Genomic DNA, 243,000 nt, shown 5'->3' with positions numbered 1-243,000 from the left:
TGGATGTGCTTCTGGCTAGTAACTTAGATCTGAGTTGCATGCATGTGTGTTCATTACTTCATGATCTTCCTGTTTGAATGAACCTTTGCAGGTATAAGCTCAGCTCAGATAGCATCAAATGCAGGGGACTTGATTTGCTACGTCCAGCACATTCATAAAACGTCCACTATTAAACTGTAAACGTGGCACTAGTAGTATATTTGTGATGAAAGATCCAAGAAAGTGTTTGAATCCTTTCCCTGCTAGCATGCCTGAAGGTGTCAGATCCGGAATGAGTTGTGTGACCAGTTTTGATGCAAGGAAGGAGGAGTTGGGTAGAGTGAGCTAAGCAAATGCAATGTCACTGTTTGGTGGCAGGAGTGGGATCCATCACTAAACATTGCAGGGTGAGGGGTCCTCTCTCCCTAAATAGGCGCACTCATAGCTGTCAACCGTCCCTTATTTGGCAGGAAACTTCCTTATCCCAGCGCCATGTCCCGCTGTTGTCCTTTATTGATGATGTCCCTTAAATTTCCCGGGTTTCAAAGGAAGCAGCTCCTCTCCCTCCCTCCCTCCCTGCCAGCCAGGGAGGAGGGAGGCTCTAGCTGTGTTGCTTGGCTGTGTTGCTTGCCCAATAAGGAGTCTAAGAACGACTGGGGGATGGAGCTTGCATGCCTTGTGCCGATCAAATCGGCAGCATTGCCTGGGGACTCGCCTTTGCTCAGCGCTTCCCAGCGAAGAGGTGACGGTGGTTTCCTTTCTGCATCCCCTTTGCCGGGTTGCTGCGCTGTGGGAACCACCACTTGAGGCTTCGTTTGGCTGCTGGCTGGGCTTTCTGCCTTTGGCTCAGAAGCTGAACATACCAGTGCCCGGAAAATCCCTTATTTTGGCTGCTGATCCCTTATTTTCGAGGCTGCTGGTCCCTTATTTTCAAATCTGTAAGTTGACAGCTATGGGTGCACGCATGTTCAACCAGCCATTTCCTCCAAGCAGAGTAAGGCCATTCCAACCCCCCCCCCCAACTGATGCTCAGCTTTCCAGGGCTACTTAGCTTGGACAATCTGGTGGAGGGGTTGTCTCATTAGGCTTCCTTTCTTTTTCATTGTGCATACTTCTGAAAACTTCTGATGCTTTCCTCTTGTGGGCTCATTTTGGCTCCCCTTCAGTCAGCAACCCAGTGAAAGGGAGGGTTGTTTTTTATCCCAAACCTTGCTCTGGATAATCATCTGAAGAATCGCAGTTATTATTGATCTAAAACATTTTAAACTTCACTCTTGAGCCAAAAAAGCTCCTGGAGTGTTTACACAAAAGAAAGAGATATGGAATCAAGTCTTACTGAGTTAATTAGGGCTTTCTTGCAGGTAAGTAGGTAGAAGATTGCAACCTTGGTCTCATAGCAGCCCTGTGAAATAGGTCAGTCTGACATGCTCAAAACCACAACATGATCTCATTGGAAGGCTATTTCACTCATACAAAAACTAAGCAGGGTTTTGTCAGCAAGCAGACTCTGGTAGGTGTACCCATGTGATCTACACCTTTGCTGCATTCACACTACAGGGGCCCCAAGTGGAAATTCGAACCCGGCTTCCTTGTATCCAGAGCCAACATCAGTGGCGTAGCGTGGGGGGTGCAGGGGGGGCCGGCCGCACCGCACTAAAATCCACGAGTTAGGGGGTGCAAATTACTTGCCTTGCCCTGGGTGCTGACAACCCACACTACGTCACTGGCCAACATGGAAGTTAATATAGCCCTATTCTGTTGTTATCCATCCAGCCTGGTCTCACCCCTAGCATCCCTGCTTGCTCAGTCCCAGGCCTTCCCAGGGGGCTTCTACCTATATTTGCTTGAGCACAAGTAGAAGCTTCCATGCAATTGGGAGACCCGCTTCAGAAGGCTCCCTGTCTAACACTGCAACAGAGAGGGCAGGGCCAGCATGCAGCTGCTGAGGCATGGGGCTTGAAACATGTGAGGTGAAATCTTGCTTAGGCGTACCTAACACTGAGGGCTGTATGGAAATTAAAACCATATGAACAAGTTAAAGAATATGTTTATGATTGGTTGCACTATTTCCAGGTAAATGAAATGTTTAAAAAAGACATTAAGGAATGTGGTTATGAAGAAAACGATTCGAAATTTCAAGTAGATATTATAAACAATGATTGTAAAATTCTCTCAAAGATGTATAGGATGTTGTTAGAATGGCACACAAAAGATGAAGAAGTAAAATTGATAATGATACATTGGGCTAGAGATTTGGGCCATAATATACAATTTGAGGATTGGGAGAGATTATGGAAAGAGAATTTAAAATTCACTGCATGTACGGTACTGAAAGAGAATGTTATGAAAATGTTTTACAGATGGTATATTACGCCGGTAAAATTAGCAAAAATGTATAAGACAAGCAATAAGTGCTGGAAATGTAAGGATAAAGAAGGAACATTTTACCATCTGTGGTGGGAATGTAAGAAAGTGAGGGCCTTCTGGGAGATGATATATAATGAATTGAAAAAGATGTTGAAGTATACCTTTGTAAAGAAACAAGAAGCCTTTCTTTTAGGGATTACAGGAAAGGAAATAAGAAGAAAGGACAGTAAACTTTTCCAATATGCAGTTACTGCAGCAAGAATTTTATTGGCCCAGAAATGGAAGCAGGAGGAAATACCGACGATAGAAGAATGGAGAATGAAATTGACAGACTATGCAGAGTTGGACAAACTAACTGGAAAAATTAGATATCTCTGTGACCAAAAATTTATCGACGATTGGGGGAAATTTGTGGATTATCTGAAAAGTATATGTGATGTGCAAACAACACTAGTGGGGTTTCAAGAAGCACTGTGAGTCATAAGATGTATTGCTTAAAAGAAATAGAAGTGGGAGGGAAGAAAATGGCAATACAAAAATAAGGAATGCGAAATAGAGAGATTAATACGGATGATTGTCAGAGCAGCCGAAGGAAGTCAAAAAAGGATTAATTTGTTAAAATTGGATATAATTGTATATTTGAATTGAAAATTAATAAAAAAGTTATATGGGGGAAAAAACACTGAGGGCTGTGACCTTCATTCCCTACTATCAGGTTCCCAGATGCAGCTGGCTGGTTACTATTGGTAACAGGAAAGTGGATTAAGTAGACCTCGAACTGAAAAGCTAGTATCTCTTGATCAAGTTCTCAGTTTCGTTGAATTAATGAACCTAAGTAGTTTGGGTTGGATCTTGAATGAATGCGCAATTAATTGTTAATGTTTTTAAATTTATTGTGCATTATCTTCTTTAGTGGGCTATGCAAACCGCTATTCCGGGGCTGGGAAAACCCAGCCAGATGGGCAGGGTATAAATAATAAATTACAGTCATACCTTGGAAGTCGAACACCTTGCGAGTTGAATGTTTTGGCTCCCAAACGCTGCAAACCTGGAAGCCGCACCTTGGTTTGCAAACATTTTGGAAGTCGACCAGACATCCAGAACGGATTCTGTTTGACTTCCGAGGTATGACTCTATTATTATTATTATTCTGAACAATGCTTTTTATAGAGTAAGGGGCATGGAACCAAGGGGGTGGTGACATGAAAAACACTGGGAACTACTGGAGTAGACACTCATTGTAGGATTTCAATGAAGCTTCAGTTAAACTTCTCTCAGTTGTGTTGCTGTTGCTGTTGTTAATCAAATATGTATACAGTGGTACCTCGGGTTACATACGCTTCAGGTTACATACGCTTCAGGTTACAGACTCTGCTAACCCAGAAATAGTACCTCGGGTTAAGAACTTTGCTTCAGGATGAGAACAGAAATCGTGCTCCGGCGGTGCAGCAGCAGCGGGAGGCCCCATTAGCTAAAGTGGTGCTTCAGGTTAAGAACAGTTTCAGGTTAAGTACGGACCTCCGGAATGAATTAAGTACTTAACCCAAGGTACCACTGTACCACCCTTTATCTGAAGATCCCAGGGTGGTGCATGACAGGAAAAATACAAAATGAGAACATAAAATATGTAATAAAACAGAAACAAACCAATATCCCCCCCTCCCACAAGCACATTTGGACCCTTCGTCAGCCGAATGCCTGGTTGAAGAGAAATATCACCTGGCGCCAGGCAAGCTTCCCTGAGGAGAGTATTCCACAAGCAGGAAGCCACCTCAGAAAAGACCTATTCTTGTGTTGCCACTCTCTGCACCTCTCGTGGAAGAAGCACACAAAGAAGGGCCTCAGGTGATGATTGAAGGATCTGGGTTGGTCCATATGGAAAGTAGCGTTCCTTGAGGTATTGCAGTCCTGAGCTGTTTAAGGCTTTATAGGTCAATAGCAGCACTTTTTTGGGGGGTGGGGACAGCACTTTGAATTGGCCCGGGAAACTAATCGGCAGCCAGTGCAGTCAGGCCACATTCGGTGTTATATGCTCAAATGGTCTTACGCCAGTGAGCAATCGGGCTGCCGAATTTTACACCAGCCGAAGTTTCCGAAAGAGGTAGCTTTATGTTTTATGTGTTGCAGTAATCCAACCTAGAGATTGCTGCCCTATAATGATAGGCGTTCCAATGAATCGTGTAGAATACAACTGAGGAGCAAAGTTTGCTTAATCCTGACTAAAATCAATTCATTTGGGGGCATCGCCATCTAAAGAATAAGGCTGGGGAACAACATCATCTTCCTTAGTATTAGAAGTATTCCTAACCTGCTCTTTATTGAATATTTTCAACCCCAGAGCAGGGAAGAGTAAAGCAAAGTAATAAAGATAATGTCGAGGGCCACATTCCCTTCTAGGCAACCGCCTGAGGGCCACCTGGCAAGGGTGGGGAGAGCATTAAATGTGAATTTTTACCTTTTTGTGAAGTAGGCTTGTTTCTTCACTCCTTTCCATCCATCCATCCATCCAGGCTGGTTGGTTGTTGGCTTCCATCTGTCTCGGGAGACAACAGAGGAGTGCGCTCAGACAAGCAGGAAGTATTATCAGAGTTCAAGGACGCATTACTACTTGGAGAGATACCAAGTGGGGGCTGGAAAGGGGTGTAGTGGAGGAGGAAGCAGATAGAGAGGCCTCGAGGGCCCCCATCCGACCGCTTAAGAAAGATGTTCACAGGTTAAGTTAAATTAAGATAAATTGAATGCTGAAAATAAATGTTGAGGGTTTGCTGGGGACACGTTCAGCCCCAGGCATATTATGAAAGAATATAATGCAGCAACATAGTTTAAAGAGTATGCAGGTGACCTTGTTGACAGTTTCCCTATATTTAGGGGGCTGTTGATAGCTGTTGCACACTCTGTCCTTGGAGGATTGAAAAGGCAGAATTGGTGCGGATTAAGTGTGGGATGTGGACGAACAGCCCACTTCCTTTGAACACTGTCTCCAATGGACACACACCCTTTCTAGAGCTCGTCATCATTTTAACACTGGGACTTCTCCCTGCAGCTTACTATCTTGCATTATGGTTGTTTTTATTGTAAAATGTAATTTCTTTCAGCATGTTAAATGCAGGGCCTCTGGGATGCTAGCTGGCTGAAAAGCACTAGGGCATGTAATACACCTTCCTGTTTAACAATGCATTGCCTAAAAACATTTGCCTTGTTTTTTAAATCTTGAGGCCAAATTTGTAGCCTACTACTACTACTTCTATTTATTTATACCCCACCCATCTGGCTGGGTTTCCCCAGGCACTCTGGGCGGCTCCCAACAGAATATTAAAAACATGATAAAACATCAAACATTAAAAGCTTCCCTAAACAGGGCTGCCTTCAGATGTCTTCTAAAAGTCAGATAGTTGTTTATTTCTTTGACATCTGATGGGAAGGCGTTCCACAGGGCGGGCGCCACTACCAAGAAGGCCCTCTGCCTAGTTCCCTGTAGCTTCACTTGTCGCAGTTAGGGAACCGCTAGAAGGCCCTCAGAGCTGGACCTCAGTGTCTGGGCTGAACGATGGGGGTGGAGACACTCCTTCAGGTATACAGTGGACGCTCGGGTTGCGAATGTGATCTGTGCAGGAGGCACATTCGCAACCCGCGTCTGCACACGCACAGGTTGTGATTCGCCACTTCTGCACATGTTCAACCGCTGAAACTCTAAAGTAACCCGTTCCAGTACTTCCGGGTTTCGGCGTTCCGTAACCTGAATAAACACAACCAGAATCCTCTGTAACCCAAGGTATGACTGTACTGGGCCAAGGCCATTTAGAGCTTTAAAGGTCAGCACCAACACTTTGAATTGTGCTCGAAAAGGTACCAGGGCCCAATGTAGGTCTTTCAGGACCGGTATTATATGGTCTCAGTTGCCACTCTCAGTCACCAGTCTAGCTTTTCTTCCATCATGGAAGCTAGGGATTCCAGGAGTCTCCTATTCTGGCTCTGAACAAACATGTAGGAAGCTGCCTTTTCCTGAGTCAGATCCTTCCTCCATCTAGCTCAGTATACTCTACACTGACAGGCAGCAACTCTCTAGGGTTAAAAACATGAGTCTCCCAGCCCTACCTTGGGACCTTCTGCATGCAAAGCAAATGATCTACCCACTGAGCTGCTGCCTTTCCCAAGCAGTCCAGACTTGCTCAGCTTCAACAAGGTGGCAGTGTCACATATCCTCATGTCGAAACATGGAACTGCACCAATCAGGAGAAAAAAATCCATGTATAAAGTAATGGGCAAGTGCAGATGCTTCCATTCATTGTAGCCCTTAACCTGTTTTTCTCTCCAGGTGTTCCCCTATCCCCGCCCCAGCAGAGGTTCTGATACCAGAAGCATCTCTGACCACAGACTGATAAAAATCTCTAGTTAGCTGCCTCCACATATTCAAGGCACTGTACAAAGAGCTAAAACAAAACCATTGCAATAAGGCTTTCACGAAAGAACAGAACGGCAGAAAACAAGTAAACCAACCGGCTGAACTGAAGGCCAAAGAGATGTTTTGCACTCTCTCTGGAAAGTCAAGAGAGGAGTCCATTCCACAGCCTCTAGGCAGGTGTGCAATGTCCCTGCTTCTCACTGCAGTTATCCTTACAACAACCCTGCGGAGGCTAGTCTAACATTTTGCAGCCACACCAAATAATTCTTAGTTCTCATCGAATTGAACCAGAGATTCAGAAAAGGACTGAAGCTGGTTAGTTGAGACAGGAAGTTGCTTGGAAAGCTGGGCTGATGGGATATAAGCCAAGCGTTGGGGGAAATTTGGCTTTTGTTCCTGGCTGGGGTTTTTTAACGGGATCCTCTGCATTCCCCTTCTATGTGACAGGGTAGTTGTGTGTTTAAAAACATATGTGAAGCTGACTCTGTCATGCCTACTTTGTCCCTCATCTCAGCTCCTGCTTGTGACTGAAATAAATATATTTGTAAAGTGTGAAAATAATTTTAAAAAAATCATTTGGGGTGTCACGGAAGATGCATAATTTTGCTTTAGTGTTTACAGGCAGAATGGATCTAGCACTGAAGAGCCTTCATTTTGAAAAATGCACAGTCACGTTAACCATACTTCTGTGCGAAAGTTCACAGGCTAAGAGATTATAAGGGGGGGGGATATATCCCTCCCATTGTGCTTGAAGCTTCGTGTGCGGTGAGATAGCATAGGATCAAGGTCACCAGAGGCTTTTGTTTGCAAGGAGCTGGGACGACAGGCAGGGAGAGAATTAGTGCCTATAATGGGCACACGTACCAATTCTGATGTAACTATTTGCAGTTAAAACCCACAAGGGAAGTGGTTGCATAAACAGGGTAAAGTATTTCTGTATGGCTGTGCGGTTCACTGTTTTTTTTCTTGGAGGTTTGGTTTTCTAAAGTGAGTCTTTGTACTGTTAGTAGATTGACTCACAAAACCACCTCTTCTACGTCTATCCAAGATAATATCGGCAAGCTTTGATGACAATTTTTAATCATCAGGGTCCTAGTGGCCTCACAGGACTAAGAACTCACAAAGGCAAGCTGGAAGAAAAATGGTCCAATGAGTCATCATTGAGAATGGTCAAATGGTCACAACGGTGTCTGGTGCCTCTTGGAGACTGGCGGAAAGCAGGAAGACCAAAAGGAGGCGGAGCCAGTGACAGCCAATGACAAGCAGAGCCAAAGAATTCTAATTTTGTCCTCTCTGGTGACTTCCACAAGGGGCAACATTGAGAACATGGATGAGGATGCTAACAGGTAATGCCACCCCCTGGACTGGTGGTAAGTCAGAAGGAAGGCAGGTAGTGGCTGGCTAAGGGCAGACTGAGGTTGGGTCTCGTTTGGGAGGAAGGTTGGGATATAAATTTAATGGATAATAAAATAATAATATTGGAGCAGTGTCTCATTTGCCCAAGTGAACCAGCCTCCACAAAGGGTATCTATGATGAGATTGTAATACTTATTTCTGCATGGGTTTAGTAGACAACACTGGCTGTGCTCTGCCGTTCTCTTTCCTACCAATTATTTATTTACTTGTTTCTTTTACCTTTCCTCCACCTGTGGTTGGACATACCCTCAGTCTGGTTTTTTGCCACAGAGTGGAATGGTAATACTCTGTGGGACTCGTTGTGAGTCATTTGTCAAGGAGGGACCAATTCCTAGTGAGCTTTGGGTCAAATGTGGCTACTGCACTCTGCAGGGGTGGACGACTGATTAGGATGGTCTGCCCTTGGAGCATAGAAGCCAACTCCGAGGGGCCAATGTCCCTTTGACCCCTCCATAAATGATTTGCAGCCCTCCCCCAAGTAGATGGGCTTTGTCATTCAGTGGTGTGTGTGTGCAGTGTCATGTGATCAGTTATGTGGGGCGGAGGCTTACCTGCCCCCCCAATATATTTTATTCAAGTTGGAACCCCTGTCTTGGAGATTTATGGACCCAAAAATCATCACTGATTTTTGCGGTATGCTGAAGTCACACCTCTTTACCTTGGTCTTTGACACTTGAGATATATATCTTAGGGCCACTCTAACTATGACTGTAATTTGTTTTAAACTGTTTTAAATACTGTATTTTGTATTGCTGTAAACCTCCCTGGGACCTTCTAGTGAAGGGTGAGTAATAATAATAATAATAATAATAATACTTACTTACAATAATCTAATTCAGGTCTGTGCTTTTCAATGACCAAAGCAACAGTAAATGTATAAGGAATTTGTTGCCATTTATTTAGCTCAAGGTCAGTGGGACTATTGCCGACCTAAATCCACTGAGAGAAAATAAGTCCCTGACATTGGAACAAAACAACATAATAATCTTCCATCCCATTATTGGAATTCTTATCGGCTTTGCTGCTTATTGTCTTGTATTATGGCTGATTTTACTGCAGTTGTGATTTCTTTCAGTACTTGGTGGGCCTCGTAGTCTTAGGTAAACCATTATTGCTCAGCCATAAATGCCCATCTGCAATACAAAGGTGATAATATTAGTCTCTGCCATACAAGGCTATTATGAGGAACTTTTATAGAAAAGAGCTACAAAATAGAGATAATAAATATGACCACCCTACTCTCGACAGGAGAATTAGAAATTACTAAATGCTATCACTGTCAAGGATAATGTGCAGCAGCGAAGTAGTTAGCAAACAATGTTAGCATCTTAAATAACTGTGTTTTCTTGATTATGGAAGGCCGTTCCAGCTAAGCTTTGGAATACTTTGGTTATTGTAGGGTTGCCGTATTTCAAACAGTGAGAATCCGGACAGAAAAGTTGTTGAGCTTTTTTTTTGGCAAATCCACAATTAAAAAGAAAAGAATATTTTAAAGAAAAATCACAATTTTCACCCGGACACTGCTTCCGACAGCAGTATTCTAGATGTGTCCAGGAAATTATGGACATATGACAAGCCTACCAATGGTCTTATTAGTAGTAGTAGTAGTAGTAAGGGGTGATATGATAGCCATGTTCAAATATATAAAAGGATGTCACATAGAGGAGGGAGAAAGGTTGTTTTCTGCTGCTCCAGAGAAGCGGACACGGAGCAATGGATACAAACTACAAGAAAGAAGATTCCACCTAAACATTAGGAAGAACTTCCTGACAGTAAGAGCTGTTCGACAGTGGAATTTGCTGCCAAGGAGTGTGGTGGAGTCTCCTTCTTTGGAGGTCTTTAAGCAGAGGCTTGACAACCATATGTCAGGAGTGCTCTGATGGTGTTTCCTGCTTGGCAGGGGGTTGGACTCGATGACCCTTGTGGTCTCTTCCAACTCTATGATTCTATGATTCTATGATTCTATGATTCTAGTAGTAGTAGTATTGCCATTGCATGTTAAGATAGACAGACTACTTTCTATAGATTGCTTTGCTTTCTAACTTGCACAGTCCACAAAAGAAACAGGCCTAGCATCCTTCAGCAGTTACCAGGGCCTTCTCTTGACACCTCCCCTTTTCTCTCTTTTTAAAAACTCTATCATAGATCTCAGGGAAGCACCAAGCACCTGGATGTAGCCCCTATTTTAATTTCTGGCGATGCCCCTACATAATATTGATTGGGGCATTGCGGAAAATTAACATGGAAGTTACACCTAGCCTCCTGGTGCTGTTCTGGAGAATTTCTGATTCTAGGCATCTCCAGCAGGGCCAACCAGTGGAAGAGAAAATTAAGCAGAACGCACTTTGTCCAGAGCCCAGTCTTGTATGGAAACAGAAGTACAGTGGTACCTTGGGTTACATACGCTTCAGGTTACATACGTTTCAGGTTACAGACTCCGCTAACCCAGAAATAGTGCTTCAGGTTAAGAACTTTGCTTCAGGATGAGAACAGAAATTGTGCTCCGGTGGCGTGGCAGCAGCGGAAGGCCCCATTAGCTAAAGTGGTGCTTCAGGTTAAGAACAGTTTCAGGTTAAGTACGGACCTCCGGAACGAATTAAGTACTTAACCCAAGGTACCACTGTACCAGTAGTTGCGGTGAAAACTGATTTTTAAAATGCTAGACGTAAGCATAAGTGCCATTGTGGTGGAGTGGCTAGGCTTGCATACGGGAAATCTAAGTTTCGGGCGCAATCTTCAGCCCACTTACCTAGGAGTAAGCCCTATTGAATTCAATAGGACTTGCTTTGGAGTACAGAGGTACCTTGGGTTAAGAACTTAATTCGTTCTGGAGGTCCATTCTTAACCTGAAACTGTTCTTAACCTGAAGCACCACTTTAGCTAATGGGGCCTCCCGCTGCTGTGCCGCCAGAGCACGATTTCTGTTCTCATCCTGAAGCAAAGTTCTTAACCCAAGGTACTATTTCTGGGTTAGCGGAGTCTGTAACCTGAAGTGTCTGTAACCTGAAGCGTCTGTAACCTGAGGTACCACTGTAGACATATTTAGGATTGCACATTTTCCTATGAAGCTCACTGGGGTGGCTATGGGTGACCTTCCTCAAATGCTTGTTGGGTTCCTAAAGTTTTACAATGAAACAATGGTTGTCTCTGATCTAGGCAAGCACAATAGCAGGCATAGGAACTTTCTGGGTATTGTTGGACTCCTCATCCCAGTTTCCAACAGCCCCAGCCGATGGTTATTGGCGAGAGATGATGGGAGTTACAGTTTAGCGACATCTGGATGGTCAACGCTCTGCGCTACAGGATGAAAATCCTTATTAAAATATTTTCACACTTGGGTAACTTTTGTTATTTATTGCTTATTTGTTTTAATCGGTGGAAAGAAGTAATGGAACAGATAGGCAAGATAGCCAGTTGTTCAGGTGTTGGACTTGAGAATAGAAAGACCCAGAATCAAATCTCCGCTTGGCCATGAAGCTCAGTGGATGAGCTTGACTTGTCAAGGTCAAGTGTGTACAAATTCAAATGGTTATGAGGCTATAGCAGGGCAGGGGGAGACCGTATACATGGTTGTGTATATACAAGGAGGGATGGCATAAACATGTGAACTAATCAGAATTAGGAAATACGCAAGTCTCATAAGACCAATGCATGGCATGCCCAACTGTTCAGGAAGCAAACAGTTACATAGATAGCTCATGAAAGTTTATGCCATAACAAATCTGATACAGGTAATTAGCCGTGTTGGTCTGCCGTAGTCGGAACAAAATTTTAAAAAATCCTTCCAGTTGCACCTTAGAGACGGTGCATGCACACGAAAGCTCATACCGATTACAAACTTAGATGGTCTCTAAGGTGCTACTGGAAGGAATTTTAAAAAATCTGATACAGTGTGATCCTACACAGGTCTACGCAGAACAGGGCTGGGCTGCGATGTTTTGCTGTTTGAGGCAGAACACCCTGGCACCGTCTGAGGTGATTGCCTCACCTCATCTCACATATGGGCTGGTCCTGACTTAGAAGTAAGTCCCTGGTAAATGCAGTGCATATAGCAGGCACCTCCCAAACTCGGCCCTCCAGATGTTTTGGGACTACAACTCCCATCATCCCTAGCTAACAGGACCAGTGGTCAGGGATGATGGGAACTGTAGTCCCAAAACATCTGGAGGGCTGAGTTTGGGGATGACTGGCATATAGGATTTAAGCCCTAAGGACTCAGCTGCGTTGGCAAAGAACAAATGCTTTACATGAGTTGTTTATGCATTCTAACACTGTGACACCAGACGACGCTGTGGAGTTCAGTTTTGCTTACCCGATTTTTCATGCAAAGTTTGTAACATGTTTAACTGAAACACATTTTTGATGTGTCTAGATCCAGCCCTAGTCTTAATGGTGCCACAAAGCACTGGCTTGTTTTTTGTTTGTTTGTTTTTTGCTGTAGTAGTTGCTGATTAACACAGCAACCACCTTGGAATTTGTGACCATGAAATACAACCATCTTTTATCTCCTTTAGATTTTTTTTTTGTTTTTTGTTTACCACAGTTTATACCACTGCCGGAACGAAAAAGCAGATAGGAAAGGGTAAAGCAGTTCTTTGATGGTATCAGTAAGCAGGAAAGAGACTAGATTTGTTTGTTGTTGCTGTTTACAGCAACTATTTTGACTGACATCTGGTATAATAAATCAGCTTCTATTTGCGCTTTATTTGGAAACCTAAAATAGATTATTGTGAGTGCTTTCCTCTTACATTCATCACAATAATACATTTTGAACATGTTATAAACATGCAACACCAGATGACACCGGAGAGCAAAAAGGAGGTTATAAGGATTTTTACAAAGGCTTTTTTTTTCTTGTAACGATTTCATTTCTGACTTATTTATAGCGTTTTTAACCTGTGTCTAGATCCACCCACAGACCGTTTGTATTCAGACTATTGAAGGTCTAGATTTTGGAATCAATTCCAGTCTGAAGGCGTTAAGAAAAGGAATCTTTAAAACAAAAAACCAACAACGTGAGCATCTCTAAGAATTATTAAATAATTTGAACTAAGTGCAATATGCAACAGATTAACATTGTTACAGTAATCATAGGGGATTGGCTCCAGAGTGCTCCAGCTAGCAAAAGAAAAGGAGGCAATTTTTACCAGTTTCTCCCACAGTCCTTCGAGACCCCCTGAAAATCTGCTTCGGAGGGTTGGCGAACCTTCTGGAACAATGTGGGGTGGGATGCGACATGGCAGAATATAACTGGAGGCAAAGGGCATTCTCTGAAATCCTATCTTTTTGTGTTATGAAATTATGTTGAGCATTGGTTTAAGGTAAAAGGTAAAGGACCTCTGGGCGGTTAAGTCCAGTCAAAGGCAACTCTGGGGTTGCAGCGCTCATCTTGCTTTCAGGCCAAGGGAGCCGGCGTTTGTCCACAGACAGCTTTCTGGATCATGTGGCCAGCATGACTAAACCGCTTCTGGTGCAACGGGACACCGTGATGGAAACCAGAGTGCATGGAAACGCCGTTTATCTTTCCGCCCCAGTGGTATCTATTTATCTACTTGCACTGGTGTGCTTTCGAACTGCTAGCTTGGCAGGAGGTGGGACAGAGCAACAGGAGCTCACCCCGTCGCATGGATTTGAACCGCCAACCTTCTGATCGGCAGTGGTTTAGACCACAGTGCCACCAGCTCACCCAATTGGTTTAAATATTGGGTCACATTGTAGGTCGATAGAATCACATCATTTGAAAAGCGAAGTATGCAGTATGCCTCTGAATGCTGGGAATCCTAAGAGGAGAGAATGATGTTCTGTTCAGATCCTGTTTGAAGGCTTCCTATAGTCATCTGGTTGGCCATTATGAGAGCAGGATACTGGACTAGAAGGGCCATTCATCCAAACCTCCAGGCTCTTCTTATATTCAGTTCAGTGTCCTCCAGATATCTTGACATTTGTATCCAATCCACCTGTAATATGATTTGTAAACAGGTGTTTTTTAAAAAATTCTCCCCAACAGGATTTGACTTCTCAGAAATGTAGCATCGTCATACATGTATTTTCAAATTGGTATACCGATTACCTTAAAAAAAATAAGGGGGGGGATTCATCTTATATAATAACCTATCTAGAAAACAAATAATCAGCAACCTGAAGGTAACTGCAGCTGAGGTCCTTCGCTTGACTTTGCAGTTTACAAACTGAAATGTTTGGAGCGAAGGAAGTCTTCCAGCTATCATAATTGTTTTGGACAAAGATTCTGACCCTTTTTAGTAATAACTGTGTGAGTTTCACTGTGGTCTCCGAAGGCACAGGGATGATGGAATGCATGTTTGCCGCTGGGCTTAGACGTGAAGGAAACGTGAGTCGTGTTTAGGGAAGCTTTTGATGTTTGATGCATTACTGGTGTTATGTACTGAAGTTCTCACCCTGGGCCAGCAGGGGGATACTGTAGATAGTTATGCAAATGAAGGATCGAAAGTGACGTTCAGTGATTGGATAGTTTTAGAAAGTTGTTACAGTAACAAGGTACTGGAGCTCTATATAAGCAGGCAGACTGAGATATTCAGTTCAGTACTGTTCTGGCCTCTGAATAAAGAAGAGCTGTTTGAAGAATCGCTGTGTCGTCTGATATGTTCACCCACAACTTAACAACTGTATTTTAATATTTCGTTGGAAGCTGCCCAGAGTGGCTGAGGAAGCCCAGCCAGATGGGCGGGGTATAAATAATAAATTATTATTATTATTATTATTGTTATTCATACAACTAACAGATGTGAATCCATGGTGCAGGATCCTGCCAGCTGGTGTGACTCTGCTCTGTCTGTGATCAGCCAAAGATCCAAATTTGTCCCTACATGCAATCAGCACAATCATCATAACTCTTGGTTAACTTGGGAACCCTGCAAAATGTATCATCCCAAATGCTTGGGCATTTATAGGCCTTTTTCAGATCTTTGGCAAAATGTGAACAGGCCATAAGACAGGGCAAATGGGTGTGATCCCACTCTTTCTCATACCAGCAATTATGTTCTGGGAACAGCCCAGTTCCTTCTCCTTCTTCTTCTCCTCACTTAATAATAAATAATGGTATTTATCATAATGTAGCAGTATGGTCAAAGGTGACTAATCATTACTTATATATAAAAAAGAAGCATATGGGTTTGAATAGAGACCATTTTTTTATTTTTCAATTTGCTTTTGCCTTTCCAAATAGTGATGAGTGCACCTTAAGTAGCTCTTTAATTACCTCTAATCACTTTAGATTAGAGAGTGGGATAATTACAGAATGTTTAAAGTCAATTTTACTTTACAAAAATAATAACCCATTGATAAAGATAACAAGGCAGGGTACAGAAGATAAAATAAAATGAACCAAGGATATAATAAAATAAGCACTTATGTGCTATAAATAAATAATTAATATTAACCAAATGAGGCAGCTAAAAACAGCCGCCAATTAAATATAATACAGGAACTCAATGCCATGAAACCATAAGATTGTGCCACAAAATAAAATCTCACCCAAGTTGTCCATTTGAAACGCTTTAAGTTGACACAGAATGAAATAAGACAATTGCAGTGAGGAACTAGAACTCACAACAGGTTTTGCCAAAGGCTTTTATTTTCAGGTCAGAGTGGTGCATAAGGCAGTCACAGATTGCAAGGGTCAGCAACTACATGAGAGATCAAAGGTATGGATAAATCATTCAATCAAAAAGCGACTTGCCCCCTGCACTCCTTCCTTTTGAAAGACTAGGTGGGCACTGCATTAGCAAAGCAAGCTACTGCATTGCTGAGAGTGGGACACCCTCTTCGTGAGTTGGCTGGGTGAGGTAGTTAACAATACAAAGTTTTCCGTCAGTTGCCCAGACAGGCATTCTGTTAATCAAGAATGGGGAACCTTTGGCCTTCCAGATGTTGCTATTAACACAACCAGTATGGCCAATGGTCAGGGATGCTGGGAGTTGTAGTCCAACAACACCTGCAGGGCCACAGGTTTCCTGTCCATGCTGTACACAATAGGTAAAACACAAGCAATTTTCTTTGCTGTCCATTTTCCCACCACTGGTTCTCTACAGTGAAGAATCCATGGCATAAAGAGAAGTTTTCAGGGTCCGTCCGTTCCCCCCCCCCCCCCCGCACTGGAAGGGTCATTTATTCTTACACACTTTGTCCAAAAGATTAAAAAAATAAAAATTGTGCCCAGCCACTCTGTGCACTTACAGCACACAAAAATTGCAAAACATCACACACGAAAAATTTCTGGATACAGGACAGCCTTCAGACGTCTTCTAAAAGTCAGGTGGTTGTTTATTTCCTTGACATCTGATGGGAGGGCGTTCCAGACAGCAGGCGCTAAGGTTTATGACGTAGGAAAATAAAGGTACACATTCTAAATAGTCCAAAAAAAGAAGAGTATGTCAGGAGGGGGCACTTTCTTGAGCACCCAGGAATAGCAGGCCTATTCAGGGGCGCTGACTTGGGCCCCACATTATGGGTGCCCAGCAGAACGCATAACATAACATGACATCATGACGTTATGTTATGTTGCACGTGCCACAGCAGCACCTGGGAGCCCCGGAAGTTGAGTCAGAGGCCTCACAAGGCCTTGGAAGTTACCTGTGAGGCCTTGGTTGCAACTTCCGGGGTTTTGTGAGGCCCCAGAAATCATGCTGGAGACCTCACAGTGCGAGTGCTAGGCACCCGCAACAATTTTTTGTGGGTTCCCGGCCCCTCAGGGCCCCCTATAGTTGGCACCAGTGGGCCTATTTATAGTTCATTCTCTTCTAGAGAATAATTTCAAAGCTTGCCCTGCCCACATTAGCTTCTGTAGTATACATACCTCCATACCATATAGATATTTGAAATCCCACAAGCACCTCTGCCCCGTCAGTTAAAATAAAACAATAATGCAACTCAGTTGATTTTGAGTGCCATAAGAGGAAGGTAAATTGCAGCAATTTACTGCCCTTTTGTGGCATGCAAAATCAGCTATCTGAGTTGGCTTTCGCACTCCGCCTAATGGTAGAGCTGGCCTGGGGTACAGATAGTAATGTGTCGTTCTTACTGATTTGTTTGGCTGTCTCCATTTGTTATTCTGATAGCTGTGTGTGTGTTCCTTTATTGTTTATTGGTTTTTTCTTAAGGTATATTGTTAGCCAACTTGAGGCCATTCAACAGAAAGGCAGGATAGAAATGTTTTAGTAAATCAATCAATAGATGCCCCAGTGATTCCGGTGGGGTTGTTCCAACATTGTGCTTAGAAACAGACCTTTAAACTTTTCTGATAGAAATAAAAAATGTATCAGACTGTCCAAGACATTTGTCTTTTCTTTCTTTACAAAAAACTCTATCGGTCATTGCAAGTTTAAATTGCCTCCAGTATTAATATATGCACGCAGTTTCAGAGCCTAAAACTTTCAGTGTGCTGTGTATATGTAATACACACACACACACATAAAAAACATACATATTGGTACACTGCCGCTCCCTACCGGACAAAGTGTTAAACAAGCCTCTCCCGTTCTCATCCAGTACGTTTAAAATATTTTTGTTTTATTTTATAATTACTAGAAATACTAAACTGGGTAAGCTTAAGGGTGTGATACAGTACAAGCTAAGTCTTGCAAAATGACTGGAGCTTCATTTATAGTTGTCTGTATTCAATCTAGCAGATAAATATTGGAAACAAGAAAAGTACTAACGCTGGATGAACGGATAGTTTTAATAATCCTATTTTTATCTAGACGAGCAAATTCCGCTGCGGTACCTTCCATGCACCGTGTTGAAATCCCAGCGATGTACACGCTAAAGAGCGCTCAAACCCACTCTGTACATGCTCAATGGCATGCTCAAATATTTACTACTAGTCACGCTCGGGCTCAGCCAACAAAGCCCTTGGGGAGCGTAAATTTGCACAAATTAAGCCAAACTGAGCCGCCTTCCTTGTTTACTAGCCAATAGCAAGCTGGGCAGCTGCGCCCACAACAAACAGGCTCGGCAGATCACAGCAGGTGGGGACGCTTCGCCCCTCCGAAGGGCTCCCCTCCACCGCCCCTCTGCTTCAGAACTACAACTCCCAGGATGCCTCGCGGGACCCTGAAATGGCGTCCCTTCCGCCCGGGAAGGGAAGGCAGAGCAGGGCCCGGACCGCCTGGGGAGAGGCGGGGTTGGCCTCGGAACGGAAGCGGGTTTCCCTGGCAGGCAGTCAGGCTGGCAGGCAGGTACTACAGGTCAGGCCGGCCGGCCGGGCCCGGTTCCGGGTGCCACTGACTTGGCGACGGATGAGGAGGAGGGGGAGGAGGAGGAGCAGCAGCAGCAGCAGCAGCAGCGCGGGAGGAGAGAAGATGGCGGCGGACCGGGAGACGGAGGTCCCGGCTATTGACAGGAGCTTGCTGGAGTGCTCTGCTGAGGAGACTGCCCTGGTGAGAGGCCTCGGGGGGGGGGGGGAGGGACGCCGAGGGAGGGGAGGGCGAGGCGTTTGGCCGGCCGGCCCGGGGGTGGGCGTCCAACCCGGGCGTTATGAGGCCCGGCAAGGCTGACAGGTGTGTGGGTTGGGACGAGGATAGGAGGAGGTAGGCTGTGAGGGGATGCTCGGGGCTGCGGGCGGAGAAAGAGGCGAGGGGCCGGAGAGGGTGGGTTGGGTTTTTTTTGGGGGGGGGAGGTTAGAGTTTGTGGGGGTGGGCAGACACTCGCTCCCCAGCGATGGGGGGAGCCACGTCCAGTGAAGGGGACACGCAGGTTGACACGCAAAAGAAGAAGGAGGGAGTTGAGAAGACAAAGCTCGGCGAGCAAAAAAAGAAAGGGGGTGTTGCGCGTGACAAAAGGTTTTATTGCCTAGCGGGGAAGGCGGGAGGGTCTTCGCTGCTTGGCGTCGGAAAAACGGGGAGGGGCGGGAGGGGGAAAGCAAGTTTCCCAAACAAAAATGGTCTGCGAAGTTAAGCAAGGAGTTGTGCCGCAGTGCTACTACCGAGAATGGATCGAGAGAGCCCTGGGGTTGATTTTTTCCCTTGATGCCTCTGTGCTGCTCCAAAGAGCAAAGCGGCTTCTCACTTTCCCTCCTCGTCTCTAAGTTTAAAGTCATAATGGGAAATTGCAGGTGTTCTCCCATCTAAACCACTTTGTCACAAGCCTTTGTGTCTGTAGCGTTGCTGAGGGTATAATTGAAGAGTCTTAAGGGCAGGTCACTTCTATCTCTTTGGGGAATATTCTTTCTAGTTGCCCCTTAAACAGAACTCTTTTTTTTTTTAAATAGCTCTGAAATTGTTCATCTGACCCATCTTTTAGTTCACATGAGCAGCTCTGAGAAGCAGAGAACAATTCCTTCCAGTGAAATAAGTTGCCAGACTTTAAAACTTTTAACACTCCAGTAATACATGAGCAGCCTAGTAAACAATTGTAGTTCCCTGCAAGGTTGGAGAATGTATAGTTTGATGGAGTGTCATGGTGTAACTTTGTATAGATGGATATGGAGTTATGTTTTGACATTCTGTTCCTTTTGTGTGTTTCGTAAAACATAAGATGAATTAGATGTCACAAGTCAAAAATGTTCTAACAGCCTGTTCATTTTAGCACCTCATATGACCAGAATTCTCTTATAACATGTTAATATTTATAATTTTATAACTGAGCTCCTGACTTCTGTTACCAAGTAAAAAACTTTCCTCCCAGGACTGAATTTTAGCTTTTTTTGTTGACGTCTTGATACCTTCTCATAGTACTCTCTTGTTAAGCTCAATAAATTCACAATTGAGCTCAGTAGCATCCTGTGTAATTAATAATCTTTATATTTAGACATTTTGAATCTAGTGCTTGCAGATTTGGTTCTTCCCATACCCACAACCGTTTGCAGGATTGACACATAGAATTGTGTAATTGGAATCTGTTGCCCATTGTGGGGCTTTTAGTAATATGGAGTCTTTTATAGTCCTCATAGTAGCTATCAGTAACATGGTAAATAAAAGTTTTTAATTATTTAATAGATTGGTATAGAAACTTGAATCTTGTTTGTATGTGAAGCTCTCTTTTTTTCCTGTGGAGATTTGAATTTTTGTAGGGAACTTGTGGTAACTTACAGTTGCCTATTCTTTTTCTGTGAACAAACAATGTTCTTATCTTTTGTATCTTGCACCCTATTTTTAAAACAAAGGAAAGTATATCTTGTGCAGTAGAAGGCAAACTTGTAGCCGAGACACTCCTGTGTAGTCACCAAAGACGTCTAATATTAAGTTGTGTTTAACTTTTCTAATGTTATCACAAACTATCCTTATGGAATTGTTAAAATTAAATGCTTTATATCTTTTAAAAATATATATTTTATGTGACTAGTTTATTATAATTAAATGTTCTCTGAGTATACTGTACATAGAATTAAAACCTAGAAAGAATATAATTACAATGTGGCTTTAATTTTTATTTGAAATTATAAATTATTTGCACTTAAAAATACAAGTGTTTTCTCTATGTGTAAAAAGTATCATATTTGAATCTGTAAGCATGGTTATAGGATTTTTGCAGGTACAGTATGTTTAAATATCATAGATAAACATTATTATGGCAGTAATCCTTTTGAAATAAATAGTAACAACTAATTGGTACATTTGTTTATAGATAATTTGCTGCTGTTGTAAAAGCAATATGTGGTTCACATGTTTTCAGCCCACTGATTAGTGATGACAAAAATAGCACTTTTAACCATTAATGACATTGACAACCTTATTTACATATTCTGTGTATTTACTGTAAATGATACTATAAATCTACTTCATTTAAGGTTGTTTCTTAATCAAAGTGATTGTTTTTTAAAAATCTAAAATCATTGGAAGTTGAAGTTCTTGAAGGTTATTAACACTGTTGGGTATCGAGGCTAACAATAATTGCACTGTTGCCTTTTTAGTAGTACTTTTATGTTAGTTTTTCCACTAAGAGGAATTAGAAAGTGGACAAGGTTCTACCAAGAAGACATTGGCTTGGATTCAGTTTAGCACTAAGTAACCAAGATTAGCACATGCGCTGTTACTTGGCACTATATTAGGTGAAAGCCATGATTCAAATTGTTTAATTCAGACTCTTTAATTCTGGCTAAAATAATTTATATGCAAAAGTTGATAATTTTGTATCATTCCAGCCTGACCTATCCACAAGCACATTTATACAAATTATATGGCAATTCCTTGGCTTCTGCTTTGAGTTTACTTAAAAGTGCTATACAACTTCATCAGTAAATACATCAGATGATCTGATTGACGTATCAAGCTTTCCAAGCTAGAGTTTTCCCCCTTATAATTAATTTGTGTACTTTATGCACAACAACAACAACAACAACAATAATTTATTTATACCTTGCCCTCCCTGGCCAGAACTGGGTTCTGCATTCTGAATAGTCAAGTCAAAATATTTCCAGAAAATAACTGAAGTATTGGATGGAGCTGTGAAAACCCATGTTCTTTATTATTAATTATAATTGTTAGTCGCTTTATGCAAAGAAATTCCCACAGCTAGATAAAATAAAAACAGATAAAATCAAATAGAAACCAGAATGTTTAAAATGACATACAGTATAAAATTCCTAAAATGCTCACCCAGCATTACAATAAAAAGGACGAGTCCTGCCCCATTCCTTTGCCAAAAATGAGCCCCAAAGAAGAAGCTAGTTTTGCTACCAGCATGTCTAAATATTAGGTTAAATTTTGGAAATGGCAAGGTTCACTCTGTATAATGTTTGGTAATTCCAGGATGAAAGTAATGGGAATTGCCCATCACCTTTGTGCCCTGGGCTTGTGAAGTTTGAGAAGAATTTGGATGGTTTCTGTTAAGAAAGAGATGCTAGACTAGCTGGATCTTGTCTTGATCCAGCAAAACAATTCTTACACTCTCTTTGTTAAGGCTCAGTGGTGGGTGTACCAAATTATTTCATTCCTTTACCGCTGAAAAATACCAGAGCTAATCAGGAAGAGCTTTCAGAATAACTTTCATACATTTCTGTCAGAAGACAGTTGGATCCTTCCTGCATTGGTATGGTTGCTTGTTGGGGAATACTCCCTTGAAGCTCCTCCCCTATTTCAGGTTGAGCACAGTTGTGCGGTGCCACTTAACATTTTTTTTTCTCATGCAGGCACAGCATAAATGTCAAGCGTGGCAAGTGAGGTTACTTCAGGCCAGGCATACTGAAGTTGAATCACTTTGTGTTCCTGGCATGCCTTGAAAACCCACTTGCTTATTCTTTGTTTTTTAATGACTGTAGTTTTAAAAGAAAAGCAGTGATATAATGGGCTTTGAAGCCATGTCTTCTGATTAACACTTAAAAAAAATATCTTTCAAAGGCTTCCATTCCTTCACCTTGGCTCACTTCCACTCCACCCCATACTAAATGTAACACCGTCAGCAGAATTCCATTGAAGAAAACTTTAAAAGCAGTAAAACTTTTAGAGTAAACAGGATTAATACTACAGATTGTGAAACGGTGCGACAAAAAGAACTTCATTGACTTCTCGTGGCTGTTGCCAAATGCAGGTTTTTTCCTGGGCAGCACTCTTATCCAAAATGAGGTTGTTTACAAAGGTTTATGGGTTTATTTGTATGTAGTTGCACCTTTCTTTGAAAGCTTTTTGAAACTACCAATTTTGAGGCAACAGCCGCTTTTCAAAGGGTCCTCCAGCTAGTTGTGCAGTTTGACTTTAGACTTGTATTTATTGTACATCTCTGTGTACGCATTGCCACATAGTAAACTACTTTGAAACTTGCAGCTTTTAAAAGGAAAAAAGTTGACAACTGATTGGTCATGTATATGCTCTTGGATATGCTCAAAGCATCTCTCTGGACTGTAGACGTTAAAATTGACTGAATTTTATATTGATAGTTGTAGAGATGTTATACTTCATAGGAAAGTTCTACCACCACTGTAGTATTTTCATAAAGGAATATGCTGGAAAGCTATGAAATATTTTTTAATTTGAGATGTTTGCTGATGGCCTGAATGGGTTGGGTATTGTCTCTCATCGTGTGACAGAGGCAGGAGAGCAAAGAACTCTGGGAGGCAGTGCTAATGTGTATTAACTTTTTCCCCCTTATAGAAATGGCTGCAAACACCTGATCTTCCGAAAGAAATATACAAGCACCTTGCCTACTATGTACCCAAAATTTACTGTAGGGGTCCTAATCCAGCCCCACAAAGCGAAGATTTGCTTGCGCAACAGGTTTTGCTGGGACCAATGGAATGGTACCTATGCGGTGAAGACCCTGCATTTGGCTTTCAGAAACTTGAGCAATCCAACAAACCTTCACATCTTTGTGGCCGGGTGTTTAAAGTTGGCGAGCCTACATACTCTTGCAGGTAACTCATCACTTCTTTTAAACTGTCAAACCCCTTAACAGTTGAATGATTTGAGCGCTATTTATTTATTTATTTAAAACATTTTTAATACCACCACTCATTAAAAAATTGAGGGCAGTTTACAATAAAAGCAATCCAGTAAATCCAGTGAAAGCAGGTTCCCTGCCCAGGAGCTGTCGTAGTTGGCATACCAGTTAGAGTTGAAGAAAGGCAGCTACATGCTGCAGACGGTTGGGGCTGCGTGGAAGGTGGTGTGGGAGGTTGTAACTGGATGTAGGATTTTGGCAAAAAACGCCTCCTCCCCTTTTTCCGTTAGGTCCCCACTAGATCAGGCTACATACTCACGAGGGCACAATTTGATACCCTTCTTATATCTGGTCTCTGGTTCCAAAGAACAGCAAAAACCCAACCTGTTTGGGTTATTTGTGGCTGCCATTTAGTACTTTTTAATTCTTTGCTTTCAGGGCAGGTAGTGGTTTTGAACTGCAGTTTTGTTTCTCCATAGTTTTAGTTTTAGTTTAGTTTCAAGTGTCACAAATCTTTGGAATTTCAGCAGCTCTTTCTCATAATTGGGTGTCAGGATTGCAGAAGTTGTGGTGGGTTGTCCATACTTAAACACTATTTCCCCTCTCTCCCTCTCACATAAATGCGTAGGCTTGGATCCCAACATACATACAGAACTTCCAGATTTAGCAACTTGTCAGCCTCCCCAGAGAAATATAGGGTTGTGTTCAACTAAATTTTACTGAAGAGTAGATTCATATAAATTAATGAACACAACTAAGTTGGGGCCATTAATTTGAATGGGTCTAACTGTGGGGGGACTTCAACATAGCACTATGGGAGTTGTTCCATCAGTGCAAACATTTCAGCTTGTCAGAAGGAACAATCTCCCCTCTCCTCCCAATCACACACTGTTAAAGCAGTTCTCCTCTAAGCCACCCATAATGAGCACCATTATAAAATTTAATCATAATTTCTGTAGTTTTAAAAAAGCAATCAGAAAGACACACCCACATGCAAAAACATGACTTTTCACCACGGGTATAGGGCGATATATGAATTCAATAAATAATGACAACAACAACATAATATAATATTTCCATCTGCATAGAAGGTCCTAGGTTGTGTCCAATATACATTACAGGCTTTTTCTCAAGCAGTTGACAGTTCAGTCCTATACAGATCTTCTCAGAAGTGTCCTATTGAATTCAGTGGAGCTTGTTTCTAGTTAAATATGTATAGAAGTTCATCCTAAACATTGTGTAGTTGGCCCTTTTATTAACATGTTTTTCTACTCTCTTTTTTTGTCAGAGATTGTGCAGTTGATCCAACTTGCGTGCTTTGCATGGAATGTTTCCTGGGAAGTGTTCACAGAGAGCATCGATACAGGGTTAGTAAGCCTATATGTGATTTTAGTGATGTCTCATTCAATATCAAATTTGTGACTTGGTCAAATCAAATGAGTGTATATTTTATCACACTCCCCCCCCCATTGCCTTTTCCTCTCTTCCCTCTCTCTTCCTCTGCTCCCCAGTGCAAATGTAGCATTACAAAAGCGATGAAATTCAGTATGTAGGAAGTACTCCCACTTGCCTAGGCAGCCCTGATGTTTTCACACAGATCAGTACTTTGAATAACATTAAATGTTGCAGCTTTCCGAAACTTAAGTTTGACTTTGAAGTTCATATCCTTAGATTATAGGTGTAAGTGTAGGTAGAAAGGCTTAATGAGAGTAATCACAGACAATAAATGAATGTGTCAACCAGTTATGACACAGCAGCTGCCTTATTGCTCACAAATAACTCAGCACTGTTATTTAAAAGAAGAAAACAGCATCTCTAGTATATCCCTTTATCACTGAACATATTGCCTAAAGGCTGAAATTAACAAATAAATAGGTATTTTGGCTGCAGTCCTATGGTCCCAGACAGGGCATCCTAGGGACCATAGGATGTTTCAGTTCCCCCTGTGAGGGTGGAGGCAGTGGTCCAAACTCATGGGAGATCTGACCTAGTTTGCCCCCCTCCAAGCTGTCACAGTTTATGCTACAGAGATGGGTCAGTGTTCCCACTCCCTTGACACCCCTTCCACACACACACACACACACACACACAAACACCCCAAAAGCAGAGGGAATTAATACGACAACCCAGGAGCCGGCTCATGTTCCTTCCTATTGGAAACAATAGGAGGTAAATCATTTTTGGAAAAACAGAAATGGGACAGGTAATATGGTGCTTCTCTCTCTCTCAGCCTGAGGTCAAGTGCCCAGTAGGGCTCTGGATTTGGTGGTTTGTGGTTTCTTCAGTCCCCCCAGTCCAACTTTTGGATTTCTTTCCCTTTTACAGAAATTATCAGGGGTCTGCAAATGTTATTTCCTACTAACCAGCTTTGATAATCCAGTTTTGATGACACAACAATGCAGATACGTTATTTATGTTATCATGTTTGTTTTTCTAAGGATGGTTTATGCCCTTTGCCCATGCCCCAGGGCAGCTTACAATAAAATCAAATGAGGTAAAAAAATAATAATCTATGGAACAACACAAGTCCTTAAAACACCACACCACTGATAGTCTGAAGTTATGTAGCTCAGTCTTTGTATACTGTAGGTTGCATTATTATTATTATTATTATTATTATTATTTACTTTGAACCTGAGATTAATTCCATAGCTTTCGTCAGGCATTTTACCTCTTTCAGATTTTGTTTCACTACACTGCCACCCCATAATATTCTTCATACAAGTTCACATGTTAAACATAATAAATTGCACACTTAAAGTAAGGGAAAGGCTTCACTCTCCATTCCCCTGGCCTTATCTTTAAGTTGGACCTGTTTTTGCTCTGATTGCTTAACATAGATTATAGACTCATAGAATTGGCATTGGAAGGGATCCCAAGGGTCATCTAGTCCAACCTGCTGCAATGCAGGAATCCTGCCCACAGCCACCCTGGGTGGGCTTGAACTACCAACCTTCTGGTTAACAGCCAGATGCACTGTCTCATTAGAATAGCTGCTAACTGAAGAAGAATAGGATAAGATAGTCCTTATCTTGTTATCGTCTAATTCACTTGCTGGAGCAGGGGGAAACTTTTTGTAATTTATTTGGGAAGTGCATTTCTTGAAGTATGTAAGTTAGTAGAACTAATAATCATAAGGCCAACCAGTCAGTATTTTCCATAATCTAACCTAAAATTGGAACTGGTTTAAGTGAGTCATGCAATAGACTCAAGTGACTCTTGTTCTTTCATTCTATACAATAATTCCTATAATGTATGATTCCAAGATCATGTCTGCTGATTTGTCTGTATGACCTCATATTTTAGTACAATAGTAGGATCTTCTCCTGTAGGCATTTTATCACGAGTAGAGGCTTGAGCTGGAACAGAATCTATTGAATCCTTGTTCATAAAAAAGCAGGCAGGACAGACCTGGAGAATAGGCCCTGCTTAGCTCTAAAAGCAAGGGGAATTCTGCTTGCTATAGCTCATATCATTGATTTACCCTTAGTTTGAAAGGTAATAATGACTTTCCTTCCCCTCTGCCCTTTCATAAGACTTGCTGATCCTTTGGCACTGGGAGCAGCCAGCTGTCAGGGCTATTACTGGAAGATGGAGCCTTATTCTGGTGGTGAGCCCAAAGGACATTCCTGTAGTCTCTGCTCCATTGAGTATAGGATTTGTTATACAAAACTTTAAAGCAGCCGTTTAACTTAACATCACAAGGATTGAAAAACCACCACGAATCTCTAAATTGTCTCTCAGGTCTTCTTCACTGTGTCCCAGATTGCCAGTCAGTTTTGGATAGAAAGCTTACTAGCCTGGGTTTTCATTTATGAAGCATACTTTCTTGTTCATATTTATTTTAAAATAATGCTGCAGATGACAACATCTGGTGGAGGAGGTTTCTGTGACTGTGGCGATACTGAAGCTTGGAAAGAAGGTCCCTACTGCCAGAAGCATGAACATAACACTTCAGAAACAGAAGAAGAGGAGGTAAGGATACACAGGTTTTCAAAATTATTTTGTGCTGTTGCTCAGGTAACTCTGGTTTGGACAGAGAGCAAGATTTGAGAGCCCACTCTCTGGCCTAACTCTAGGCCACCCACGCCACCCACATGACATCTTTGCTTCCTCCTGTACAAAGCAGGAGGGAATACATCAATATTGTTATTTCAGTCAGGTGTGCTTTATTATGTTTTCTGTATTTAAGTATCTTGTTCTTCACTTCAGGAGCTTTTAACATTAAATGACTTTTTCTAGTCTTTCTAGCAGCCAGATCCCATAGACTAGGGCAGGCATAGGCAAACTCGGCCCTCCAGATGTTTTGAAACTACAATTCCCATCATCCCTGACCACTGGTCCTGTTAGCTAGAGATGATGGGAGTTGTAGTCCCAAAACATCTGGAGGACCAAGTTTGCCTATGCCTGAACTAGGGTATAAGAATTTTCAAATAATTAACTTAGATGTGTTAAGCTTCTTTTAGCTGTAGGGGAAATATTAGAAATTATTACCTCGATGTTAACACTTTCCTCCTTTTTTCATTTTAGGATCCTCTTGTGCATTTGACAGAAGATATGATAGCAAAAGTTTACAATATTTTTGCTATCATGTTTCAGTATGCTGTAGATATTTTAACATGGGAAAAAGAAAACGATTTACCACCTGGTTTAGAGACAGTGTAAGTAAAATTGCTGTTTGAACTTCCAAGACTGGCACAGTTTTTAATGGAAAAATGTTAGCTGCATCTTAATTCATAAATGACATTGTGTGCCGCCTAAAAAGAGTTACCACTGGTTTAGTCCCGTTGAAATAAGTGTGACACACATTTACATCACATCAGTTTCAGCGGGTCTTCAATGTGATCAGTTTTCTATGGATCGCACTCAGTGGATATATCTTACTTGAGAGTAAATGCTATTGTGCTCAGTGGGACATAGCTTTAACTAAACATGCTTAAAATAGCTGTTCCTTGAGGCTAAAAGGGAAATGTTTTTAATACACTTCTCTAAAGAATTATATTGATTTTTTCTTATTGAAAAGTCTGTTCTCTCTCCCTCTCCTCCTTTATTTACCAAAGAAATTAGTGGTTGGGGTTTTTTTGTAGAATAATGCTTCTTGCCAATCTAATGCAATTTGGCACTGCTATAGTAAGCTAATATCATTGAAAATAGTGATAGGATCCAGCATATCCCATAGGATAATATAATAACTTGGATCCAGAGAACATAAAACAGAACACCACCTGTGCAGTAGGATGTTCCTCACTACAACTCCGTCTGCCCCTCCCCAAGTTGCTCCTGAAGCTTGGTAGTCCCTGCGGGATGGTCCACAGAGGGTCAGTTGGATTGGGAAATTAGAGGAATTTGGCAAGGCTGTCATGTACAAGCAGAAGCAGTTTCCCACTCACGCAAGGCACGGTAGTAAAATTAATCACAAGAGCCCTCCATCTTCCTATTGCTGATTCAGTATGTTTCCTTAATGTTCCTTAATCTTCCTTAATGTTTCCTTTCCAGTAAATAGAAGTATTGAAATGCTAGAGAAAATACCTTGATTGATTTAAATTAATTATGTTCCTTATTTGTAATACTGTCTTTACAGTGAGAAGACGGATACTTACTTCTGCATGCTTTTTAATGATGAAGTTCACACATACGAACAGGTTATTTACACTCTTCAAAAAGCTGTCAATTGCACACAAAAGGAAGCCATTGGTTTCGCAACAACAGTAGACAGAGATGTAAGTAAGCTCTTTAGACTTCCATTGAAATATTGGATAAAAATGATTAAGCTTGGTCAGTTTAAGAGGATTTAGTCCTGTAGTTCCTTCCATATTTCCTTCCTGCTAGCTGATCAACCATTTACCTTATTTGGAGGAATAGAAGGAGCTAGGCAATTTCCAAAGCAACACTGGAGCATAGTTCATTAGTTCATTCCTTGATTATACTTGCTGCAATTGGCCCTCTTGGCAGCTGCATACTTGATAACATACAGCTTTGCTCCCCCAACTCCATTTTGTAAATCATGCTGTGAAAGTTGGGACACTTCCTTCCTGGATGCCTTCCCAGCCCGAGATTCTTTGGCAAAGCTTTAGCAAGTTAACTTCACAGTGAGTCTCTGGGAAAGCACTTTTTAAAATTTGAGAAAACCTCCTCTCTTCTTACACCATCCACCAAGAAAATATATTTTAGCCAGTCTTTTCTAATGTAACATAGAGGCAAAAGCTATAAAAAATGAAGTGAGGCTCTCTCCAATCTTTGTAGCACTGAATATTTTACAAGCAACATGCTCACTTTGAGGCTGAAAGTTCATTGTGGAGGGTGTGTGGTTGCTGCAGAAATCTGAAAAAAATAAAAATAAAAAAGACCAGCCAGAGGGAAAGGACTAGCACAGGACACAAAAAAAGAGCAAATCTCAAAATTATGCACAAGAATCAGTGAGTTTATTGCTCACCAATGTGTTTTGGATCAATAAACTCTTTCTTAAGGGTTATTCAACCATTTCCCTCTCATGCAATAATCAGACTACATGTAAGATGGCTTAATCGGTTTTTTTGAAGGGTGGGGGAAAACACACCCTATGGTTGTATCCTATGTCCCTGCATTCACAGAGGCTCTTGGCTCCAACGAAAATCTCCTCTCTCCCCCTTCCAGTTATGGAAGCCTCTGCTGGAGTGTAACTTAGGATAAGTATTTAACCCATGAAACTCAACTAGAACAAAAATGGGCCTCAGTCTAATTCAGGGGCAGGAAACTGGATTTGCCTGTCTATAGCCCTGGTTAGCCATAACCACCCAGAGTGATGTGATATCATAGCGCGTATGCTTCTCTCTCTCTTAGAAAAACCCCTTTTATTTATTTGTTTCTTTAAATAAATCCCAGCTCAAAACATAATTTAAGGTACCGTATTTTTCGCTCTATAAGACACACCTAGTTTTAGAGGGGGAGAACAAGAAAAAAAATACTCTTCCCCTCTCTGCGCAGCGCCCCTTCAGCCCCTTCCGTTTCTCCTCCTGCTTCACTGAAGGGGCGCTGCGCAGAGAGGGAAAGCTGCGCAGCGCCTCTCCAGCGAAGCCAGGAGAGCAAGAGGGATTGGTGCGCACTGATCCCTCTTGCTCTCCTGGCTTCAGGGATAGCCACCTGAAGCCTTTGGAGCGCAGTGGGAGCTCCCGCTACGCTCTGGAGGCTTCGCCTGAAGCCATGGAGCCTGCATTCGCTCCATAAGACGCACACACATTTCCCCTTACTTTTTAGGAGGGGAAAAGTGCGTCTTACAGAGCAAAAAAATACGGTATATATTTATCATATGATTGTGGATCTTTCAGAATTGCTGAGGAATTTAATAGTTTTGTTTGCTTTTTCATAGGTGATATTTGCTATATCAGCAATAAATGCAATTTACATGATAAACATATGTGAAGTATATATACATACTGCTTACTTAAACTGAATATATGACATTTTAATTTATGTTAAATATATTTAACACAAGCTTAATTGTGTTAATATGTGCTATTTAGCAGAAGTCATTGTTGGTATAGGGTTGATTTAATTCAAGCAGTCTAATTCAAGGATTAGAAACGTAGGTGACTTCAATGTGCAATCAAAACATATTATTTAGTTTTAGTTATATCTTTAATTAGCTATTAATAGCCATGTAACTGTTTTAACAGGGACGCAGGTCAGTTCGCTATGGAGACTTTCAGTACTGTGAGCAAGCCAAATCAGTGATAGTGGTAAGTGACATTGCTTCATTTCCCTTAAGTGAATGGTATATATCCTTACTTCATTAGAATCAATTCACTGTTATAGCATATCTGCCCATTAACATTTTAAAATTGTATGTGACATTTTAAGAACGTTAAGGAAATGTTAAATGTGTCTGATGGAAGTGGCAGCATGCCTTGTAAGTCACTTGCTTGATGTTTCTATCATTCTTCAAAAACTAAAAATTGGCACATTCTACTTTAAAATTGTGGTAACCTCCAGATTAGATTGCTGCAATGTATTGTACATGGAGTTGCCTTTGAAGACTGGAAACTAAATATAATTCAGAGTATAATTGCTGGACTGTTAAGTGGGTATTGGGTATTGGGATGACAAGTGCTCACAAGTGCTTAAAGTGTTGAATTGGCTCCCAGTCATATTTCCAGGCAAAGTTCAAAGTGCTGGTGCTTTCCTTCAAATTGCTATACTGTTTGTGAGTAAAGATGCATAGGATTGAAAGGGAAAATGTATATTTTCAACTCAAGTCTTCCCTAAGATTCTGGGGGTCTAATGAAGAAACCCCCAGTCCAACATGTGTGACTCATGCTAAGAAGCAAAGTTCAGCAGATACATCTACTGGATCAAAAATTGTGTATTCAAAAGAGCGTAGCCATAATGTTTCTCTGCAATCATCACTGAATTACTTGCACAATGTGCAAAACTAGACTGGGACCTGCATTGTGGTGAATAGATACTTGGCACTTTGGGCCTTGGCTGTGTCATTTAATTGCATGATGGGATTGAAGACTGAAATCTTTTCTTGGGAAAGAAGCCTTGAACTCATGGCCCCCCATGCCTATCAGACAAGTGATGTGCTCTCCATCCGCAGTTACAGATAGTTGGAAGCCCTTTGCTGTAGTCATATCTGTCAGAGCCAGAAAGGGTAAGGGAAGTTGAACCTACATGTGGTGATGCACTAATTTCAATTGTTCCTAAGGCTGTTTGCCTTCAGTATTAGAAACAGAATTCAAGTTTTACCATTCTTGCATTACAAAGTGTAGATATATAGTACTAGATATTGGGAAAGCTTGTAAAAACCATGAAAATCCAATTGCCTGGAATTGTTCTATGTCTTAACTGTACAAACTTGAAAAGAAAAGTGCTGTGTTAATGGCTTCTCTTTTCCCTGCCCTTTTTCCTTTCCTTAAGAGAAGTACCAGTCGCCAGACTAAGCCGCTGAAGGTTCAAGTTATGCATTCATCTATTGTTGCCCATCAGAGTTTTGGTTTGAAGCTTCTAACTTGGCTTGGCAATATTATTGGATATTCAGGTACTGAAATTTGAAACACTTATGATATAGTTGAAAGAGAAAAGTTATGATTGAAAAGCAGAAAATTCCACTTTCTAGGGACAGAATGATAGACTGACATGGTCTTGTGGACATAGTGCAAACATAACAAAAATATATTTGTTCAGGCTTTTATTGGTCCAGTTTACTTAAAGCATGAGGACGAAGCTACTTGTGATGCGGAAAGTCCCTGAAAGAATCTCCCAACATTCTTTTCCTTTCCTAAAATCAGCCACAAGGGCACCTGAAGTAGGGAGAGTTTTATATTTCTCCCATGCCATTTCCTGACTGCAAATCATCCCTATCCCTGAGCAATTTCAGGTCCCACTTGTCTGCTTTCTAAATATGATTCTCCTCTAATGACCTTACATCACTTAAGCTTTCTATGTTGGAGACAGCCTATTCTGCAAGATCATGCATATCTGTAGTAAATACAAAATAAAGATGAATGCCTTCTATTTTAAGAATGTGCATGTTGGAGATGTAAATGTCTTACGTACAACTGAGTTTTATGCACAAAACGGATGATTAAAGCAAACCAGTTAATCCTTTTGGTTCACGTATTACTGTTTCTCCTTAATTAGATGGCCTTCGAAGAATATTGTGTCAAGTTGGCTTACAGGAGGGGCCAGAAGGAGAAAACTCTTCTCTTGTGGATAAACTAATGCTGTCCGATTCTAAACTCTGGAAAGGTGGGCTATTCCTTCTTGTTTTAAGAATCTACCTGCACCACAGTCCGGTTGCTGGGAATGCATCTTCTTTCACACAGCTAGAGCAGCCTAGATAAATCAGAGCAAAAAGCAGCTGTAATGAGAGGGATGGGCACAGACTTTAGGTACTCACATACGAAATTCATATATCTTAGTTTACTCCTGGTTTACTGCAGTCTTGGTGGAAGGCACTGTCAAGAGGAAAGAGCTGCTCAGGATATCATAAGAAGCAAGGCTAGAAGTAGTGAGGCATTGATCCCTGCCAAGCTCAGATCTAAGCCAAACAAGCACCTACACCTCCACATTTCTGGAGCAGCAGAGATGTAGACTGTGGGTGCTTCTTAATGCTATGCCACGTCTTGCTATGCTTCCTGTGCTCTACAGTGCAAGGCTTCCCCCTTTTGGACACCTTCCTACATGGCTGATGTAAGATGCTGCTGCTGCATAACAACAACAACAAATTGATTGATTGATTATTATTTATAACCCGCCCATCTGGCTGGGTTTCTCCAACCACTCTGGGCGGCTCCCAACAGAATATTAAAAACAAGATAACTTGTTATCTTGATATCTGAAGAAGTGTGTATGCACACGAAAGCTTATACCAAGAACAAACTTAGTTGGTCTCTAATGTGCTACTGGACAATTTTATATATGTACATAGACTGCGTCAGACCAGATAGCTGTTTATTTCCTTGACATCTGGTGGGAGGGTGTTCCACAGGGCGGGTGCCACTACCAAGAAGGCCCTCTGCTTGGTTCCCTGTAACCTCACTTCTCGCAGTGAGGGAACCATCAGAAGGCCCTCGGAGTTGCTTTTTTGGTAAAACAATTCTCTTAAGGCTGAAATCCTAAACATACTTAATAGGGAGTGAGCCCCACTCAAGTTGTTAGGATACCTTATCTTCATGACAACTTAACAAAATGATTTAACTATTTCAGTCTCTACATCAGCACATTGTCACAACTTGATGATTGCTCTAAAGTTATTTGGATGATGCTGTCATATAATAGTCCTCCACATTGATATATATCTTTCTTTTTTTAAACAACAACAACAGGAGCTAGAAGTGTGTATCATCAGTTATTCATGAGCAGCCTACTTATGGATTTAAAGTACAAGAAGCTCTTTGCTATCCGATTTGCAAGGGTGAGTAACTTTCTTAATGAAAAATACTTTAAGATGCAAAGTCTGACTTTTCAAGTATTATTATTATTATTATTATTATTATTATTATTATTATTATTAATTTATACCCTGCCCACCTGGCTGGGTTTCCCAACAGAAAATTAAAAGCACAATACATCAAACATTAAAAGCTTCCCTAAACAGGGCTGCCTTCAGATGTCTTCTAAAAGTCAGATAGTTGTTTATTTCCTTGACATCTGATGGGAGGGCGTTCCACAGGGTGGGCGCCACTACCGAGAAGGCCCTCTGCCTGGTTCCCTGTAACCTCACTTCTCACAGTGAGGGAACCACCAGAAGACCACATAGTGGAACACATAGAATGTTACATCAAATCAGGCATGGCCAAACTTGGCCCTCCAGCTGATTTGGGACTACAACTCCCATTATCCCAACTAACAAGACCAGTGGTCAGGGATGATGGGAACTGTAGTCCCAAAACAGCTGGAGGGCCAATTTGGCCATGCCTGCACTAAATAGTAATTGCTGGTGCCGAAGGCTCCTTATGCCTTTTGGAGTTCTGGGTTGTACATGGTATTCCTGCATGAAAAAGGACTGCCTGAAGACTTGATGTTTGGGCAGATCTGCATGTACTGTTTAGATGCGTGCACAAAGCTGGCCTCAATATTAAAGTCAATGTGGAAGCTTTGGATCACAGCCTAAATGTGGAAATGTATACAGTGGTGCCTCGCAAGACGAAAAGAATCCGTTCCGCGAGTCTTTTCGTCTTGCGGTTTTTTCGTCTTGCGAAGCAAGCCCATTAGCGGATTAGCGCTATTAGCGCTATTAGCAGTTTAAGGGCTATTAACGGCTATTAAAGGTTTAAGGGATTAGCGGATTAGCTGCTAAAAGGCTATTAGCAGCTTAGCGCTTTAGAAAAAGGGGTTGGGGAGCGGAAAAAAATCACAAGAATCGCAAGACATTTTCGTCTTGCGAAGCAAGCCCATAGGGAAATTCGTCTTGCGAAGCACCTCTGAAAACGGAAAACCCTTCCGTCTTGCGGGTTTTCCGTCTTGCGAGGCATTCGTCTTGCGGGGCACCACTGTATTTCTATGCGATTTGGATGGCACATGTTACCACTTTCGCTGGATGTGCCTAACAATCCAAATAAAAAAGCAGTTAACCAAGGTTAAGCCAGGCGTAATGGTGAACTCTGGCTTAATACAAGCCAGAATCATTGTGCTGAAACTGGCAAATGGCTTGGGGAGGGGGAGGGAGGAGCTCTCATTCCTAGCTAACTGTGGTTTATGATGCCTGAAAGATCATCTGAAGAGGGCTGTTGTGTTGTGGAATGAAGTCAGGCGTCCTTTTCGAATAACTTGGGAGTAGTCAACCATGTAATCTGAAAAATAAAAATTATTCTTACATATTGCCCTGCTTCCCAAATATGACCTCTAAATATTGGCTAAACCCAATAGCATTTCCTTGTGACACTTCTAATTAACTTCCTTTTGCTTGACACAAGTAACCGTTGCTATAACTGTGCTTATTAATGGTCTGGTAAATTGTGATGATACTGCAAGTTTGTTTGCACTGTTTCTGCACAAATGCAGTTTTCAGTACAAAATCTTCCCATCGCCAGCTTTAAATTTAGTTAGAACATCTGGTCAGTGCAGATTAGAGGTGAATTTCCCCCTTGTTGTTTAGAATTATCGGCAGTTGCAGAGAGATTTTATGGAGGATGATCACGAGCGGCCAGTGTCGGTGACTGCTCTCTCTGTTCAGCTCTTCACTGTGCCTACTCTGGTGAGTAGTGGTTCCTTTTTTAAACTGATAGTTGGCACCCTTTGCCTTTTTTGCCTCCTTCTTTATTAGAATTATGAGCGATTGCAGAATGATTATGTGAAAGATGACCACGACAGAGAGTACTCAATTGCTGACCTTTCGGTACAGATATTCACAGTGCCTTCACTTGTAAGTACTTAAATGCTGACTGCAGCTCTCTTTGCCCCAACTCCCACTCAGATCTAACATTAATAATTTGTTATTGTTTTATACACAGGTAATCGGTCTTGCATAGTTTCATGGATAAAATACAGATCTCTACCCACAAGGAGATTACAGCCCAAAATAGGCAATGGAGGAAAGAAAAGAGGGGAGGGGAAAGAGATTCCCTACTAGTACTTCTGTGATAGTATTAGATCACAAGACTCATTTACAGTGGTGCCTCGCAAGATGAAATTAATTCATTCTGCGAGTTTTTTCGTTCTACAAGTTTTTTCGTCTTGCGAAGCACCACTGCGTATTGACGGTTTTCCGTAGGAATTCATTGGCAGTTTAAAAAAAAAGGGCGCAAGACGTTTTGTCTTGCGAAGCAAGCCCATAGGGAAATCTGTCTTGCGAAGCAACTCAGAAAACGAAAAACTCTTTCGTCTTGCGAGTTTTTCGTCTTCCGAGGCATTCGTCTTGCGAGGTACCACTGTATGTTAAATTAGTAGCTAGAGTATAATAGTTTCATAGATGAATTCCTGTCCCCAGAGGATGCGTGCTTTAAGGAATGGGCAAGACAATAGGTTGGTGCTTTAGTGTACTTTTAATTCATACAAATATTTTCGGTTGAGAACTTCAGTGACAGGTATGGCTGCAACAGTTTCTCCTTTTAGTAATGTACCGAGCAATTAGAAATATTAACATAATGAATTAATATACATGAAACATGCTTGCGTTGGAGGCATTTGGCAAAAATAGGGAATATGATCTGACACTCTTTGAGACACATGTTAATGTCCTTTTTATATTTTAACTCTGTATCTGAATCCAGTGAGGAAGTGGAATTGAATGAGGCAAAATTAGTTGTGCAAAGATCTCTGTATACCTGTAGGGCTCCAGTGCTATGCTTTTGAAATTGGATTAGGGTTACAGTGCCATAGAAATGACATAATTATGGGTGTAGCTATTTAAGGTGACTGCTTGAAAATTTCCAGTGAAGATTATAAAGTGCTGAACATAGTATGAAGAAAATGTACTCCTTTTAATGAGAAAAGTACCAAATTATCACTGTTAACTGATTTAGATATGTTAGACTGAATAAATATGGGTAATGTTTCGATGTAAGGTTAAAGTCAACAGTTTATTTTGGCTCAGTTACTGAAACATTTTTTTTCTTGGAAAAGATCCTGTGTACATCTTGGCTGAGATGTAAATAGATTGTTATATTGCTCAAATTGGGTATCTTTTTACAGATCTGATTAAAACCAAGTGATGAAAAGCAGGTTATACAGATTTAGAACAAAAAGTCATGCCAATTAGTACTTTTATGACTCATGAGCGATAGACAAAGCCCTGTCAGTCATTAAAAGTACAGTTCCTAGTTATAGACATGGAGTTGTAACTCTTTATTTTATCCTTCAAAGATCAGAGGATTCTTAGGTGATCTCCCACCTAGTAACTGGCTTTCCTGCCCAGACTGCTTTTGCTACAGAAATAGGACTACCTTATATACACAGAAAAACCATACACCTGAGCCTTCTTCTGTTAGTTGAGTCTCTTATCTCTGTCATTAGCAGACACTATTGAAACAAACCTTTAAATATCTATTTTGACATAGGCTCGAATGTTAATAATAGAGGAGAACCTCATGACTACTATCATCTCAACATTTATGGACCACTTAAGACATCGAGATATACAGGGCAGATTTCAGTTCGAACGGTACACTGCGCTACAGGCTTTCAAATTCAGACGAGTCCAAAGCCTGATTCTGGATTTAAAGTGAGTGTTTTATACCTAATCAGACAAAAATATTTTTACATGTATAGCCCAAAATCAGATTGAAAACTTATTTCTGCTGTACTTCAGGTACGTGTTGATAAGCAAACCAGTTGAGTGGTCTGATGATCTGAGGCAGAAATTTCTAGATGGTTTTGACGTCTTCTTGGAGTTACTGAAGTGTATGCAGGTAGGTGACTTCTTCTTTTTAAGGTACTTATATTTATCAAGGAATAACAAATGAGATGGTATAGGTGACTCTTCATATTACTGTTAAAATATTGCTAGGCTTTTGAAATCTATTTTTTACAGTTGCCCCAATTTCAGTAGAGCTAAATATTTCTACAGTTCCCTCTGTAGGCAGTCACTAGGCAAGATTTGCTGAGTCGCAGCACTGACCCTACCCTGTTGTTTTGATGCTTCGCTTCTAAATGATTTGGCTTTTTCCTATTTCTGAAGGGCATGGATCCAATAACCCGCCAAGTTGGGCAGCATATCGAAATGGAACCAGAGTGGGAAGCAGCATTCACGTTGCAGATGAAATTAACCCATGTCATCTCAATGATGCAGGACTGGTGTGCTTTAGATGTAAGTTGCATCTCCTTCAGATGTGTTCAGATTAATTTGAATGAATAAAATAGCTACATTTTCTTAAGGTTCTTGTATATAAACAAACAACATGGTGTGCATCAGTGAAACCAAACTGCTTTAACAATTGGGATCGCCAACATTGTGCATGTTTTTCAGGTAATTATTATTGGAATAGACTAGATTGTAGACTTCATTTTGCAAAAGGAACTGAGGATTGGACTAGTACTTTATATCTCAAGGGGTAGAAGGAAGGGGGATATATATAAACATGAGAAGAATTATCTTTTGCCATCTTGGTTTGAACCATTTTTTCCCTGTCCTTAATCTAAAAAGGAGGACTGATCATAACAGTGCCCATAATTTTGCAGCTTCTCCTGTGAATAAGAAATGATAAAATACTTTGAATCTAGTTGCCTTTCTCTTTGGTCAGGACTTCCCACGCTCCACCTGACAAGATGAGGGCATAGGTGGCAAATACCCATATCTTGCAGATAGTTCCCCTTTTTGAGCTCAGACCCCAGCACTTTAAGGATAACATCAAAGCGAGCCAATTAGCTTATATCAAAGCAAGTGAAAATAAACGCATATGATCTCATTGCTACAACCACCACCAATTAATTGTGGGGTTATCTTGACTACCAAGATGGCGTCTGCAGAGCTTCTTGGACAGTTCGCCTTTGGTTCAACACAATTACTTTTTTTTTAAGTGCACTGAGTATTGGTGTAAAGATGCATGCTAATGAAAGCTTTACTTTTAAGATCTATTTAGGACCTTTCTTTTCTCACTCTTTAGACTGAAGATTCTCTGAGTGGCTAATAATAGTTTAAACATTGAATAACTGAACTGTAACAACAGAAATAAACAGAGCAGCTGAAGTATCTCAGAACCAAGCCTTACAATTTTCAAAGCATAAAAATTGAAATGGCCTGGGGGAATAAAAAAGGGAGCATTCCAAAGTTAGGTTACCACAACTGAAAGGATTCTGTCTCGGGTTGCCACCTTCCTTCCTTAGCTCCTGTGGGTGGGGAACATGAAGAAGGGCTTCTGAGGAAGATCTTAATATCAATTGCCCTAGTCCAAAACCATTTAGGGTTTTAAATTGGTGGTATGGAAAAGAAAATTGATAAAATACAAGATTCCCTTCTGCAAGCAAAACGCCTCTTTCACATGTGGAAAGGCTTCTTTTAAACATAGTGGAAGAGCATTTTATGCATGAAATGAACTGAAAAACACAGATGTTTTTCTGCTTGCAACGGTTTACACAATACCCCATGTTTGAAATGTAGTTCCATAATCCCTTTGCTTACTATTGCACAGCTCCAGATAACTTTTCATGTAACGTCTTCACAGAATTATTCGGAGTAAACTCATTCCACACATCATACTTTTTTGTATTCAACCAAATAAGCTGAGGCTAGGTTTTATCTTGGTACATCCTTAACGTGTATATATTAATAATAAATAATGCTGTAACTTTATGTAGATGAGCCGTGTTTTCTTTGAATAGATTCAATCTTTTTTATAGGAGAAAGTGCTTATTGAAGCATATAAGAAAAGTTTGACCACATTGATGCAATGCCACAGCGGTTTTACTGATGGAGAGCAACCGATTGACCTCAACATGTGTGGACACTCAGTTGAGACTATCAGATACTGTGTTTCTCAGGAAAAAGTTAGCATTCATCTCCCTGTTTCTCGTTTACTTGCAGGTAAGGACTACATATTTGGTTGGTTTTGTGCTGGATTGTTTTAAAGCAGTTTATACAAGCACACTTGAAGATTAGATATTTTCCTAAACTCTCCCCTTTCATAAGAACTTGCATGAAAGTGGCCTCCCAATTTTTCTCACAGGCCCATATAAGTTCAGCACAAACAGTTGGGCCTGGTGAGCATTTAAGGTCCCCAACCCTAATCTGTGGGTTGCTATCTGATTGGATTTTATTCTGATCCTGATCTGATTTGAGGATGTATTTTAATTGATTGTCTGATTTTATGTTAATGTGTTATACATTTGATGTTAGCCGCTCTGAGACCGGCTTTGGCTGGGGAGGGCAGGATATAAATAAAATTTATTATTATTATTATTATTATTATTATTATTATTATTATTATTATTATTTGTTTGCTGACTCCTGTCATCATGATTTCTACATAGTCATATGAACTCTAGACCCCTTCTTTATTTATTTTTTTATATGCACTACAAGATTATGATATAAACCTGCAATCTGCATGAAACAACTTCATGATTGTGGATACTGTATTGCCAAACTCTACTATCACTAATATCTGCACAAGGTTACTTTTCATTTGGTGCATATTATCTTTGGAAACAAACCAGATTGTGACAAATAAGTTAACTTTTATTATACCATTGGATTTGTTTGTTTGTTTCATTAAGTAACAGGACTTGTATACTGCTCAACCATCAAATCCTCTAACCAGTTTATATAAAATATAGATTAAAGATACTTATAAAACCAGATGTTAGATATAAACTGACCTAAAAAATTCAATAATATAAATAAAGTATGACACACATATACAGTTACATATTAAAAGATATGTCAAATGTACAAATGTCAAAAGTTTTTAGCACAGGGTTGCCATTCATCCGGAATTTCCCAGACATAGCTGGAATATGGCAATTAGAAGCAGTGTCCGGACTGAAATTGCTGAAATACCCTGGGAAATCCGGACGTATGACATCCCATGTCGGAAGTCTAGATTTTGGCAAATTTCCTTAAAAATAGCTCAAAAACATCCTTTTTGTCTGGATATCCACTTTTTAAAATATGGCAACCCTACTTTAGCAGGCAGCAAAACAGAACAGTGAAGTTGCCTGCCCTGTATCAATGGGCAGGGGGCTCCAGAATGTAGGTGCTGCCACACTGAGATTGATTTCTTTCATGTGTGGAATAAACATTATATGACACATGTATGGGCCTGTTAAGTTTATGCCCCAACAAGTTCCATTGGTCTCCAAAGGTGGGCAATCCAAATGGGCTCACTAACAATAGCCTGACAATGACAAGGGGTTACCCCCGCATTAAATATTATTATCTGAAGTATAGCAGAAAGACTTCCATTTGAGCAACAGTGCTTTCCCTCTCCCCCTTTTGGCTCTGTGGGGCTTTCAAGACCCTCCAGAACAACTTGTGGTAGGAAGAGGGTGGGGTGACCACTCCAGAGCGTGACTTTGAAGTCCTAGATGTCAGAGTTAGAAACTGCATTTCCTAGTAAAGCTCTAGTTCTTTTCATCTTTGTTTGACAACCTCAGTAGGTCAGAGTGGCAAAAATTGCAAAAAATATTCTTCCCTTTTTTTGTCTTTCGTCAATATAGGTTTGCATGTGCTTCTGAGCAAAAGTGAAGTGGCATACAAATTTCCAGAACAGCTTCCAATGGTGAGTGATACTTTGATAAATGTATCTCTGAGGTTCAGATTTTAAAAATAAATAAAATTGCTCTGAGTACAAAAAAGAAGTGTTAAGGCCTGGTGAAATGAGATAGTGTTAAAGCATGTTTCGTTGCCTTTAATCTGGTTAAGATCCCAAGAATACAGTGAATATATGGTGCTGAATTCCACCTCTGGAGCAGTTTATAGGGTCGTATCAGTGAGTGATACCCTCCAGAGAGCTGGAGGGGATGACTATGACTGTGTCTGCACATAACACAAAACCAGCGGTAGTCAACATGGTTCCTTCCTGGTGTTGCTGAACTCCTCTTCCTGTCAACTCTCATCATTGACCCATATTAGCTGTTGTTGATGGAAGTTGTAGTCGAACAGCATGTGGAGGTCCACAGGTTTAGGGCTATATGCCTGAGTTGGTATAAGCTCAAGCCAGGCTTGTACTCTCACACTCCCGCTTCCATTTGCATGACTGGGAGGATAAATTCTGCAGCGTTCAGTTTCTTCTAAGCTCTGCTCGTGATTGTGTGTGACCCAGGGAGTGGAGTTCATAACAATCATAACAAACTTTGAATTTGGCTTGTTGGGGAAATAATTTGTCACAATCTCTGTTTCACTTGAAATGACAAGCCAACCCTGCATTGTGGGGTGGGGGAAAAGGAAGTTGCACGAGATGAGCCTTGGGGTCCCTTCCAACTCTTCAATTCTATGATTCTAAGATTAGGGAGAAATGAAGCTAAATGCTGCAAATGGTGCCCTCCTGGCCACTAGTTTTGTACAAACTGGTTCAGAACCCCTGCAGGTTGTTTTCAAGAGGTAGAATGGGCTTTCGTTCTATTTATAGATATATTTCAGGGCCCTCACCATGTCTAATGTCTAAAGCTTTTTCTCTTGTGTTATGTTCACTTTATGCAGAGTGAACTTAGTCCACCTATGCTAATAGAACATCCCCTGCGATGTCTCGTTCTGTGTGCTCAAGTACATGCTGGGATGTGGAGGCGCAATGGGTTCTCACTTGTTAACCAAGTAAGTATCGAACATTTATTTGCCCCTCTTTCTGTATATATCTGAGAGTCACGGGGCAATCTGAGATACTATTGCATAAGGAGTTAATTGTCCTAGATCAGTAGCTCACAGCATAGAGATAAAGACATTGGGGGGGGGGGGACTGTGTGCTCCCATTTTTTTCCTGGGTCTTCAAATATTTCTGTCCTCGTATGGCTGCTAAATATGTTTACCAAGAAGCAAGTCAATTTGAACTCTGATTTCTTGTTCCACCCTGTATGTACAGTGAACAGGAAAGTTAAAGTTCTATGTTCCTGTAAACTGTCATGCAAGATCTGTTTATGTATATAAACATTGTAAAGAGATATAATCATTTTTCACCCTAAGGGTTGTTTTTTTAAAAAAAGGTAGTAGTAAAATACTAAATAAGCTGCAGGCAACTTATGCTAGACCCACAAGTTCCTGATCAGCAAGTTGGGAATGCAGCAAGCATTAGCATGTCCAGACGCAATTTCTGGTATCTGCGCAGACGCAATTTCCAGCGCCACTCAGCAAGTTGCCAGACTGCACTGGTTTAGCGCAGCACGCGGGGGACTTGCCAAGCAGGCGGCTCAGTTCAGGGGGAGCTTGTGGGCTGGTAAAACTGTCTTTGTGGGCCGCATCCAGCCCATGGGCCACACATTGCCGACCCCTGCTTTCAACCATGGCTTGTATGTAATTACAAGATGAGATTTACGAAAATCAGAGGTAAACCCAGCAGAAGTTCTTCTCCCAGCTGTGTGGCAGAAGGAGAGGGGAGTTTGGGGTGAGCAGGAAAGGCTTTATTCAGGTTCATTCTGGTTATGCAAATCTCTTTCTGATCTGTATCTTGTATTTCATATGAATTACCTATTCGATTATAAAAAACTTATCTTTGCTCCTCCACAGATATACTACTATCATAATGTGAAATGCAGAAGAGAGATGTTTGACAAAGATATAGTAATGCTTCAGGTAACATTAATGTCATTTTGATGTATGTGTGCTCTTTCCTGTTGCCTGAATATGGTTGTTTAAAGGACCCTGAGATGTCACTACTCTGATTGCTTTCTTTAGAAAGGTGGTTTCTTAGGCTGCTTTCTCACATTTTTGTTTTTGTTTTGAGATGTTTAGAAAATAATTCATTATTTAGGTTCTGTTTAGGTGGCTGAAGGACCCCCAGTATCGTAGTGTTTTATGCCTAGATGCATATTTTGCTTCTCTACTTGGTTTCGAACTCAGCGTGTCCTGAACCTGAGGCATGATGCTTCTGTAAAAATCCTCACATACCTGTATGTAAGAGGTGTATGGTTTTCTGTGACTTGTCCTCTTGCATGCACCTACATCTAAAATCCGTGTGCACACTTTGGAGAAGTCTCTCATTGTATTTTCAGCTAAGGGAGCTGCCATGTTTGGGTTATGAACATGTTGTATATGAAAAAATTATAAACAGAACCAGTAATAAGCAAAACTACAAAATTTTGAAAAGGCATCTGTCAATGTTGCTACTTATTCTTAAAATGGACAAAAATAAAAAGGGCTGTTTTGTGAAGTCCTGTGTTGCTTCCTAGGCAAAGTCTAATGACTTTGCGTTCATAAATTAAGGAATATTTCCAGCATTGCATAGTTTGTCGCACTATTATATCCATGTTTCCAAAACAAGCATGGAACGCTTATTTTTAAAAGGCAGAAACATTTCTTATTTTCACCTAGTCAGTGTAATAAATACATTTAAAATTTCATTAGACAGGTGCATCCATGATGGATCCAAATCACTTCCTGATGATTATGCTGAGTCGCTTTGAACTTTATCAGATATTTAGTACTCCGGATTATGGCAAAAGATTCAGTTCTGAAAACTCCAATAAGGTAAGCTATGAGCTGTTGAAAGTTATGCATCATTAAAAAAAAATGCTGCAAATGGATTACTGTACATTAGACTTATTTTATAATAAGAAATCTATAGCATATTTGTAAAAGTTTTCCTCATACAATGACTGCATTCACACGTAATGCTATACTGTGGTTTGTTAAACAAACCGCAAGTTCTGCTATAGACAAGCAAACCAGCTGTGACTGGTTTCTCCAAAGCTTGGTTTGTTTTCCATCTCTTCTTGCCTCGTGCTTCTATAGCTTGACACACGTCTGAAGTGGTATAACCAAGTGAAGTTTGGTTAAGCAAGACTGTTCCATTCAGACATAGAGTCAAACCATGGTTTGTATGGTTTTGTGTCATGCTTACCAGAAAATGAACCATGGTTAGTCTGCTGGCCTGGGTTTGGATGTTCAGACGAACTATACTTTGCCTATACAGTCACGGCTGAATGTTCTGTGTAAACTAGGCCACTGAATATATTTTTCCTTTTCTTTCAGGATGTGGTTCAACAAAATAATACACTTATTGAAGAAATGTTGTACCTAATTATAATTATTGTTGGTAAGTTTGTTGTCTATTTCAGTTTATGTGTTATGGATTAAATGGGTTTGGAAACCAGGAGTGTGCACTGACCACAAAATAATGGTTTGGATCCCAATTCAGCACTTCAGAAATCAGTTTGCCTTAACCTGAATCAATTTGTAGCTGGCCAGTTCAGCTAAGTTCCACCTGAGACCTGCTCCATTCCTCTGCTGTTCACTAGTGGGAAATGAAAAAATGCCTTTAACTTCTTTCTTTTTGACAGAACTAGGTGAAATTTACAGGCACCCTCCAGAGAATATGATACCCACTGTATTACAGAAAATAGGTTTAGGAGCTTTCATGTTGGGTACTATTAAAAAAAATAATTTGAAAATGTCTTAACTGTTTTTGGGTGGAATTGAAAGAAATTTGTAGACACGTCACCCATTTAGCAGGCAAACTTCAGAAGCTCAGCTGAAGGGGTAGCCATTACAGTTTTAGGGTATGCAAAAAACCCCAAACCCCTAACTTAACCTTCCCTAGTGGTTTGTGGGCAATTGCTCTAAAAATTGGAGACTCAGGGGAAGTGTTCTTTGGTAAGATGAATGTCAAATTGGAGACAACTAGGTCCAAGGATTTCTGTGCTAGGCATCTTTTTAAAAGTTGATTTGGCAATGGGAAGAACTAAAAGGGATTTGCTTTCTGGGTAAATAATTCCTTCTGATTACAAGCCTGACCTGTCAAGTCACTATGGAGCACTCCCTTGGTGTTCTTCACCGCTCTGGTGTTTGCTCTCTCATCAGCCCACCCTGTCAGTATAGTAAGCTTAGATACATTGCTTTTAACTTCAGCAAGCCCTTGCCTGCAGCATTTTTCAATGTCTGGATCGCCATGGCACCCCAGACATGCTTTCTTTTCTTCTGTGCATAATCTGCATAGTGGCTTAATGTGTCTTTACCCAACCAGGCAGAAAACATAATATATGAATGGTTAATAAAAGTAATTGATCCCTGTTTGCTGTAATTATGGATTTATTTTGCAGGAGAGAGATTTATCCCTGGCGTTGGACAAGTCACTGCTACAGATGAAATCAAGAGGGAGATCATCCATCAACTGAGCATCAGACCCATGGCACACAGTGAATTAGTAAAAGCATTGCCTGAGGATGTGAGAATCACTAAAAATACATTCAATGCAGTGGATGAAAGAACTTTTGGAATTGTGATTGGCTTCTGTGGAGATGGGAGGAGAGGTTCAGTTTTCATGGCAGGCGTAGAGAAAATTGTTCTTATGGGACACAATGTATTTCCAGCCAATAGGCTATTGTGTTCTTCTTTGACTCTTTCCTACAATTTAATGCTGCCTAGAAATCTGTCAATACCGTATGTTAAACTTTCTTAGCAACTTGAAGTCATTTTACTGCCGTTGGGAGTTCAGACGTGGTGAGAGAGTTTGCAGCACTGTGAGGGGGAAATGGATGTTTGGTGAGGGGTGTGTGCAGAAGCATGGATAGAGCTAGTCGTCACATTGTTTTGTATCTGCATTGCTGCATCCTAACAGGGTAATATGCTATGTCCGCTGTAGAAGGTCAAACAACAGGAAAGTGGGCAACCAGAGCAGAAATTGTGGTATCCCACCACATTTGCAAGTTAGGATAGAGAGCATGATCCTGAGATAGGACCAAAGTATCCTTTCAGATTGATAAATTTTGATGATTATATATATACCAGTGTTCTAGTGGAAATATTTGGGAAGTAGTTGCTAGTCATAGGCATATCCAGTGATTTTCTGTTCCTTTTTTAAATTATTCAGGAGAACAAGGAGACTGGAATGGAAAGTGTGATCGAAGCAGTTGCCTGTTTCAAGTAATGTCCTTTCTGCAATCATCTTTCTAAATGTGTAAAATAACGACAAAGCATAGCCTTCTTGTTTGTTTGTTTTTTCAGTTTCTTCATAATGAGTTACCAGGATGGGTTACACAATTTACAAATACATCATCATGCAACAGATTGCTTAAGGCTATTCTTAACTGCATTCATAAGACAGTAAATGCTTTGAATGACCTGTTCGCAACATACATAATCACTGGCAAATCTGACAATGTGTATAGGAACACTGTTTGCCAAAAGTAGTTGTTGACAAACAAACCCTTCTTTTTTAAAAAATGTATATACAAATTTGTGGAAGATGGGTGATATTCAACATAGCCACAGATACTATCTGCTCCCACCTCAGGGTTTCTCCTTCTGGCAGGTTGGGGTTTCCCTTGAACATATTTTGGGGGTGAATGAGGGCTGGGGAAGGGAGAGGAGAAACCAACAGCAGAAGCAGACTTTAATTATACAAGCAAGTGGGCATCACTGGATTTTGCTAAAAAAAAAATTACATACAAAAAAACTTCAAAAGGGTGTGCCATGTTAGCCTTTTGCAGGAAAAAATAAAATAAAAAGCTAACCAATTAATTATGGTCTAAACTTTTGTAGATTAAAATCCATGTCATCAGATGCACTATTCTTCTGATGAAGTGGACCTCTAATCCTCAAAGGTTTTTGCCATAAGAAGTTTGTTCATTTTTAAGATGCTACAGGATTCTTTGTTAAATAGAAGGAAATCAAAAGAAATAAGAAAGGAAGGAAGGAGTACTGTAAATGGAAGCAATAGCTATCTCTCTTACTGCCTACACACCTACCAAAAAGAAACTGTATATGAATCCCTTAAGAGAGTACTACTGGTGCTTCTAGTGCAGTAGTTAAAAGGAGAAAACAAGGCCTGAACATCCCTCGTTCTTGAGTTTTCAAAGGGCTTGCTGTTTCATATATATGGAACCTTTTTAGAAGCAATGTTCAGTTATTAAGGTATGAATTCTAAGTGTTCTGTTTGTGTTTTAGGAAACCAGGACTAACAGGCAGAGGATTGTATGAGCTGAAACCAGAATGTGCTAAATACTTCAATTTATATTTCTATCATTTTTCAAGGGCAGAGCAATCCAAGGTAATAATGAAATATAAATAAATTGTAACATTCTCTGCCTGAGCTTTTCAACCAGCTGTATTGCCCTCTTTCTCATTCAGTTCCTCCTAGCATGCCAAGAATGTCTGCCTCTACCTAGCTCCTTAATGAAATCACCTGTGCAACTCTTACATTCCCTAAACCTTTGCTCAAAGCCAGAGTGATCTTTCTTTGTCCTTCACAAAAGCTATAATAATTGGGTTGCATTCTAGTGTTGCAGTGGTCAACCTGAACTCAAGATGCTAACGCTCTATATCCTAACTGCGCTGTTCGTACAGTAAAGGCAGTGCTATCTGCAGCCACTGCAGGAAGAAACGCACTAAAATTCTGCAGAGGCTTTTCTGCTGTTAAGTACAGCCTCAGGTTCTTTCATTTTGCATTAAATTCCAAAAGATAAGTTTACAGCAATAAATCAAACAATGAAATTCCACCGACTGGAAGATCTCGTTTTCAGAACTAGAGATCTTCTGTTAAAGGTTTGAATGGGTTGCTCAAATCAATATGCAGAATTCAGCTTTGTTGCCTGCTTAAGTCCCTGGCCTCAAGCCTTTGAAGTGTCCTCATTTGTCTACACATTACTTGCCATCAGCACACAAGTTCCTTTGCCTGTGTGATGCTTTTGCCCAGTCCTTTGTTTTTCTTATTGCCCCTTCCATCCCATTTCCTTCAGACTTCTGCATTTAACTGGAAAAGGGAATTGAAAATATAAAGGTGTGGGTTGGAAAACCTAGGCCCATGCAAGCACTTTTGGATTCCTGTTGATCCATCTGATATGACCAAATAATCTGATATTGTTTGATCTGCCAGTGGCCTGGCATTGAGTTTTGGCTGAACCACATTTCTGTTACCAGGAAAACCTTGAAAGTAATACTGGGAAATATCAAAAGATAAAGCTTCTTGCATTACCTATCACTACTTCTTGGAATTCATGCCGGGCAACAAAATGTAAAAACCCAGATGTAAACAGGCATTGAGTTTTGGCTGAACCACATTTCTGTTACCAGGAAAACCTTGAAAGTAATACTGGGAAATATCAAAACATAAAGCTTCTTGCATTACCTAACACTACTTCTTGGAATTCATGCCGGGCAACAAAATGTAAAAACCCAGATGTACACAGGCCTGCTAAAAAAATAAACCAAACTGCTAACAAATCAGTCTTTTATAACAATGAAGCCTGAGTCAGAACTGCAGGATTATTGTAGCACTCAATGTAATGCAGAAAAATAGAAGAGGAAAGTAAATGGCAGTGTCTGTTAATTTTGCAGAAATAATATCGTTGCCTTCAGCATTTGGAAAATTAAAAACATACATATTTCTTTTTTTTATAAGGCGGAGGAAGCCCAAAGGAAAATAAGGCGACAAAACCGGGAAGATACAGGTACCTGACTTGCTAGTGTATGAGGGTATCCTCAGTTGTCTCCGCTTTTAAAAATGTCATCAGGAATCAAGTTGGAACTGAGCTTGATTCAAGATTTAAGAAATTTGCAACAATGTGTACATTCTTGCAAAAAAAAAAAGGTTTGAAATTTTCTTCCTGCTTATAATGGATTATAGAAAATGAAGGCTATGGAACGACTTCCCTTGAGATTTGCAAAAACAAATACTGCACATCAGAATGGTGTGGCTGCTCCTTCATACTTGGATCCTTTGCTGTCCAGTATTGTTTGGATAGTTGAAATTCCATGAAGTTCCTGTGTTAGTTCCACCAGCCCTTATAAGAAATGGAGTGGTGACATGGAAACATTGGATGTGATCTGTGCCACATGATTTCATTCATCGGCAGTTCCTAGGAACAGCATAGGATCCGGATATGGGAGAATGACAACAGAACTGCTTTGATTCTCTAAGATCAGGAAATAGGCTGCGGTCTTATACCCACTTACCTGAGAGTAAACCCCACTAAACTCAGTGAGTAGATGGGCTTGAAAGAACAAAAACTCCCGGTGTCTTTTTGTCATCTTGAAAGGCTCCATGACATATTCTTAAATATTTCATACACATTTCAAAGTTTGCTGCAGCAGGGCTATACAATATTTCATTCATTTATTTCTATTTCAGCTCTCCCACCTCCTGTTCTACCTCCATTCTGCCCTCTGTTTGAAAGCCTGATCAATATTCTGCAGTGTGATGTCATGTTGTGCATTATGAGGACGATACTTCAATGGGCAGTAGAGCATAATGGCTATGCCTGGTCGGAGTCCATGCTTCAAAGGGTGTGTTTCATCTTTAAACTCCAGCTGTTATTAATTCACTTATAAATATTAGCAAATTGTATAGAAAGCTTTTTCTAGAAATACAAACTCTAAGCATGTTAATTTTTTGCTTAGGTTCTGCACTTGACTGGAATGGCCCTTCAAGAAGAAAAACAACACATTGAGAATGCTGATGAAGATAATGTAATAACATTTACTTTCAGTCAGAAGATCTCAAGTAGGTTGATAGTTGTATAGGCATTGCAAACTTTGATTTTTCTCATAGTACCTCTGTTTATGCTCTTCTAAAATAACTGCATTTGAAAAGCTATTTATTAAACAGGATACTGGAACTAACTTCAATGCTGCATTTCTTTAAGAAAATCCATACTTACTATTTCACTAGTACAAAAGTGAACAAGAATAATATGTCTGTTTTTTTCATGTGTTGTGACAGAAGCACTGGCTGTGTTTGTATGCAACAATGAGCTAGATTTCCTGGCTTATCATGGTTTTCTGTACATGAATAGTGGGCTCCTGTGGGCTGCCCGATTGCTTCACTTGTCCCCTGATTTGAACAAGGTAAACAAACCAGGGTCTTCCATTTCATCCAAACCGGGATGTAATGCTGTTCCCTAACAAGCCACCAGAAAACCTTGAATCATGGTTTGTTGGCCTGCTGATTGTAAATTGCTAAGGAGCAACAAACCATTATTTCCTCTGGCATAATGGGAAGTCAAGGCTTCCGGGTTTGTTTATCTTGCTCTTATAGGAAGAAATGAAGCAGGAATGATCAGGCCACAGGCACCAACAAGCCACTCATTGACAGCAAACCACAATATTATGCAAATAGGGCCCTTATGTTTATTACCATCCTTAATTTGCCATTCTGCCAGTTTGACATCAAAGGCAACTTGCAGGTACCAGACCTGTAAAACTAAAACACAAGAATAAAATTATACAAAGCACAGCATCTAATTGTATACAGTGGTACCTTGGTTTACGAACCTAATCCATTCTGGAAGTTCATACTTAACACCAAAACCATTCTTAAACCGAGGTGTGTTTTCTGTAATGCAGCCTCCTGCCGCCGGTGCCCTTCCACTGTTCGGATACCGTTCTTAGACCAAGGTAAAGTTCTCAAACCAAGACACACTCTGGTTTTGTGGAATTTGTAAACCAAATCGTTCTTAATCTGGACTGTTCTTAAACCGAGGTACCACTGTATATGAATTCTTATTTCCTTTTGGGTAAAATTTAGTGTGATGTGAGCAGAAAATCTGTTTTGGAGGGATCCCTATCCTTCCAGAGCAAATTTTGAGGGCACATGGGAGGCGAGGGAAGGTGAAGTCCCATTGTGTAAGAGGAAATCCATTCTGCTCACAGATGGACAAATTTGGATACACCCCTTTGTCTTTATGCCCAAGGGGTGCTTTACACACTGTTGGTTTTTAATAAGGAAACCAATTTTTTGTATGCTTCTGATAAATATGGCACTATATCTGACTCAGGCACATAAATCAGGGAACAGATTGTCTGTGGCTCCCTGTGTAAAATGTACATTTGCCTCTGTGTAATGTTCGAAATGGTCTTCAGTTCCTCTGCTCTAATAATAATTTAAACTATTGATAAATTTTGCAATTAGGTGGGGGGGAAGTTTGAATGAAGGGGAAATGCATCACTTTCCTGGGATAGGATTTAAAAACAACATGTATCCTGTAAGTAAATACAGTTCCGCTATACTGAATTTAAGCTAACACGATGGAGTCAAACAAATAGAGCAAATGTGTATAGTAAGTTGTTGTTGTTTCCTCTTACCCTTGTTTGAAACAGGGCCTGGTGAGACACCCCGCAATTCCCCAAGTATATTAGCAATGCTAGAAACTTTGCAAAATGCACCGCATCTGGAAGTCCACAAGGATATGATCAGATGGATACTGAAGGTAAACTGTGCTCCATCTTTTCTACATCTATATGGGTAACAGGGGAATGTTACAATATTTAAATAGCAAACAATATAAACTTCCTTGTTCCAGACTTTTAATGCTGTTAAGAAGCTCAGAGAGAGATCTTCTGCAAGTCCTGTATCGGAGACAGAGGGAAATATTATGGAAGAGGTAAAAATAAAACCATTGAGTACTTAACCTAGTAGTGACAATTCATTATATACACTTATATCTTAATGGGTAGATTTAGGGGAATTTGTAGTGGGTGGAGGAGTTTATGTTACCCATGTTGATGGGAAACCTGTGCCCTAAGGGCCTAAATCGGCAGTAGTAGTCAGTGGGGCAGCTGTTGCCTAGCAGGAGGGAAAGAGGGAGGGAAAGGTCAGCTTGGTGTATATGCACCAGTGGAGCCATTCCGATGCTCCTGGTGCATTAGCACCGCACCAACCTTGCCACTGCCTTGCCCCTACGCCTCCTGATAAGCAGAAGCAACACAGGCAACGGGGTCATATGAACACCACCACCCTGGCAATTGTAACTGCTAGTTAGGCCTGGCACAGATACATATTTGGCTCATGAGGCCATTTCTCATAAACCACATCCATGTATCCCACAGCTGGCATAATATTTGACTTCAGGTGTGGGGCAAGTACAGAAAATTTGGCTTATTTCGCGTGGGGTTTTTTTTTTTTAATGTCAAGACACTCGTAAATTGTGGAATCCATGCATAAACGAAGATCAGTTAAAATCTGCTGTGTTTGTTAACGTAACAACTTTGTAGAGCACACGAGATAAAGAAAAGGCTGAGAGAAAGAGAAAAGCCGAGATTGCCAGGCTGCGCAGAGAGAAGATCATGGCACAGATGTCTGAGATGCAGCGACACTTCATTGATGAGAACAAAGAGCTCTTCCAGCAGACTATGGATGAACTTGAAACTTCTACCTCCAGAGTGCATGATAATAGGTAAGATGAAAGGGACAAGCAGTGTCTCTCCCTTTGTAGTAGACACTTCACTTTGTCATTGTGCAACGGCATTTTCACTCCAGCCGGTGTTTATAATTTCTCAAGCTTGGATCCTAAGAGTGTCATGTGCAAACAGAAGAGTTTCCAAACCAGTGGGGGATGCCGCTGAAAGAAGGACAGGAGAGGAGGGAGCCCTTAAACGTCCACAATGACATCTACTAAAATAATATGGGATGTGCTTCTGTATGCTTTGTGCTTTGAATTCTGGCACATCTAAATACTTTCAAGAGTGCTGCTTTTAACTGTAAAGCTATAGAGAGCTCCTTAAATTTATTTATTTATTTTAAAAAGGAGGACTCTTCTTAAAGTTTTCTTAAGGCGTATGCTGCATCATATCCAAATTAAAATGTTTGCATTGGCAGCTGCATACGATGAACTGAACTATTGCCTTAGTTTGGAAAACATTCCAGTGAAATACTTACTAATATCATTTGATTCTAGTCCTTCAGTTTCAGATACCAAGCTTACAGCTTTGGGTCCTGAGCAAACTAAAGTGACTGCACAGAGGCAAGTTGTTACCTGTATCTTATGCCAAGAGGAACAGGAGGTTAAGGTGGATAACAGAGCCATGGTGCTGGCAGCATTTGTTCAAAGATCGACAGTCTTGTCTAAAAACAGAAGTAAAGTGATTCCAGATCCTGGTAAGTAGAGGCAATATTGTGATACTGGATATCCATCTTTGTCGTTGTGTGTGATTTCGGTATGTCTCCTAGAATTGAATAACAACTAGGAAGATTCTGTTCAACGTATGTATTTATATACTGTAGTTTTAATTCTATTAATGTTTAATTGTTTTTAATGGATGTTTTTTCTATGCTTTTGGTGATTCTTGCTTTTATCTGTAAGCCACCATGAGCCACATCAGGGGAAAAGGCAGGGTGTAAATAAATATATCATCATCATCATTCAATATTTAAAATTACCCTGGTTCTAGCTTAATACATAGGCCTTGGGCCACCAGGATTTTCCCAGTGGCTGAGTCTAGTGCATGTGTATTAGCCATGAGCTACATGGGAAATAAATTTTAAATAATTCTTTGATTTAAGATGTTAATTCCTTAATAATTTTAAAATATTTTCAAAATTGATGTGAGTAAAATTTGCAGTTTTTCCTTCTAACATTTTTGTTAAAATGTCTTTACATGCAGAGAAATATGATCCATTGTTCATGCACCCGGACCTGTCATGTGGAACATACACTGGTAGCTGTGGACACATTATGCATGCCCATTGCTGGCAAAGGTAACTTTCATTTTAAACCTTTAAGAGATGTCAATTTAGCGCAGTTTTCCTCTGTGGTCTGATGCACTTGACTAAGTATTCATGTACAGCCACTCAAGTAATTCATGATGTCCCTGCCTGAGAAGTTCATCCCCCTTTTGATCATCTTCCAGAGTCCATGGCCGCATGTTACAGGCCTCATAATGTTTTGGTTCTACTTATAGTGCATATCTGCAGACTGATCAGAAGGTCAGGTGAAGATTAGGGTCACTTTGGGCAGCAGACTGCCTACCTGTTGATGGGGCAGAGAAGAATTTTGAGACAGTGGTTTTATTTTGTAAAGACAAATGTAAAGTATGGCTGAGAGAACACTACATCTTTTAAAAAAATGCTGCAACTTGACTGTTCATTTGCCCGAAATAAATTGAGTTGCTGCAGTCTTGCATAAGAAAAATCAAATTAGGTAAAGAACATTTGCACTCCGTGTCTCACTATTTCCTTTATTCCTCTAACCTTGGTGAAAGGAAACTCACGTGTTTTATCATCATTCTTCCCAAGTATGCATGCATTCCCCAAGCATATACTAATGTTATGTATGCCCAGCTGTTTTTGACCTTGCTCATTGAGCTTATTTCTAAAGATGTGCCCAAATGGAAAGGTTTCATCGCAGTGAATTCCCATTTTGAGACATGCTTCCTGCTAGTGACACTACTCTTGTATTGAAGTGTCCCATAATGGAGAGGTTCTGAATGCTGCATTTGACTGGCCAGTACTGCAAACCTTCTAACAAGGACTTGACACGCTGGAGAAGACGTCTTTTGTGTTGATGAAGGCAGCAAAGTAGCGTTCAGTGGTATCTTGTGGAATTCATTTTGCAAAGCTTCAACTTATGCTTCTCTCCAAAGGTATTTTGACGCCGTACAAGCAAAAGAGCAAAGGCGACAACAAAGATTACGTGTGCACACAAGTTACGATGTAGAAAATGGTGAATTCCTTTGTCCCCTTTGTGAATGTTTAAGCAACACGGTCATCCCTCTACTTCCTCCCCCAAGGAGTTTGTTTAACAGGTCAGTTACCCTTTCTTAGCTACTCTGTTGGTTTGATTAAAAAAAAAGTACTTCTTTCCTGAAGGATGTGGGGACCACCCAGAACTGATTTTGAGGATCGGTCCCAAGAGCTGCAGGAAAGGGGGGCGGGGAGCATAATAGAGGCAAAAATCACCTCTGTTAGTGGATGCCGCTTGTTTGTTCAAAAGATCTGGTGCAAGGGCACAAATTGGATGCAACTCCGGAGAGTGTCTGATAGATGCTGGGTGTGTGCTGTGTTTAATGTTGGGAAAACATCAGGTATTCTTAACTTGACATCACAGCTTATTAAAGATTTTTGTGTGGTTATGAAATGCTTAGTAGTCTTGAAATCATTCAGGGTGTCTTAAAAAGCCTAGGCCAATCATCGTGGCAATCCTACTCTCCTTTGAGGAGTATAGTTACAAGGGAATTTGCAGATAGGTATAGAAATGTATGTGTATAAATGTGTATGCATATGTATACATTTATATAAAGATAATACATAAACAGCAAAGCCAAAGAGGGTATATTTGGTGTTGATGCCTGCTTTTTATTGTTTTTGTCTGTGTTATAGTAGCCTTGTATTTTTAACATTACCTTCTGGGCTGTGTTACATTTTAACATGTGTAGTGGGAGAAAACAGACTGTATTGATTGCAGATTAGATGGGTAGACTGAAGCCTCCTGACAAATTCCAGTTCAAGAGTTTTATGATGAAGTGCTGCTGCAGTTGTCAGAACTATTAAGCCATGAAGTTGTATCGGTGGTGCCAGCAGAATACTTCTGCTCCCACAACTGGATTTCCCCTTCCTTTTCTCTACCCAGGATTCCCCACCCCATGCACTCTCAAAACCTGGCCCAGAGGGTTGGGGAAGACGGTGAAGCAGATCCTGGCAACACATAGGGACTGCAGCAGGGAGGAGAGGGAGGAGAAGTCCCATTTCATTAGCACAACTCCCTTTACACAGCTTTAGGATACAACCATATATATTTAGAAGCCTATTTTATTTTAAAAGCATTTTATCTTAACCTTTACAAAATGTTGTACATTAATGCTTCATGTGGTCACAGTTTACCTCTTAACATACGTAGTCCTAACGTATCACTGGTGCTCTGTTGTAAAAGTTGTGCATGCTTTCAGCTTGTTTTGGTTTGCCCTAGCAAAAGCTGCAAAAGATTGGCAAAGCAAAGTCACACGTGGCAAAACCTTAGCGCTGATAGGTAAACATCAGTAATCATATGCTTAATAGGTCAGAGAGCTGCATTAAAAGATTTGCTGTGCCAGAGTAGAATCCATCACACTCGCCCTCTAATCCTCATGACATAGTTGTTGTTTTTCTTCTTGTGTTGTATGCTAGCTTCTGCATGATGGCCACAGGAAATACTTTTGGAGAAACTGAGACTACGTCTCCTGAGGAAACAGCTCTTAACATAATCCATTTGATTTCTGATAGTAATTGTGGCGATCACATAGGGTCCTCGGATCTTTAACGGTCTATTGATCCCTGTGCCACCACTGTGCTCGCTTCTCCGCTGCCACCAACCAGTTACTCTCTGGTAAAACACTGAGTCCAGGCAGTTGTTAAAAGTAAACAAAAAACAAGTTTATTTTACAAACATTAACAAGTTTATGGTTTCTCAGATAATATTCCTGTCAGTATCTTAACTTTAGTCTCTTTACTGGCCTATACCTTCTGGCTGATTATCTCAACTGTTTGACGGACTCCTCTTAACAAATTCTCTCACTCTCTCACACCAGACTAGCCTGACCCACAGACTTATCTTCCCTCTCTCGTCTAACTCCAGACTGTCTTCCCAACCACCCTAACTCTAACTCTCTCTCCAAAAAACCCCTCTGTGCTTAAACCTTATACACAGTTAACTCTGCCCCCTGGGTTCTCATTGGTTAGTCATTTTACAATTAGTTAACCCTTTCTTTATGAACCCAGTATGATGTCACACACCTAGGAAGGCAAACACCACAGTAATCCACTGTGTTTGCTGCCTCCAAGTCTGAGATACAACATGTTTAACAACTAGTAGTGGTGGTTCAGAGAAAAAACAAAATGGATTTGATTCAGACCTGCTTGACTAGCAGATACACCCACTGGAGAAAGGAGAGGAGCATTTTATTTTGTTTTTGCTATTCCCTTTCCTGCACCACCTTCCATCTTGTTCCATAGTATGGGACCCATCTGCAGGAAGCATGGGGGTCTTCAGGGCAAAGGGGGAATTGGCAAAAATCAACCTCTCTCTCTCTCTCTCTCTCTTCTGCCCATGGAAGCATCCCTTTAGCAGAGTTCTTCTTCGTGCAACTACAGATCCAACCCAATATATTTATAAATGCTAGTATTAATTTATACAAGTATATGAAAGCCTGGAGTATCTTTGGTCATTTCACAGAATCATAGTTGGAAGGGACCCGAAGGGTCTTCTAGTCCAACCCTCTCCAATGCAGGAATGTCAGCTAAGCACCCGTGGCTGATGGCCAGCCAACCTGTGCTTAAAAACCTCCAAGGAAGGAAAGTCCACAACCTCTTGAGAGAGTCTGTTGCATCGGCAAGTTCTTCCTGATGTTTAGTCAGAATCTCCTTTCTTGTAACTTTAATTCTCCATTGATTCGGGTCCTACCCTCCGGTGCAGGAGAAAACAAGCTTGCTCAGTCTCCTCTTCTCGAGGCTAAAAACCTACCCAATTCCATTAACTGTTCTTCATAATGCTTGGTTTCCTACCACTGGTTGCATTGCTGGGTCTTAGCATTGTGTCTCTTGTTCACCCTCTAGCAGAGTTATGCAAGAGCATGATAGAAAAACAATTCAGGAAACTGGCTTTGGTAGGGAATGGAATGGAAGTGCATTGCCTCTCTCTTCCTGTCCCAGAGTTCTTGAATTGGTGAGGAAATCACCCGTGGGAATGCCCTGCTCATATAGGAATGCTGCACAAGGCCTGCATTCCTGATGTCGGACTTGGGGGACTGTTGTATCATTTATGTAAAAATATGACTTGAAAACACATATGTATATGTTTGTTCTTGACAGGTTAGATTTTTCAAGTCAACAAAATCTTGCTCAGTGGATAAGAACAATATCTCAGCAAATCAAAGCATTGTGTATGCTTCGAGATCAGGAAAGTGCTAGTAAGTGAATTCTGCTTACATTATCACACTGCTCAGGATAAGGTGGTGAAAAATAGTGTGTTTGCTGTTCAGGTTCAAGGGATTTTTCCTTTTGGGTATCTAATTGGCAGTGAGACTGTTCTGATGGTCTCTCTGTTGGCAAGAGTGCTTTTTTCTACAGTTTGTAGAGTGCAGACATCATGAACAACAGTATTGACATGCCAGTAAAGTAATGTATCATTTCCTTACCTTTCAGGTAAACCCTCTTGTAGTAGCTCAGAAAAAATGGATGAACTGCAACTACCTGAGGGGTTTAGACCAGAGTTCCAACCAAAGTATGTATCTGTTTATTAATAATGAACTTCAAATTGTCCTGCTACCAATTTAAATACAGTTTGTTCAGCACTAGCAGGCTAGGGGCATGTAAGAACTCTTTTATAATCTACAAGACAAAATATACACATTTTGGCATTTTTAATTATAAAATGCATGTGGTGTTCATAACATTTACAGAAGCCAAATGGATATGATGTGAGTTTCTTGACTTGTCTTTTATTTTAGGATGAGCAACTGTGGTTGAAAAAAAAGCAAAACATCCAGACACTGGGTGATATCCAGTGTTAGTCATACTCAGAGTAGATTATTTTATTTTCAGTGGGTATATTCTGTGTATGACTGACATGGGATATCACCCAATGTTGTGTGTATGCAGAAGGAGACTCAGTTCAAAATCCTGATACTTAGATTTGCAATAAATTTAAATATTGATTTAGGTTCAGGCCAAAAATAGTGTGCACTGGAGAGTGATAAAAGCACTCTGGAATACTTTGCAAAGGTTTTCAGTTGGTTGGAAACCTAGGTCCAACAACTGAGGGTAAGTTATCATTAAAGATGTTTAGTTTTACTTTACATAAAGCTAACAACAACAACAACAACAACAAAAATTAGCAAAAAGAGCATAGCCAAGATTACTCCAGATTATAAATTAATTGTCCTCATCCCTTTCGGCACAACAGTATCACCAAATCAATGGACTTTTGCAGTATTTATTCACAGAAGTGAATACAGTGAGCAAAAGGTGTTCTGAAAAATGCCGTTTAAAACCTTCCTAAACTATGAGATCCAAATAAACAAGGATGACAGATAATGTAAAGGGCACATTAGCTGGGACAGACTCTGTGTCTAGGGCATGCTTGGTCTTTTAGACTAGGAATGTATTCCAGCCAATGTGTAGCTTCTCAAAATCATGCTTTAAACCTGTAGTTAATAGTATGTGTTCTTCACATATTTAAGGAATCCGTATTCTGAAAGCATTAAGGAAATGCTGAAAACGTTTGGCACTGCAACATACAAAGTGGGCCTGAAGGTTCACCCCAATGAAGACGATCTACGTGTACCTATAATGTGCTGGGGCAGCTGTGCATATACAATACAAACAATAGGTAACAAATTTACCATTCGTTAAAATGTCGGAGCTCAGGGGAGCAAGATCCATTTAGGTGTTCGGCTACTCTCACTTAACTTATTATTTTTGCCCTCCACAGAACGGATTTTAGCAGATGAAGAGAAACCATTATTTGGACACTTATCTTGCAGACAGGTACGATGTGCCGACCAGCTAAGGCTAAAGCACTGAGGGATAAGTAGAGATAGTGAAGTGATAACTTTAACTTATTTTGGGTCCCCTGTAGTTTTAGAAAAATAGCCATCTATTACAAAATAACCACCTATTATAGATTATTAATATGTGTCACCTCCACAATTTCAGCAAAGCAAGGAATTTTCCAAAGGGCTTAATTTTCATTAAACAGCGTGAAGGAATGAGGTTTGCTTTTGTCTGCTCCTTTGTTTGCCGTACTTGCTTGCAACTGTGGTTATGTCCTCTTCCAGGATGACTGCCTTACTTCGTTGACTAGATTTGCAGCTGCACACTGGGCAGTTTCTTCGCTCTCGGCAGTACAGGGTCACTTTGGCAGGCTTTTATCATGTAAGTTCAAGTTCACGATAATTCTTCTCAATTTCAGAATTATGACAGAGCAACCAAACTTGAAGAAAAGCTTGTGCGTTCTTAAATAACATTTTGGATCCATAGTTATGAAATTCTACTCAATATTGAGCCAGAGTAGATTCCAGTGTATAGTTAGCAGAGTAAAAACTTAAACTCGTTGCAAGAGTCCCAAAAAGTAGACCAGAGGCAATTATATTTCATCCAGCAGAGCTTTACTGCTACTGAAGGCAAATGAGCTTAATGGTCACAAATCCAATACATTCAGGATTGGCACTGTCCATAAGAAATCCAGTTGCAGCAGACTTAACTTAAACTTACAATAACTTATAATAAGTGTAAAGCTTAACACTATATACAGAACACCACACCAGAAGGAAGAGAGGAAGAGAAAGGGAAGACCAGGCTCCTTCTGGCCTTACTTTATAAAAGTGAATTCTGCTTACATTATCACACTTCTCAGCATGACCCTTGACAGAAGAGATAACAAAACCAGTTTAAGCCATCTGTACTCAGTTTCTCTGAAGGAATAACCCAAACGTCATGAACCTTCTGTTTGTTTCTTTCACACAGAGAAGCTTCCAGAACCCTCTTGAATTAATTAGAATAGGAAAGATCTCTACACATCAGATCAATACTTTCTGCACTAAGAAATGCAAACTGACAAGTTAGGCTTCCCCTCAATCAGCATGTTGCTGATTTAAATTGCATCAGACCATTAGTCCACCTAGCCAAGGACAGTGTCTAACCCACCTGGCTGATAGTCTTCCAAGTGGATGTGCTGTGTCTTCCTGAGACAAAGCATTATTGTCCATAGCTGAGTGTTTCTTCATGGTAACTGTGGTCCATATTTTGAAAGTTTCATCCACCGAAGGTAATACTGGGGACTCAAGTAATAGCCATTGATTTCTGAGTGTCTTAGGTTATTATCACCCACTAAATCTACTTTAGACTCAGCAATACTACTCTGAAGCTCAGGTGCCATTAAATAGGTTAGAAAACAGTCTACAGTTTCAGAAATTAAATGTAGAATAATAAAATTCTGACATCAGTAACCATTTTGTATTTTAAATATCCAGCGCTGGTGCCTAATGAAAAAAGTGGGAATCTTGCTTGCATTCTTGATATCGACATGTTTCATTTATTGGTAAGTACCTTTATAAATTCTGACAGTGCTGCAATCCCATATGCCATATATCATTAGCTTAACTTTTGGAAAGAAAGTCCGGCGCACTGGAAATAATGCCTAGCAAAATATTTTTATGAAATATAGCAGAAAAGAAAGGTTGCAGGTCAGAGTCTCGCAACAGGAAATAAATACTTGATGTATGAGTGACTTTTCCTTTGGTTTACTGAAGTAATGGCTCAGTAGTTAACATTCAAGGTCAGCCCTGTTTGTTTCCTGTTTGTTTAAGGATGCTGAAAAGATGGCTTTGCGGGATTGGGTTAAGCAGACGTAAATGGGGATTGGATGAGAAAATTCAATCGTTCTGTCTCTTATGGATTTTCCCCTTGTCTACAGGTGTGCTTGGTGCTCTCTTTCCCTGCTGTACACAGTCAGGATTTTTCAGGAGTTAGTCTTGGTACTGGAGATATTCATATCTTCCACCTTGTTACTATGGCACATATTGTACAAATAATGCTTACCTCATCCACAGGTAATGTGTTCTGTTTAAAGTTATGCTGATTTGTGCATGAAGGGAAACTAGAGAAGGGAAGAGAAATAATTATGGCTTCCTGGGCAAAATAATGGTTAACCGTGATGCAGGTGTATATTGTGATAGTTGCAGTTATGCTTTATGAAACGAAAAGCATTGCTCCAGTGCAACTTTTTGTTAATGCTGCTATGTTCTTGGTATATAGATTTAGCAAGTTTTCAAATTGCACAAGGTTCTCTGGTGAAGCATCCACAACTGTGGTCACTACAATTAGGTTTAGACTTGCTTTGTTCACTTTTCAGAAGAAAATGGCATGGACCAAGAAAATCCTACTGGTGAAGAAGAAGCAGTTCTTGCTTTGCATAAATGTCTTGGCCGGTATGCAGGAAGGTAAAATCAAAATTTTTGGTGCAGCCTTTCCAGACGTTGTTCTACTTCACTTGCCTTCTCCAAGCTTAATATATGTGGAAGCTCATTTCTTACTCTCCAGAGGTGGAGCTACATGGAGAAAACTTTCTGCTGATTATTTCAGATAAGCTCTGATGAGCAGGCAGTCTTTCAGGTGTTCTGGTCTTTCAGGTGTTCTGGTTTAGGTCTTGAAAGAACCCAGTGTGGGGCTCAAACCCACGACCCAGAGATTAAGAGTCTCATGTTCTACCAAATGAGCTCAGGGCTAGTTCAATGACATGATACTGCTTTACATGTATAATGTAGATGGGGCCTTAGTTACTGTGGTGTTATTAAAGATGTGGGGTTAGCCCTGGGATTGAATAGTGTTTTGACTTCGAATCTACTTTAAAAAACAATGAAGTCAGAAGATTTGGGGTGGAATCCAATTGGTGCCCTTGCACTCTTTTCACCCAGCGAAAGCTTTCACTAATTGAAAATAAAGGAATATTATTATTATATTGCTGATTTTCCTGTATCACCTCGACTCCACAGCACCCCTAAAACAGCCCTACGGAATTTGGAGACATTCCAGAACAGGGCCCTGCTATCCCATTAGCAAAGGCATCCGCTGGATAAATAAATAGTCATTCTGTGAGCACAAGGGCACCAGTTGGATCACACCCTTTATTTCCCTGCCTGGGCACTTAATTGATGAAATGCAAAATCAATTAAATGTTTGTGGCATTTTGTGTAACTTTTAAGATTGATTTCACAAAAATTCTGTATCTGTTTTTATTCTTAGTGCCTTCAAAGAAATGTCCTCTGGATGGCATCTATGGAGAAGTATAAAAGCTGGGATCATGCCTTTTCTGAGGTGCTCTGCTATGTTCTTCCACTATTTAAATGGTGTTCCAGTACCACCAGAATTGCAAGGTATAAAATCAGTTAGCCACTTTGAAGCAATAATGTGAATGGCTGGTGAAGTGTAATTTTAAACACTAAAGAGTGAATTGCAGCTTTATCTATTCAATATTCTAACTAATTTGTCTTGAAAATGGAAGTGAGGTGTAATGTGATTTTATAGAAAGTGCAGTAGTGGATAATTAAATTTTGGATAGCTTACACTTGTGAACAAAATATGCATTAAATAAGGAACAAAAATGGAAAACAATAACCTTGCAGAATTACCATACCTGGTGTAAAGAGTTAAATATAAACTAAAGTGGCCCAAATCCAGAGAACATTAATTGTGCTTAAGTGCCATTAAAATAAGTAGCTTGTCATGACTAATTTTATGTCCCATTAATTTCAAGGGGACTTCAGTTGGGCTTTGTATGTGGGCCTATTAGTTTTCCCTTGGTTGTTGCTATATTTCGCTAATTCAGTTAATCTCATTGGAAATATGGGTTCTTTTAACTGCACATCTTACAATGTGATACATATCCTCTACCAACAATCCCCTTGCACATTCTACATAGGACAGACAGGTCAGCTTCTGCACAGAGACTCTACGCAAACCATTGGAGGGAATTTTCAACATCACAGAATAGTCTGTAACCAACCTTAAGGTGATCATGCTGGAAAAGGGGAACTTCAAAAGGAAACTGCAATATGAAACCGCTGAATCACAACAATGTATATACCTGTAACTCAGGATGTCATTTAATGCATCTCTTTGAGCCCCCCCCCCCAGCAGTATATAAATTTTATGAAATAAATAAATAAAAGCATCTAGCGAAGCAAACTGTAGTCCATGAAAGCTTATTCCCTCTTAAATGTTAGTCTATTGCAGCACAAAACATAACTATTTTTGTGGAACCTTAAAGACTGCAAAATGGCTACTTCTCTGGAAATTATACACATGCATACATGTTTGTTTGGGGAGTTCCTTACAGATGATTGATTCATCTAACCATCATCATAATATATCTTTCTTTTTTCTCTCTCCCGTTACAGTCAGTGGGGCAAACCAGTTTGAACATTTATGTAGCTATCTCTCTTTGCCAAACAACCTCGTTTGCCTTTTTCAAGAAAACAGCAAAATTACAGATACGCTAGTTGAAAGGTAGGAACGATATTCATTATTTCAATTTAAATAACTATACAGTGGAAAAACACTTTTTTTTTTTGTAGAGTGTTTATATCAGATGACAGAGAGAACTAGCAGTGTGTGCATTTAGAGACAACCTGATAGTTAAACATTATAAATCACTGTGCCAGCAGACACATGCTTATTTAAAATAGTGCAGGGCAGCAATTGCATCCATGCAGTACACATTTGCATTGTTCTGTGCTGTTACAGGCAAATGTGAGTATTTTGCATCACACAGCTATAAGGATTGGTACTACCTCGTTGCATTGGAGTATAGTTCCCAAATGCAAGATCCTGGAGTGGGAGATAGCTGTCATTCTAATGGTGGCATACAGCTGTTGCAAGATTTTGTGATGGGATTGCAATAGACAGCCTGTACCACAGTAGATCTCCTCCCCACCCCCCAAAAATATGTGAAATCTGATTCTGCTTTTGGAATGCTGAAAGCTGTTTTTGAGAAATTTCACAGCATTAAGAGTATTTAAATTACAACGGGTTTGATCCAGAGATGCTCTTTCGCAAATGGAAATTCTGGATGCAAGATCTGGAATGATGTACTTCTCAGTTGGCTCCTACAAGAATGAACCCTAACCTTCCCCCCCCCCTTTCCATTAACAGCTGGTGTAATAATGATGAAGTAAAAAGATACCTGCAAGGTCAGAGACAAGCCATAAGGTAAGTAAGAGAAAACCAGCAGGAGGGAAAGACTCAGGGATGTGTAAGACACGCTGCTCCCCCCTGTTTTATCTGTGAATGGGGCAGACTTGCAAGCTCCGCCACATCCCTTTTAGCCTTTAGTTGGAGTTTGTTCATAGGCTGTGTGGGTACCCCATCCTCCTGCTACCCTCCTTCTTACATTGTAGGTCCAGTTGGCCTAATTAGCTGTTTTCTTAAAAGGGAGTGTAAAAATCCATGATGGAGTTTCTATTGATAGAGTAAGGGGAGTGCATACAGCGATGCTGTCCTCGAAAGAAGCCTACCAATGTGGGAACATGGTCGGAAAAGTTCATCAGCTGAATGAGCAGACAAGTATCAATCCCATTGCTGCTTCCCTCTTCCTAAGAGTTACCATACCTTCCTATTGCTCTTTTCTACTGCTTACCTCTCCTCAGCGTGCATGCCTCTGTTTGCTATCTCATTTACATCTTTCCAGTGTTTTTGTTGCCTGTCCTGATGCAGGTTATGACAGGGTGAAATTGAAGCCCGATTGAAATAAGGCCAGGTCATTCATTTCTGCCAAGCATGTTTGAATGTGGGTAGCCACCAGCTTCTCAAGCCCCTTGCCCAGGAAGGACATATTTGTGACTGGGCAGTAGTAGTCGCATACCCTTGGGTCTAGGGAAGGTAGTCTTCAGGCGTGGCTGTATCACTGCCTCCTTCAGAGCAGCAGGAACTGTCCCCTCCCACAAAAAGGCAAGGGTCACCCAAGCTGATCTCACTAAGCTTGTAGTTAAAGGTCTTTCAATAATAAAAAATGTCAATACTACATTATAGCTTTACAGTGAATCTAAATGTACAGTAATAGATCAAACTGTTTACATACCAAAGCCAAGTTTGAAATGTATTAATGTGTATTATTGGTTTGTTTCATTTTAGCTACCCGCGAGAATCTAACAAATTAATAGACCTTCCCGATGATTACAGTAGCCTCATCAATCAAGCTTCTAACTTTTCGTAAGTCTTATGCAATTCCTTATGACCACCTTGATTTTTATTGAAATAATTCTGAAACCAGGCTGCAGCTCAGCGATAGAGTATATAACCTTTGCAGTCCTCGGCATCTTCAGTTGAAGGGGGTCTTACAGTTTTGAAAAAGTTTATTAAAACTTTCATGAATGCTTTGTTCAGCTCCTCACTTTCTGTATCCTTAAAAATACTAAACACATTCTACAAGTTTTTTAAACTTTCAAAATATAGGCTTGGGCCCAAATGTGCTCTCCATGGGCCAAAGGGGATTTCTCGATTTAGTGAGAAAGAGGTATCAAATAGTGTTTTATCTTCTGCTCTTGCTTATGTGACGTGCATTGTTGCTTAGCTCCTCCCCTCTCCATGAGCAAAAAGGCATTTCGGCTCACAAAAGGCATCTCCCTGTGCCCCAACTCCAGTCTCTTCCCATTCTCCCTCCCTGCTGCATCCTGTCCTATTTCAGAGGCTCTTCCATACTCAAGGATCAGCTTTTGGGAGGGAGGGGAAAGTGATGACAGCAGGAAGCAGCTAGGAGAAGGGAGTTAGAAAATCTCATTGCCTGAGTGAAGTTCCACTCACCCTTCTTTGGATCCAAGACATGAACTGAATGGAGGATATTATAATAGTCACAGTGAAACTTACCCTAGTAGATAAGATAGCGTGATATTAAATATAAATGTCACATCTTTTTGTTTCTTACAAAGGTGTCCGAAGTCAGGTGGTGATAAAAGTAGAGCACCAACGTTGTGCCTTGTATGTGGGACCATGTTGTGTTCTCAGAGCTACTGTTGTCAAACAGAGTTGGAAGGAGAAGACGTAGGAGCCTGTACTGCACATACGTTTATCTGCGGCTCTGGAGTAGGAATTTTTCTCAGGTAAGAGGGTGATTGCACTTGAATAGTTCCAATGGACAGTCACACTTAAGGAGACTTAAGTTGTAGGATTTGTTTTTAATAATAATAAAACAATATATTAATTATATTTCGCCCATTTGCCTGGGTTTCCCCAGCCACTCTGGGAGGCTCCCAACAGAGTATTATAATTAATAATAATAATAAAAGCAATGAAATATCAAACATAAAAAACTTTCCTAAACAGGGCTGCCTTCAGATGTCTTCTAAAAGTCAGATAGTTGTTTATTTCCTTGACATCTGATGGGAGGGCGTTCCACAGGGCGGGCGCCACTACCGAGAAGGCCCTCTGTTTGATTCCCTGTCACTTGGCTTCTCGCAGTGAGGGAACTGCCAGAAGGCCCTCGGCACTGGACCTCAGTGTCCGGGCAGAATGATGGGGGTGGAGATGCTCCTTCAGGTATACTTGGCCGAGGCCATTTAGGGCTTTAAAGGTCAGCACCAACATTTTGAATTGTGCTCGGAAAAGTACTGGGAGCCAATGTAGGTCTTTCAGGACCGGTGTAGTAGTAATAATAATTTATTTGTATCCCACCCTCTCTGGTCGAGGCTGGGCTCAGAGTGGATAACATCATAAAAACAACACAATACACATAAAAACAGACATCAGCTAATTAAAATACATCTTAAAATTAATTCAGACAAGTTAAAATCTGGGCAAGTGGCAATTATCAGGTTGTAATTGAGAGAGGTTAATACTTGCCAAGGCCAGCTGCTTCCACTGATCATAGAAGGACCTGTGAGCAGGTTGGGGGCCTCCTTCAGGCTTGTTTTATACAGAGGAAAGTAAATCAAACTGCATCCTGCCCAAAGGCCTGGCCGTCTTGCAGGCCCTGCGGAAAGATGTCAAATCCCGCAGGGCCCTGGTCTCTTGTGGGAAAGCGTTCCACCAGCTGGGGCCACAGCTGAAAAGGCCCTGGCTCTAGTCAAAGCCAGTCTAATTTCCCTGGGGCCCAGGATCTTCAAGGTGTTGTTAGCAGTTGTTATGTGGTCTTGGCGGCCGCTCCCAGTCACCAGTCTAGCTACCGCATTCTGGATTAGTTGCAATTTCCATGTCACCTTCAAAGGTAGCCCCATATAGAGCACATTGCAGTAGTCCAAGCGAGAGATAACCAGAGCATGCACTGCTCTGGCAAGACAGTCCGCAGGCAGATAGGGTCTCAGCTGGTGTACCAAATGGAGCTGGTAGGGAGCTGCCCTGGACACAGAATTGACCTGCGTATTCACTCTGCACTCATCTCACGCAACTGCTCATAGAGGAGGCACAGGCCGTGGTTCTGTGAAAATGCCTCATTTCTTCTGCTTGTGATGAACTTTAACCTCTAATTGCTGGTGGGATTATTGATTTAAGAGACATACGGAGTTAACATTAACCAGGACGTCCTCTTTTGTGTGATCTTTTCAGAGTACGGGAGTGTCAAGTGCTATTCTTAGCTGGAAAAACAAAGGGCTGCTTCTATGCTCCTCCTTACCTTGATGACTATGGAGAAACGGATCAGGGACTCAGGTAGCTTTCCATATTCTGTGTTGTATTTGTTTTGTTTGTTTCCAAAAAACAAAACAAAAAACCTATGTTGCCAGAACTAAGGAAAAACACCGTGATGGTGAACTGCATGAAACCATCAATAGAGTTACATTAACTTTCAAAGTTAAACGCAGTTCTGTGAAATAGACCCATTTCACAAAAATGGACTTCCATGAGGTCATTTAAATTGTTACTAGTTAATAAGGATGGCCACCGTTGCCATGGCTTCTAGATGTCAGGTGCATATGGAAATAGGATTTCTAGAGTTGAATCCGGTAGTGTGAAGTCACTGCAAGTTTTGAACAAAAGGTTAATCAGTGAATCCTGTTGCAGGATGCCCTTCAAACTGAAGCTTGAGGGCACTGCTTAATGTGCAGATGTTGTTAATATCACATGGGAGTATCATGGAAACCCTACGCTGGCTAAACTCTACAGCAGGGGTAGCCAATATGGTGCCCTCCAGATGTTGTTGGACTACAGGTCCCATGCTCCATGGCCATTGACCATACTCGCTGGGGCTGGTGCAAGCTTCAATCTACCCTTGCTCTACATTATTATTATTATTATTATTATTATTATTATTATTATTATTATTACAGTGGTGCCTCGCAAGACGAAAAGAATCCGTTCCGCGAGTCTCTTCGTCTAGCGGTTTTTTCGTCTTGCGAAGCAACCCCATTAGCGGATTAGCGCTATTAGCGGCTATTAGCGGCTATTAAAGGCTTAAGGGATTAGCGGATTAGCTGCTAAAAGGCTATTAGCAGCTTAGTGCCTTAGAAAAAGGGGGTGGGGAGCGAAAAAAAATCGCAGGAACTCGCAAGACATTTTCGTCTTGCGAAGCAAGCCCATAGGAAATTCGTTTTGCGAAGCACCTCCAAAACGGAAAACCCTTTTGTCTAGCGGGTTTTCCGTCTTGCGAGGCATTCGTCTTGTGGGGCACCACTCTATTATTATTATTATTATTATTATTATTATTATTAAATGTACCAGAACCTTTTGTCTTATGGTGCTAGCCTCATGGAAACTGGGCAAGTCTTATTTGGTGTTTGGCCCGCAAAATGTGTAGTTTGGGGAATAACAAAAGTCTGGGGAAGCATAGATTTCACCAAGGATTAAGTACCAGTTGCATATGGGAAGCTAATTGGAATTAGGAAAAAAGCATCATTCTCTGCCTGCCTCATCTAGTTAGGATAAAGAAGACTGAACATTCTATATACCACGTCTCGAGTATTCAAACTGCTTCATGTACATTGTCTAATTCAGGTGCGGACAGACTTCTGGCTTGTGGGATCTACTTTGGGGTTGTTTTGTTTTTTGAAACCCCAAGATCCACCAGCCAGAGCCAAGTGCAAAAGACATACTCTTGAATATTTCTGGGCCCTTCTGATCACTCAGAGATCTACCTTTTGCTGACCCCTGAACTAACCTTACAATCAGCCTTGTAAGGTCGAGCAATACTTCAGATGGTCATGGGCATATGAGGGAATAGACGATACCCCAAGGTGTCAGCAAGGTGATGCTTAATGGATGTGGATATGATGAGGAATGCCTGGCTGGTGACTTGCATTTCTGGCCTCTTAGTGACATCAACTTTCAGCATGTGTCCAGGCCATTGGGAGGAGGTGAGCTTTACTGAGCTTTGCTGTTATGAGCCTTTTTCTCCGATAGCTTTTAGTCACCTGCTTCCATAAAGTGCTGCTGCTGCTGGTGGTTTTCATTATTTTTTTTTTTAAATATGTTTATTTTTCTTGGATTTATTGTTTGCCTAATTGTTTCAGCCCTGAGACCAGGGCCTGCTTATAAGCGCTGCAAACAAATGGTTTTATTTATTTATTTTTACATGCAAGATAGCATTTGGAACTTGGGATATTTCATGTTCTTATAGTTGCTTTTTCGTGGCCTTTTCTACCCTAGACGAGGGAATCCTTTACATCTGTGCAGAGAGCGATTTAAAAAGATCCAAAAACTCTGGCAGCAACACAGCATTACGGAGGAAATAGGACACGCACAAGAAGCAAATCAAACCTTAGTAGGAATCGACTGGCAACATTTATAACTAATTCCTTTCTGAAGACTGGAACTTGATGGTCATCCTTTTATAATCCAGCAAAATTTGTCAGCCGGAAGGAGGATTAGGAAACAAAGGATTGAAGTAATAAAGAGAAGAGTCTAGTTCTTTTATTGACTTTTCCATGTTTGTATATTTCCTGGTTTCCATAACCATGTAAACTTTTCTGTTTAGCAGATTTGATCAATAGTATTATTTGCACTGCTTCTTTCATACACAACCTTTTGATTTCTATAACTTGGGCTACTGAATTTAACATTTCTATTACAAAAGTAGCCATCTCCTTGGAGTAGGAAACTTTTTGGATAAGGAGGAAAAACTGCTGAAATGGCAACTTAGCACAATGTTGAAGTGGTGTGTTCACCCTTTTGTAGTAAATCTGAGCCATTTTGCATTTTAGTACTTAAAACTTGTAATGGAATGAAATAGGAGTGCAAAAAAATGTAGCAATGGGTTTATCTATAGGAGTTCAGAAGAACACTCATTGTATCTAAAATGACTTTGTAATCTGAAGCCTTAAAGGGCTATTTTGCCTTTGTCTTTCTTCTTCTTAAAAGAGAACACTTTAATAAGGAAAACTAACTTAAAGATCTTCTTTTTTTGAACTATTGCACACTTTAGAATTATTGTGTGGATTGTGATATTGACATAGTGGGCAAAAACAGAACGCTGTTGTCCATGCTGTGATTGATAACCTCCTATGATTTGAAGGTTGACGTTCTGCTTAGTTGATTTGAGATATTGAGTAACATCACCCATCAGAGAAGTCAAGCGAAAATTAATTTGGTGTCAGATTGAATAGGAAGAGAATAATAATTTCATTTCATTTCATTTCATGTACATTTGTTGATTACCAGCCTTCAAGGTTCAGTATCCTTTCCCTTTTTTCCCAAGATAAAAACATAGAAGGCAAAGTGAGAACCAAGGACAGCCCCGCTCCCACCACATGAATTTCCTTTAATTTGCACCGCCATCTACATCTATTTGTACTTGGCTGGCGTTCTGTAAAGAAGTTTGTCTATAGTATATTTTGTAAGTATATGGAATAACTGCACAGATTTTGCACATGGGTGCCTGAAGGCAGTGAATTTTCTAAATATACATTGGGGCCTCAAATAAAACCATATAAAATAACATTATACTTTCTCTAGAGGTTTCATTCTCTCTGTCCCTTCCAAATAGCATCCTTTTAAATGAAATAACTATAATCTGTAATCTTAGTTAGTTCTGATAACTCTTGGGATTTTCCCTGGCTTTCATCTTCAGTTCAGAGATGGCATCCCACGAACAGCCAGTATGCTAGCAATTAGTCTAAGTTTGGGTTTTTTCAGTGATCTAACACATCAAATAGTGTTTACAGCAGTTTTCTATAGGCTCAGAATAGTTGCAGTAAATACATAGGACACAAATTCAAAGCTATACCAGTTCAGCTTCCTTTTCTTAGGGAGAATAACTTATGACAGGACAGGCATCCATCTGATCAGTCTTCCTACACGTGTTTGCTAGTAGTTCCCGAGCCTCTCCTTCTTTGCTGAGTGTTGTGTAACTAGCAAGAAAATATTCAGTCTTCATTTTCCCTTTGATTAGGTTGTGAATAAAGCTATTTGCTGTGCATGTTACACTTAATGTACTAGTTCTGCTCTGATACTGTTTCTTTGGGATTTTAAAAAAAACAAACTTGCTTTAAGAGGCATTTAGTAACAATGCATTTAGATTCTCAGTCTCCCCAGCTCCCCTTTTATGGGTGCATAAAACAGAAAAATAGGATCTGCTGCCATTTAACTGACAAGTTTCTATGTAAAGTAAATATTGAGAGAATAAGGTCTTTTCCCCTCAGGTACTCTAGTCCAAGATGGCAGTCAAATGGGTTGATGGAATTATGACTATATGACATAGGAAAAGTGTATAAATTTATCCTGGTTTTTTGTAGGATTGCTCATTCTTCAACAACCCATTTTCTTTTCTGACTTTTTTCCTTTTGCATGTATTTATGTTCATTGTAGAAATGTTTATATAACAAGCTTTCAGTATCAGGGAATTAATACCTGTAATAACTTTCATATCTGTGGACAACTTGTAAAAATTCAAATGTATCATATGTATAAAAAGTATAAAAATAAATGCTTTAGGTGTTGACATTCGATCGATGTGTAAACCTGTTGATTTTTTATTTTTTTTAAGGTGTGCCGAATGTTTTGAGTTACTAGCTTTTGTGTTTTAAGATTAATAGCCTGGATCAACAACATCTCTTTCTGCATTCAAACATCTGAGTTCAAGCATCTTGTCAGCATTTTAGCAAATTAGTATTACACAGCAAAGCACAGAAGAAAGACTCCACACAATGCAGGACGACTTCTCAGGAGAAGTGAAGACTCTTTTCCCAAGATCATTAAAGGGTCTGGAAACCAAGCCTTATGAGGAATGCTTGAAGGAGCTGGGTTGTTTGGCCTGTTTGCAAGCAGTGTTAAAAATGAGTTGTGACTTACCGTATTTTTTGCTCTATAAGACTCACTTTTTCCCTCCTAAAAAGTAAGGGGAAATGTGTGTGCGTCTTATGGAGCGAATGCAGGCTGCGCAGCTATCCCAGAAGCCAGAACAACAAGAGGGATCGCTGCTTTCACTGCGCAGCGATCCCTCTTGCTGTTCTGGCTTCTGAGATTCAGAATATTTTTTTTTTCTTGTTTTCCTCCTCCAAAAACTAGGTGCGTCTTGCGGTCTGGTGCGTCTTATAGAGCGAAAAATACGGTAGTTCCCAGTTCAACGGGGCAAGTGCACCTGAGTGGTGACTCAGCCCATTGTTTTAAGTACATCTTGCTTATCACGCTGGGAAGGGGGTGGGGTTAGGAAAACAAGCAAAAACAAAACCCCACAAGGTACGAAAAAGAGAATTTTATCCAAAGTCCTTCATGCTGGCAATTCAGATGTATAGAAGTTCATTATTATTATTTTGGATCATGTCCTTAAAACAGGACTTGTTTCAACAAAACATTGAACTTCTATATATCTGCTTCTGTATATCTGAATTTCCCTGATGGAAGACTGCAGTTTTCCACAAAAATAAATCATTCTCTTTTCCCTACTCCATGCTCTTCACTCCGTTCTCCCGTCTTACCACAAACAATTATTTTTATTCCTGAAAATGCAAACTCTAAAACCAACATATAACAGTACGGTCAAAACTGGAAGGGTAACCTTGAGTTTGGACTTGAAAATAGATCTCTGCATCGCCTAACCTGTCGCCTTGCTGGAAACAAACTTATCCAGGCATTTATCTCTCAGTGGGGAGCTGTTAGCATGTGACATTGTTCTATTTCTCTGGCCTTATCTCTTAATCAATTAACCTCTAATGCTCTTCTTTTTAAAGAGCATTTTAAAAATACCACATCACCTTCTAAATTTATTTAGCTGAGGTCGGCGTTAGCTTTAATATAAGCAAAGTTAGCAATAATATTTTCCCCCCTTTCTCTGAAATGCTTTAAAAAAAAATTCCACTCGCATCAATGTAAACTCTGCCAGTTACCAGTTCAGCAGAGGTTATCCTTAGCCTGAGGAGCCTGATATAGCTGTCTCCTGCTCCTGCTAAGCGGCACATGCTCACAGAAGCCATCACTGTCCAGCATTACGTGTGCGGGATAGAGGAGTGCATGGTGGTTAATCTTATAAAATGTATTAAGGTTACTTAGAAACGATTAGCTCTGGAGCAGCTGTGTGTATACTTTTCTCCCTCTTAGGATGTTTCGCCAAGTGTTCTGTGTCTTGGAGGAATGGGGGAATTTTAAAGTAATACTCACATTTCTAAACTTGAGCAGAAAAGATGGGTGTATTAGTCCACAGAACTTGTAAATTCAGTTGGGTGTATTAGGCATTTATAGAACACGGAAAGTAACTGCACACCAGCCCAACAGCCCTGTGTTGTTCCCAAGGTGGCTACATGAGAGCCACATGTCTGAATGAACATTTTTGTCTCTGGATTTTGGATATTTTTCACTTGATCTCAAATGAGCCAGCAACCTTGAGACCCTTCTGCTGTAAATCAGTTACACAATGCACTTTATTAGTCTGAGGATGAATGATTACATGCCTTCAAGGAAGCCCAGATCTTGAATCAGTGTCTGAGGCAGTAATGGACTGGGTGGGGAACCAACAAATTGAAGCTGAATCCAAATAAAGCAGATGTGCCGAGGGAGGATGGTTCCTGGGTTCAGCACTTAGTGAAATGGCCTGTTCTGAACAGAATCGCACTTTCCTTAAAGGAGGAGAGGTGCACTTTGGTGATGAATATGGTTCCAGTAGTATCCCCCGCAAAGTCCCAACTCAGCAGCCAGCAGCAGCTATGCTTCGCTTTGGCTGATGCACTAACTTTCCTGGCTAGGGGTAGCCTGGCCATAGTTTTCCATACTGTAATGCACTCGACATGGAAGTCGTTTTTAAAGCAGTACAAAACACAGTGGTCCAAGTCTTATTTATGGGAGCAGCAGGGAACTCACATATTATTTCCATTTTAAAACAGCTGCACTGGTTACCAATTGTCTTCCCATTCCTGCTTAAGGTCCTTATTCTGACATTTAAATTTTTGAACTCTCTGGGACCAAAATACCTTGTCGCATACCAACTGGTCCAATATTTTAAGATCAGCCAATGAAGCCCACGTGGTGGTCCTGATCAGCAATATGGAGACCATTTGGGCATCTCCAAGGCACTGAAAAAATCTCACTGAGTTGCTCCTTACCTTGCCATTATCCTTTATTTTAGAAGGAAGGTGAACAGGTACCTCTTTTGCCAACGAAGAGGTGAAGTCAGTCCACAGTTTTGTAATGTGCACCTGTAGTTTTGTTTCTGTTGCTATTTTAGTTCATGTTGTGCTTGTTATAGAATATATAGTGATTTGTTGTTCATTGCCCTGTGAATTTTTCCTGAAGGGTGGTATAGCAATACAGGACGGAATCCAATGCAGCGCTCAGGGGAAGGTTCCATCAGCACAAAGATCTCCGTTTCTGTGCACGAGAACATTCTCTCCACTCTTCCTTCTGCAAGTCCCCTAAATCAGTTCTAGGGGTTCCCCCACTCTTCTGGGGCATATTTGGGGAATGGGGGACATGTGTGAGGGGAATAGAGATGGGACAGTCCTACTGACCAAGTGGAAATCCTTGCACTGATGGAACTCATTAGTAGAATACCTCTGAAATGTTCTGTCCCCTCTTCCTTCCATCAAGGAACACCAAGCAGTATTGCAGGACTCACCAAACTCAGAGGTGCTTAGCTACTAGTTAGCTAGCTCCAGAAAGGTTATTTCATCATGAGCTTCCAGCCTAGCATTCCGCAATCTGGTGCCCTCTAGCTGACAGTGGATTACAATTTCCATCATTTCTGACTGGTTCTGGCAATGCTTGTTCTGGCTAATGCAAATTGTCATCCAAACCATCTGGAGGGTACCAAACTGGTGAAGGCCGATCATAAATTTGCCAATCCTCTCCCAGCCCCAGTTGCCGTTCTGTCAAGTGTGCATTTGTGGGGGAGCATGTTTTGTCACTACTTAATATGTCAAATGGCCCTTTGACTCTTAAGCTGAAAAAAAGCAGAGCAAATGTTACCTTTCTAGAGCGTTGGACAGTGAATTACAAATCCTTACAGCAAAAAACTATTTACAAAGAAACAAAATCCACATAATACTTTAAAGTATATATAAGGTACACACTCTTAAAATATAGATAATTTTAATATCTACATTCACATTTGCAAAAATAGCACCTACAAACATATGTTAAATGGCATTTACAATATCACAGAACCTCTTTCTTGATAGGATAAATATATATTACAAATTAATACAAAACAGCCATGTCAAAAGACCCACATGAACTGGAATATCTTATCTTGCAGGATAGTGCATTTTGCGTTTCATTTCTCAGTCACCAATTCCTTCCTTCCTTCTTAATGAGTAATCTTCACCACTAGGTTGTATTGCTGCCAAAGGGGTGTGACAGCCAAGTCAGTTGGGTGTCAGTTCCAGTTTTTTGCTTTTTTCTATAGGAATCTGCTCAGCCTAGTGGTGGAGATTATCCACCTTCAGCAAAAGAAGAAAAAGCATTCAGAAGAACGGATCCCTCCCATTTCTGTAAAAACAACAAAAATGTCTATGTCTCCTGTGTCCTTACTAGGAATGGGTGAATCTTTCAGTGTTGGTTTCTGCCAGTATCTTAATATCACAGTCTCTTATTATTCCAATCTTAAGTTTCGTTTTCCACATTTCCACATCTGTTTGAAAAATCCTTTCTTAAAAAAAATCCTCATGAATATTCACACACAATTTAAGTGCAAAATTTGTGTGCAATTTTGATGAATATATACATTCTTGCAGTGCATTTTTTGTAACATGCATTTTTGTAAGTTATTTTCACAAATACTGTATGTCTGTTTTCATGCACAATTCCCCCTAAAACATGCATTTTTGAACACATTTCTTGGCTGAAGAACTTCACTGCAAAATTCATATAAGTACAAATTTTATAAAATGGTTGTGTTTATGTATTGTTTCAGAAAGTATGAATTAGGTAGGTTCACTTTTCAATGTGACTTCAAATGAAATCGTTCCCCATCGCTAGTCCTTAAACAAAAACTGATTCTATAACCTGATATAATACAATATAATGAGGTAACTCTGGAGATTAGCTGTGAAATGTGGTGATTTTGTAAGTGAACCTATATATTCTGATATCACAGTAAATAATGTGTTAAATAACACCCCCCCCCATAAATTAGAGGAATATAATCCAACTCTGTATGAAGTGATGGTTGCAGTCAAATACTTCTAGGGTTGCAATAAGCTTAGGTGCAGTACAATAAACTCTTTGGAACTTTTCATGACTACTACTCATGTCAGATACAGAGCATAGCACACTAAAATCTCCCTGGAGAGCATTTTGAAATTTTCATAATTAAACTCCTTTCCAGCTGCCTGTTCTTTGAAAAATGTCTCATGTTGACCTAACTAGCACCATTATATATCTATATACAACAGATTTTGTATATTTAGCTTTAGTTACTGTATTCCCTAATCTTCAATTGTTTTGTTGTTTACTGGTTCTGCCATCCATATTTCACTGTTTCAAAAACTGTGTTTCAAAAGCTGAAGTGCAGAATTCATTTAAGAGGTTCATACTAAGGTTCATGATAATGTTCTAAACATTTGTCTGCAAATATCAAGAATGGATTTGGAAACTGGGAATATGCTGAATTTAACTAACTTCTTCATTTGGAAAAAGAGTAAAAACTGTACATGCGACCTCGCTGATGATGAACCTGTGTGCGACAATGGCATACTACTAAAACCACACACACACACACACACACCAATTTGCCTAGAATTTCATGGAGGTTACCATTGAACCCTTCCTTTTGTCCTCTTCTGGAACCTAAGCAGTCAGCAAACCCTTAATCGTCGCCAAGTTCTTCTTCTTAATATTAATAATAATACCCTTATTGTCATTTTACAACCTGTACAACCTCCCCCCAATCTTATCAAACAACACACCACCTCACAAGTCAATTTCGCTATGTTATTTTTCATTCTTCTTTTTGATACCTGCTGCTAAAAACCATGGCTGTACTCCCGTCATGACTTAAGGATACTACTGTAACCTTCTCCTTGTTGACATTCCCCACTTGCTGTATCTCTCCCCTAAGATTCCTTTACATTGGTGCTCCTTTCTCTGTGATCACATCACTCCTGTGCTTGAGTTTCTACCCTGGCCTCCTTTTTCACTTCAGTCTCATGGTCCTTATTTCAGAGGTCTCCCCCTTCTGCTGTTTGTGGCCATACCTAGCAGAGGTCATCTTCTCTTATGGCCCCTTGCACTCTCTCTTGTCAAGTGTCCATGCACACAGAAGATCCCCATTGGTCCTCAACATGTCCAGTTAAAAGGAGCACAGATAACAAAAGCTGGGAAAGGCCTTAGAGAGCTGTCGCCAGCACCAGCCTAGATGGACCGTTTGGTCTGACTTGGGCTAAGGCAGCTTCATATGCTATCTATGCATTCTTCTGCAAGTCCCTCCTGGCCTTCTCTTTTTCCAGAACGACCTTCCTTGAACTACCGTACTCCACTTTTTTATTACCACAAGTTCACACACATGTACACTACTCAAAATCTCTTCTCAATCACCCATCCCTTTCTTCTGTCACGTACTGAAGATGGTCAAGTCTTTTGGACAAAGTCCCAGGTCCAACCACGGTTGTTCACAGCACCTAGGAATCTGCTGAAGCTAGCTAACTGCTTTTTGCTTTCACTCAGGAAAGGCTTGCCTGGCAAATACATGCATGTATGTACAAAGAATGAAAGAAAACTTCATATAGAACAAAGATAAAAATCTCTTTACGCAGCAAGCTCTTTCCCATGCTTCATTCCAGCTTCTAAAATTTAAAAAGTATTTGCTATCTGATCACCACTTTTAGAATAACAGTAAAAGTAATATACAGTCATGCAGAATAATGTCTTTGGATTTAAAGTGCACTGAGCCAACAAGGTCATTGAGCCAATGATGTCTTCTGTAAGCTGCAGAAAATCCAACTTTTTCTGCATCGCATCCAATTTGTTGAATAAAAATGTTGAACTTGCTTTGATTATTAGCTTGTGCCTATTAATAGGAGGAGGAAAGGCTCACACCCAATTGCTGATTTGCAGCAATATTTTTCCTTTAACAACCAAACCGCTACAAGTTGGTTGCCACGATTACTTCCCAGGAAACAGCAGAATTCTCATGTCCAATTTATTGTAGTTGGTGTGTATGTTAAAACAAAGTGAGCCTAAAACTCTGAAGTAGTTGAAATACAGAAATACCTACCAAATGAATGAATGACGTATTGGCATCACAGCACCTGAGCAATCGCTGGCAGCTTGGGCTATAGCTTATCTGCTGTTCAAACCAGTGTGATCTTATTTTTATCAAATGACAAATTGGTGTTCAGTGCACAGAAATCCAGTACAATTTTACTCTCTGTTTTTGTGCATCATGTGAACATGGCAGAAGGTAGTCCTTTCAGTAACAACTTAAAACAATACCTGCGTTTATCCAAAAAATTAGAGGCTATTATGAACTCATACCATTCTCTACGTCTTTCCATTGCTTGGACAACTGAATATTCTTTTGCTTTAGCAAGAACATCCAGAGCAGTGCTTTGACTACCCCCCAGAAAAGTATATTGTTGTTGTTGTTTTTACAAATATATTTGTAAACTTAAGTACAAAAATAATTAGCTTTAAACTTCCCCATTCGGTTTCCGGTGATGGGACGCGAAACACAAGATAGTGTCGACCACTTATTCACACCGAATTTCTTATGAAACATCGCTTGCCTCAAAAATAGAATTACCCTAGAAAGTATCTGCTTTAAACTTCACGTTATAGCATTTCCCATAGAAGTGGTTTTGGCTGTCTACTGTAAGGATGCTTTTATTATCCACAAAGTGCTTTATACTGTTCTCTCCGTATGTAAAAAGTGTATGTTTTGTGCATGCATATATATATAGCTGCGACAGCTTGTACCTTTTTAAAAACCGAATATTCACAAATCTCAGTCTGTGGTAACAGTCTTTTCAGCCAATAAACTCAACTGACGGTTGAGACGGCTTGGGTTTTTGCGCCGTCGCCTTCTGCCCCTTCTGCGCCTGCATCCACTTGGTTCATCTTACCAATATTTTTCAAATTTTCCAGCGTGGATTTGAAAGTGTCTTTCAGGCTCTTCTCCAGCACCCATCCTTCGCTCTCACATTCTGGATCTTCTGGATTGGCAATGCTCTCCAGGGAAGTATGCAACAGCCGCAACCCTACCATCACCGACATCTGGTTGGGAAACAGAATTTAAATGCCTTTATTTAAAGAATGCGTAAATCCCTTCATATCCAAGTATGTCAAAGTGATACGCAAAAGGCCATTCAGACAACGAAACAGTATAAAGCGTGCCTTTCAAAACCTGGAAATCAGAAGAACAGCTGAAATCTGGAAAGTCTTGTTTAAATAAAAAGGTTTTCAAATTGGGGTTTAAGCTGGTGTAAGTAAAATGGGGGGGGGGTCATTCCAGGACCACAGTGGGGGCAGGGTGGGCAATGGGAGAAGCATCTTCTGGCGGTTCCCTCACTGCGAGAAGTGAGGTTACAGGGAACCAGGCAGAGGGCCTTCTTGGTAGTGGCGCCCACCCTGTGGAACACCTTCCCGTGAGATGTCAAGGAAATAAACAGCTATCTGGCTTTTAGAAGACACCTGAAGGCAGCCCTGTTTAGGGAAGCTTTTAATGTTTGATGTTTTGTTGCTTTTTAAAAAATATTATTAATATTCTGTTGGGAGCCACCCAGAGTGGCTGGGGAAACCCAGTATAAATAATAAATTATTATTATTATTACATATTCCAAATCTCTTTCAACTCAGTCACATAACCTGGCAGCCCAGAAGCAGGGTAAGTCAAACACTATTTAAAAGGATTGTTTCCCCTCTGCAGTAGGCCTTCTCCTGAATGGATTTTGAAATAGGGGTAAGCTTATGCAAGTTTAACTTAAACTGGTATAAATTCTGCAAGTTTCCTATATTTAGGGTTGCTCTGGACCCGTGACCATCCCAGATGTTGTTGGACTCCAATTCCCATCAGCCCCAGTGAGACCCAACAACATCTGGAGATCCACAGGTTCTGAACCTAATCTGAACCCTGGATCCAAAGAACCACAGGATGGACAGACCAATCCTAAGTAGTGGAAGCTGGCAGAACTTACGCTGGCAAGTTCAATTGGCACGTTCCCCATCCCTGTTCAGATCCTGGAGAAAGTGTGGCATATCTGGTGCTTGAATTGTTCAACCACATGCAGGGAAGAAACATGTTTTTGCCTTCAATAACTTCCAAGTCCTGCAGCAATAATTTTACTCTAGTAGATGTTTGTGGTTATAAACTTCCTCTAAAATGGCAGAGGAAATCTCAACAGCAATTTTCAGGTACGTTGAAAGCTTTTTGTGGGCAGGGTGGTGGTTAGTCTAGATAGCAGGGCCAGCCCAAGACATTTTGGCACCTGAGGTGGACCCGGAAATGGCACTCCATGCCCCACCAGAAAAGAAGGCTTGAGAGGAGATCTACAGCAAGCAAAAGAGGGGGACAAAGATTGACGTTGGGATCAGCTATCTCTGCGGACCATGCTGCCTGAGGCGGTTGCCCCACCTTGCCTCATAGGTGGGCCAGTCCTGCTAGATGTCACCTGAGGAGTCTCCTACAGCCCTTGCATTGTAAAATCTCAGAAGGCAAGTGGTAGAAGTTCACTGAAAATGTTATACTTCTGCCACTTGCATCAACCAGAACTCTTGACATTTTACAATCAAGTGTCTGGTTATCTGGTCAAGGACAGGAGTGGGGGACCTGTAGGCTTTCAGATGTTGTAGCATTATAACTCCCCTCAAGGGATGGTGGGAGTTGGAAGTGGCACCTGCCCTGTGGAATGCCCTCCCATCAGATGTCAAGGAAATAAACAACTACCTGACATTCAGAATACATTTAAAGTTTTGAATGTGTGACATTTTAATGTATTTTTAATCTTTGTTGGAAGCCGCCCAGAGTGGCTGGGGAAACCCAGCCAGATGGGTGGGGTACAAATAATAAATTATTATTATTATTATTGGAGTTCCACGTCTAGAATAACCCCACTCCGCTCCCAGACCAACTAGATTGTAAAATATAAGCATTCACATTAAGCTATGCGGCAGATTACTATTATTTATTGACGATTAAAATGTAATGGATGTGTGTTAGAATTACCAGGTGGGGTGGGGCAGTTCTGTGGCTGAATCTGACCAATACAAAGCAAAATACAAACATGAAACATTTAAAATGGCCACTCGCAGACCAGAGTGGCCATTTTAAGAACACAGCCGGATTTGCTTGCAAGCCTGAGACAAACCAGGTCCCTCTTGCACGTTCTGGCTGGCCTGCTTGTGTCTCCTGCAATTATGTCACCTGGCTGCAAAGCCCTCAACTTTGAATTTCAAAAATAAGAAGTGGAACCCGAGAGAATGATGCCACTGGGTAAGAGGAGTGCTTCTTGTAGTTCTATTTTGACTTCTCGTGTAGTTTTTATGTGTGTCTAGAGTGGGAAAAGAATGAAGAGCACTTTCTTCTTCTTCTTCACCCAATTCCAATGCCTTCTCCTGCTGTGTTATACAGCTGTCAGCCATGAATACGAGCATTTTACAGTGGTGAGGTGAATGGATGAATGAGAAATAAAGTTCTAAAGAGTGTTCATTTCCCTTTTTATGCTAATAGCACGGGCGGCGCTGTCAGGGGTGGGGGAGGTTAACCTCATAGCACTCATCCAAACCTAATCCCTTGCTGCAAGATACTTACTATATCCTGCCAAGGACTTAAGTAGGCCAATGTCCTTTCTCCTAGGGCCAACCCTGGCGTCAGGCAGAGCTGGAGGGGGGGGGGCGGGGAGTGAGAGGCAGACCACTGACGGTTCTTTCTGAGTCCTGAACTGTTCCCCTCTGTCACTGTCAGCATCAATCCTCTGTAAATCCTGGAAGCTCACAGTTCCGGTCAGGGCACTTTGAGGTTTTTTGTTTTTTTAAAAAATGTCACTTAATGTGCACACCTAGAGACCTAGGTATATAGAAACCTCTGTCTTATTTTTGGATGCCCCCATTTCTGTTCAGTCACCCAAGTTGACCATCAGAGAGGAAGATGGCTGCTTCAGAACAATAGCGTCTGGGCAGTTAAGAGAGTTCTGAGAAGGCTTATTCTGTTAGACCAGGATTTCCCAAACTTGGTTATCCAGACATCTTTTTGGACTACAGTTCCCATCATCCATGACTACTGGTCCAGCGAGCTAGGGATGATGGGACTTGTAGTCCAAAAACAGCTGGAGACCCAAGTTTGGGAAACCCTGCGTTAATGCGAAACTGATGCTAAAGAAGTAAACTAACCTGAAAAAAATTAACAGAATGAGGAAATAATGCTGAGTTTGGTTCTGCTTTATGTTAGGCAGGATACGATCCTTGACCCCAATGTGAGAATATGGTCTCAAGCTTTCAACTTACCACTGCCCCTCATCCTGAGACTAGATCTGCAATGTTCCTAGCATCTGAATCTAGCCTGTATGTTAACTCCTCCTACCACAGTCTTATCATGAATGTACCTACTGGGATGCCCTCCTGCCATGGTGGGCTGTGATTTGAGACAGCCAGTCCACAGTGGAGTGCCTCTGTCATCTTCCACCCTGCCCACTCACACGTAAAAGACTTCATCATGCCTGACCATCCCTATGGCAGGGATGGGGAACCTTTTTTTGCGACTGAGGACCACATTCCCTTCTGGGCATGCCAGAGTGGGTGGAGCCAGAGGCAAAAATGGGCAAAGAAATGAATGTGGTTTTTCCCCTTTGTACAGCAATCTAGCTATCCTGAATTAAAGCAAGTGTCATTATTTGAGGTCAAAGACACACTCCGGTCAGGAAAAACACTACTCAGGGTTTTAAAAGAAGCAACAACCCTTCAGTGACCACCATCAGACCACCCTTTAGCACCATCTAGCCTGATGAACATCTCTGGATTAACTTGAAAGCTTTTGCACTATTTTCTGACCTTTGCATACTGCCCTAATATGGATTTTGGATATTTTCTTATGGGTTGTTGCTGCTCATTTACTTTCCCTGTTTTTCCATTGACTGCCCTTGCAATGGGTTTAAAGCAGCCTTTGCCAGCCTGGTGCACTCAACATATTTTGGACTACAACCTCCATAAGCCCAGGACAACACATCCAGGGTAGGGCTGATGGGAGTTGTAGTCCAAAATATCTAGAGGTCACCAGGTTAGCAAAGGCTGGCTTAAAGGGTTTCCTTTTCTTTTCCTGATCTAGCCTGGACAGGAAACTCTCCTTCCCTTAAACGAGTCCACAAGATCTGTGGTCTTGCCTTCTCTACCAACAAGGGGCAGCTTCCTGGAAGACCACTGCCTGGTTGACACAGCTAAATATAGAAATTTAAGCTAAGAACATTGTCCCTTTTTATTTACATCATAAACTATTAAGTCAGAAATTGAAGAAAGTTTAAAATGAAGGCAAAGAGTGTGGGCATAGCCAGAATTTATGTTGTTGGGGCATGGATGGGGGGGGGGGGCAGAACTGAGCTATCTGGGACGTGATTGGTCAGTTAAGTATTTTTATTTACTTACTTGATTATGGGGGGGGGGGGCAGAAAGGAAAAGAAAAAATAGGATGGGACCATAGCATTAAAGGCCTCTCTCTCTTCCACTCCCAGGAAGAGTTCCTCCCTACTTGCAGAATATAACAGTAAAGCACTCAGGATGGGGCTAGCAGCAAGCCCAAAACCTGAGCTCTTTAGTACTATTGGGAGTTTTGTGTAGGGTCAGGGGAAGATTTCCTTGTCTCCCCTCCCCTGCTGGCCCTGAACAGCATAGAGCTCAGAACAGAAGGCCCTCCTTTTACAGTGTAATGCAGACCCTCCAAGTGTACCTATATTCCAGAGGCGTCCCTGATTTAGAGAAGCCGTCCCAGTTTCTGATTTGATCCTGGAATGTCCAGCTTTTCCTAAAGGTAAAGGTAAAGGGACCCCTGACCATTAGGTCCAGTCGTGACCGACTCTGGAGTTGCGGCGCTCATCTCTCTTTATTGGCCAAGGGAGCCGGTGTACAGCTTCCGGGTCATGTGGCCAGCATGACTAAGCTGCTTCTGGCGAACCAGAGCAGCGCACGGAAACGCCATTTACCTTCCCGGCAGAGCGATACCTATTTATCTACTTGCACTTTGACGTTCTTTCGAACTGCTAGGTTGGCAGGAGCAGGGACTGAGCAACAGGAGCTCACCCCGTCATAGGGATTTGAACCGCCAACCTTCTGATAGGCAAGCCTTAGGCTCTGTGGTTTAACCCACAGCGTCACCTGCGTCCCTAGCTTTTTCTTAGGATGTCCCTATTTTCATTGGAGAAATGTTGGGGGGTATGGGATTATCCAACCCCCCAAGCTGTCTGAAGGCAATCCTGGGAATATTTTTTTTAGGGAAGGTTTTTTTTTTTTAAATGTTTTCAATATATGTTGGAAGCCACCTTGAGGGGCTGGGGCAACCCTGTAAGATGTGGGGGTATAAATAGTAAAATTATCATTATGGAATGGGACGTCCCTATTTTCATCAGGGAAATGTTGGAGGGTTTGTGTACCGCGCCATTTCGTTGTGGGTCCCCCTCACTTGGTACCATCACTCGTTCTTGCTCTTCTGTGTGGAGGGCTGGCCTTTCACTGTGGTTCTATGCAAGACACCTAAACTACTATGCCGATGTATTACCTCAAAGAGCCAGACAAAGAGGACAATGACTCCCATGGAGCTCATCATGCTGCTGTAGTATTTAAGCAGAGCCTCCCTGCAGCCGCGGTTCCATAGATTGAGCTCTTCGGTTTGAAAGTCATAGCTGTAGTGAGCTGAGTTGTTAGAGACCTGGTACTGGATGCAAGGTCGTGGGGAACTTGGGTTGCAGCAGCTGAAGGGGACGCCATCCACCAAGTATCTGCCGTCCACGTTGCTTTTAATGCGACTGTAAACAGGCAAAGCACAGCAAGTTACAAATATAAAAGCATCTGGATCCAAATGCATTCCTGCTGCTATTAAGTGCACCGTTTCTGGGCCACAGAGTGCTGCATCCAAACTCAGGGTGTGCCTCCTGCATGCAACTTTCCCCCTAGAGTCCAGATCATGCTGTTGGTATTGAAATGCCAGCCCATATGTTCCCTCCCTCGTTGAAATCTAGATTTACTCTTTCTGGGCAAAATCTGCTAAGTTAAACTCTTGTTTCCAAAGACCCTTATGTGCTCTTTGAGCAACCTGTGCACCTGCTGGAAGCATCCTTAGACAGGCGTAGACCATTGCAATCATTGGGTCAAGTTGGGGATTCTTAACTAATAATGCTCGTTGATTTCCATGTGTTCGAACCTGGACCCAACCCTGCATGATCATCCTGCTTTCCCTTCCAAAATAATATCCACATCCGATAGTTCTTTGTTACCTGAAATCAGTAGTGATACCTGGAGTAGGATGAAACTGCAATGTTGGCCTCCCAACACTGGTGTCACTGCTGCTTAATTTTGATGGGACTGGGGTGGAGTGGGCTGTGTAGCTGCACCACTAGAGGGACATGGCTGGCGCAACCACACACCCCTGATCTCTTCGCCGTCCTGCCCCAACCTCGCTCAGGTAAGCAGCAATGATGCTGGGTGAGGGGGTAAGTGGTCCCACCATATGTCCTGCTCAGAACCTTACTCAGTTCCTTCAGATGATCAGTCGAAAACAGCCCATTGTTTCCCACCCACTCACCAATTAGGGGAAAATGCCACTCAAATTCCACAATGCTTAATCAGCTAGTTTGATAATTTAATAATTGGCCAGAAGAATACTCCAATTTACTATCGTCTGCATAAGCACTTGTATTACGTGTCCGTGTAATATCTCCGAAGAGGACGTCTCCCTTTTCTCATATATGGGAGGGAAAGCCGCTTCCTACGTCACATGCACGCATCATGGGAAGCATCCTGGTCCTCCAGATGTTGTTGGACTACAACACCCATCATGCATGAACCCTGAGCATGCTGTCTGGGCCACACTTCCCTCAAACCTGATCTAAAACCAAAGGACATCCAGAACTATCATTTTTACTCCTGTACAAATTTAACTGATGGCTTGAATAAAACCTGATGGTTGGATCCTGAGAAGTGCTGGCAGAAGGGGGTCTACAGAAGATGACGTCCCCACCATTTTTTTGCCACAGCAGCCTCCTAAGCTCCCTGGAAATTCCCCAATGATCGAGGAACTTCCCAGAATTATAGTGCGACAGTGGAGAGAGGGAATTTCTGGAGATCCGGCAGAGGCACCATCCATGAGAGGGGAGAGAAATTGAGCCTGCGATACCAACCTCAATTACCTGGGAGCACACCTGACTAAATTCAATGGGAGTTGAATATTCTGAATAGATATGATTAGATTTCTGCTGTAAGTGATTCAAAGAGAGAGAGAGAGATTGTGTGTGTGCATGCCTTTGTCTGCTAAAGGTGATAAGTCCTTGATAAGCTCAGTGACTCTATGAGGAGTTCAGGGTATGCATCATATTTCAGAGGGGTGGAGCTGAATGAAAGTAAATGACAAAAATATTGTCAGTGAATGTGTCCAGTGAATGTGGATAAAACATGCAACAAACCCTCATGCAACAAACCCGGGACATGATTAATCAAATATCTTTATATTCTGAACAGTGCCCAAACTTTAGTAGATCCTTGTCAGATCCTTACCAGTAAATCCTGATGAACTCTGATGAAACTTAATTGTTTTATTCGCAAGAAGAAAAGGTTACCTTCACCTTATTTTTGGTGCTCTTGTGCTCCTCAGCATGCACCGGGGACTGGACAACCTGGCGGGACCTCCTTGCTTCCTTATTTATTTTAAAGTAATTATCTAGCCCTCCTGGAAATAAAACTATGACGCAAAATGTGCAGGCGCCTTTCTAAGCAATTGATGTGAAATGAGATGGCCTGGCTGCTCCTGTCTGTCAGTGTTTTTAGCCTATGAGTGAAGTCAGAACAGTAATTGATAAGTTAGTTGTTTGGACACCAAGCTATAGGACTCCATGCGGTCTTAAAGAGCTGCTGTTCCCCCTTCCTCTTTTCCTGATTTTGTTTTGGTTTTCCAGACCCACGTGCTGCTCTTGTTTGTTTTGCTGCCTGCCAGTCACATGAAGCAGCTGGCAGCCAGGTATAACAGAGGCTTTTTAGAAACGTGTGTGTTGGCGTAAGAGTAGGAGCATGAAAAACGCCTGCCACTTGCTTTCTTTGGCCTGCCAGCCACATAGACCAGAAAGCAGGCAGCTGCTTGAGAAATGTTATTAAAATGTGGGTGTGATGGAAGAAATGCAGGAATCCTCCAATTGCTGCTTTGTTTGTTTTACTGCTTGCTGGCACATGGAACAGGTTGCTAATTGAGAGGAGGCTCAGGGGAACATTGTGATGGTTAGGGTATGACAACCCTTTTCTTGTTTGTGCTGCATACTCCACAGCAGGGATTGTTTCATTTTCATTTTATTTGGGGGGGGGGGAGAGAGCCCAGTACAGATACATCACAATGAAGATCACCTTTCCCCTGGTTGTTCCCAAGTTGTTGTTTTGAGAGGAGAGCACGGTGCAAAGGCGAAAATACTGAGTGGCATTCAGATGCACTGAAATCAATTAACAGAACCAAGCTAGGTCCTTTAACTTCAATGGGTTTATTCTGAGTAAGACTTAGTTGACTACCACCCACTATTATCACCTTCTCTTCATACACCCTTAATTTTGAGCTTGCAGATGACATTAAGCCTCAGCCATTACAGTAGTCTACACACCACTAGTTCAACTGTTCTGGTGAGTTTTACTTTACTATCTGTGTATTCTCCTTGTATTTCTATTCGTTCCTATTTCATGAAGATAAGAGGGGGGGATACTTGTTGGTCAGCATTAAGTGTCTCTTTATTTGTGATTATGGCTCAAGTTTTAATGGCTCAAGAAGAAGTATAACCATAAGCTATTCACGGCTGGCCCTACCATTAGGCAGAGTGAGGCCTCTGGCAGCAGTTTTGGGGGTATTGTGAAAGGGCAGCAAATAGGTAGTTATTAAATTTATTATTGTTGTATTTTTACTCCCAGGAAAAAGGTCCCATTAGGATTTTCTCCATCAGATGCCGCCAAAATACCTGGGCCAGGCTTGGTACTTTGCAACTTGACCAGGTAGTGATGGATGGGGACCATTGACATTTCCACCAAGGCAGCCTTGGGCCAGCCCTTAATCTATTGCCAAGGGTCCCAAACATTCAAGCGTAAGAATGTGCATTGGGGAATAGGGAGGAAATGGAGGAGTTCTTGGACTTTATATATTGTACTCATGCTCTCATCTTTCCTGAATAGTAATGTGAGATGTTGAACCGATGGATTCCCATTGTGATTGGTACAGAGGGATATAACACAAAGGTATAGTGAAAGCCAGGTGCAGATTCAAATTTGGGAAGCACACTTTGTACAATCTTAAAGCCCCTAACTAAAGAGGAAACCCTACTGAACATAGTGGGATCTGTTTCAAGCCAAAATGGACTTAGAATTACCGTATTTTTCGCTCCATAAGACGCACCAGACCACAAGATGCACCTAGTTTTTGGAGGAGGAAAACGAGAGAAAAAATATTCTGAATCTCAGAAGCCAGAACAGCAAGAGGGATCGCTAGGCAGTGAAAGCAGCGATCCCTCTTGCTGTTCTGGCTTCTGGGATAGCTGCACAGGCTGCATTCGCTCCGTAAGACGCACACACATTTCCCCTTACTTTTTAGGAGGGAAAAAGTGAGTCTTATAGAGCAAAAAATACGGTACATTATCCTACTTATGTCCCTATTTACCAGGGCAATGTCTCTGGTTAATCACTGTCCTGTTTTGTCCCATTTCTGCACTTTTATGCGACCTGTTTAAAACTGTTAGTGCAACTTGCTGTGAGTATGGACAACATGAAGACCCCTACTCCCTTGGTTCTTTATAAATCCAATTTGCACACTTCAAATAGACAACTAAAGGACTGCTCCCCCTTAAGTAGAACACACGACCATCTGTGAATTTTGGGAGATATTGAGACATGGCCTCATTTCATCTGAAATAGCCCTGAATCCATTTACAGTCCTTGACATATTGCACACTTAACAGCCTAGTTGTGACCTCCGCTCTCATCATCACAAACAAAACACCCATGGTTTTCTAGGCAGCTGATACGGTTTTAAAGGGCTTGCTTCCAAACCTAAATGTGGAAGTTCATTTTATTCATTTATTCTACAGTTGCCAGACTCCTTCTTAGGGGTCTGAATGTAGCCTTCTGTGAACTCCCATGAGGGTGGTGAGGAGCTTCTATGTCACCTAACTTCACCATTGGGATTGAGGGCCAAACCTGTGTCTAAGGAGACCCAGCATTCAATATTTCTCAGCACACCCACGTTTTTAAGCACAGCATAATCTTGTTTTCCCCCTCCTGCCCTGCCTTTCTGCTATGGATGGATTAAGAGCAAGCTCACAAATCTTCAGCTAATGCTGGCAAGGGTGAACATCTCATTAGGTTCTCTCAAGTAGTTATTTATATCAAAGGGTATTTCAACTTAAACTGTCCCCACACTTTTTCAACAAGTATAACTTCTGACATAGCATGCATCAAAGTTCAGAAAATGCTAATAACAGTATTATATAGCTAGTGGCTTAAAGATAATAAAATTCTGGCCATAACCATCGCAGCCAAAGAAACAAATTTAAGAAACTCCAGGGCAACTTGCCAAAAACCAAGCAAAACAACCTCAGTATGCTAGCTGAGTATAATATTTTACATTTATATATATTTGTCATCATTTAAGATAAACAGTTACAATTATTTAAATATACAATTACTTAAATGGAATTGCTTAGCCATTAGCATATAACTAATACGAACATATCCAATACAATGGTACCTCGGGTTAAGAACTTAATTCGTTCCAAAGGTCCATTCTTAACGTGAAACTGTTCTTAAGCTGAAGCACCACTTTAGCTAATGGGGCCTCCTGCTGCCGCCACGCCGCCGGAACACGATTTGTGTTCTCATCCTGAAGCAAAGTTCTTAACCCGAGGTAATATTTCTGGGTTAGCGGAGTCTGTAACCTGAAGCGTATGTAACCTGAGGTACCACTGTACTGTATATGTAACTTCACCATCCACCTACCACTTTCACTTGTATTTAGGGACCAATTCAAAGAAAATTAGCCATGCTTAAATTCCACCGAAAGTAATGGGATTAATTTAATTGCAGTGGGCTTGTCCCATTGATTTCAGCATGATTTAGGCCACACTTACCAAGGATCAGGCCCCTCTGAAACCAATGGGACTTACTTCCAAGTAGTCATAGACTGAACTGTATTGTAACACATTAACTTTGCCTGGATTGGTACCTTAGTGCCTATCATATTCCAGGGCTCTTTTCATCGAAGGAATTCATGTGTGTGCACTGATTGCTTTGGGAAATACCAAACTGAGTTGGAAATGAATTCCTTCCTTACTGTCATCTTATAGTAATTAATGGTGTTCCTGAGCAACACGATACAGCTTCCCAGAAAGATGCTTGTTTAATGAAAAGCTAACAAGAATTGCGGTAGCCATAAAATTTGTATAAATGCTAATTTAATTAGTGGTTGATTCGTTAAAATTTGGAAATAAAAAATCAATAAAAGTGATTTGGAAAAAAGAGAAAGTATTGTGGCAGCCATGGTTTACTAAGTCTTGTCAGGCGCAATGCACAAGGCGTTTCTTCTCTAGGACTTCCATTGAAATGAATGGAGCTTGTGTGCCTAGTGAGCTATGCCCAACAATGTTAGAAAAGAAACATTAATATTTGGTTATTAAATGGAAACTAGAGTTTGATATAGGCACATAAAAGTTCACAGAAGAAAAGGGCTGTTAACTCTGGTCACTGCAGGTGAAAAAGAACCCAGCCCATTCTTTTTAATGGGGCATTTCTGGGAAGCACCACAGCGAATGATGCCTTTTCACGGTTTGCAACAAAAGAGGCTTCTCATGTGATGAGCTGCACTTCTGTGCCACAGGCTGGGAAGCTTAGGAGCTGGAAGAGCTTTATGAAATCCTGAAATTTTCAGCAATTCACTGATTAGCCTTTGACAACTCTTTTAATCTCTGCAGTTGTCAGAGACCATGCTAATTGATAACCTGGTGTGTGTGTGTGTGTCTTTTTTTCTGCTGATTGTGGTGTATAACAGTGGGGGGATGTGCTGCTATATCCATATATTCCGGCAGGTTGAGAGGAGTTCCCTACCAGGACAGACTTTGCTCGTGTGCTCAAGACATCGATTCCATAAAACATATTTTGCTGCACTGTGTGGAATATGAGCAAGCCAGGGCTGAACTGATATTACCCTTGCTGGTCCCTTTCCCGGGAAAATCAGAGGCTCACTATGTCAGGTTCCTATTGGAAGACCGGACAAACGCTAGAACATTAGCAGTGGCAAAGTTTTTATCAGTGGTTGCAAGAACCAATGATCCCTATCTTTAAGTCTGAACAAAATGCTTGTTTAACCTGGAGGTAGGCTGTCTAAATTGTGCATTGCTTTGTAACGATTTGTTGGGACTCTGGACCGTAGTAAAGATTGATTGATATATTCACATTCTGTCCCTGCATGAAAGTGGTGTGGGACGGTGACTACAACTCTCATGTTTTCCTTTAGTGCCAAATTATAACTTGAGTAAGCTTTTGTTAAAAAGGAGCGGGGGGGGGGGGGAGCAAACATGTGGTGCCCTGATCCACATTAAGAAGTGCAGTGAGTGGGAGGAGGAATTTAATGCTAGGAAATCCCACCAGTCTATTTACCTCCAAATGGGCTGCGTGCCGTAAATGTGCGACACTTATTTTGTGACATTCAGAAGCGTTGAAAGTACTTGCCGCTATGTTGTTGGGTTTCTTTTGCAAAATTACCTTGGCTATAATTTTACTCGGTGTGTGTTTTCCCACCAGTAAATTACCCAGACCTCTTCATAGCACGTACAGTGATTATGCGGTACTTGAAAAACATTGCTAGCAAAACGTACTATCCGAAGCAAGACCCATGAAGCATCTCAATGTCCAGGCAACAACAAGGGAGCAACAACAAGGACTGCGAGATCTGCAAAACGGTCAAAGACAATCTGCCCAGCTGGTTTTAGAAAATCAACTGGGACAGGGGCTGCGTCTCTCTGAATGCATGCCCGTTTTGCACAGCCCTACGATTCCATCTGTTCAATAAGCCAAGAAAGCCAATAATAGCCGCAGAGAGACTTAACAGAGGTCAAGACAAACGTTAGGGCTCAGTGCAAGCAGGAAGCTCTCCTGCACAGCCCCCCTGAAATGAACAAGAGCCACGTTAATCGCTTCATTTCAGTGGGGCTTGTGCTGGAGAATCTCCTTACTCCCTCTCCCGTTTAAGGGCAAAACTGGCACAATTACTTTATTACAGCACCAGGTCTGAACGATATGAATGAACCTAGGAGATTTAATCAGCCAGCAAAGCAATATATTTGGCATCTTGAAATGCCAGTCTCCTTCCTTTTAGGGATAAAACACCCTAATTCCATGTGGTTTTTTTAGTTGAGCCTCTAGCCATTCACAATAAAGCTTTAAAAACAAACTAAAAACTAAATGACCTAGAAAACATTGGGAAAACACACATTACACTGGAATGTTGAAGAAGGTTTTTTGTATTGGAATATAGGAAACTGCCTTATATTGAGCCAGATCCTTCATCCATCTAGCTCCATATAGTCTACACTGACTGGCAGCTCTCTAGGGTTTTAGGTTAGCTGTACCTGGGGGTGCCAGGTACGGAACCTGGGACCTTCTGCATGCAGAGTGGCTGCCCTGCCACTGAGCTATAGCCCTTGCAAAGGAAGAAACACAAAAGACAAGAGGCGCCAAACGGATTCAGATGAGAATGACTTGAGATTCCGATAGTAGAACTTGGAATGCAAACACGGGTTAAAGCATAAGTTATACTTAACTACTTACTCTTTCACTTCCTTAGAGCCAAAATCCAAGTATCGGTTGCTGATCCACTGAATCTCAAACCAGTCTCTAAAACCATTGTTTCCACAACATTTGAACTCAATCTGGAGCATGTCGATGGTCTTCTTCATGAAGCACCTTCCTGGAGTATCTGTATCTCGATAGAACTTCATGCCATTTTTTAGACCATGTTCTAATGTACTATCCAGAGAACCCCTCAGCAGAAAGCAAATGAGAACCACGAAGAGAATGAAGAGGTTAAAGAGCACACACAACACTAGGTACACTTTCAAGATAGGCTTCCACTTTGCAAATTTAGCAGGATCCAGAGAATCGTAACAGATCTTGCCTGCAAGACCATTGAACACAGAGGCTAGGAGACCCACCAAGATCAAGGAATTCGGCACAAAGTGGCTTTCAGAGTTGTCCATCACTTCACTTCGTTTCCTGAGCTCAATTTTCAGGAACAATCCCATAGAGAAAACAACGATCCCAGCAAACAAGGAGAACCAGTTCATGAGCCATAGTCCTTGCGCTAGTTTTACTCTTTTCTTCTGGTTGAACTTGACTTTCATCACAGCCATCACTGCAGTGTTAGGCTCACCAAGACTTCACAAAAATTAATCCTGTTTTGGGAAAGAGAACAACCTCAGGAAGATCTGCCACCATTCAGGCCTTGAAGATTCCAAATGGCGTAGCTCTAACTGAGCCATGGCTTGGCCCCTCCATCTTGCCGAGCCTGAAGGAGGAGAGATGTGGGTGGGTTTTCCAAGAGGCAAGAATCAACAAATTTCACAATAAATAAAAAAAGGATTATTGGCAAATAGCACATGCAACTATTTCTAGTGGTCCCTTCCATGCAAAGGAGAAACAGCTTCAAGGTTTCAAATGATTAAAGCTGGATCTACAATGCGTCATTCTAATACTAATCAGCGTGATCCAATTTAGAGAAATCTCTGCCAGCAGATGAGCAATGGAAATAATCCCTCATTTTACTAGTTAGTGGATTTGTGCTTTCACATGATATGTTACAGCACACTGCAGTTGAAAACCAGGTTATTTCAAGGATGTCCCATTCCTAGGCTCTTTTTGGGAGAAAAGCCGACACTCTCTGAATTCAAAACTGGATCAGAGACATTGCTATTTTTTTAGATTACGCCAAGCCAGTAAGACCATGTTGCTGCTTATCCTGTCCTGCCACTCACCTTTAATGACATCCCTCTGGTTTACGTTGGGTTTTATTTGGTGGAATTAAGGTCACCTTTTAAGAGAACTAAAATTTATGTTTTAGGAAGCGTGGATGACAAGTTATACCCATCCTCTAACCTTTCACAGCTGGAAGTGTTCAAAAGCATGGGAGAAACTGTTTCGATCCTCACCAAAAACAATTCCCAAAGATATTGTGAGCAGCTTATAGGCTAATCGGGCTGGGCCAACAGTGGAGTAGAACTTGAGGCTTTAAGAGAGTAAACCTTTTGTGCAGTGTGACACCAGGGATGTAGTTGCCCCACAGATTAAGCAGGGAATCTCTGCTCCAACGTCACTGCTTAAGGAAGAAGACTGTCTTTTATGGACCTTGAGAACCTCAACAGGGTGTTCCGGTGGTGGAAATAGAACTCAGAATACAGTATGGCAGTAGCTGCAAAGACTCTCATTTGTGGATGAGTATGATTATGAACTGTGCGCCAGCTATAGGTAATTTCTTACTAGCGTACATGCCAATACAAGGGAAGTCCTTATTTTCTTTATTTTCAGTGCAAGAATTTGTAAGTCATGTTGACTCTTTCATTTTTGTTCTTGCATTCACCCTAGTAGATAAGAATTACTTAACAGAAAGACCTATGTGGGCTCCCAGTAGACCCTAACCCATGTTTTTGGAAATCTTTGCAATCCACCTAACATACGCAAAATGAAAATGAAAATGTAACTTTTTAAACAGCAGGAGAAAACATCAAATTCTGTACAGCAAAATATTGCAAGATCCTTCTGACTGATCGCAGATCTTCATGGAAAGCGGGAGAAAACAGAAGCGGTGTAACATGCCTCTGTATAATCTAGTAGCAAATAATAACATTACAAGAAACATGACATCAGTAAGATTTATGTGATCAACTAATGCTAAAAATGTTGGCTACAAACTTTTAAGTTCTCTTTATATTCAATAAAAAAATATGTTTCTAAATTACAGTATTTTCCCAGTTACTGTCACGTCTTCAGATTTTCAATTCCAAAATGGAATTAGTGAGTTGGAACACCCATTTGTACCTTGTGTTCTAAGCACACACAGAGAAAGGGAATAGCTGGAGGAAGGTGGTCCCAGCAGGACAGACAGGGTAGAAAGGTTCTCCCAGGGTGGGAGACTGGAAGAAGTAGGCTCCCAGGTGGGAGCTGGGAGGGCCTACCTTTCTTTGTGTGGATAAATGATATGATATATACGATATAAATGTGATAAAGGGCCCTTATAGTTATTTTTCCCCTCCTCTCTCTCTCTCTCTCTCTCTCTCTCTCTCTCTCCCTCTCCCCCCCCCCCTTCCTTTCTCTTCTCATTTCTTGGTTTCTTACCATTTCGTAATTTAGTTTTATGTTGAAAACTTTCAGTAAAAACACTGTGTCCTAAGCTACATCGGTAGATTTCCAGTTATGTGTACTTTTAAAATTGTTGCCTTCATTAAGACAGTGAGCAAGAGACACAGAAGTGCACCAAGCAATCAGTGTGGTGTAGTGGTTAAGAGCGGTAGTCACGTAATCTGGGGAACCGGGTTCGCGTCTCCGCTCCTCCACCTGCAGGTGCTGGGTGACCTTGGGCCAGTCACACTTCTTTGAAGTCTCTCACCCCCACTCACCTCACAAAGTGTTTGTTGTGGGGGAGGAAGGGAAAGGAGATTGTTAGCCGCTTTGAGACTCCTGAAGGGGAGTGAAAGGCGGGATATCAAATCCAAACTCTTCTTCTTCTTCTATAAAAACATACAGGAAGGAACCCGGATAAAGGATGACAAAACCCATCACTGTAGATTCCAGTCTCTGAGTATGGCTAACATTTATGGTTACTTTTAACTGATTTAACTATGTACAATGTATCCCTCTCATGCACAGCTTAGAGGTATAGAAATTATTAAAATAAGTAACATTTTGTATGTGATATGGCTCTAGGTGGGAGCTTCCTCTTAAATGAGGGAGGTTTAATTACAGACAACCACTTTAGCCCCGGAGAGAACCATTACTATTTTCAGTGAAAAATCAACTTGCTTTTAAAAAATGAAACAAAACATGCTTTTTACATTGCCCTGACAATGGCATTGTAGCCCACCATTAGGCAAGTGGTCATTCCACCCCCACTTATAAATCTCTTAATGGAAAGTCCTTTCCCCTTCCAAAGCCATCTGCTCAGTTACTGATCAGCTTGTTTCATCAGGAAGTACTTCCTGAAGTTTAGTCTTCCTAAGTTCAAGGCATTGTCATACCTCTTTGAGCTGCCATGGTTTCCCCCAGAATCCTAAGTGCTGCGGCTTGCTGGGGGCTGCTAGAAGCCCCTGCTCTTCTTGCAGAGCTACATTTTCCAAAATTCCCTGGGGAGAGGGATTGACTGTGAAACTATTCTGGTAATGTTAGTTCTGTGAGGGGGAATTGGGGGCTCCTGACTGCCCTATGCAGCCTTACCGAGCTGCAGTTCCCAGGGTGTTTGGAGGTGGGGGAAAGTCATGACTGTTCATGTTGTATAATAGTGCTTTAAATGTAGAGTGCAGATGGGACATAACTTTTTAAAAAATCTCTACTTAAAAGGCTCGATGGAAAAGAAAGATCTTCAACAGGTCTTTTAAATGTGTTCGTGGGGAGGGGGTTATTGTGGGTTTTTTTGTTATCATGTTATGCATGTTGTGTTTTCATTTTGTATTCTTGTGTTGTAAACTGCCCTGTGATCTTCAAATGAAGGGTGGTATATAAATTTAATAATTAACAACAATAGTTCTGATGTAGGAGGCAAGGACTGGACTGCTGCTCAGCTTGCCTGTGTCAGTTGTCTAGCTACAGTGCCTTTCTAACCTATGAAAGGCCTTCTACTTGCACAACAGAGCTTTCCCTGGTTTCTCCCCCATTCACACACCACAGCCCTCTTTGCCCCTTCTGAAAGCTGCTTCAAGAGTCAAGGGATCTTCTGGAATGGTAGTCATTTCACAGCAGGATAAAGAAATTAGAATCATTTGACAGGGCTGTCTTGTACAAGCACATTTCTGCTCACACAATATATTCCTGGATCCAAGCTGCACAACAGGGATCAACAACACTATCCCTTCTCACCTATAGCAGCTTGCTAGGGTGTGTGTGGTACTAGGAGCCATACATCCAATTAATTATTGGAATTCACAGTGCTACCAGCAGTAGAGCCCTCAAGATATGCCACCTCTGGTTTCTCCCCCTGCTTGTGGGAGAGTGAGAAGTGGCCTGTGAATTATGTAGCCTTCTCCCAGTGTCACAGAGATATTAAGAGGTAGAGTACCACTTGTAAAACGAAATTCACAAGAAACCAGTCACTTATGACTTTTTAATCCGAGCATCCTGTAAACACGGAAAAGCCATCAATATTTTATAAAACCAGTAAGTTCTTAACTACTTTCATATAAATACTAAAATAACACAAGGAACGGAAATGATTTTTGTTACAGTCAAACAGTAATGAAGACCAATTTTACAGAGTTTATAGACAGGCCAACAATACTGAGCTCAAAGGCATTACCTCTAACAGTGACTAGTTTGTTTTAATCCAAGATGGCATTTGTGGAAATAACATGGACAGTACATCAAGACTTTGAAATGTCCAAACCATTTCATATTTGTACAGAAACATGCAAAATGCTGTATGAAGTTTCGTATGGTTACTGTCAAAGTAGTTTTCTTGCATACAGCACAATAAACGTGTGGGCACACTATAGCCAGAGTTCAGCACTTTTAATTTCACAATGATTTTTGTGGGAGAATTAAGCATGTGCTTTAGTTGTTTAATGCACGTATACATTTTTGGCTGGTCACAGACCTTTCAAAAACTTGCAGGTACAGTGTTAATTGAAACCAAAACCAATTATATGCACTTGTTCGGGATTAGAGTATTTGTCAGCTCTAGGTGCAAAGGTGAACTAAAGCTTACAAACACCTTAATTCGGCAACACGTTTTGGTGACATTTTGCAGGTGGTGCAGGTAATCCCTCAATGTCTTCTAGCAGACAAACGTATATTCTATTACGGACATTTGAAACTGAAGTGGAAGTCCATCCAAAGTTTGCTTCTGGAAATAGAGCATAATTTGAATTGTTTAAAAGGTTAGGCAGCCACTTGAAGGGATGGTTTGACATCCCTATTCTGACTTGTAGCATCTGTTATACATGTGCCACATTCCTGAATAAGCTTATTTTGCAGACATGTGGTATACTAATTGTTGTTAACGTTTTTTTCAGCTTTAACTACAAGTATCAATTTAGCCATTAGATAAGGTTATACTTTCCTCAACACTTGCACTGGTTCTAATGTGTTACAGAGCTGAAGCACTTCACCATCCAAAGCACTATCTTTTTTTAAACCTGCACAATGGGCAGATAACCAGGAGTACTTCAGTGGTATAGCACATCTTATCATCTTAAAAGCGGCGGCAGAGATGAGAAAGCACCACCGTAACAGAATTTGGAGAAATATTAAGGCAGCCGCAGCATAACACACAGTGCACACAACAGAAGGCGTCAGCACCATTCATTAGGTAGCAAGAGCCACCAGGCTGTGTTTGGCCCCTGATTATTACACTGCCTAAACCAATACCGGGAACAAGAAAAGGACATCAATCTGGTATCTCTAACTGCATCCTTTGGTAAGCCGTTTCCAGAATGCAGCAGGCACTATCTAGTCCCCTCTGCGGAGGCGAAGGGGCTACAATTACGGGTTCAATCCCAGTCCGTGATCCTCTCATTTTCGGGGATCACGCTCCAGTTCGGCGAGGGCTCATTCCTAGCCAGCCAGTTGAAGTCGTCCACCTGGTTCCAGTTGTCCCTGCTCCTGTCAAGCCCGGAAGTCTCGAAGTCGGCGTCGATGCCCTCGTAAGTCCACGTGTAGGGCGCGAAGCGGACCTCGCTGCAGTCCTCCAGCATGGCCCGGCAGGTCACCTGCACGTAGAAGCTGCTCCGGGTGGCCAGGTGCGTGCGGAGCTGCTGGCAGGCCAGGGCCACCACGCAGCCGTCGCAGCCGTCCACCATCACCGACGTGGACACGGGCCCGCAGAGCACCGTGCAGTCCCGGCAGCCGCGCACCGACAGCGTGTTGGGGTTGCCCCGCAGCCGCACCCGGCAGCGGCTCAGCTGCGAAAGCGCCACGTCCCGCTGCAGCAGCTCGGCCGGCCCCATTTCCAACTCCAGTCCTTCGGCCCGGCTGAAGCCGCACCCGGGTTCCTCCTCCTCCTTCTCCTCCCGGCTTGGCTGACCCTCCTGCGTCGAAGGCACTGGCGGCGGCGCCGGCGCTTCCTGGGCCTCCTTCCTGAGGCCCTTCTTGAAGGCGAAGCGCTTCTTGGGCTGCAGCTGGAGGCGCCGCTCGGCCAGCGCGTCCTGGAGCCTCCCCAGCGCCGCCTGCGCCTGGCGCACCTCGTAGGGGGCCAGGAAGCGCACCGAGTCCGTCAGCAGCCGCTGCAGCTCCTGCAGCCGCCGCGCCGCCTCCGACACGGCCTCTGCGTCCCGCTCCGGCTCCAGCAAGGCCTCGGCGGCCGCTCGCTCCCGAGCGAAGGCGGCGGCGAAGTAGTCGCTCTGCTCCTCCCGCACCGCCAGAGACTCTTTCTCGCGGCGCCGCCGGCCGGCCTCCTCCTTCCTCTCCGCTTCCCGCTGCTGGAGTCTCTCGGGGACCTCGGGGGCGAAGCCGCCGCCGCCGCCACCGCCGGCGAGAGACACCCCGTTCCTCTCAGGAGCAGCCTCCATTTTGCTTCCTCCGCCTCAGGGACCGGCTTCGAGCGCCTCGCACTAAAGGCGGCGCCGATTGGGCCCCTAAGCCCGGCCTTGCTCGCGATTGGTTGGGGAGGCCTCAAGGGGTGGGCGTGGCCAGCGTCGTTTCTTAAAGGCGCCGCGCCGGCGGTGCTAGGAAAAGTAGGCCGAGGAGGATGTAGCAATAATGAATGCTCAGCGCCCGGCGCATCCGGCTGCTCCTCAGGGAGGGTGGAAGGAGCGAAACAAAACACCGCTGGGTGTGGCCGGGGCTGGAGGAAGTCGAGCGCTCTTTGGACGGAAGAGGAGAGAGGGATTTGCGGGGAAGGGGGTCTTGTAAACTTCGGCTCCTGCTTGTTAAGCGTGCAGTGTTTGCTAGTCTTTAAGGGACTCTTCGGTGTTGCATTTGCAACCAAAGAAAATCGCATGCTTGCCCCACTGCAAATTATTGAGCCTGTCTTTAAGCTCCAGCGATTTATCAAGCGCTGCTGTGTTCAGAAATGGATTCTAGAGTAATAGATGTTGCCGCAAAAGCACTCGAAAGGTCCATACATTTTGTAGTTCGCTGTTTGTCCGGAAACAAAAGGTTGTGTTCCCTCACGCATTTATCACGTCTGAATAAAGATGCAGAGGGTTGTGGAGGAATGCAGTACATTTTAAAAAAAGAAGGAAGATGAAACAGCTGTTTTCCTTCAGTATAATAAACACACTAGGTGAGATTTTGGTGCAAATAATTCACTAGATGTTCAAAGTCCATAGCCGGTCAAATTGATCTGGCCCCGTGGCAGCATATGTCCCAGGGTAAAATTCTAAAAAAAGCTCAGCAACTTCAGTCCTAAAAACAACTCATCAAGCATCATCAGATCTGGCCCTCTTTGAAAAAAGTTTAGGCCCCTGTAAACGATTGAAAGATGACATTGCCCTCATCCACTGGTTTTGTGTTAGAGCATATGCTTTGATGCGGAAGGTCCCATGTTCCATTTTTGGTATTTCCAGGTCCAGTAGGGGAAATCCTTTTTCTGAATCCCCAGAGAACAGCTGCCAAACACTAGGCCAGCCTTGTCCAACTGCTGCCTGGCACCAATAGAACCTATAGTGCAACACATCTGAAGTGTACCAGTTTGGCAAAGACTCATCTAGATGGACCCAAGACAACATCCTAGGTTCTTAACCCATAGCAATGGGAGGTGATGGAAAGTCCTAGAAAAGTTATATCCTAGTTTTCTTAAGGTTACCAGATTTTTTTCAAAGAATCCGGGGACACTTTTTTTTTGAAAAGACAAAAAAAGTTATTAAAAATTTATTTATTGATTGATTAAAAAAGAAGAAGTAACATCTTCTCTTCTGTGGTCTCCTCTGTTGCACGGCCTTCCTCTGGGCCCTGGTCTGCTCTCTTGGAGCACTAGCCACCTTGGAGTAGGCTTGGGTCAGGCCTGGGCTCAACCATGTGTCCTTGCCCTCCCGGTGCTCTCCTACCTCTCCTCAGTGGCGGCAGTGGCGCAGCAAGGTTGGGGCTCCCCTCTTTTTTCTCCTTCCTCTTTCTCCCTCTTCCATCTCCTTCGCCTCTCCTCCTTCTCCCTGTGCCAGCTCCAGGGTTTTCCTTGCACCGGTGGCCAGATGCTATTGCACCTGCCTCGATTTGGGTTGCAGGGGAGGGGTCAGTGGTTCCCCCAGTTGACGTGCTGGGCATCCCCGGTTTTCCCTCAGCAGCAGCGGCGGCAGTCTCAACAGCCCAGAGCCAGCATGGTAGCGCAGTTGGCTCTGGCTGGCTTCAGGAGCTGCTCGCTGCTGTGGCACCCTCCATTTTGCCTCATATGTCCCCATATGATGTGTCTTGTGCTGTTGAACCAATCACGCAACATTCATTGCCTACTAATAAATCTACAACACTTGAAATATAAATCCAGGAACATTAAATGAAATGGGGGACATTCCGGGGATGGATATTGTCCAGGGAGAGATTTGTAAATCTGGGGACTGTCCCTGGGAAATGGGGACCTTTGGTAACCATATCTAAAACACATTCATGTGGAAATTACTACTCATTCCTCACCATCTGTGCCTGCCATGGAAGGTGTTAGAAATAGGTTTTCACTCACGTTTATGCTGAAAAAAGGGCTCTCAAAGAAGTTTACAAATGCAAACACCATTATAAGATAGTCCCTGTTTTGGGGCTTTGAAAAGGAAAAGGGGATTTAGAGGAAAAAATAATTACGGGCAGCCCATGACTAGTTAGCATGCTAATACTGTAATAATAATAATAATAATAATAATAATTTACTATTGATATGCCACCCATCTGACTGGATTGCCTCAGCCACTCTGGGCGTCTTCCAACAATTATAAAACCACAGTCTCATTCCTCTACTAGCTAAGAAGAATGACCACCTGCTGGGTTTGATTTCCTATAACTTGATTACAGTACTTCCTTAAGAATTCAGTGCTGAATGTGTTAACTACACTGAAAAACAATTGTGTGTGAGGTGATTTGAAAGCATCCTCTGCACTGTTTAATCTATGATGCCTGGTTCAAACATGCAGGATCCTTTGTGTGATAAGTGTGCATGTGTGAACCATGCTTTGCTGTTTGGAGACACATTCTAAGTCTGCTGCTTGAATAAAGCTCCAGCGTTACTTCTTATGTATGGGAGTTACGGATGCAGAATGATGCTTAAGCAATCCTTTGGAAGAAGAAATGCCTGAACAAAGCATTATTGGTTACAATTGCCACTTTGTGGCAACAATTTGTATGAATCTGTGGTCATACTTACAAAGATCATTATTGGGGAGCATTATTTAGAATCAGATGTGTCATCAACTGGTACTCTATAAATACAACTGCCTGTCTTGAAGCTGCTCAGTTTGGAGGAATTTGCAAACCTTGGGGGCAGATTATAGACTAGAGATGAGAAACCTATCTTCCTCCAGTTGTTGTAGGACTCCCATCTCTCATCCCAGACCATTTGCTATACCAGCTGTAACTAATGAGAGTTTGAGTCCAGCAATATCTTGAAGGCCACATCCCTGCTACTGATAAGCCAGGGAACCAGTCAAAAGGGATACCTGATCAAAAATCCAATTTAAAAACTTAATCAACACAGTCCTATGCATGTTTGTTTAGCAGTCCCAATATGTTCAATGGCTTTAACTCTCAGGTAAGTGCGCACAGGATTGCAGTGTGAGTAGCTTAATTTTTAGAATCAATAAATATACCAATATGCACTAGCTTAATGTTAAGTATAAACTAATCAATTAAAGCTTTTGATTTTATTTCAAAATTTTAGATGCCATCCATGAATTTCAGGGTGTGATATACCCTGGGTGTGTGTGTGGTGGGCTTTATGTATTTTCCCCCATCATATTTTTAGTCAGAGGTAAGTCCCATTGAGTTCAATATACTCCCAGACAAATGTGAATAGGATTGAAGCCTTAGCAGAAAAATACCAGTTTTCCTCCACTCTGCTATAATGGATCACATGCGTAGAAATGTGGCTCAGCCTTATACTCACAGTGAGGAGTGACTCTCTGAATTTGACTGAACTGTTGTAAGCTATAATCTTCTGTCTAGAGATAGTCTCTGTTTGGCTTTTATGTCAGATGTAAAATTACAGTATTAGACGTTAGGGAGTTTTCCAGCCCCACATGCAGTAATACCAACCTTTGGAAATCCTAAGAGGAAAGGATTGTAAAGGAGGGAAAACTAGCAAGGGAATTGCATTGTACCTGGATGGCTTGTTTTGCAATATTTCACCAGGGTTTAAGTATTCTGGGGCCTGCAAGCAAGAGGAGCTGTTGGACCAGTTACTGCTAAGGATGTTAAGCTGTACAAAACTGACAAAGGCTTGTAAGTGCATTTTATTTTGCAAGAGATTTGCAATCATCATGGAGCAAAAGTGATACGCACACAATAACTAAAATGATTTCAATTTCCATCTTGTAATTGATTTCCAGCATATAAGAAGTAATAGCTTTTTTTTTAGGGATGGGTTGTAGAAGGGCAATGTAGTGTTTAGTGTATTATATAGCACTTAGCCGGCTCAATGCTCACAACTTAATGGATTTGTGTGTCTGCCTTCAAAAGAACATGAACAGGAGAGTTTCTTATGCCTGGGAAGCATGCTGAATCCTGAAAATGTGAAATAAACACAGAGATTTGACTTTTTGTCAATGCATTTGAAAGAAAACTATTGCAAGACATTGCACGAATGGTATTTGATGCCTTGCAAATTGAAACCTATATATAACCTGTCTAATAATAATTGCTGGAGGTGTAACTTCCCTTGCAGATTGTCTACACATGTATCGAGGAGATTATAAAATCCATGGTTTCTGGTGGCAAGCCTTAGAAAATAATAAGCAAATTTTTGGATACTCAATTCCAAGAAATCCAGTAAATTGACCTTTAAAATGTTTGGGAGGATACATGGATATATGTGAATGTGGAAATAGTTACCAATATTTTGATAGGAGTGAAAATGTTGATTGCAATGTATTGGACTACTGCCTCTGGTCAGAATATTTTTAAAATATTGCACATGACAATAAATTAACATATTCCATCCAGGCAAGAGATAATGTATTGATTGGGCAATTTTAATTTCCTTTTGGAATGAAACTTTTGACGGTTATGTTGTCAGATGGTATTGTTTTCTTTTGCTTGAATACTGATGGTAATATTTGAAATAACTCATCTCTTTTGTTTGTTATTTTAAGAACTAATAAAAATAAGCATGTAAAGTGTGAATATTATTATTTATTTATTCACTCCATTTATATCTCTCCTCTTCTTCGCAGAGCTCAAGGTGGCATCATAGTTCTTTCACTTCCCAATTTGTCCTCAACACATCGCTGTGAGATAGCTGAGAGACAGAGACTGGCCCAAGGTCACCCAGTGAGCTTCATGGCTGATTTGGGATTTAATGCATATTTTATACGCACTTGCAAGTTTTATTTGGACTTAAGAGGTATACAAATTTTGTTGAAATAAAAATTGAACCTTGATCTCCCAGGTTGGTCTCCAACACTGTAACCATCAAACCACACTGGCTCCTCCAGGGATAAACACATATTTGCAATGACAAGTATCATTCAGGTACCACTTTGTAAAGTCACAGAAGGATGTCCAGCATAATGTTGCCTGTGGTACCAAAAGTCAACATTTTGGTTTATACTGTCTTACCTTTAACTATGAGTGAATAGTCTTCAACATCTGGAGACCTGGGATTTAGCACAACCTATTTTATGGGATCCACTTTAATTAATTAATTTTTTAAATAATAAAAAAAGGTTTCTTTTTCTGCTTCTCTCTTTCCCTACCTAGTTTCCACTTATTACTCTCCATTAATCTTCCCACACATTGTTGCTTCGTCCTCTTTTTCTCCCCATGACCCTTCCTATCTGCACATTCCTTTCAAAGTAATTTTACCCTTCTCCTGAATTCCTTCCCCCCATTCTCCTTGCACATACAACTTGTCCCTTATCTCCACCCCCCCCAACCTTCTCATTCATTCTTCTTCCCCGGCTCCTTTACATTCACCTCTTCCTCCTACAACAGCTTCCCTCTATTCTCACTTAGTTAATTAATTGGTTAGTATGGTGCTGGAGGAGACTCTTGAGAGTCCCGTGGACTGCAAGAAGATCAAACCTATCCATTCTTAAGGAAATCAGCCCTGAGTGCTCACTGGAAGGACAGATCGTGAAGCTGAGGCTCCAATATTTTGGCCACCTCATGAGAAGAGAAGACTCCCTGGAAAAGACCCTGATGTTGGGAAAGATTGAGGGCACAAGGAGAAGGGGACGACAGAGGACGAGATGGTTGGACAGTGTTCTCGAAGCTTTTTTTGCTGCTGCATCACACTGTTTGTTAACTCATGTTAAGCTTGTGGTCCACCAAGACCCCTAGATCTTTTTCACAAGTACTGCTAGTAAGCCAGGTGTCCCCTATCCTATGTTTGTGCATCTGGTTCTTCCTGCCTAAGTGCAGAACCTTACATTTGTCATTATTGAAATTCATTTTGTTAGCTTGCACCCAGTTCTCCAATCTGTTAAGGTCATTTTGAATTGTGATTCTGTCTTCTGTGGCGTTAGCTACCCCTCCCAGTTTGGTGTCATCTGCAAATTTGATGAACATCCCCCCAATTCCCTTATCCAAGTCATTTTTAATGCTGTCGAACAAAAACGAACCCAGGACACAGAACCCTGTGTCACTCCACTTGTCACATTTTTCCAGGATGATGAAGAACTGAAATATACTCAGAGTCGCAAAGTGATTTCATGCTCTTTATTCAGCTCATAGTGGTGAGGAGGAATGAATGAAAGTCCCCTCAAAGTATCTGCTTTATATACATTATTTACACAATGGGTTGCACATGATTGGCTAATTCTGGAATTCTACTGTAAGCCAATCAGGTTGTGGATTCACTTATATCTGGAGCATGATTGGGTGGTTCCTGCCAACCAATCAGACTGCTGCATTGTTCTAGGACCAATCAGACTGATGCATTCTGAATCCTATTGTTCTAGGACCAATCAGACTGCTGCAATTTGGATCCTATTGTTCTAGGACCAATCAGACTGCGGCAATTTGGATCCTATTGTTCTAGGACCAATCAGACTGCTGCAGTTTGGATCCTATTCAACTCAGTACATAACAAGAACCATGAATGAGTACTCTTTGGGTTCGGTCAGTCAACCAGCTACAAATAAACCTAACAGTTACCGTACTTCATTCAACCCACATTTTACCAGAATATCATGGGGGACTTTGTCAAAAGCCTTACTCAGTATGTTAATAAGTTGCTGGTACTGGCATGGATCTAACCCAATGGTTAAAGCACAGCTAGGGCATAGGGCCAGCAAGCCGGGAGACAGTGGGCAGACTGTAACACTGTTTGAGGCACACTGGTTGGTCTGGGCCCACTGTTTGAGAAACTTTGGTATAGACAACGATGAAGTGGAAATTATGGTATCTCGAAAACTATCATTGTGTCCAGTATAGGTGGAAAGCATATTGAAAATGATGCTGCCACCGTAGTGTTCTGACCAATGGGTGGCTTTCAAGAAGCTGCTGTCTCTGAACTATTTTTTAAAAATAATAATAACAAAATGTGTGGGGTGTTTTTTTTTTTAGTAAGCTCTAGGAGCAGGGCTTGTTAAAATTTGAGTGTGATTGTAGTAACTAATTAATGATGTAGCAATCAATCAGCTTCCTTTGTTAGTTACAGGTTGTGGACCTATTCTTCACTGCAGAAACTTTCCTGACCTCTTCCCAGAGAAGGTTCCAAAGTTTTGTAATAGCTTCAGGAAGACTTAGCTGTAGCTAATGCCATCTAAACCTGTTATATAGGTCATATAGTCAGCAGGACTGACTGTCTAACTAGAGCACAGTTGGTGGGTGGGCTTACATGGGGAGAAGCGGCTATATGACAGGAAAACAATTTGTAGCTAGCAGCAAGAGTTCTGATGCAGATTCCTCCACTGAATGTGTGTGTTCTGGACTAATGCCAGATTCCACAGTGAAAAAAGGCAAGTTTGGAGGCCCATGTGAGTAACTTACTCCAGCAAATGTTGAGAGCAGACTACAGTGGTACCTCGGGTTACATACGCTTCAGGTTACATACGCTTCAGGTTACAGACTCCGCTAACCCAGAAATAGTGCTTCAGGTTAAGAACTTTGCTTCGGGATGAGAACAGAAATCGTGCTCCGGCGGCGCGGCAGCAGCAGGAGGCCCCATTAGCTAAAGTGGTGCTTCAGGTTAAGAACAGTTTCAGGTTAAGTACGGACCTCCAGAACGAATTAAGTACTTAACCCGAGGTACCACTGTATTGCTTTTTAGCCCCTGTCTGCAGATTGCCTCCTTCAGACTCTATCTCCCATAGATAATTTCAGAGCCTTAAAAGGCAAACCATCTGGTCTGAAAACAGGTGCCATTCTTCTTCCATAGCTTCTACTTGGTGCACTCCTGGACTGGTGATGTGTGAAGAGACACATCTGGTTCTCCGGCTCAGGGGAAAATGCCCATGAGGGTCTGGGCTGTGGCTTTGTTGGCCCTAGAGGGCCAGAGGGAGGTTTCTCTGGGGGCTCCTGTCCAACGGCCTCAGGCACAATGGCCTTCAGTAGTCAGGTCTGAGCTCTGAACCTGTGTCCTGATCACTGTTAAATTCAGGAAACATTGTCTTAATGACAATATAATTTCTTCCAACTGGTGACACCACACAAGATGCAGATCCCAGGGGGCCTAAGATCTGAGATCACATTTATTGGTCGAGGAGCCTAGCTGACACATGGGGAATGGCAAGACACCTCAGTGCTGGCATCCTTTCCTAATCATTTATTTTCATCATGTGACCATTCACAGGTAACTTTGGTTGCAGCTGCTACCCTTAGTGCATTATTATCTGTATGTTGTCCTTATCTTTCCCCCAGGCAACCAGTCAGCCATTGAGAATTTGAAGAGGCAAGAAAACTCTCTACCCTTTGTCATTCCAACCACAAGGGAATCCTGCAGCAGCAATAGTGACAGATGAGTACCTCTGTTGGGTTGCCACTTTTGTCCTAGAGTTCCTAGGCTATTCTAGAGTGCATGGAAGACAATCATGTAAAGAAGAGGGGCATCTGTGCAACATACAAGGTCATATCCAACTAAGTACTACTCATACTAGACTCATTGAGATTAATAGTCCTAAATTAGTCGGGTCCATTAATTTCAGTGGGTCTACTCTGAGTAGGATGGCCCAGAGTCACCGTAACACCATGCTCTCAATTCCCATTCCAAAAATACAAGTCAGAATAAAACTATAATCACTGGTATGAAAAGCAGTGGAGACTTCCAGGAAAACCAACAGGATGGCTGATGAAGAAAGTGTCAGGAAGGATTTTTATAAGCCCTTCCACAAGGAGAGGAAACAATATAGACTAAACATGTTTGTTTGTAGCATTTAGTCTACTCTTTTAAAAAATAATTAACCTTTATTAATTTTGTAAAAGACGAGACTTCAAATAGTAAAAAACCCACATGGTAGAAATCCCCAGAATTTATAACAAAGGTAAGTAAAATTAAATGGGATACAAAATACAATTTCATTTTATTATTCTGTCTCTCTTCAGAGGCTCCTTGGTGGACAGCAACAGAGGGTTTTTATTCACTATTACTCCTATTCAGAGTAGACCCATTGAAAAGAATGAATATGACAAACTCTGGATGGGATTTAACTAAATGAGGCTCATCAGTGGAAACCCTGCACAAAGGCTTTGCTTGCATATTGGGGTTTTTCCTCTCTCCCTCCTGTGTGGCTCCATGAAGTGGGCTGTGGGAGGAGTCAGGAGAACAGTGTGCTGAGGGAGAAGAGTGAGGGATCAGGATACCGGTAATTGTTCTGTCTGGCAAGCCAAAATTCTCATTCTGACCGGTGATGTTGAATCAACAGCCTTGGCATGTTGTTGAATTATTCCTTCCAATTTAGGGTTGCCATACAGTATTTCAAAAAGTGAAATACGCTCAAAATTGTCCAGCTTTTTAAACTGATTTCTGAATATTCTGCCGAGATGCTATTTTCGGAGGACGAATCCTGGATATGTCCGGGAAATTCCAGATGTATGGAAGCCCTATTCCAGTTCATTAAATTCAGTGGGTCTCCTCTGAGTATAACTTGGTTGGATATAACCCCAAGTTCCAAAAAAAGTAGTCATGTATCTCCAATGTAAAGTATTTCTTGGTGTTAGGAGTACCACAAGCTCATATACCTTGCATCCCTACCTTCAGAGGCTCTGCTCTCTCTATCGAAGAGATGCTCTTCACAGATGATGCAGCCTTAACACCACACTCTAAGAAAACTCTAGAAGCTCACCAACCATTTTGCCCAAACCTGAAGAGAGTTTGGCCATCAGCCTGATGAAGATGAACCACCTGGTCAGGATGTTGCTACCACTCCAAGCATCATTGGTGAGGTGGTAGATGATTTTGTCTACCTGAGTTTCATCAGCACTAAGCTGGACAAGCGTATTGGCAAGGCAGCCATGTCAATGGCTCACTTCTCCAAATGGGTATGGGAGAGTGTGATGCTAATGGCCAAGATTAAGATGAAGGTCTCCCAGGCATGTGTGTTGAGCACACTGCTTTATGACTCATGGGCAACACCTCACTTCAGAAGATTGCCACTTGAAGGCAATTCCACCACAGCTGGACGTATGTGCCCTATTCTTGCCCACATCCAGCATTTCTGAGAATTTTACTGGGAGATGCAGCATAATTTAACCAATGTGAGATGCCTGCAAAATATGATTTTAAGTACTGTTTCCTTTACTTGTGCTGACATCAAGCAAATTGATTTACTATTCCATGTTTTTTTCCAAAGCTGTATCACTCAACTCTGCCTAGGTCTCAATCTCAACATATCTTGTAAGTTTTCCATGTCCAGAGTCATTAACAGATGGTAAATTTTGGAAATTTGTCTTTTAGAGTTCACATTTGCTACTAACATAATTCCTTCAAAGTTCTCATGGCCTGTGTTTTTATGCTTTGTCTTTGTGGTAAAGGAACTTACTGTATTTGCTTAATATCGAGCCAGTTGTTACCTAACATATCCAGTGCCTCCTGCAAAGTTACTTCACTCTTGGGACCCACACTTGTACAGAACTGACATGGTCTGTACTGTTCCTTGCCTTTCCATCCCTTAAACTGTGGCACTCCATGAAGGAATGAACTATTAGGTTGGTAAAGCAAAGGCTGGGCTGGTGCCAGACCTTTCATCCAAACCTTAAGTGTTACTCTGAAATATGGATTGGAGACCCATGACAGAATTTTTGGACATTTGCCTAAACAGGGGAACTGCATTTACTCTTCAGCACAAGAGGTTTCTGGAGTGTCTTACAAAAATCCGTAACGGGACACTCCCTGCCCTCAGTTTTGTAGACACAACTTGAGAGGAAAAGAGATTGGGAGGAGGGGAAAAAAATCAAGACACTAGTTCTTAGTTACAAAGTTCTTACAGACCAATGGAAATAGGTCAAGGAAAAGAAAAGCCAAAAGTTGCAGATCTCTTAGCTGCTTCTCACCATAACCAAAACAAGGAAGAGATAGCACTGGATGCAAGAAAAGAGAAGAGAAGGGAAGAGATGGTTTTCCAAAGTGCCCAAAAATGTGTATTATAGTTGTTCATTCCCAAAGCATTTTGGAAAAAGTTTTGATTCTGCTGGGAAATCCAAAACATATAAAAAGGAATACATTATGTATCATATTTTTTAACTGGAACATCTTGAAAACTTTTAAACACAAAGAAATGCACTTCAGAATAACCAATTGAATATCACACCTCTCAAACTCACATATGTAAACAGAAAACCAGTGCTAGTATAAACCAAACCTATTAACTTAAAATACAAAGTCATACTGAACCCACTTGTACCAAGAACAGCAAATACACTTTATACAAATCTAGTTGGGCATGAACAAGTATTCACTGACAGCAGGCTATCTTAGGGGCACAGGGTAGACACCTTGAGACACCTCCAATGTTTTGCTGTCATCCCTCAGCATCTGCTGCCTCACTCTGTCCAGTGGCTGGACCAGCACTGTTCACATCTCTCCCTGTCCTGCAGCCTGATGGAATTGTAGCTGCCAGGTGACAGTTCATGGAGGGAGGAACCTGACAGAGTGGGCTTCTCAGCAGAGTAAAGATACAGGAAGGATAAGATGGGATGACAAATCTACCTTCCTACATATCCATCAATTGATTTAAGTGCATTCAGACACTGAATGTCTTTCATGCATGCACACCAACAGTAGGAGAAAAGTTCCACTCTTAGGCAGAGTAACCCATGGGTGCAGAAGCCATGGTATCCATTGTCCTGCCATTTCACTATGGCCAGGATGGGAAGGTAGGGGGTCCCTTCCTCTTCCTCCTCCCCCACTGATGACAGCAGGATTAAATTAACACTGATTCCACTGATTCCACTTGTGTGGGCATGCCAGAATTAGGTGGTTTTAGATTTGATGGATCCATGCTTGCACCCAACACACTCAATTTTCCTCTGCATCCGCTACAGGAAAAGCTATGCTGCCAGAACTTTTGACTGGTGGGCCAGGGAAGCTTTGGCAAAATGTCATTCCATCAGACAACCTCGCTCTCTACTGGCTGATTGGGACCTTCTAAGGCTTGTTTACAAAGCTATTGTACTATCAACCTTACTATATGCTTGTGAAACATGGACCACTTATAAACGCCATCTCCAACTCCTGGAAAGATTCCATCAACGGTGTCTCTGAAAAATTTTACACATCACTTGGGAAGGCAGGTGAACTAATATCAGTGTACTAGAAGAAGCAAAGATCATCAGTGTTGAAGCAATGATTCTTCAACATCAACTTCGTTGGACTGGTCATGTTGTGTGGATGTCTGATGATCGTCTTCCAAAGCAACTACTCTATTCTGAACTTAAAAATGGAAAGCATAGTGCTGGTGGTCAACAAAAGAGGTTTAAAGACTGTCTCAAGGCAAATCTAAAAAAAAAAGCAGTATAACCACTGACAACTGGGAAACACTGGCCTGCGAGCACTCCAGTTGGAGAATAGCCTTTACCAAAGGTGTCATGGGCTTTGAAGACACTCGAACTCAGGACGCAAGGGAGAAATGTGCCAAGAGGAAGGGACGCTTGGCAAATCCACTCTGTGATCAGCTCCCGCCTGGAAGCCAATGTCCCCACTGTGGAAGGACATGTGGATCTAGAATTGGCCTCCACAGTCACTTACGGACTCATTGTTAAAACTGTGTTTATGGACGACAATCTTACTCGGCTACGATCGCCAAAGAAGAAGAAAGAAGAAGATAGTCTACATTGCCTCTTCAACTATTGAAACATACATGAAGAACAAGATACTGTATATGAGTTTGCCCACTGTAATGTACTCTATCTATCTCCCAATAAGAAATAATCTGTAAGCCATTTTTTTCCTCACTAGGAAAGATTTTGTGCATGTTTTCAAAGGCAGTTAACAAAAGGTTTTGTAATATTAAAACAAGGTGGAATGGTTATGTTTCTCAACAGGAAATCAAGTATTTCTTAATTCTTTGAAAAGTTTTTAGCATGGTTTTTTTTTTTTTTTTAGAAGATGAAAGGTGGGTATTTCTGAACAATAGCATTTTTTTGCACAAAAGAACAGTGTTAAGAATTCTGGTCTACTTTAAACGAACTTTAAAATAATTTTCCCCCTCCCAGAACAGAAAACATGAAATATCATGGCCACTAATTTAATCTTTTATGAACTTATAATAGGCTCTTGTCAATAGCATATCAAAGTGTGGTAACAACCATCACAAAGTGACAATAGTCAGGTTAATCCCTAAGAAAGTTAGGTACTGTGTACGGACAGATTTTTTTTTTTTAAATAAAAATCTTATCATTCAGTTCCTTTGAAATATTTCAAACCTCAGTTTCCTTTGTGTGCGTCATTTTGGGTGTGCATGTAAAAAAGAATGAAAAATTAAAAGCGGCGTTTTGCTCTTTCCAAAACGCGCAACTGTGTCACACACTGAACTGGTTGGGGCGGACTGCAAAACGTTCTATTAGACCGGGCGACTTAGTCACTCACTGCACCATTAACTAAGAGCAAACTTAAGTTTTGCAAAGGGTCAGCAGATGACAGCTCGGAAGCGATCAAGGGGGCTTGATTTTCTTTGCGACCAAGAAACAAACAAACAAGCAAGCAAGCGAGCGGAGCTCTTTTAAAGGGGACCCTCCTTTCACGCCGCGCTTTGCAAAAGGCAAAAGGCAGCTCGCTCAAGTTCGCCGAAGCGCCGTTCCTTAATAATGCTCTGTGAATGCGGCTCGAGCTGCGGTGTTTCATTTTCTTCCCCCAGCCTGGTGCGCCGATCGCCTCTCCTTGTGGCTGGCTGGGTACTCCCGCACTGTGTGCTTGTTGTACTCTCTCTCTCTCTCTCTCTTCCTTTCTCTCTCTCTCTCTCCCCCCTCCCTTTCTCTCTCTCTCTCTCTTACACTGCCAGCCCCTGATGTGATGGCGAAGAAACCCCGTTGACAAGGCACTGCTTTTTCATGACGGTGAGTTTCCCTTTGAGTGTATTATAATTTTGTGATAAAAATTTCAAGGAAGAAAAAAAAACACACAACCTCCTTCCTCCCTTCCTTCGGGGAGGGAAAAGAGAGAGAGCGAGCGAGCGGGGGTGGTGGTGGTGTTGGGGGGAAGAAGAAGAGAAAGAGAGAGAGAGAGAAATCTATCTCCAGACCAGACAGAAAAGAAAAAAAAGAGGAGCAAATTAACAACCAGGAGTTGCCAAAACCAGGATATTAGGTTTCAGCCCAGAGAGCTATTGGCTCCGGGGCTATGTATATAAATATATATCTAGAGAGAGAGAGAGGAGAGAGAAGGGGGGACGCGGGGAGGAAGATGAAGGAGGAGAAGGCGATTTGGCGCGGGTGGGCAGGCTGCTAATTCGCAGGGAAATGAAATATTTATTTCTTTTTTGCAGCGAGAGGCCGCGGCGGCGGCGGCTACTGAGGGCACTTCCAAAAAATGTTGTTTCTTAAAGGGGGAGAGACAGGCAAGGAGGGAGAGAGAGAGAGAGAGGAAGAGGGAGAGGACAGATAAGGTTTCAGGTCTAGGCTGATAGCTGAGAGAGAGAGAGAGAGAGACGGGGGGGCTGGGAGAGAGAGAGAGAGAGGACTGGGGTGGGTTTTTCTCTCTTCCCCCCCTTCTCTCTCTCGCTGATGCCATGCAAATTTAGGAGAGGAGGGAGAGAGGGGAAGGCGAAAGAAGGAGGAAAAAAAACAACCTCGTTTTAATGACTCATTGATTGAGCCGGTTTAAAATTAGTTGTTGTTGTGTTTGGGGTGGGTTTTGTGTGCTTTTTCCTGGCCGCCCCCTTGGTGGCCATCAAGAGGGAGGAAGAGGGGGGTGTGTGTGTGTCTGTGTCTCTCTCCCTCTCTGTGGTGTGTGTGTGTGTGTGTGTGTGTGAGGAAGAGGGGGATCGAGAGTGTGTGTGTGCGAGGGAGAAAGAAAAATAATCTTTTCAAATCTCCTCCCTCTTTTCTTCCCCCCTCGTTTCTTTGCTTTTCTCTAAAGCTCTCTGGTCTGTGAAGCACTTTTTCCCTTTCCTCCTCCTCGGGAAAATGGAGACGCTCCGTCTTCTCTCTCTCCTGGGCGTGAGGCTGCCAAGGATTTTTCTTTTTCTTTTGCGTTCCTCGTTGGATTTGCTCTCATCGACCACCTCTTATCATCTTGTCATAATTTTCCGCTATATCTTTTTAGCATGGGCTGTGCTTTTTTGGTTTTTTTACGGGGATTCCCAATTTGTTTCGTTTATACGGTTTTCCCCCCTTCTTTTGTTATTCGGTGTTTTTCTTTTTCTTGTCTCCTCCGGTATCGCGTTTAAAGGAATGGAAATGGTGACTGTTTCTGTGTATGTGATTCTACGTCGGTAGGATTAAAGAGGGTGGGGAGGGGGAAGAAAAAAGAAACCTTAATAGTAGGCTGTAATGTACGTTTTTTAAAACGGCAAGAATAATAAATATTCTACATCTGTAATAACGCCTTCGTTTTTGTCTTTCGATGAATGTGAGCTTGTTAACTGCCGCCGGATTAGTCTTCCAACAAAGTACTTTTTTGTGGTTAATTGATTTTCAGTTATGGTTACATTATAATGGGGGGGATGGGGGAAGAGAAAGCCTTAGTTAAAAGACTGGCTTGAAAAATCTCTGAAATGTTGGATCATTTTTGAGGTGGGTCGCCGATTTTCTTCCCTCCCTTTAAAACCGAAATGGGTTTCTCGAGGGTTGGGGTGTAAACGTCGGTAACGTTAAAACAGCTTGTTATATGTATCTTGTTCAGAGAGCGGAAACAGGTTTAGCATTCGTAAAAATAAATAGATCGCCTATTGCTGGGCGAAGGAAGGACAATGAGGCCTTTACTTTTCCCGGGGTTAGGATGTCGTTGTTTTTTAAAACCCTTAAACATGCATGGCTTTTGAATATCTTAAGCACTGATCGTGCTTTTCCAAAGCTCAGTCGAGGAGGCTGTTTTTTCCTCTCCGTATCTGCGTTTACATGGCGGGGTTCGGTCTGGTTTGTGCCCCGCTTCGGAGGGACCAGGAGGAGAGAAGATGGCGCTGCCTGGCTACCGGCCAGGATTTGTGGCGCAGTTTCTCTCCCGTTCTCTCTCGTCCCCTTCAAGCCGCCATTTTGAGAGACTCCTGACATTTCTTCCCGGGCCGGGGCGTTGCCCTCCGTTGCTTCCCGCAGTCTGGTCTCGTTACCTCAGAACAGACTCCAAAATGTCCCTCACGAGCAAAATAATAACTCCTTCCCCCACGCACTGAGGAAATTTATTTTTTATTATTATTTCCTAGAGTAATCGCTTTCCTAACACCCCACCTCAATATTTATGTGGAATGCGAATCGAAAGGTGTGTGTGTGAGAGAGTATACCTTTTTTAAAAAATGGCTACGCTATTTTAAATTATCCAGTCCTAAGCACACAGTTTACCCATTCAGTGTAATGGGTAGCTGTTAAAACGCTGCTGCTTCCTTTTGCCAGGTTCTCCTACACTATAGTATAGTGGATATGGAAATCACTTAATCCCATGTTATGTCTGCCAAACAACAAAGGGGCTGTTGGAAAATAAGCGATTTGTAAAATTTAAAAATGGAGGAGCAGCACTCTCTGAATTGGCCGCCTAGATTTCATTCGTCGCTGTAGGTGGGCATTTTTACACGGTGTACCAAGGAGGTCCTGTTTGCTAAAAATCGAATAAGTGAGCAAAATACGCCTTCTTGGGCACAGGCATCCCTGTTGCTAAAGTAATAAGGGAGTAAAGTATGTGGAAAGCAATAGTCTGTGTTGATTGGATTGAATTAACTAAAAATGCTTCCAAAGTTTAGAAATGGTTTGGCTTAGAAAGCTCAGTAATGTGGCTTTAAGGCAACACATCATAGCATTGTGCTTTCCTGTGAAATTTAAATCCTGGGCATTTAAATATCATTTTTTGCCAGTCATATCTTGCCAGCAACAGACTGTTATAAGACATACCTTTCTTTAAGCATTTTAGAATTAAGACCTTTTATGGTGGGGGGGATTAGGTTTGAGATTCCCCACTCTCCCCGCCCCCAGATATACTCCCCTCGATGAGATACAAATTTATGTTTCACTGCTTACTGCAGTAATGTTTATCTCATGATTTTACAAAATGGCCTGGATGTTGTTTATTTTAGTTTCTAATGAGTAGATAAGATATACAGGGAAAAAAGATGGAAGAATGTTGCTTTATAGTGGAATATCAAGTTCTCACATGAACTGTTATATGGACTTTCTGTAGTTTAAGCTGAACTGAACTCTTGCAGCCACTGGGGTTGCCTTATTTCAAAAAGTAAAAACCAGGACACCCCAAAAATTGTTAACCAAACCGGAAAGTTTTTTAGACAAACCCCAAAGTTGTTGAGCCAAAAAAAGCATGATTTTTCAATTGACTTGTCTAAGATCCAGAATAAAGCACCGCCTTTCGGACAGCCCCCCTCCCCGATGTCAATTCCGCATTTGAAATCCCGGTAATGTCTGGGAAAATCCGGACATATGGCAGCCCTACCATTAACACCAAGGCAACTGAGAAGTTCCTGATCACATAAGCAAAGTCATTTTCTTAATGTTTCTGGTGTACAGTACTCCAGGACCAAGGATGTAGCTTATAGAACAGTTTTTGACAAATAATACTCTTTGGTGAATGACAGTTAGAACTGACATACTACTGTATTAATTACTTAATAGGATTATAGTGTTCCTTTCAATAGATATGTAGGCAAAAATTAATTTAAAAGTTACTTTATAGCATAGTGAATTAAATAAAATTGCTTTCTTCACCTTGTTATCATGAGAGAGAGAAAGCAGAAAGTTCACTGGGAACAGGATTGAGTGGATCCAAAACAAGTCAAGTTTCAAACTGAAGCCAAAAATAGTGTTCTCGTATGGGGAAGGGACTTTTCTGAAACAGAGGCATTTCTAGTTTCACATAACATTCCTATTCCTCTCCACCCACCCAAATTAAAATGCCAGGCTGCTGAATGTGTTCATTCCCGCCCCCCCAGACAGGAATGGGTTCTGTGTAAATTTCTTCAGGCGCAGAGAGATAACTTAAAATACTAACTAGATTGTACCTCAGATACATGGAACAGGGCAGATGTTCCAGAAAACAGATTGCCCTGTGGTATATAATACATGTGAAATGAGGATAGAAATCTAGCTGGTAGACTAATGGGAGCAACACTCAAAAGATTTCTTGGCCAAAATAAATAAATAAAATTAGTAATTCTTTTCCAAGTTAAGAAGAAAACATGATAGGGTTTGCCTTTGTACTTAAGCTCTTCCTTCTGAGGGTACACGTACAGGCCAAATTTTGCCAATCTGGGAGGTTCATCCTTGATTACAAGTATTGCTTGCACTTTCAACCATATACTCTTATCATGCTGTGATTCATATAAGCACTGGTAGACTATAAAGTCAATTCCATATTTTTCTGCCATTTTTATAGAATTGAAACAAGGCAGAAGAAAGAGCCATTCATAGTGATTGAGACAGAGATTCTAATTTCAGGTTTATTCAGATCTTTGCTTTAACAGGGAGTATATATTACCTATTTTTGTTGAACTGAACATTTGCAATCAGGACCAGTTTATACATAGCTAACTTGTAGCAATGTGCTAACTGCCCCCAAATTAAACAAATTTGCAAATCAGATTTGCTAGGATTTTAAATAGGCCAAATTGCAAGCCTGTGTATACACTGCTATGATGTCATGATTTCCTGCACACCCATTTTGAGTATTTAACTGGAATTGAAAGCATAATTCCTTTATTAACTTGAACTGTGCGGCTCCGGACAGGCTTTCATTAGTTCCGTTACTGTGGCCTTTCAGATGAGTGCTAGAGTAAAGTGCTGTGTAGTGGGCGGTTGCCAGTCTACACTGGTATGCAGATAATTAGGAAACATGAACTGACCTTAAAATCATAATTTGAGGCCCTTTGTGTGCCTCTTCTACAGGAAGTTTGGAGGGTGACAACACAAGATGGGACTACTTCTGTGGTGTCCCCTGGCTTGTGGAATGCTCTCCCCAGGAAGGGCTGCCTGGTGCCATCTTTTTAGGATTCAGGCAAAGACTTGCCTTTTATGTAGGATTTTTGGCCCTGAATCGAAGGGTGGCATCTAGCCAGGATAGGAACTTTTAAGTCCCATCTTTTATCAATATGGCTGTATAACCTTTATCTGTATTTTTAGATTTTTTTTGAATATTCTTAAATGGTTTTAATATAAGCTGCTTTGGGACACTGAGAAAAGTGACTAAGGAATATAATTAATAGCAATAATAACAAAAATAAATCAAAAGGATTTAAACAGCATTTTAAATATATAAAGGGTGTGATCCTTTCCTACATGGGCAGAGTGTCAATGTATGGAGGCACCCTGCATTTGGTCAAGGAATGTGAATTCAGAGCTCTGTAGGGAGGACCACATGGGGACATTGGAAGTGTTCACAGACTTTCATTCCCCATAATGCGCTGCTTGACTATCCACCTATTTGCACAGACACTGTATACTCAGATTGTCATGGATGGGACCCAAAGTGTTTTGTAATGCTTCTTCCTTCCCACAATACCACTGTGTAGTAGGTACTGACTTGCCCATATCTACCTGGAGGTTCCAAGTATAATATGTTTTTGAATGGCTTTTAGTGTCATTCTGTAAAAATATTATATTTGAAACTGATAATTTTACTTTACATAAAATAATAACCTTGTGAAATGGTATCCATTATATGAAAGTATGACAGATACATTACATGGTACTGTACTGTGGCCTGTGCGGAAGAATCACACAGAAAGAGAAGTTCACTTCTTGATATGTGCAGAAAATCTTCACATAGGCCTATGGACAATGCAATTTTATATTGAAAGGATTGCACACAGGGTGAAAAACAAGTGCTGGAGTCCAGCAAAGGATTTTGCCCGGAAGCCATATGGAATGAGGAAATCGGAGTGAAACAAGAATGTGAGGCATGGAGTTCAAGAAAGGGTTGCTGCAGGGTGGGAGAATATACCTTCCTCCTTGGGGCAAACTTGGGGCAAGTTTCCATGTTTTTCTTTTCTTGACAGGGTATTTTACTTTTAAAGGTTGCTTGATGAGAAAACAATATCAGCAACAAAAAACAGCAGATGCAGATTTCCCTAAAACTACATTTGGGGGAAAACTGCAACAGTTAAGTTCCTACCAGTCACGCAGCTTTTAAAGGCATAGAAGCGGTTCCGAACAAGATGTCAGTCCCCTTAGTATCTTCTTTATCTGACTATCCTCAATATGGCATACAAAAACAAGCAGGCACAGTGTGGGAAAAGCTTCATCTGCTTGTATTCTTCATGTTAAAAGCAGATTAATGCTGCTAGAAAAATGTGCCAGATTTACAGATGAGATCTGTGGAAGTTGTAGGATGTCAGGGGTGTGTAAGTCATACTCAAATCTCAGGGCTGTAGAACATTTGTAGAGCATCTATTCAGCATGTAGGCAGTCACAGGTTCAGTCACTGGCATTTCCAGGTTGGACCAAAAAAGACCCCTACCTGAAATCCTAGAGAGCTGCTGCTGTTAGTGTAGACGATGCTAAGCTAAAAGGACCAGTTGTGTGACTCAGTAAAAGACAGCTTCCTTTGTTCCTAAGGCTTTTGTACTGTTAAGAGATGGATCTTGGGGTGAGCTCCCATCAGGTGTAGCTGTCACCATTACTGCAACTCTATGATGAGAAAAGTATTGCCTGGTGAAATTCTTTATTCTGTGCTAATCCAAGTACAGGACACTATTGTTTAGAAATCTTAATGACGTGGGGCCCAAGAAGCCATAAAAATAGGAATTTCATAAACTGATATGAATTAACTAGCCATTTGTACTTGGGCGAGGGCTGGCCTGGGTCAGTTTCTCAATCAGGGATAGATTTAGGGGCAGGTGAAAGCAACTACCCAGGGTGTCAGGTTTGGGGATGCCTGCCTTGGACTGTCTTCTCAGCTATTAATGGTTGAAACAAATAGTACACTTCGTTCATCTTCACATGAAAAGCTGACAATGCTGCCCTACATGGCTAAATCATGCAATAGGAAGTTGTGAACTGGACTGGAAATGCAATAAAAAACAAAGTATTCCAAAGCCGAACAAATGAAAGGGAGTGCCAAAAACTCCATGCCCGAGTGTTAATTGGTCTGGGGGTACATCTGCAGGGTGCTGGGCTGCAGCATGTTAGAGACCCACACTGTACTTTGGCTGCCTCCCTTTGTCCATTGCAGGAACTCAAGAGACAGAAGTGTCACCCATTGCTGAGGGACATGGCAATGTGGGGCCCAGCCTGATCCCAGTCTTCCTTTACCCTCTTCCCCCTACTAAGCTACAGTCTAGAGTGGGCCACTAGTTTTCTGTGGTAATGTATGCATATAGTTGTAGATCATTTATATATTTTAACAGATTTCTATACCGCTTTCTGCAAAATGTATCAAAGCAGTGTGTAGCAATTTAAAACTATAAAACTACATAAGAAATATACAGCTGGCCAAGAATAAATAGCAAAACATACCTAAGGGGGTCTATAAATGCTTTGGCAAGAAATAATGTTTCCAGTTGCTTGTGGAAGCACATCACGGAAGGTGCCTATCAGATCTCTTAGGGGAGACTTCCCTAATGAGGGAAACAGACTTCAACTTGACAGCTGTGGCACTATCAAGAGGGCTCCTCTAAAGACATCAAACAAGCAGGTTCAGATGGGAAAATATATTTTCTCAGATATCCATTTCTCAAGTTGTTCAGGGTCTTGTAAGTAAATAGTAAAACCTTAAAACTGGGGTCCTTTAGGATAGGTGTTCTATGCATGCAGTAGAGAGCAGCAGTGAGCAGGTTAGCTGCAGCATTCTGTACCTGTTACAGCTTTTGAACCCCACAAAGAGGGTGTTACTGTTATCTAATTTCAAGGTTACCCATGTGTGAGCCACTGTTGTCTATATGTGTATGGCTATAACTTGGTGGTATGCAGAATGTTACAGACTGAATCCTAAGTGAGGGAAGATCCAACTGCAGAAAGACAATACTCAGCTGTCACTGGTTAGAACACTCAGCTGATCAAAAGTTACTGTAAATAAAGGGAAAACAGTGCTGAGTATGAAATGCTGATTTAGAAGACTTTTACAAACAATATTTGCATGGAAGCAATATTGGTAGGCATAAATTTTTACCCACTTATTTCAGTTATGCCACTGGATTTTCCAAATCACAGATCATCAAAGTCAAATCATACCATGTTCCCACTGTTTTCCAGGAACCTCATATATACTTTGCAGAATAAATGCAAAAATGAGCACAGATGTGTAACACAAGTATATACTATGCCTCAAAGTACCATTTTACTCCTATATTCAAAGCAGCATGCAATAACGTGTGCCCTGTTGTAAAAATATGCTGTTGCTAGTTTACATAATTTGGAGGTTAGTGAACAATGGGAACATTTTATAAACAAACAATATATGTTAGGAAGAAACATGTTGAAAAGTATCCTCTATTTTTAATTGTCTTGTTCTGGAAAGAAATAGGAAATCTTTATGATACAATATTATTTTTCCTTAGTTGTCATGGATGATGACGATGATGAATCCTGTCTCTTTGATCTTATTGGGTAAGATTTTTTTAAAAAGAAATTATGCAGAGAAATAATATAAAGTTCACTTTGCAAAAAGAAAATTTACACTGGTGTTGCTGCTGCTTACAGTAGCAAGTGTTAGGCCACAAAATGGGATGGGATGGATACAAAGCATCTTCATTCTCAAAGGCTCCAGGTTTGGGCCTCCTATTTGTGCTAACTTGAAGCTGGCATAAATAATTCACTTCCTTGAAACCAGTGGGGAGATTTTGGTTTAAAAGTGCAGAATTTAAACACTGGGTAAGAACCATTTCTCTCTGCCTGGTTGGCAGAACCCAGTCCCTATTAGGATAGCACTCAAGGGCTGAAATCAGGAGCACACTTACTTCGGAGTAAATCCCATTAATCTCAGTGGAACAATTCTCAGTGAAGTTTTATTGAATTCTTTTTTTTGGACAAAAAGTGGGGGTATAAGTTTTTTAAACAAATATGCTTTGGATGCATGTTATGATATGCTTGAGTTATACTGTAAATGAAAGAAATGCTTATCATTTATTTACAGTTATTTATTCACGAGTATATAAGGCACCTTTGTAAACCACTTCGAGGTTGTTGTTTTTAGCAAGCAATGTATAATTTTTAATGATATTAATAAATAATTCAATAAAAATTATCCCAAAGGCATACAAGATATTTAACATTTACAGTAAAAGAAGTAATGACAAATATTACCTTAATATATATTAAGGGCCACTTGGACAAACTTGAATTTCCTCATAGGAGGAGGGTCCCTGAAAGCAGTGATTGAATCTAGTTCTCTGATGCTCCATTTGGCACCTCCAGCACCAACCTTTTTACTTAAAAGGTCAATTTTGGTGCGGCTAACAGAAGTACCAGAGAGTGGCACTCTGCCTCCTTCCTTCCCACCAGCTTGATCACTGCCTTCTTAGCCTTGGTCGTTTCCCCCAGGTGGGATAGGGACTTAACAGTGGTGAGCAGCAGCAGAGGAGTGGGAAAAATGGCAGCTGGAAATGGCATGAACAATGGTGGCAGTGGTTTGGGAGCTAGTGACAAAGTATGCAGATAGCAGAAAGTGCGTCCACCGTAGATAGGTCTCTTGCCAAAGGCCCCAGCATTTGGAGCTGGTCCTTCACAAAACAACATGCAATGATGTAGGGAATAAACAGAGTTATAGCCAGCTAAGTCAGTGGACAAGTTAGTCATTAATTTCAGTGGTTCACCTCTGAGTATGTCTTATTTGGTTCAGTCCCTAGCTGAGAGCTAATTTAAAAACAATGTAACAGTTAAATATATTGCTTTATAAATATATATTTACACTATTGATAGGGTTTGTTGCAAGCATGCCAAGGTTGTTGCTTTGAGATGCATGTTCTAAAATAGTTGGGGATCACAGCCTCAATATTCAGATGGTGTGATTCAGAAAGATTCTTCCTGCTTGTGCCATTTTAGTATATTTTAAATAAATGCAAGATTCTCAGACTGATTCATCTTACTTTCCTTGTTTGTATTTTTTAAAGAGATGCACAGGCACTGAATTATTTCCTCCATGGAGCAGGCAGTAAACCTGTAAGTATCATATATTCTGGTATGTTACATATACATCTAATTTTACAAATTGTTCTGCTCTTATTGTAATGCTTTTTCTGTATTACAGAACAGTGAAGACTTGACTAATGCAGGATATTCTGCAGCCAACTCAAATTCCATATTCGCCAATATCAGTGTAAGTTTATAGGAAAAAGTGTTATTTTTGTGCATGTTAGTGTGTGCCTAAGTTCTCCATTCTTATAATACTCCTATCTGGGTGAAGTAAAAGCCAAAAACAACATGCAGGCAATTGCTATTTAAACCAAAGGATTGAATATGGGTGAAGAAGGAGGAGAATTCTGAGCCTGTGCACTTGTGCACTAAGCTTTACACCTGGTTCAAACTTCTTGCTCAGTCTTAATTTGGGTTGATGCTGCATGCCACTCGTGGTCATTAATCTAATGATACCTGACTTAGTAGTATTCTTGAGAGATGTTCTGAAAGGGGGGCGGGGAGAGAAATCTATAATGAGCAACACTGTACTACTACTAATAATTTGTTTTAAAATAGTGTTTTATTGTTATTGTTATTACATTTACATCCCACCTTTCCTCCAACGAACTATATGGTTCTCCCCCTCTCCATTTTATCCTCACAATGCTTTTGTGAGGTAGGTTAGGCTGAGAGACAATGACAGGCTCATCCATTGAACTTCATGGTTGAGTGAGGATTTGAACCCTGATGGTGTGTATTACAATTTTTCTTTCAGAGTTCTGATCCTAAGTCATCAATCAAAGGTGTCGGTAGTCAGCTTGGAGAAGGGCCTAGTGATGGACTACAGTTGCCAAGTAGCCTTCAGTTTCTTGATGACGAACTTGAATCTTCTTCCTTGCCTGATCTTAGTGAAGATCAGCCTTTTGATATCCTCCAGAAATCTTTGCAGGAAGCTAATATTACCGAACAGACTTTGGCAGAAGAGGCTTATCTGGATGCCAACATAGGCCCTAACCAACAGTTTGCACAAGCTCAGCTTCATCCTTCCTCATCAGCATCTTTTACTCAGGCTTCTAATGTTTCTAATTACTCAGGTCAGACGCTGCAACCTATAGGAGTTACTCAAGTGGTACAGCAACCAGTTGGAGCATCTTTTGCAAGCAATACAGTTGGCGTGCAACATGGCTTTATGCAACATGTGGGGATCAGTGTTCCTAGCCAGCATTTGTCAAACAGTAGTCAAATTGGTGGTTCAGGACAGATACAATTAATTGGTTCATTTAGTAATCAACCTTCCATGATGACCATCAATAATCTTGAAGGGTCTCATATTATTTTGAAGGGTGGTGGGCAGCAAGCACCTGGAAACATGAGTGGTGGTCTTTTGGTTCATAGACAAACACCTAATGGTAACTCATTGTTTGGCAACTCAAATTCCAGTCCAGTAGCACAACCTGTAACTGTTCCATTTAATAGTACAAATTTTCAGACATCTTTGCCTGTGCATAACATCATTATACAGAGAGGTCTTGCTCCAAATTCTAACAAGGTTCCCATCAATATCCAGCCAAAGCCTATTCAGATGGGCCAGCAAACTACCTACAATGTGAATAGCTTGGGAATACAGCAGCATCATGTACAACAAGGGATTCCTTTTGCTTCGTCAAACTCCCCTCAGAATTCAGTAGTTGGTCCACATATGTCTGTTAATATTGTTAGTCATCAAAATGCAAGAAAAGCAGTTACCTCTCAAGCCGTAAGTAATGCCGGTGGTAGTATTGTGATCCATTCTCCTATGGGACAGCCTCATGCACCTCAGAATCAGTTTCTTATACCCACAAGTCTGTCGGTAAATCCTAATTCGGTTCACCATGTCCAGACCATAAATGGACAACTTCTTCAAAATCAGCCTTCCCAGCTTGTTTCTGGCCAAGTATCCACTGAGCATGTTATGCTAAACAGGAATTCTACGAACATGCTTAGAACTAACCAGTCATATTCAGGACAGATGCTGAATAATCAGAATGCTTCTGTACAGCTAGTTTCTGGTCAGACATTTGCAGCTCCTGGAAGCCAAGTTATAGTGAACCATGGGACTTCTCAAATTGTTAGTGGCCAAGTTCCACTACAACAGGGATCGTCTGCTGTGTTGCATTTATCCCCCAGCCAAGGAAACATTTCCCAAGGTAGAACAGGCTTTACCACAATGTCTCCTGGACAGTCAACAGGTTCGAGTATCTCATCAAGCAACCGGTTTACGGTTGTAAGTTCTGCTGCTACAGTGCATCCCAACATTGGTCCATCAGCCCAGACTGTTGCTTCCGGAGGAAATTTTGCTGGAGATCAACTTACACAGCAAAACAGAACACAATTGTCAGTTACTGTCTCGCATCGTCTTCCAGTTTCTTCTTCCAAATCAGTCAACACCTTTAGTCATACATCGGCAACCCAGCCCCAGTTTTCCTTTGGCCAGGTATGGATTGATGCAAGTTCAAAATCTTTAGCAATTTAATTTTTAGAAAAATTGAAATCTCTTTATAATGCTGGGTTGGGAATAATGCAGCCAGCCTTTGCAGCTTCTAAATGTATGTGTGTGTGTGTGTGTGTGTATTGCTATGATTTTATTGTTTTACAGCAAACTATGCAAACAAATAACACCCCAAGAACCTTTAGAATCTGTTTTGATGGATCAGTACTTCTTGGTTGGAACTATTGGGTTGTATCCATTGTTGTGCATGGAGAAGATGGCTCTTTTGCTTCCCCTGTAGCCTCCTGTACCCTCTGAAAAGCTTATTTAGAAGGTTGAAGGGGAGGCCATGGGCTGTGTCAAGACACCTGGAGAAACTTTTGGTGTAGGGGGAAAACAGGAAGGGAAAGATCCATTGTTTGATCTTGCTTTCTACTTGTGCAACGTTTAGTACAACCCATTATTTCTGTTCCTTCAATAAGTCTTGTTTAGTTGCTAAAAGTGAGGTTTTCAGAATTCTCAGTAGTGATTTAGATATTCATTTAAAAGTATTGAAGTCACATTGTAGCTGATTCCTGAATACTATTTATTGTAATTTGCACGTTGAGACTGCATGAGAGATAGGAAGGAGATCTCTTGAGGTCAGACCATTCTCAAGTGAGTGAGAAATGATTCCATTTAATATATATTTGTACTACTTGTTCTCTGTATCTTTAAAGATCTGGAACAATTTAGAATTTGATGATGAAAGGTATTGATTGAAAGTCCAGCAATGGAAAACCATGGCTTAACAAATTTCAGTTACAATCCAACATGGCTCAAGAAATTTGGGAAGTCTTTAATTCTTATGTGCAAGCAAAAGGTGGAGGGAAGGTAGAGCCTACTGGCAAAGTGCTTCTTGGTCTAATAAACCAGAGATGTTATATCTGAACTGTACAAGATGCCACAGATGTTTGTACTGACTGCTAAGATCATACGAGCCCTAAAAACCCCATATCTAGCCTTGCATCCTGTTTTGCACAATGGCCAACCGTTGAAAAAAAGGCAATGATTTTGTGTGCCAACCTTTCAGATAAACAAATTCAAATTCTCTACCTATCAGAGCTCATTTTATTTGTAGTGCAAGGTAATAAAACTGGAACTGCAGATAGATTTTATATATTTTCTTTTGTATATAGGATATTGGCTTTTCCTTATCTTTTACCTCTAATAATCTGCATGGTATTTATGTGTGGTGTCTTTTTTCAGACTCAAAAAAAAGTTACGAATTTGGTGTCTTCAGTTTCAACGTCAAAGTCGCAGGATAATCTAAGACCACCTCAACTAACAAGTCTTTTAGGTAATAAATTGCTAAGGCAGATAAAGTTTTTGTTTTTTAAATACCTTTATTCAACTTCTTAGCTATGAAGTGGATTCTTAACTACAGCAAAGGGTTGTCTTGAATATTACTTGAAAATTTGAACTTTCAGGTTGATGTTAAGCTGTGCTACTGAGAGTTAACACATATGTGTCAGATTCTTTTTTTTAATTTATATGCAACTTTTAAAACAGTTTTCTCAAGGTGGCTTCCAATTAATGCAATAAGAGCTTTTAAAACCAATCTCTAGAAAACATTTAGCTTAAAAGGGCAGCATACAACAATTTCCAGTCAGACCGGTAAAAAGCTATATTACACTTTAAAACAGAGAGAAAATCCAGTTAAAATATGTATAGATAGAAATTTAGTTTAAGTTCAGTAGGGTGGAAATTTAGGAAATGCACTTCACAAATTGCTAAAAGTCTTCTGCAAATTTAATTGATTCCCCCCATGGCTTTTACAAGTCATAAATGCTTTACAGAGAACCAACAATTTACCGAAATACATGAAAATGTAATGTTAGAAGGATGTTTTTATTGGCTGCAAAGAGAAGATGCATGAGCAACGGAGCTGTTTCCTGAAGTTAGCTCTGCACTAATTTCTCAATGCATGTATGGCCTTCCAGTATTGTCATTGTGCATCTCAGAACCATAGCTGTCAACTTTTCCCTTTTTTAAAGGGAAATTCCCTTATTCCGAATAGGATTCCTCTCAAGAAAAGGGAAAAGTTGACAGCTATGCTCAGAACATGGGTGAACTTCTGGGACTGTGCCTGTGGCCTGAGGCATTTAGTCGTATGTTAGTAGTAAACATAAACTTGGGAGCTGTGATTGGAGCACACATTTATTGTGGAACACACACGTGCCCTTCAGATGCTACAACAAAAGTGTAGCTGGAAGTGAAGGAAGCTATCTTTTGTTTTAACCTTGAAGTGATCCTAAGATTTGAGACAAGCTGCATTAAGCTTGCCTGAGTAATTGAGCACATTAGTTCTTCGGGAACCAAAAAGAGGAAACTCACGTACTCATTGGAACTTGCTCTTGAAAATGTGTACTTGGGAGCAGAGCTTAAAGCAGTCTCTACAAATAACAGCAGAAGATATTTCAAAAAGAATATATATGTCAATATAGTAAAAAAAGAACATGATGCTTTGATTAATTTGCCTGACCGACCGAAGTGTGGGGGTGGGGGGAGACTGGACAGCACTTTAGTATGTGTGGTATTTACATTATGAAGACAGGGATTAGCTGGGCTCCCCATGCCTTTTTCATTGATACCTGTATACAGCTTTGGCATTCTGAAGTTCCATGAAATGGCAAGTGGCTAGATGCTGTCTTAAACCTAACAGGCTCATGAGATAGTATTTATAAATATTTGTGTTTTGTATGGGCTTGCAGTAGTTTTGTGAAAGCATTGCTATTTAAATACATATGCCTACATGCAAATTAATTTTAAATCATTCAGTGACATAACTAGACAGAAGATTCCAAATATTGTATAGGGGGTTGTTAAAGAATCTTCATAATATATCTTCTTATAGGACAAGAGACCGGGGGCAAAATCATACAGCAGCCTATAGGCACAGCACTGACACACCAGGAAAAAGCAGTAGGATCATCTTCTGCCCAAACAAATGTACAGGTAGGAGGCAATTTCCCCTTTCCCACCCTCCGCCCTTGAATGTTCCTGAAAAGGCTAATAGTGCACCAACCCTTTCTTGTTTGTACTATTTTCTACATAGAATATAATAACCTTTCCATTGGTCATTTGTGAGAGGAAATCCATGATAGTATATACTAAACATCCCATCACTTTTAAATATTAAATGAATATGTGCTGGCTAAGCTTGACGGTAGCTGGAGTCCAAATAAGCTGGAGGGCACAAGGTTGGAGAAGGCTGTTTTAGCATATCTGTTGGCACTGTAAGCTCTAGTCATGTGCTGTCTTTGGATCAGGCTGCAAAATATGCAGTCCAATCCTGTTCTTATTTCCTTGGAGATAAATGCTTCTGAGTTTAATGGGGCTTATTCATGAAAGTGTGCATTGGATTTTTGCCTTTGTATCTGTCAGATGCATATATTCAGGCATATAGAGCCATGCTGTTGATTTATTTTCTTATTATCTCAAAAGTTTAAAAAATCCCTTTTTGAAAATCCATATTGGTAATGCAGTCTATACAAAATGCATTTAAGAGATTTTTTTTAAAAAACACCAATCTCATAATTTTATTATCTTAAAGAGATTTTGAGGCCATTTTTATATCTGTTGGATGATATGCACAACGGTATAATTGATTTTTATAAAAGGAATTTAGCCCAGTGTATTTGATGCATGTTTTGAATCTAGGTCGATGGCCATACAATTGGACAAAAGAGGCCTGCTGCTAAACAACTAACAAAAGGAGCCTTGTAAGTTGTTTCCTTTTATGCATCCTTTTACTTTAGACATTTCTTCCTCTCTTTCCCTCCCTCAAATTTTGTCAAGTTGTTACACACATGTGGTGCTATTGTAAACAACTGACAATAGCAATCTTCCCATTAGTATTCTACAGCAGCTACAGAAGGACCAGGCACATGCTGTGACTCCTGATAAAACTCAGTTCAGATCTTTAAATGATGCAGTCCAGAGACTCCTCTCATATCATGTGTGCCAGGGATCACTGCCAACAGAAGAGGATTTAAGAAAAGGTACTCCAAATGGTTATGAAAATGCTATGCTTCTGGGGTTTTATACCAGATAAATGTTATATATTGTACTAGGCAAAAAGTAAGAATCAAATGCTTTAAATGGCTATTTTAGTTGTTAAGAACTACTATTCTAAATGTATTTTCTTCACCTTTCTAGTGGATAATGAATTTGAATCTGTAGCCACACAGCTCCTGAAAAGAACACAGGCAATGTTAAATAAATACAGATGTCTGCTCTTGGAAGATGCTATGGTAAGACTAATAAAAAAATAATAATGTGTGCATGTGTGTATATTATGGATTTGTGCATCTTATCCCACATGGCTTAATTTATTGGAGCACAGCAATGTGCAGCTTTCATCTAATTCCATGGCCCGTATCTCTCAACATGTGGTACTTAGGAATGTTTAGCACTAACAATAGATTTCACTAAACAGATAATGTTATCATCTTGTTTTGACAAGTTCACTGGGTGAGAGCTTTTTGACTTCTACCATGTTCCCCCCTCCCCAGAAGTCTTAATGAATTTCAAAAAATGTGAGCGGGGGTTGGGGTTGGTCTCCCTTCACAAGGTAAGCTTGCTCAGAAGCACTCTCCTAGCCCATCAGGGATAAATGTACAGGAACAGAAAGGTCTGAGCAGGCATATTTGCACGATAATTTAGTCCTTTCAACTATTTGTTGATAGCCTGGCCACAATGATTCATGCATTGGTAAACTCAATATTCTATTATTGCAAGACGTTCAATGCGAGGTGGCCAGTCAAAATGCTGCAGCTGACAATTGGTAGGGACAAACTATTGCCATAACCTAAATGATGCTTAAAAGCTTCTATTGGGAGCTCATACACTACTGAGCCAAGTTCAAGATTCCGGTATTAATTTACAAGGCCTGTAACAACTTGGATCTTGGGTACCTAAAGGACCACTTGATGCCTTTTATCGCTGCTTGATCACTGATGTCTTTGGGGGAGTCACTGTTACTGACGCATACAGTGACCCGGAACGCAGCGCCCATGCAAACAGAGAGTTGCTTGTAGCAATTACATACATGAACGCTGATGTTGCTATCTCATCACAACAGGGAACATTAATCAGTACCAGGAAAAATACACAATTTGGCCACATCACACTCACTTGCATTTCACAGAAATTGCTTAGAAAGTACCTGCACATTTGCCCCATAACTTCAATTCTAGGTGGGATAGAGAAGTGCTTCTTTTTTTAAAATGAAAGTTATGAGTCTGGGGGACTTTCCAGAGGCAGCAGTGAAAGCCTTCATGGGGCACCATGGCGCCCATGGGTGCTGGGTTGGTAATCTGTGATTTAGTGTTACTTGTGTAGCAGCCCACAGTTCATTTTTTATAGAGGCCTCTTAAAAAAAAAACACCACCTCAAGGCTTTTGCATCCGCCTGTTTTACAAAACATGCACACACTTTCAGATCTGGCATATTTAAGCAAAGATATTACCTGCAAAGTTAGGACTGCAATCCTGTGTGCACTTTGAAGTAAAGCCCCACTGAATTCAGAATGAAATCACTTCCAATTCAAAATACATAGAGCTGTGCTGCACAAACACTTTGATATGGAACAATAATATTATAAAAATAGTTTTTTCCCCTATGTTAACTGACTTTTCCTAACAAACCAGTTTTACAAAACAAACGTGTGTATTCATAATATACAAAAACGCCAGTTTTTCTTTAAAAATAACCCCCATAATGAACTTGCAAACCTCAGTTTGCCTGTTGAACTTGGCATTCTGTTTTATAGTATTGTTAGGAAACTTTGTGCTGCTTCTTGCAAGTAAAAGCTAAAGTTGTTAATTATAGAAATTATTTTGTTTGTTTCTTTTCCAGAGGATAAATCCTTCTGCAGAAATGGTCATGATTGACAGGATGTTTAACCAGGAAGAAAGGCAAACTCTTTCCCGGGATAAACGCCTTGCAATAGTAGATCCTGGTAGGTAACATAACCATTTTAAATGAAAGCATCTTCAGCTGCAGTCCTATACAAATAAACCTGGGTGTAAGTTCTATTGAACTCATTAGGTCTTACTTCTGAGTAGACATGTATAGACTAGCACCGTACCATACAGAGAAATGATTTTAATATTTATAACAGTTTGTTTTTTTTGCCATAAGTAAAATTAGAACGCAGGAAGGATTTATATTTGTGAGTCAGACCTAGAGATGCAACATCTGTGGAAACTTGGGTGCTGCAGGAAAAATATAGCTTTTTTTTGGATGGGGGGAGGGGAAACCTAATCATTTTGACATCCTTGCCAAACCTAAATTTTATTGATTGATTGATTGCTTTAAGAACTTTAAATACATTCTGCATGATTAAAGCTGCAATGTTATACCAACCCATCTGAGAGGAAGCCCAGTTAAACTAAATAGGACTTGCTTCTAAGTAGATATGGGTAGGACTGCACTGTTAGCAGTTAATATACAAAACAGTGTTACATTTATAAAGTGAAAATGTATATATTAATTCATTTGCATTCAAATGAGCAATTCTGTCCAGAGAGATGGAACTCCAGTCTGTTACACTTTAAGTTGACTACACATACTTTTTTGCCAGTTTGCGAACAGAAATAAAGTTGAAAACAGACCTAATCAACAGTGGGTTGGTGCACATATAATCCTGGTTACCTGTAACCCCATGTGTCAGCGCATGCTTCCTCTCTCTGGAGCAAACTCCCTTTTTCTGGTCTTAATTGTAGTTAAGGAAAACAGTGGCCCAGACCTTAACCATGGTTAACACTAACCTGAATTCCCCTTAGCTCAGGACCTGAAACCCACTAAAACCATATTTTAGTAGACATGCTTTAGTTCTTCTATTCAATGGTCTTCAGCTTGTGGGCTGGGACCACTGCTGGGTCACAGCCAGACCTTGATAAGTGGGTCCCAACAGCAATACCATACCATATGGTAACAAAATTCAGAAGGGTCTGAAAGTGTGTGGGTCCTAATTCTGAAAAGATTGAAAGCTACTCCATTCCTTGTTTTTCTGTCCATGATGTGTCACAATTCTTTACTAAAATGCTTGCTTTCAAATTTCAGATGGTTTTCTAGCAGACTTTTGTTGTCCATCCACACAAATTGACAAGATCGCTGATGAAACACATCCGGCTGAAAGTGATCATCAATCTAACAAATCTTCAACGTCTCAAAACCAGACTGCTAATACCCAAATCAAAGACAGATCAAGTTCAAGCACAGCAGAGTCTTTAAATCACAGCAAACTTCAAGTAGTGCCTAACAATATTATGAGTTCACAACAAGGAAACAGTTCTGTTAAAAAATCAGAAAGCCTTGCAAAAGCTTTAAAATTTGAGAAAACAAGCTCCTCTCCTGAAAGCCAACATATGGCTGATTCAGAACAAAAAATCGCTGGCAAAAATCCAGGAAAGTCAAATGAAAACTCTTTAGGTTCTGAAGATCATTTGTCAAAAACCTTATCAAGTGTAGATCATGGTACGCATAATAAAACATGTCGGAACACAGTTGATTCTCACTCAGAGACAACATATAATCATTCCCTCCAAGACAAAACTCCTCGGAGTTCTCCAAAGAATGAGGATTTGCATCCAGACAATTTGAAAGGTTCTGGGGAACCCCAAAAGGATTTGCTGCTCAATAAGAGTTTAGAGACTACATTCAAAAACATATTGGAACTGAAAAAGACTGGGAGGCAGCCACAGAGCGAAGCAACCGGCAGTGGCTCCCTAGAATTAGAATATCCAAACTTTTCGCTTATTTCTTCACAAGAAAACTGCCTGGAGAAATTTATTCCAGACCACAGTGAAGGTGTTGTAGAAACAGACTCTCTTTTAGAAGCTGCTGTAAATAGTATCTTAGAGTGTTAATAGTTACAGTACCATGGACATATTTCTCTTAGAAGTAAATGTGAATGACACCACAAGAACAGCCTGACAAATGTCAAAGGTTACCCTTTCTAAAGTAGATTCTGTTTTGTGTTTGAAAGCAATACTCATTGTGGTTACAGTGAGGTGTCCAGTAATGTAAACCCTTGAGAGAAAGCTGTCTGGTAGGGCCTACACATTATGATACAGCTTTGCTGATCGTTTTAACATTGCAGTTTAATGAAACTGCAGTTCACTAGGCCCTAAGTTAACAAGGTAATATACTGACAATCACAGTCTAGTAACAGGTTTCTTAAATAAAATGTTAGGAATGTTGCATTTAATAGGAAAATATCCATTGCCTCCGCCCACTATCACTTGATTTTGAGATTTAATATTTGGGGCTAAAAAAAATTCCCCAGTACCTCTGTTTAGAAATGCCTATCTCTTGAGGTTTGGAACAGAGAGAGAGGAATTGGAAGGAGAGAAAATGGCGCCAGTGTTTACAGGGCTTTATACTTTTAAAGTGCTTTTCTATGCTCAGTGAGCAGAAACAAGTATCTTACATAGGAATTTGCTGTATTGAATTACACTCTATAGTTTTTGTCACTTTCAGCACTGCGTAAAACGATACATGCTAGTCTAAGAAGCTAGTAGATGGAAAATTGTATACAAAGAGGCTATAATATAGCCATAAAATTCTGTATAGACACACATAAATGTAGATATATAAACACACACACACACTAGCTTCATCAAGAAGAGCTTTTTCATTTTCTAATTGGATATAGTCAAACTTAATCTTTCTGATGTGGTATAATTTTTTCTAGACCAAGTGGCAAAAGCACTTTTATTTGGAAATCATTGTAGTAGTTTATACTTTAAGGAGATAATAGCCTTAATCTGAACACTTTAAAGGCCAGTGTATGCTATTTGCTTATTTCTGCTCCTTGCTGTTCAAGAATGTCTGTCATCTGTAGCAGCAGTTATAGTTACCAAAATATGTACAAACCAAAGTTAATTTTCTATCCCATTAAAATTTTTTAGGTTGAATTTAGAATTTGCCGTCCGCAAATTTGGACTTTGCTTTCTGTTCATGGAAGGCTTTTAATCCAGTGGAGGAGCCTGATGGCGGAGGAGGCTGCAACTTTTGCAGATTCTTCCTTCCTCCTACAATGCTCAGTACTATTTCCCAAATTGTTCCAAAGGGTTTCCCAACCTGCATCTGGAGTGGATTTTCATAGGGCTGCAGGGGAAGGGATAATCAGGAAATGTCACTTCTTCTGCATCAACCAACGGGAGAGTCCCTGAATCCAAGCCTATCTCTAAAGGCATTTAATACAAGATCTAGAGCCAAAGGAACCCCTAGCATGTTTGCATTTGGCTAGTTGTCATCATGACTATATTGTTTATTATTTTAACCCATGGCATTTCCCCATTCTTCCTGTGTGTTTTAGAAATTATTCTACCACCATCACCAGTGCTTCTAGGTACATTGCTTTTGTGCCATTAGTAAGAGGGATGTGGCATGTATGCCTACTAAAAAAAACAAACTCCAAGAGGTGTGTTTTTTTGTAAAGCAATCTCTGCAGCTTCCCTTTATAAACATATTCAAAAGCTTCCTTATGGATATTGTCATAGCCTTAGAGCCTTGAGGTTCAGCAGCCTTGACCCAGTGATAACTATGTGCATACAGAGGTTTGGAATTCAAGCATTCCCGGTACTGCTTTTGGGAGCTTCCTCTTCCATGCTTGTGTGGAGCTCCATGGAGCTGTGCGACACAGCAGGAGTAGCTAACTGTGGTTGTCAGTTGGATTGCCAGAGCGCCCAGATAAAGGGCGGAATTTTGCTTTCTCTGCTCTGATTTTATTGTAGCGTTAGAGCCATATTCTGCTCTTTAAGTAAACACAAAACACTACCACCGACCTTGTGTTGAAACAGAATAACTATAGAATAATAAAAGATAAACAAATTCAGCAAAATAGTAATGCAACTTAATGTTCTGTTGACTCTTAATAGGATTAGAAAGACGGGGGGCTTTAAAATTTTGTTTTTATTACCACTTTTTTAAAAAGTGCCATTTTTAAAATTAAATATTTGTGAAACCCCACATTCCCCGAAGACAGCATTGCCACTTTGGTTCATTTTTGTAGGCATGGGTCCTGTACTTGCTTTCTTATCAATGATAGTGCAGCAGCTACCTTTCCATCAAGATGCTGCAAAGAATAAATTCATTGAACTGTAACCATAATGAGATGTCTAAGAAAGCAGGGTGTATGTTGCACCAGTCACAGAAATCAGTTGATCTAGAATCTGATTGGAAGAATGATAAATTTGACACATACTTGTAAATTTGTCTTCTTTTGGTTTTATCTCACAGAATAAAGTTTCTTATCAGCTGTACAGAATATTCTGAACCTAAATACCAAAACAAAGCTTACACATTTTGAATATTATGTGAGAGTTTACTTTTAGATAAAGGTTTAGCTGAGACATCTGAAATGCACTTCCATCATATGTGGATTAAATTCCACCTATATTGATTCCAACATTTATGCTGGGTACCCACTGAACAAAGTTCAGCTAAATTAACCTACGGTAGCTAATGTATTTTATTTATTGAACTTGGTTTTAGAGCTCTGAATATTTTAATTGGTAATGCAGTAAAAATATTTTTGTTGTAAAAAAAAAAGTGTGAATTTGTTACGCAGCACATGGTCCTGAATCCAGTGAAGACCATTTATTTGTGCATAACCGCTTTGTAGGATTGGTCTCTTTACTTCCTGGATGTCTTTCCATGTTGTCTAAGGTTAAAAGAAAATTTTAGTTGGCAACTATGAAAAAAAAAACCTGATTCAACAATGTCAGCATAATTGAGCTGTTAGATTTGGGAGGCCTTACAGACTGACTTTACTGAAAGAGGATGTCACTTGTTGTCAGTGTGGTATGGATTTTATTTGCTTAAATACTTTCATTTGTATAGTACGTCTCACTTGAAATTGCTTTGTATACATTTTGTAAAAATATTTATAAAATGTTTTGTAAAAAAAAGTATAACAAATTGCAGTTTATTTTGTTATGTTGGATAAATACTGTTAAAAGACAACACGTTGGTAAAATATATTGTTAACCCATGGATAGGAAATGTTTAGCTGGAGACTACGAATTGAAACAACCATTGCAATACAGCCAAAGATTTGGGAAAAATGTGTTATCTGTGATTGTCTTGATTTACCCAAGATTAATAACTAGGTTTTGAAAAGGATTTCTTTTTTAGTTTCAAGTATCACAGTGGCAGTATATTTTTATTACGTTTATATCCTGGTTTTCTCCCAAAATGGTATTAAAAACAAATATATACGGATTTCTAAGTGGATTCTCAGCTAGAAACTGATCAGACCAAGACCTGCGTAACTTAATTCATAGGCTTTAGCTATTCTCCAACAGAGCTGGAACAAGTTCAGAAAGGGACAGCAAAATTGATCCAAGGGCTGGAGCATCTCTCCTGTGAAGAAAGGTTACAATATTTTGTACTTCAGGAAAAAGAAGAGATTAGGTGGAGACAAGACAGGTCTATAAGATTATATACACGGTACAGAGAAAGAAAGGTTTTCTTTCTGTCTGTTAATTCAAGCCATCTGATGAAGATGTACCTTTTCACACTGCATAATTTGTTGAATTTGTGGAAGATGCAGTGATGACCACCACGTTGGATGGCATTGAAAGAGGATTAGACAAATTCATAAAATAAGGATATGTTTTGCTTCTAACGTTGGAGACAGCATATTGCAGTATAGCAGTGGGACTTGTAAGTAAGAACCTAAGAATGCAACCAAAGTTCTGTGTCAGGCTAAAGACCCATCTAGTCCAATGTCCTGCTTTCATGACGCCAACCCAAGGAGGGGAGAGTGCTGTTTCACTTGGTTCTTGCTTGTGGGCTTCTCATTGGCAAGTGGTTAGCCAATGTGATGACTAAAGAGCTCATTGGCAAGTGGTTAGCCAATGTGATGACAGGATGGTGGACTAGAAAGGCCTTTGGCCGCCAGATCCAGTAGGGCTCTTTAGTCTTAGCACTTCTCATAAGCGCTGGGGAAATACATAAGAGTGGCTGGGGAAACCCAGTCGGATGGATGGGATATAAATATGATGATGATGATGATGATGATGACCCATTCGTATTCTCATACAAAGGATTTCTGTCCACCTTGCAGCATTACATGCTGCTGATTAGACCTTCCTGATCTTCTATATGCTGTATTCATTTATTCTACAGCAGTCATCCCTTCACTGGTCTTAAAAGGTGAGATAATATAGTTCTTCAGGCCAAAGAACTACTTGTCTGACAACATTTCACCAACTGTTTAAAAATTAACCTCACCAGCTGGGGTATGTGGAACGGCAGCTTGTACAGTGCTCAAGGCCTTGTCGTTAACCCACCATCGCCCAGGTCTTCTTAATTTTAATATTATTAACTTATTTCTTAGCCGTCTTTCACCAAGAAGCTGCAGGGCTGCAAAACATTGTGTACAAAAACACAACATTTAAAAACTGAAGCAAGCGGCAGTCACTGCGAAGGACTAGGGGGGCAGAATGCTGTTGCGATCAGATCCTCCTTGCAGGTGTGTGCATGGCCGTCTTAAGCATATCCGGCACTGTGGTGCAAAGCTCCCTCCTGTGCCCCTCCTGTTCCCCAGAGTTATTTAGGGAGGACGGCACTGCCGGCGGGGCTGGAGGAGGCAGGCAGCAGCTGGAGGGCGGCTCCTCTGGCGGGGAAGAGGCGGAGGCTGGACGTGTCGCCTCCTGGCTGAGCTGGCCACTTTGTGCCGCGGTGCCCACGGCAGACGGAGGCTCCGGGCGTGGTGCTGCTTCGGCGCGGCATGGCGGAGGCGGTGAGCTGATGCTGGGAGGCGCTGCGTCCAGCCTTCCCCTCTTCCCTGGCGCCCTCCAGAACTTGGCACCCTGGCACCTCACACCGCTAGCCTCTATGGGTAAGATGACCCTGGGTGTGTGATGGGTCACTGAGAACAGGACGCTGGACTGGACGGGTCATTGACTTGATCCGGCCAGCTCCTCTAATATTATGTCAACAGGAGTTGTTGACAGACAAGACGGGCAGCTTCTCCCTGTGGAGCAGCTGGAGAAGGCAGATAATAAACAGCTGGGAAGAAGCTATTAGACTTGAAATTGGCTCAAACGACATTGCCGACATGGGTTGCCATATGTCCAGATTTTCCCGGACATCTTAGTGATTTTTGCCCGGACACTGCTTCCAACTGCAATATTCTGGATATGTACGGGAAATTCCAGACATATGGCAACTCTAGCTTTCCTGCTTCGTGGATTGAGAAGGGCTAACTTCTGGACTATGCAGAATTAGATAAATTAACTGGAAGGATTCGAAACTTGCGGGATCAGAGATTCTTACAGGACTGGAGTAAATATTTGAACTGTTTGAAAAGCAATTATGATAACCACGCTAGTAGGACTGCAAGAAGTATAATTCGGGAGGGAAGGAGGAGAGGGGTTGGCTGGCATACTGTTGGAGCAACAAGAAAGCAGGGGGGAAATGCCTGGGGAAGGTTGGAGCACCCGGCTGGATGTGGGGAGAGGTGTCCTGCAGGCTATGCTTCACTACTGGGAAGCTGATTGGAAGAAGGACAGAGGAACATGGGGGCCTAGTGAGCTACAGGCCAGGCCTCAAGAAGTTAGCCCTTCTCTCTCTTTCTTTTTAATATATATTTTTATTAATTTTTGAACATGTAAATTCCAACCATCATTTGATATAACTTCTTATCTTATACAATATTTTGGACTTCCGTCAACAACCTCTGAAGATTTTCCGTTCTTTATCACTTGTTCTGCATTTCTTAATTTCTCTATTACTTTTAACTGTCCTTAACTAATAATTCTTTTCAAAGTCTTCCTTGCAATATTTCACAAAGTCCTCCTTACGGAACTTCTTGCAGTCCTACTAGCGTAATCTGGTTATCATAATTGCTTTTCAAACAGTTCAAATATTTACTCCAGTCTTCTAAGAATCTCTGATCCCGCAGGTTTCGAATCCTTCCAGTTAATTGATCTAATTCTGCATAGTCCAGAAGTTAGCTCTTCTCAATCCACGAAGCAGGAAAGCTAGAGTTGCCATATGTCTGGAATTTCCCGTACATATCCAGAATATTGCAGTTGGAAGCAGTGTCCGGGCAAAAATCACTAAGATGTCCGGGAAAATCTGGACATATGGCAACCCATGTCGGCAATGTCGTTTGAGGCAATTTCCCTTAAAAATAGCTGGAAAACGTCTTTTTGAAGATGCCTGCCTAATATCAATAGGCAGGGAGTTCCAGAGAATACGTCCTGCCACACGAAAAGATTTATTGCAAGGCAGAATGGACCTCTTGTGGGACATGCAACTGTTAAAGCTTCAGGGGCTGTCTCTTCTGTTGCAATCCCTGAATGGGGTAACTGTGCCCCTGAAGGACCAGGTGCGCAGCCTGGGAGTCATTTTGAACTCACAGCTGTCCATGGAGGCGCAGGTCAATTCTGTTTTGTTTTTTTTAATAAGATTTTTATTGGGTATTTTATACTTATAACAAGAAAGACAATAAAAAATAAAAACAAAAGAAAAAGAAAAAAGCCATACATAAATTCAACAAATAATACATCCACAATAGAAACTGAAATAAAAACAATACAACATAAAAAGAGAAGAAAAACAAAAGTAAAAACACACATCCAAATTTTATATCCACATCTTTCATTAGCTTATTTCCTCGACTTCCTCGCACCTCCCTTTTTTGTATTCTAGTTCAAATTATCTAATTCAACAAATCCTTTCCCTCTTCTTCAATTTAATATTTAATTTATCATAATACAATTTAATTTTCAATTTCCCAATTTAAAGCATTAACACTTGATGTTCATATCATTCTTAATAACCCTTCTGCAGGTCAATTCTGTGTCCAGGGCAGCTGTTTACCAGCTCCATCTGGTATGCAGGCTGAGACCCTATCTGCCTGCAGACTGTCTCGCCAGAGTGGTGCATGCTCTAGTTATCTATCGCTTGGACTACTGCAATGCGCTCTATGTGGGGCTACCTTTGAAGGTGACCTAGAAACTACAACTAATCCAGTTACATGGGTGTAAAGGAATCTTATTATGGGACTCTCTGCCAAGGTTTGAACTGGTATCTAGCTTGCGTGCTACCGCATCTTTGGGAAGATCCACTGAATTGCATCTACTGACTGATCAGTATCCTACGTGCAGCAAATTAAGTACAATAATCAAGGAAACAGCCATTCATATGAGGAAGCCTCAGATAAATAAACTGCTTTATAGGGAGAGGTGGGGGAAGGAAATTCTGTACAGGACCTGCAGCTGATGAAGCGTTTTCAATGAATTCAGCATCACTCTATTGCCATCTGCTGGCAAGTGGCAGGTTGAACATCGTTCATTCTCTTTAAGAATGTTAAGTCACTTTTCCAGACTGTCAATATTTTGCTGAAGGATTTCAGCACACTTTAATGTTTGCGTAAAAGCGGATCAAAGTGCCGTGTTGCCTGCAGCAACCAAGCCACATTAAAAAACAAAAAACCCTGACTTTTGTGGGTTTGAAATGTGATGGGGAAATGAGGAAGTGTGGGATGAACGAAGGACTAATGGTAAGGTGTGTAAACAGCACACAGTCAAAGCAGGATGAATGCTCCTTGTATAATAAGCAGAAAATCCTTGGAAATTTCACTTTCCCAATTTTTGCAATGCAGTTCTCCAGCCAAGTAATGTGTGCAAGAATGTATATGCTAAGGTAAAATGTGCCTATAAGTACATATATTAGTGAAAATACCACAGTTCAAGAAGGACACTGACAAACTGGAACGTGTCCAGAGGAGGGCAACCAAAATGGTCAAAGGCCTGGAAACGATGCCTTATGAGGAACGGCTAAGGGAGCTGGGCATGTTTAGCCTGGAGAAGAGGAGGTTAAGGGGTGATATGATAGCCATGTTCAAATATATAAAAGGATGTCACATAGAGGAGGGAGAAAGGTTGTTTTCTGCTGCTCCAGAGAAGCGGACACGGAGCAATGGATCCAAACTACAAGAAAGAAGATTCCACCTAAACATTAGGAAGAACTTCCTGACAGTAAGAGTGGAATTTGCTGCCAAGGAGTGTGGTAGAGTCTCCTTCTTTGGAGGTCTTTAAGCAGAGGCTTGACAACCATATGTCAGGAGTGCTCTGATGGTGTTTCCTGCTTGGCAGGGGGTTGGACTCGATGGCCCTTGTGGTCTCTTCCAACTCTATGATTCTACCATAAAAAATGGATTGAATTAGGGGAAATTGCTTTGCAAAAAAAGCACATATCAGCAAAATTGCATACAAACTAATGTATAGTAAGAGAAATCTGACTAAAATTCTGATTAATTTTTATCAGGAAGATTTTTTTAAAAAAACATTGCAAACCGATGTGGAAATGTGGAGAACTGAACTTAAATTTGGAAAAATGAGAAACGGAGAGAAAGCGAAAAGATAAATGCTACTGGTGGCCAGTTGGATTACTGGTAAATAGGTAAAGGTAAAGGGACCCCTGACCATTAGGTTCAGTCGTGACCGACTCTGGGGTTCCGACGCTCATCTCACTTTACTGGCTGTGGCAGCTGGCATACAGCTTCTGGGTCATGTGGCCAGCACGACTAAGCCGCTTCTGGCGAACCAGAGCAGCGTAGGGAAACGCTGTTTACCTTCCCGCCAGAGCAGTACCTATTTATCTACTTGCACTTTGCCGTGGTTTCGAACTGTTAGGTTGGCAGGAGCAGGGACCGAGCAACAGGAGCTCACCCCGTCACGGGGATTCGAACTGCCGACCTTCTGATCAGCAAGCCGTAGGCTCTGTGGTTTAACCCACAGCGCCTGGTTGTTTATTTGTACTCTCTGCTGCCTTTCTGAACTAAAAATCAGGAAACAATTTGCTGTGAACTCTATAAAACCTAGGTTGGCCTCGCTATTAGAAATAATGATACATAAGTTTTTTTTTCTGTTGAACAAAGAGAAGATTATCTATCCATCCACAATTGATGCAGGTTTATTTGAGTTTTCAATCCTGCCGCTAGAGGGAGATACTATATTACCTTTTGACAAGCTGTATACTGTAGATATAAAAATGTTTATACCAATCTTTGCCTGTTTTGAATTTTTAGAATCAGAGCCAGTTAATATGCATTATATGTATTTGTTGTTCACTACAAAAAATGTTGCATTCAATACCTAATTGAAATACATCAAAAGATTAAAGAATATATATTAACTGAACGTGCTCAGTCTGCGATAGCATAAAAAGGGCACACCCGACTTCACTCAACTAAAAGATGAACACCAGTTAAGAGCAAAAAAAAAATAATGTTTTTACTGGGCACTAAAGTGATGGTACAGGTGCATCTCTCTGAGAAGAGCATTTCACAGTTGGGGAGCCACCACTAAAAAGGCCCAATCTTGTGTTGCTCGCTTTCGCACCTCTCTCCAAGGGAGCACACAAAGAGGGGCCTCTGATGATGAATGCAGGATCCAGGTATTGGAGTCCTGATATAAGGCTGTAAGGTTATATAGGTCAAAACCAGCACTTTGAATTGAGTCACGTTACTAATCTAGACACTCTTGAGCCCTATTCAGGCGTTGGTTTCATGTGGCGCATAAATGTATAGACTTTGGAGCGAGGCTGAGCTTTTAGCCCTCCTTCCCCTGATCTCATATCTTCTTCCTGTGTCAAGTGCCTCTTGGGGATGGTAGCCAATAACAAAAGCTAAATGGGTGATTGTGTAGGTTCATTTTTTTAAAAAAAATATATTTATTTTATTAAAATAATTCAACATTAATACATACATATTACGAATATACAAACAAACATACATTTCATACAGTCCTTAAAAATATTCATACATACCCACACTCAATCCCACACATGCTTTCTTTCCCACCACCATCCCTCACTCCTCACCCCACCCTTGTGTTAGACTTCCAATCTACACAATTGCAATTTCTTTCCACTTCTATTACTTTCTTTCACACACTTTTAAACGAACTTTTTGCTTCTTTTTCTGTTACACATTGTTATCTATCTTATTTAGTATTTCAGTATTTATAACAGAACTTATTTATTCTAATAGGAGTTCTGATTTTTCAATATGATTTTGCAAATATCCTTTAAACACCTTCCAGTCCTTGTCTATCTTCTCTTTTGGTATCCTTCCGATCTCTCCCATTGTTCTGGATATATTGCAATACTTCAATAATTTGGCAAGCCACTCTATTTTTGTTGGTATTATACCACTTTTCCATTTTTTTGCAATCACTAGCCTTGCGGCTACTGTTGCGTATAAATATAATGTCTTGTCTTCTTCCTTTAGATTTCCTGGCACTATTCCCAATAGAAAACCTTCTGATGTTTTCCTAAATGAATATCGTGTAGGTTCAAACTGTGCTTGTAAATGGAGAACTTCAAAACCATCACCCATCACTGTGAGCCCCACTTGCTGAGGAACAACTGGGATCATATAGTAAACTCCCATACAATGTGAGAATAAGTTTTAGCGGTTAGCTAAAGACACCCTGGGATGTGGGTGGCACTGTGGGTTAAACCACAGAGCCTAGGACTTGCTGATCAGAAGGTCGGCGGTTCGAATCCCCGCGACGGGGTGAGCTCCCATTGCTTGGTGCCTGCTCCTGCCAACCTAGCAGTTTGAAAGCACGTCAAAGTGCAAGTAGATAAATAGGTACCATTCTGGCAGGAAGGTAAACGCCGTTTCCGTGCGTTGCTCTGGTTTGCCAGAAGCGGCTTAGTCATGCTGGCCACATGACCCGGAAGCTGTACACCGGCTCCCTTGGCCAATAAAGCGAGATGAGCGCCGCAACCCCAGAGTCGGTCACGACTGGACCTAATGGTCAGGGATCCCTTTACCTTTAAATACACCCTGCCACACCTGGACATGCATTACTGGAGGCTGCATGTCTGAATCGTTTCCTGTAAATATGTTATAAAGGCATGCCACATTTCTATAAAGTCATTTTTCATTTGCTATCCATTCAGTGTTTCTATTGTCCTGACATTTTGTCTCCAAACAGATAACTGCAAATTATCCAAACCCTTCCAATTTTCAGCAATCATTTAACAAGCTGCAACCAGCAGCAATGCAATCTATTCTTTTTGTAGACGGTTCTTCGGCTCAGCCTTGACAATTGTTAACAAAGCGAACTGAGGGATACACTGAACAGTCTGTTTCCTTATCAAGGTTAAGGAAGAAGCACATGGTTCAGTTCAAACAGCCTTGTGAGCACTTTCCCCTGTGACTATCATTTCACTCCTATGTGTAAAAAACATGTTGTGTTTGGAACCCAATTCTTGGCACAGAACTTCTATCATGAGTACTAATTTTGAATGAAATCAACAATTTTCACATGATTTCCTAGAATGGAATGTGGGACTTCGGTCATATATTTGGAAGCTAGTGCAGAAAGCAATGAATCTAAGTTGCATTTGGAGCGGCTTTGTGAACAAGCTAGGTCTGCCCATTCTTCCTTTCTGTCATAGGTACAGCAAAGTTTTCTTGCTCTTCAAAAACTGTTTGTCCATCCATGTTTTGAAAAATAATGATCAAGTGGCTGTTTTTTTTTTTTTAAAAAAAACTGGCACACATTGTTTCTAAATACCTCAACACCTATGATGGTTCCAAACGTAAATTTGCTAGCATCTCGCCACATTTCACACACTGAAGTATTTTTTCGGTGCAAGTGAAATTTCCCACGTATTTTTTTTACATAATTTACGTTTTTATTAAGAATAACATGAAAGAATACAAACAACAATAAAAGGTGCAGTCATGGTGTCTATAAGGCATAAAATAATAGAAGCATGTTACATTAAATAACCAAGCCGAAAAGACGTATGAGTTACTCGGGGTTGAGGTTCCTCTGGGGGACAGTTAATAAAAGAAATAAACATAAACCAATCAGCAGTGAAAGTATCTTATTTTAATTTTCCATGCAACACTCTACAGTGTTGTGCAAGTTTATCAGCCAAAGCCAAGTAGCATAGCCTATCTTACAGTTGAATCTTACCTGAGCAGTTGTGGTGCCCACCACTGCAACCAGGGCCATAGGCACTAGGGGTGTGGGGCACCCAGGCGCCAGGCTCTCAGGCCAAGAGTCCGGGGCCCGAGAGTTGAGTCCGGGGAAGAGCCCACCCATCGGTTGGAGCACTGCAACGAGCTTGTCTGCTGTGGGCTGCTCTGCACCGCAAGTTCAGGGGCAACTGAGCCAGCAAGATGCTGAGGTGGCCAGCTAGCTCTGTCCTCCTGCACGCCTGGTACTGGGCAACCGGGGGGGGGGGGGCGCCAGGCGAATCTTTGCACCCTGGCACCGCATATGCTTAAGTGTTTCAAAGGCTTAATTCAGCAAATTAACAAAAGACAATTACTGATACAAGCTACTAGAGTTATTCTGGATTTATTTATTTAGAGTTATTTTGGAATTTAGAGTTATTCTGGATTTATTATTTAGAGTTATTTTGGAATGAAAATACATAGGGTCATATTGCATTTTTATGGTCACAAATGTAATTTTCTGCTTTAATGCATACCTTGCTCAAAAGATTGCTTAGGAGAATCATAAACTAAATGGATAATCATGTAAATCCTGTAAAGTTACTATTTTCTTGTTCTTGTCTATCTAATTTTTTCACGAATACTATGTTGATCAACCAGGCCTTTGGCCAAGGCACAGTCTGACCCCCTCCTTTGGTAATCCTCATAGAACTCTAGCCCAATGGTTGCCATTAATTTGATTCTGAATTGATTTTAGAATGAATTGGTTTTAGAATGTATTTCAATTAATTGATTGTGATTTTATGTAAACTGTGTTACTTTTACTGTTGCTGGCCGCTCTGAGCCTGGCTTCGGCTGGGGAGGGCGGGATAAAATAAAATATTATTATTATGATGATTAAGACAGCTCTGACTGCAACCGAGGGCAGCAGACCAGTTTTGGCGGGCGGGCACAGGCCAAGTCACGTGGCGCACAGAATCATGTCCCCCAGCACTCCCAATACCTCTCCGCTGCTCGCCAGCAGATGGCTCACTGTCTAATGGCTGGTCCAGCCCACCCTGCTGGGAGATCTGTGATTTTCCTCTCAACTTTGTTTGAAAGTTAAATGCAGCTCATGCTACAGAGAGAGGCCGCTAATGTGACTGGGGGAGTTGAGGGTGGGGGGAATGGAAGCATTTAACCCTTTCCCCCTGCATGCTTCCCCAGTCTAAATTGCCCTGCTGAAGCAATTTGCTCCAGAGGGGAAAAAAAATATACAAGCATCTATACTATGCCTGTATTTTCACCCTACAGAGAATATGGTTTGTGTGTGAGAGAGAGAGAGGGCAGGGAAGTTAAATCAGGAAAATGGTGTCCCTGTGACTGTATTTAGTAAACAAAAAACCCCCTGGAAAATCATCACTAGCTTTTCCATCATAAGATGTAGTCTGCTCTGAGTATGGAAGTAGGAGCCATGACTCAGTTTCATCTGCTTTCAGCGTGCTCATTTTCGCCCTACGTCTGTATCCAAGCGGCTCGTCAGTAACAGCAAATGTGCAAATAAACAGTAGACTTCAATTATCTGTTGCTAATTATCACTCAAATCTGATTTGCACACACTTCAAAAGAGCCCATATCGTTCCATTTAGTTATTTGCTTCAGTCTGATGGGTCTGTAATTCAAACCAAACCTGGGTCAACTGCCAGCCGGCAATGAAAGGAATGTGTTTATCCATAATCGTATCTTTTGAACATGTATCTGTGGTTCATGAAGTCACTGGGGAGGCAAATTTACGTCGTTTCTCAAATTGACATTGCTTGCTTGGGTCAGTTGTTAAAATGGTTTAAGCAACTTTGCAGAGTGGAAGCTTTTTTTTCTTTTTTTTTGGACAGGCACCAGGAGAAGCAGTGGAAAGAAAAGCAGATCAGCCTTGGGCTTCCCCACAATAGGACTCAGAAGAGGACAAGGGCTAGAGATGGGTGCGTGTGGCAGGTTCCAGTTGGGATGTCCACAGTTATTTCTGGAATGATCAGAGATTTGGAGAATGATCTTCTGCACAGATTTGGATCCCTTCCAGAAACAGCACATGAACTACACTTTGTTATGAAGTTTAGGGGGAGGCAGACTCCTCATAATCCTAAATTTAGTAAAGGGTAGAACTTAGCTAACACAGTGGTACCTTGGTTTTTGAACATCTCCGTTGATGAACATTTCGGTTTTCGAACACTGTAAACCCAGAAGTAAATGCTTCGGTTTTCAAACACGCCTCGGAAGTTGAATGTGTTTTGCGGCTTCTGCTGAGTGTAAGATCCTGAGGCCTAGCTGTTGGCTATTGAGTTTTCGGTTTTCGAACGTTTCAGAACTTGAACGGTCTTCTGGAACGGATCATGTTCAAAAACCGAGGTACCACTGTATTTGGAGTATGGAGGGAAGATATTTTTGACGCTCTTAAAAAAGCAACAGTCTCTGAGCTGTATCTCCTCTGACCTTGGAGTAGAGAACTGCAGGCCACAAACTGCTTGTAGAAAATGCATTCTTCCCCAGTTCTCTGGGAAGGAGGAGATGGCAAACCGCTAAAATGTTGACGAACCTCAAGCAAATCATTTGCAAAATGCAGAATGTTCATTGCAACCTCGGTCTTTTAACATCAGAAAATTATCCAATAGCTGACATACGCTATAATTTGTGGCCACGAATACCATTCCTTAGGAATATTCCTCTCATTTTTGGGTCACTGCCTGATAGCCAACTGGACTGTTTCTAAAGTCATAACTATTATTGTACACACACACTAACCAGCAATGTAGCTCATGCCTCCCCTTGAATTCTAGTCTGTTGTCAGTGGAATGAGTCGCAAGGGGACAGAAATAAGGATAGCAGGCAAATATGTCAGTTTTCTCAGTTTCTCATTTTTCCTGTGTTAAGTACAGTTCCCCACATTCCCACATCAGTCTGCATTTTTTTTCATTAAGTAAAAAATGCCTCATGAGGATTCATCAACATTTTAGTGTGAATTTCTCTTAATATATATAAATCTGTATGCGATTTTGCCTAATACTCATGTTTATACAAAGCAATTTCCCTTAATATTGTTGCATGCCAACCCAATCTCTGAGCAGTGTGAGATTCCAGGGATTCCAGGCACTTACCCAGAGTTTGGTTTCTTCAGAATGAGGAACAACGGAGGCTGTGGTGTCTTTATGATATATGGTTTATTTACACATATATCCAACTGGAGCCTACAATGGAGGGGCCTCCAGTATTAACACTCCAAGAAAGTCTTACTTAGTCACAACCTTGGATTCCAGAAGAAATCAGGCATGACTCTGCCTCTCCCAGCTGCCCAGCCTGCAGCTTCCAGCTTCCAGTTCACATAACTCAACTCTCAACCCTGGCCTTTGTCTTTCTGTCTACCAGTGTTGAGGGAGGGAGGCCCACCCATTTTCTGTCTGGCACAGAGCCACTTTCTTTGTTACCTTAATGGCACATACTTAGAGAGCCATTATCTCACCAGGAAGCTATCCTGGCTATTCCAGGAATCGAATCCATGTTGGATTCAGGAATTAGAAGGGGACTCAGGCATACAGCCTACCCCCTAACTCATAACAGTTAAATGCATTTTTTTGGTATACAGTCATACCTCATGTTACATTTGCTTCATGTTATGTTTTTTCAGGTTGCATCCCGCGGCGACCCGGAAGTACCAGAAAGGGTTGCTTCTGGGTTTCGCCGCTCGTGCTTGTGCAGAAGCACTAAATTGCGCTTCACAGTTGCGCAGAAGCGCCAAATTGCTCTGTGCACCTGCACAGATATGGTGCTTCACGTTGCAGGCTTTTCATGTTGCGAACAGGCCTCTGGAAAACTAGAGGTACCACTGTATTAGTCACATTAATATATGCATTTATATTCTTTCTTTATCCTAGTGTCTACATTTGTCTGCACATTACTTGGGTGAAGAAGTGTATCACAAATTTCAGAGAAAGGTGAATTTCCAAGGATGGCCATGCTTTAGTTTGCATAATGTAATGTGTGTAATTTATACCCCACCTATCTGACTGGGTTGCCCCAGCCACTCTGGGTGGCTTCCAACATTATCTATCATCTATCTATCTATGATCTATCATCTATCATCTATCATCTATCTATCTATATCTAATCATCTAAACATAATAAATCATTAAACACTAAAAAAACCCTTCCCTATACCTTCAGATGTCTTCAAGGTTGTAATTTACTTATCTCCTTGGCTCAGGGCGGGTTTGATAACTCCATACCGTCCAACATTTCTCCGATGAAAATAGGGACGTCCTAAGGAAAAGTGGGACATTCCACGTTCCCATCAGAAACTGGGACAGCTTCTGTAAATCCAGGACTGTTGCTGGGAAATAGGGACACTTGGAGGGTCTGGTACTATAGGTCATATGGCTACCCTAAGAGACACAAGGAGAAAGGGGAAAAGAGCCATGAGATTTACCTTCCTCTCTCCCATTCAAGTGAAATAGGTTCTTAATTATAAACAGTGAGGCCCCAAGCAAGGGACTGAAATGAAGGGCAACTGCAGTGACCTGCAGGCAGAACCAATCAATGTGGACAGATTTAACAGCATAAGCACCAAGGGCGACATGCCAGTCTTTTAGACAAAGAGCAGGGATGGTGGCGGGAGAAGCTGTTACGTACATCTTGGAACACACGATGCATTTAGAATGAAAACATTTGCTTATCAGTGGAGGCACTGTAATGTCAAACATACGGTGGCCACTTGATATTTTAACCTTACCTCTGAGCGATGAGAAAATTAGATAGCTGGTTTTATTTAGGGCCTTCAGAGTCTGTGAACATGAAAGGTCGGGCTTAGTTAAAGCAGGATATAAGCTGCCTGACAAAGCTGAGGGAGCTGGAGAAACATGTCCGTGTTCTCTGGCTCTCCCGCTATTTATTTAGAGGAGCACCATTGGTGTAAGACGGTGTTTCCCAAATTTGGGTCTTGGACTACAGTTCCCATCATCCCTGAACATGGTGCATTGTGGATGATGGGAGTTGGAGACCCAAGTTTAGGAAACACTGGAACATTTTGTAGTGGTTTTTAAAATATCCAAGGTTAAACACAGAAGAAGGGTAAAGGAAGAACAATGATAATGCTTCTTGCTTGCCTGGACAGAGGGTAGAGAGGGATGTGTGAAGGTGAAGAAATTGCCCAAATGTACAAAGGTAAAATTCACTTTGGCCTCACCCACCAGTGGAGCCTGGCCTTGGAAAGTTACCTAGAAGGGAATGTGGGCCTCAGGCTTGAAAAGGTTCCCTACCCCTGAGATAGAAGATTGATTCAGATGTAACACCAAAGCATGATTTGGCACCACACCAACAAGTCCTGTTCCTGTGCAGTCCCAATCCAATCTTGGATTCCAATCCTGGATTACAGAGTTTGGACAAACCATAGTTTACCACTTCTGGCCTATGGTGTATTGCAAACCAGGAAGCCTGAAAGCTGATTGCTGGAGAAAAGCTGACAGACATTGATGAGTGTCCAAGCTGGAATAAATTATTGCTCAGGGATGAAGGTGAAGATGTCCATGGTTATGTAAATGGGACAGGAGAAGGACTAAGGAACGCAGAATTAAAGGGAGACATGATAAAATGCACAGAAGCCAAAGACAGTGGTGGAGGGATCCTGTGGCCTCCGTACAGAGCTTGAGCAGCACTGCGCATGTGCCATCCATACGAGCATCGTATGAGTGGCGGCAGAGGGTGCAGCCGCGAGCCAAGGATCCTCTGCATGAGGCTGGGGCGGCGTGATGGTGGCGGGGCGAGCCCCCCATGGGGTGCCTTCTTGTCACCCCCTCAAAGATGGCACCTGGGGTGCTCCGCCCCCTTCCTCCGCCACTGGCCAAAGAGTTGTAGGTAAAATGCGCATGCCAGAGACATTGAGACAGAGAAACCACGTAAAGGTGTTTGTGGCCAATGCTAGAAGCCTCCAGGCCAAGGTTGGAGTCCTAAAGGACAGCAAAGCTATCCTAGAGACACTGACTGGAAAATAGGGATTGTTCCCTGCAAAGGGGGGGAATAGGAGAATATGGCAGTCATAATATGATCCTAAACAAAGATGAAACTTAAAAGAGGTGCCCCACGACAAAGACCAAGTATATCAGCATAATTGTGTTAGGAGAAAGGCTTGAATGATGCTTAGGAATTTGTGCCTTTGCCATCCTCTTCTATAGAAAATGATCCAGGCTTTGCATTTCTCTAGCCATGGCACTAGTATCCATTGCTTAATACTCATAATAGAAAATTAATGCTGGAAAACTCCATGTAACAAGCTCTAGCGTTACTAAGCCCTTTCTTAAGCTGAAATTCCTCCTGCCTAGGGATGAACTATTGAACTCTTCTAACATTTCTGGAAACCCGGATGTAGAAAAACTGGCTTTGTCCCAAGATGTTTATACCTGCATGCAGATAGGTACGTTAAGATGGTAAATGATGCATATATTTGGAGGATAAATTCAGTGACAGGTGGGGTTTTTTGCATTACGAAGAAGCAAGCAGTTCCCCAGCCGAAGCTTCATAGTATCAAAAAATATTTTTTCCTTGTTACCACTTCCACAGAGATCCATGTTGCTTTGCAGGGATGAGGGATTTCTCCAGCAGGATCCTTTAAAGGGAGTAAAACAGGGGTGGAGAGCCTCTGGTCTGTTGGGTGCTATAAGCTGAGACTTGCTGGATCCTGTTCTCACAGTGGCCAACCAGATGCCAATGGGAAAACAATAGAACTTGCTTCCCTTGTGATTCCCAGCAACTGGTATTCAGAGGCTTATTAGGCCTGATGAAAATTCTAATTCCTATCAACCCCAGCCAGCATGGGATAATGGGCATTGTAGTCCAACAGCAACGGGAGGACTACATCCCTGCGTGAAGATTTGATTTGATTGAATATATTTCTGTGCCGCTTTTCATTTGAACGAATCTCAAAGCAGATTGCAAATAATAAATAAATATTCTTGGGCCTTCCACCAGTGGTAAGGTGAATATTGACTCTGGTAGCCTGCTCAGGCATTGTTGATGAGGAACTCGCCCACATCCCTCTCCTGATTGTCAAGGTCCATTCCTACTTGAAGAAGTCTGAGATGAGCTTTTCCTTGCAGAGTGGTGAGTCATGGCTACACTCAGTGCAGAGGCTGACCAGAAGGTCCAGCAGTGTCTCAGGACGCTCTTGCTAAACCATGGCCTGTCCACCAGCAGCTGTTCTGCAGCTGCACCTTGGCTGACATGGTGGCAGAGAAGGCGGATGGGAGTGAGTGGGGAAGGAGAAGCCATGATAAAGATGCTGAGGGAACCTAGATGAGCTCGCAGCCAGTTGACTTGTCTCGGTGTCCAGGCTGCGGCCCGTGGAAGTCATGAAGCAGAGGGCATTGGTCGGCGGGGGGTGGAGGATGAGATGCAAGAAGCAAAAACATACCTGTGTTCCTGGACAGCTCCCTATATTTTCAGAGATTTATTATACAAGAAAAGTTGTTAGTGGATTTCTGCCCCCAAATCTCTGATTTCCTCCCCGCAAAGGTGATGCCTTGTTAAAAGGCCAGGGCTTATTGATTTCAAAGCCAGAAGGTAGAGCTGAATGAATAATGAACAGCAGCTGCTGGAAACACTTTGTGGCAGCCTTGGGACTGTCTTTCCCTATGTTGCAATTACACTTTGACTGACCTCCAAGAATAACGAACAAGAGTACCCAACTGGATCATAAGCTCCGTGTCTGTGTTGTCCAGAGTAGGTGTAGCGTTTCACATCCACGGGGTCCTCTGTGTCAGTTGAACATTATACCACTGTACACCCGTCAGGCTTGCAAAGCTAACTCTCAATCCTTTATTTTTATGTTCTGATTCAGCATTACTTTGCAAGCTGTGCTGAAAGTGCAGATAAGATTTTCCATCTCCGAAGAAGAAGAATGATCTCTCTTATTTTCTGAAGGCAACAGCGTGTGTGCTAGTTGTTTATGGCCTGACTAAGAGCAGGTGCTTTCTAGTTTACAGCAAGCGGGGAAATCACGTTACTTGGGGATTGCGAGGAGATTGTGGATGGTGGTGGTGGGAAATCTCTGTTTTATAAATCATTGTGGTGGGGTGCCAAAGTAAGCTCAAGCACTCAGGATTTCATCCATAACTCCTGTCGATCTGAATGGCAATTTGATCTGTCTGCTTTTAATGGGGCATGAAATGCAATGTCTCCAGGTTTATATGTGGAGCTGAAGCAAACCTAGCAACTTAGACAACCACTGCTTTGGTGTTTGCATTCCCTCTATCTCTCCCACTTATGTGTACTTGTGCATATCTGCCCATCTGATGAATGGGCTCCAAAGCTTTAAAAAAAAGAAAGGTAAAGGACCCCTGACAGTTAAGTCCAGTCACAGACGACTCTGGGGTTGTGGCGCTCATCTCGCTTTACAGGCCAAGGGAGCCGACGTTTGTCCACTGACAGTTTTTCCGGGTCATGTGGCCAGCGTGACTAAGCCGCTTCTGGCGCAACTGAACACCAAAACCAGAGCAGTGCACGGAAACGCCATGCCACAAAGCTTACACCACAAAAAATCTATGAGTTCACAGTGATGCACAGCTCCTTTTTGTTTGGTGCCAGGAAAGCCCATGACCCGAGACCCCCGGTCATGAAACTTCCCCAGGGGTCAATGGTAAGCTGGAGCCAGACCTCTTCTACACCTTCCCCTTTTAAAGGGAGGAACTACATAGGAATTAAATCCAGAATGCACCTGCCATACTGGTGACTGGGAGTGGCTGCCGGGACCATATAACACTGGTTCCAAATGAACTACATAGGCTCCCGGTACGTTTCCAAGCACAATCCAAAGTGTTGGTGTTAAAACCCTAAACGGCTCCAGCCCTGTATACCTGAAGGAGTGTCTCTACCCCTTTCGTTCAGCCCAGACACTGAGGTCCAACTCTGAGGGCCTTCTGGTGGTTCTCTCACTGTGAGAAGTTGCAGGCAACGAGACAGAGGTTCCCAAGTTTTCCTGAGGGAAGCCATGGCAGCTCAACTGGGATCAAATAGATAAAACTGTAGGGCACAAAAACCTGCATGGTTTGAAAACGTTTCCAGATATTGACTCTGATCTTGGAGCTTGGACTCAACAAAGGCTTTGCAGTGAGTGACTGACTTGAGTGGTTTCAGGGCTGGAGCGAGAGGGTCTTAAGCGCTGGTATCGGCAAAGGGGAATCAATGACACACTTCATTTCTGCCGTTGCAGCACTTTAAACAGCAAGAGGCAATTTCTCAAATAAGCAGATTTCAAGTCCTTCAGGGCCTTATAAGTTACAGCCAAGTAACAACACAGAGCATTCCACCCAGAAACCTACTGGCAGTCGCAGCAGATCCCCGGGTACTTTTGCAAAATATTCTTTGCACACAGGGTCATTTAATGAGCGGGAGGCTGCCTCTCTTTTTTGCACCAGATCCGATTTCTTCCAGGTTTCGGTTCCTAGCTTCTTGCACAGGCCATTGCATTAATCCAACCACAAGGTGCCAAAGGCATGGTTAGCTGAAGCTACGTTTCTCCACTAGCAAAGGAAAGACGTTAATTGCAGATGTCTGGAGCAGCCTGCCTTCCCTTTGAGGCCTTGGAGCTCATTCTCAAAGCCATTCCAGCCCATAGCAGTTGTGGTTGTTCTTCAGTTCATGCTAATATCCTGCTATTGCAAGGGTGGGAAACGTTTTTCGGCCCAAAGGCCACATTCCCACCCGGGCATCCTTCTAGGGACCATGTGCCAGGGTGGGCGGGGCCAGAGGCAAAAGTAGGCAGGGCAATGCATGCAAATTTTACCTTGTACAATAGGCCTACACAAACTCCCACACCTCTTTCCATAGGTGCCAAGTCCCTGGGGCCCTGGGTGCCCGGGCACCCACAAAATTCCCCATGAAGGGGCTGGGCATCCACAAATTTTGGTGCTAGGGCTATGCACGCTGCATGGCAGCCGCAGCCTCGGTCACCCACAGTCGCAGGGCCAAGCTGGCACTCCTGCCTCTTTCGGCGCTCCTTCCAGGGAAGCAGACAGTCATTCAAGGTCATTCAAGGTTACATCGCAGCAAGGCAACTAGGAGGGTACTTAGTATTGTATTTTCACAAACACATGCATTTTAAACACACCACTTCCCCATAACATACACATTTTGGGTTCGAGAACAGCATTACAAAAATCAAACAAGCATGAATTTGGGAGAAAAGCTGCATTTCAGTCCTTGCACTTTTTTGAGAAATGCGATTGACACAGTTTTCATGTTAAATGTGATCCCACTGAATTTCCCTTCTTCTTCTTCTTCTTCTTCTTCTTCTTCTTCTTCTTCTTCTTCTTCTTCTTCTTCTTCTTCCAGAATGCTATCTGTCTTGGTTGTTGTCTGCCTATTTTAGTGTGAACCATGCCTATTTTATTTCAAACTACACCAAAGCTACGTTTAAAGAACCCACATTAATTTCCTCTGGAGCCTTATGAAAAAAAAAAATCAAAATCAAGGGTGAGGCAGAGTTGTGGTGACAGACCTTTTCAACATGTTGGGAGAAAAAACTTCTGGTCACACATGGCAGGCAGATCCTACATGTACACACAGGGGTGTACAGAGCTGAGCTTGTTCATTAACTTTCCCTTTGCAAATGTGCTGGCCAGATAACTTTGCTGGTCACACTTAATGTACCATCACATGTCTGGTGGGGAGGTGTGTGTGTGTGTCAAATATTAGCAATATCCAGCTGCAGTTCAGGCTGGATTTCAATAAGGCTTCAAACCTGACCATGAAATCCTAATATTTTGGGGTGTTATAAATCTCTGCTGTCTCGTATGCCGCATGAAGCACTCATAAAAGGGAAAGGCTGGTTCTGTTGGCTGGTGTACGACACAGCTAGGAGTTTTGGAGATCATTCCCAGCTTCTCAGCGTTAGCCTTAATAACGCAATCCTAAAGCAACTGTTTGAGACAAAAACAAGCAAGCCATTTTATGTCAGGGCTAAGATAAGATCACAGACAGCTCCTGCTCAGCAAGATCTAAGAGAATGCAGATAGCCAGGAAAAGTCTAGAAAACAGCTCTCGGCTTGAGATGATTATGGAATCATGCAACTGTCTATGTAAAGGTTCCCTAGGTCAGCAGATGATTTGAGAATATTAGGTGCATGAAATGTTAGGAGCCTAGTTTCCTGAGGTTAGTAGATGATTTGAGAATATTGGGTACAAGAAACTGGTAAAAAATGAGTGGCACGCACTATGCTATCTCAGAGAGATGGTATTATAGGGCTCTCCCATGCTACCCAAGGAGAGTAATAAACAAGAAAGCACCGAGCTCAGTCTATGAAGTTCTCATGCCTTTGAGTCCTCATATTCAATCAAAGACAGTAGCTGTTTTCAGATATTCTCATGAGCAGCTTGCGGTTATAGATAATAGGGCTGGTTCCAAGTTACTGTCTCCCCCTAAAGTGCTCTGTGGGAGATTCCTCCTATGTCAATGGGTTCCCCCATTCACACTAGGGCCCCCTTCTATTCATTTGCTTACACATCTGCACTGGGACATTGTGCTCACTTAAAATAGTGGACAGCTGACAGAGGCTGGGTCTGAGAAACCACCCACCATTTAAAGTGCCCATAATGCCCTGGTGCTATACTACATTGGTCATATTGTGGGAAATTCAAAATGGCGGCAGATTAGCTGTCACAGCGAGGGAACAAACCCAGGGTATGTGGACCCTGAAGGATGCTCTAAGATGCAAAATATTGCTGCTGGCCCAGAATATTGGTTGTTATTATTATTCTTACTTATTAAATTTGCATTTGTGGATCTCAGGGCAGTTCACAACATAAAAATACAAGATAAAAAAGTGAAGTATGTCATGGAAGCGACAAGCAAAAAAACCCCCCTACAAACCCACTCGCTTCCACAAACACATTTAAAAGAGTATAGGATCTTATTCAGTCAAAGGCCTGATTGAAGAGGGACATTTTCAGCTGGGGCCTAAAGGTGTATAATGAAGGTGCCAGCTGAACGTCCCTGGAGAGAGCATTCCACAAGCAAGGGGCCACTGCAGTAAAGACCCATTATCGTGTTGTCACCCTCTAGACATCTTGTGGAGGAGGCACACAAAGATGTGTGAAGAAAGCCTTCCTTGCACACAGTTGTACATACATATAAGAAGAGCCCCAATGCATCAGGGCAATCACCCATTTAGCTCATCATGCTGTTCTCCCATTGGCCAACTAGATGCCTATGGGAAGTCAAGAAGCAGGAATTGAGCACAACAACACTGTCTTGAGATTCTCAGTAGCTGGTATTTAGAGACATACAGCTTCTGACTGTGGAAGCAGAACCAGGGGATCTCTTTACACACTAATAGTAAACACAGCTAGGTTGAGGGTAGAGACTAACTTCTGCAATGTTGTCCTGCATTATTCATTATCCTCGCTGAATACCTGAATAGGATTAGGGCAAAGCAAGAAGAGGAATGTTTGGGTTGATCCAGGGATGTGTGGGTTTTTGTGTGACAAAATTCAAAAATCATTCTCAGATTATTTAGCAGCTTTAAAACAAGGCATGCTCAATCCACCCAACGTGCTAGTTAGCATAATGATCCTGTTCTTGGAAGCACTGAGGAATCATAATAGGCCAAACTCCACTGCTTTCTAAATGTTTTAGAAGATTACATCTGGCTCTGCTGCCAGCTGAAAGACGGATTCAGTTTTCAACCAATTAGAAGAATGGATCGGTTGACCAATTAAATCATTAATTTTATTTTATAGTAATAATCATTGCCATTTGAGATCTCTGAAATGTGTAGAGGAAAATTGGATTAAAAGGGTCAAATGGCAAGCTGTCATCAGCCAGTTCTTTCCCCTTGTATGCGTAGATATTCCCAGCACTGAATTTAGAACAAAACATGAATTTCTTTTTATTACTTTCCTCCACTTTACAGATAAAACTTCAAAACAGAAAACAACAAGAGATAGCAGGAATCTCACATATTGATAACTTATGCTTTTCTTCTTCCTGTGACTGTAAGCAGCTGTCTTGACTCTACTCACACTGCTTTTGGCAACTGAAAGTCTTCTTCCAAATTCATTAGCAACAATAATAAATGAATAAACCGTATATTGCTGTGCTTTTAAAGTTTTCTGCAGGTTATATGCCACTGAGAGGTGCTAATGAATCAAACTGGGAGGGAAGGAACAAAAGCAGTTACGTGCAAGTGTACTCACAATTGAAACCGTGGTTGTTTTACTCTCCCCAATCTCGATGCTGTGGGAACCAGCAAAACAACATCAAACCTAGTGTTACGTAAAATATATTCAACAAACACACAAAACATACCCGGCTGTGTACTCACAATCAAAACTGTGGTTGTTTTACTCTCCCCTGACAATCTTGCTGCTGTAGGAACCAGAGCAAAGCCATGGTTTGTCTTAGTGTCACATCTGAACTTGGGTTGTCCATTTTCCTTCCCCGGACAAACTGCCACAAATGGTAAATCAAGAACAAAACTTGGTTGCAATTCATGGTTTGTTTGGAGGGATGCAAACCATGAGCTTGGGTTTGGACATAATGAGCCTAACCTTGGCTTACACCTGGGTTGAGTGGAAGCATCTGTACCTGGGGAGCAGTGAAGTAGCTGCTGCACCCATCCACGTTCATGCCTGGCCATCTTTTGGCTTAGCGTTATGTGTGAACGGGGTGAGTATAGAGGAAATTTGCAATTACCCAGCGCTGGCCAACAAATGGAAGCCCATTCTCCTTGCCTAACATGGAGGGGTGCACTGGAGCTGGTTCATTACGGTGAATGGAACAATGGCCACCAATCTCAGTCTGCCCTCATTAAAGTTATAAGTTTAATGTACATAAAATCTTAAGATTTCTCAGTACATTAAAATATATTTCAAAAAGCTGGTATTGCCTGGTCTCCAGCTTGTGAGCTTGAAATATGAGAAGGTGTTTATGTATAATCAAGGGAAATTATAGCAGCTAGTTATGCCTGCATGCTAAAACTGCAGGTTTTTACAATAATCCTGCCAATGTCTTGATCTGTTTACAGTTTGTTTGTAAATACTCAATAAACCATTTCCATTCCTTTCTAAAAAGTTTGGTATCTTGATTTCTTATTCTTCCAGTAAGTTTCACCATTTCTGCATACTCCATTAGTTTCTGTATCCATTATTCTTTTGTCAGGACCTCTTCATCCTTCCACTTTGGGGCAAATAATATTACTGCAGCTGTAGTTGCATACATAAATAAATTTCTATACTGTTTAGGTAGTTATAATCCCATAATTCCCAAGAGAAAAGCTTCTGGTGTTTTTTAATGAATGTTATTTTAAACATCTTTTTCAATTCATTATATATCATTTCCCAGTAAGCTTTAACCTTATTATAAGACCACCACATGTGGAAAAAGGAGCCTTCTTTCTCTTTACATTTCCAACACTCATTTGACTTCGATTTATACATTTTTGCCAATCTACTAGGTGTTTAGGTACCATCTATATAGCATTTTCATATAATTTTCTCTTAAACCATAACATGCTGTAAATTTTATATCTGTATTCCATAATTGTTCCCATGCTTCCATTTCTATATTATGACCAGTATCAATTGCCCATTGTATCCTTGAAGATTTCACTTGTTCATCTTTTGACTCCCATTCCAATAACATCTTGTACATCTTAGACCAGGGGTCAGCAACCTTTTTCAGCCACTGTCCCTCAGACCATGTGGTGGCCCAGACTATATTTTGGGGAAAAATAATAATGAATGGATTCCTATGCCCCACAAATAACCCAGAGATGCACTTTAAATAAAAGAATACATTCTACTCATGTAAAAACTCAAGGCAGGCCCAACAAATAGATGCATTTTAAATAAAAGGACACATTCTACTCATGTAAAAACACACTGATTCCCAGACCGTCTGCGGGCCAGATTGAGAAAGTGAATGGGCCACATCCGGCCCCTGGGCCTTGGGTTGCCTACCCCTGCCTTAGACATTACTTTAAAATTACAATTTAACAGGTTTCGCTCTAATTGTGATAGTTGTTCCCCAAACCCCCGCTTCATTTCTTTTTTAAATATTTCATTCAAATGATAATATTGTAACCATGTTGTTAACATTCCTGGTAAATCCTTAAACTCTTTTAATTTAAATTCTCCACCCTCCCCTCTCAGCAAATTTCTGTAAGTCACCCAACTTTCTGTCAAATTTTTCTTTTTCATCTCTATGGCTTCTAAAGGTGAAAGCCAAAGAGGTGTTTTAATTTCCAATTTTTTTTTTATATTTGCCCCATAATCTATACATTTCCCCCCTAATTATATGGTTTGTGAAACTTTTATGTACTTTCAACTTTACATAATCATGCCAACCAAAAATATGACCTTCCAAATCTAAAATATACAGATTCTTCAATAGCAACCATTCCTTCAACCAGCACAGACAAGATGCTTCATAGTATAATCTCATATCCGGCAGGGAAGAAGCAACCTATCTCTTTCATGTCTATCAGTATTTTACATTTTATTCTCGGTTTCCCCCCTTGCCAGATATATAGAAGGAGAAGAGATTCAACACAGGTTCAGTGCTGGGAGTCCTCTCCAGCCTGAATGCATTTCAAAGCATTTCACAGAGCAACAGAAGGAAGCTTATAAAGTCAGCATAATATATTGCAGAATCACCAAACCCCTGCGCGCAACAAACCTTCATAGACATTTGTTTCAACAGTAGTTTTAGAATCCTAAGTAGATCGAAAAAGCTGTATAAACAATGTTAATCTATTTCCACTCTTAGCTCTTGCTTAAGCGTTTTATAGGAGCTGGATAATTTTTTTATTTTTTATTTTTGGCATGGAAAAGCACCAACCTTTTTTTTTCTTCCAAAAGTGGGATCCAGACCTTGGCGGTTTTCTGTTTCTGTGTGTGCTCCGTGCCTCGGAACGACATCTGCTAGCAGTTAATTTGCAAAACGGGGAGAATGTCACCGCAAAACGTAGGCTTTATTTTAAAATAAACACTAGAAAAATATTACTTGGGCAAAGAATAAATGTGTATCAGAAAAAGAAGGTGGGTGGCGGCTGCCCACAAACCGGATGGTCTTCATAACAGTTCAAAGCAATCGGCGTATATTGGTGGAGACCGCCGCTCTGGCCCTTGTGGAGAAAAGAGGCTGCCAGAGCCAGCAGCCTCTAAACCAGGAGTTGTTCTCTCCGCACGATCAGCTTTCTTTAAAGAATGTCCTGATCACCTGACTGCTTTCCTGGGCAGAAATGCTGAAGGAAAAACATACCCCAGTGCCAATCCCCGTCTCACTCCAAGTGCTTGTCAGCAGGAAAAGTCAGGTTTTTTTCCTTTGCTAATGGTCGCAGAAACATGGCCGGCGCAGAGTGCCAGTAATAGAGAGAGTGAAGGGAGAAGTCTGCAAACAAGTCTCATCTTCCTGCTGTGGGTTGGCTGGGTTTGCCAGCAGAAAGGGAAGAGCGGATAAAATGGCTGGCTGTTTTGGTGGGTGTTTGGCACTCTCATCCGATATCCCTGTGGGTAGATTAAAAGGGAAAGGTAAAGGGACCCCTGACCATTAGGTCCAGTCATGACTGACTCTGGGGTTGCGGCGCTCATCTTGCTTTATTGGCCGAGGGAGCTGGCGTACAGCTTCTGGGTCATGTGGCCAGCATGGCTAAGCCGCTTCTGGTGAACCAGAGCAGGGCACGGAAACACCATTTACTTTCCCGCCAGAGCGGTACCTATTTATCTACTTGCACTTTGACGTGCTTTCGAACTGCTAGGTTGGCAGGAGCAGGGACCGAGCAATGGGAGCTCACCCCGTTGCGGGGATTCGAACCGCTGACCTTCTGATCCTAGGCTCTGTGGTTTAACCTACAGCGCCACCTGCTTCCCTGTGGGTAGATTAGTTATTTTATTTCATTTATAACACCTATAGCCCACTTTTCCTCCAAGGAGCGCAAGGTGACATACATAGTTCTCGTCAGCAATGGGTGATATTTAACTAAGGTTCCCTCAGAGTAGACCCATTGAAATTAATGCATCTAGCTTAGCCATGTTCATTAATTTCAATGGGTTGACTTGAGATGCCCTGACCCAGGAAATGTTTATATAGGACTCCTAGCCAAACAAAGGCCTACAGGATAGGGAATTTCACATATTGTCAAGTCTTCCAGTTAACTGGCTAAAGGTCTTGGCAAATGACCAAGCTTCTGGTCCTGTTGATGCCAGCACCTCTTCCACTGCATACTAGTTAATCAAGTCCTTCCTTTTGTTTGATTGTTTTTCCTTTTTACTAAAGGAAAACGAAGGAGAATTCTGGTGTTTTTGTACAAGGCCACCCATTTTGCATCGCTCTCAGTGCCACATTTTTAAGCTACTTGTCTGGACCACATTCATCTCTTTTAAATATTATAAAATATGATCTAATATATTGTATAACTTAACTGCCAATGTGTTTCCACGGCAGACAAATAGAACTATTCTGGCTTCTTGGGGGCAGGGGGGAATGCAACAAATAGCTAGTAAAATTTGAAGGTAACATTCTTGCTCAAACCTTAAGAGGATTTGGCAGAAGCAGAAATCCAAAGAAATGCAGATCTCTGTTGGAAACCAGTGGGAATTTTGCCACTGACCCCAAAGGAGCCAGGATTTCATTCCAAGAATACATGTATAAAAATTCTATTTCCAGATTCTCAGGGGCCTCAAGAGGCTTTATGATAGTTCTTGTGGTTCAAGTCAAGAGAGATCCTCAAACACTGGTGAAAGGGGATTTGACAAATGCTTGCTAAGCTTGCTTAATATCAATGTGATAATCCCTTTGGTCCTGTTTTGGAGGAAAACAAACTCTTGTTTCCCACAATCGCACAACATCACTATGTGCGGGGGGAAAAGCCACAACACCGAGCAAACTTAGAAAAGGTTTTGCTTCGAATCCATAAGGAAATAAGAAACTTATGACTGGATTTGACCAAAGGACCACCTTATCCAGCCCTTTGCCTACAACTCCCATCAGCCTAAACCAGCATATTGCCTGGAGGTGATGGGAATTGGAGGCCATGCAACACATTACTGGCTTAAAACTCAGCTAGGCCATCCATCTTTTCAGATAAAGCCAAAGCTGTTTTGGGAAAGAAAGTCATCAAAACACAGTGTGTGACAGGATAGAAACAGGATAGGTGTTGATGGTGGCTTATGCTGTGTTTATACAAAAACACATTATATTAGTTTTGCAAATGATTTGCAATATTGCTGTTTTCAACAAAACAATTATTGGATTGTACGCGTTGTCAATCCTTTTGATTATCTTGTCATTGTTATTGCGACTTCCATTGGCCTCTTATTTCTTGGGCTGATATGATAAAGTCGCCATAAGGCAATTTTATCACATCTCTTTTGCATGGTAGACATTTTGCTTGAAATGTCCTGCAAAAGATGGCCCAGACACTATGCAACAGAATGAAAGATCAATACCCCTTCTCCTCACTCTTTCCTTGCAGTGTCTGTGACAACTGTGTTTCATACCAAATGTAAACAGACTGTGAAAAAGACTATGAATTGAAAGTGGAGACACTATATGTACCTTTCCTTGTTTATTTGTTTGTTTTTGTAACACAGAAAAATTTTCCATAGAATTTTGAAGTTATAGTGTGCACACAGTTTTATACTATGTCAGGCATATCTTTCCCATTTTCTGCCACATGATCCTCTAAACTGGAGCTTTCAGAGACTGAACCCAAGTTCTTCCATGTAGAAAGCACCTGCTGTATGACTGAGCTATCCCTTCAGCTGAGTTTCTGATGCTGTAATTAAATCAAAAAGTCTCCTGCATTGACTATCATGTTCCCCAGGGTTCCCCCCCCCCCAGCTGGATCACACTGGAACTTAGTTCTGGCACCTCTCAGTTGGCCTCCATTGCCATTCTAAGATAAGGTTACCAGACATCCCCGTTTCCTGGGGACAGTCCCTGGATTTACAAATCCGTCCTCATGCAAACTCCATTGAAGTTAAAAGTGTCCCTGGATTCATTGAAAAAAAAATCTGGTAACCTTATTCTAACAGACCAAGATGTTCATGGTGAATTCTGGCACCTCTTTTTCTAGAAAAAAATTCCCTTCTTCCTCTGCAGCATTCAAGAGTGATTTACATATGGTTTCTGGATAAATCTGCAAGCTGCTTACAAAACAGAACTATCAGTTGGACAGAACAACAGAAGTTCATCTAAGAACTCCCACCCCCAGTGTTTATAGAATAAAGATATTACCAGAGTTTTAAAAATGTTGCTTCAAAACTCCTAAACAATTATTTGCCTGATATAACCGTATTTTATGACAAAATGGTCACTAGATGGCACTGTCAGTACACGGAAATACAATTCTCCAGGCCTGGAGGGTCAAAGCAGGATTAAATGAGCAATTTCATTTAAGGTGATTCATTTTTCTCTTCTATGGGCCCAACTAGATAATGTGATGTTCAGTGCCCCCATGATTTAATGTGCAGATAGAAATAGCCATTGAGTGGAGCAGGATCTAGACAGCGTCAGGCGTGGAAAGGGGAGTATAACTGCCGGTCCTCCGACAATCCCGATGAAAATCACGCCTCACTGAAGGCTTCCATCTGGGCCAGGATAGTGAGGCTTAGCCAGAAGGCCAGGGAAAATATGCCCCAACCATATGAGGCAAAAGAGGGAATTCCTGGATTGTGGTAAAGATCAACAACTGGAGTCGGCTCCACCGTTAGGCAGAGTGAGGCTGCTGCCTCAGGCAACAGATGCTGAGAGGCAGACAGTGGGAAGTGTTGTGTGAGCCATGCAGCCTACCTGGAGGGCTCTGTCCATTGCTAGTGTTGAAGGAAGAGTCAGCTGCCAGTTTGGCTGGTTTTTGCACATGGAATGGGGGACGTGCCATCGGGGAAGAGAGCCGGTGTGGTGTAGTGGTTAAGTGCGGTAGTCTCGTAATCTGGTGAACCGGGTTCGCTTCACCGCTCCTCCACATGCAGCTGCTGGGTGACCTTGGGTTAGTCACACTTCTCTGAAGTCTCTCAGCCCCACTCACCTCACAGGGTGTATAAGACGACCCATAATTTATGCCAATTATTTCTAAGGAAAAAGTATCGTCTTATACACGGAAAAATACAGCACTTGTTCTCTAGGAACAAGTTGCTAAAGAAGGAATGCTTGCTAAAAGGTAGGATGTCATTTGCAGGGTTTTCTTTTTTAATTGCAGGCCACCACTAGGGATAAAGGAGAAATGTGATAATAATAAAATTATTATTCTCCTTGTGGAACGCCCTTGGAAGTTGAGGAGATAAATAACTATACAGCTTTTAGAAGACATCCGAAGGCAGCTCTGTATTGGAAAGTTTTCAGTGTTTGATCTTTATTATGTTTTTATATGTGTTGTAAGTTGCCCAGAGTGGGTGGGGCAACACAGTCAGATGGGCGGAGTACAAATAAAATATTAATAATAATAATACAGTTTGCATTTAAAGGCAAATTTACCTGATTCTTTCCAAAACAGTGCATGGGCTGCAACATAAACTTGCACTTCTCCAAATTTAGCCATGCACAAATATATAGATGCATATATTTGTGAAAGAACATGTAAAAATGTATTTTCTTAGAGGAAATTGCTTTGCAGAAGAGGTGTACATTAGGAAAGAAATGCAGTAAAATGCTGGTGGCTTTTATTGAAGACTTTAAAAAAAAAAATCAAACTGATGTGGAAATTTGAAGAAATAAATGAATCAGACAGATTTGCCCATCCTTAGAGATGCCTTTTGCAAAATAATAAAGAAAAGTGGTTGTAAAGAAAAGTGTCCCTCTGAAATCTGAGTGCTTCCACTTTGTAGGATACAACACAGAAATGGCTTTTCCGTAGGATGCTTCAGATTGCATGGAGCAACCCTGTTTAACCTTGATCTCCTTACAGACCATATTGACCGATTTCCATAACGTTTATATATCACACTTTCCTCCCATCCGGGAGCTTTGTGCAGAAGGCACAGGATTCCTCAGCAGCAGTCCGTCTAAGCACTGACCAGACACAGCCCTCTTTCCTCAAATTTCTACACACACTTAGCTATATTTATTTATTTGGAAGGTTTTTATCCTGCCTTTCCTCAAACAGAGTTCAAGGCAGCTGGCAAACTGATAACAAAAGCCTCCCTAATATTAGAATAAAAGAGCAAAGCAACAAAACTAGAGCAGAAGACATAAAGATGACACGAAAAGAAATCCCTTTAAAATAAAAGCCAGCAGAGCCTAAAACGCACAAGACCCAAAACCGTTTTTTAAAAGGGAAGGTTTTCACCGTGTGCTGAAATGTCAGTACTTGGGTGGGTACAAGATGGGCCTCAAGACATAAAATTATCTAATTGGGAGAGGCAGAGAACCCATCACTTCCCTGAGATGTCTATTCTACCACCAAACACGTCTAAACATCAAGTACTTTATATCTGAATGTTTTTCTAGCAAGCTACAGCAAGGGTTTTGCAACGTGTATCCCCCAGACCATGGGTTCTTCCAGACGGCTGTTTACTTTGGATGCGGTACTGATCACACGTGCACTTTTTGCACAGTATCCGTACAGCACAATCCTTATCAAAATGCCATCCCATAAGAAGAGCCCTGCTGGATCAGGCCCAAGGCTTCTCTTGTGCTGTAGAAATGGTATAACTGGATTAAATTGGTACTGGGGTGGGGGTATGTGAACACATTTTGTCGAGGATGACATCATGTGGATGCTGAGAAAGACTTGTATGTGTGAGTAGTACCCAATCCACAACAAACAGCTGTATAGAAGTTGAAACTGGTGTGCAAAAAAAAGCCCAAACCCCTTTCAAAGCCTAGTTGCAGGTAGGTAGCCGTGTTGGTCTGCCGTAGTTGAAACAAACAAAACAAAAAACAAAACAAAACAAAACACAAATTCCTTCCAGTAGTACTTTAGAGACCAACTAAGTTAGTTATTGGTATGAGCTTTCGTGTACATGCACACTTCTTCTAAGTTAGCTCATACCAATAACTAACTTAGTCTCTAAGATGCTACTGGAAGGAATTTATTTATTTTATTTTGTTTTGACTATGGCAGACCAACACGGCTACCTACCTGTAATTAGAACTATGGAAGGCACCACATTGAACCGTGTGAAATTGAAGTCCATCAACCTCACCAAGAAACTTGTACAGGTATAATGCAAGAACCTGGACATTATACCTAAGGGTCTTAGAATTAAAGAACCTTTTAATGATGGTGAAAGAGGAGAGTGCAAAATATGGTCTGAAGCTCAACATCAAAAAACCCAAGATCATGGCCACTGGTCCCATCAATTCCTGGCAAATAGAAGGGGAAGAAATGGAGACAGTGAGAGATTTTACTTTCTTGGGCTCCATGATCACTGCAGATGGTGACAGCAGGCATGAAATTAAAAGATGCCTGCTTCTTCGGAGGAAAGCAATGACAAACCTAGACAGCATCTTAAAAAGCAGAGACATCACCTTGCCAACAAAGGTCCGTATAGTTAAAGCTATGGTTTTCCCAGTACTGATGTATGGAAGTGAGAGCTGGACCATAAAGAAGGCTGATCGCCAAAGAATTGATGATTTTGAATTATGGTGTTGGAGGAGACTCTTGAGAGTCCCATGGACTGCAAGAAGATCAAACCCTGAGTGCCCACTGGAAGGACAGATCGTGAAGCTGAGGCTCCAATACTTTGGCCACCTCATGAAAGGAGAAGACTTCTTGGAAAAGACCCTGATGTTGGGAAAGATGGAGGGCACAAGGAGAAGGGAATTACAGAGGACGAGATGGCTGGACAGTGTTCTCGAAGCTACCAGCATGAGTTTGACCAAACTGTGGGAGGCAGTGGAAGACAGGAGTGTTTGGCGTGCTCTGGTCCATGGGGTCACGAAGAGTCAGACACAACTAAATGACTAAACAACAACAACACAATCCACTTATCCTAGGTAACTGAAGAAGTGTGCATGCACACGAAAGCTCATACCAATAACTAACTTAGTTGGTCTCTAAGGTGCTACTGGAAGGATTTTTAAAAATTTAATTTAATTTATTTTGTTCCTTTTCAAAGCCAGCATTTCAGATGGAGCAGAAGCTTAATAGTGGAATGGCCTTTTTTGGTTCAATTAATGAAGAAACATTTGGTTTCTTTCTTTTCGTAGCCTGTCAAACCCATTGCGGATCATGTTCACTGGGCTGTTGTTTTGTTGTTGACACATTTGGCTCATTGCTTGGTGCTGCAGCACTAGCAACAGGGTGGAAATTTGGTTCTCACCGAAAGGCAAATCTACCTAATCTGCAATTTCTGAAACGATACGTGAACCTTCGAAAGCCACCATTCTCTGAATTTTGTAATGCGATTCTCCGGTCAAGTAATGTGTCCAAAAATGCATATAACCTGGTCAAGCGTGCATAGAAATGCTTATGATAGTGAAAATAATATATCTAAGTGCATTATAGTAGGGGAACATTACCTGTTAAAAAAGGTGTACATTATACAAGGATGCGTATATTAGGAGAAATTTACAAAACGATTTGGAAATGTCACAAACTGAACTTAATACTGGAAAAAGGAGAAACTGAGTAAAACCAAAACTGACAAATTTGTCCTTCCTGACACAACACTCATGCTTTTCAAAGGCAATGAGGAATATTTAAGCCATGTTTTCTGTTGGAAAGTAAATTTTATGTTGAGGGTAGGTGGGTGGGAAAGAGAGAGCACATTGATTCCTGGGAAAAAGCATAGCAGGTTAAAGAAAGGGACAGTTGTTTCTTTCTAAGGTAGACTCAGGGGCTGCCTCACCCCAGCACGTTAACATATGATCAAAATCTAATGCTGACAGTTTTAAACACCTGCAATTGGCCTGTGGTTGACCTCCCCCACCACTTGTTTAATCATTTGCCTTGTCTCCAGGACAGCCTGTCGAAATGGAAGATTGGGACTTTTCACTGAAAGGCTCCTGTCATGATCTGCTAAGACTTACGCATGACAGTCTGCCCATCACATAATATGCAGACAGATGACAGCCACTTAGCTCTTTTATGTCATGATAGAAGCCCAAAATTGCCCATAAATGAGGAAGAAAGCCATTATTTAATCAATCAAAATTGTGTCAATTGGCTGAAATTTGTCTCCAGTATAAACAAATGGAATGTTTCTTTTTTTCCCTTCTTTTTTTCTTTCTTTCTTTCCCCTTTTACTTTTTGGCACTCTGAGAAAACACAGCTAAATTACTTGCAGATCGAGCCGTCCGAAAACAACGTAGGAAGTGAACCGGGAGTCCGAGCCATTAAAAATAATTGCGGAGATTATGCTGAATCACTCCTTTGTACAGTGTGCATGCACCTTCTCTCTCCATAAAGGGAGAAATATCAATAGCTACTCTTCTTAAATTTGGCACTTGCTGAGTATGAACATGTGTTGACTGGGGACAGGGGTGCGCCATGATGCCAGACCATGGGTCAAGACAAAGGCCTGTGGAGGCCAGCAGCCTTATGATCCATGCTGGTGAACCAGATGAAGAAGAAGAAGAAGAGTTTGGATTTGATATCCCGCTTTATCACTACCCGAAGGAGTCTCAAAGCGGCTAACATTCTCCTTTCCCTTCCTCCCCCACAACAAACACTCTGTGAGGTGAGTGGGGCTGAGAGACTTCAAAGAAGTGTGACTGGCCCAAGGTCACCCAGCAGCTGCATGTGGAAGAGTGGAGACACGAACCCAGTTCCCCAGATTACAAGTCTACCGCTCTTAACCACTACACCACACTGGCTCTCCAATGTCAGTGGGAAGCCCACACTAACAGGAAATGAAGACAGCAGTCCTCACCTGCTTAAGCAACAACACTCAGAGCCCGAACATGGGAAATAGAAGGAAGCAGTACTGTTTTTCTAGAAAAAGGGGTGCTGGATCTCACCAGGAACATCTCCCTTATTCTCTTTGTAGTCAAAGGGCTGAATGGGATGGGCCCTTGGTCAAATCCAGCTATGCTACTGTACAGTTTCCGACCAACCTGACTGGACAAGATTCTCCAAGCTCACGCGAAGACATTTAAAACAGGAGAAGGCAGAAATTCTGCTGGCCTGGGGTAGCCCAATGTCAGCAGGGTGTTCTCTTATAATACAGGTGAAACTCGAAAAATTAGTATATCGTGGAAAAGTTCAGTAATTCAACTTAAAAGGTGAAACTAATATATGAGATAGACTCACGACATGCAAAGTGAGATATGTCAAGCCTTTATTTGTTATGATGACCATGGCGTACAGCTGATGAAAACCCCAAATTAATTTCAGAAAATTAGAATATTGTGAAAAGGTGCAGTAGCTATTCAATCCATAACACCTGCAATGGGTTCCTGAGCCTTTAAATGGTCTCTCAGTCTGGTTCAGTAGGAAGCACAATCATGGGGAAGGCTGCTGACCTACAGTTTCACCTGTATATTCAATAAACACCCAAGCATGGCAATGGAACTCACCTGAGAGGTGCCGGAATTGAGGTCCGGAGCGAGTTCTGGCTGAAAAAAAGCCCTGGAAGGAACAGTATGTGAAGAGTCAGCTGAGTGCTAAAGAAGTTAACCATTAAGAGTGATCATTTTTTTGTTACTCCAGAATGGATGGAACCGAAAGCGGCAGTGTTGGGTCTTCTTGAAGGACTTGCTTGATTACACAGCTTTACGGGGCTCCCAGATAATTGCAGCATTCATTTCATTATTGCCAAATTCAGTTATAGCAGCTGAACTCTTTTCAGTTTGCTCTGCAACAGAACAGTGTGTTTAGTCCCCAGAGTAAGTTTTCTGGAATATTTTAATATACATATTTTGGCCGGCCCTGCTAGACTGTCTGTAAACACAGTTGGGATTACAGCTGAACTGAAGCTTTGGCTAGGAAATATGATAAATTTCAGCTGATGATTCAGTAAGGAATTGCTCATGAAAACAATCCTCGGCCGTGTATATTGCTTCAAGGAAGAAAGCTAGCGCATCAAAGCCTCTCTTGGTGCTTTGATAGGTTCGAATATCATACCGGAGTGAAAAATTGATCATTCCAGAGTGAAAAATTGATCACTGGAGATGCAGGGGAGAGATTCAGCAGAGATTAAGGTTGGGTTCAGCCAATGTAATGAATGAATCCCAGGAATAAAGTCTCTCATCAATCACAGGAAGCTAGGATTTATTCGTGGAAGCACAGTTCCTAATATTTCCAGTGGCTTGGGAATCTTTCTCAGTGAGAACCTGTTTGCCGACAAACTTTGACAAATAAACTGAGTGAAATGCACAAGAGGCAGAGCCAACTCTGTTTGTGTAGCTTGTAGCTTCCCCCCTCCCTGCCGACGATGTTGCTATGCTGGGGGAGAAAAGTGAAACGAAACAGTAGACTTGTCATTTAAGGATTTGGCTAGAGCTGTTGACAAGCTCCTCTCCTTGAAGACAATGTGTCCCTGTGCCTGAGTCACATGCTATAAAAGCTTCCCACTGAGGTCCTAATATGCTAAATGCATTGCCTGTCAATCATGTCAGAGTTTTTGCTTTTTGCTTACTTAATACAAGCACCCTCCATTTTGGGGTGGGGGTGGGAACCACAGTACAAAGAGAAAGCAGGTGAATGAAGCCCTTCTTGAACTGGGCTACTTCAGAAATCAGCCAGGCAGTGGGGGCTGGTGCCCATTGGGATTGGCAGGACCGAATGCAGGGAACCCAAACAGAGTGGAACCAGAGCCAATGACAGGCAGAGCCACTTAACTCTGGTCCCCATCCCCTGCGTCCTTCTCCTTGCTAAGTGTGTTGTTGTTGTTTAGTCGTTTAGTCATGTCTGACTCTTCGTGACCCCATGAACCAGAGCACGCCAGGCACTCCTGTCTTCTACTGCCTCCCGCAGTTTGGTCAAAGTCATGTTAGCAGCTTCGAGAACACTGTCCAACCATCTCGTCCTCTGTCATCCCCTTCTCCTTGTGCCCTCAATCTTTCCCAACATCAGGGTCTTTTCCAGGGAGTCTTCTCTTCTCATGAGGTGGCCAAAGTATTGGAGCCTAGCTTCACGATCTGATTTCCTTAAGTCCATGGGACTCTCAAGAGCCTAAGTGTAGGAATGGATTTAGACACCAGGAGAGGAGATATTGTTTAGTTATTATCCTCCTTTGTTCACATTTGTGAGGCCAGCAGAGTACCATCCTTTGCAGCTTAAGCTTGGGCGCTAAGACAAGATTGATTTAACCTTCTGCAAACAACAATCCAGGAAGCTTTAAGGCAAACTGGGTTTTCCTGGTGTTACCCCTTTTCTACCCCTTAAAAACAATAATGACATACATTTTTAAATGAAGAAATAAACATAGCATTTACTTACATAATCCAGGTGTTGAAGCATTAGTTACAGTAGCAAAAGGGGGGCAAATTTAAAACTATTATTTAAGTTACAAAAGTACAAAACGTTAAGTTCAAAAACGGTCAGACATGCATGTGTGGTCAGCTTGGTAGCATGATGAAAGGCTGCCCAAGCAGGGAAGAAGTCTGAAATATTACAGCTTCTGGCCAAGGCAGGCAAAGGAAGTGATCTCACAGAGCTCTCTCTAGCAAATTAACAGGAAAGCTCTGTGAGCCTCAGACCCTTCATGCGCCTATCTGGCAAAACATGAATTGTTGGGTTGACTGCAATAATGTCCCACACTAAGTTCTACAAGGGAAACATGGAGACCAAAGAGGCAACACGGAGACTGCTGACAGAGTGAGAAGGCAGGCAGGTGAGGGCTGGCTGAGGTTGGTGGGGCAGTGCCCCATTTGCCCTAGCCGACCAGCCTCCACTGCTTTGCACACTTAAATTTTCCACCATGTAGAAATGACCACAAACAATTCGCTAGTCACAGACAAAACCAAGATGCTAGAGGAGAGGAGACTAGTCTACATCCTTTTCTTGGGCATTCTAGCTTTCCACAGGTAGGAAATACTTCTGCCAGTGGGGGTATTCAATCATGCAATCTGTCACCTACGTTCCACAGTGGTACAGCCCAAAGTGAGCTGTGCCAATTTAGTCTTCTGGATGTGTAGATGGGCTCCTAGACTGGCCTTCTTGTTTTCAGAGCTCTGGCAATTGAAGAAAAGAGCGCATACCCTTCTAACACTTCATGTGTTTCCAGTTCTTAAAACGCTTGCATTTCGAAACTTCCATGCGGTTTGAAAAACACACACAAGTGGGCTGTGAAATGAATGCAACGAAAGGGTGGCAAGATGAACAATGCCACTGACAGGCAAGACAAGAGATTTTCAGTTTTCACTTTTGGAAGAACACCTGCAAATTTAATTAATATCCCCTCTCATTTTTTATTTTTTAAAAGATCTGGGAATGAGAAACGTGCAAATCTGCCTGGTGAAAAGTTCACAAGGGAGGGTGTAGTTGGCAGCTGCAAGGGAATGTTAATGCATTCTCCCCCCTCCCAGGGGGAAGTAAGGAGGAGGTCTGCCAAATCCATGATGGATCCTTTAGATCTCTCCACACAGCAAGGTTTTCCCCAATTTAAGGCAGCCCACCCTTGAGGCCTCACGTCAGAGTCAGCATATTTCTGGGTATAAAAAACTGGACAGGACTCCCTTCCGAGCCTGTCAGCACCTCTCCTGCATTCGCTCTACAGGGATGCAGTTGAATGACACGAAGCACTCTGCTCGCCTCCAAAAGTTTGGTCCATTGACTTTCTGTCTCATTCATCCCTTGTCCGACATGAGGCGTTTGAAGCCACGATTTCAGATGTTCTCACAGCTCCAAGAGAGCGGTTCTTCCTAAGCTGTTCCTTTTTATATTTCTACCCTTTGGATTATACGATACTGGTTTTTTATTATTACTGTTTTTATTGTTTTGACATTGTGTTTCTCCATTTTTTCTTTAAAATATAAGTAGCTTAGAATTGCTTCTAAAAAATAAATAAATGAATTTACTTCTTAATCAAATTCTGATGTTATAATGAGCTTCCTGTTGGACAGCAACAGGAAGAAGAAAGGTTGTTTTCTGCTGCTCCAGAGAAGCGGACATGGAGCAATGGATCCAAACTACAAGAAAGAAGATTCCACCTAAACATTAGGAAGAACTTCCTGACAGTAAGAGCTGTTCGACAATGGAATTTGCTGTCAAGGAGTGTGGTGGAGTCTCCTTCTTTGGAGGTCTTTAAGAGAGGCTTGACAACCATATGTCAGGAGTGCTCTGATGGTGTTTCCTGCTTGGCAGGGGGTTGGACTCAATGGCCCTTGTGGTCTCTTCCAACTCTATGATTCTATGATTCTAAGCAACCTAGGACAGCCTGATGCCCTCCAGATCTTGTTGGACTGCAACTTCTGTCCCTCTAGACCAGCCTTTCTCAACCTGTGGGTCCCCAGATGTTGTTGAACTACAACTCCCATCACCCCTAGCCAGCAAGGTTAGAGCTCAGGGATGATGGGAGTTGTAGTCCAACAACATCTGGGGACTCACAGGTTGAGAAAGGCTGCTCTAGACCACTCTAGATGATGGGAGTTGGAGTCCCAACAATGTCTGAAGGGCACCAGGTTTAAGAAGGCTGGTTTAAGATATCTCAAGGGTTGCTACTTCATCTTTGAGCCTGCCTGGGTGCTTCTGCCTTGGGCACCCACAGCTCTGACAGAATCAGGGTTGGCAGTCCAGTCCCAGAGGTGCCAGGAGGAAAACGAAGAAGCAGCGGGTGTGGGGACGGGGGGTTGGAAGTCTGGAACCCAGTGTTGGAGGACAGAGGTCCTCCCCTTGTGCTGATGATGTCAAAGAGGGAGAAGCAGCAGAGGCAGATTTAGGGGCGTGCGACTGGCTCAGAGGGCGCTGCAACTGTGATGTAGAATGGAAGGTGAGAGGTGGGGGCACGCCAGATTTTGGTGTTGCGCAGGGTGCTGTTGAATTTGAGACCCCAGGGTCTGCCAACGGAAGCAGATCTGCTGTTTCTCTCCTCCACCCCTTTGGTGGAACCTCATGAAGGGCAGGGGGCAGACTGCCACCAGCTGTAGGGAGGGACTGAGCAGGAGATGGCGGCAGCAGAACTGGAATCAGAGAGACAAAGCCTTGCTACTGAGAACCAGGAGCTTCCTTTGCAGGTGGGATCAGACACATCAGTCCCAACAATGTGTATGTGTGTGTAGCAGATTCGTAGGGTGAGAGACTCCTGTGAGCTACCTCGTTTTGTTCCATCTTTAAAAGCTTGGCGGGAGGGACGTGTCAACTGTTGGTACATCTTCGTAGCTTCTATTCAGTTATAAACCTCTTGCCCTGCTCTTGTACTGTGGAATCTTATGGACTTATGGACCCTGTGTTTGCTGCTGAGCCTGGAACATTATTAGCCTGAATAAAGATATCTTCCTTACTTAGAAATGAGTCAATGTTGTGGTGTTTTGGGAGAGGAGCCTGACAGCTCCACTCAACAATTCAAGCCATCTGAAGCGAGGTGGCTGGGGATGTAGGGCAGGGCTTTTTCAGCAAAGGCCCCTATCCTGCACACCTCACAGTTTGCCTTTAGATGAATAGCTAAAACATTTTTGCTTGCTGTAGTTGTTGCTGCTCACTAGTTCCCGACTGTTTCATGTTTTCCCCTACCTCTTTTCATTTTTGTTTTACGTTGCAGGTTTTAACACAAGTTACCCCAAGCATTTCTCAACAGAAAGGAGGTGCAATATATATTGTTTTTCAACCCCCAAATCTCCCTCTTTCCCTCCCTCCCTCCCTCTCACACACGTCCTATAGCTATAGCTGTAAATCTATATATTATGGGTGTCTGGCCCTGCTATTTTGAACATTAGATTATGCTCTAATGTGCTGTCACATGAGATGAATTTATTAAGCTGCAGTGCTGTGGGCCAGTTGTTTACAAATTGCACATGTTTTTGGTATTGTTTAGATTAGGCACCGGCAATGAAGTCAGCTAACAGGGTCTTGATCAAGATTTTCCATGGTTTTCTCCAAGCAAATGTCAATTGGAGGAGTGAAAAATTAGTTTCACTCTGCTGAGATTTATTGAACCATAGAATTTCAAGAATATGAGCGGATAAGCCAAATATCTGACATCCATAAGTAGCACCAGAGGGAGCAGTGAGGTTGGGACATGCACCCCCTCCGAACGAGTATTTTGCCTTCCTACTCTCTCTGCAATCTTTTTTTTCTTTATTTCAGAAATCTAATTTGTGAAGCAAAGCTCACTCTGCCTGAAATGCGCTTTGCCCCCCGTGCAGCCCTCAACATCCTCTCCCCAGCCATTGCCGCAAGCACCGAATGTTAGTTGTGTAACTCGGAATGTTACACAACTAACAAGCACTGAATGTTAGCTGTGTCTAACTAACTAAAGTAGTTTTAGGGGGAGGGAAGTAGGTATACCATTTGCCACATGAAAAATGGCAGGTGCTGTACCACTTTTAGGATTGCTCCTCTCTGAAATTCTGGGGGGCAGTTGCCAGGTCGTTTTGACAACACTTGATTGACTGATGGTCTCATGCCAGGCTCTGGTAAATCGAAGCACCAGGAGAATGAAAAGATATTTGCCTGTCACCAGAAAGAAATCATTATCAGGCAAGCTCCCCTGAGGGAAGAATGCTCCAAAGTCAGGGCATTGCCGTATGTTTTCCTTAAGGGTGCACACAACAACTGGGAAAAGGCCAATTCAGATGAGGAAAATGGCATGGGAAGAAATGGATAGACCTTTCCCTCCCTCAGCATCACAATCACAATTTGTGTTTTTCTCCCTAGCTCCTTTGGAAAGACATTAAAAAAAATGGGATACCCCATCACAGGGTCTTCAAAGTCTTGCGTAGTCTGGCCCTCACTGTGGTTTTCAAACTATGAGGGTAAGTGAAGGGGAAAAGTGATGAAAGTGGCTAAGAGTCAGTGTGGGGGTTGGACTAGATTGGGTTCTAATCCTCACTCAGTCATGAAGCTCACTAGGTTACCTTAGGCCTATCACTGCCTCCTAGCCTAACCTACCTCACAGGGCTGTTGTGAGGATAAAAATGGGGAGAAGAGCCATCTACACCACCTTGAGCTCCTTTTAGGGTAGGTGAAATATAAATCTAGAAGTAGTAATTCACAATTCAAAGTGGTGGTGCTGACCTTTAAAGCCCTAAACGGCCTCAGCCCAGTATACCTGAAGGAGCGTCTCCACCTGCATTGCTCAGCCCTCTGAGGTCCTCGTCCGAGGGTCTTCTGCTGGTTCCCTCACTGCGAGAAGTGAAGTTACAGGGAACCAGGCAGAGGGCCTTCTTGGTAGTGGCGCCCTCCCTGTGGAACGCCCTCCCTTCAGATGTCAAGGAAATAAACAACTATCTGACTTTAGAAGACATCTGAAGGCAGCCCTGTTTTCAACAGTATACCAGTGTCAATGCCAGTTCCAACTTGTGGGTGGGTGTTGAACAAAATTCCTTAACTTAGCCTTAACTTAGGGAAGTTTTTAAGGACTGATGTTTTTGTTATGTTTTTTAGATAATTTGTAAGCTGCCCAGAGTGGCTAGGGAATAATAATAATAATAATAATAATAATAATAATAATAATAATGAAAAAGGACCACGCAGGGAGGGAAGGGGCTAAGTTAAGGAATTTTGTTCAACACCCACCCACAAGTTGGAACTGGCATTGACACTGGTATACTGTTGAAAATTTGATCCAGATTGTGTGGATTGGCAAACTTGACATATGTTTGTTTGATTGTTGCAATTCTCCCCACTCCAACAGGACAGAACTGGATTATACCAATCTGTAACCACTAAAGCGTTTTGAAACTAGACCAGTTACGAAAGTGAGTTGCTCAAAATGTGGGTCTGAGAATTCCACAGAGATGAAAAATGAGATAAACGAGAAGCCAGACAGATACAGTCATCTTTACTTAGTGGAAAAGGGTGTGAAGGTTGCTTCCAGTTTTCCCTTGATCCATAGCCATAGCACAGAACCAGTTAAAGCTAGAAGTCACTGTTGGCACCTACGTATGGAGCAGTGCACTTTAAGTAGCGCACGTACATTTTTCTGGAAAAACTTACAATGTCTTTGTGAGATAAGTCTAGGATTATGATACCCACATAGCAGAGGGAGAACCGAGGCTGAGATATTAGCCTCGGGGAACCTAGCAAAGTGAAGGATTTGTCCTGGGGCTTCCTGCCTGGGTTTGAGAGCTTGGGACAAGACATTTCTGTTTGGGGGGAAACCTTAGTTGTGTTCATTACAAATCTACATAGCAGGATTTCCACAGTACCACCCCTTGTGGTGAGAGCCTCTAGCATTCATTGGTTCAGCTACTTGCCTGGGCTACTGCTGATTGCCATTGGCTGAATTCCATTAATCCAAAGGGTCTGTGCCTGCTATTGGCTGAACTACCTTGGCCCTAGAATAGGCTGGGCAAAAAGGTGCTAGGGCAGAATGGACAGAGCAAAACGAGCACCTCAGGAAAGGAAGGTTGTAGTGGCCAAGGATCTATCCCATACATTAAAATCATATGGCTCTCCCCCCCACCATGAAGAACACTGGGAACTGTAGTCTATCCCCCACAGAGCTACAGTTTCCAGCACCCGGGAAGAAACCTGGTGCTTTAAATGCACATTGAATGTGCTTTAAATGTATGGTGTAGATGTGACCTCAGAGTGGAGCCAGGCACTTGAAAGGGGAAAGAAATGGAGACCAGATGGCTAGGTCTCTGCCAGGTGCTGCAGAGGTCAGGAAGGCCGACCAATCGCCGACTCAACTGGCTAAATCAGGTCAGAATAACCAGCTTCAGGTCTTAAGTGAATAATGAATGCACTGTCAATGAACTAAACCATTTTGTGCAGAAAGAGTTTAAGGCTCTACACACGGAGCAGGAGTAGGTTCCACTGGACTCACTGTGAGTTCCTTCTAAGTAGCTGGGCCTAAGACTGGGCTGCCACTGTCCTGAATTCAGTGCTCAAATGTCTTTTGTATCTCCCTTCTGCTTCCAGTTTTCATCTTTGGAGCCGAACGACCGACAGTTTGCACAGGGCTTTTCTATCCTGGGTTGAAGTTTGCAGAAAGGCCTCTAGAGATTTTTTTCTTGGGAATCTGATTATTTTTGTTGGTGGAACTGGCTATCAAATGTTACTGAAATTAATTTAAAAAGGGGGAGAAGCGCTGCCCTGTATGTAAGAAGCCAATATTAACAAAAAAGGAGGGTTGGGAGCCGGGGGAAGAAAAGCATAATAAACTTAGAGAGGAAAAGGAGCTTAGGATGACCTCTCTTGACCTTCACCATCAGGACAAGGGGAATGAGCTTCTTAAAGTCCGAGTTTTGTTAAATTTAATCCGTGCAATGTCTGCTTTATTCTCTCGTGGGGATTTGAGGTCTGACTTGCATGTTATGTTCTCACATTTAAAATGTTCCGTCAGCATCACTGGGGGCTATGGGGAATATTAGGTCAGCGGGTTCTGCAGCCTTTCGAGCTTAATGAAGGGGCCAAAGTTCATCAGCTTCATTAATTTATTTGGGAAGAAAGTAAAGTAAAAGTAAACCACGTATTTGCTTACATTGAATGACTGGGTTGCCCTTGGTTGCCCCCCCCCCCCAGTTCCCGCACCCCACCTCTGAGTCCTTTCCCACTCCTAGAAAATTGTGGTGACCACAATTCATTAAGTAGAGGGCTGCCACACCCCAAGTCTATAAAACATTTAGATTTACCAGCATGGTGATCAGAATAAAGTGTGTAATGAAAAAAAAGTCACTTCTGGTGGATTTCTTCTAAAACTAAGATTTTTCAGGATCTTCACTCCATTTCAAACTTTTGCAAATAAAGACAATTGGTAAAACTCCATTGCTCCTTTTTGCTCATGGAGTGGCTTTTGATCCAGCAAAGGCATTCTTGCAACAATCTTGTAAAATCTGAGCACGTAGGTACATACTGACTTCTATGAGTTGGCTGCCGTAATAAAATATGGACAATTGGAAACATTCTGAGCATGATGAAACTGGTTAACACAGAAGCTTTACATCTGAAGAATGCTTTGAAAGCAACAACTTATCTATGCTGGTATCACCATGAACGTATTTTCTTAGCCTTGATTCCAGCCCAGCTCTTTTCAAACTTTCTTCAGGCTATTTTTTGCATATCATCTTATCTGCCTGAAGAATTGCAGGTGGCAAGAGTGCTATTACAGTCATACCTCGGGTTGAAGTTGCTTCAAGGTTGAGTGCTTTCGGGTTGCGCTCCGCGGCAACCCGGAAGTAATGGAATGCATTACTTCCGGGTTTTGCTGCTCGCGCATGCGCAGACGCTCAAAATGACATCACACACATGCGCGGAAACGGTGAATCGAGACCCGTGCACGCGCAGACGCATGGGTTGCGTTCGCTTCAGGATGTGAACAGGGCTCCGGGATGGTTCCCGTTCGTATCCAGAGGTACCACTGTATTGCTGTCAGGTCCTGCTTGCATGCAGGTCATGTAGAGAACAGGATGCTGGACTCGATGGGCCTTTGGCCTGATTCAGAAGAACTCTTCTTATGTTCAAACAAACATTTTAGAGGCAGTTTAGCTGCTGCAGCTTGATGGACGGCCACAAGGCAGCAAAGATTATTATTTGAAACTACGTTTTTTGTTTGCTTTGCTTGTTTGCACGAATAAGCCTTTTCGGTTATCACTCAGTTGGGTTCCTTCTATTTCGTGCCATGTGAAGGAGTTGGGACACAGAGGTCAGAAGCTGCATCCAAAAACAAAACAAAACTATTGTGATGGATGAGCCAACAATTTCCCCCCCTAAGCCATTTGATTTATTGAAAACCTGAAACCTTCTCATGTCCCCTGCCGCTTGGCCTGGAACCCATGTCAAAGTTTCCAAGGAAACTGGTCATATCAAGTTTACCAGAAGATGGCTCCCCCACAAGCATTGCGTGGGAGGAGAATATCCTCTCACTTGTTTTAGTAGGCATTTCCCATGCAGGTGTCTGCTCATGTGACCCATCAGTGTTCTCATCCCAGCTGATGAGAATTCCCCTTCTTTCTCTTTTACACGCTCGGCCAGGATTATATTGCAACAAATGGTAGGGAATTTCAATCTCCTCAGTGGGGCCTTCAGGGCAGAACTTTGGGATGAGAAGCTCAGGATCCCACTTAGCAGAATGAGCAGCCCCCACCCTTCTGCCTCAAACACAACAAGGCTGGCTTCCCACATTTTTATGTAAGGGAATCAATGCACCAGGGATGAGGAATCTGGGCTCTCCAGATCTGGTTGGACTTCAACCCTCATCAACTTTAGTCAATGGTCAGGGAAGGATGGGAATTGCAGTTCAGCAACATCTAGAGTACTTTGGCCACCTCATTAGAAGAGAAGACTCCCTGGAGAAGACCCTGATGTGGGGAAAGATTGAGGGCACAAGGAGAAGGGGACGACAGAGGACGAGATGGTTGGACATGGTTCGTGAAGCTATTAACATGGGTTTGACCAAACTGCGGGAGGCAGTGGAACAAAGGAATGCCTGGTGTGCTCTGGTCCATGGGGTCACGAAGAGTTGGGCACGACTAAATGTCTAAACAACAACATCTAGAGGTCTGCAGGTACCACACCTCTGCAGCACACATTGACATCTAAAACAGCAGTTTGGCCCATGGGACTACTTTGGCCACCTGCCCTACCCCTGATTTCATATCTGATGTCAAGTGTAGGGCAGGTGAAGATGTGGCTCCCATAGGGGGGCTCCCACTTTGTGGCTCCCACTTTGCATGCACCATCAATGAGCTGATCACCAGCATTTGCTGGTGCTACCCCATTGCAAGTGCCACCTTGATTGTATGCTTTTTATAAAAGAATGGAAATGGTTTCCTGAATATTTACAGATAAATTGCAAACAGATAAAGACATTAGCAGGATTCTTGTAATAGCCTGCAATTTCATAAGAGTATATATTTAAACTAGATAATTAAATGAGCAAATTAAATGAATTTGGATATGCAGAAGATATAAAAAAATAAATTTAAGGAACCGCAGAAAGGGGGAAGGAAGTCAAACTTTGAAATGTTAAATTGATTGTAAAATGAATGAAATGTATAAACTTGAAAAGTATAAATAAAAACTTTTTTAAAAAAGATTTGCAAGTGCCATCCTGATTGTCAACGCTTGCCAAAGCGCAACACTTTGTGTGGCTTTCAATCGACAGATTGGTAGTGCTTGCAAAGTACTGTGCGATTAGATTTAGATTAGCTCTGTATAGCTATTGCTTTTGCAGCTCTCTCTCTGAGGAAGAAAGACAGAGAGGGGAGCCATGTTTTCTTTGCTTTGTTACATTTGATTTAATTTGCAATAAATTAGGCTTAGATGTTACTCCTCAAGGCTGAGCTTCTGTTTCGAACTCTGCTTGTCGTGTGCTCATGTCCCTAGATATGGACCATATCAGCGTGATTGGAGACTGGAGGAATGAATCCCGGGTGATGCTCTGTTGAGGGGAGGCACCAGGCCTCGGTGTTATCACCCAACAGTGGGAGGTGGTTGAAGGAAGATAAGGCAAGAATCCACTGATCTGACTGAATCTTCTTCTGCTTGACCCGAAGTCACCAGCCTTGACAAATCCATCCTTTCTCACACATTTGTTACCCATTCCCCTTGATGCTCAACATAGATTGGTGTCATTTTGCCTCTAATCTATTGAGCGATCAAGCAATGGAGGAGGGCAGAGGCCACAACCCTGTGCCACAGCGAGGTCCCTAAATCTTCCTGTTGATGTCTAGCAGTGCCACACAACTCCTTGCTGCTGCTTATGGCATAAATCCCGCAGGATGGCCACCTGTGTTTCTACTTCATCTAATAAACACGCTATGTCAGTGGAATCCCAGGGAGTGACTTGCCATTGCTTGGCCGTGAGTCAGATGGAGTCTTTGAAAGTTTCCTTCAGGCAATCATGTACTCTGCAGTTGTGTGTTCCAGTTCTTGGTTCTAAAAATGCTTTCCAATATGTCACGACAGGAATTACCACTGGTTGTTGTTTTTTTTTTTAAATGCCCTGGAGCTTGGCCGCATAAATATTCCTCATTGTGCTTCTGCAGGCATATTCATGGTGTTACAACAACTGTCAGAAAATGGTCACACATATGTGGCCTCAATGGAATCTAATAAAGGCACAATACTTGGTTTAAAGGGATACAGCTGACGTAATGTCAGGATCTTAGAGTGTCAAGTATTTGGCCTGGTTCAGCCAAAGGACTTAAATTCTTGACTTCTTCTTTTTTTAAAAAAAAAGATTTCTTCTCCAACTCAGCCAAAGATCAATTTACACTAAAGCTGTGTCAAAAACTGCTTTTACAGTTTGGGTTTAGGGCTTTTTCAGACTGTTAAAGCCTCTGCATTTAACCGTGCGGCCTTCACATAGAGAGCTTCTCCTAGCACTAATCCTGTGCCAACGATAGGATATGCCGTCATATAAGAAATAACCATTCCATGGCCAAGCGTCCTGCTTAACAGAGGGCAGTCCTCTGTTTCAAAGACTGTCAGTCTTCTTTTCAAAGGCACCCGCTGTTTGGAGGCTGACTAGCCAAATCCTGCGCAAAGAGAAAATAACGTTAAGAAGAGAGAGCAGACAGGGGCCTTGAATTGTACTCTTGGATGAAACAGACTATCTTGACCCATTCAAACCGAGTTCAAGCTTGGTAATGGGATGGAATTGACCTTGGTCACCCTGATGGATATGATACGATATCATTATTGTCATTGTCCCATACAGAACAATGAAATTGAAAAATCTACATAAGACATTCAAAACCCCCTAAAAACCCTGAAGAAGGATGGGGAATGCAACCTTGTTATTTTTTTCTTGTTATTTTTTAAATGAAATACCAAAAATAGAAAAATGCAGAGTAGGCATGGCTATGGAAGGATGGCTTAACCTTGCTGGTGTCTACCATTTTAAAAAGACAGATGTAAAGATTTTTATATTCTAAACCTCACTGTGATCCTTGGATGAAGGGTGGTATAGGAATTTAATGAATAAATAAAAATAAATGAACAAGATCAGCAGTGAATCATTTTCACGTTTTTAGGCAATCTCCGCCTTCAAATCTGGGCCCTATAGGAACTAGGAATATTAAGGCAAATTCATTATTTGGACTGAGCTGCGCAGTAAGCCTAAAATATGCCACTTCTATCTCTCTTTTTCAAATATCGCAAGAGGGGGAAGAACAGAACTGGATGATAACTCTAGTATGCAGAAAACTCTGAGGCCCAGAGCAGCTCAAAACATGAGAACAGGGATATGAAATCAAGGCTCTTGATTCTTCACAGTTTTAGAAGGCTGGGTAAGCATTTTCTTCTTCCAGAACCTCACATTTAGGTTCACTTTACAATCCTAAGATATCCATGTACGCTTCTGAGTGGAAAGTTTGCACCAAGCTACCATAGCCAAATGGAAGGAGCTGCCGGCCTGCCTTGAAACAAATTAAAAATGTTTGTGAAGAGCAATGAAAGTGTGAGTGCTCCCCCTCCCCGCCTCAAAAAGAAAAGTGTAAGGTTTTTCAGCTTTGCGGGGAGAGCAGTGTTGGTTCGTCGTGGTGACCTACATGCATTCTTAAAAGTAGTTTGTTTTCATTACTCAGTATAATTCCTTTTGACTTGTACTTGGCCTGAGCGCTGCATTTTAGAAGTCCTCAGGATATGGCAACTGCCATCCAGTTATTTTCCAGTAGTTGTCATTCAATTACATCTTGGCTTTTGTGCTGTTACTTAGAGGCCAGCTGTGGTTTTCCTCAGTCTGAGCCTATGATGGGATGTTTTATAACGATTTGTTGGCAACTTTCTTTCTTACACATTCAAGTAGCTTCAGCATCACTTTGTATCAGGGATCCTAAAGCCTGAACCTGCAGCTAGGCCCGAGAGTGACCGTGTGACATGGACTAAGGCTGCATTCATGCCACATGTTTAGAGCACTAATATAGCATTTTAAAAGTTGTGGCTTCCCACAGAGAATCCTGAGAACAAATATTCATTTCTTTTTTGCTGTTCTTTATAGACTTTGAACATTGCCACATGGTGTACAATATACTCTCTTAGGAGAGAACTAAATTTGATACAAATGAGATTGAAGGCCCTTTCACTTGCTCTCTCCTCACTTGTGCAATGAACATCTCAGAGGAATTAAGCGTTGTGTTCTTCTGATCCTTCTATCAGTGTAAGGATTTTAGCTTGCCATTGGAAACAATCCCCCCTCCTCCCCTGTGTGTTGATCCAGGGGTTCTCATGACCCCCTGAGTCAATTTTGGTGTGTGTGTGTGGGGGGGGACAGGACATGGGGTGAAGAGAGTGGGGACCCCCATGGCACAACCAGAAGACCTTGGGCAGGGTTTCTGCTGGTGGGATTCATTAGTTCAATCCCGTCCCCTGTTTCCACAGTCCCAAGAGACTGTGCTGTCCAGTTGTTGAGGCTGAAGGTCTGAAGCAGGGAGCCTTCTGAGCCTAAATCTGCTCCCTGCATGATTTAGAACCCGTGTTTTGCAAGGTGGTCAGACATTATGTTCAAAGAAGCCACTGATGTAGGGGGCACAGGGTCATGCATGACACCCAGCCCAAGCATCCCTGGGAACATCAGCCCCACCTGCTCTATTCCAGACCTTCCCATGCTGATCAAGGAAGGTCTGGAGGTAATCTTCTACCCACATTCATGTGGATGTTAGCAACAGCCTTTAGGGAACCCTGTGTTTCAGAGAGCTTCCTTCACACCTTCCCTACTCAAACATGGGAAGGTATGCGACTGGGTGAATGTGGACATGGATGGTGTGGGTGTGTGATGTGTGGCTTTGTGCCCTACTACACACTGATGGTTCCTTCTCAGGTATAATGCTTGAACAGAGCTCTTTTTGAATGAGGAGCCTACACCACTTCTGGCTGCCCCAGACAGCTGACTTAGCACTTCAGATCTTCCCAACCAACACATGGAACATAAGAACCTAAGAGGCTTGCTGGATCAGGCCAAAGGCCCATCTAGTCCAGCATCCTGTTCTTGTAATAGCTAGCCTGATGCCCATCAGCAGGACCTGAGTGCAACAGAGTTCTTCCCGCTAACAATCCCAGCATTTTAAGAGGCGTACAGAGGTAGAGCATATCAACTGGGCTACACAGTGGATTGAGTTGACAGGACACAGCGGATGGCATTTGTATGAGCTGCTAATGCTCAAATGGGGCTTTATTCTTGCAATTTAAGGCTACAATTACATGGCTGAAAATTAACTTTGCCAGACACATAGGAATATAATTTAATAGTATTATACTGCTGTATTTTAGAGCAGACAAGAGACAGACAGACAGATGGAGAAAAACATCTTAAGGGGTAAAAAATAGTAGGTGCAGAAATCTTATTAAAGAATGCATCTGTTTCTTATTCATTTTAGGGGGGAATTCTCCATGTGTTTTTATTTTAAATTTGTATGTGTGTTGTTATCCTTGTGTCAAGTATTAGGTAAATAGAAGCACTGAGAATCCATTTTCCAGTGAAGTTTGGTTAGGAATATTTGTATACATTGTGTGGGAGATAATTTGACAGCTAATTGGATCTTTGAAAAGAGTCAACTCCCTGCAGAACTTCTAATTCAAAATACCTGCTTCTTGTGTACAGCTCTTTACCATACACCAGTATTTGTTTTGGATATGAAGTTACATTACCCTTCAAAGTGCATTTCTGACATGCTTCGCCACAGCTTTGTATAACGCAAAACAGTGTTGTATAATGGGCTCCAGGATAACAAACATGACTAGAACAAGGACTTAACGTTAAACCAAAACCAAATGTGTTTTCTCTTATCTTCTATATCCTATTTCCGAACTGTGTGTGGACATGATGTTAAGGCATCTACTGTGGGGTTCCACAGACTTGGCTTGGGGCTTAAATGAAATTCACACTGCAGATCTGCAAGGAAATCAGTGTTGTGTCAAAACCTGGCATCACCATTCTCTGCTATGAGCACAGAAGCCTAACCTTACAGTGACTTACTCAGCCGTATCTGCTCTGGCCAACTCCTTTAAGCTGCATAAACACTGTCCTGAGTGAGGATGGCCTATATTTGCCACTTAATGTCCTATAGTAGGCCTCATGAGGAGTTTCTGGCAACGGTGTCCTATTATAGGAGATGTTCCTCCAGCTCCCAACAACGTTATTAGCGGTTTGTGAAGGTTTCATCTTGTTCAAACATATATGCAGCCATGACCATTTACATGCTGCATGACGACATGAAAATGAGTTTCCTTCCAACTACCCAAAGGAGCACATGTGGACCTAGTTAGATACACGTGGATATAATAGATGCTTTGTTTTGGCCTCCTGTGCTAATATCTGCCTCTCTTCAAAGAGCAATATTAGTGGCACAGAGCTGGAATGTCTAAGGGCACTTTTGTAATTCCAACAGCACTTGCATGAGGCTGTTTCAGGGCCAGTTTCATGTCCTGAGAATCCAACAGCTCAGTGGTGATCAGGTGGCAGATGGTCCTGGATGATAGTTTGACTTTTCAATTTTTAAAGTTGTTCACACACTCATAATTCTCACTTGGTTTGGCACATTTATAAGTTGAAGCAGATAGGAAAAGCATGGAAAAACAATATCTGATTTTCTGGGCCAAAGAGGTACAATAGGTCAAAATCCAAATGGTTCCCCTGATATGTCAGTTGAAGATGATGTAGTCTCAGCAAAGGCTGAGTCCTCTGAAGGAGGACTATCATGGCTTGACCTTCCAGAGACTGCATTCTTGTGGGAGAGCGGTTCACAATATTTAAAGGCCCCAGCAGTTGCATACTCCTGTGTGATTCTAGAGTTGCTGGACAAGTGTCCTCAGACTCTGAGGGTAATGGAATAGCCATTGGGGCACTGCAGAATGGAGTCCTGGGGGTTCCCCCGCAAGTGAGGCAACTGGTAGCTCATCTGGATCAAAAACCTCCTCAGCCGAACGCTGAGACTCTAATGCAGGTGGCATGACAATCAGTCCCCTGTTTGAAGGTATCTTCTATTTGAGTCCAAGTCAGGCTTAAAGATAAAGAACCATTAGCAGGAGGGACCCTGAAGTTCCCCATCAACAGTTAGAACCTAGACAGCAGAATGAGGAGGCATACAGATCATCTGGCCACAGTCTTCCCCACTAGAGTGAGACAGATTTCTGTTTAAATTATAGTAAAAGGCGAAGGGACCCCTGGCCGTTAGGTCCAGTCATGGACGACTCTGGGGTTGTGGCGCTCATCTCGCTTTACTGGCTGAGGGAGCTGGCATACAGCTTCCGGATCATGTGGCCAGCATGACTAAGCCGCTTCTGATGAACCAGAGCAGCACACGGAAACGCCGTTTACCTTCCCCCTGGAGCGGTACCTATTTATCTATCTGCACTTTGACGTGCTTTCGAACTGCTAGGTTGGCAGGAGCAGGGACCGAGCAACGGGAGCTCACCCCATCGCGGGGATTCGAACCACCGACCTTCCGATTGGCAAACACTTGGCGCTGTGGTTTAGACTACAGCGCCACCCGTGTCCCACCTTAAATTATAGTAATGGTTTCTAAATATGCATATGGAAATATTGTTTTCTTTTCTGGTGATGCAATTTCCTCGTTTGGCAAGGTATAAGTGGCCATCCTAAGAAATGACTAGAAGAAGAACTGGGCAGTGCATTGTGGGACATGTAGTCCAGTGGAGGTGAAGGCCCATTGGGAAGAACAGTCCCAGAAGAATTAGGAGCGAGCTCATGAGACATATTGCGGTGCCCTATAACAGCTTCTCATTTTGCCACTGTACTACGAACAACTAAATAAAACAAAAATGACAGAGCGGGCTGAAATGCTTAGCCCTGATTGAAGACATTGGAACAGCATGTCTGAGTAGAAACATTTCGTTCCATGAAATGACTTCATTTGGAATTTCCTGTGGGATAGAAAAGTTGCATTTTTGAGGAGCTCTCTTATTTAGGGAGAGGAGAATACCAATATGGTAAAACTATTACATTTTTTGCAAGTGTACTCAGATTTGGAATCCGCTGGAAAATCAGAGACTGCTGTAGGCAAAAAAAGAAAAAGAATAATCTTCAGACAATATATATCTTAGGACATTTCATCCCATTATTTTATGCACAGACCAGATGTCACAATTTTTATGATTGGATCCAGCAATGGACACTGCTGCCTGAACTGCTCTTAGCAGAAAACAGCATAAGTAGCAGTGGCAAAGCCTGGTCTATTCTTCTGCTCTTAGAAATCTGCTGTATTGACCTTCTTCGATTTCTGGCGCACACAGCCCTGAGTATTTTTATTTATCTGGTGCGTCGCATGTTCTGATCTGCACGGCCTGCCTCACACAGCAGAAACTTTCTTTGCTGTGGCGACGAATAACTCCTGCAGAGGGCAGGGCAGACAGGGCTTCCGAGAACCAGCATGTCACTGTCCGACTTATAAAGCTCTCATTCTTTTTCTTTTTCTTTTGCCTGACCATCTGCGGGTGGAAAAGGACCGTTATTACTCAGCAGGAGTCATGTTGAGCTTGGCCTTCTTCTTCCCCTCTTCCTGATCTTGCCCAGGAATGAGGGAGGCGGCCGAGGGATTGGTGAAACCCCAGTAAGAATTTTGCTGGGAAGCGGAGGTGGCGGCAGCAGCAGCAGCAGTGGTGGCTGGATTCTTAAACCTACAAAAAATAAAAAATAAAAAAATGACTGACTGGTGGGAAGAGTACAGTAAAGCCAGTGAATAATTTTACTGTCCTGCTTGAGTGTCTTGGGAACATGCCATGCAAAACAATAATATCTTCCAAGCAAGCAGGAGATGGGCGGCGGGGAGGAGGTGGAGATACAAGGGAAAAACCAGAGTCTGGGGTGGAGGAGGAAAGAAAGTGGTTGGAACTCTGCTTCTAGTTCCTGCTAGATTTGGATAGACCACTTTGTGTGTCTCTCTGTGTGTGGGGAACAGCTTTGCTTCACTTTTCATTAAATATTGGACAGGGAGTTCAAGTTCAGAACATAAAAATCACTATCGATCTCTTCCGTGTGCTTTGACTAACTACATTTGTGACCAGCTTTATTGGCTTGCAAGCTCTATCTGTTAAATGGTTAACCTGTTTTGCAGCTGCCGAGGCCACATCTATATAAAATTGTATTAGGCTGTTGGAAAGCAGCAGGAGGGGTTAGCTTAACAGGAAAACAGCAAAGCAAACTCCTCCATTCTTTAGGACAGAATGAAAAGGCAATAGGAGAGATGAGATTACCAGTTCATTCAAAAAAAATTGGCAGGAAAAAACATGGAACTGTTTTTTCTAACCTTCCCCTCAACTGAAATCTCGCTGAAACTGGGGCTGGGGGATGCTCCTGATGTGTGTCACCTGACCCCAATTTCCACCCCTTCCAGGATTTTGTTGCACTATCACTGACCACTCCCTCGCTATTGACATTAAGGATGTTATGTACTGAGTTGAATAGGATCTAAAATGCAGCAGTCTGATTGGTCCTAGAACAATAGGATTCAGAATGCAGCAGTCTGATTGGCCCTAGAACAATAGGATCCAGAATGCAGCAGTCTGATTGGTCCACTGGAGCCACCCAATCCGGCTCCAGGTGGAAGTGAATCTGCAACCTGATTGGCCTACAGGTGAATCCCAGAATTAGCCGATCATGTGGGGCCCATTGTGTAAATAATGTATATAAATCAGACATTCTGGGGGAACTTCCATTCCTCCTCACCACTATGAGCTGAATAAAGAGCATGAAATCCACTCTCGACTCTGAGTATATTTCAAAGGATAAAGTTAAAAACCTTCCTGATTTCCCAGGCCAGAGGTTTTCAACCTTTTTGGGTCCCTTGACAAACGGCATTCTTTTCGCGGCACCCCATACTTTCAATGTTTTGCGCAGACGGGGGCCTTAGAAGGGAGAGGGGGTCTGGTGCAAATGCAATACATGGAAAGCTTTATTATGAAGATTTCCAGAGTAACTGATAGTTAGATACACCAAATAAACTTATGAATGTTTATATGAACTGAATCTGAACTCTGAACCTTTGGGGGTTCGCCCATCTCCATTAGGGTCCAGTTCAGCATTAGCAGAAGACAACAACAAAGACTTCCCATTGATTCTTCCTAGAGAAAAACAAGCTGGTCTAGGAAACATGCACACATTTCATTTTTGTTTCTCTCTTGTAGAGCATGATTTCATCACCAAGAAAATCTGTACACAGCGCTGAGTATTAAACAATTATATTGTGGCTTGAAAACACACCAAATGGGCTCAGCTGTGCAGTGGGAGTGCCAATACTGTTGAAGAAACTGAAGTTCGTTCTTGTTGCCTTTCTTCTCTCTATCGCTGATTCTGTTCCAGGCAATTTTACATGTGGAACGGAAGACAAAAGGTCTATCAGGAAAATGCCATTCAGACAAGCATTTTGGGAAGGAAAACCTTTCACAGAAAACCAAATCTTGGAAATTTTATGTGAAATGTGTGTGTGTTTGTGTATTGTAGATGAATGCAGAAAAATATCTCTTTTTATTATTCAGTTTTCAAGGGGTTACTTTGCGGGGGGGGGGGAGGGGTGGGTTCTTCCCCAAAGATTTTCATTTCAGCTTTGGAAGGTGTCTTGAAAAGGTTTACACGTTCACCCCTGAATTTGCCTTGAACCTGGATCTCCGCATTGCACTTCATGGCTTTGGAGAACAGATGTGTTGGAGAATCATTCTGAGCAGTAATGAGGGGCCTATTTAAGAAGGACGCACTGCATTTTGTGCTTTTAGTAGGGCTTCGATTAAAGTGACAATGCCTTCAAGCATGAATGCTGCTTTATCTCTCGTGGGCTGATGAACTTTGGGTGGCAGGAAACCTGGGATTATCGGCAGAAACGAGAACACTAAGCACAAACCTTTTTTAAAAAAAGGAAAAGAAAAGAAAAATGAGAACATGCAGTCTCACATTTCACCAGAAAAGGAATTTTCAGCTGGAAATGCTTTTGTAGCCATGGGAACATTTGTGTTCGCAATGGCAGGAGGGGATCCAGGTCCTGAACCCTGAAGATGCACAAATCTAAATCTTAGCCTTGATCAGTCATCAGGAATGCTGTTACTCATGTCCCAGTTTTCTGAGTGGCGCAAACCCCAGGTTCTGTTTCCTCTGAATGATGGAACTGGAGGCCTACATGTATTTTGTAAATAGTCGCATTTAGTCACAATTATACAGGTTGAGAGTGGTGACGCGGGTGGCGCTGTGGGTAAAACCTCAGTGCCTAGGACTTGCTGATCGCATGGTCGGCGGTTCGAATCCCCGTGGCGGGGTGAGCTCCCGTCTTTCGGTCCCAGCTCCTGCCCACCTAGCAGTTCAAAAGCACCCCTAAGTGCAAGTAGATAAATAGGTACCGCTTTATAGCGGGAAGGTGAACGGCGTTTCCGTGTGCTGCGCTGGTGCTGGCTCGCCAGAGCAGCTTCGTCATGCTGGCCACGTGACCCGGAAGTGTCTTTGGACAGCGCTGGCCCCCGGCCTCTTAAGTGAGATGAGCGCACAACCCTAGAGTCGGACACGACTGGCCCGTACGGGCAGGGGTACCTTTACCTTTACCTTTATACAGGTTGAGCACAAGTGGAGATTCACAGCATTACACCCCCTCCAGCATATACAGGACTTGGGAATCTATTTTGCCCAACAGGGGGATCCCTAAACCCCCAGGCCACTTTGAAAACCACCCCTCTTCAGTCAAGGTATTGACTCTGACAAAGATGTGCTCTCACAGTGGCCTACAAGATGCCTGTGAGAATCCTGAAAGCAGGACCTGAGCACAAGAGCACTGTCCTCACTTGTGATTTTACCTTGTTGGCATCTGTCTGTCTCGAGAGACAATGGAGTGTGCCTCTGGGGGTGAAGTCAAATTACTCCATTAGCAGCACTGAAGTAAGCATTCTGGGGCACAAGTAATGGCAGTGTGCATGGAGGCCCTGGGCTGCCCAGATGACAAGACTCCCTTTCTTGGCCCCGCTGATGTGGTCCAAAGGAAAATGGAGTCATGTGTTTGGCACCAGCTTGGCTGCAGGAGTTGCTGGAAGGAGGCACCATCCAACCGCCTTAGGAAATCCATTCTAGAATTGTGTAGGGTTTACTCTTCGGCCTTTTCTTCTCCTGAAGATATCCTGCAAGGCAGCAGAGGTTTAAGACCAGAGTTTTCCTCATCGTAGGTGAATAATAATAATAATATTAATGTTGTTGTTGTTTAGTCGTTTAGTCGTGTCCGACTTGTCGTGACCCCATGGACCAGAGCACGCCAGGCACTCCTATCTTCCACTGATAATGATAATGATAATAATAATAATTAATAATAATAAATTATTATTTATACCCTGCCCATCTGGCTTGGCTTCCCCAGCCACTCTGGGTGGGTTCCAACAAAATATTAAAATACAGTAATGCATCAAACATTAAAAGCTTCCCTAAACAGGGCTGCCTTCAGATGTCTTCTAAAAGTCTGGTAGTTGTTGTTCTCTTTGACATCTGGTGGGAGGGCGGGTGCCACTACCGAGAAGGCCCTCTGCCTGGTTCCCTGTAACTTCTTGCAGTGAGGGAACTGCTAGAAGACCCTCGGCACTGGACCTCAGTGTCCGGGTAGAATGATGGGCAGACGCTCCACCTGGAATTCAGGGTCATACAGCTTTTGACCATGGTGATGGAACACAGCCATCATGGCTGGTAGGACCTCTTGCAAACTTCATAGCTGAGTAGAGGCTTGGTCCCTGGTCTCATCAGTCTAAGTCCAACATTTTAACCCAGAGCTTTCGAAACTGTGTGTCGCAACACATCCGCGTGTTGGCTGCAGTTTGTAGGTGCGTCATGTGATTGCTCCCCACACTCCTCCCGGGGCTGGTAAGGGGTTTGTGTAACCTCTGGCGTGATAGTAAAACTGAATTGCTGTGTCACGAAATGATGCAAAACTGAATTACTGTGTCGTGGAATTATGCATGTCTAAAAAGTGTGTCACCAGCATGAGAAGTTTGGAAACCTCTGCTCTAACCCTTGTATCACAGAGGCTGTAGAGGAAGAAGACTGCTGGAATACTTACTGTCATGCTGGGTGTAGTGACAGTTCCTTCCAGATCATGTTTGGAGGTCAAGGCACAGCAGGCAGAAGAATCAGGTATGATTCAACAAGGGAGGGAATGAGGGAGAGAATCACTAGTTAAAGACTAGCTTTGGATTCTAAGAGACCAGATGTGCTGACAACAGAGGGCTTCCTTAGATGCATCAGCTTTTTTGCCTGCCTTGACCTAGAACTCTGCTGTTTTTTATCTCAGCTCCTGCTGCCTTGCCCGTTCTGTTTACCTTCTACAAACAGGCTCCCATTACCCATTACCGATTGCCAGCCTGCATGCCTTAGATTATGGTGCCCACACAGCTGACCCAGTTCTGTAGCTGTGGATGGAGTGAAAGCAGCACTTGTCCTTGGTGCAGCCTGGATGGATGCAAAATGGGCATTTAAAGTAATTATATATATATATATAGAGAGAGAGAGACAGAGAGAGAGAGAGAGAAAGAGAGAGAGAGTGCCTTTTTTGAGGGGAAAAGCTACCTTGTAACTTACAAGGTGGGGAGTTGAAACAAACAAGCAAACCAATAAATAACCAACAGCCATTAAATGTAAACCCTTCTTTTCAGCTAGATATGGTTCGTCAAGGTGGTAGATGAAAGAGGCTTAGTAAGGGCAGCTGGCCTGGGAAAGTGGCACTCTTATAACTATTCATTGGCTCTCTGGACTGAGATGGTATTGGGGATGGTAAAGGGCTCTTCTTTGGAGAAGAGTCATGATTCATGAAATATACTTGGATTCGAGTGTGGATTTCATGCTCTTTATTCCCCAGAATGTCTGCTTTATATACATTATTTACACAATGGGCCTCATGTGATTGGCTACTTCTGGGATTCTCCTGTAGGCCAATCAGGTTGTGAATTTACTTCCACCTGGAGCTGGATTGGGTGGGTCTGGTGGACCAATCAGACTGCTGCATTCTGGATCCTATTGTTCTAGGGCCAATCAGACTGCTGCATTCTGGATCCTATTCAACTCAGTACATAACAATTCAGTTGGTAGCGCATCTACTTTGCATGAAGATGACCTTGGGTCCAATCCCTGATGCCGCCAAGAAGGGCTGGGAGAGAATGCTATTTGAAATCCCAGAGAGCAGCTGCCAGCCAGTGCAGACAACACTGACTCAGTATTCTGACTCAGTATCACCCAGCTTTCCATGTAAGGAACATTGTTGGGGAAAGGGGAGAACCAGGAAAATGAGGCTGTTTTGTTTATCTTACCCAAGGCTGTTCCTTGAATCCATTCCTTAGGAGGATGTGGAATTGGGAACCTGCCACAACCATAGAAATGATTAGTAACATCACTGCTTGAGCTCACACCTGGAGGAGCTGCTGGCTATTGGCCAATGTCCTGACAATTGCAATAAACAGCCTAACTAGACCAAGGCCGTTGTGAATTTTGGCAATTTGCTAACATTTATGTGTCTGCTGTGAAATTAGCATCTACATAAATAATTGTCTCATTGGAAAAAAAATAATCTGGGATTTTTTTTATCTACTAATATGCGCCAGAGTTTCACATGTGTAATTGCATGCAGAATTAGACTATTATCTGTGGTATGCTTTTCTTGTCTGTACAGTGGGGCGGAACGGTTTTTAACTGTAACATTCCATAACGTTTATATTTTCTGAACTCCCCCCCCCCCCCGGTCGAAAGCAATCTGGAATGAATGAGGACAGTGAGGATGTCTGGATGAAACTATCCCATGGAGACGTATTAAAGTCAGTACAGAGGTGAACTATGATCTTTCAGACCTCAATCCATGTATCCTAGGCTATATTTCTACAGCTGAATCATTTGAAATATGAACGTTGTGTGCCTGGCCTCTATTTAAGCTGTCATGGGGAATAGCTACCAGAAGGATGGAGGAATCTCAGGAGTCATTCTTAGGTGTGAGTCAAAATGTAAGACTTCTCCTCCCCCCCACCCCCAAATCCTGTGAGTTGCAAGATGATTTGCATCTGGGCAACCCTTAGTAAAAGCCACAACTTTTCAGTGTGTCTTCATTGTGTTGCATGTTCACATAATCTGCCTCGGTTTCAGGTGGATAATTTAGGGCCAGCCTATGCTATATAGAGTGACATCCATCATGATAAATATGCCCAGTAGTTTATAACAGATTAGAAAGAGCCCATAATGGAAAAAAATGATTCAGGGCTCGTTCCAACAAAATGGACATGTAATTCCTCCTCTTCCAGAGAAAATATATATGCTTGTACATCCTAATAAGTTTATCATGTCCCCAGACACATCTCAAGAACTGAAACAGATTTCATTCTAGAAATTCTTAAAATTTTGTGTGTCAAAATTAAACATTCTTCCGCTGTTCTTCAGCTTTCATGATTTTTCACATAGACTATGAATGTGGGCATCTATATCTGACACACAATGTGATTTGATTTCAGTCCTTGATATCTGCCAAAAAGTATTTCACAGGTGACAGGATGTCATTTAGGCATTTCACAGAATTGATCCTTCACATGCAGTGTGTACAGTATAGTGATTTTCATACTTCTGAGCTTCAGGAAACACATTCTGCACGCTTCAGAAAGCAATGACCCTCCAGTCTGCCACAGAACTGCTGTGCATTGCATTTCACAATGTGCAATGTGCACCTCCTGGTTCCATTAGGGGTGTCAGAGCCATGATGCCATTTGCCACAGTTCCAGAAAACTCCCATTGGGAGACAGTTTTTGTTGTTGTTTAGTTGTTTAGTCGTGCCCGACTCTTCGTGACCCCATGGACCAGAGCACGCCAGACAATCCTATCTTCCACTGCCTCCCGCAGTTTGGTCAGACTCATGTTTGTAGCTTCGAGAATGCTGTCTAACCATCTCGTCCTCTGTCGTCCCCTTCTCCTTGTGCCCTCCATTTTTCCCAACATCAGGGTCTTTTCCAGGGAGTCTTCTCTTCTCATGAGGTGGCCAAAGTATTGGAGCCTCAGCTTCAGGATCTGTCCTTCCAGTGAGCACTCAGGGCTGATTTCCTTAAGAATGGATAGGTTTGATCTTCTTGCAGTCCATGGGACTCTCAAGAGTCTCCTCCAGCACCATAATTCAAAATCATCAATTCTTTGGCGATTAGCCTTCTTTATGGTCCAGCTCTCGCTTCCATACATTACTACTGGGAAAACCATAGCTTTAACTATATGGACATTTGTCAGCAAGGTGATGTCTCTGCTTTTTAAGATGCTGTCTAGGTTTGTCATTGGGAGACTTGAGGTACAAAAAAATAAGAAGTGGGGAGGGGAGAAATGAATTCTATTCAGTGCTTTTTGTTTCTTGGGGGGACGCAGGGGTACGCATACCCCTAAACCAGGCTTCCTCAAACTTGGCCCTCCAGATGTTTTGAGACTACAGTTCCCATCATCCCTGACCACTGTCCTGCTAGCTAGGGATCATGGGAGTTGTAGGCCAAAAACATCTGGAGGGCCAAGTTTGAGGAAGCCTGCCCTAAACATTTTGTGAATCTTTGTACTTTTGTCCATTTACTGTATTTATTTTTCCCGATTTGAACTATAAAATGGTGATTACCTTGAGTAAAAATGAGAGTACTTCTAATTTTTAATTTTTTTTAAAGAAAAAGAGCACTGATTCTATTTATGGAAATCTATCTAATTCACACTTCTAGATTCCACACACAAAATGAAATGCAGCACACAAGCTTTGGAATTCTCAAGCCTCCAAATTATGCGACAAAAAAGCACCAAAAAGTGTACTTTAAGGGAAAGGCCACATATATTTACTGATAATGTACAAAAATACATTATATTAGCTTACTAACAACCGAAAAGTGCATTAGCAGGGTATCATATCTTGCGTGGACAGGCGGAGTCCCCCAAACCCTGGGTGGCCCCCGTTTGGGATAACGACTCAAGACAACGTGCTATGGGATTAAAATTGGCAACAACCTTATTATATTTCAAATGTGGGTAGACCTTGGCTCAGGCATTGGGTGTTTATCCCTCCCAGTCCGCCACTGGGGATCTGGGGAACATCAGAGTTATCCAGTGTGTGTGGGGGATGGGCTGGCTTTGGAGAACATATGTTCAGGCAGAGAGAGCCCGCCCCCATTATGCCGCCATTGGAGGAGAGAGCAATGACAACCTCTAGGCGTACGGCCAAAGCCTCCCCTTAAACAACCCCTTTAACGGGGAACCCTGGTATCACCACTGCAAAGAGGAAGGGGGCGTGGGTCACTGCTGCACACCCTCCCCCATTTAGGGAAGATAGACTAAAGGATTCCGCCCAAGGCCTGATACCGCCAAAGTTTGATGTTTTGCTGTGGGAAAGGCAAAACCTGCCAATGCAGGAAAATTCCTTTCTGGCCCTTCAATAGCGATCATAGAATCATAGAATCATAGAATCATAGAGTTGGAAGAGACCACAAGGGCCATCGAGTCCAACCCCCTGCCAAGCAGGAAACACCATCAGAGCACTCCTGACATATAGTTGTCAAGCCTCTGCTTAAAGACCTCCAAAGAAGGAGACTCCACCACACTCTTGACGTAGCAGCACTCGCGTACCTGTGGAGAAAAGGTTAACCTGCAAAAGAAGTCTTAACTGAGGGTGGGTAGGGTGGGAGAAGCTCTGGAGCCAACTGACGATTCTCAGGTAAGATCCTCCCCATATTGTGTGGGCAGGTGGTCCCTCCCCCTACCTGGCCTACCTTGGCAACACCTACCCCTACCTTGGCAACGCCTCCCCAGGCGGGATTGGGCAAGTGGCTGAGGTAGGCGGAGACCTCCAGGTATTCCACCTGGGGAAGGCGAAGCCAAGCCTGTACTAATGGTGCTGCATAGGGTCCAGGGGGCTGTGCGCGAGCACGCAAAGGGCGCCCCCCCATTTAATGTGGGGAGTGATCAATACTATATACAAAACAAACAAACAATACATAATAACAGGAGGAAGTGGTTTCCTGAGCTGGTATGGATGGTGAAAGTTGGGCATCGAAGTGAGAATGATAACAAACAAAATCCTATAAAACGACCATTCTGGATCCTCCATCCCTCTGGAGACAGGACTTACCTTTGTAGAAGCCATGCTGATTCTTCTTCAGGAAGACCTGCAGATGCTGAAGACAGGGACCTTTTTTGCCCACAGCATGCGCTCTGCCACTGAACCACTAACCCAATATTGGTTTCCCCCAACTTGGTGCCCTGTTTTAGCTTACAACTTCCGTCATCCCTGATCATTGGTCATCCTAGCTGAGACTGATCTCAGTTTTAATACAAAATTCATGGAGGGCTGTTCTATATACTTGATAATTTTCTCTTTAATAATGCTTTTTTATCAATTCCCATAGAGCAGACTTTAAGCTAATCAGTCTGTGATTTCCTGGATCCAAAAGTTCAGTCTGTTATTTATTATCTCTCTTGTTGATTGATTATGCATAATGTTCTCTTCCCAGAATATTTTTATATAGGAGATTTTTCTTGTGGCACTTGATTTGGGAAGCAGTGGCAATGGAAGTACCCAGAGTCCATCCATTTAGCTGCCCGCCCTGTCAACTGGTACATATAACGGAGGTTCTTTGGTATTACTGAAATGCACCCTTTGTTTGTTTTCCTATGAACATCTTTCTTTGAGAGATCATCTGGAAGACATAATGTCTCTTGTTTCATTCATTGCATTAGTCTCCTGGCAAGACCTGCTCCTTTGTGTTGTGAGTGCTGGATGCTGCCAATGAAGGCATTAGTTCATGTCTTTGGTGCAAGACATTTTGTGTAAAATATAGACTCTAATGTGCAGAATTTGCAGGTCACTGAAGTGTTACAGTCTACTGAAATGGGTCTGGAATCAATAAGGTTACAGATCAAACTCAATTTCATTTAATTTTCATTACTACCTAGAGTAAAGCCCCACATGGTTTTACATGAAAAGGAATAAAGCATTAAACCTCATTCAAGCTCTAGAATCAATATTTTATATGACCTACAAATAGAATTAAATAACTTTGCTAAGTACATCATGCTATTGCCTTCTCCCACTTTCCCCCTGTAGTCCCAGAGGGTTTTGTAGGCAGACCAGACAAGATACAAAACTGCTATAAAGATCAAGAGAGACCAGCCAGTTCCCTGAAAGCCTTGAGAGCAAGAGTTCTGACCATATTTTAGTTCTGTGTTTACCTTCGACTTGGGTTGTTAAACATCTGTGGGAAAGAAAGAAAACAGGCCGCATAAAGGAGGTGTTTTTTTGAACTGAGTTTGATTTTGTAAACCTTCACATCAAAGCTGTATTTATGGATATGGATATTACAGTGCAGTACAATCTAAGTTCTGTTTCCGCTAGAGCCTTTTAGAGCTGCTTTTCTATAATTAGCTGAAAGTGGAATTAAAATGGAGGTTCCCACACAGCAATTCACATATTGCTGTATTATTCATGGTGAAGATCCTTCAGCAATATTTACTCACAAGTAAGTCTCATTCAGGGATGCGGGTGGCGCTGTGGGTTAAACCACAGAGCCTAGGACTTGCCGATCAGAAGGTCGGCGGTTCGAATCCCCGCGGCGGGGTGAGCTCCCGTTGCTTGGTCCCTGCTCCTGCCAACCTAGCAGTTCAAAAGCATGTTAAAGTGCAAGTAGATAAATATGTACTGCTCCGGCGGGAAGGTAAACGGCGTTCCCATGCGTTGCTCTGGTTCGCCAGAAGCGGCTTAGTCATGCTGGCCACATGACCAGGAAGCTGTACACTGGCTCCCTCGGCCAATAAAGCGAGATGAGCGCCGCAACCCCAGAGTCGGCCACAACTGGACCTAATGGTCAGGTGTCCCTTTACCTTTACCTAATATTTTATTATGTTTTTATAGGGTTGCCATATTTCAAACAGTGAAAAGGAAGAATGGATACAAAAACTTATGGAATATGCAGAAATGGCGAAACTTACCGGAAGAATAAAAAATCAAGATAACCAACTCTTTATCAAAGAATGGAAATGGTTTATTGACTAGTTACAGATAAATTGTTAACAGATAAGAACATTGGCAGGATTATTGTAATAACCTGCAGTTTTATAAGAGTATATATTTAAAGTAGATGAATAAATGAGCAAATGATGTTAATTTGGGTATGCAGAAAAATATTAAAAATAAATTTAAGGAACTGCAGAAAGAGGGGGAAGGAAGTCAAGTTTTGAAATGTTAAAGTGATTGTAAAATTAGTGAAATGTATAAACCTGTAAAGCATAAATAAAAATTAACAAACAGCGAAAATCCGGACAGAAAAGTTGTTGAGCTATTTTCATTGGAGAAATGTTGGAGGGCATGTTCTCCTATAATAGCAATGGCACACACCTGAGAGGTGCCAGAACTGAGTTCCAGTGAGTTCTGGCTGGGGGGAAAAGCTCTGCCTTGTGTGTATGTTGATGTTATGGGGGTATAGCCCTGTCACTGAGTGTGTATTGACTCCTTCTGCTGTGGTTGCTACGAGGGACAGCTTTGTCATGTCTCTTTGTGGAGGACGGTGCTGCTGCCATTATTACTGTGAGAGTGAGTGCTGGAGTTGCTGAGTCCTGTGTTGTTTGGAACGCTGCCATTTCCCCTTTACTTTTTATGCTGGGAATACATGCAAGTCTGATAACGCTGTGCTGACACCTTAAGCTGGCTGCAGTGGACAATGGATTGCTCTGCCCGAGATACAGCACAATTATTTGCCAAAATGCATTTTAATCATTTCCTGCTAAAATAAATAATTGCAAATCTGTAATCACTAGATTCTGGTCCAAGTAAGAAAATCTTACATCACTCCTAGGCTTTGCCCAGAGTTCAGATATTGGTGAACCCCAAGAGGCTGAGTTCACTGGAAATTCATTTCAAGAAGGCAGAATTCCTGGAAGGCCCTCCAAGCGTTCAACAAGTTTATATGACAAACAACCTTCAGGTAAACTAAGAAATGAACAGGGCCATCTTTACCCAGGGGTGCAAGGCACCCGGGCGCCAAATTCTGGGGAGCGCCAGGTGCCCGCTGCTGAAGCCACCTAAGCTCTTAACTATCTACCTGTTATAAAATAATAATTTTGATCAAGCTAGAAAAACAAAATACATATATACCTAGGTATTACCGAAATGTATACCTACTGTTTCACTAAAGGACTTTCGACTTTATGTGCTCATTTACCAAAGATGCGCTGCGCCAGCTGCGACGCTTGTCATTCACAATGGCAGTACTTGACTCAACGATGGCACTTGTCATTCTCAATGGTACCGTGCACGCAAAATTAACTCTTACGTCATAAAAGTTAATTTGGGGGCTAAACTAAATTTTGGGGCGCTGGGCGGATCTTTGCACCCCAGTGGCACATATGCTAAAGCAGGGGTCAGAAACCTTTTTCAGCCGTGGGCCAGTCCACCGTCCCTCAGACCATGTGGTGGGCCAGACTATATTTTTTTGGGGGGAAATGAATGAATCCTATACCCCACAAATAACCCAGAGATGCATTTTAAATAAAGGCACACATTCTACTCATGTAAAAACACCAGGCAGGCCCCACAAATAGATGCATTTTAAATAAAAAGGCACATTCTACTCATGTAAAAACATACTGATTCCTGAACTGTCCGCGGGCCGGATTGAGAAGGTGATTGGGCCGGATCTGGCCCACGGGCCTTAGGTTGCCTACCCCTGTGCTAGAGACTGCGCTGGAAATGAGTGTGGCTATGGTGACTCAGATCACCAACAAAAACCTCTGTTCTTTCAGTTCCTTTAATTTTTAAGCCAATTCTTGCTCCAAAAACTGCTGAGAAATCCCACCTTATGCCCTTCAGATCTGGTGTAAGTAAGTAACTAAACTTTATTTGCATAGCCATCAGGCCATAGCATCAAAGGACAAACACCAACAGAAATACATTACAGGTATAGTTACCATAAAATCTTGTGACCTATTAAAACCCTAGGTAAATTAATAATCTCGGTACTTAAAACTTGGCAGAAGTAATAAAATAATAATAATAAAACATAATGATAATAATCATAAAAACCTAGGCGAGGAATCCGGGTGACGACACTGATATCATTCAGATACCATCTCTCAGTCTCATTGCTCTCTCGATAAATTTGGCAACCTTCTCTGTTGTCGAGCTGTTCTGGTCGGCTAGAAGTGAGAACAATTTGGCTTCGCAAGAGCGGCCCGGGATGGCAGATAGGAGCGGCGTAATGGTCTCGTCCCTGAGATCTTTATATAGGGAGCAAGACAAGAGAACGTGTGACACCGTCTCTACATAGCCAGCTCCACAGGGGCAGAGCCGGTTCTCAAATGGAATTTTTTGATATCTACCTTCAAGAACAGCTGACGGTAACATATTTAGTCTGGCCAGTGTAAAGGCCCGCCTAAGTTTTGGAATGGTTAAGGTAGATCTGGCGTGTGGCTGCGGTTATTTAGTGGAGATCGGAAATCTGCACATGCTCTGGAATCCTCTTCTCCCAGTGTGTTTATGCCACATGCTTTTGGCAGTGAAAATAGGTTCTGTAAATGAGGCCTGGCAGGACCTATATCTAGTTTAGTCCATCTTTAAACATTCGCTCTGCACCACCCCCCTTCCTACTTTCCTGGAAAGGTTTTTGAAAAGACACAGTCAAAATATAATAGAAATCAGGTGGATTGCTGATGAGTTATGGGTCAATGGTGAAGCGATGAAAGGTTTTAGTTTTCTGTAAATATATATCTATATATGCATAATACACATGGACTGGAACTCTTCCAAGCCAGCCTAAGATAATAGGAGTAGCCTTTTGTGAGCACATAAAACGATGACATTCATTGTGGTAAATAAAACATTTGATTACTTTTTCCATAGCTTAAAAGAACTGGTGCTTTCCTTTGCAGACTGTTTTCCAGCTCCACATTTGCATTCAGAAACCTTTCCAAGACAACTTGCTGTGGGGGGGGGGGGGAGTAACTGGGAGATCTTAGATGTGTTGAAGACACATTTCAGGCGGAGCAGGAAAGATGATGAATAAGATTATATGTTATGTACAAGGCAACTGGATTGTCAAAGAAGAGTTTCTATAAATAAAACGTTATTTAGGAGCTCTGTGGGAGCTTTTTCCAATTAGAGTTGAAGGCTTCTTCCTCTCTTGTCTCCTCCATCCTGCAGAACTTATTGCTCTCCCGATGGCATTAGGCTACAACTCCCATCAGCCCCAGCCAGCATGGCCCTTCCTCAGGGTTGATGGGAGTTAGAGTTTAACAACATCTGAAGATTCACAGGGCCTCCATCCCTATTATAAGATAGTCGCAATTTCCATGAAAAGGTAAGACAGTTGAGAAGCCATGATTTGCAGACAGCGGCATATACAGTGGACACTCGGGTTGCGAATGTGATCCATGCGGGAGGCATTTTAAAAATTATTATTAATAATAATTTTTTAAAAAATAAATTTAAATAAAATAATAAATAATTAATTTAATTTTAATTAATAAAAATAATCTTTTAATGTTGTATTTTAATCTTTTTTAAATTGTATTTTAATCAACTTGTTTTTATTATTGGTTGTTAGCTGCCCTGAGCCTGGTCTTGGCTGGGGAGGGCAGGGTATAAATAAAAAAACTATTTATTATTATTATTATTATTATTATTATTATTATTTATAATTTATTTATTATTCATTTACTATATTTATAGATCACTTTTCTCCCAAACTGGGATTCAAGGTGGCTTACAATTTAAAACATCATTGTAAAAGACAAAGTAATAAACATACATATTGTTAAGTTGTGGGTGAACATATCAGACGACACAGTGATTCTTCAAGCAGCTCTTATTTATTCACAGGCCAGAACAGAACTGAACTGAAGGGTTCAGCCAGCCTGCTTATATAGAGCTCCACTACAACGCAACAGTAACCATTTTCTGTAACTATCCAATCACTGAACATCACTTTCGATCCCTTATTTGCATATGTGGACCTGAACTATCTACAGTATCCCCCTGCTGGCCCTGGGTGAGAACTTCAGTACATAACACATAAAAACACTGCAGATGACCACAGCCTGGAGACAGACAGCCAGGTTGTGTATCCCTAGCAGTGACCAGAGGAGGAATGACTGCTGGGAGGAGTACAGACAGAAGCAACGCCATGGTACAACTGCATCAGCTCAACTGGATGCCTTCTGCCCCAGATGCAACGAAACATGTCTCTCCTGTATCGGTCTCTACAGCCACAGCAGGCGATGCAACCTTCCAACAGCTTGACAGTGTCCCAAAAGGAACACTCCTCCATTGTCTCCCGAGACCAACAGATGTCAACAAAATCCTTGCTCAAACATGTAAAAGTACGTAATTTCAAGCATAACAAAAGTAGTCATGAAGAACAAATAGAACATCAAAAAAGTACATAATCAAACGGAACCATTTTCACATGAATCATAAGATACAAAATAAATGTACTAAAATTAATATACATAACAGCAACAACACCCCAACAAAACCCCTTAAGCAATACCCCAACAATTAAAAAACAACAACAAAAAACAACAACAGCATTCTCGACCACTTTCAAAGGCAGCCCCACAGAGAGCACGTTACAGTAGTCCAACCGGGATGTATCTAAGACATGCATCACCATAGCCAAACATTGCTGCCCCCTGCATTATTTATCCTCTGTTCATAAAGGTTAATGAAAAGCAGATGTCAGAAAAAGATCTCTAAACCTTTCTGTTCTACAAAGAAGATATGGTGAGGGGAAATCAGAATCAACCTTAAGGAGCGATATAGGAAATTAAAAACGTCTAAAGACTGTGGGAAAGCTTTTCACGCTCACAGTAACTTTTGAATCAGAAACACAGAATATTGCAAAAGGTTGTTTATTTTAAAAACTTACACCCAGCCTAATTTTCAGCTTACAATAAAAAAGAAACATTTTTTTTTAAAAAAACCCACAGCTCAGGCAAATAATAAATCAAACTGTTACCTTAAACGCTTACATTGCAGAAACAAATACAAAACAGCTATCAAAAAATCAAATATCTGGCATCAAAATGGCCCACAATTTTGTTTAGTTTCTGCTGCTGAAGCAGTGAAAGCTCTAGTGTTTATGTATGTATATGTCCATATATATATAGCTATATGTATATCTGGGGCTGAGTCACTCCCTTAGCTCTGCTTGGCTCTTTCTTAGCTTCCCTTCCCTTCATTAGACAAATATGTGTGTGACCAAGAAGCCATTTTTCAGGGTTCATTTGTCCATGCAGAGCCGCCCCTACTATTAGGTAGAGTGGAGCGACCACCCAAAACAGCTGATTTTAATTGTTATGAAAGGGCAGCAAATTGTCACTTACTAATTACTGTTGTTTTCACTGCCTGTAACAGACAAGAACCATTTGTAGGTTTTTGTACTCCAGGTGTCCAAATAATTTGATTGGCTTTGCATCTTGACTTGGGGGAGCCGTTCGCTGCTCTGCTTCAGGGAACAAAATGTTTTGGACTGGGCCCAAACATTTGTGCCTATGAGGCAAACAGTTGCCAATCTTAAAAGGGGAACTTCAGTGGCAGGTGAGAAACTGGGACAAAAAAGGCACAAGATCACAAAAGCAGAGGTTCATCGGCTTCACCTTCCTATGCGAGGAATTACACCATGTGGGAGGTAGCTGAGAGTTAGTCACTTGGCTGATAGAGCAGTGAGGTCAGGCTTATCCTCGAACCAGGAAATAAGCGAGTTTTGGGGCATTATTTTTCCTTCTGATCTTTGTTATAAAAACCTTTGGCCAAGCTCACTCCAGGGATGAACTGAATTGAAATTAGCCCATTGTGTTTATGGCTGGAAAAAGCCGGAGGAAAAGATTTATTTTCCTTTTTCATTTCAGAGAAACATGAAGCTCTGGTGGACCCGGGAGCACCGAAACCCCCTTAGGAAACATCCACCTTGTGGATTTTGCCGGGTTGAGTGTTTATTTTGCTCTAGACTTGAAGAAGGCAGAACTCTACACCGTTAGCTGGAATGAAATAAATCCTGCCAATCGCATTCACACTTTGTAGCTTGTGTAAAACCTGGAATGAAAGACACTTTGCCTGCTCAGTGGATAGCTTGTTTGTTCCTCTGTTGTATGTGCCTGCTATTTTGCCTTCCCTTTGGGCTGTTACTCTCTCTCTCTCTCTCTCTCTCTCTTTCATTTGATTTTAGAAGTGAGGTTCCTCTTATTCCTAAAGACACACAGCCAGCTCTCCATCCTTCCTCTTGAAATTGATTATAAAGATGAACTTTCCTTTTTGAGGCGGGTAACCTGGGACATTTATTTACATTCTGGGATTCAGCTGAGTCCCTGACCTGACCTAAAGAGGAGGCCCATTACCTGTACGTTTGGCCGGCCTCCGTTCTCTCCATGCTTGAGGAATACATTCTAGGTGGCTTCCTGTGTGGTCTTTGATAATTGTAAAACTTAGAGGGGGGAAACTGTTTGAGGTGTGTGCGCACGTGTGCGTGCGTGCTTTATTTATGTATTTCGAGTTATGCACAGTCTAAAACGTCATTCCAAATAAATAAGAAAACACACATCCATAGGCAGTTTTGTATAAATAAAATAAAACCCTCTCCTGCGCAACTTCCCTTGCCGCCGTTCACCGGCATTAGTTTCAAGGACCACACAGGGAGTGACAAGAGTAGCTCTGAAACAGAAGATGGAGGTAAAAAGTCTGAAGGGAACCGGAATCTGGATTCAAGAACTGCACTCACTTTGGTTTTCTGCAGCTTCTATCAACTGTCCACTTAGTCCAGTGGGGAGTGGGTGGTGCTGTGGTCTAAACCACTGAGCCTCTTGGGCTTGCCGATCAGAAGGTCGGTGGTTCGAATCCCCGCGACAGAGTGAGCTCCCGTTGCTCTGTCCCCGCTCCTGCCAACCTAGCAGTTCAAAAGCACGCCAAAAAAGTGCAAGTAGATAAATAGGTACCACTGTGGTGGGAAGGTAAATGGTGTTTCCGTGTGCTCTGGCTTCTGTCACAGTGTTCCGTTGCGCCAGAAGTGGTTTAGTCCTGCTGGCCACATGACCCGGAAAGCTGTCTGTGGACAAACACCAGCTCCCGTGGCCTGAAGCAAGATGAGCGCCACACCCCATAGTCGCCTTTGACTGGATTTAACCACCTAGGGGACCTTTAGCTTACCTTTTACCTTCCCAGTGAAATCTATGAGGCAGGACTCTAGGCTCTACTTAAAAGTGCAAGAGTATTAGAGGAGACCTGCTGAGTCAGGCCAGGGGCACAACTGTTCCAGTGTCCTGTTCTCACAGTGGCCAACCAGATGCCCATGAAAAGCTTGCAAGCGGAACCAGAGTCCAACGCTGCTCTCCCCATCTGCAATTCCCAGAAACTGGAACATACGCTTGTTAAAGCATGTTAGCTCTATGCAACATACCATTGCTCAAAACCCCCGATACTGATGGTATATGTTAAGTTGTGGGTGAACATATCAGATGACACAGCGATTCTTCAAACAGCTCTTGTTTATTCACAGGCCAGAACAGAACTGAACTGAAGGGTTCAGCCAGCCTGCTTATATAGAGCTCCACTAGAACACAACAGTAACCATTTTCTGTAACTATCCAAACACTGAACGTCACTTTCAATCCCTTATTTGCATATGTGGACCTGAGTGAAAACTATCTACAGTATCCCCCTGCTGGCCCAGGGTGAGAACTTCAGTACATAACAGTATAGTACTGATTCCCCCTGCGCACTGAAATTTGGCACGGTACAAATATTTGCAGTTTTCTCAAAGATTCTTGAAAGAGCTTCAGTTTAGATTTTGGGATAAAATTATATGTTTGAATTGATTTTGAAAGAATTCCTCAAGGACGTGCTCTACAGGGAGCTGACATCAGGCATCAAGTCCATTGGCAGACCAACTCTTTGTTACAAAGATGCCTGCAAACATGACATGAGAGCTGGCAACATAAACCCTCTTGTGTGGGAATCCCTTGCAGACAACCGCAGTGCCTAGAGGCAGACGGTCAGAACGTGTATCTATAGCAATGGCCAGAGGGGGAATGACTGCTGGGAGGAGCACAGAGAGAAGAAATGCTGTGGTGCATCTGCAGCAGCACAGCCGGACCTCTTCATCTGCCTCAGCTGCAGCAAAACATGTCTCTCCCATATCAGTCTCTATAGCCACAGCAGGTGCTGCAACCTTTCAACAGTTTGACTTCACCCCAAAGGAACACTCCTCCACTGTCTCCTGAGACAGACAAATGCTAACAACTCTGATTCCCCTACTGCTATTTTGCAGCTTTCTCAGATATCTTCAGTGTAGATTTTGGGACAAATATATATTTGAAAAGATTTTGGAAGAAAAACTTTGTCTAGGCTTTTGCTTTAAAAATTGTTCTAATAATACACTTGTGACATGGGGGCATTCTTGCAATAAACAGCTTTTTTGTGGTTATTGCTTTGGAATTTAACTGGCCATAAAAGCCGTTTATTGCTTTGTACACTGCCCTGACATGAACAATATCACTGTGCTCTGAGTTACTGCAGCAAAGAAAGCTTTAAGTTAAGCCAGAGACGGAGAGGGAAGGTGATTGAACCCTACATTTCCACATGACTGAGTGATTGATGTAACATATGAACCATTTTCATTTCTATGCCTGGTGACTATGGCAAAACAGATATTCTTTCCAAAGGGATCTCTGCGAGAGGAATCCAGAGGAAGGAAACTCTGCAAAAAGCCATCATGAAAACCCTGCTTATGGGATTTTTTTGTGGGGGCAGAGGGGGCTCTCATCTCTAGCTTTCAAGGGTCTTGGAGGTGATGTTGAGAGAGGCTACCATACTAGCAACGGAAGCTGCCTTATAGCAGGTCCAACTATTTTTTCAAATATTGTTTATTCTGACTGACAAGTCTGAGGCACAGGTCTTTCTGACCCTTCTCAGGAGAGAAACCATGGATTGAACTTGGAACCATCTGTATGGAAAACATGTTCTCTGTTCCTGAGCTGCCTGTGATCCCTCTCCAGCATAAGATACAAGGTTGTTGATGCATTACAATAGACACAGGGACAAGCTCCCTTTCCATGGAGGCGCAGGTTGCAGCCACAGCAAAGGTGGCATTTTCCCATCTCCTCCGTATTAAGCAGTTGGTCCCTTACCTTTCTCACCCTGATCCAGTGATCCATGCAATGGTCACCTCCAGGCTTGATTATTGTAACTCACTCTACACGGGGCTGCCCTTGAAGCTGACCCAGAAACTCCAGCGGGTGCAGAATGCTGCGGCGAGGCTCCTTACGGGGTCCTTGCTGCAGGATCACATTCATCCAGTGCTTTACCAACTGCACTGGCTCCTGGTGGAGTGCATTTTAATCTGTATTTTAAATTGGTTCCCCCCCTTCTTTCCCCCCTATTATGTTTTTACTGAGATTTTATTGGTGTTAGCTCCGCTGAGCCCGGCTCTGGCCGGGGAGAGCGGGGTATAAATATTTTTTTAAAAAAATTATTATTATTATTATTATTATTATTATTATTATTATTATTATTGCCACTAGGCACATGGACAAGTGTTCGTGTGAAAGAGTGTACACTTGTTTATTTGTACAGTTCACCTACTGTGCAAATTGGGCACTCATTGATCACGGCTTGTGACACAGCTCAGCTATTTGTGCACATAGATACAGATTGCACACACACTGAATGTAATGTGTGAACAAACCAACAGCCCTTATATGCATGTGCATATAGAGTCCTTGCATACAGAGTCCCTTGATGGTGAGGGTGTGACCAGCAGGTGCAATATCATCTCCACTCTCTACTGCATTCCTTTTTACATGGATTAACAAAACTGGGTGAAAGTTATCAAGGCAAAGAAGCTCAAGTCCTGGGGAGTCTTCACTATTCAGTAGCTACTATTCCACTATTAAGTTGTCATTCTTTTTCCCCAATGGGCATTTGGAGAAGAAGAGAGCTGATTAGATGAAAGGGTCAGTTGCTGCTGCTATTCGGAACTGCCATTTGGTGATTTTCTTTTTTCTTTATAGGAGTATTTGTCTTGTTAATTTGTTTTTGTTTTTTATGGGTTTTAGATATCTGATTTTATTGCAGACTGCCCTCAGGCTTGTGCAAAAGGTGATCTATGAAATAATATAAATGAATAAACTGAGGTTTGTGTGGGGTGAAATGTTCACATTGTGGTGGCTGTGCCTGATGGGAATTGAGGTCTAAAATGTCTAGAGGGTGCCACATTGAGGAAGACTGCTTTAAGGCCTTCCTGTTTGGGCTCCTTACTGATACTTATGCCTCAGTTTCTACCTCGAGCTGCTTTGTTGTCTGGGTGCCTCAGCAGACAAAAGATGCACACGAAAACCTCACTGACACAGCAGGTGTGCGTTTGTAGAAGGTGGAGAGTTACAGCAAGAGATGACTCACTGGCTTCTGTTCTGATAAAAATCTACAGGGCCAGCCCTGCCATTAGGTAGATTGAGGCAGCTGCCTCAGGCAGTAGATCAGGAGTGGTGAACCTTGAACCCTCCAGATGTTGCTCAGCTTCAACTCCCATCATCCGCAGCAAGCATGGCCAATGTCTGGGGATGGCAGGAGTTGTTGTTCAACGACATCTGGAGGGCCAAAGATTCCTCACCCCTGTCAGCCATTCAGTCTGCTAGCCTGGTACCCTCAGGTAAGTGGAAGACTCTGGCTATGTGCAAACAACATTTTAGAATCAGTGGAGACCAAATACTTGCTTTTTCTGCATAGTCCACACACAATCTAGATCTATTGCCTATTTTTGCTGTGGAAAAGCACTTCTTGGGGAACTGGTTTCATTCTGAAAAGAACAGCTCGTTGCAATTTGATTCTGCCTTACTTTGCAGTGTGTTCACTTGGAAACAGGTGGTTCTGGCAGTGGGGTGGGGTGTACCCCCACCAGCCCAATGACATTGTGGGTGGATGCATACCAAGATCACATTAACCAATTCCTTCATCATTCACCTGGGGCATGTGCAGAAAGGAAAAGGCACGGATAACCTAATCAAGAGGAGAGTTTCAAAAAGTATATCAAGTAATCGTTGCTAGAATGACACACACTCTGGTGAATCGCAAGATCTAGAATCAATCCAGTTTGAAAGCAGCTTGCTGGGGATGAGCATGAATGATTCCAGTGCTACAAACAGGTTAGAGTGTACACAGCCCTTGTCTCATTGTCAGTGCTGAAGTAAGAGTCAACTGCATGTCTGGTCGGCTTTTGTGTGCTGAATGAGAGGAGGTACCATTTTGTCCTCTTCCTCAGGTGGCAAAAAGTATTGGGCTAGCCCTGGAAACCTGTTGTTGTTGTTGTTGTTGTTGTTGCCGCCTTAACCTTCACCCCAGGTTTCTTAAAAATGCAGATAGATTCTTTTAAAAAACAAAACTTACAGCTCTAAGTTTAAAAGTTTAAAATGAAATCTGAACCTAACACTAACATTACAGCTGAACTCATGACCCTCTTATAAACTTAAGAAAGGATTGCTTTTCTTTATAGATCAAAGAATGTAAAAGGTAAAAAGGTAAAGGACCCATGGACGGGTTAAGTCTAGTCAAAGGTGATTATAGGGTTGCAGCGCTCATCTCGCTTTCAGGCTGAGGGAGCCGGCGTTTGTCCACAGATCACTTTCCGGCTCATGTGGCCAGCATGACTAAACCGCTTCTGGTGCAATGGGGCACCGTGACGGAAACCAGAGCGCACGGAAATGCCATTTATCTTCCTGCCGCAGCAATATCTATTTATCTACTTGAACTGGTGTACTTTCAAACTGCTAGGTTGGCATGAGCTGGGACAGAGCAACGGGAGTTCACCCTGTCACAGGGATTCGAACAGCCAACCTTCTGATCAGCAAGCCCAAGTGGCTCAGTGGTTTAGACCACACATACATATATACTGTAGATAGATATGGCGGGGGTGGGTGGGTTGCAGTATAGATCAGGTATTGGGAACCTGAGGCCCTCCAGATGTTTCTGGATTACAGTTGCCCTCAGTTGGCCATGCTGGTTTTGGTTGATGGGAGTCCAACAATGTTTGCAGAGCCCTGTGTGTGTGTGTGTGTGTGTGTGTGTGTATCTGTGTGTAATAAGCTTGCATTGTATTCTCTGAGGTTGTAACACAGTTCACCTTTAAATGAATACGTTTTTTATAGCTGTACCAGCAAGTTACAATAAATGTATTTTAAAAATTAAATCAGTTATCATAAAATGGACTTTTCCCTTTTCTCGATGGATGAACATCTTTAGCTGATGTTCACTGATCCTAGCCAGGATTGTGGAGGATACTGGGAAATTGTCGTTTTCTATTCCAAGTCTTACACTGACTGAACTCATAATGGGAATATCTGAGTTGAGTACATGTTTGGAAAATGAGACATTAAAATTATCTGGTCCGTGTTAGCCTTTGAAAGACTCGTGGCTTTCTATAATTTTCTGCTTCCCAGAGCATTGGAACGCAACAGTTCCCTTCCATTCAGTTGACCATTTGGGGTAGACTAAGATCTCCTCCATAAAGATATCATATCTATATGCACTGTGAAGTTTATTGAAAGCTAGCACAAGACCCCACATGTTCTCCTAATGCTACGTTGGCTATACTTTGTGAGCTGTTGGCCACCTCTTGCAATCTGCTCTGGCAAAGGACATACGCGTTCAGTGATACTTGTCATCTTTGTTCATTGTGATGCAGCAATCCTTCATGGCCCTTCCCTGACTTATCAGGATCCTCATCACTGGAAGTCTGGCAACAACCTACCTTGGAGACACTCCCAACAACCCACTAGAAATTCCCGACCCGCAAGCTGGGAACTGCTGCTTGTCGGAACAGGGATGATCGGGTTCCAGCAAGTCACATAATAACTTCTGCTGCTGATCAGTTGTAATTCATTTTGTCAGGTCCAGCACTTTTGGCTGAATTATATGACATTCTTGCTTAACATGCAGCAATGTCTGGCATAGGACAGATCCTTCCTTGGAGCAGTAATTTAAGCCATTCTGCTGGTCTTGCTGGTGTAACTGAGAAAGGGACCTTGGCCAGTGAAATTTAACTATGCTATCATATAAAATAAAAATAAAATATTTCTTTAAACACTTTTCTGCTTGGAGTTGATATGACCCGGTGGTGTCCTTTTAGATAAACATAGATTCACACTTTGGCTGCAATCCTGAGCAGACTTACTTTTACATTCTTCATTACGGTCCAAAGACCTGCAAAGAAAATGTCGAAAAGCAAAATACAGCAGAAATACAGGAAAACATTGCTAGGCAGTCACTGTGTTTTATCCAGAGCATGTTGATTTCTAATTCTTATTACCGCTAAGAGAAAGGTGATACAGTATAACCCATGGCCAGGGTTATATCGTTTATCTTATCTTTAAGGAGATACTTGAGATAGACGGTATCAGAATTTCCAGGTAAATTTACCAAGAAGGGTTTAATTAATTGGTTTCTGGCTTGTTTATACAGCCGACAGTGTAGTAGGGTATCTTTCATACGATCCACAGCCTGAGACTTACCCAGGAGTAAGTCCCAGTGAACTAAATGAGGCTTACTTCTGACTAGATATGCATAGCGATTATGCTGTCCGTAAGTTAATGATACTATTCACAGCACTGGGTAAATAATATATATTTTCCAGATGGTAAAAAAACAACGAAAAGTCCCTTTTTGAAAGAAAGAAAGAAATAGAAAGGTAAATAAACATTAAAATACTCTCCCCCCTGCATAACTATTCATTTTAATGGCACTCTAAAAGTTCATCCAGGGGTCTCCTGCTCACGTGGGAGCAGTACCATACACTTTGGCTCAACATTCTTTGACTTGCTACAAAGAGCTAATTCTTCCAATTATTGAAACGAATGCTGCTGATGTATATGGATTGACAAATTATTTTCAAAGGCTAATTTATTTAAGCAGATGGCAAAGCCTGATATGATGGAAATGTTTCAGGAAGTGATATATATATATATATATATATATATATATATATATATATATTCTGGAGAGGTGCCATGATGGGATAATCATGACTGTTCCTTTTGAGCCTAGAGATGAGATGGTTTCTTTATTGTGTCTGGTTCACTTTGCTCTGCACGGCACCTCTCCAGTTGAACTCTTCTGGAATTGGATCATGCAAGTAGGGAACGTTGGAGGATTCTGATGGAAAGAAAGATGGGAGTGGAAATGGTCAATGTTCCCTTATTTGTCCCATGTCCAGAATGGAGGTTAACCCAACCGATATGGTTGGTATTCTTTGTTATCGTCACTTTCTGCCTGCAAACAACACCCAATTGAGTACATCGCCCCCTGTTCGAATTTCCTCTGCGTGGAAATAAATGAGAGAACACGGTGAGAACGAGCGTTTACGTGATTTTCGTAATTAATTTCGCAAGTTACGTAATTCCACCACGGCGGACAGTGAGGCGGATAACATTATTGGTAGAAGATGCAACAGAAACTGAGCTGTGTGCGAATACAGGGCAGAATGGGAAATGATGGCTACATACAAGTTTGCCTCAGCTTTCAGTGCATTTGCACTCCTTTTGTACCTTTCTGATGCTCATATGTGCATTGATAAAACACTGCCCAAATGCTATCTTGATGTGATTATATGAAGGGCCAGCACTGAGGGTTGACATGGAGCCTCCCGATTATGATTTTTTAACTCCAGTGTCATGAACTGGGAGAAACAACATTACTAGTATAGGAAGGTTAACCCAGCGACAGAAGTTTTTATTTAGGTCATCAGATAATGCGTCTTGATTGGTGATAAGCATCTGCACATTCAGGCCCCTGTGGACCTAGTTTAGGAATTTCAAGGAGTGTTTTGCAAGAGGACAAGTTTTGCCTCATCCAGCGACAGTGTCAGAATGGCATGGCAGCAGCAAGGGTTTGCTGTTTGCTGTATGAACCCAAATATTCAAAGGAGATGTTATTTGTGTTGTGCCGAGAACGATTGGCCAATGTTTTCTCATAACTCGGGTGATACTTTCATGACTCACTGGAAAGATCCCCTGGCTTTCTGCTGAGTCTTCTGCATTCGTCCCTCTGAGAATTTAAGGGAAGGGCAACATGTTAACAAGCCAAACAGGAAGCAAAGCTCAGCATGTCATCTGCACCGTACAAGCCTTATCACTATGACTGAAGGTGTTTCCTCATGTTCTTGCCTTGAAGTCTCTCTGAGGGATATTCAGAAGGAATTTAAGTGCATTTCCCTTCCTAGGAACAGCGCTACTACTATTTCTAAGTGATGTGAATCCTGAAAAAAAAGAGGGTATGTTTGCGTAGCCTAGCTGTTTACGGACAACGTCAAGGCTCTTTCTTAGGGTTCTTTTCACTAAGCCAAACTTGGACCAGGAAGCCCTTAAAACAGAAGACCCCTTCAAATGGATGGTGGTCAACAGACTGAGGCTGTATACTGACAAGACAGAAAGACTGTTTCTGGGAGACAGGGGGTGGGCTGGTATGGGGGATTCCCTGGTCCTGAATGGGGAATCAAATCAAATCAAATCAAATCAAATACCTTTGTTGGCATCACTGTATAAAACATTTCAGGTCACTGGAATAATTAAAAGGACAAGGGTGAAACAGTCGAGGGTCATAAGGGCACACTGTGATCGTGCCTGAATGGAGTAAATGTGCCCCTAAAGGACCAGGTACACAGCCTGGGAGTCAGTTTGGACTCACAGCTGTCCACTTCATTCATAAATGTATTATTATTATTATTATTATTATTATTAAAACAAATGTATATAATAAGAGATTGTATAAAATAAATAAGACGACTGGTCAAGTCCAGACTCTAAAGTACCATGAAACTTAGAAGCACTAGATACAATGAATTTCACAGCTTGCTGATGGATTTAGCAAACTATGACTTGTAACAGGCTAGACACTTCTGGATCTCTGATACTTAATTAGAAAACCATTTTCTGTTCAATTGCCAAAGAAGCTATCAATTGGTGCTGTGCTATTTTCTTTTAAAGCAATTATATGGCACCATGCAGAAATCTGAGCAGTGGAAAGCTAGACTTATAGAGAGTTTGGGTGTCAGCCTGGGGGTAGTCTTCTAAAATGAAAATATCTGAAACTAAATCCAAACTTTGCTTTACTGTGTATGTCTTGCTAAAGCACTCTGCATAGATTTATCAAAGTTAACGTAAGGATAGAATTTGCTAATGAACAAAACTGTGGGGCGGGCGGGGGGCAGAGAATCCAACTCTGGAATAGTAATGTCCTATGCATTAAGACATTCTTAAGGAAATCAGCCCTGAGTGCTCACTAGAAGGACAGATCCTGAAGCTGAGGCTCCAATACTTTGGCCAACTCATGAGAAGAGAAGACTCCCTGGAAAAGACCCTGATGTTGGGAATGATGGAGGGCACAAGGAGAAGGGGACGACAGAGGATGAGATGGTTGGACAGTGTTCTCAAAGCTACCAGCATGAGTTTGACCAAACTGCGGGAGGCAGTGGAAGACAGGAGTGCCTGGCGTGCTCTGGTCCATGGGGTCACGAAGAGTCGGACATGACTAAATGACTAAACAACAATGCATTAAGAACCCTGAAGCATAGCTTCAGCACAGCAGGTTTGTACAGTTCTGCAAATATACTAGGCCATATATAGGACCAGCAGTGGAGCAAGTTGTTCAGGCACCTGGGGCGGCATGCATGCCCTGCACCCAGGGGCAGGGCCAGCTGCCCACGGGGCAGGACCAGCCGGGGCAGGACGCTCCACGGGGCCTCCAAGGAGTTTGCCTGCCTCCTCCCACATAGCCACCCTACAACTGAGGGGGTGGGCAGACCTTTTGGGGGAGGAGAGACGCATGGCTCGGGCGCGCTACAGGCCCCGCGGTGAGAGCCACCCAGCATTTTGTCACCCCCTTCAGTGGTGACACTCAGAGCGGCCTGCCCCCACTGCACTCTCCCTTCCTCCGCCCCTGTACAGGACAAAAGGTTTTATTTATTTATTTGGAAATCAATGGTGCATCTGTTATGTTTGCCAGGGGCTGCTGTAGTTCCTCTTTGAAGAAGGGTGGTAGGCTAATTGGTCTGACCTATCAGGACTCTTCTTGTGCTGTTCCCACTGATAGTAAAAATAGAAGTAGATACAAGTTCACTGATAGGTTGGTTATTAAAACAGATCTGCTTGCAAATTTCCCAGTCTTTCCATTTAGTATGGGCATGGGCCTCTTGTTCAAAGAAGAAACTAAAAGTCTCATGAGGCATCATACAAGGTCTCAGGCGCTGCTAAACCAGCTCATTGGATCCTAGCTGAAGTCAGGGCCAAACTAGATGTGATAATATTCATGTTGCTAGCTAGTCCCTGGCTGGTTTTCCTCTATAAATAGCTATCACAACAGCGATGGAGGGAGTGCTGAACTGGGATGTGTTATGGGGACTACGGTGTGGAGAGTGGCTTTAACGCTATGCCGCAATCTGGGGTCCCGACCAAAACTGGGTTTGGGTTTCTGCAGTGCACCAGCCATTTGCAATGAGAGCTTTCCTCCTAATAAAAGAGAAAATGCATCACCAAAAAAGAGGCCAAATGAGGACACCAATTTACATATGCTAATTTCTATGTCTAGATTTAATTTTGTGAATCTTAGAAATACATCTCAACTTCTATTTGCCTGCTCAGTCTGCTGCCTGTGTGTGTATTAACTACTGATGGACATCTTCAAGGATCCCTTTTTTATTTTTAATTGGACTTGAAGTGAACAGTCTTTCAAATAGAGAACTCCTTCAATCAGAAGACTGCAAAGTAGGTCACCCAAAGCACATATCTTGTATCCCAGATTCAGTTACTAAATTCTTTCTGCAAAATATGAGGATCAGACCAAAGGTATTATATCCCCCAAGGATTCCTGCAAGTGTTATTTATCAATCATAAGATACAGAATGAAAGACTTCCATTCCATTATCCTATAGCCTGCTCCTTTTATTACTTATTCCTTGATGAACAAAAGCCCTATTATTAATTTCAGTGCAAGTAATGAAATACCAAAGGACTTTATGGAGCCTGCATACAGCCAACCATTCAAGAACACTGTCATTATTATTTTTTGTAAAATGGCTTTTCTGTTAAATGAGTCCTTTATTTTATTTTTTAAAAAAGACCAACAATGCAGGAGCTTAATTAAATCTCCATAATCTCTCAGGAGGAAAAATGGCAAAAACTTGCCAGTCATGCAGCCATGATCATTCCAAACACCACTGCTGTTATTAGCTTCTTCAAGATTGGATGGAATACTTGATCAAAGGAGTGTTGCTTAAGTAGATTTCAGTGTATAATAGGGATAAATCAAAGCTCCTTTGGAAGCATTTGCATAGACAGTATGCTGGATTCTTCCCTGTGCTATATATGCCCGTGTGGTTCCATTTACACCATACGTCCCACAGGGAAATAAACACTGCAGGAGCATCTTATATATCTACTGCACATTTGCACAGATCCCTTTCCATATTGCTTTCAAACAGCTCTCTAGTTCTCCCCACCCCAAAATCAGCTTCAAATGTGCCTAGTACAAAAGCCAGGAGTACGACAAGGCTGTATATTATCTCTCTGCTTATTTAACTTATATGCAGAATTCATCATGTGAAAGGCTGGACTGGATGAATCCCAAACTGGAATTAAGATTGCCGGAAGAAATATCAACAACCTCAGATATGCAGATGACACAACTCTGATGGCAGAAAGTGAGGAGGAATTAAAGAACCTCTTAATGAGGGTGAAAGAGGAGAGCCCAAAATATGGTCTGAAGCTCAACATCAAAAAAACTAAGATCATGGCCACTGGTCCCATCACCTGGCAAATAGAAGGGGAAGAAATGGAGGCAGTGAGAGACTTTACTTTCTTGGGCTCCATGATCACTGCAGATGGTGACAGCAGTCACAAAATTAAAAGACGCCTGCTTCTTGGGAGAAAAGCGATGACAAACCTAGACAGCATCTTAAAGAGCAGAGACATCACCTTGCTGACAACGATCCGTATAGTTAAAGCTATGGTTTTCTCAGTAGTGATGTATGGAAGTGAGAGCTGGACAACAAAGAATCGCCAAATAATTGATGCATTTGAATTATGGTGCTGGAGGAGACTCTGGAGAGTCCCATGGACTGCAAGAAGATCAAACCAATGCATTCTGAAGGAAATCAGCCCGGAGTACTCACTGGAAGGACAGATCCTGAAGCTGGGGCTCCAGGACTTTGGCCACCTCATGAGAAGAGAAGACTCCCTGGAAAAGACCCTGATGTTGGGAAAGATTGAGGGCACAAGGAGAAGGGGACGACAGAGGGCGAGATGGTTGGACAGTGTTCTCGAAGCTACCAACATGAGTTTGACCAGACTGCGGGAGACAGTGGAAGACAGGAGTGCATGTCGTGCTCTCGTCCATGGGGTCATGAAGAGTTGGACACAACTAAAAAACTAAACAATAACAACAAAAATAGTACAAAAGCCGCTGGACCTATTTCTCTGAAAATTGGCAGCAGTCTCATCCAAAGACACCTCTCACATGTCGGAAATTTCCAGAGCAATTGCCCACAAAACACCAGGGGAGATTAAATAGTTCTTTCTTCTCCAACCCCCAAACTACAACAGCGGTCATTGCAGGAAATCTACTGCAGTCATTCTTCTGAAATTTGGTAGGGTTCATGATGTCAGAAGGGATGACCTCACTTGCAAATTTCATCTGGTTCTGCCCTAATAATAATAATAAGCTATCAGCAGATTCATTTTGACACCCCCTTCCAATTTTAGAGGTGTCCACAAATGCCTCTGGACCCATTTGCCTTTAACCACACTGGACAGGCTAGCATCTGTGCAAATTTCATCCACTTCTGCCAAAAGAGGGAAATCCCCACTGAGACATGAATCCTACTGGGTAACTTCATGCCGGTCACTATTTCCTAACCTCACCTACCTCACAGGGTTGTTGTGAGGGTAAAGTGGGGGAGGAAGAGGACCTTGAGCTCTTTGGAGAAAACCGAGCTATAAATGCAATTAAAAAGAAAGAAAGAATAGGAAATATAAATAAATAATCTCAGTCCAAGATGCCCTGATTGCTAGGGAAATCTGGAAAAGGTAAATGCTAAAATGTCAGGAGAGGAGGTTGACTTCATTGCAGAGGGCAGAGGAAGCGGAAACACACTTATGAGAAGGAGTGATGAGCAATAGAAACTCTGCTTCTTCACATGCTGGAATCGGTATGTCAGGATCTCCCAGTTACAGCCAGCTTGCATTGTGACCAGCTTATCATTTTTTTCCCCAGATCAGACCCGATCCTCGTTGTTTGGTTTGTGTTATGATGCCGAGGTTGTATTGGCTGTGGACTTTGGATTTCATTTCGAGTTTTTGCTTTTGCTGTCAGCTTTTTCGCTGGAGCAGGATCAGATCCATATGTCAAATATTAAAGCCATGGTAGCTGGAACCCACTGATCTTTATTGGAATGCAATTACTTTTAAGTGCTGGCTGTTACCATGAAAAATCTGGGCTGGAATGCAATTACTGTGAGAGCATGTGGCATACCTTTTCATTGATTAGACTGTCCTTTTTGATTAAGCCCCTCTGAGTTTCTAATTTTCGAGGTCTAATTGTGGCCTTACATCTTTTCTCAGGATGCTTTTATTGTAATGCATCTGCTTTCAGGTTCACTTTTTTTTTAATGGACTTTTTGTGTGTGTTTGTTCCCTATGAAACATATCCTGCCATTATGTGTTTTAAGAACTGCTTCTATTAAAGAATTTCTTCATCGGGAGGTTTCAAAGAGCCAATTTAGCATAGTGTTGTGGTTAGAGGGTTGGACTAAGATTGGGAAGACACAAATTCAAATCCCAACTCTGCCATGGACAAAGCTGTCAATTTTGGCTCACTAAGTTTCTCGTTTTTCCAATCTTAAATTCTGCAGCAATTTACAATTTTTTTTAAAAAAAACCAGTTCTCATTTTAGTGCAACCATAGAATCATGGAACTGGGGAAACCCAGCCAGATGGGCGGTGTATAAATAATAAAATCATCATCATCATCATCATACTGTAGAATTGGAAGGGACCACAGGGATCATCTAGTCCAGCCCCCTCCTGCACTGCAGGAATCTTTTCCCAATGTGGGGGTTCGAATCCATGAGCCTGAGATGAAGAGCTGAGCTGTCCTAACAAGCACATTTTTGTATGCTGACCAACATACTCCTCTCATATAAATTTTTTTGGTATGTTGTATATGTATTTTTGCACCTATTTCCCTAAAATATGCATTTTTGCACATATTGTTTGGTTGGAGAAATGCATCACAAAATCCGGAGAACTGTGAACTTAGAAGGTTATCTGTGTTTTGGTTCGTATATTTGTTTGAGAGGTGAGAATTAAGTAGCTTCTCATTTAGAATGCAAGGAAACTCAAATTTGTCTTCCTGGCTTACATGAAGCTCGCTAGGGGATCCTGGGCCAGTTACAGTCTCTCAGGCTGATGTACCTCACAGGGCTGTTGTGAAGATGAAAGGGGAGGGGCAATGTATTTTGCCTGGAGTTTCTTGAAGAGAGGCAGGATAGAAATGCAAGAAATGAAGGACCAAATACATCTATACCAGGCATGTCCAACAGGTCGATCGTGATTGACCACAGGGTGTCCATGGTTGGTCCTGGTTGATTGCGTGATCCTGATCAATTGACCAGAAAACAAAAAACAAAAAAGCTCAACAACTTTGGTCAACCCTCCCCCCAAAAAACTCAACAGCTTTGGTCAATCCACTGGGTAGATCACTGCCAATTTTTTATAGTGTGAGTAGATCACAATCACTTGGAAGTTGGACGTGCCTGATCTATACAAGTGGACAGAGTACAGTGAGCATTTTTCTTTCTTTTAGGAAAAAAGTACTCCATTGGCAGCATATCAGTACAGAGTTTGAGTGACATCTGGTGATTTATTAATCATATTTATCTCCCTCATTTTCCCTCAAGGAGCTCAGACAGGTGCACATCATTTTTCCTCCACAATAACCCTGTGAAGTAGGTCAGGCTAAGAGAAAGTGACTGGCCCAAGGTCGCCCAGTCAGCTTCGTGGATGATTGTCACATCACTCTGGGATCTGTAGTTCTGGGAGGGGAATAGGGAGTCTCTTAACTACTCTCCGCATCCTTAACTAACTACAGTTCCCAGGATTCTTTGGGGGGAAGGCATAGCTGTACAGTGGTATTGTTGGCACCTGTCTGTCTTGAGAGACAATGGAGTGTGCCTCCAGGGGCAAAGTCAAACTGCTGGAGAATCATAGCGCCTGCTGTGGCTGCAGAGATTGTGCATCATCACCATCACCATCATCATCATCATCATCACCACCACAATATTTTTATTACTGATACCCCACCCATCTGACTGGGTTGCCTCAGCCACTCTGGGGGGCTTCCAGCACATATAAAACAAACTAAAACATTAAACATTAAAAACTTTCCTATACAGGGCTGCCTTCTAAAAGTTGTCTTCTAGATGTCTTCTAAAGATTGTATGGTTATGTATCTACAGTAATTTATCTCCTTGGCGTCTAATGGGAAAGCGTTCCACAGGGTGGGAACCACTACCAAGAAGGCCCTCTGCCTGCTTCCCTGTAACCTGACTTCTCACAGGGAGCTGTCAGAAGGTTCTTGGAGCTTTAGGAATTATATCTCTTTACATCAGCTTCAGCTTCAGTGAAGGGGACACTAAGTGCTTCAAGCACCTTAGCAAGAGAGACAGACAATGGTTCCCACATGGCCTTGCCTATTACTCTCTTCAAAAGAGAGCCCTCTTTGAAATGCAATGAGTTAATGTGGTGTGTGTGTGTAGCCAAGCAGCCAGCAGGAAGCTTGGCATCTGCCTGAGAATGAGGGGAGCATCTCATTGAGTGACAGCCCAAGCTCCTGTTCTTATTACAGAGTGATTTCCGCTTGTTTATTTACAGTGAAATTAAGACTCTCGAAGTTTTGCACGGTGGGTGGGGAAGAAGCTGGGCCACGTTCGGAGACCACTGAAGTTAATTAATTTCAAAAGGAGCGACCCTTTGTGTGGGGGGTCGGGGGTGGGAGGCAACTGGCTGGGAGCCTGCAAAGGGCTGCATTTATCACAATTCAGCCAAGGGAGCTTTTCTCAGAAGGTCTTTGAATTACAAGGGTTTAAGGCCAATGCAGTTCTGTTTTAACAGGGTTCTTCTAAATCAAGAACTGGAGACTCTGTTTCCAGCAGTGGGTGCTGCTGTGGCTCCATCATAACAGCCCAAGAACATGTGAGGATTCCATTAGAAATCCATAGTTAGGCGCACGCTTAAAGGTGAATCTAGACAAAATGTTTCCAATGTAATGGGGTCTCTTGCCAGGTTCACAGCACTTGAGGAGGGTAAAATCATAGAACTGTAGACTTAGATGGGACCCCAAGGGCCATCTAGTCCAGGCATAGGCAAACTCGGCCCTCCAGATGTTTTGGGACTACAATTCCCATCACCCCTGACCACTGGTCCTGTTGGCTAGAGATGATGGGAGTTGTAGTCCCAAAACATCTGGAGGGCCGAGTTTGCCTATGCCTGATCTAGTCCAACCCCCTGCAATGCAGATGGCCATCCAACCTGTGCTTAAAATTCTCCAAGGAAGGAGGGAGATTGTTCCACTGACAAACAGCTCTTACTGTCAGAAAGTTCTTCCTGGTGTTTCATTGGAATCTTCTTTCTTGTAATTTGAAAGGACCCAAACCAAGGAGTCCTATCCTCTAGAATAGGAGAAATAAGCTTGCTCCATCTTCCATGTGACAGCCCTTGAAATATTTGAAGATGGCTATCACATCACCTCTCAGTATTCTCTTATCCAGGATAAGCAGGCCCAACTCCCTCAACAGTTCCTCATAAGGCTTGGTTTCCAGACCCTTTATCATCTTGGTCCTCCTCACACATTCCAGCTTGTCACAATCTTTCTTAAACCATGGTGCCCTGAAGAGGACACAGTACTCCAGGTGGGGTCTGACCAAGTCCCTTAAGTCTACTCTGTTGATGTAGAATTCACTTATTTTTCTGAATGGTACAAATACTAGATTTGGATGGATTTATTTTGAGAATATGATGAGAGGTTAAGCTTCTTCCTTGATTCCACAATCCCAATCTAAAGACTGCTTGTTGCATAGGTTGGGCATGGGGTCTACGTTACATCAGATGGTTAACTATTTCATAGGCTGTCAGAGAACAGGCTTCTATATGAAGGTGACCTCTTTTCAAAGTCCAAGTCTCATTTAAAGATAAAGAAGCATCAGAAGGGTGACTCAGATCAGACACCTTGAAGTTGCCCATCAGGAGTTACACTTGGATGGCAAAGCAAGCAAACACATAGATTCCCGTCTTGCCTATCTATTGGAAGGGGCGCGGGTGGCGCTGTGGTCTAAACCACTGAGCCTCTTGGGCTTGCTGGTTGTAAGGTCGGTGGTTCGAATCCTCATGACGTGGTGAACTTGCTCTGTCCCAGCTCCTGCCAACCTAGCAGTTTGAAAGCATACCAGTGTGAATAGATAAATAGGTACCGCTGTAGTGGGAAGGTAAACAGTGTTTCTGTGCGCTCTGGTTTCCATCATGGTGTCCCGTTGCACCAGAAGTGGATTAGTCATGCTGGCCACATGACCTGGAAAGCTGTCTGTGGACAAATGCCAGCTCCCTCAGCCTGAAAAGCAAGATGAGCCCCACATCCCATCATCAAATTCAACTTGACTATTCAGGGGACCCTTACCCTTATCTTTTACCTATCTGTTGGAATGCTGGAAGGAGGACATATTGCTGGAAAGACCTTTTATTATTTTGCCATACGCTATCTGCTGGGACAGACTGAGGTAGGATTACTATATGATACAACTGCATGTAACTGCTAATTTGAGGAACTGCATTATACTTTGGACTAAAGGTAAAGATAAAGGGACCCCTGACCATTAGGTCCAGTCGTAGCCGACTCTGGGGTTGCAGTGCTCATCTCGCTTTATTGGCTGAGGGAGCCGGCATACAGCTTCTGGGTCATGTGGCCAGCATGACTAAGCCACTTCTGGCAAACCAGAGTAGTGCACAGAAACACTGTTTACCTTCCCGCCGGAGCAGTACATATTTATCTACTTGCACTTTGACGTGCTTTCGAACTGCTAGGTTGGCAGGAGCAGGGACTGAGCAATGGGAGCTCACCCCGTCTCAGGGATTCGAACCCCCGACCTTCCGATTGGCAAGCCCTAGGCTCTGTGGTTTAACCCACAGCACCACCCGCGTCCCTTGTATACTTTGGACTACCTATCAGTAAACTACCCCAACCGACTGGTAACAACCACATCCTGGTTTATTTTCCCCATTTGCACAATCTGCTGGCATGTTGAATGGGCACTCTGCACATGCCCCAAGAACTTGCCACCATTTTGCCCTTCCCCTTCCATCTTCCGGTAAGCAGCAGTAATGCAACGGACTGCAGGTCAGGTGAGCACCACAATTTCACTCTGCCATCTGCTACTAGAAAAACAGCGGGCTAGAAATTTTCCTATAACTAAAATAAAAGCAAATGTTTTCTTACATTCTTGCCAACAATATGTAGTATCCAATGGGGTAGATATAATAATGCATAATAAGTTAATTTTTTAAGAAAGAGGGAGAAAATGTTCAGTTCTGCCTGTCTTTATTAGTCCTGGCCTCCGATCCAGGAGCAGAAGGCAAGAGTAGAAAAGGAAGCCTGATTTGTTATTAGTCCACTATTCACATTAGAAAAAGTAAATGCTGTTTTGCGGTTTTCCCTACAGAGGTGTCTTTATTCATCTGACATGCCTTTAATAACTAATTCTAGTTGTCTGGTTGCCAAGATAGATTTCCTACAGGCAGACTTAAAAGTGATTTTGTCCTTTTTGCATGCATGGCTTCAAATGATCCCAGAACAGCAAACATTAAACTTCCCTTCCAAGCCTGGGATTTTCTGAAGTGTTGTAATAACATAAACGGATAAGAATACTGCTTTGGGCGGAAAGAAAAAAACCCCACCAAGGCATGAATTAAACATGCCCAGATGATATGAGTGTCACAAAATTACTCTTGCTCCAAACCAGGTTAGGGCGTTATGCAAGCTTTCATGCATGTATAGTATTTCCTGTAGGAATTGCATGTGTATATCACATGCACTTCTGATAGTGCATCGGCTTGCGCATTTGATTGGGAATGACATTTCAATGGAATGTGCAGGATCCTCACCCAGCTGTCAGTGCAATTACTCACATAGTCTTATTATACATTACTAGCATTGGATCAGAAGCATCACTGTTTCCCAACTTGGCTTACATCCCATTTCTAACTTTTGCTAGAGTTGGGTACCCATGTTATTCTGTTGCAGCAAACACCTTAAACATCTTAAAGACTAACACCATCCCATTAGCACAAGGACTTGTGCTTGTACAATGGAGCTTTCCCTCCCTCTCTTCTCCCTGTATCCCCCATGTGTGGGACAACCAGCTTCAGATAACCAACATGCTTAAGTTTTAATTAATGCATGAAAGGGTTAAGATCATAGAGTAAGCTGTCCTGCCAGGCTTAGCTCACCTTGGAAAGGACTAGGTAATCAAGCCTATTGTTCCCTAGTCTAACAGAGCAGATGAGCATGTGAAGAGCCATTTTTGTGTTCCTATACCAATAATTAGGAACTGTCACCACTGTAACTGAGCCAAGTTTTACTTCCTGTGCACATGAAGCACATGAATCTGACCTTTGGGGAGTTTGTGAGTAAACAATTTTTAACTTACCAAACATACAGTCTTTTCCTCGGGAAAGTGGGAAACTTTGGAAATAAACTTTTGAAGGCGACATTGCAGAACTGTACTGTAAAGGGTATATATTTTAAGGGTCTAACAGCCTATAATTTTGTGGCTTTAAATCTCTGCTGGGGTTGTCTCACCAAAGAATACTTTCTCCAAACTTGCATCTTGGCATCCAAGAATTCTTGTGTTTGCACCAACACCAAAAAAACACCCATATCTGCTCTGAGAGGATGTTGGGGAAACCCCCGAAACCGATTGAAGACCGTATCGGGGATTGAGAGAGGAAGTTCTTATGCAAATGGAATGACTTTGATACAATCCTAACAAAATTGGAGATAAGCTTTCATGGTCTGTTGATGTGGATGTAGTCCTCTAAATCTACTGCCATCATAAATTGTTAATGTGCCACAAAGCTCTTTGTTGGTTTTGATCTGATTTCTAGTACTCAGTGAACATTGTGGTACCGATAGGTTCATTGTATTGTCTCTCTTTTGCCAAACCCATGAGAGTTGGTGCAGCACACCTAAGTTCCCTAAGGAAACAGCAGGCTTCTGAGCTCACCTTATCACTGCAAGGTACTGGATGTGCTTTTCTTTCTTTCTTTTAAACCATTTTTATTGGTTTTTAAACAAACAAATGCAAATACAATAGCCATTAAACACCTATCCAGCAGTACATTTTATGGTGTTTGTTTTATCCATTGTCTCTAGACATATGCTTACACATTCAACATTCAAATATATTACTTAACATAACCCCTCCACTGAGAATACAGAGCGGTTGGGATAAAGTGGTCTTGCTTTTGCTCCTTAACATAATTAAAGACGTCCACATTTATTGGAAGGTGACTATTTGTTATGCCTTTAATTGACCTGTGTCTGGTGAGATGCTCAGACATTGCTATATCCCAGGTTTTATTTTTTGGGGTGTGCTTTTTAATGATGAGTTAGTAGGCACCTGAGGGAAAATATTAGGCTAAAACTCTTGCCAATATTTAAGTTTTCTGTGTTCAGACAGATGCTTTGTCATGGTCAGAGTTGTAGGCAGCACCAGTCCTGACCTAACACAGGGTATGGATGGTAACAATGGTAGGAGTTCAGTTAAGAATGAAAAATCGATGATGCTGGAATGCAGGAACAGAAACTGGAACAGGAGAAGGAACCGGAGCAAGGATAGGAGAACTGGAACTGGAAGGGTATAAACCAAGTTGGTGTGGCAAAGAACCAGAGGAAAATGCTGGCCTTCTATATTCCTCTTGGGCTTACTTCCAGGTGCTGCACATCTCCTGATCTGGCCACACCTGCCAGGCTGAACCCGACTCCCCCAAGACAAACACAGCAAGGTTCTGGTTCTGGTTCTGGTTCTGCAACTCCTCACTGTGCTCAGGGCCTGGCTCCTGCAAATACTCATTGTACTTCTTACACATTAGTTGAGATTCCTGTATTGGAGGGGGTTGGATTCGGGGACTGTTCCAACTCTACAGTTCTATTATTCTCTATGCAGGAGCATTAAAACATGACAGGTTTGACTTGCAAGCCCTGCATTTTGTAATATAGCCTAGGAACAAGCATAAGATGGAGACTTTAATAATGGGAGATGTCATTAGGATTGGAATCTGCAGACAGGGTTTGAATTTTTACCAGTGAGTGCACTACAGTTTACACCGTGAAGCCTAAGCCTTGGGGGAATAGGGTGAGTTACAAAGAAGAAAACCAAATTAAATAATGAATACACTGATTCTCTTATTGAAATGTATAGACCACTTGATTGTAAGGAACCTCAAAGCGGTTTACAAAGCATCTTAATATTTCTCTCTCTGAAGGCTGCCTGTAGATTTTGTGAAAGCTGCTCTCTGCAAAACAGTGAATTTCCTTCTTGACGACTAGCAAAACTGCATGTTATTTATGCGAGTCATTTTCCTGCCACACGGTGAGTGATTTTTATTGCAGGGAAACTGTCAATGATTGCAGTTGAAACAGACTCTAATTCATACCATAACTTTGCTGGGGTTGAAGAAGGGGGAAAAAAAACACACCCAGAAAGAAAGAAAAGCAATTTTTAAAAATGAGTATGGTTTAACATATTTGGTGCAAATTCATTTAATGAAATGGGCACTTTAAAAGTTGGAGAACAGTTTCACAATGTAATTAAACATTTTAAGGGAAGGGTTGTGTGAGGAGGGTGGGAGAAGAGTTCCCCCCCCAAACAAACAAACAAACAAGGTTTATTTCATAGTGACCTGATTCACACGCTATGAAATTTATACCCATTTAATTTTCTACTTCAGATGGAGTCCGGACTCTGCCAAAGAGCAATGCTGAAATATATTTGGTTGTTATGGAGCCATCAACATTACATCATTCACTCGCGGCATCATATGCGGTGCATATGTCTGAGCTTAACCTTTAAAGTTGGGATATTTGAGCTTGGCCCCAATCAAACGCTGAATTATAAAGCAGGGTGTTGCTCTGAAAGCCTCGCTGCACAGGAAACAGAACCTGCGTTCTCTTATATAAACTGCTGGAACTTACTATCCTGTTTAACGGAGTCATAATCAAATCAGGTGACATGTGCTAGAGGCCACGTTTTAAATGGCGGTTGTCACAACATCTCAGACCCACTTGGCTTTTGCTGAGTTTCTCACACAGGGAGCATTATAAATGAGCACAGCTGTAATGGCGTTTTTTTGGCAAAAGCAACGTCCAAATTGCCACATGAATGGACAAATGCACACATGCAGAGCGAGTGGGGTGTGTGCTAGATAGTAGTGGGGAAACAGAAATATATATACAGTAGTACCTCGGGTTAAGAACTTAATTCGTTCCGGAGGTCCGTTCTTAACCTGAAACCATTCTTAACCTTAGCTAATGGGGCCTCCTGCTGCTGCCGTGCCGCCAGAGCATGATTTCTGTTCTCATCCTGAAGCAAAGTCCTTAACCCAAAGGTACTATTTCTGGGTTAGCGGAGTCTGTAACCTGAAGCGTCTGTAACCTGAAGCGGCTGTAACCTGAAGCGTCTGTAACTCGAGGTACCATTGTATATACACATCTAAAAATCCTTCTATCACCCCTGCTATGTGCAAAACAGACTGGGAGCACTGCATCAGAAATGGAGGTAAAATTAGAAAGCTTCCTTTTGAATCCTCATCTATTAATCCTGGTGTTAGGAGATTTGCAGCAGATCGGACTTGCAGGCATGGGGAACCTGTGGCCCTCTGGATGTTCTTGGTCTATAACTCCTATCATCCCTGGCTGTTGGCTGATAGGCATTGTAGTCCAGCAACATCTCAAGGGCTGCCAGTTCCCAACCCCAGTCCTGGTGTGTCCTGGAAGTGTCTACAAATCTGTGCAGCTCAGATAAGATTGACGGACAATAATATCCCAAGCTGAATCTTGTGGGATACCTGATGCACAGTGTCTTTGCTATCAGTACCAGCTTTCTTCATCCAAGCACTTGGCATTCTGAAGTTGCTTCAAGCTGCAGTACCCACTGAATAATGAGGACTAGACAAAGATGTCCAGAGGAGGGCAACCAAAATAAGGCATCGTTTCCAGGCCTTTGACCATTTTGGTTGCCCTCCTCTGGACACGTTCCAGTTTGTCAGTGTCCTTCTTGAACTGTGGTGCCCAGAACTGGACACAGTACTCCAGGTGAGGTCTGACCAGAGCAGAATACAGTGGCACTATTACTTCCCTTGATCTAGATGCTATACTCCTATTGATGCAGCCCAGCATTGCATTGGCTTTTTTAGCTGCCGCGTCACACTGTTGGCTCATGTCAAGTTTGTGGTCAACCAAGACTCCTGGATCCTTTTCACATGTACTGCTCTCAAGCCAGGTGTCACCCATCTTGTATTTGTGCCTCTCATTTTTTTTGCCCAAGTGCAATACTTTACATTTCTCCCTGTTAAAGTTCATCTTGTTTGTTTTGGCCCAGTTCTCTAATCTGTCAAGGTCATTTTGAAGTGTGATCCTGTCCTCTGGGGTGTTAGCCACCCCTCCCAGTTTGGTGTCATCTGCAAATTTGATCAGGATACCCTTGAGTCCATCATCCAAGTCGTTGATATTTTTTCCCCTTCCTTTTTTTCTTTTTTCTTTTTAAAGAATATTTATTAGTGGTTTGGAAATTACAGAAAGAAAAGAAAGAAAGAAAAGGAAACAGTATAAAGTTAACAAAACATACAATACAATTGCAATAATAAAAAAAACAAGCACTACAACAATACAAAAAAATAAAAATACATTAAACACACACATCCAATATTCCTTATCTTTACCTTTCATTAACTTAATTCATCGACCTCCTCACACCTCCCTTTTTTGTATTCTATTTCAATTAACTATTTCAGCAAATTCTTTCCATCTTACTCAATTTTTGTTCTATAATTTATCTTAACAGTCTAACCTTAAATTTTCCATTTTATCCCATTATCGATCCAATTTTACTTAAGTCTTAATTACATTTCTGCTAAAACCATATAGCTTCATTCCAGCATCCTTCTAACATTCATTAATTTTACAATGTTTTTGTAAATAGGTTTTAAATTTTTTCCAGTCTTCTTCCACCGACTCGCCTCTCTGGTCTCGGATTCTGCCAGTCATCTCCGCCAGTTCCATATAATCCATCAACTTCATCTGCCATTCTTCCCGGGTGGGTAAATCTTGTGTCTTCCAATACTTTGTGATAAGTATTCTTGCTGCTGTTGTGGCATACATAAAAAAAGTTCTATCCTTCTTTGGCACCGATTGGCCGACCATGCCCAGGAGAAAGGCCTCTGGTTTCTTCAGAAAGGTATATTTAAATACCTTTTTCATTTCATTATAGATCATCTCCCAGAATGCCTTAATCTTTGGGCACGTCCACCAAAGGTGAAAAAATGTACCTTCAGTTTCCTTACATTTCCAACATTTATTGTCAGGCAGGTGATAGATTTTTGCAAGCTTGACTGGTGTTATGTACCTACCACCTGTAGATCATTTTCATTAAATTCTCCTTTAGGGCATTACATGCCGTAAACTTCATACCAGCTTCTTTACAAGAATATCATGGGGCACCTTGTCGAATGCCTTGCTGAAATCAAGGTAGGCCACATCCACTGCGTTCCCTTCATCTACCAGGCTTGTAATTCTGTCAAAAAACAAGATCAGGTTAGTCTGACATGACTTATTTTTCAGAAATCCATGCTGACTATTGGTGATCACAGCATTCCTTTCTAGGTGCTCACAGACTGCTTAATGATCTGCTCCAGAATTTTCCTGGTATTGATGTCAGACTGACTGGGCGGTAATTATTTGGGTCCTCTCTTTTCCCCTTTTTGAAAATAGGGACAACATTTGCCCTCCTCCAAAACTACAATAATTGTAAAAACTATTATTGTATTTTTGTTCTAGGATTCCATGAGTCTATAGCATATGAGTAAATAGGTGCCGTGCCAATATGGATCAGAAATGTGGTGGTTGGGGAGGGGGAAAGACACTAATGAGAGAACAGAAGTCAGGAAGTGTGTTTGTGTGTGTGTGTGTGTGTGTGTGTGAGAAAGAGAGAGAGAGAGAGAGAGAGAAGAGAGAGAGAGAGAGAGAGAGAGAGAGAGAGAGAGAGAGAGAGATGACCTGCAATCTGTGCACTGTGCACTGTGCAATAGAGGACTCAGAGGAGGATAATGCTCCAGATTTTTCCTAGGAGGAAGAACTGCCAGGACTTTCTTCAGACCCTCCTGGTGAGAAGTTACAGCCCTGCCACCCCAATCTCCCATAATGCCCATTTCTCCCCAAGCCCTGCAGGGGTCTCTGAAATTTGATGAGGACCCTCAAACAGCAAGCCAGCTCCTCTGAGGAGGAGGGGCTTGTTGCAGCACAGAGCCAGTTAACATATATTAGGTTTCAGTTGGCTCTAGGTGCTGGGAGAGACAGCAACTTGAACAGTTGTTTCTGGAGGACACTGGGAGCTCTCCATGGTCCTGCATGTGCTCTGGGTGCCTTGAATTCCTGATTCAGACTACAGTGGTACCTCGGGTTACAGACGCTTCAGGTTACAGACTCCGCTAACCCAGAAATAGTACCTTGGGTTAAGAACTTTGCTTCAGGATGAGAACAGAAATTGTGCGGCGGCGGCACGGTGGCAGCAGGAGGCCCCATTAGCTAAAGTGGTACCTCAGGTTAAGAACAGTTTCAGGTTAAGAACGAATTAAGTTCTTAACCTGAGATACCACTGTATTGAATTGGCCTCTTGATGGGACAGTGTTGGGCTTCACCTGTGAGCCTTGAGCTCTCTCAGAACAGGATGGGTGTGTGTGTGTGTGTGATCTAGATTGGGACCATGGTAGGGAAAAGGATTAAGTTGCTCCCAATAAAGGTACCCCTGCCCGTACAGGCCAGTCTTGACAGACTCTAGGGTTGTGCGCCCATCTCACTCAAAGAGGCCAAGGGCCAGCGCTGTCCGAAGACACTTCCGGGTCACGTGGCCAGTGTGACATCGCTGCTCTGGCGAGCCAGAGCTGCACACAGAAACGCCATTTACCTTCCCGCTAGTAAGCGGTCCCTATTTATCTACTTGCACCCAGGGGTGCTTTCGAACTGCTAGGTTGGCAGGCGCTGGGACCGAACAGCGGGAGCGCACCCCGCCGCGGGGATTCAAACCGCCGACCTTTCGATCGGCAAGCCCTAGGCACTGAGGCTTTAACCCACAGCGCCACCCGCGTCCCTACTCTTGCTCCCAATACTCTTCTGCTATTGGTGAAAACCATTTCACCATTGCTGGTGGTGCAATCATGGTCACATCTATATCTGTTTTATGCCCAATGCTCTAGCTGCTAAACTCTTCTAGCCTCACTCGTAGCTAGTAGGAAGGCAGGCACCTGACTTTCTCCATAAACAGAGACACCTTTGCTCAAGGAAATGTAGTCTTGAATGTCCTGTTTGCGATCGAAGACACACTTGGCCAAATGGGAAGGCACATCCCGAATATGGACAGTAAACTCAGTTCTCCAACTGTTGACCCTTATGTAGGCAAAATGCACAACGCCCTCCCCCCCACAAGAATAGGGACTCAGGTGGCGTTGTGAGAATGGTAAGGTTTGAAGAAGTACCCGGGGGGAGGGGGATAGGACTGAGCATGCTCATAGAATCAGCCCACCACATTCTGAGGGAGTCCACTCCACTGTCAAACAGCTCTTACTCTCAGAAAGTTATTGATGTTTAGTGGGCGAGGAATGCTGATTGTTGTTTGCAAGGGGTGAAAGATGGAGAGTTTGGAACACTGAACTGGAGTATTTTCACACTGCATCATTTTGCTGTGTGTCCCACTTGTATCCACTGGCTACTAGTTAGATTCTGGGCCCAATTCAAAGTGCTGGTTTTGACCTATAAAGCCTTAAACATAGTACCTCCAGGATCGCCTCTTTCTATATGAACCTACCTGGACCCTGAGATCATCTTCTGAGGCCCTTCTTCATGTGCCTCCTCCATGAGGGGAGCAACACGAGAACATGGCTCCCTGTTTGTGGAATGCTCTCCCTTCATTATCCACCTTTAGGCGCCCTGGCAAAAATGTTCCTCTTTCACCAGGCCTTTGGATGACTGACATTCAATGCCCTTTTAAAATACAGTGTGGTTTTTTTTGGGGTTTTTTTGTTGTTCTTGTTTTTATTTTGATTATGTATTTTGTGTTTTTATATCATGATTTTATCCTGTGAACTGCCCTGAGACCTGCGGTATTGTATGGGGCAGTATACGAATAATAATAATAATAATGTCAGGGAACTGCCATCAGTGCCGGAGGGAGAGAGCAAGATCCAGAGGGATTCCAGAGAGCGTCCCGGAATTGGGAGAGGCAGCCCATCTTCTGGGGAAGAGAATCAGCGTAGCACCAGTGGAGAAGGGGGGCAGATGGGGGAAGCGGCGAGGCGGTCCCATGACTCCTTGCCGGGGACCAGCGGGGAGAGTAGAGGTCCTCCGCTGCCTACGCCCTCCTTGCGCATAAGGCTTCCGCGCAGAGAGAGTAGGAGAAGACTAGGCGTCAAAGAGCTTCTTTGCTGGAAGAAGTTTAAGAAACGCCCACTGACGGATTCTGCCAGCGATTGAGACAGCCACGGGTGAGTGGCTGTCCGGACGGAAAAGGTTCACTCAGGCAACCCAGCCAGGTGTTTGCACCGGCTTACGCACAAGCAACCCCTAGAACCACTACAAATAATAATAATAATAATAATAATAATAATAATAATAATAGAGTTGAATATTCGTAGCATATTCAAAAGATTCAAAGGATCCCAAAAGGTGCTTTGAACTGCTATCTTTCCCTGGGAAATAATTCTTGGTTGTGTCAATGTGAGAGCAGGATTTTGAGATCTGAGCAGCAACGGTCTTGCGCAATCTTCAGCCCAGATCAAAGACTCCCAAACCTTGGTTCTCACATGCACCACTGTTGTTCTGGTGTAATCCTGTGGGATGGAACGGAGTCTGTGGTTGAGATTAGGGGAAACAAATGGAGAGCAGTGATGGAAAGGTTGCTTGGTTTCCTGCCTACCTAACTGAAATGTTTAATTCCCATTAATTGTGCTCGTGATAGTGAAACTGGCAGCCGTTTTCAAGCTTTACAAGTGATCTGTTTTGCAGGCCTTTCTGCTTCACTTTGCGGGAAGTGTAAGTGAAGGCGTGTCACGAGAAAATGTATGCAACACTGATAAATTCTTAAAGCATTTGACCTTTAATCAATTGTAATATTTTCAATGCGCAGAACCCTTTTTAAATGGCTGCAGTCCTGGCTCTTTCCCTCCCATTTATCACAATTACTGCTAGGCCTGTCTGATGCAATGCAAAAAGTACTATGCATTGACATCCAATATTTTATCATTAATTTTTGAAAAAGAAACATTCTGAGCCCCAACACCCCACCCCCCCGGTGTTCTTTGCAGCTCTGATATTTTCCAGCGCAGGACCCAGGAGAATTCACAGGACAGTTTTGATTTATGCTAGCATTGGCAGATACTGTTAATTAGCATTCACGGTTAGTGGAAAGCAGGAATGGTTAATTTTCCCAGCAATATGCTTGGTTACCCAAGCAAGCAGTAGCAACTCTTAATTATTTTCTAACCTTGGTAACAATGGGAACCATATAAATGAGATTTTTGCAGATCATGGGTACCTGAACTATTTTAAATAGTAAGAGTTTAGCACCAGAACTCAAAACTGCCTTGTTTGATGATGGGAGCTGTGATGGCAGTAGCATGGGGCATTGGCCATTCACAGGGCCTTCAACGTGGTCCATTTCAGAGGCTAGGCCAGATGTTTGTAGTTGCAGGTTGTGATTTGTGTTCATTTTGGATCCCCCTCCCCACTTTATACAGATTATGTCCTAAGTTATACTGCAAAGTTTTTTACAATCGTATGTACCATATGCAAAATTATCTCTTCAAAATGCAACACTGAAGGCATTAGTTTAATAATGTATTTTTAAATTATTGCAAGTAACCTCAAGGAGTTTACAAAGAGAATAAAACAATAAAAGTATCACTAAGAGTCATTAAAACAACTACCGGTATTTAAAACATTCAAAAGATACAATCAGCAATAAACTGAAAACAGATCAAAACTTTCTCTTTTATGGGTACAGTCATACCTTGGGTTACAGATGCTTCGGGTTGCACGATTTCAAGTTGCGCACCACACCAAACCTGGAAGCACCGGAACTGGTTACTTCTGGGTTTTGGCACTTGCGCAGAAGCACTAAATCACGCTTTGCGCATGCGCAGAAGTGCCAAATCGCAACCTGCGTGTGCGCACACGCAGCACTGCGGGTTGTGAACGCTGCGGGTTGCGAACGTGCTTCCCGCATGGATCACGTTCGCAACCCAAGCGTCCACTGTATTGTAGATGTAATATTCAAATAATTTTGCATATGATTAGTTGGGCTCAAGCAATTCAAGAGCAGCTCAGATATAAGTGGGTGCTTAGACAGAAGCAGGAGCTCGACGCAGAAGGATGTTATCAGCAATCACTCTGAAGTATATCCATGTAAAAAAATCATTGGAGGTTTTTAAGCAGAGGTCAGAGGGATGCTTTAGTCGAGACTCCTGCACTGCAGCGGGTTGGACTAGATGACCCTCAGGATCCCTTCCAATGCAACAATTCTGATTCATCCTGATTGTACTTTCAAGGAATTGAAGGGAGTCAAGGAGTTGGGTTTTTCTCCTCCAGCAGGATTTGCTGCTAAAGCCATGATATTGATGGAAGGAGGTCAGTGGGAATGCCCCTGATGAAGTGCCCCGGAGCCTCAACTTTCTCCTCATGCACTTGTTCCCCATTCTTCTCCAGCCTTGACCTTCCTACTACCTTCCCACTGCTACCTCACACAGAGAATGGCACAAGACAGCCATACTTATACAAGCACGGAAACTTGTTTATCTTGGTAGAGCGAATTTCATCTACTCTGCTTAATTCTTTTTATCTTAAGTCTCCTGGGGCGAGTCCTTGTTTTCCTGAACATCTGGATTCATTTCCTTGACTATTGATGCCTAATAACAACTCAGTATTAATCCAGCTGTTAAGTTCGTCCACAGGTTCCCCTCTCTCTCTTTCCCCAATGAAATGCCACAGAGTGCGTCTCTGTTAGGATGTTTCCCTCTTTTCATAAAGAATATGGCAGGCAACACACCCTACAAACTTGTCATCTAAATATACTGTTCAGCGGACTGAGAATGATTTCAGAAGGGATGCTGTTACCACCGTCATCCTGCCACTCAGAAGGAAGTGCAAGGCCCTTATAGACTGAACAGGAAGCATAAGTCCCTAGTGCTTCCAGTTCCTGCAAATGCTCTCTTGCACAGAATATGAGATTCAGAAGCTGCTGTACCCACTTGGTGAAGGGGATACCAAAATTCAATTTTATATGAGACAGACAAACAGGAGGTGCAAGGCAATTGTGTTTCCTGCTCCGTCCGCAACACTGTCATGCTCATGTCACTCTGAATGACAGGTTAGCACAGAGGCGAACAATCTTTGGGCACATTTAGGTATTTGAGCAAGTGCCATGGAAACTATCTCCTCTGGTCAGCTCTCTCCTTGATCTCCCCAGATCAGCATCCACTCCCCTTGTGACAACGGAAAAAGCCCACACAGAGAGACTTTCGCTTTCAAAAAAATAAATTTTATTAGAGTTTGGAAAAGGGAATACAAAGATTGTTATCTATTATCTTTTTTAAAAATCAAAACTAAAACATGAATCTAAATAAAAACACAAATCAAAAAGGGAAAGAAAAGAAAAGAAAGAGAGAAATGAAGAAGGAAAGAGAGAGATAAAGGGAAGAAAAGGGGAAAGAGAGTAAATAACAATAATATAAAAATTACAGCTATGGTGCCCATGAATGCCACACTGTCCCCAGTGAGGTAGGTCCAGACAGGATCAAGCAGAAATATAGACAAACGGAAGCCAAGGCAGAAAGAAGATAGCAGCAGAGACAGCCATTGGAAGCTGCTGTTGTAGCAAAACAGCAGGCAGACTGAGGTGCTTTGTGCAAGAACAGCCAAAACCTTCCCTTTCCAAGGACCAACCAGATCTCTGGTTTGGAAGTCTCTTTTCAGTCAGGTGTGGGTTCACCTGCTGAATCTGTACCTCTCACTTGGCTTAACTTTGTCTTTGCTGTGTGT

General features: G+C 42.1%; 4 protein-coding genes and 1 long non-coding RNA gene across 14 annotated transcripts; 2 read left to right on the top strand and 3 right to left on the bottom strand.

Annotated features, from left to right (window-relative positions):
- The first annotated feature begins 18,253 nt into the window (after positions 1-18,253).
- Positions 18,254-73,625, top strand: UBR2 (ubiquitin protein ligase E3 component n-recognin 2). Of its 4 annotated transcripts, none has more exons than XR_014509398.1 (47): positions 18,254-18,579; positions 23,227-23,486; positions 24,801-24,879; positions 27,374-27,487; positions 28,043-28,173; positions 29,094-29,232; positions 31,165-31,227; positions 32,408-32,528; positions 33,131-33,238; positions 34,318-34,406; positions 36,258-36,356; positions 37,990-38,153; positions 38,241-38,340; positions 38,610-38,738; positions 40,268-40,451; positions 42,086-42,147; positions 43,068-43,178; positions 44,085-44,150; positions 44,922-45,044; positions 45,549-45,612; positions 46,616-46,740; positions 47,386-47,438; positions 48,462-48,564; positions 49,915-49,963; positions 50,644-50,798; positions 50,913-51,015; positions 52,611-52,720; positions 52,814-52,894; positions 53,505-53,686; positions 54,196-54,387; positions 54,894-54,987; positions 55,872-56,033; positions 59,071-59,168; positions 59,404-59,482; positions 60,441-60,589; positions 60,692-60,747; positions 61,038-61,134; positions 62,232-62,299; positions 62,675-62,810; positions 63,113-63,200; positions 64,003-64,133; positions 65,157-65,265; positions 65,911-65,967; positions 66,889-66,966; positions 67,683-67,853; positions 69,295-69,396; positions 71,329-73,625. XR_014509398.1 is itself a non-coding variant. In XM_083432925.1 (47 exons), the coding sequence occupies exons 1-47, from the start codon at positions 18,439-18,441 to the stop codon at positions 71,468-71,470; spliced, it is 5,325 nt and encodes a 1,774-aa protein (XP_083289051.1). In that variant the 5' UTR covers positions 18,296-18,438; the 3' UTR covers positions 71,471-73,625. The 4 variants fall into 4 exon arrangements, 2 of the variants coding, with proteins under 2 accessions (XP_083289051.1, XP_083289052.1); XM_083432925.1 differs by having other exon boundaries at positions 18,296-18,579; positions 54,188-54,387; XM_083432926.1 differs by lacking the exon at positions 36,258-36,356 and adding an exon at positions 36,090-36,188 and having other exon boundaries at positions 18,296-18,579; positions 54,188-54,387.
- Positions 73,626-79,022: 5,397 nt separating this feature from the next.
- On the bottom strand, positions 79,023-96,288 carry PRPH2 (peripherin 2). The gene is made up of 3 exons (XM_083433658.1): positions 95,077-96,288; positions 86,801-87,047; positions 79,023-81,318 (listed from the first exon to the last, which is right to left on the bottom strand). Exons 1-3 carry the CDS (start codon positions 95,655-95,657, stop codon positions 81,085-81,087), a joined length of 1,062 nt encoding a protein of 353 aa, XP_083289784.1. The 5' UTR covers positions 95,658-96,288; the 3' UTR covers positions 79,023-81,084.
- A 3,311-nt stretch (positions 96,289-99,599) lies between these two features.
- On the bottom strand, positions 99,600-103,027 carry TBCC (tubulin folding cofactor C). Its single transcript, XM_083433645.1, has one exon. The coding sequence runs from the start codon at positions 102,012-102,014 to the stop codon at positions 100,998-101,000; it is 1,017 nt and encodes a 338-aa protein (XP_083289771.1). The 5' UTR covers positions 102,015-103,027; the 3' UTR covers positions 99,600-100,997.
- Positions 103,028-115,285: 12,258 nt separating this feature from the next.
- BICRAL (BICRA like chromatin remodeling complex associated protein) lies at positions 115,286-139,803 on the top strand. Of its 7 annotated transcripts, XM_083432968.1 has the most exons (13): positions 121,141-123,289; positions 123,396-124,255; positions 124,662-124,710; positions 126,213-126,261; positions 126,350-126,418; positions 126,992-128,689; positions 129,932-130,022; positions 131,580-131,680; positions 132,386-132,447; positions 132,581-132,726; positions 132,884-132,978; positions 134,585-134,687; positions 135,794-139,803. In XM_083432968.1, exons 3-13 carry the CDS (start codon positions 124,667-124,669, stop codon positions 136,597-136,599), a joined length of 3,264 nt encoding a protein of 1,087 aa, XP_083289094.1. In that variant the 5' UTR covers positions 121,141-123,289; positions 123,396-124,255; positions 124,662-124,666; the 3' UTR covers positions 136,600-139,803. The 7 variants fall into 7 exon arrangements, with proteins under 7 accessions (XP_083289092.1, XP_083289095.1, XP_083289096.1 ...); XM_083432966.1 differs by lacking the exons at positions 121,141-123,289; positions 123,396-124,255 and adding an exon at positions 115,286-116,070; XM_083432969.1 differs by lacking the exons at positions 121,141-123,289; positions 123,396-124,255 and adding an exon at positions 116,164-116,445.
- On the bottom strand, positions 118,349-121,707 carry LOC310674242. Its single transcript, XR_014509471.1, has 2 exons — positions 121,585-121,707; positions 118,349-121,147 (listed from the first exon to the last, which is right to left on the bottom strand). It is a non-coding gene; the product is annotated as an uncharacterized lncRNA (long non-coding RNA).
- Positions 139,804-243,000: the final 103,197 nt, after the last annotated feature.

This window comes from Podarcis tiliguerta (assembly GCF_965153285.1).
Source record: "Podarcis tiliguerta genome assembly, chromosome: 3".
Taxonomy (NCBI): Eukaryota; Metazoa; Chordata; class Lepidosauria; order Squamata; family Lacertidae; genus Podarcis; species Podarcis tiliguerta.
This window is presented reverse-complemented; position numbering and strand designations above follow the sequence as displayed.

Excerpts from the sequence above, each read along its gene's own strand:
- PRPH2 (XM_083433658.1), bottom strand. The coding sequence starts at position 95,657 with ATGGCTGTGATGAAAGTCAAGTTCAACCAGAAGAAAAGAGTAAAACTA. Across the intron at positions 87,048-95,076 it reads GGCTCTAAGGAAGTGAAAGA|TCGCATTAAAAGCAACGTGG; the intron begins GTAAGTAGTTAA and ends GCCTGTTTACAG. Across the intron at positions 81,319-86,800 it reads TCTTTGTCTGGCTCTTTGAG|ATGTCGGTGATGGTAGGGTT; the intron begins GTAATACATCGG and ends TTTCCCAACCAG.
- TBCC (XM_083433645.1), bottom strand. The coding sequence starts at position 102,014 with ATGGAGGCTGCTCCTGAGAGGAACGGGGTGTCTCTCGCCGGCGGTGGC.
- BICRAL (XM_083432965.1), top strand. The coding sequence starts at position 124,637 with ATGATACAATATTATTTTTCCTTAGTTGTCATGGATGATGACGATGAT. Across the intron at positions 130,023-131,579 it reads TCAACTAACAAGTCTTTTAG|GACAAGAGACCGGGGGCAAA; the intron begins GTAATAAATTGC and ends ATCTTCTTATAG. Across the intron at positions 132,979-134,584 it reads TGCTCTTGGAAGATGCTATG|AGGATAAATCCTTCTGCAGA; the intron begins GTAAGACTAATA and ends TTTCTTTTCCAG.
- UBR2 (XM_083432925.1), top strand. The coding sequence starts at position 18,439 with ATGAGGAGGAGGGGGAGGAGGAGGAGCAGCAGCAGCAGCAGCAGCAGC. Across the intron at positions 34,407-36,257 it reads TTGCTATCCGATTTGCAAGG|AATTATGAGCGATTGCAGAA; the intron begins GTGAGTAACTTT and ends CTTCTTTATTAG. Across the intron at positions 40,452-42,085 it reads TGTTTCTCGTTTACTTGCAG|GTTTGCATGTGCTTCTGAGC; the intron begins GTAAGGACTACA and ends TCGTCAATATAG.